A 288358-nucleotide genomic window follows, 5' to 3' on the forward strand; every position below is an offset into this window, starting at 1 on the left:
GATGTGATTGGGAAAATGAGAGGCGTGATGGGAAAATAAGAGAAGTGAGGTGCTATAACTAACCACAGATATTTACTATGCCCAGGCAACGCCGGGCTCTTCAGCTAGTGCCATTATAATTCTCCAGGTCATTATACGTTCATAGACACCAAACATGTCTAGGTTCTTTTTTTAATTAAAGTGGTGAAAAAAAAAATCCAAACTTTGGTAAAAAAAAAATGGCGCCATTTTCCAAGACCTGAAGCGTCTCCATTTTTCATGATCTTGGGATGGGTGAGGGCTTATTTTGTGTGCGCCGAGCTGACGTTTTAATGATACCATTTTATTGTAAATACGATCTTTTGATCTCCCGTTATTGTATTTCATTGCAATGTAGCGGCGACAAAAAAACCCCGTAATTCTGAAGTTTTTAATTTTTCTCTCATTACGCCATTTAGCGATCGGGTGAATTATTTTTTATATTGATAGTTCAGGCGATTCTGAATGCAGGGATACCAAATGTGTATTTTTGATCTTTTATTTTGAATGGGGCGAAAGGGGGGTGATTTGAACGTTTATATTCTTTAAAAAAAATTATTATTTTTTTTTTTACTTTTTGCATGCTTCAATAGTCTCCATGGAAGACTAGAAGCTGCAGCTGTCTGACCAGCTCTGCTACATACAGGCAATGATCAGATTGTCTGTATGTAGCAGAAATGCTCACTTGCTATGAGAGCAGACCACAGGGCGGTGCTCATAGCAATCCGGCTTTGCCAACCACAGAGGTCTGCTGGAAACCTCTGGTTGTCATGCCAACCCATCAGTGACCCGTGATCATGTGACGGGGTTACCGATTGGCGGGATTTCCAGCATGCATCCGGAAAGCATGAGTTAAATGCAGCAGTCATAGAGTGACAGCGGCATTGAACTAGTTAACAGATGCTGGTGGATCATGAGTCTACCCGCGGCTGTTAGAGGCACATGTCAACTGTCCAAAACAGCTGACATGTGCTGGGAAAGATGTGGGCTCAGCGCCGGAGCCCACATCAAATGGAGGGATTCCGACGTGGGCGTACTACTATGTCCAAAGTCGGAAAGGGGTTAAACATGTAAGTGAAAAAATTGTATCATCAGTGCTTTGTATCCGTGTGTCATGAGTGTCTACCATCAGTGTGTCATAAGTGTCTACCATCAGTGTGCCATCAGTGTTTACCAACAGTGTGTCATCAATGTTTGCCATCAATGTGTCATCAGTGTCTACCATCAGTGTGTCATCAGTGTCTACCATCAGTGTGACATCAGTGTCTACCATCAGTGTGTCATCAGTGTCTACCATCAGTGTGTCATCAGTGTTTACCAAAGTGTGTCATCAGTGTTTACCATCAGTGTGTCATCAATGTTTACCATCAGTGTGTCATCAGTGTCTACCATCAGTGTGTCATCAGTGTCTACCATCAGTGTGTCATCAGTGTCTACATCAGTGTGTCATCAGTGTCTACCATCAGTGTGTCATCAGTGTTTACCATCAGTGTCATCAGTGTTTACCATCAATGTGTTATCAGTGTTTACCATCAGTGTGTCATCAGTGTTTACCATCAGTGTGTCATCAGTGTCTACATCAGTGTGTCCTCAGTGTATACCATCAGTGTGTCATCAGTGTTTACCATCAGTGTGTCATCAGTGTCTACATCAGTGTGTCATCAGTGTCTACCATCAGTGTGTCATCAGTGTCTACCATCAGTGTGTCATCAGTGTCTACCATCAGTGTGTCATCAGTTTTTACCATTAGTGTGTCAGAATTTACTATCAGTGTCATCAGAGTTTACCAACCGTGTGTCATCAGTATTTACCATTAGTGTCTACCATCAGTGTGTCATAGGTGTTTACCAATAGCATGTCATCAGTGTTTACCATCAGTGTGTCATAGGTGTTTACCAATAGCATGTCATCAGTGTTTACCATTAGTGTGTCATAGGTGTTTACCAATAGTGTGTCATCAGTGTCTACCATCAGTGGGTCATCAGTGTTTACCAATAGTGTGTCACCGGTGTTTACCATCAGAGTGTCATCAGTGTCTATCTACCATCAGTGTGTCATCAGTGTTTACCATAAATGTGTCATAAGTGTCTACCAACAGTGTGTCATCAGTATTTTTCATGGATAGAGAAATACTGCAAATCACAAATCTTCTCCTATCCTTTGTGATGTTAAATACATACAGCACATGGACTATACACTGATGCCATCCATGTGCTGTACGTCTTTTCACAGACCCATTAACTTGTATTGGCCCGTCATTAGTGCTGCTAAAAAAAAGTTGGACATATCTCAGTGCATTTTGCACAGACATGTAAATAGCACCATAGAGTATAATGGGTACGAACTCTATATGTGAAAAAAACAGATACAACACGTACATGTGATTGAGGACTTAGAAGAATAGTAAACCATTCTTTCAAGAAGTGGATCTTGCCTCGGGTATATAAATTAAAAGTAGCCATCTTAGTTCCTTATAATATCAATACATTTTTATCTTTAGTAATATTGCCCAGGCAATAGTGCAAACTGAGCTAATTCTAGTTGCAGTTGTGCAGCCATCGCTTATAATTGACTGAAGACAACAGGCCAGTAAAGGTTAATTTACACAGACTGACGGCATGATACGACTGCCGATCAGGAAACTTTTAATGATCGGTTGCCATTTAAATGCCTGTTCACACAAGGAGACAAAAGTAAACTATGCATACTGAGCAATCTATACTAGAACGCTCAGTGGGCATTTGCTGCTTTTGTTCTTCACAGTGCGAGTACTTTATACTCAGGCCTAGAACGATGATCTCTTATGCTGCATAAAAGATGATTTCTCCCTGTAAACGAGTGTTTTCTTTGCTCATTAGGTGCTCGGCAGATTATTAATACAGCAAGATAATCGTTAAACAAGCATTTCAACAATGCTCGTTCATGATTATCTTTTAGTGTAAATTACTGTATTTTTCGGATTATGACACTTTTTTCCCAAAAATTTTTTTGGGGAAACCAAGGGTGCATCTTATAGTCGGAATGGACTTACAGTTAGCGTGATGGCAGCAGGAGCTGGGTGATTCTTACGGTGGTCCGACGCTGCAGGGCGATGATATCGCTCCTATCACAGCCTGGTGTGGCAGGTTTGGCGGTGCGCGGTGATGCAGGGGGCTCCGGCAACATTTTGCGAAAGCCACCACACTTCTATTGCTTCGATGCTGTGGCCCCCAGGAAAATGGCCGCCGGAGGCGGTGCATACGCACATTGAGATTTCGGGACGAGATCTCGTTGCCGAGATCTCAATCTGCGCATGCGCCACATCCAGCGGCCTTTTTCCCAGAGGCCACAGTATCGAGGCAATAAAAGTGCGGGGGCTTTCACAAAATGTTGCCGGAGCCCCCTGCACCACCGCGCACAGCCAAGCCAGCAGCACCAGACTGGGATGGGATTTCCCGGAGACCACTGCATCGCAGCAATGGATGTGCGGGGGCTCCGAGCTTTCAGAAAATGTCACCGTAGCCCCCTGCACCGCCAAATTTGCACACCAGTCTGGGTCATACCATACCACCAAACACCCCCTGTGACTCTGCTCCACCAGCGCTGCCAACCCCCCCAGGTAAGCTGAATTCAGAACTGTAAGACATACCCCCATTTGACGTATTCATTTTTCCCCCCCCATTTTCGTTCTGAAAATTTGGGGTGTGACTTATGGTCCGGTGCATCTTATAGTTCGAAAAATACGGTAGTGTTTCCAGTTCTAACAAATTGCAGACAAATGGTTAGAGGGGTACCTCACTTTTCTGCAGTAGACCAGGTGGACAGGACTAGTACAAAATGTGTTTTAAACTTCTATAATATCTACATTCGGAAAAATTAAAGTGGCAATATATAAAAAAAAGTTTCCAGCCAAAGGTGTGGTTTGTAATACACAGTATACATAACTCACTTACACAAGCATAACTTCATTAAATCTCCTGTACTAACACTCATCCCAAAACATTGACGTCAATACTTGAGTCTCTGTGGCTTCCTGTAATCGATCTTTTACCAAACACTTCCTTATAAATTTTTGCACGCGTCTCTGGAAGACTCATTAATCTCTTTATGTCTTTCACTTTGTCCAATAAAGGCTTCAACTCTTTTTGAAAAGCAAGTTCTTTGATGGGATCTCTGCATTTCTGGCCTGGAGAAAAGGACATTATTATTTTAAAGCAGAATTATAGAAAAAGAACGTGAGAAAAGTAATCAAAACAATGAACATTCTGTGTTTTTGCCCACATATTTGTATTAAGAAAAAAAGAGACAATTATGCTTCTCAAAAATATATAATTTTTCTTTCACGATTAACGGGCGGGGAGAAGATACTGCATAGTGCCACAATACATTGAAGGAAAGCGGTGGAATAGATAGTGAGTATATGTTCTCCAAAGAGTATCCAGCATTGAAATTAGCATAGCTTTTGAAGGGTTGCCATTGCAACAGTAGAAATCTCCGAAGAACCTTTTATTTCCATTGGAAGTGACAAAGTCATGCATCTCCATTATACCAGGATGGCATGGCTTTATCGTGTCGTAAGGCCTCTTAGCTGGCGGTTCACTGCCACTCGACAAGCCGTAGACAAAGGGCTCCCCATCATTTGCCTCCTAAACAATTCACTCATTGTTTTTCACCTCATGGGAATCTTGCCATTTCCCCTTTACTTTGGCTTTTCTGCTATGCAAACAGGTTAATCAAGAAAGGTCATTGAATGTAGCCATCAGGGTAAATGCTGCAATAAAGAATATTGTCCTTAAATCCCCACAAAAAATGCACCTCAATAGAAAAATAGGCGTCGGTCTGAACTGTTCAGATCAAGTTTACTGTCTATTTATGTGTGGAGAACGGATTCAATGCTTAACGTTATTCTCAGTTTTCTCATTATTGCCGGGCTCCACTGAGATGCCATCAGTCTGTTTAGTTTTGGCCTGTGTCTCCTCTATATACTGCTGTACAGCCTTGAGTACGGCATTTTCCACCAGCCTTTTGCTTAAGCTCACCAGCTCTGCGTCGTCGGGTTCTCTTCCGTTCTTATGACCTACACACCGTAACAAAGAAAGATTCCTAATAAGAAATGATGATACTAGACAGTAGGGACACAGAAGAGGCTTCTAGTACAAAAACTACTTTTTAAGGGATATTATTTAGAATTTGTATAGAAAATTATTATGAACATAATTTAATTTTACATAGTACATGCTATCAATGTTAGTGGAAAATTGACGAGTATCCTATGTGATAGGACAGACATGAAACCCCTGTAGACAGTGGTAAACCAATGGAAAATTCTCTTCATTTCTATTCAACAATATTCACAGAAATACAACGTAACATGGGGTTCTGAATGTAAAGAAAAAAGTCAGTCGGGGAAATTCTGAAATATCTCATTCCACATCTCTACTACTTTGGGAAATAATATTATTAAAGAAAAAGATACAATCTACGGTAGTTTGGTTCCTCTAATGCTGAATAAATCTATTCCTATGCTTTATCAATGCTTGATTCCGTTGCAGAGAATATATATATATAAATATATATATATATATATATATATATATATACTATAAGTCACAAGTGGAGGGGGCTTGTCCTTGCACTTACAACTCTCTAGCCTCCCTCACTTTGTACCTGGACTTCTGTCAGTGACTGACCGGTCGCTCTTCTCTGTGACCTGTTTCATCACCCAAGATCTTGCCAAGCACCATCATTCAGCACCCTCCTTCCCGAAGGCAGCACATGTGCAGACTGATAGTGTGGCTCTCACAACATCATCGAGGCCTTATTGCACATGCGTTGGTCCCAGGACTGATGACACTTGCACGAGATCTAGGCCAGAAAAGCGGGTCATAGAGAACAGTGACCTGTTAGTCAGTGATAGAAGCGGGGCAAAGAGTGAGAGAGTCTGCAGAGCTGTAAGTGTAAGGACAAGCCCTCATCACTTGTGGCTCATTAGTATAAAATTGGAATAGGGATTTCACTACAACAAAATTAAGGATTAATAAAACGAAGGTATGGGTTTATTCCGCATTTCAGTGACAAAACATTGATTATATTACTTTGCAGTACAAAACTCTGCTGGCAGGTTCCCTTTCTTTCCATTCTTGATTTGGAGGAGTAGACAGTCAGTGCACAATGAAATGCACACACTTTAATGTTATGGCAGAACACTATCCTCTGTGTCCCCACACACATATTTATATAAATCTTGGAAATCTTGGTTCCTGTAGCCAATATTAGAGGGTCGATCTACACACAGCTAAGTTTGATCACTGAGGAGCACAGGAACAACAGAACTAGAGCAGTGTAGTCAAGTATTAGGAAATTGGTTCAAATCATGAATGCTGCTTGCTCACGTCAGTAACCAGAGGTACACTTTACAATGAATGGGGCAGGCTCTTTCTCTCAAGTGACTTGGCTGTTGGTTACGTCTATTCTATTAATAATACATGCTGTAACCACATTACTACACAGAAAAGACGTTGCATTTTCAACAAACTGTCCTCAGTAAAAAGAGACCAAAGCAGATGTCAATCCTATTTAGATGACAGACAGTGATGTCTTCACTATGTAAACTAGAGCATAGTCAGCGACTAAAGTTCGGAGGTAATGAATCCCAGGATCACATGCTGGCACATCTCAATTTTTCCACTGGCCTATACCTAGCAGAATTACACCGATACTGGGTTTAGCAGCTAATACCAGTAAGCAGCCAGGCAGGAAATCGGTGTAAGCTGGTAAACTGATACATAACATGAATGTAAGTCTATGTATTATTATCATCTGAGCAAACTGGCTGGAGACTCTCAGAAGGTAGACTATTAAATACAAGTTACTGAAAATGTGTACAAAAATTTTCTACGAATATATTAACATGACAAAATAAATCCTATTAAGAATAGATCACTAAAAGCATTGTCACTGCCATTACAGGGTTTCATTCTGTAATTCATTCTTAATTTGTTCATTAAGATGTCCAAGACAACAGACATGTAGAAATCCAGACTTGGCATTATTTATGCACGATTCGAATATAGCAACCACAAAGACAGCAACAACAGCAGATGTATGGATTTATCCACACTCGTCTCCTTGGCTCTACCACAAGTCTGCATTGCTTGCACGTTCGTATATGTAAACTGATCATCAGCCCAAAACTCAGTAGCAGAGACCGAGGGAATGGCAGGTTGACTCCAACCTTCCCAATCAAAGTAAAAAAATCTTAATGCATTTCTCAAACTCATGTGCAGACATGCACACACTATTGTGAAAAAGAAAAAAAGAAAAGTTTTCTAATTCAAGGTAACAGAAATTAACAATAAACTATAGTTAATGCATTGACAATGTCAGTCTATTAGTGCATCTGCCATAAGTAACAAGTACCACCTTGCAGATGCTTGACATCCTAGCAGGACCACCATCAGGGCATTACCTCTGGTGCTTCGGCGCTGGGAGGTTTCCTTCCTGGTGCTGTACAGCCGTCGATATAGAACGGCTGCGCAGGTCCAGGGCTCTCTTTGCCTATTCTGTGACGGGCTACTGACGGCGCGTCATCGTGTATGAGCCGGCATCCACAAGCGCCATTCAACAAGATGACATCAGACGTGGAGCTGCGCCTGGAGGGAATCGTCTGAGAGTTAAATATGAAAAAACTTCTTTTTTTTTAATAAAATTAATTAAATGAGTGTGGGAAGGGGGAAGCAAATGAGCATGAATTGTTACTGGGGGGTGGGGTACAGTGAATGATGATACATTGAAACTGGTAGTGGGGAGGGGACAGTAAATAATGATTAATTGAGACGGGGATTAGGATACAGCAAATGGTGATTAATTGAGACTGGGGTACAGCAAATAATGATTGAGACATGGGGACAAATGGTGATAAATTGAGACTGGGCTGGGGGGTAGGGGAGGGATAAATAATAATGAATTGAGACAGGGGGATGGATTACAACAAATGGTGGTTAATTGAAACTGAGGTTGTGGGAGAGTAAATAATGATGAACTAAGACTTGGAGGCACAGCAAATAGTGATGAATTGAGACTGGGGGGGTGAGGACAGAAAATGGTGATGAATTGAGTATGGGGGTGATGAATTGAGACTGGGGTGTGAGGTAGGGCAAATGGTGATTAACAGACTGGGGGGTGGGGTACAGCAAATGGTGATGAATTGAGACTGGGGGTGAGAAACAGCAAATGGTGATGACTTGAGGGTGGGGGAGAGCAAATGATGATGAATTGAAGGGGAGTCTTGTTACTGTGCAGGGCGGCATTGTGTTGCTTTTTTCTTCATCTGGCATAGTGTAGAAGTTGGGGAAAAAGTGGGGAATGTGCTCTGGAAGCAGTGCTATACTGTAGATAATTGTGTGCTACTTTATGTAGAGATGAATCCTAGCAGGAAGAAGTGATGGTGGTCTGCACTGGATGAAGAAGAAAAGCAAAGATGAATATATTCAATTAGAGATGTCACTGGTGAGTCAGTGCGTTACTGTCATGGGTATGTCGAAGCTGCAGATGGTCTCTGCGTTTGGCTTTGCAGACACCTTTTTAACCCTTTTGACTCTTTGACCCCAGTGTCAACCTTTCGCCTGCTCTAATTGATACACCTGAACTTGGTTGTTTATAGACTCCCAGCCTGCTAATGGGAGTTTAGCATGATATTTCCATTTCTCCCTGTTGAGGCTTGGAGCTATAGAAGTCAGCTATCTTCCTCTTTGGTGTTGCTGGAGGACATTTGTGTTCCATCTCTGAGTCTATTCAAGATAAGTGTTCCCCTTGTTCATCTATCCCTCTTGTCTTTAGTGGTAGTGGGGATCGACTAGTGCCTACCCCATCATTTCCTAATCAGGGCTTATCATCAGGGTCAGGCAGGGGATTAGGTTCCAGCTTGGCGATAGGTGTAGAACCTATATAAGGAAGACAGGGTGACTTTAGATCTGCCTAGGGGTCTCTACTCCCCCTTCCCAAGTGTTGGGCTTCCTTTCCCTCATCCCTTCGTGTTGCACTTAGTCTTTCCTACACGGTGTGTGACAGTTATCTATACAGTGACACTATACACTATAAACTGTGTACAGAGCTTGTTTTTAATGTAATTGGTGATCACTACATTACCTGTACGCTGACACAATATATAGAGCTCCTGTGTATAATCTCACAGGTGATCACTGCATTACCTGTACAATGACACTATATACAGAGGTCCTGTGTTTAATGTCATTGGTCATCACTGTATTACCTGTATCCTATACACTATATACAGAGCTCCTCTGGTAATATGTGGTCTGTCATGGTGTGGCGGTATTTGTCCCTTTTATGTGGCATTATTCAGTCAATATATGGTGGTATGCATAGTCATGCTGGCAGCTGAAAAAATATTTTGGCCAAAACGAAAGCTGCTAGCTATGTATGTGATACGTTGTTCAATGGGAACTGTTAATGTGTGATTTGTGAGGACATGATGAAGTAGTGGTTTTTCCAAGAGTGGGCTGTGAGACTGAAAAATTCAAGGGAAGGGGCAGAGCTTGGGTGAAGGCTTAGCTGGGGTGGAGTCTCAAGGGGGCTCAAAAATTTTGCCAGTATGGAGCCCTGAAATTCCTGGTGCAGCCCTGCATCCTAGATGTCCGTTTTTGAATATATTCAAAATACACACCCTCTTACAAGAAACATGACTAGTTTATAGGGTATTCTGTAACCTAATCTCACAGCGGGAGTTGCATTTTTGCCAAAAACAGAAGCTGTGTTCTTCTGTTCTTGGCGCAGCTCTGTTCCCCCATTCCGCCATATCGTCGATGCAGTTTCTGAAAGGAGGGTGTTGTGAAAGTGTAGTCACATGCTGTTGCCTTTTTTGCCATGTGGAAACCGCAATAAAGGATAAAAAGTGATTTTACATTGTGGTGTCACTCTTCAATCTATTACATGAGATATTTCATGATGGACTTTTCTTCGAGTTGAGCACTTCTGAATATGTTTTATTAAAAAAAAAGCTGCTGATTCATACCTTGAGTGATACAAGAGGTGATACTGAGTAATGTCAGCTTTCAATTCTCAATGTATGGTCTCAATTTAATGTATTGAAAAAGCAGTGCTGAAAACAATGAAGCTGTCGCAATTATATTACATAAAAAAAATCTGTGAAAGTATATAGTAGTAAATGACAAATCAAAATAATAGTAGTGACAATATTAACACTATGTGTAAAGAACCAGCTTCAAAGAGGTTAAAGTAATTATCTTTGACATAATGGTGGTAAAAAATAAGGACATGTTAGCCAAAACAATAGAACTAAAACAAAAAAATGTTAATTTAGACAGTGCAGCATTCACCTATGAATGATCAAATTCCCTGCCTAGCCAGGCCTGGGTAACATTACTCGAGTGAAAACAAGATATAAAAAAAGCATTTATATTGTCCCCGCTTGATATGCTAATGAAGGTTTTGACTAGGGCGTTAGTTGGTCCAGAATAGTCAGCACTCTATCCAGCTTATCATTGCCGCTCATGCAAATCTAGAGCATGTGTGCTGCTCATTCCGGCAGCATTACTGTGTCTCTGAAGCGATGACGCCACTCATGCAAATGATGTTATCACACCCATAGGAGTGTGATAACATGGAAATAGGGCTGACTAGTCCGGGACAACTAACACCCCATTGACTAGTCAAAGCCCTCATTAGTACTGAAACGGGGACAATATACCGGTAAATACTTTTTTTATACCTTGCTTTCCCTCAATAACGTTATACAGGAATTGTTACGCAGGGAATTTGCTCATACATAGGTGAATGCTGCTGGGTTGGCGGGCATGGCGGACCTGACAGGTTACCTTTAGGCAAAACATCCTCTGATATAGCCTAATAAGAAACACAAACTTTATAAAAGGGTAGAGTAAGTTGTCCTCCATAAAAGCTCCCATTTTGTTGGATAGAGCTTAACTACTACCACATCATCTGGCACTGCAGGGAAATGTATCGCTAGTACATCATCTCGTGGTGGGTTCCTGAAGCTGGACCCACAAATATTGTCCAGCCCTAATCTGCAAAGGGGTCAGATTGATGAGACAACCCTTTTAGCCTAAGGGGTAACATTTCTGCTTATGGAGAATGACATACCTGGGTATGGAGGCTTATAGGCCATGCAATGCTCCTCTGTGAAATTAAATATGCAAATTGTCTCTTCAAAACATTTTACGGCCTATAAGCCTCCTTACCCTGGCATGTCACTCTCCATAAGGAGAAACTTTACCACTTAGACCCATTAAAGGCTTCTCATGATAGGAATTGAGAGCACCTGTTGCATTGGAACCTCAAACCAACAAATACACGGGCTGAGTATTTTGCTCACATGAATGGGATCCGTAGGAGGGGGTGCACCCAGCAATATGGTGAGAGAGTTCCAATTTTTGCAAATAGGAATAATATATACGGTCTCCCGAGGTTTTAGAAAAGGAGACTTGATAGTAATTTGCCTATTAGTCTAAAGTCTGGGATGATTTGTATGCACAGAGAGATTTAAGCAACATTAATATCCAAGTTACCGTATAAAATAGTTTGGTGGTTTGTGTTCGCATTATTTTAGCTATTTTGGGTTATGTATTTTTTGTCTTTTGTGGTCTCATTTTTAACGGATTTAGTAAAGGTTCATTTTTAATATGCTTGAATAGCCATAACAGTTGATCTTGGTACTAGATTGGCATGTGCCAATTAAGCTTTAGCTAATACAAAAAGTAGTATAATTATTACATACCCTTGCTACTGCATTGGCTTCTCATACAGCCAAATCAGATCTCATGCTTAGCACTGTGGAAGGACAACATCCTGAAACATGTGTCTGTACATTGAGATTATGGTTTAGATTTTATCCTATGTGGCAAGGCTCGTTAAAGGGTGAATAATGACTTTCAGGATTGCTATTTCCAATAGGTGGCACTAGAATTCAAGTCCTCTTCCTCCTTGAAGAGGCAATTTGCATAACCCTTTTAGAGAAAACACATTGTGTTGTGTTATGTTGGCAATCCAGTGACACAGTGTGCCAGCAATCAGAGCACATACAGTGATCTGACAATAACCCAAAAACAATAGAACGAGCTCTGAGACGTGGAATCTCTGTAGACCGCAATACCTGAACCTATCCTAAACACAACTAAAGGCAGCTGTGGATTGCGCCTGTCACTACCTATGCAACTCGGCACAGCCTGAGGAGCTGACTAGCCTGAAGATAGAAAAACAAGCCTGCCTTGCCTCAGAGAAATCCCCCAAAGGAAAAGGCAGCCCCCCACATATAATGACTGTTAGCAAGATGAAAAGACAAACGTAGGGATGAAATAGATTCAGCAAAGTGAGGCCCGATATTCTAGATAGAGCGAGGATAGCAAAGAGAACTTTGCAGTCTACAAAAAACCCTAAAGCAAAAAACCACGCAAAGGGGGCAAAAAGACCCACCGTGCCGAACTAACGGCACGGCGGTGCACCCTTTGTGTCTCAGAGCTTCCAGCAAAAACGAATAGACAAGCTGGACAGAAAAAGTAGCAACAAAAGCAAAGAAGCACTTATCTAAGCAGAGCAGCAGGCCACAGGAAAGATCCAGAAGCTCAGGTCCAACACTGGAACATTGACAAGGAGCAAGGAAGACAGAATCAGGTGGAGTTAAATAACAAAGCAGCCAACGAGCTCACCAGAACACCTGAGGGAGGAAGCTCAGAAGCTGCAGTACCATTTGTGACCACAGGAGTGAATTCAGCCACAGAATTCACAACAGTACCAGCCCCTTGAGGAGGGGTCACCGAACCCTCACCAGAGCCCCCAGGCCGACCAGGATGAGCCACATGAAAGGCACGAACAAGATCTGGAGCATGGACATCAGAGGCAAAAACCCAGGAATTATCTTCCTGAGCATAACCCTTCCATTTAACCAGATACTGGAGTTTCCGTCTAGAAACACGAGAATCCAAAATTTTCTCCACAATATACTCCAATTCCCCCTCCACCAAAACCGGGGCAGGAGGCTCAACAGATGGAACCATAGGTGCCACGTATCTCCGCAACAACGACCTATGGAATACATTATGTATGGAAAAGGAGTCTGGGAGGGTCAGACGAAAAGACACAGGATTGAGAATCTCAGAAATCCTATACGGACCAATAAAACGAGGTTTAAATTTAGGAGAGGAAACCTTCATAGGAATATGACGAGAAGATAACTAAACCAGATCCCCAACACGAAGTCGGGGACCCACACGGCGTCTGCGATTAGCGAAAAGTTGAGCCTTCTCCTGGGACAAGGTCAAATTGTCCACTACCTGAGTCCAGATCTGCTGCAACCTGTCCACCACAGAATCCACACCAGGACAGTCCGAAGACTCAACCTGTCCTGAAGAGAAACGAGGATGGAACCCAGAATTGCAGAAAAATGGAGAGACCAAGGTAGACGAGCTGGCCCGATTATTAAGGGCGAACTCAGCCAACGGCAAAAAGGACACCCAATCATCCTGGTCTGCAGAAACAAAACATCTCAGATATGTCTCCAAGGTCTGATTGGTTCGTTCGGTCTGGCCATTAGTCTGAGGATGGAAAGCCGAGGAAAAAGACAGGTCAATGCCCATCCTACCACAAAAGGCTCGCCAAAACCTCGAAACAAACTGGGAACCTCTGTCAGAAACAATATTCTCAGGAATGCCATGCAAACGAACCACATGCTGGAATAACAAAGGCACCAAATCAGAGGAGGAAGGCAATTTAACCAAGGGCACCAGATGGACCATTTTAGAAAAGCGATCACAGACCACCCAAATGACTGACATCTTTTGAGAAACGGGAAGGTCAGAAATGAAATCCATCGAAATATGTGTCCAAGGCCTCTTTGGGACCGGCAAGGGCAAAAGCAACCCACTGGCACGTGAACAGCAGGGCTTAGCCCTAGCACAAATCCCACAGGACTGCACAAAAGTACGTACATCCCGTGACAGAGATGGCCACCAGAAGGATCTAGCCACTAACTCTCTGGTACCAAATATTCCAGGATGACCAGCCAACACCGAACAATGAAGTTCAGAGATAACTTTAGTAGTCCACCTATCAGGGACGAACAGTTTCTCCGCCGGACAACGATCAGGTTTATTCGCCTGAAATTTTTGCAACACTCGCCGCAAATCAGGGGAGATGGCAGACACAATGACTCCTTCCTTGAGGATACTCGCCGGCTCAGATGAACCCGGAGAGTCGGGCACAAAACTCCTAGACAGAGCATCCGCCTTCACATTTTTAGAGCCCGGAAGGTACGAAATCACAAAATCGAAGCGGGCAAAAAATAACGACCAACGGGCCTGTCTAGGATTCAAGCGCTTGGCAGACTCGAGATAAGTAAGGTTCTTATGATCAGTCAATACCACCACGCGATGCTTAGCTCCTTCAAGCCAATGACGCCATTCCTCGAATGCCCACTTCATGGCCAGCAACTCTCGGTTGCCCACATCATAATTACGCTCAGCAGCCGAAAACTTCCTGGAAAAGAAAGCACATGGTTTCAACACTGAGCAACCAGAACCTCTCTGTGACAAAACCACCCCTGCTCCAATCTCAGAAGCATCAACCTCGACCTGGAACGGAAGAGAAACATCTGGTTGACACAACACAGGGGCAGAACAAAAACGATGCTTCAACTCCTGAAAAGCTTCCACAGCAGCAGAAGACCAATTAACCAAATCAGCACCCTTCTTGGTCAAATCGGTCAATGGTTTGGCAATGCTAGAAAAATTACAGATGAAGCGACGATAAAAATTAGCAAAGCCCAGGAATTTTTGCAGACTTTTCAGAGATGTCGGCTGAGTCCAATCCTGGATGGCTTGGACCTTAACCGGATCCATCTCGATAGTAGAAGGGGAAAAGATGAACCCCAAAAATGAAACTTTCTGCACACCGAAGAGACACTTTGATCCCTTCACAAACAAAGAATTAGCACGCAGGACCTGGAAAACCATTCTGACCTGCTTCACATGAGAGTCCCAATCATCTGAGAAGATCAAAATGTCATCCAAGTAAACAATCAGGAATTTATCCAGATACTCACGGAAGATGTCATGCATAAAAGACTGAAACACAGATGGAGCATTGGCAAGTCCGAACGGCATCACTAGATACTCAAAATGACCCTCGGGCGTATTAAATGCAGTTTTCCATTCATCTCCTTGCCTGATTCTCACCAGATTATACGCACCACGAAGATCTATCTTAGTGAACCAACTAGCCCCCTTAATCCGAGCAAACAAGCCAGATAACAATGGCAAGGGATACTGAAATTTAACAGTGATCTTATTAAGAAGGCGGTAATCAATACATGGTCTCAGCGAACCATCCTTCTTGGCCACAAAAAAGAACCCTGCTCCCAGTGGTGATGACGATGGGCGAATATGTCCCTTCTCCAGGGATTCCTTCACATAACTGCGCATAGCGGCGTGTTCAGGCACGGATAAATTAAATAATCGACCTTTAGGGAATTTACTACCAGGAATCAAATTGATAGCACAATCACAATCCCTATGCGGAGGTAGGGCATCGGACTTGGGCTCTTCAAATACATCCTGATAATCAGACAAGAACTCTGGGACCTCAGAAGGAGTGGATGACGAAATAGACAAAAATGGAACATCACCATGTACCCCCTGACAACCCCAGCTGGATACCGACATAGAGTTCCAATCCAATACTGGATTATGGGTTTGCAGCCATGGCAACCCCAACACGACCACATCATGCAGATTATGTAGCACCAGAAAGCGAATAACTTCCTGATGTGCAGGAGCCATGCACATGGTCAGCTGGGTCCAGTACTGAGGTTTATTCTTGGCCAAAGGTGTAGCATCAATTCCTCTCAACGGAATAGGACACCGCAAAGGCTCCAAGAAAAACCCACAACGTTTAGCATAATCCAAATCCATCAGATTCAGGGCAGCGCCTGAATCCACAAACGCCATGACAGAATACGATGACAAAGAGCATATCAAGGTAATGGACAGAAGGAATTTGGATTGTACAGTACCAATGACGGCAGACCTATCGAACCGCTTAGTGCGCTTAGGACAATCAGAAATAGCATGAGTGGAATCACCACAGTAGAAACACAGACCATTCAGACGTCTGTGTTCTTGCCGTTCAACTCTGGTCATAGTCCTATCGCACTGCATAGGCTCAGGTTTAATCTTAGACAAAACCGCCAAATGGTGCACAGATTTACGCTCGCGCAAGCGTCGACCGATCTGAATGGCCAAAGACATAGACTCATTCAAACCAGCAGGCATAGGAAAACCCACCATGACATCCTTAAGAGCCTCAGAGAGACCCTTTCTGAACAAAGCTGCCAGCGCAGATTCATTCCACAGAGTGAGTACTGACCACTTCCTAAATTTCTGACAATATACTTCTATATCATCCTGACCCTGGCACAAAGCCAGCAAATTTTTCTCAGCCTGATCCACTGAATTAGGCTCATCGTAAAGCAATCCGAGCGCCAGGAAAAACGCACTGACATTACTCAATGCAGGGTCTCCTGGCGCAAGAGAAAATGCCCAGTCCTGAGGGTCGCCGCGCAAAAAAGAAATAATAATCAAAACCTGTTGAATTGGATTACCAGAAGAATGAGGTTTCAAGGCCAGAAATAGCTTACAATTATTTTTGAAATTAAGAAACTTAGTTCTATCACCAAAAAACAAATCAGGAATAGGAATTCTTGGTTCTAACATAGATTTCTGATCAATAGTATCTTGAATCCTTTGTACATTTGTAATGAGATTATCCATTGAAGAGCACAGACCCTGAATATCCATGTCCACACCTGTGTCCTGAAACACCCAAATGTCTAGGGGAAAAAAAAGACTGAACACAGAGCTGAGAAAAAAAAATGATGTCAGAACTTCTTTTTTCCCTCTATTGAGAATCATTAGGTTGGCTCCTTGTACTGTTATGTTGGCAATCCAGTGACACAGTGTGCCAGCAATCAGAGCACATACAGTGATCTGACAATAACCCAAAAACAATAGAACGAGCTCTGAGACGTGGAATCTCTGTAGACCGCAATACCTGAACCTATCCTAAACACAACTAAAGGCAGCTGTGGATTGCGCCTGTCACTACCTATGCAACTCGGCACAGCCTGAGGAGCTGACTAGCCTGAAGATAGAAAAACAAGCCTGCCTTGCCTCAGAGAAATCCCCCAAAGGAAAAGGCAGCCCCCCACATATAATGACTGTTAGCAAGATGAAAAGACAAACGTAGGGATGAAATAGATTCAGCAAAGTGAGGCCCGATATTCTAGATAGAGCGAGGATAGCAAAGAGAACTTTGCAGTCTACAAAAAACCCTAAAGCAAAAAACCACGCAAAGGGGGCAAAAAGACCCACCGTGCCGAACTAACGGCACGGCGGTGCACCCTTTGTGTCTCAGAGCTTCCAGCAAAAACGAATAGACAAGCTGGACAGAAAAAGTAGCAACAAAAGCAAAGAAGCACTTATCTAAGCAGAGCAGCAGGCCACAGGAAAGATCCAGAAGCTCAGGTCCAACACTGGAACATTGACAAGGAGCAAGGAAGACAGAATCAGGTGGAGTTAAATAACAAAGCAGCCAACGAGCTCACCAGAACACCTGAGGGAGGAAGCTCAGAAGCTGCAGTACCACTTGTGACCACAGGAGTGAATTCAGCCACAGAATTCACAACAGTGTTGCATCACATTTAGTAATAGATATGTTTTCCATAAAGGTACAAAAAAATATGTTTTATCAATTTATTTGACCATTTTTAAAAATATCAGATTTATGTATTACTCTTCTTCGTTTGGACTGAATGCAAGTGGGCTGTGTTGGAAAAAAAAAGTGATACAAACATTTACCAACGCTTTTAATGCATGCCACACTTTGTATTTATTTTTGGCTACAAAACTGTTTGATGTTATAAAATGTTTACTTCTATCCCAATACATTGGGAATATGTTTGACCACAAAGTAAAAGTGTATGTGCTGATCCTTATGGGTTTTGCTAAAAATTAATAAAAGGATGACGCACAGCAAGAATGGTAAAAGGTATCTTTGTCGTGTGTCTAGAGAAAACTAAAATGTCAATGGCTTTATCTTTAAGCTGCAAAGCTTTATAAAAATCAGGAAAAAACAATGTTTCTGGAACACATCCCCCCATACAGCATAATACGTGATTCTATTCTTATCGTACTTCAGCTCCAAAATAGCAGATGATGGATGGCAAATATGTGCGATTAAACAGCATTGAAAGCAAGGAGCAAATGATATGAACAATATCTGTAACATCTGGAGCAGGCATCATGGAAAATGTCACTGTCTTAATTACCGTACCTAGTTTAATCAATAAAAATGAGACTAAACAGAATCACAGAAATTTATTATAGGGTCCAAATAATAATACAAAGTGAAAATTCTATCTCAGAGTACATATCATGTTGCACATTTGTGCGTATTTCTTGATAGTTTCACACCTATCTATTTCAGAAGGTGCATAGCTTTGCAAATAGACCAATTTGGTGGCAAATAAAGTGCACATGTAAATCAGACATTTTGTGCAACGTGAAGAAATTTATAACTTTTATAAACTTGGCCTAATTTGTAAATTATACTTTACTAGTGCTGAAAGCAGATTTTTTCATCCTTTTGCTTATAAAGCTGCAGCATAAACTATATGGACAAAAGTATTGGAACACACAACTTTTAACCCCTTCACCCGAAGCCTGTTTTCACCCTTCTGACCAGGCTAAATTTTACAATTCTGACTCATGTCACTTTATGAGGTAATAACTCTGAAATGCTCCAACATACCCAGTGATCGATATCGATCGTGGCATTTATGGGCTTAAACAACCAGGGGGGTGCGAGCACTGCTCCTGGCTGTGAGACCCAGGGCTCGGCTTTCATGTGAGCCGAGCTCCCGGCGGCGATTGAGCGGGCACAGCATCACGCCCTCTGTCATTGTCTGCGTCATTGATGTCAGCCGCAGAGGGGGAATGATGCTTTCAACTGCATCGGCACTTGCGATGACAGGCGGGGGCCCGATTCTAGCACCCTCCCCATCTGCTCAAGAGCCCCATAGTGACCGTGTTGCAGTGCATGGAGATTGAGTTTCCCTGCTCTGCCACAGAGTTTAACTGTATCAGTACCAGTACACTTACAGTAGCGCAGCTCCGGGTGAGCCCTTCGGAGCGCTGGGCCCATCCACTATGCCCCCCCGGTAGCTACAATATTGGATCCAATGGAACATATGTCAGTGGCTTAAATATGTACTCTGCACGATATTAACTTGAGTGTGTTGAATAAACTTCACATTGACAAAAAACTTAGAAAGTGTGACATCAGAAAGTAAAATGATGAAATGTACGTAGTACAAATCCAAAACACAATTATTGTATGATTTTCTCTATTTCTAGATAACCAAAATCCCAATTGTATCATTGTCAGTATTTCTACTTATTCTGTATATTTTCCAAAAAACAGTGCTAAACTCTACCATAGCGACGTCCTTTTATCTTCTGGTCCTATAATAGGATTACAAAATAGGATGAAGTTTATGCCTGTGGCATGATAGTAGCAGAGCTATCTTTTAACCCCTTCCCGACCTTTGACGCCACGTAGGCGTCATGAAAGTCGGTGCCAATCCGACCCATGACGCCTATGCGGCGTCATGGAAAGATCGCGTCCCTGCAGACCGGGTGAAAGGGTTAACTCCCATTTCACCCGATCTGCAGGGACAGGGGGAGTGGTAGTTTAGCCCAGGGGGGGTGGCTTCACCCCCTCGTGGCTACGATCGCTCTGATTGGCTGTTGAAAGTGAAACTGCCAATCAGAGCGATTTGTAATATTTCACCCATTATAACGGGTGAAATATTACAATCCAGCCATGGCCGATGCTGCAATATCATCGGCCATGGCTGGAAATACTAGTGTGCCCCCACCCCACCCCTCCGATCGCCCCCCCACCCCCCCGATCTGGCCGGTACACTGCTCCGGCTCCCCTCCGTCCAGTGCTCCGCTCCCCCCCGTGCTCGTGTCCGCTCCCCCCGTGCTCCAATCACCCCCCCGTGCTCTAATCACCCCCCCTGCACTCCGATCCACCCCCCCCGTGCTCCGTTCCACCCCCCCGTGCTCCGTTCCAGCCCCCCCGTGCTCCGTTCCACGCCCCCCGCGCTCCGTTCCACCCCTCCCGCGCTCCGATTCCCCCCCCCGTGCTCCGATCCCCCCCCCCCCCGTGGTCCCCCCCCACCCTATCATACTTACCGATCCAGCCGTGGTCCCGTCCGTCTTCTCCCGGGCGCCGCCATCTTCCAAAATGGCGGGCGCATGCGCAGTGCGCCCGCCGAATCTGCCGGCCGGCAGATTCGTTCCAAAGTGCATTTTGATCACTGAGATATAATCTATCTCAGTGATCAAAATAAAAAAAATAATAAATGACCCCCCCCCTTTGTCACCCCCATAGGTAGGGACAATAAAAAAATAAAGAAATTTTTTTTTTTCCACTAATGTTAGAATAGGGTTAGGGTTAGGGGTAGGGTTAGGGTTAGGGGTAGGGTTAGGGTTAGGGGTAGGGTTAGGGGTAGGGTTAGGGGTAGGGTTAGGGCTAGGGTTAGGGCTAGGGTTAGGGTTAGGAATGTGCACACGTATTCTGGTCCTCTGCGGATTTTTCCGCTGCGGATTTGATAAATCCGCAGTGCTAAACCGCTGCGGATTTATGGCGGATTTACCGCGTTTTTTTCTGCGCATTTCACTGCGGTTTTACAATTGCGATTTTCTATTGGAGCAGTTGTAAAACCGCTGCGGAATCCGCACAAAGAAGTGACATGCTGTGGAATGTAAACCGCTGCGTTTCCGTGCAGTTTTTCCGCAGCATGTGTACAGCGATTTTTGTTTCCCATAGGTTTACATTGAACTGTACACTCATGGGAAACTGCTGCGGATCCGCAGCGTTTTCCGCAGCGTGTGCACATACCTTTAGAATTAGGCTATGTGCACACGGTGCTGATTTGGCTGCGGATTCGCAGCAGTGTTCCATCAGGTTTACAGTACCATGTAAACATATGAAAAACCAAATCCGCTGTGCCCATGGTGCGGAAAATACAGCGCTGAAACGCTGCGTTGTATTTTCCGCAGCATGTCAATTCTTTGTGCGGATTCCGCAGCGTTTTACACCTGTTCCTCAATAGGAATCCGCAGGTGAAATCCGCACAAAAAACACTGGAAATCCGCGGAAAATCCGCAGGTAAAACACAGTGCCTTTTACCCGCAGATTTTTCAAAAATGGTGCGGAAATATCTCACACGAATCCGCAACGTGGGCACATAGCCTTAGGGTTAGGGTTGGAATTAGGGTTGTGGTTAGGGTTAGGGGTGTGTTGGGGTTAGTGTTGTGGTTAGGGGTGTGTTGGGGTTAGGGTTGTGATTAGGATTATGGCTACAGTTGGGATTAGGGTTAGGGGTGTGTTGGGGTTAGTGTTGGAGTTAGAATTGAGGGGTTACCACTGTTTAGGCACATCAGGGGTCTCCAAACGCAACATGGCGCCACCATTGATTCCAGCCAATCTCGTATTCAAAAAGTCAAATGGTGCTCCCTCACTTCCGAGCCCTGACGTGTGCCCAAACAGTGGTTTACCCCCACATATGGGGTACCAGCATACTCAGGACAAACTGCGCAACAATTACTGGGGTCCAATTTCTCCTGTTACCCTTGTGAATCTAAAAAAATGCTTGCTAAAACATAATTTTTGAGGAAAGAAAAATGATTTTTTATTTTCACGGCTCTGCGTTGTAAACGTCTGTGAAGCACTTGGGGGTTCATAGTGCTCACCACATATCTAGATAAGTTCCTTGGGGGGTCTAGTTTCTAAAATGGGTTCACTTGTGGGGGGTTTCTACTGTTTAGGCACACCAGGGGCTCTGCAAACGCAACGTGACACCCGCAGACCATTCCATCAAAGTCTGCATTTCAAAAGTCACTACTTCCCTTCTGAACCCCGACGTGTGCCCAAACAGTGGTTTACCCCCACATATGGGGTATCAGCGTACTCAGGAGAAACTGGACAACAACTTTTGGGGTCCAATTTCTCCTGTAACCCTTGGGAAAATAAAAAATTCTGGGCTAAATAATTATTTTTGAGGAAAGAAAACGTATTTATTATTTTCACGGCTCTGCATTATAAACTTCTATGAAGCACTTGGGGGTTCAAAGTGCTCACCACACATCTAGATAAGTTCCTTTCAGGGTCTAGTTTCCAAAATGGGGTCACTTGTGGGGGGTTTCTACTGTTTAGGCACATCAGGGGCTCTGCAAACGCAACGTGACGCCCGCAGAGCATTCCATCAAAGTCTGCATTTCAAAACGTCACTACTTCAATTCCAAGCCCCGGCATGTGCCCAAACAGTAGTTTACCCCCACATATGGGGTATCACCGTACTCAGGAGAAACTGGACAACAAATATTGGGGTCAAATTTCTCCTGTTACCCTTGGGAAAATAAAAAATTCTGGGCTAAATAATTATTTTTGAGGAAAGAAAACGTATTTATTATTTTCACGGCTCTGCATTATAAACTTCTATGAAGCACTTGGGGGTTCAAAGTGCTCACCACACATCTAGATAAGTTCCTTTGGGGGTCTAGTTTCCAAAATGGGGTCACTTGTGGGGGGTTTCTACTGTTAAGCCACATCAGGGGCTCTGCAAACGCAACGTGACGCCCACAGAGCATTCCATCAAAGTCTGCATTTCAAAACGTCACTACTTCACTTCCGAGCCCCGGCATGTGCCCAAACAGTGATTTACCCCCACATATGGGGTATCAGCGTACTCAGGAGAAACTGGACAACAACTTTTGGGGTCAAATTTCTCCTGTTACCCTTGGGAAAATAAAAAATTGCAGGCTAAAAGATCATTTTTGAGAAAATAATTTTTTTTTTTATTTTCATGGCTCTGCGTTATAAACTTCTGTGAAGCACTTGGGGGTTCAAAGTCCTCACCACACATCTAGATTAGTTCCTTTGGGGGTCTAGTTTCTAAAATGGTGTCATTTCTGGGGGATCTCCAATGTTTAGGCACACAGGGGCTCTCCAAACGTGACATGGTGTCCGCTAATGATTGGAGCTAATTTTCCATTTAAAAAGCCAAATGGCGTGCCATCCCTTCCGAGCCCTGCCGTGCGCCCAAACAGTGGTTTACCCCCACATATGGGGTATCAGCGTACTCAGGACAAACTGGACAACAATATTTGGGGTCCAATTTCTCCTATTATCCTTGGCAAAATAGGAAATTCCAGGCTAAAAAATCATTTTTGAGGAAAGAAAAATTATTTTTTATTTTCATGGCTCTGCGTTATAAACTTCTGTGAAGCACCTGGGGGTTTAAAGTGCTCAATATGCATCTAGATAAGTTCCCTGGGGGGTCTAGTTTCCAAAATGGGGTCACTTGTGCGGGAGCTCCAATGTTTAGGCACACAGGGGCTCTCCAAACGCGACATGGTGTCCGCTAACAATTGGAGCTAATTTTCCATTCAAAAAGTCAAATGGCGCGCCTTCTCTTCCGAGCCCTGCCGAGTGCCCAAACAGTGGTTTACCCCCACATATGAGGTATCGGCGTACTCGGGAGAAATTGCCCAACAAATTTTATGATCCATTTTATCCTACTGCCCATGTGAAAATGAAAAAATTGAGGCGAAAATAATTTTTTTGTGAAAAAAAATTACTTTTTCATTTTTACAGATCAATTTGTGAAGCACCTGAGGGTTTAAAGTGCTCACTAGGCATCTAAATTAGTTCCTTGGGGGGTCTAGTTTCCAAAATGGGGTCACTTGTGGGGGAGCGCCAATGTTTAGGCACACAGGAGCTATCCAAACGCGACATGGTGTCCGCTAACGATGGAAATAATTTTTCATTCAAAAAGTCAAATGGCGCTCCTTCCCTTCCGAGCCTTACCATGTGCCCAAACAGTGGTTTACCTCCACATGTGAGGTATTGGTGTACTCAGGAGAAATTGCCCAACACATTTTAGGATCCATTTTATCCTGTTGCCCATGTGAAAATGAAAAAATTGAGGCTAAAAGAATTTTTTTGTGAAAAAAAAGTACTTTTTCATTTTTACGGATCAATTTGTGAAGCACCTGGGGGTTCAAAGTGCTCACTATGCATCTAGATAAGTTCCTTGGGGCGTCTACTTTCCAAAATGGGGTCACTTGTGGGGGAGCTCCAATTTTTAGGCACACGGGGGCTCTCCAAACGTGACATGGTGTCCGCTAAAGAGTGGAGCCAATTTTTGATTCAAAAAGTCAAATGGCGCTCCTTCCCTTCCAAGCCCTGCCGTGCGCCAAAACAGTGGTTTACCCCCACATATGAGGTATCAGCGTACTCAGAACAAATTGGACAACAACTTTCGTGGTTCAGTTTCTCCTTTTACCATTGGGAAAATAAAAAAATTGTTGCTAAAAGATAATTTTTGTGACTAAAAAGTTAAATGTTCATTTTTTCCTTCCATGTTGCTTCTGCTGCTGTGAAGCACCTGAAGGGTTAATAAACTTCTTGAATGTGGTTTTGAGTACCTTGAGGGGTGCAGTTTTTAGAATGGTGTCACTTTTGGGTATTTTCAGCCAAATAGACCCCTCAAACTGACTTCAAATGTGAGGTGGTCCCTAAAAAAAATGGTTTTGTAAATTTCGTTGTAAAAATGACAAATCGCTGGTCGAATTTTAACCCTTATAACTTCCTAACAAAAAAAAATTTTGTTTCCAAAATTGTGCTGATGTAAAGTAAACATGTGGGAAATGTTATTTATTAACTATTTTGTGTCACATATCTCTCTGGTTTAACAGAATAAAAATTCAAAATGTGAAAATTGCGAAATTTTCAAAATTTTCGCCAAATTTCCGTGTTTATCACAAATAAATGCAGAATTTATTGACCTAAATTTACCACTAACATGAAGCCCAATATGTCACGAAAAAACAATCTCAGAACCGCTAGGATCCGTTGAAGCGTTCCTGAGTTATTACCTCATAAAGGGACACTGGTCAGAATTGCAAAAAACGGCAAGGTCTTTAAGGTCAAAATAGGCTGGGTCTTGAAGGGGTTAATATACACAACTAGGCACAGAATCAATTTTCAGGAGATTATTCACATTTTTTAAGATAAAGCATTAAATATTCAATCTCAGTCCTCTTGAGCAGAGACTAAGCAGAATTGTATGTTACCCAGAAAACATCAGTCCAAACTCAATTACTTTGGACAGGCTGCAAAGAAATAGGTCTATTAAAGGCATTCCTTTTCACTATTATTCCTGTGATTGATTTTGCTATCTGCAAAAAACACTCCAATGTGATATATTGTATGTATTAAAATGCATTAAAAGGAGGTTAGTTGTAATACCTGACATAATCATACACAACTATCGTCCTTTTTTAATGAAATACAAATTGTTCAATGAATTTAATTTACAAGCATCATAGAATGTTAGGGTTGGAAGGGACCTCCTGGGTCATCATGTCCAACCCCCTGCTCAAAGCAGGATTCACTAAATCATACCAGGCAGATGTCTGTCCAGCCTCTGTTTGAAGACTTCCATTGAAGGAGAACTCACCACCTCTCCTGGCAGCCTGTTCCACTCATTGATCACCTTCAGTGTCAAAACATTTTTTTCTAATATCTAATCTGTATCTTCTCCCTTTCAGTCTCATCCCATTGCTTCTCGTGTTTCCATGTGCAAATGAAAATAAGGATGATCCCTCTACACTGTGACATCCCTTCAGATATTTGTAGACATTTGTATTAAGTCTCATATTACAGAACCAGAAACACATGGGCTACTTGCACAATGAACGAGTCTGAAGGAACATGTTCACACACCACCAAGAAACTTGAAGACACAAAAGAGCACAGTGAGGTCAAAAATACTGTTGTAAAAAAATCACAGTAATAAGCAAGTGCTAGTCAAAAGATGGAAAAAACAGGGTATTTAGTTGATACGTTTTTTTGCAAAAAAATGTATACTAAGCTGCTCCACCAATCGTCAAGGTATACCCATATAGACCAGTCCTAGCTAATGTATATAATCCCTATCTGATGTATTTAAAAACCTGATCATCTGTATAGTACCTGTATAAGCAGGGTTCAGAGAGGGAATTTTCATGTGAACATGCTGGATGGAACAGCTTTGATGCAAATGACCCATAAGGAGTGGTGGACTCCCTAGTCTTGTAGAAACAAGAGAACAATTACAGAACCAGAAACACATGGGCTACTTGCACAATGAACAAGTCTGTAGGAACCTGTTCACACACCACCAAGAAACTTGAAGACACAAAAGAGCACAGTACATAGCCCACATAGTATATAGCACAGCCACGTAGTATATAACACTGCCCACGTAGTATATAACACTGAATATGTAGTATATAGCAGCCACGCGGTATCTAACACAGCCCACGTAGTATTCAGCAGAGTGGGCACCATATCCCTGTTAAAAAAAAAAAAATAGTTATATACTCACCCGAGATCCAGCAAAGCTCCGATGATACTCGCACAGCTGCTGCCATCTTCCGTTCACAGGATGCATTGCGAAATTACCCAGATGACTTAGCGGACTCGCGAGACCGCTAAGTCTTATGGGTAATTTCGCAATGCATCGCCAGGAACGGAAGATGGCGGCAGGTGCGTGCAGCTCGGCGGACTACGGAGGGTAAGTATAGCAGGTTTTTTGTTTTTTTATTATTTTTAACATTACATTTTTTTACTATTGATGCCGCATAGGCAGCATCAATAGTAAAAAGTTGGGGACACACAGGGTTAATAGCAGCGGTTACGGAGTGCGTTACCGCCGGCATTAACCCTGTGTGAGTGGTGACTGGAGGGGAATATATGGCCGTCGGGCACTGACTGCGGGGAGTAAGGAGCAGCCATTTTCTTCCGGACTGTGCCGTCGCTGATTGGTCGTGGCTGTTTTGCCGCGACCAATCAGCGACTTGGATTTCCATGACAGACAGAGGCCGCGACCAATGAATATCCGTGACAGACAGACAGAAGGACAGAATGAAGTGACCCTTAGACAATTATATAGTAAATTTATATGAGGCAGATTTATTGCAAAAATTTCTGCAACTGAGGATCAGATCCATATATCTGGGGTAGGTTTTCCAATAAGCATAAAGATATATAAAACAGTTACAGAATTTTTAGCACCAAAAATGCAGTAAGTGCAAACTTGGTATCTACTATATAATTGTCTAAGGGTCACTTCCGTCTTTCTGTTTGTCTGTCCTTCTGTCTGTCACGGATATTCATTGGTTGCGGCCTCTGTCTGTCATGGAATCCAAGTCGCTGATTGGTCTCGTCAGCTGCCTGTCATGGCTGCCGCGACCAATCAGCGACGACCACAGTCCGATTAGTCCCTCCCCTGCAGTCAGCGCCCGGCGCCCGCTCCATACTCCCCGCAGTCACCGCTCACACAGGGTTAATGCCAGCGGTAACGGACCGCATTATGCCACGGGTAACTCACTCCGTTACCGCCGCTATTAACCCTGTGTGGCCAAGTTTTTTCTATTGATGTTGCCTATGCAGCGTCAATAGTAAAAACATCTAATTTTAAAAATAGTTTAAAAAAATAAAAAATCATTATATACTCACCTTTCGCGACGCTCTGGAAGCGGCAGGTTTCAGTGCCAAGGATGGTATGGGAGAAGGGCCTGCCATGACGTTACGGTCATGTGACCGCGACGTTATCACAGGCCCTGCGTGCCTGCGCGAGGAGGGCCTGCCATGACGTCACGGTCATGTGACCGCGACGTCATCACAGGTCCTGTGCGCCTGCGCTAGAAGGACCTTCTATGCCGTCACGGTCAAGTGACCGTGACATCATCACAGGTCCTGCGCGCCTGCGCAAGAAGGACCTGCCATGACGTCACGGTCATGTGATCGAACTACAAGGGGCCCTCGGAAGGTGAGTATATGTTTATTTTTTATTTTTTAACCAGTGACATACGTGGCTGGGCAATATACTACGTAGCTGGGTAATATACTACGTGACTGGCCAATATACTACGTGGCTGTGCAATATACTACGTGGCTCTGTGCTGTATACTACGTCGCTGTGCAATATACTACGTGGCTCTGTGCTGTATACTACGTCACTGGGCAATATACTACATAACTGGGCAATATACTACGTGACTGGGCAATATACTACGTGACTGGGCAATATACTACGTGGCTCTGTGCTGTATAGTACGTCACTGGGCAACATCCTATGTGGCTGGGCAATATACTATGTGGACTGTGCAATATACTACGTGGCTGGGCAATATACTACATGACTGGGCAATATACTAAGTGGCTGGGCAATATACTACGTGGCTGGGCAATATACTACATGGCTGGGCAATATACTACCTGGCTGGGAAATATACTACGTGGCTGGGCAATATACTACGTGGCTGGGCAATATACTACGTGGGCTGTGCAATATACTACATGGACATGCATATTCTAGAATACCCGATGCGTTAGAATCGAGCCACCATCTAGTTATTAATATGTATATAGCTTTGGGGTCTGCCTAATATAAGGGAAGTGCCATACATAGCAACTTAACTGGTGCGTACATGAAAGATAAAGCTAATGAAATACTTATACGTATTTTTATGTATTTTTTGGGGATCCTCACTGGGAAAATTCCTCTAACTGAATTTTCACAACTCTCAATGTATGATGACTGCTGTACATTTCTGCATTACAAAATTTCAGACATTGCTTAGCTAAAATTCAAGAGTGTGCTGGATGACATATGCAAAATCTTGTGTATTCTGCTTTAAACACTGAAGGTTTTGGTAGGTTACTATAGCCAATGTGGTGTGGTCAGACCTTTCTATAAGATGCCAGGAAAAGACTTAACAGAATATGGAGTTGCTGCTACTGCTTTAGGACAGTAATTCCTTAAAATATGGGTGACAAAAGCTAAACTATTCTTTTCAAAATGAAAAAAAAAGTAAATGTTTTCTGGTGAAAATAGAACACATAATTTATGGTGGGTTAGAATTAAAGGGAGTTTTGTCATCCCCAAAACTCTAAATAACCTTTTAGACATTTATAATGGTGAGTCAGGCGCTAAAAAATTATAGTTTTACAGATTGGATTTTATAAATGTAGTTACAATTTAATAAAGTTTGATCAGATATATAAATGAAGAGGTTCCGGTGTACCAATGGTGCGGTCAAGGGCTCAGTACACCGTTACACCCTTTAATTAACATCTTTCATGCTTCCAGTTAAGGTGATTGACAGTGATCATATTAGAGCACTGCCTGATCAAAGTCCCCAGCCCTGCACACACGGACACTGCAGGGTCCGAGAGCACACAGTGTCAGTGTCTTCAGGTGCGCAATCATCTTATCTCAGCTGCCCACTGCTTTGTGATCCTTTGTGTAGAGGGATGAGAACGCATCTGCAAGCACTGACACTGTGTCCTCTTGGCCTCTTCAATGACCGTGTGTGGAAGGCTGGGTATTAGATCAGGCAGCACTCAATTACCATAAGTGGAAGGTCGAACGATAGTTCTGTAATTGAGGGGGGCATAAAAGTGCACGGAGCCAATACCTACATCAAAGGTGCACCAATGTACCTCCATTTATATCTTTAATAAAACCGTTTTTATATTCAACAAAATTAGTGATTTCTACATGACAAATCTGATTATGGGGTTAAGTCCCTTATATACAATCATGGCCAAAAGTATTGACACCCCTGCAATTCTGTCAGATAATACTCAGTTTCTTCCTGAAAATGATTCCAAATACAAATTCTTTGTTATTATTATCTTCATTTTTTTTGTCTTAAATGAAAAAACACAAAAAGAATTGTCCTAAAGCCAAATTGGATATAATTCCACACCAAACATAAAAAAGGGGGTGGACAAAAGTATTGTCACTGTTCGAAAAATCATGTGATGCTTCTCTAATTTGTGTAATTAACAAACAACAGTTTATCAACATCAGTAACTCTAAAATTTCCAAAGCAGAAGAAACCATCATGGATATGAAGAAACGCAAGCTGGATCGGGACCTTTATGACTATGCCAATGATCAGGTTTATGAGTGGGGGAGGTGGGACAAAATGAATCAACCGCATAAATCTATCTTAAAACCCCACAGAAACCGCACCTACAGAAATCGCATGTGGAGACAGGTCACCTTTAGTTCGTCTGATCTGGACACTTCAACTGGAGTCACAGAAGACTCAGATTCTGAACCTGCACAGAGTGCAAAAAACTCCTATTTCAAGAAAAGCAAACCTCCATTTATCAACAGAAGAAGGTCTATCGAAGAAAAGGAAGGAAACACCGAAGTAAACAGAAATCCTTTGAGATATTATCTCAGACGCCAACGTTAGGACATTTTAATGTTGTTAACATGTCTTCCTTTTCCCTTACAGATGACCAACTAGAACTCTTATCACATGGTCTTAACTTTGTACCAAGTTGCAATTTTGATCTTTTTTCTACAATTTGTGATGTGAACAGATTCATTAGAAATATTGCTTTCAAATTGCATTTCAAGGATGATTCAACAGAGAAAAAAGGTAACATCAACCCCCAAAGTAATGATTTTAGGTCTCTCGATTTTTCAGACCAACTGTCACTCATGTGTCTATCAGATTTACAGGAAGAAAGTTTAGAGGCTAATGTAGATTCATTCATTCCCAAAAATATAATTAAAGTGCCTAATCCTAACTATTATCCTGTTCAGGCACGTAAACCTGCCATGGACAGATTCCAAAATGTGATAGAGTCTCAGTTGAGGAGCCTTTCTGAAAGTGTGCGGAATAAACGCTTGCACAGTAGTAATCTTAAACCTAGGTTACAGAAGGCACTACAGGAACTACAAAATAATGATGACCTTGTCATTAAAAACTCTGACAAGGGTGGGTCAGTTGTTGTAATGGATAAGGCTAATTACATCACCTGGGTCAATGATATGCTTACAGATCTGACTGTGTACAAGCGCCTGTCTACTAACCCCACTGCACTAATACAGAACAGAATTTTCAATCTTATAGATGAAGGGTTCAGTTTGGGTTTTTTTAACAAAAAAGAAAGTGACTATCTCAGGGTAGCTAATCCAGTAACTCCAATTCTGTATGCCTTACCTAAGACCCACAAAAACTTATATCCACCACCCATGAGGCCGATCGTGTCGGGCATTGGGTCTCTGGGTGAGAGGCTGGGAGAGTGGTTAGATCTGCTCCTCCAGCCTCTCGTCCAGAGAACACCTGGGCACCTTAGGGATAGTACTGATGTCCTGAATTTCATGGAGGGGTTTACATGGCAGTCTAATTTCTCTTGGATCACTTCAGATGTCACCTCGTTATATACCTCTATACCACATGAAGTGGCGATATTTGCTCTTAAATTTCACATGCAGAAGTATAGTGATTTTTCCGTAGATTTACAGTCTTATGTCATAGAGGTCACTTCTTTTCTCATGACTACAAATTTTTTCTGCTTTAACCAAGTATATTTCATGCAAACCAGTGGTGTTTCAATGGGTGCCAAATATTCACCCTCCATTGCTAATCTGGTTATGAGTTGGTGGGAAGAATCTTACATATATAATGATGAGAATCCATTTAAAGACTGTATACGTTGGTACGGTAGATACATTGATGACCTGATATTTATCTGGAGTTCTGATGTATCTACCGTACAGGATTTAACAAACTATTTAAATTACAATCCATTCAATCTCAAATTTATTTCACGCCAAGACCACACGTGTATAGAGTTTCTAGATTTAAAATTAAAGGGGATACCTAATACCCCGATTGTTACCTCCACTTTCCGGAAAACCACAGCAGGGAATACAATATTGCGTGCAAATAGTCACCATCCTAAACATACTATCAAAAGTATTCCTATAGGGGAGATGGTAAGAGCTAAACGTAATTGTAGCACACTAGAAGATTACTCCCAAGAGATTGAGGGCATAAAAGGCAGACTTGTGCAGAGAGGCTACAGTGACTGGCATTTAAAAAGAGCAGAAAAAATTGTCGCTCGACGACCTCGTTTTCATAGTAAACAAAACCAAAGTTTATCTCCTCAAAATCCAATCACTGTGGTCTTCCAGTACAGTAATCAATTTAATGCAATCAGGAAAATATTGACTAATAATTTGACTATTCTTAAGGAAGATGCTGATATAGCTCAAATTTTGAGTAATGGATACAGAATTGTGTCTAGAAGAGCCCCCTCTTTAGGCTCTAGTTTATCTCCGAGTTCTCTTCATGCCCACTCTGCGCAACCCTCTCATTGGCTCAGCACGAAAGGCTTTTTCAAATGTGGTGCGATGGCATGTAAAACTTGCAAATTTTCGAGCAAATGCTACAATTTCACTGATGCCAGTAATCAAAATGTTTATCCCATCAAGACTTTCATGAACTGTAACACCAAAAATGTGGTATACATTATGGAATGCATGGCATGCCATCTTAAATACGTGGGGAGTACCATACGGTCTTTAAAAACACGTATTCGTGAACATATTTACGATGTTGAAAATATTAGTGCTAATAGGAATACTTCACAAGCTTCACAACATTTTATTAATTATCATCAATCTAACCTTGAGTCACTCAAAATTTATGCGATTGAAAAAATTCATAAACCATTTAGAGGAGGAGACATCGAGGTGACCCTGAGAAACAGGGAATCATGGTGGATCTTTAAACTCGGAACAAGAATTCCACATGGTTTAAACAAAAGGAAAGATCTCATGCTCTTCTATTAGTATTCTGAGGGTTTACAAACAATGAAGTTGCTTTTCTGACATCTAGTAACTAAATTTGTAGTTTATATTTCTCGTATAATTAATTTTTGTGAGGCTAATAGCTATCAATTTGTCCTTCTGTTTCCCCTTGTTTCCCCTTGCTTGCTGGCCGCTGTCACATTGTCACGGCGTCTGCAGCTGTGCTTTCACTTACTTGCTCCAACCTATTTTGGCTGTTACAGCTCCCTGATTGGGAGATTCCTGCCATTGATTTTTTTGTTTTTCCATCCATGGTTGTCTGTGAGCTCACTATTTTTTAAGGTACTAGGGAATTTTGTAGTTTTATTTATTATAAGATTTACATGTATGTCTCATTTTTTCCAGAACTCATATGAGTTTGTGTCTACTTAAGGATAGCCTTTTTTTTTTTTTTTTTCCTTGCTTGCTGGCCACTGTGACATTGTCACGGCATCTGCAGCTGTGCTTTCACCTATTTGCTCCAACCTATTTTGGCTGTTACAGCTCCCTGTTTGGGAGATTCCTGCTAATATTAGTTTTTTTTCTATATTGTTATGTGGGTCCATGACATAGGACACTGTACATACTATTATATTATTTTTCTATCATATTCTTGGATTTATTTATGATTATTGTAATGTCATTTTGTTTTTTTATATAGTTCCTGTATTTTGTGTTATTTCTGTTTTTTCTGCATTTATGTTTAGCCAAAACATTTGTTTTTGTCTTTCCATCAAGCTTGTCTTGCTTTCATTACCATGTGTGCCTATTTTTGCTTGATTTGACAATTCTACCAATTGCAACACTGGAGTGATAACCGGATACTAGTATAAAAGTATAGACATGTCTTGTACCAGGTATCATGATTAAGGGTGCTTAGTCACCGGAAACGCGTTGACCTTGTTTTTATAATTTTTTCTGTATGCTGATGTTTTGTCCTTTCACTGTATTTTGAGTGAAATAAATTATGGATTTTTCACTATTTCGTTGAGCTGGATCTCCTTCTCTTTCCTGTTCGTCCACGCCCTGACACAGCGGTTCCGAGCTCCTGGGAATGTCGGTATGGTGAGCTGGATTTTGTTTTTCCTGTAATTAACAGCACCTGTAACTTACCTGTGGCACCTAACAGGTGTTGGCAATAACTAAATCACACTTGCAGCCAGTTGACTCAACCTCTGTCCTGTGTCCTTGTGTGTACCACATTGAGCATGGAGAAAAGAAAGAAGACCAAAGAACTGTCTGAGGATTTGAGAAACCAAATTGTGAGGAAGCATGAGCAATCTCAAGGCTACAAGTCCATCTCCAAATACCTGAATGTTCCTGTGTCTACCATGCACAGTGTCATCAAGAAGTTTAAAGCCCATGGCACTGTGGCTAACCTCCCTAGATGTGGACGGAAAAGAAAAATTGACAAGAGATTTCAACGCAAGATTGTGCGGATGTTGGATAAAGAACCTCGACTAACATCCAAACAAGTTCAAGCTGCCCTGCAGTCCGAGGGTACAACAGTGTCAACTCGTACTATCCGTCGGTGTCTGAATGAAAAGGCACTGTATGGTAGGAGACCCAGGAAGACCCCACTTCTTACCCCGAGACATAAAAAAGCCAGGCTGGAGTTTGCCAAAACTTACCTGAAAAAGCCTAAAATGTTTTGGAAGAATGTTCTCTGAGACAAAAGTAGAGCTTTTTGTGGGCAAAGGCATCAACATAGAGTTTACAGGAGAAAAAAAGAGGCATTCAAAGAAAAGAACACGGTCCCTACAGTCAAACATGGCGGAGGTTCCCTGATGTTTTGGGGTTGCTTTGCTGCCTCTGGCATTGGACTGCTTGACCGTGTGCATGGCATTATGAAGTCTGAAAACTACCAACAAATTTTGCAGCATAATGTAGGGCCCAGTGTGAGAAAGCTGGGTCTCCCTCAGAGGTCATGTGTCTTCCAGCAGGACAATGACCCAAAACACACTTCAAAAAGCACTAGAGACTTCTAAGGTGGCCAGCAATGAGTCCAGACCTGAATCCCATAGAACACCTGTGGAGAAATCTAAAAATGGCAGTTTGGAGAAGGCACCCTTCAAATATCAGGGACCTGGAGCAGTTTGTCAAAGAAGAATGGTCTAAAATTCCAGCAGAGCATTGTAAGAAACTCATTGATGGTTACTGGAAGCATTTGGTCGCAGTAATTTTGGCTAAAGGTTGCGCAACCAAGTATTAGGCTGTGGGTGCCAATACTTTTGTCTGGCCCATTTTTGGAGTTTTGAGTGAAATGATCAATGTTTTGCTTTTTGCTTCATTCTCTTTTGTGTTTGTTTTTTCATTTAAGACAAATTAAATGAAGAAAATAATAATACCAAAGAATTTGTGATGGCAATCATTTTCAGGAAGAAAATGAGTATTATCTGACAGAATTGCAGGGGTGTCAATACTTTTGGCCATGACTGTAGATGTCCTTGGACAGACATCTGTCAGACTCCTGAACTGCATTGACTAGCGGGTTGGACATGATGATCTTGGAGGTCCATTCCAACGCTAACATTCTATGGTATGAATGTCTAAATAGTTCAATTTGAGTTCTGGGGGTGATAGACTACATTTCATGTCTATCCAAAAAAGAGGGGAAGTAACAGACCAAAATTAAAATATAAGAAATTTTATTTAATGCGATTAAAAGACAAAAATGCAATTCAAATATATAATTATACATAAAACAAGGGGAAACATGGCAAGGTGAACCCACGGCAATCCGTATAGTTAAATATATATAACGGAATGAGGAAAATCCACTAACTCCATACACGTGCACCAGCAGGCGCTGGATTACAGAGAAAAATGACCACAGAGTAGTGCAAGAGTAACCAATGGGATTGATCTCAAAGAATCATATAAATAATATAATATATATAATAATATTTCAACAAAATGTCTATGAGTGACAAAAAGAGAGGAAATGTGCCTCCTGAGGATTGTTGAAGTAAATTGAGCAGGGACCATACAGTTATACCTATGCATGGTGCCAAAGTGGCCAAAGAATAACAGATAAAGTGTCAGTGCATGGTGTAAATAACGCTAGGGGCCATATACATCCAAGTGGAAGCCAAATCAGGCGGGTCACAAGCATAGTGTCAACATAGTGTGCATACCTGCTGGGGGGAGGACTTGATATATGTTTGGCACGAAGATAGAAAATCATGAAGCAAAAACAATAAGTCCATTTTTGCTCCTAAAGATGAAAATGATTTTTGAGAAATAGAATGTAACAAGCTGTACCTCAGTTGCTAGAGTGAGAGACGGAGTCCCCAGGGCAAATCACATGCTACAAATTGCAATCAGAGGCAACGGTTGTACAAGAAATAAGTCTGTGTTCTACATAAATGTAACCTTGTGATGTTGACTTTAAAGGATAAAGAATGTGTTTAACAAGATGCCTTTTAACCATGTATTTTCTATTCACATTGATATTTACTGACAAAGGTTCTCTGTAATGAGAACAAGAGACTAACAGTATCCAACACTCAGGTAGACATTGTAATTTGTGTTTCATCAGCATCAATAAGTCATACTTATGATAAATGCTAGAGAGCTCAAAGTCATCAGTTGGGGTGCAGAAGTGACAAGTAACTAGTGAGGTTAGGTTGCCTATATTTTACGTGCTGCCGATATTTACAGACACTTCTTTACAAATTGTTTACAGTCGTGACGAAGGCCGAACTGGGCAGACTACAGCCAATGGGCTACATATCAGTCCTTTGCAGGTTCCTATCTGGCCCACAGGCCTAGACAGCAAAAGAGCCTGCTGCCGCCGGCCTCCTCGAATCCGTCCAACACCGCTATCTGCATACTTGCTTCCTTGACATGTCTATTTTAATAAATACTTGTATTCTTATACAAATAATAATTATTAAACAGACAGCTGAGCTGAGCAGACAGCTATCCAATTTTTGGATATGTGAACCCCTTGTATTTTTCTGAAAAAAAATCCACATTGTTGTATTAAAGTGGAAGTTTTTAAAAATACTTTACAGAAAAGGAGCAGGACAGCTTATGGCTCACAATAGAGTAAACTTCTGAGTTTCCTATTTCAGCCTATTTTTATTCTATATTTATTGTGTATATTTATCGATGAAGTAGGACAGCGACCAACAGCTGATGGGCGTGATGTAGAGACCCGAAACCACGCCCATTGGACTGGACTGAGAAATTAACATACAGCGCGGGACACAATAAAAAAATGTTTTTGTGAGTATACAGAGGAGTCAGGGGGTTCTATAATGATGTAGGGAATGCATAGCGGACCCTTAATAAGGCGATATTTTTGGCTGCTATGCCATAAAAGTGGTGACAGACTCCCTTTAATGACATTGTCAGTATGTTTAAAGTCGTTCTCCTGCTGCCGAATGAATTTGGAGCTAATCAAATGCTTCCCAGATGGTACTGCATAATAGATATGTATCTGCATGTATTTCTTAGCATTGAGGACGTCATTAATTGTAACCAAATTCCCAACTCTTTTTGCGGAAATGTGGCCCCAAACTTGCAAGGAACCCCTAACATGTTTCACTGTTGGATGCAGACATTTATTATTGCACCATTCTCTAGCCTTTTGTTCCAACCAAACATTACAAATACTGACTCATCAGATCAAAGAACCTGCTGCCATTTTTCTGCAGCCCTGTTCCCATGTTTACTTGCATAGTTGAGCTGCTCAGAATTGCAAAAAAAAAAAAGGTATGACTTTTTCGTTGCAATTCTTCCATGAAGACCACTTCTATCCAGACTTGTCCGAATAGTAAATAAGTGTAGCTGGGTCCCACATGTTGATGCCAGTTCTAAGCTGATGGCATTGCAAAACATCATTTGATTTCGAAGGGAAGAATGTGTCTTTAGTCAGCTGCACTAAGTTTCTTTGGATGACCACTGCGTTTACGGTCCTTAATGTTGCTCATTTCTTGGTGCTTTTTCAAAGAGCTTGAACAACACATTTTGAAACCCCTGTCAGCCTTGAAAGTTTTGATTAGGAGAAACCTTGCTAATAAAGATGGACAAACCCGAATGGTAAAAGCTCGAGGTCTGTACAGGACACCTAGTGTCCGTGCATGGAATCCGAACACAGACTTCTCCGGGAAGTCAGTTTTACTGTTCGGATTTGGCAGCCTGAACAAAGCTTGTTGAAAGGCTGCAGCACAGCCAATAATAAGCTTTTCCTGTGTGAAACTTCCAGCCCCATCACAGCCATATCAAGTATTGGCATGGCTGTGATTGGTCAGCGCACACTGTAAGAAAAAAAAGTGTCTCCTCTATTCTCGATAACAAGTAGAGGTGAAGCTGACAGCCGCAGGCTGCAGCCCTCAGCTTTACCTTTGCTGGTTATCAAAAATAGAGTAGTCCCATGCCTTTTTTAAAATTATTTAATTAAACAATAAAAAGGTGTGGAATCCTTCCCATTTTTGATAACCAGCCAAGTTAAGGCAGACAGTTGTGGGCTGATATTATCAGGATGGGAAGGCCCATGGATATTTGTCCTTCCCAGCCTAAAAAAAGCAGCCCGCAGCCACCCCAGAAATGGAGCGTCCATTAGATGTGTCAATTCTGGTGCTTTGCCCAGCTCTTCCCGCTTGCCCTGGTCCATTAGCAAGTGGAGTAATATTACATCAAGCCCAGGGGTTAGTAATGGAGAGGCATCTATCAGACACCCCCTTTGCTAAACAAGTAAAAAGTAATAAAGATGCACACAGAAAAAAAGTCCTTTAATTGAACGAAACACTCCCCGACAAATCCCCTCTTTTTCTCATTTAACATAAAAGTAAAAAATCTAAGTAATCTTCACCTGTCCACGTATAATCCATAATTCTGAAGTCCCTCAAAGAGCGCCAAGTCTGCTACATCTAGTTGCGGTAACATCAGTAATGTTACGGCTCAGCCTGGCAACCAGATCACACAGAGTTTAGCGTGAGAACGCAGCTACGTGTCACCAATGGTAAGGGGTCACTAGCAGCCGTGTTGTCATGCTAAGCTCAGTGTCATCTGGCTGCCCGTCTGATCGGCAATATTACTGATGTCACTGCTCAGCAATGCAATCAGATGTAGAAGAGTTGGGGCTTATCGTGGGACATCAGCATTATGGACTATTGGTGAACAGGTAAGTATTACTTTGATTTTTATGTTAATAAATGAAAAAAAAAGGGGATTTGTCAGGGAATGCTTTGTTCAATTAAAGGACTTTTTTTGTGTGTCATTTTTTACTACGGGGTTAGTAATGGGGGTGTCGGATGGACGTCTCTCTATAACTATCCCCTGGACTTGATGTCAGAGGACATAAAACAGCTGACATCAACTGCAAAACCATTACCCCCCTTGCCAATGCACCAAGGCAAGTGGGAAGAGCCGAGACTAAGAACCAGACTTGGTGCATCTAATGGAAGCTCCATTTCTGGGGTGGTTAAGGGCTCATGCTATTAGCCTGGGAGGGGGGCAATATCAGCCAGCAGCTGTCTGTTTAGAATTTGCTGGATATTAAACATATGGGAAACCCCACGTCATTTTTTTTGGGGGGGAATTTCCCATTTTAATAACTAGTAAAGGATACACAGTCACATGTGAGCTGATATTAATAGCATGGGAAGCTTCATGGATATTGGCCCCTTCCCAGAATAATAACACCAGCCCCTAGCCATCTGATTTCCCTCAGCTGGTTAGTATAAATAAGAGGGACCCCCACCATTGTTTTATTTTATTTATTAGGCAAATATATCTACAGTAAGCTACACATGCACTGCACTAATTATCTCACTGACATATTTCTCACTATGTACAGGCGCAGAATGGCGAATACTGTCATCAGCGCTACCTGCCCTTGTTGCCATCAGTGAGACCAGGAGTACGCTGATGAGAGTAGTAGTCATCAGCTGACGCCTGACCTGCGATAACCTTTTCACTGCCAGTCACAGCTGCTGGCTCACACGTTGTCATCTGTGTGACACCGTAGGAACTGCGGCGCTGTGAATGGCTGTAATGTCAGTAAAGTTATCGCCGATCAGAGTCGGTGTTTCCAACGCTGTCACACAGATGATAGCATGGTAACCACTGGATGTTCGGGCCTCTTATTCATTTGAATGAGACCCAGATTCGGGAATGAGTTTGGGTACTCAATTAAAAATAAATTAACGCTTCTAATTTTTAAAACATCCTTACTTTGAAGAATTTTTCCACACCAGCCAAATACTTTGCAGGGTATTTTAGTTCTAAAAAGTACTATTTCCTAAGCCTGTTCTTTAAAATATGAATATAGATAGTATTTATCTTGGTAATTATGAATATAATAAAACCTCAGTCAAGGAGCTGAGCAAATATGTTCCAGATGACACTATTTGCTTTTCTGGGATCACTTGCTTCACTGCATGTTAATGGTAAAGGTCCTACAACATATTTTAATAAAGGGAGGTTGTTCCATCTACAGATAAGTATCACCCTGTTCACATTTCACCTTTTGCCAACACTGGAGGTATATATTGCCAGTATTCGCCAACATATACCTACTAAATATTCCATAGTAACTCTCATTATAAAATAATACAAACCCTACACCGCACCTGCTACCTCTGTATAGGAAAGCATAGCAGATTGTTAGGGATAGAGAGCTTTTCTGGTGCAGGCTATGAACGTAAGATAAGAAAGAAATGTAAACAGACAGAGTACAGCATACTCTATTTATTTCTCTTCATTTTGCAATATAACATATTTCACAGCACTTTACGCAGAAAACCGTGCTAACCACTGAGCCACTGTGCTGAACCCTACTGAGCACAGGCGCATACTAGTTTCCTGCTATTAGAGACTTATTAACGTAGGGTTAATAAACCTTTAACTCAACTACTACAATTTTAGACATCTGATTTTCCTGAGCTTTTATATTTTGAGCTAAGAAAACATTACTTGTAGTGTAGTCTGACTGCCAAAAGCTGCAGAGAAAGCTAAGAGATGAGTGTGAAGAGGACAGATGCATGGTTTAATAGACGCTGTTATGTGCATGGAGGAATGTTTCTATTCTTATCACATTCCTGCAATCATTCTTTGGCTACTTATGATTAAGGATTTTACGTAGGATGCGTTTATCTCACACCACTGCTATTCTCCAATGGCACAGGCTAATTATAGTAAAGCTTCATTCCTTTTACACGCTGTACACAGAAATCTAACACATTAATGCTTAGAGATATATAAATAGACAGATTGAGAGACAGATATGACAGAGAGATAGATATGGGATAGATAGATAGATAGATAGATAGATAGATAGATAGATAGGCATGTAAAAGTCTGGGCACCCCTGGTCAAATTACTGATATTATGAACAGTTAAGCAAGTTGAAGATGAAATGATCTCTAAAAATGCTAAAGTTAACGATGACACATTTCCTTTGTATTTTAGGCAAAAAAATAATATTGTTATTTTTTACATTTTAAAAATTACTAAAAGGAAAATGGACCGATGCAAAAGTTTGGGCACCGTTGGAGATGTGATAACTTTCACCAAGGTTTCAGACCTAAATTAGTCTGTTAGGGTTACAGCTTGTTCAGTGTCATCCTTAGGAAAGGTCAGGTAATGCAAGTTTCACAGCTTTATAAAAACTCAGCCTCCTCTAGCCTTGTGCCAAAAAACAGCAGCCATAGGTTCCTCTAAGCAGCTGCCTAGCAAATGATGGATGCCCACCAAGAGAGAGAAGGCTATAAAAAAAAGTAGCAAAGCGTTTTCAAGTTGCCCTTTTCTCAGTTTGGAATGTAATTAAGAAATGGCAGTTAACAGGAACAGTGGAGGTCAAGATAAGGTCTAGAAGATCAATCAAAATTTCAATGAGAGCTGCTCATAGGATTGCTGGAGGCAAATCAGAACCTGCACTTTACTTTAAAGGACCTTTAGAAAGGTTTAGCAGATTCTGGAGATGTGGTGCATTGTTCCACTGTTCAGAGACAAATAATAATAATAATCTTTATTTACATAGCGCCAACATATTCCGCAGCGCTTTACAGTTTAACAGTCTTAAGCCCAACAGTCATAATTAACAACGTTAACAATACAATAATTAAAGCAAAATAGGACGACCCTGCTCGTGAGAGCTTACAATCTACAATCAGGTGGGGGAGATACAAAGTACAGGTGTGTATTTACAATGATGGTCCAGCCATCTTGAGGAAGTGGGGGATAGATAGAGATCGTGAAAGGGCTACACACACACACACACACACACACATATTTTGATTAGGGAACGTGATAGGCCGCTTTGAACAGATATGTTTTGAGAGCGCGCCTAAAAGTGTGCAAGTTGTGGCTGGTTCTAATTTCATGGGTTAGAGCATTCCAGAGGGTTGGCACAGCACGGGAGAAGTCTTGGAATCGGGAGTGGGAGGCACGCATCAGTGCAGAGGTTAGTCGAAAGTCATTTGCAGAGCGCAGCGATCGGATAGGCCGATAGCCGATAAATAAGGGAGGAGATATAAGGGGGTGCTGCACTGTGGAGAGCTTTGTGGGTGAGAACAAGTACTTTGAAATGGATCCTATAATAAATGGGCAGCCAGTGTAACGACTGGCAAAGAGCGGACGCGTCCGAGTACCAATTAGCCAGATGGACAACCCGGGCTGCATTAAGGATGGACTGGAAAGGGGAAAGTCAAGTGAGGGGGAGGCCAATTAATAGAGCGTTACAATAGTCCAGGCAGGAGTGGATCAGGGCGACAGTGAGGGTCTCTGTTGCTTCCATGGTGAGAAAAGGGCGGATTATTGAGATGTTCTTTAGGTGTAAGCGGCAAGAGCAGGCAAGAAATTGTATATAGGAGATGAAGGAGAGATTGGTGTCAAACGTAACACCCAGACAGTGCGCCTGCTGCCGGGGTGTTATAATGGTGCCACCCACAGAGAGGGCAATGTCAGATTTAGGGAGGTTAGTAGATGGCGGGAGCATGAGAAGTTCAGTTTTGGAGAGGTTGAGTTTCAGATAGAGGGTGGACATGATGTTGTAGACTGCAAACAGTCACTGGCGTTCTGTAGTACAACGGGGGTAATGTCAGGGGATGACGTGTATAGTTGTGTATATAAAATAAACCCGGCACTCAATTTATGGTGAATCTCTTGGGATTTATTAACAAGAGAGAAGATAAACGTTTCGGCCAATATTGGCCTTCCTCAGTAACGTACTGAGTGCTGTGCTGTGCTGTGAGTTCAGGAAGTAGATAGAAGCACCGCGTCGCATGGACTAATCTGTTCTACAGCTCCTCTCAGGCCACCCACGCTATTCCAGACCCTGTTTTGGTCGGACCCTGTGAGCCTGCTTCTATCTACTTCCTGAACTCACAGCACTGGCAGAATTTCACTGCCTCACCTTTCACCGCTCCTATTGGCAGTACGTTACTGAGGAAGGCCAATATTGGCCGAAACGTTTATCTTCTCTCTTGTTAATAAATCCCAAGAGATTCACCATAAGTTGAGTGCCGGGTTTATTTTATATTGATATATGGTGTGGGATCCTACCCGGGCACCTTCACAGGGTAGTGCTTACGGTTCTTTTTCCCATAAGTGTATAGTTGTGTGTCATCAGCATAAAGATGGTACTGAAAGCCAAATCTGCTGATGGTCTGTCCAATTGGGGCCATGTAGAGAGAGAAGAAAAGGGGGCCAAGGACTGAGCCGTGAGGTACCCAAACAGTGAGAGGAAGAGGGGATGAAGTGCAGCCACCGAACAAAACACTGAAGGAGCGGTCAGAAAGATGGAAAGAGAACCAGGAGAGGGCAGTGTCCTTAATGCCTAGTGACTGCAGCCTAGGGAGTAGGAGATGGTGGTCAACAGTGTCGAATGCTGCAGAAAAGTCGAGAAGAATGAGCAGAGAGTGGATACCGTTACATTTTGCTGTCAAAATGTCATTGGTCACTTTGATGAGTGCAGTTTATGTCAATGTACGGGGCGGAAGCCAGACTGTGAAGGGTCTAGGAGAGAATGAGTGGATAGGTAACGGGTAAGGTGGGAGTAGACAAGACACTCCAAGAGTTTAGAAATGAAGGGGAGATTGGAGACTGGTCTGTAGTTGTTTGTGCAGGATGGGTCGAGGGCGGGTTTGTTTAATAATGGAGTAATGATAGAGTGTTTGAAGTAGGATGGGAAAATGCCAGAGGAGAGGGAGAGATTAAAGATTGTAGTTAGGTGAATTGTGACGGTTGGCGAGCGAGACTGGAGGAGATGTGAGGGAATGGGGTCTGTAATGCATGTAGCTGGACAAGAAGAGAGGAGCCTGGAGACTTCTTCTGTGATGGGATCAAATGTGGAAAGTGTGCCAGGAGAAATGCAGGGAGGGATGGGAGTCACTGCACTTGGTGGCTGGGAGCGGATTACCTGGTGGATATTATCTATTTTCTCTATAAAGTGGGAGGCCAGGTCATCAGCACAAATGTCTGTGATAGGAGCTTGAGCTTTCAGCATGAGGGAGTGAAAGGTGTCAAAACGTTTCTTGGGGTTGTTAGATAATGAGGAGATCAGGGTGGTGTAGTAGATCTGTTTGGCGAGGTGAAATATTGCCTTTATGGAAGAATCATTAGAAGAAAACCTCTCCTGCATCCTCACCATAAAATTCTGAGACAGGAGTATGCAAAAGAGCATCTAAACAACCTTGATGCATTTTGGAAACAAGTCTTGTGGACTGATAAGGTTAAATAGAACTCTTTGGTCACAATGATCAAAGGTATGTGTGGAGACAGAAAGGCCCAGAATTTCAGGAAAAGAACATTTCGCCAACCATTAAGCATGAGATGGATCAATCATGCTTTGGGATTGTGTTGCAGCCAGTGGCAATTGGAACATTTCACGGGTAGAGGGAAAAATGGATTCAGATAAATTTCAATAAATTCTTGATTCATAACACCAACTGTAAAAAAGCTTAAGTTGAAAAGAGGATGGCTTCTACAAATGGATAATGATTCTAAACACACAGCAAAATCCACAATAGACTCCAAACAGTGCAAGCTGAAGGTTTTATAAAGACCATCACAGTTCCCTGAACTGAACATCATTGAAAATTTGTGGCTAGACATCAAAATAGTAATACATGGAAAACGACCCAGGAATCTCACAGAACTGGAAGAATTTCCCCAAGGAAGAGTGGATGAAAATTCCTCAAACAAGAATTGAAAGACTCTTGTCTGGCTACAAAAGCATTTACAAGCTGTTACACTTTCAAAAGTGGATCCTACTAGGTACTAACTATGCAAGGTACCCAAACATTTGCATCAGGCCATTTTCCCTTTTGTAGTTTTTTAAATGTAAAAAATTACAATATACCGGTATATGTTTTGCCTAAAACTAAAATACAAAGTAAATGTGTCATCTAGGCTGTTTAGATATCACTTCATCTTCAACTTACTAAACCACTCAGAAAAGCAGTCATTTTGACCAGGGGTGCCCAAACTTTTACATACTTGGTAGGGACAGCTACCTGCTCTAGTGCAAGCCATATTTCTCTCCGTGGTCTCTGTAAACAAATATTACTGTGCTTCTTCGCCATGTCCCCTCTGAGTCACAATGGCAAGAGAGTGAAACTCTGATTGTCACCAGCAGGATGCATCTGGTATTACTACCCTGTGGAATAAATATTTTTGATCTACAACTTAGCAAACAGCAAGGCTCTGATATTATCTATTCCCTTCCTTTCTCTGTAGGATGTTTTCTATTCAAGAAAGCCTCAAAACCAAGCAGTAAAGACAGGGCTTTGGCAACCTTTTAGGGCATTCAATGAAAAAGAAAGAGGTTGTCATGGAAAATAGCTGCAATAGCTTTTTCTTGCAGCACTGCATGAAGACTCTCGTGAATACTTGGCGAAACTGCAGAAAGGCTAAACAAGTAAACTAGGAATAATAGAGGAATAATGTTTCGGGGGGAACTTGCTATCTTTGCTGAAAAAAGGGTACAGGAATGTCATGGTAAATGTATCCCCTTTATATTATTTCCCTGATAGTGAATCATCCTATTTGTACCTGTTTTGATTTGGTGACTGTAGAGTTTATGCTATGTTCTGTACAGGATTATCAGGGCAGCCATTTCTCCTGCTGCTCTGTGTAGTTCAGAGATTTGCTTTAAAACAGCCACATGGGCATAGGAAACGTCAGTCAGAAACGCTTGACTGATTTCTACAAGAGAACATTGTTGGCATGCATTAACTTCCGCACCAGAAGCTGACTGGCTCAAAGGATTTACCGAGCAGCGAAAATTGAAAACATAGTTGTTCCGTATCTACTATATGGGTGAGATGAACATAAGCATAGGAATACTTAAACCATGATAACCAGTATTTGGTAGCATGTTTATTCCTTTCTTGGCACATTTTCATCTAGCCACCATATTCGGTTAGAAAAAAAAACTTATTGGTAAAATACCCTGTAGTACTCTAGTATAGTTGACTCAACTGTGAATAATAATATATAGTTCTGCAAGAGCCACAAAACTACTATACTGATAAATTTACCATCCACTAATAGTTTACTGTAAGTGAAGGGTGTTTTTTCAGTAAAAAAAATCAATCCTGTGCCCATGATACATCACCAGATGTGAGGATCTATTGGCGAGCAATCTCAACTTTAGTATCGACATGCAAATATAAGACAAGATTGCCAACTTCTACTTTTGGTCCTTAAAAATGGAACAAAAAAAACTAGATTTTAATCTCTCTCCCACACTAACAATGCAGTTTCTAGGAGGACCACACTACCCTGGAGATGGGATCGACCAAGGTTAAGCCGGCTCTTTCAAAGAGGCTCGCACCAGTTGTATGATCTGCCTGTATAGTAGGCAAAATCTTGTAAAATATGTAGAGAAAAAGTAGTCACAAAGACAAAATTATCAAAAATATAGCGGTTATCTCATGAAAAAAAAATCTACACAGAGCAGGAATCTAGTAAATAGGAGCAGTTATTTATGACCCGGCTTTCCTTCACGTGACACTTGTGAGTCTGTTTTCATTCTTGCTGTGAATTGAAAGTCAAAGTTTATCCATTTGAAATTCTATTTCCTCACCTCTTTCCTGTGTTTAGCTGAACCGTGTAGAAGGTTATGACTATTGAGGAAGAGTAAGTGGGAAATCATAGCCTTGGAAAGAGTATTTGGCCTAGTGGTATAGTGATGTCAACATAATAAAGACTAGAATATGATGAAGGACAACTCTTGTGTGTTAATGATAACAAAAACTCACACTGTTCACATTTTACCCATCGAAACTGGTAAATATATAGGAAAATTGAAATTTAAAAATCTACAAACAAAACTAAAAACATTATTATTTTCCATTACTATCAATGTGTTCCAAAGTAATATGCTTATAATAGGTAACAGGCATTCAAAGATAGTACGCCTTATATCTCAGACGTCCGTATTTCGAGGTCCGAGTACTCCCATGATGCATGGATTGGCCATTAGTTTCGTGCCTATATATGATACTGTTAAGTTCGAGTCACAATATCGGCAGCCAGTCCGTGGATGGTGGTCCTTATTTATTCTCGACTGTTTTTCATAAACATTTGAATTAGGCTTAACTGGCATGATATGACATGACTAAGGATATGATTGCTAACAACTACAGCATCTAAAAACTTAAACATCCAATATATGAGTTACAGCATCGCTGATGGCACAGTCTTAAAATCTACTGACCCCTTTGACTTGGAAATATGATTTCTACATATGTTGGTGGTTACCTTTAGTTAATAAAATTGCAGTCTCAGTCTGCAATCTTCTTTCCTTCAATCAGTTTTAGACTCTCTGATATACAGTTTGCAGCCTGATCCAAGTTTCAGATTTTTCTCTTGTGGAAGCATCCTTTTCGGAAATATAGGCAGGATGTGAGTTCTCCATATATCCATGGGCAGATAAACCATTGGTGTAACCTGTCAGGCACATAGGGGCCCCAGAGGTAAGGGAGCCCACTTCTACTTCCAAAGCAGTTAGAATTCTGCACCGCTTCAATACCATACTTATTTCCCCTTTATATGCTTTCCTCCTTTTGTATAGGCGATTTCTCAGCCCTCCCTGACACTGTAGATGTTTTCTCTCCTCACTGACGGAGATCTGTGTACAATCCCCATCCCTGGGTTCTAACGCTGAGAGAAGGGAGGGGAGCAGAAATTTGTAACAGATTGGTAATTTTTTTGTACAGAAATCTTAGAGACACTTAAGAAGAATGAGAAACATTGTTTAATTGGGAGATAATGGCTACATAGCACTTGAATTAATGGCTCCATAGCTATTAACTCAAGTGCCGAACTCTGTGAACTGTTGTTACGACACTGAGAAGTGCAAGAATGCTTTAAGATTTTTTAGGAAAAAAAATAAAAAACATAAATTCTTTGTATATTAAATATCATAATGATGACGGACTAAACGTTTTAATGGGGTGTTCATAGCTCTCTATACATATAAAGTTTATATGTGACACCCAGATATGATTCGCTTCAGTGCAGATGCCTGAAAGCTGTGATCTTAAGATGTCTCACTGTACTGGGAAGATGTGGAATTGAATGTCCTACGGGCTGGCTCTCTTCCAAGACGTGACACTTGCAGACTAAGTTTCCTATTAAAGAGCAAGCTCCATTTATTTCAAATTCCGGGAACTTATTATTTATAGAAGTGACACAAGCAGCACACAAGGTAAACAATCTGATAAGTACCTAGCCATGAGGAAAACCAGTTTCCCTGCTTTCTCAGCCTATGTAACAATAAAATAGTGTTAACATTACTTTATTCCTAGCCAGCAATTATCAGCGTCCCATGAAACAAATGTGAACATTAACCCCTTCAAAATCTTTGATGTACCCGTATGTCATGATCGGGAAGTACCCATACGTCCATTGTTTCTCTTTTCCCCTGCTATAACCCCTGTTTTTACCTGCTCGCCGCAAATAATGATGTCCATGTATATGAAATAAAGGACTTTTATTCAAAGGATACTGGTGAGTGCTGCATTTCCACGATCAGGAACAGCGGCGTTTTGGCTCTGAAAAAGCAACATGGCTCCAACCAAGACGAAATCTGCGCTCCTGAATGTAAATGTATAGGGCACTACAGTGTATTGGGCACAATGGCAAATTTGTAATTTTCACTCTGCAACTTCTACTGCGTGTTTTTTTTTTTCTGGAAAACGCCCATAGTGTACACAATGTGACTACACCCATAGATGACTTCCCAAAGGGGTGTAAATTCTCATAAGGGGGCACTTAGAGGAAATCTCCACTGTTTAGGCACATCAGGGTCTCTGCAAACTATTCTAGAAAAATCTGCGCCGCAAAACACAAATAGCGCTTTTTCGCCGCTGGCCCTGTCGTGTGTCCAAAGAGGACGGTACAGTCATGTTTAGAAGAAATTGTGTAACAAATTATGGTGCTTTTTTTAGCCATTTCCCCTTGTAAAAATAAAAAATCTGGGGCTAAGACAGTATTTTAGTGATAAAAATGGAATTATTAGTTTTTCACAATAGAATGGTATAAAATTCTGTGACACGACGGTGGTGCCAGTATCCTCACTAAATAACTAGATGTATTCACTGAGAGGTGCAGTTTGAGAATGGGGTCACCTATAGAGGATTATGCTGTTGTAGCACTTCGGGGGGCTCTGTGAATGAGATGACCATTCCAGCAAAATCTGCACTTCAATATGTTGTTCTTTACCTTCTGAGCTTTGCACTGTGCCTAAAAAGTAGTTTTCAACCATATAAAGGATATCGATAAACTTAGGAGAAATAGTGTAATAAATTATGTGGTCTATTTCTTTAGCTATTTTAAGAACTTGGGGCTAAAACATTTAAGTGGAAAAAAATAATTTTTTGTTTCCTCAGCCCAATGTTACATAATTCTGTCAATTATCTGTGCATTTAAAATGCTCACTACACTCTCTAGACAAATTCCTAAAGAGGAGTACTTTCCAAAATGGGATCAGATATGGGTGGTTTCTGAAATTTTGGCACCATAGCGGCTCTTCAAATGCGACATGGCACCCGCAGTAGTCTATTCCTGCCAAATCTGAGCTCAAATAACGCTGCTTCACCTCCAGGCCCTGCCGTGCGCCCAAGCAGTAGTTTTCCACCAGTTTATCGATGTACTCAGAACAAATTGCACAATAAATTGTATGGTCCATTTTCTCCTGTTACCCTTGTGAAAATTAACAATTTGGGGCTAAAGTAACATTTTTGTGTGAAAAATTTGATTTATTTCCCGATTCAACTTAAAACAATTCTGTGAAGCACCTGTGGGTTCAAGGTACTCACCACACCGCTAGATAAATTCCTTGAGGGGTCCAACATGGGGTCACTTGGGAGGAGTTTCCACTGTTTAGACACATATCAGGGGCTTTGCAAATTGATATGGCATCCACTATCTTTTCCAGCCAATTTTTCGCTCCAAATGTGCGCTTACCTTCTAAGCCCTGCTGTGCGCCCAAACAGCAGTTTTCCACTACTCATGGGGTATCAGTGTACTCAAGAGAAATTGCACAACAAATTGTATGGTCCTTTTTCTCCTGTTACCCTTGTGAAAATGAACAATTTTGGGGCTAAAACAAAAGTTTTTGTGGGAAAAAGTTACATTTTGGTGGTGGTGGTGCACACTGTTCCTGTTTGCAGGCTCACCACTGCCGCCATTAGTTTGTTGCACCTGCGATGCAGTTGTCAGTAACGATCTGAACATATCAATACCCATCACCTTGCCAGAACAAGACATTTCCAAATTACGAGTAAGCAATTCTTGGCTATCCATAATCAATTCAAATTATTAGATTGTATCTAAAGATCATGATGTTTTCCGTAGTACAACCATAACATGGTATTGTTTTTACCAGTTCAGTTAGCCATTTACCACATTAGAAAAACCTATTAATTCATAGTTACTATTTTCTTCTTATTTTACAGTTCTTTGGTGTATCTTTGGTGTATCTACAAAATTTGTAATGGAATTTCAATGCTCTAATTGCCCAGTCTAGCTTGTGGAAGAATTAATTTTACATATTTGACAGGTGAACATTTTCACATTGATAGAGCATTAGTTAATCATGAAAGCCAGAACCATGAGACCCCTGCTAGAGTATATCACAACAGTGTAAGCAAAACTAAATCCTTCAGGTTAGTGATTTTATGGAAGAAAAATGATTTCTTTGTTTATTATCAAATGTATCTTAAATGGGAGACGAAGCTACACACGAAACACACATCAAAGGGGTGCCGCCACCTCTTAAAGGTAATGCCTTAACATGTTTCCTCTAAATTTGATATCCACATCTAGATGTCTTGCAAAATATATTGCCTGATTTATCACATACTATAAGTCCACTTGGCCTTATTTATTTAGCTTTCTTCTGAGTTTACAATGGTCCTAAGGACAATGTTTATAGAATCTGCGTATGAGAACTTTGCTGCCATTTCTTTATGGTATTTATTCATAGATTTTTAAATATATGCATTTTTTAGGTAAACATGTCTAACTTTGGCATAAATTAGAGACACAGACATATATAACACTTTCCTTTCCTTGGGCTTAGATTTTTTATTAGGAAGCTTTGGTTTTGGCTCCTCTCTATCATATAGCAGGCCCTTTTATGCCTTTGTTTGCCAATAATAATATTCTAGAGCAATTTTTTCACTCTTTATTGATTTATTAGCAACTCATTACCTTCTTTTTGGTGGCTTTTTGCATATTTGTATCCCTATCTTTATACCAACAACTACATTTTTTAAGTAATGTTTTTAAAAACTTTGTTCTGATAAAAATTTGGTAATTTTATTAGCTTTTTTGCTTCTGATTTTGTTCTGATTTTTGATGTTTCCCAATGCTATTGGAAATTTTGCCGTTGATCTAGACAACTTTCTTCTCTGATATATTTGTATCTTAAATGGGGTTGGGTAGTTGGAAAAAACTGCCTATAATTTGTAGTGTGAAGCTGATCAGTGTAAACCAGTCAGCTATAATTAGGAGGGGAAGATGCCCTTTTTTCTTATTGAATCTTCCTATTTATAGGTCCCTTAAGTCTAAGAACTAAGCAGAACCGCACTTCTTTCAGTTCAGAATCCCCGATGGGACAAAATGAAATGTTTTTTTCAAATGTCAATTTCATTTATACAGAATAATTTCAGTCCCAGAGATTCCGCATAGGTCAGCATTATTTATCATATATCATTCACCTCTAAACTAATGCTATAATGAAGCAAGCTAAGGCTATTTCTACTTGGACCTGAAAATACATGTGCAAGCAGGAATCGGCTAGAAAAAAAAACACATGGCAGTTAGAAATGATGATTGTTCCGTTATCTGCTCCAACTAACGTCCTGCCAGTTCACTTTACACAACACAAATATATACACCATTGCCTGAGTAAAAACACCTATTAACATGTGTTATTTGTTTGCTACTTTTGGACTTGACCAGGACTGATTAAAGTACTTCACATCTGGATACTTTAACAAGTGGTTGCTACTGAGGACAATTCTACGGTCCTGAAGTTAAAACCATTGTGCTCCACAGACTGCTATCTAAAGTAATAATGCACCTTAAAGGCCCCCATACACATCAGATGGCTATTGGATGAATGATGATTCGGGCATCTGTTCGGCCACCAGCCTTACCAGCCAACTCTCCTACACACAGGAATGCTCAATCAGCCGAGCTCTCCAGTGTCCTCTATGAGAACAGGAAAATAGTGTGATCGGTTGTCTGAAATTGGAAATACCTGATCGACATTTTCCATACATTTTAATTGATTACTGGGAATTCCTGATGTGTAGCTTATTGCAATCAATTATTTGGTATCAGAAATAACTGTACATAGAAAATAGATACTGGAAGATATAAAGGATCCAAAACCTGTCTTACTCTTTGTTAACTACTTCATAAGTTGCATTTGGCACTCACTTTTCTTTCCTGGCATAAGTAACAAAAACACGAAGCCAATCTGAACTTGCATGCTTACAGGGCAACACATGTCTATGGCCATCTTAACAATGCAAAATGTTAAAGTGGATATAATCAGAATTTAGAACACAAGAACAACCCCAGATTAGGCCATGTGTTACTCTATACTATAAGGGTATGTGCACACGTTCAGGTTTTTTTCGCGATAAAACCGCATTAGAAACTGCAGACATATGTATCATATCAATCAGAATGCATTCTGCAATTTTCGTGCACATGATGCGTTTTTTCCGCGAAAAAAACGCATCGCGGTAAAAAAAAAGCAGCATGTTCATTAATTTTGTGGTTTTTTCGCGTTTTTCCCACTATTCTATGCATTTGGAAAAAATACATCAAAAACGCGCAAAAAAACGTATCAAAAACGCGAAAAAGAAACGCAAAAAAAACGCATGTGGATTTCTGGCAGAAATGTCAGGTTTTTGTCAGGAGAATTTCTGCCAGAAATCCTGACGTGTGCACATAGCCTAAGCACTTCCCTTTTGTAGACTTGACTATCCATGTAATTCGTGACATTGAAAACTATGTTATCTACACAACTGGAAGGCAAAATCTATCAATCCCAAGGAAGGGCAAATCAACATAGACAGCAATCAAGTGACAAATTAGGGCTATGACATAGTGGGAAACACAATATAAAGTGCAAACACAGTAAAGCCATTGTGCTTGTTAAGATTGGTGGCAATACTGCTAAGATTGGTGGCAATAAATCTCACAATCTGGCATGTCTATGAGTAAATCATCCATTTGACATGCACAATTCCCACACATGGATTAATTGTTCGTACTGTACAAATGAAATTTATATGCCCATTTGTTGCTTGTAGCATTTTCATTCCCCTGATCAGTAATGGGAGTGTTGATGGATATAGTTCCTCCTGCTTGCTTTAATCCCCTTGAGAAGGAATCCCAATTTGGTACCTAGCGGTATTTCTTCATTTTCCATCCCCACATTTCGGAAGTAATCACTTTTTTATTTTTCCTTTGTCGCAGTCGTATCAGACCTTTCTCTTTGCAGGACAAGTGGTATTTTTAAATGGCCTCGTGTTGGGGTATGTACTGTATAATGACTGCGATAGTTTTGGTAGCTTGGAAAAAAAGTTATTTTGCTATTGGTTATTGGGTTTCATTTTTACAGTGTACTAAGTGTGGAATATTCTGCACTTCTTACAAATAACTTGCTAACAAATTTACATCGTTTCGCTTTTTTTGCTTTTCAACTTTCACACAATAAAACTTTTTTTTTCGTCAAAATAATTTGTCTTTGTGGTTTCATTTACAATACAGGAATCTGCAAGGGAGCAGATATAACCTGAATTACTTCTATTTTTCAACAATTTTAATTGAAATTATTTTGCAGTACGGGACAGGTATTACTTCCTTAACACACTACAAACCTTATATATTGAAGTGCATTATACTCGTCATTTATAGGCTACGTTCACATTAGCGTCATGCGACGCTGCGTCGCCGACGCAACGCACGACGCATCGGAAACGCACGCAAAAACGCAACTTTTGTGACGCAAGCGTCGGACGCATGCGTCGTAAAACGCAGCGTTTTTGGTGCGTTTTTACAAAAACGCAGCGTTTTACGACGCATGCGTTGTCAAACACTGATTAGATCTTTACACACAATTTAGTGTCTAGACACTAGATAACACCACCAATGAATAGAAGAGGGTGGGTCTAGTGTCTAGACAATCGATAATGCCACCAATGGGTAGATGGGGGTGGGTATTAATGTAATAGTGGTATATATACCCCGGCATACATTATTTCCAACCATAGAGCATCAAGATGGATCGTTCCATGGAGAGTATCTACCTCACTTTTCAGCTGGAATTAGCCCTTGCTATAGCTTATGCTTTTGCCTGTCAAGAACAGAGGAAAAGAGACAAACAACGGAGAAGGAGTCGTCGGCGTTTTTGGCTACACCCTATAGTGGAAGTCCGAGAGAGTCGTGGAGTGTACCATTGTCTTTTTGGCGAATTAAATGAGAACCAGGACAAATATTTTGAGTACACCAGGATGTCAAAAGACAGCTTCCGATATCTGCTGCGTCTGGTGGAAGGAGCCATTTCCAGGCAGGACACGCAGCTCCGTAAATCGATTTCCCCTGAGGAACGTCTGCTGGTGACTCTACGGTACGTAATGGAATGTGAAGGATTTATATGTTCTTGCCACTTTTTAAATTAACGTGTTTTTGTTTTTTGGGGTGGGGGATTGTAATTAAAAATGAAAAATTCTTTCATAACAATTAAATTAATTATATTTATTTATTTATTTTTCTTCTTGTCAGTTTCCTGGCTACCGGAGAGACATTGAGATCACTGCATTTCCAGTTTCGGATTGGAGTCTCAACACTGTCGGGTATTATTGCAGACACATGCCGCGCATTGTGGGACAACCTCAGGGAGGAATTTTTACCCATCCCTACAAGAGAATTATGGCATGCCAACGCCCAAAAATTTGAAAAAGTTTGTGATTTCCCTAACTGTATCGGAGCCGTGGATGGCAAGCACATTAGGATTACCAAGCCTTCAAGAAGTGGATCTCTTTTTTATAATTATAAAAAATACTTTTCCACCGTGCTGATGGCAATTGCAGGTGCGGACTGCAGGTTTCTCGCTGTGGACATTGGAGCGTTTGGTCGTGCAAATGATTCACGGACATTTAAGGAGTCTGACATGGGCCGAAGATTATACGAGAACAATTTTAATTTCCCCCATCCACGACCTCTTCCTAACACCGAAGGCCCGGCCCTGCCATTTGTTGTGGTTGGGGATGAGGCTTTTCAAATGTGTGGCAACCTACTTAAACCGTACTCTAGTCGGGGGTTGGACCGCACAAAAAGTATTTTTAATTATAGACTGTCCAGGGCCCGAAGAACTGTGGAGTGCGCCTTTGGCATTCTGGTGTCCAAATGGCGTATCTTAGGATCCGCAATAAATTTGAAAATTGAGACAGTGGATGAGGTGGTGAAGGCGTGTGTGGTTCTACACAATTTTATTATTGATAAAGAGAGAGTCAACGTGGAACTCGATGAACCCATACAAAATCCATTGCCTGATTATCAAGCTCATCCTCTGCGGACAACTTTGGAGATTGCTCATATGAGGGACCAATTTGCTGCATATTTTGTTTCCGATGTTGGCCGTGTTTCTTGGCAAGATCAAATGGTGTAATTCAACGTGTTGTTATGATGTTATGTAAACACTGTGGAGCCCATGTAATGTAACCATCATATGTTTGGTTATTAATGTCACCCGATTGTCTAATGCGTTGTGTTTGTTAATAAAGTTTATTGTGCCTTTCCGCCTTTCCGTTTTCACAAAACAAATCTCCCATCCGTTTTTCCATAGTAATTGTAAAAAATCCTATTTTATTGAAAGTAATGATTGTCCCACAAAATTTATGTGAGCACCAGTACCCAAATGGACTGTGACAAAACAATAAAATTTGCAGCCGTGAGTACCATAGTTTTGACGTATAAAACTTCATCGGCTCCCACCTTGTTAACCATAATTAATACTGAAGACTATTTTCATATGGAACCTGGCTTGACAAGGAGGGAAACTATCATGTTTGCAAAACTCTACAGAGTTAACACTATTGTACTCAGGATGGTAGAATTTGTCCAGAGTCAAATAGTGGCGACACTGTGAACATTGCTTCCACCTCACCTGACCAATATTTTAAAGGGAACCAGTCACCTGTATTTTGTGGGACTGGAACACCCCAAAACTCTGCCCATATGAGCCAAAAACAGTCCCACCAAATTCAGGTGACAGGTTCCCTTTAAGGTACATTAATAAAACTATTCTACAACGATAACTACCAGTGATACCACCGGACCGTGATCGTTGTTTATTGGTCGTGTGGTTGATGGAGAGCTGTCACACAGCCAGCTCTCCAGCAACCCAAAAAGAGCAAGTCCCGTGTAATCTGGGAAATGTTATGAAGCGCATGGCCGCACTCACGATGTTTACCATTGTAAATGTAGTTATTAAAAATACAAAACAACATTTTATTACGGTGTGTGACACGTCCATCGCCGTCAGCTTTCCGTACTGTGCCAGCCCTAAACCACAGTACAGCGTTTATTATTAACGGTGTGCTCTGATTTACGGGCGGGAATCACAGTGTAAGTAATTGCGGAAAGATGACGGCGAGGGACGTGGTTGACACCTTTTTTTATTTGTGGGGTATTTTTTAATTTTTATTTGAGTGTTTAAAACACTGCGCTAGTAACCCAATATTACCTATTTTAAAATAAAGACATCGCTTGATCGGTGTCTAACTCGCCGATCCAACAATGACAGCGTGGGTAACAAAAAAAAATCATAATCATTCGTTGACACCCAAAATCTCACAGCAGGGGCTCTATCGTTTTACGATTACAGAAAAGATAACGTTGGTTACACAAATAAACCAACTTTATCTATACTGAAATCGTTGTGTGATCATCTCTGGACAGCGGATAAGTAGAAGTGTTCTGGGATGTGTAGAAGTGTTCTGGTGATGGATTTCATGCCTCAAGATGCTGCAGTAGAAGTGACAAACAATCCAAACATTTTCTTTATATAGGGGGGATGTTTATCTACTGTTTGCACTATCTAGACACTGTCTAGACACCTTTTTGTTCAATTTTATGTAACGACGCATGCGTCGTACAACGCACGCACGACGCACACACGCGACGCAAGTGCGTTGTCAATGTGTTTCAATGGAGATTTTAACGCAATGTCGACGCACGAGCGACGCAAGTGCGACGCATGCGTTTTTTAGACGCTCGAAAAATGCAACATTGTCGCGTCTCCGACGCCACCCAGGTGCGGTGAAACGACGCATGCGTCGTGCGTTTTACCGAAAACGCACGACAACGCAACGCATGCGTCCCCAATGTAAAAGATAGGGGCGCATGACGCATGCGTTGCCGTGCGTCGGCGACGCAGCGTCGCATGACGCTAATGTGAACGTAGCCTAACACCTCCAGCAGAGCCCAATAGACCTCTGTCCTTGGCAGACCTCTAGACATCGTTTTGAACCTGGCTACTATAGTAACTCACTGCCCACTTGCCGCAGTTATGTCGCTGTATTGTCACCATTGGCATGATAGAATGAGCTTCCTCTCTGTAGCTACATAGATGCAGTCAGCATCTAAAGGAATAAACACTTAAGCACCAGATTTTTAATTTTTGTGCTTTTGTCTTTTCTTCTTCTTTAAAGTGTCAACCCCTCCTCCCTCCACAATTTTGCCATTTAGATTTTTTTTTAACTCTTTAAGGTATTTTTTAACATTTAACTTAACAAGTTAAATAACTTTATATTTTGATAGACCAAACTTTTACTATTTTAAAGGGAACCTGTCAGTGGGATTGTGCACAGTAACCTATACACAGTGTTAGGTTGGCGCCATTATACTGATTAAAATGATACCTTGGTTGATGAAATCTGTCTTGTGGTTGTTTAATCTTTATTTTCAGTTTTGAGGTAATGATATGCTCGTTCCCTAAGGCGGGCCTGTGGGGGGCTTTATGTGGTGCTCTGATTAGATATTCATAATGCAGACTGCTGACCGGTCACTGATCCCTCACTGACCTGCCCCCTAGTTTCCAAATGAATATCTTTACATATTTAAAAAAAAAAAAAAAAACCTTCTGCAGGCATAATCGCATGTGTTATATGCCAATAAAACATTTTATTCACGTTATTCAGCTAGGGAAAAAAAATCAATTTGAAAATGTCTAGCTGTGATTCGATAGCTGCTACTGCGCATGCGCCAGCAGCGCCATCTTACTGGGGAAGAAAAACAATCCTCCTCCACGCTGTAGCAGCTCTCGGCTATCTCCTGCCTGCAGATGGCTTTTTAAATAAAATATTTACAGATATTAATTATGCAAACTAATAATAATATCTAATCAGAGCACCACATAAAGACCCCCGCACAGGCCCTCCTTAGGGCACGAGCATATCATTAACTACAAATTGAAAATAAAGATTAAAGAACAACAACAAAATGGATTTAATCAACCAAGGTATCATTTTAATCAGTTTAATGGTGCCGACCTGACACTGTGTAGGTTACTATGCACAATCCTGCTGACAGGTTTACTTTAAAGAGGAAAAAGGTAGGGTAATTCAAATTTTTATATTTTGTATTTTTTTAATAACTTTTCTATTTTGTTTTTATTTTTTTTTAGTTGTCTTAGAGGTGTCAAATATGCGATCATTTGATTGCTTATTCACCTTAGTCATATGAGGATTAAGAGTGCAACCATAGTGGTCTTCAAACATGACAAACTGTTGCCACCTGAAGATCGAATTGCGAGGGGCCGATAGAAGCCGAAGGAAAAGCACTATTTAAATTCGGCTGTAAGTGATGGACAGCTGGATTTAATCTGTTAAACAGCAGTGACTGGAACTAGCTCTAGTTGCTGCTGTAACAGGAAGATGAAGGCTACGCACATGTAGCATCATCTGAGTATTTACCACGCACAGATCAAAAACCCACTCCAAACACTGCTAAGTCTGCTTGGATGGACAAATGTCTTTTTTCGGCCTTACTAACTATGTTACTATATACAATTAGGTTCTGTAGAAGGACGTAGATCTGGGGATTTATTATGATGGAATATAGGCTGAACTGGATGGACAAATGTCTTTTTTCGGCCTTACTAACTATGTTACTATGTTACTATGTTACGAAGTCACACATCAAGAAAAGATTAATCTTGATTCTTAATCATAATAATCATGAGAGCTCAGTTTTTTTATACAGTTTACCAAATCCCCTGCATAATCTTAATAGTTAAGTAATCAAATTGAGGTGGGTTGTATACATCTCTGAAAGAAGCTTAGGTAATTGCTGAATTCTCTTCACTTAAACAATACAATGAAACTTCCATCATGTGAGAGCTGCAGATATATGCTGTGGATTTAGAGTTTGGCAATTAAAAAATAAACCCACTAACCTCTAATTTTAAATCATTAAATTTGTGGATATAAAATAAAATAGACATGAGAGTAAAGAGTTATTATTTATTTTAAAGGCATTATCAAAATGGAAAAATATAATTCTACATGTCCTATTCAGAATAGACATCATATTGGGTATTTGGCAAATGCAGAATAGAGAAATGCTTGGTAGGGCTTCTGATCACATTCATATGAAAATAGTATAAGAGCTTAAGTTGGACACTTGCACTAAAAATTAAGTTCAGATAATTCATGAAGTCTACACTGAAATCCTGACCTTAACAACATTGAACATCTTTAATACTGGATTGCAAATTGCCAGGGAAACTATCTAATTCAACATCTGTGCCTGACCTCACACATGCCTCATATAAACACTCTAAATTCTTGTATAAAGTCTCCCAATAATCGGAAAGCTACTTAAGCCCAATTGCGTAATATTGTGCGTGGTCTCCAAGCTCATACTGGCTTGATAGTTATTTGTCCATTGTTTGTCATCAAATAAGATTGTGTGTACACGGCGGCTATTAGACCCTGGCGTACCTGTTTAGCTTTTGGAATCAGGAGATGCATCAGTGGTAATTTTCCTAAAGCATCTTCTTTGGTATCCTCTTGATCGTTTTTGCAGGGGCATATTTGTCTTTAACTGTCTAAATAAACTAGTGACCAGCTTCCAAAACGAAGCCGGAAGCACTTAAAATAAGCTAAAAAAACCCCTGAACATATGTACAGCAAGCCGTTTTTCGACATTGAACTGCATATGTTAAAGAAGTTGTCCACTACTTGGACAACTTCTTCTCAAACCCTTCGGTTGGCCCCAGTAAAATAATAAAGCTTATAGACCCTCCCATGTAGTCACTGTTCCCACAGTATCTGCACTAGTTCTCCTGAGGCTCCTATGCTGTTGTTGTGACACGTGAAGCCAGTGCCCAATCTGCGCTGGTGTTGCTGTCCCCACCTTCGGACAAATCAAACATGAAGAGTACGAGATCAACTGCAGCCTGGACTTGTCCAAAGGTGGAGACAGTGAAACCAGCGCTGATTGGGCACCGGCTTCACCGGCTTCACGTGTCGCAGTACTGCACGAGAGCCCCGGGGAGAGTGAGTGCCAAAACTGCGGGAACGGATCCAGCACAGGAAGTAAGTATAGGTTTTTTTATTTTATTGGTGCCAAATATTTTGATCAATAAGGGGTTGTCCTGGTAATGAACAACCTCTTTAATTCTTTATATCATTTTAATCACTTTTTAGGGCCGACTACAGGTGGAATTTGATTGAAACACGTTGTGTGCACATATCCAAAGCAAGTTTCTTCAGTCAGGGTTAGCTACTCCTCTTCCTGCTCCTCCTTTATTGACTGACATTTATATGAAAAGATTTCTTAAAAGCCATGAAAATGTACAGTAATCCTTATACGTTATTGAGTTATAAAGCTCTTTAATAACGGGTGGTACTGTGCTGATTATATATTTTTGTGTTTTACTGAAATATAGGAAGAGTCGTGTATGTTGCCTGGAAATTCTATTTTACTAAAGTGCTGATTCATAAAAAATAAATTGAAAACAGCAAGATCCTTATGAAAAAGGAAATGCAAGCTGCTTCAATTTAATTTGAATGTTTTGTACAATAATCCAGAACATCTTAGATCTGTCCTCTTATAATTTGTTTTCCAAGCTTCCTGACATGACTAGAAGATGGATACGAAAGGTTCCTGGTGGCCAAGTTTCTTTATTTTGTAATTTAATTAGGCTATACTGTATTTTCTGTGTGATCAAGGACTATCTGGACTAGTGGGCAAAAAATGGGCATTTTATTTACTATATTTTAATTTACACCACAGACCAGTGTATAAAAAAAAATCAGCACTTGTCTTATGCCTAATTAACCCCTTCAAGACCGAAGGTATTTTCGTTTTTGCAACTTTTTTATTTTTCAGTCAAAATGGCCATGTGGGGTTTGTTTTTCGTGGGACAAGTTGTAGTTCTGAACAATACCATTGTTTTAACATATCATGTACTGGAAAATAGAAAAAAGTTCCAAGTGCAGTGAAATTGCAAAAAAAAAGAGCAATTCCACAGGTTTTTTTTTTTTTTTACCAAGCTCACTAAATGCTAAAACTGACCTGCCACTATGATTCTCCAGGTCATTATGAGCTCATAAACACCAAAAATGTCTAGGCCATTTTTAATTAAGTGGTGAAAAAAAAAATCCAAACTTTGGTTAAAAAAGGCGCCATTTCCCAAGACATAGTAACATAGTTAGTAAGGCCGAAAAAAGACATTTGTCCATCCAGTTCAGCCTATATTCCATCATAATAAATCCCCAGATTTACGTCCTTCTACAGAACCTAATAATTGTATGATACAATATTGTTCTGCTCCAGGAAGACATCCAGGCCTCTCTTGAACCCCTCGACTGAGTTCGCCATCACCACCTCCTCAGGCAAGCAATTCCAGATTCTTACTGCCCTAACAGTAAAGAATCCTCTTCTATGTTGGTGGAAAAACCTTCTCTCCTCCAGACGCAAAGAATGCCCCCTTGTGCCCGTCACCTTCCTTGGTATAAACAGATCCTCAGCGAGATATTTGTATTGTCCCCTTATATACTTATACATGGTTATTAGATCGCCCCTCAGTCGTCTTTTTTCTAGACTAAATAATCCTAATTTCGCTAATCTATCTGGGTATTGTAGTTCTCCCATCCCCTTTATTAATTTTGTTGCCCTCCTTTGTACTCTCTCTAGTTCCATGATATCCTTCCTGAGCACCGGTGCCCAAAACTGGACACAGTACTCCATGTGCTCATCATGTGTATCCAGACCTTTTAATGCACCCCATGATCCTGTTTGCCTTGGCAGCTGCTGCCTGGCACTGGCTGCTCCAGGTAAGTTTATCATTAACTAGGATCCCCAAGTCCTTCTCCCTGTCAGATTTACCCAGTGGTTTCCCATTCAGTGTGTAATGGTGATATTGATTCCTTCTTCCCATGTGTATAACCTTACATTTATCATTGTTAAACCTCATCTGCCACCTTTCAGCCCAAGTTTCCAACTTATCCAGATCCATCTTTAGCAGAATACTATCTTCTCTTGTATTAACTGCTTTACATAGTTTTGTATCATCTGCAAATATCGATATTTTACTGTGTAAACCTTCTACCAGATCATTAATGAATATGTTGAAGAGAACAGGTCCCAATACTGACCCCTGCGGTACCCCACTGGTCACAGCGACCCAGTTAGAGACTATACCATTTATAACCACCCTCTGCTTTCTATCACTAAGCCAGTTACTAACCCATTTACACACATTTTCCCCCAGACCAAGCATTCTCATTTTGTGTACCAACCTCTTGTGCGGCACGGTATCAAACGCTTTGGAAAAATCGAGATATACCACGTCCAATGACTCACCGTGGTCCAGCCTATAGCTTACCTCTTCATAGAAACTGATTAGATTGGTTTGACAGGAGCGATTTCTCATAAACCCATGCTGATATGGAGTTAAATAGTTATTCTCATTGAGATAATCCAGAATAACATCCCTCAGAAACCCTTCAAATATTTTACCAACAATAGAGGTTAGACTTACTGGCCTATAATTTCCAGGTTCACTTTTAGAGCCCTTTTTGAATATTGGCACCACATTTGCTATGCACCAGTCCTGCGGAACAGACCCTGTCGCTATAGAGTCCCTAAAAATAAGAAATAATGGTTTATCTATTACATTACTTAGTTCTCTTAGTACTCGTGGGTGTATGCCATCCGGACCCGGAGATTTATCTATTTTAATCTTATTTAGCCGGTTTCGCACCTCTTCTTGGGTTAGATTGGTGACCCTTAATATAGGGTTATCATTGTTTCTTGGGATTTCACCTAGCATTTCATTTTCCACCGTGAATACCGTGGAGAGGAAGGTGTTTAATATGTTAGCTTTTTCCTCGTCATCTACAACCATTCTTTCCTCACTATTTTTTAAGGGGCCTACATTTTCAGTTTTTATTCTTTTACTATTGATATAGTTGAAGAACAGTTTGGGATTAGTTTTACTCTCCTTAGCAATGTGCTTCTCTGTTTCCTTTTTGGCAGCTTTAATTAGTTTTTTAGATAAAGTATTTTTCTCCCTATAGTTTTTTAGAGCTTCAATGGTGCCATCCTGCTTTAGTAGTGCAAATGCTTTCTTTTTACTGTTAATTGCCTGTCTTACTTCTTTGTTTAGCCACATTGGGTATTTCCTATTTCTAGTCCTTTTATTCCCACAAGGTATAAACCGCTTACACTGCCTATTTAGGATGTTCTTAAACATTTCCCATTTATTATCTGTATTCTTATTTCTGAGGATATTGTCCCAGTCTAACAGATTAAGGGCATCTCTAAGCTGGTCAAACTTTGCCTTCCTAAAGTTCAGTGTTTTTGTGACTCCCTGACAAGTCCCCCTAGTGAAAGACAGGTGAAACTGCACAATATTGTGGTCGCTATTTCCTAGATGCCCGACCACCTGCAGATTTGTTATTCTGTCAGGTCTATTAGATATTATTAGGTCTAAAAGTGCTGCTCCTCTGGTTGGATTCTGCACCAATTGTGAAAGATAATTTTTCTTGGTTATTAGCAGAAACCTGTTGCCTTTATGGGTTTCACAGGTTTCTGTTTCCCAGTTAATATCTGGGTAGTTAAAGTCCCCCATAACCAGGACCTCATTATGGGTTGCAGCTTCATCTATCTGCTTTAGAAGTAGACTTTCCATGGTTTCTGTTATATTTGGGGGTTTGTAACAGACCCCAATGAGAATTTTGTTACCATTTTTCCCTCCATGAATTTCGACCCATATGGACTCGACATCCTCATTTCCTTCGCTAATATCCTCCCTTAAAGTGGACTTTAGACAAGACTTTACATAGAGACAAACCCCTCCTCCTCTCCGATTTTTACGATCCTTTCTAAACAGACTGTAACCCTGTAAGTTAACTGCCCAGTCATAGCTTTCATCTAACCATGTCTCGGTTATTCCCACTATGTCAAAGTTACCTGTAGATATTTCTGCTTCTAGTTCTTCCATCTTGTTTGTCAGGCTTCTGGCGTTTGCGAGCATGCAGTTTAGAGGATTTTGTTTTGTTCCAATCTCCTCGCTGTGGATTGTTTTAGAAATGTTCTTACCTCCCATCTGAGTATGTTTTCCTGGTTCTTCTTTGTTCAAGTCTAAGTCTAAGACCTGTAGCATCTCCATTTTTCGTGATCTTGGGATGGGTGAGGGCTTATTTTTTGCGTGCTGAACTGACGTTTTTACTGATACCATCTTGGTGTAGATACGATCTTTCGAACACCCACTATTGCATTTTATTGCAATGTAGCAGCAACCAATTTTTTTCTCATTATGGCATTTAGCGATCGGGTTATTTTTTTTTTTATATTGATAGATTGGGCGATTCTGAAAGTGACAATACCAAATATGTGTATATTTGATTTTTTTATTGTTTTATTTTGAATGGGGCAAAAGGGGGGTGATTTGAACTTTCATTTTTTTTATTCTTTTAAAAACTTTTTTTTTTTAGTTTTTGCATGCTTCAATAGTCTCCATGGGAAACTAGAAGTTGCAGTTTTCTGATCGCCTGTGCTACACAGGCGATAATCAGATTCCCTTTGTGTAGCAGAAATGCTCACTTGCTTTGAGCGCTGACCACTGGGTGGCGCTCATAGCAATCCGGCTATGACAACCATAGAGGTCTGCTGGAGACTTCTGGTTGCCATACCAATCCATCGGTGACTCAAGATCATGTGATGGGTTCATCGAAAGGCAGAATTTCCAACACGCTTCCAGTAAGATCGAGTTAAATGCCGCTGTCAGGGACTGACAGCGGTATTTAACAGGTTAACAGCCACTGATAGATCGCGATACCACCAGCAGCTGTTAGAGGCACATGTCAGCTGTTCACAAAAGCTGACGTGCCGGGAAAGATGTGGGCTGAGTGCCACATCAAAAAGAAGGATTCCAACGTGGGCATACTATTACGCCCGACGTCGGAAAGGGGTTAAAGTAAATAAGCCAAAAAAGGATGATCCATGATTTCATTCAGGGCCGAAGGAATGCATAATGACCACATTGACAGCTAACCTGTAACATATGCCATTTTGTGACACAAAATGAGAATATACATTGTATGTTAAAGCGAACCTGTCATGAGGATTTTGCTAGGTATACTACAGGCATTGTCAGGTTGGCGCTGTTACATTGATTAAAATGATTTCTGGGTTGAAGAAATCCGTCTTGTGTAAACTGTGTTAGAAGTTTTCAGTTAATGAGATGCTCGTACTCCAGGGCAGGACTGTAGATGGCTCTTTTTTTCTGTGCTCTGGCCTCATTGTCATGATTGTGGGTTAAATGACAAGTCAATAACCTACCTCCTATTTTAAATACTGCACTTGCGCAGTTTATATTGTGGCTACAGCAAATTGGCAAGCGATCGATGCTACTGAGCATGTGCCTCCGCCATTTTGCTTGAAATACCTTCTTTTTTTTTTTTAAAGACCACAATATTAACCACTTTACCCCCAAGGGTGGTTTGCACGTTAATGATCGGGCCAATTTTCACATTTCTGACCACTGTCCCTTCATGAGGTTATATTTATAACTCTATTCCAGGTAGGACTGAATGAGGCAGGATGTAGAAATAGATCTTAGTGTCCGGTTAAAGTATATACCATGATTAAGGCTTTTTGCTGAAATGCATAGGTTTATACTGTAAAGGATCTCTTTTGGTGTTGGACTATTAAAAGTTATTTTTTAATCTATTTACTTTTTCAAATTTATCAACACTGCAACTCTACTTTGCTGGCAATTCATCAAGACAAGTGTAAACAACACTGGTGTTGATGAATCGTCCCTAAATCTTGATTTATCTTGATAATGTGGCAGGCTTAAGGCAGGAGGGAGAATGATCTTGATCTTGTTGAGGGGTCGTCCTGGAGTCAGACGCTCCTGATTCATGAAAGGTTGCTCACTTGTTCATAAATTTGGCGTGTCTGACAAGTGGCATGTGTCACCGCACGGTGCGCTACACCAGAAATCTCTCTCCAGTCAGAGACTGGAGCAAGATTTTTGGAGAACGGAACGTCACAGCTTATCATGAAATAGATGGGCTGTGGCATCATGCCCCCATCACACCCCACCTCCATCTATATTGTCAAAGCTGGGAGAAACTGGAATCAAAAGTCACAACATTTTGGTGCAACTATAAGTTGTGCCTAAATTTTGCAACTTTTCATAGCTTTTATGCCAGAATTCTACCATAAAAGCTCTGCAGAATTGGGCCCTTAGACTTTATTTAAATTATATTGAATCAGGATTGGAATTAGAAGCAACCAAGGAGCCAACAGTAAAAATCTGCATTGCAAAATAGAACTGAGCTGGGCCCTTTAATAGCTGATATATTAATTGCTCACATCTGCTCCATCGTGCATTTAAATGAAGATGAAGTGCGGCAGGCAATTAACACAGTTTCATTTGTCGCACCTCATGAGCTGCCACCCCCTGTTCACATTTTAGACATCTTCTAGAGAAGGTTCAGCTTGACGCTTTAATTATGACTACTACATTTTCTTCCTGCTTCTCTCGAACATTATAGGAGCTGGAAGCTCATATTTGTGTGCTTTCTTTTGCAGGGCTAGCTGTTTTCTTGGCATTGATTGTTGGTGCTGTTAAACAAACCCTAGGTCTCAGCATTCTTCTCTGATGAAAAGTTACTGTATTTTCTGAGTGTTGTAAATGTCGTTTTACAAAACGGCCTCCATTCTATTACACAATACATGTGGAAAAACATTTCAAATAATTATAGGCCAATTATAATACTGCTAAATATAAGACTACAAAAGGGGCTCGCTAAGAATCATGATGAGGTGTGGACATTTCAGAGACTCAGAAAATACTTAGCTGTGTCCTTTGATGAAAAAAAAAATACAAAAAAAATCAGTAGAAAAATTAGAGATCAAGTCTGAGCGGCAAGCACAAGACATATAGTAAAATCAAATATTTAAATCACTGCTTGTACAAATACCAATCTTAGCCTTCAAGAGAAAAGTGCATTGTTCCACTATGTGCATTTACCAGCCAAGAAAGCCTTGCTGACTATTAAAAATGCACAAAGTGATAACTTGGGGTGCTAAAACTTACCATCTTGACACCACTCTAAATCTAGAGAAATAAATGCTCCTGACAAACTGTTATGCCTAGGACAGAGCATGAGGGGTGATGCAAGGCACGGAGTTCTTTTCTATACACTTTTGACATCCTTGTAATAGGCCATACATTTTGGGTTAGTGGAGGATGACTCTGCATCCCCGTAGATCAGATGAAGGGTTCGTGGTGTTTGAGCGAGTGTTGTATTCCCTTCATTGCTTACCAGGTACAGCTCTGTGCCTCGGGCAGTAGCTGCAAATGTTATTACTGCTCAGTCTCAGTTCAATTACACTAAAGGCCATTTATATGGGCCAATAATCGGCGAACTTTCATAAGAACACTTGTTTCAGCTTATTGAAACACTTCATTCTTAGCTGGTAGAATCATTTACATCAACATCAAAATCAATATTTTGGGAAGCACATAAATTGTGTATACATAAGTTAAGATGCGGAGAATATGAACAGGATGATTATCATTATTATTAGAATGATTACTAGTATGACAAAATGATTAGTATCATTAACACTTTATCAACATCAGCTGTACAGGTACGTTAAAATGTGGTAGCGGGTGTATGGAGCGGAGTTCACAGCATACCAAGCTAACAATACCTCTGTTTTACAGACAGGACTTGCATTTAACAGCAGCGGGCGGAGCAGAACTCCACCCACAACTGTTACCCTTTTAAATGTCGCTATCAAACTATTAATGGCGCGCCAGCATGGTGGCATGTCATTCCTCGTGCCCATTAATACCCCATGACATGATCAGAGAGCGCCAATAGGTTGCTATGACTGTTGAAGTATGCCTGTCATCGCGGAGCTAGTTTGAAAACCTGCCCATGGTTGGGCTTCTAAGGAGACAGTGATTTTTTTATTATATTCAGTCTTGTTTACGGATTAGTGTCGTGTAATCTTGGATAGTCCAGATGGTTGGAGAGGTGAATGGTTGATGTCCCAACAAGGCTGCAACATCAGCAAGGAGGAGGCTGAGTCATATTTTGTGCTGGAATCATAGGGATAGAGTTAATATTCCCATTAGGGTTCCTGAAGATTAGAAAATGACCTCAGCAAAGTATAGAGTTAAGTGACCATTTTCTTCCATGGTGCAAAAAGAAGGACCATGTCAACCCTAGCAAAACCATCCTCCTGCATGACAATGCACCATCTGATGGTGAACAGAATTCCTCATTGGCTGTTATGGGCATAAAAAGAGAGACACTCATGGTGTGGCCACTATCTTCTCCTGACCTCAACCCTATTTAGAACCTCTGAAGTATCCTCAAGCAAAATATTTATGAGGGTGGGAAGCAGTTTACATCAAAATCGCATCTTTGGAATTCTATTCTGATGTACAACAAAGAAATTCAAGCAGAAGCCTTCTAAAAATGCACAAGTACAATGGATGCAAGAATTGTGAAGGTGATATCAAAGACGGGATCCCATGTTAACATGTAACTTGGCCTATTGAGATGCTTTGGATTGAAAAAGCTTTTCATTTCCATTTAACTTTTTTTTCTGGTCTTAATAACCTATGGAAGATTTGAAAACTATGTTGTGCATAATTTATTTTTTTAGTTTTCAAAAAATACTGTTATTGGGAGGTTTGTTTAATAAAACGTGATTTAACCCCTTTACCCCCAAGGGTGGTTTGCACGTTAATGACCGGGCCAATTTTTACAATTCTGACCACTGTCCCTTTATGAGGTTAAAACTCTGGAACGCTTCAACGGATCCCAGTGATTCTGACACTGTTTTCTCGTGACATATTGTACATCATGATAGTGGTAAAAATTCTTTGATAGTACCTGCGTTTATTTGTGAAAAAAACGGGAATTTGGCAAAAATTATGAAAATTTCGCAATTTTCCAACTTTGAATTTTTATGCAATTAAATCACAGAGATATGTCACACAAAATACTTAATAAGTAACATTTCCCACATGTCTACTTTACATCAGCACAATTTTGGAACCAAAATTTTTTTTTGTTAGGGAGTTATAAAAGTTAAAAGTTGACCAGCAATTTCTCGTTTTTATAACACCATTTTTTTTTTTAGGGACCACATCTCATTTGAAGTCATTTTGAGGGGTCTATATGATAGAAAATACCCAAGTGTGACACCATTCTAAAAACTGCACCCCTCAAGGTGCTCAAAACCATATTCAAGAAGTTTATTAACCCTTCTGGTGCTTCACAGGAATTTTTGGAATGTTTAAATAAAAATGAACATTAAACTTTTTTTCACAAAAAATTTACTTCAGCTCCAATTTGTTTTATTTTACCAAGGGTAACAGGAGAAAATGGACCCCAAAAGTTGTTGTACAATTTGTCCTGAGTACACCGATACCCCATCTGTGGGAGAGCTCGGAAGGGAAGGAGCGCCATTTAACTTTTCAATGCAAAATTGACTGGAATTGAGATGGGACGCCATGTTGCATTTGGAGAGCCACTGATGTGCCTAAACATTGAAACCCCCCACAAGTGACACCATTTTGGAAAGTAGACCCCCTAAGGAACTTATCTAGAGGTGTGGTGAGCACTTTGACCCACCAAGTGCTTCACAGAAGTTTATAATGCAGAACCGTAAAAATAAAAAAATCATATTTTTTCACAAAAATTATCTTTTCGCCCTCAATTATATATTTTCCCAAGGGTAAGAGAAGAAATTGGACCCCAAAAGTTGTTGTATTTGTCCCGAGTACGCTGATACCCCATATGTGGGGGTAGACCACTGTTTGGGCGCATGAGAGAGCTCGGAAGGGAAGGAGCGCCGTTTGACTTTTCAATGCAAAATTGACAGGAATTGAGATGGGACGCCATGTTGCGTTTGGAGAGCCACTGATGTGCCTCAACATTGAAACCCCCCACAAGTGACACCATTTTGGAAAGTAGACCCCCTAAGGAACTTATCTACATGTGTTTTGAGCGCTTTGACCCACCAAGGGCTTCACAGAAGTTTATAATGCAGAGCCGTAAATATAAAACAAAAATTTTTTCCCACAAAAATTATTTTTTTAGCCCCCAGTTTTGCATTTTCCCGAGGGTAACAGGAGAATTTGGACCCCAAAATTTGTTGCCCAATTTGTCCTGAGTGCGATGATACACCATATGTGGGGGGAACCACTGTCTGGGTGCATGGGAGGGCTCAGAAGGGAAGGAGCGCCATTTGGAATGCAGACTTAGATGGAATGGTCTGCAGGTGTCACATTGCGTTTGCAGAGCCCCTAATGTACCTAAACAGTAGAAACCCCCCACAAGTGACGCCATTTTGGAAAGTAGACCCCCTAAGGAACTTATCTAGATGTGTGGTGAGCGCTTTGACCCACCAAGGGCTTCACAGAAGTTTATAATGCAGAGCCGTAAAAATAAAACAAAAATATTTTCCCACAAAAATTATTTTTATAGCCCCCAGTTTTGCATTTTCCCGAGGGTAACAGGAGAAATTGGACCCCAAAATGTGTTGCCCAATTTGTCCTGAGTGCGATGATACACCATATGTGGGGGGATCCACTGTTTGGGCGCATGGGAGGGCTCGGAAGGGAAGGAGCGCCATTTGGAATGCAGACTGAGATGGAATGGTCTGCAGGTGTCACATTGCGTTTGCAGAGTCCCTAATGTACCTAAACAGTAGAAACCCCCCACAAGTGACACCATTTTGGAAAGTAGACCCCCTAAGGAACTTATCTAAATGTGTGGTGAGCGCTTTGACCCACCAAGGGCTTCACAGAAGTTTATAATGCAGAGCCGTAAAAATAAAACAAACATTTTTTTCCCACAAAAATTATTTTTAGCCCCCAGTTTTGTATTTTCCAGAGGATAACAGGAGAAATCGGACCCCAAAATTTGTTGTCCAATTTGTCCTGAGTGCGCTGATACCCCATATGTGGGGGGAACCACCGTTTGGGCGCATGGGAGGGCTCGGAAGGGAAGGAGCTACATTTGGAATGCAGACTTAGATGGAATGGTCTGCAGGTGTCACATTGCGTTTGCAGAGCCCCTAATGTACCTAAACAGTAGAAAAACCCACAAGTGACACCATTTTGGAAACTAGACCCCCTAAGGAACTTATCTAGATATGTTGTGAGAGCTTTGATCCCTCTAGTGTTTCACTACAGTTTGTAACGCAGAGCCGTGAAAATAAAAAAAAAAACGTTCCCCCCAAAATTATTTTTTAGCCCCCAGTTTTGTATTTTCCCGAGGGTAAGAGGAGAAATTCGACCCCAAAAGTTGTTGTCCTATTTGTCCTGAGTACGCTGATACTGCATATGTAGGGGTAAACCCCTGTTTGGGCGCACGGGAGAGCTCGGAAGGGAAGAAGCTCTGTTTTACTTTTTCAACGCAGAATTGGCAGGAATTGAGATCGGACGCCATGTCGCGTTTGGAGAGCCCCTGATGTGCCTAAACAGTGGAAACCCCCGATTCTAACTGAAACCCTAATCCAAACACACCCCTAACCCTAATCCCAACAGTAACCCTAACCACACCCCTAACCCTAATCCCAACCCGATTCCCAACTGTAAATGTAATCTAAACCTTAACCGTAACTTTAGCCCCAACCCTAACCGTAACTTTAGCCCCAACCCTAACTGTAGCCCTAACCCTAACCCTAGCCCTAAACTTAGCCCAAACCCTAGCCTTAACCCTAACCCTAGCTCTAACCCTATCCCTAATGTGAAAATGGAAATAAATACATTTTTTTAATTTTTCCCTAACTAAGGCTAACTAAGGGGGTGATGAAGGGGGGTTTGATTTACTTTTATAGCGGGTTTTTTAGCAGATTTTTATGATTGGCAGCCGTCACACACTGAAAGACGCTTTTTATTGCAAAAAATATTTTTTGCGTTACCACATTTTGAGAGCTATAAGTTTTCCACATTTTGGTCCACAGAGTCATGTGAGGTCTTGTTTTTTGCGGGACGAGTTGACGTTTTTTGTTAACATTTTCGGGCATGTGACATTTTTTGATCGCTTTTTATGCCGATTATTGTGAGGCAGAATGACCAAAAACCAGCTATTCATGAATTTCTTTTGGGGGAGGCGTTTAAACCGTTCCGCGTTTGGTAAAATTGATAAAGCAGTTTTATTCTTCGGGTCAGTACGATTACAGCGATACTTCATTTATATCATTTTTTTATGTTTTGGCGCTTTTATACGATAAAAAGTATTTTATAGAAAAAATAATTATTTTTGCATCGCTTTATTCTCAGGACTATAACTTTTTTATTTTTTGCTGATGATGCTGTATGGCGGCTCGTTTTTTGCGGGACAAGATGATGCTTTCAGCCGTACCATGGTTATTTATATCTGTCTTTTTGATAGCGTGTTATTCCACTTTTTGTTCGGCGGTATGATAATAAAGCGTTGTTTTTTGCCTCGTTTTTTTTTTTTTTTTCTTACAGTGTTTACTGAAGGGGTTAACTAGTGGGCCAGTTTTATAGGTCGGGCCGTTACGAATGCGGCGATACTAAATATGTGTACTTTTATTGTTTTGTTTTTTTTTATTTAGATAAAGAAATGTATTTATGGGATTATTTTTTTTTATTTTTTTTTTTACACATTTGGAATTTTTTTTTTTTAACTTTTTTACTTTGTCCCATGGGGAGACATCACAGATCGGTGATCTGACAGTTTGCACAGCACTCTGTCAGATCACCGATCTGACTTACAGCGCTGCAGGCTTCACAGTGCCTGCTCTGAGCAGGCTCTGTGAAGCCACCTCCGATCACATCGCGTTGCTGTGGGGGGCTCAGGGAAGCCCACAGGGAGCCCCCTCCCTGCGCGATGCTTCCCTGTACCGCCGACACATCGCGATCATGTTTGATCGCGGTGTGCCGGGGGTTAATGTGCCGGGAGCGGTCCGTGACCGCTCCTGGCACATAGTGCCGGATGTCAGCTGCGATAGGCAGCTGACACCCGGCCGCGATCGGCCGCGCTCGCTCCGTGAGCTCGGCCGATCGCATATGATGTACTATCCCGTCGGTGGTCATAGGGGCCCACCCCACCTCGACGGGATAGTACGTCTGATGTCAGAAAGGGGTTAAAGGGTGGGCCATTTATATGGATACACCTAAATAAATTGAGAATGGTTGGTGATATCAACTTCCTGTTTGTGGCACATTAGTATATGGGAGGGGAAAAACTTTTCAAGATGGGTGGCGACCATGGCAGCCATTTTGAAGTCGGTCATTTTGGATCCAACTTTATTTTTTTCAATGGGAAGAACGTAATGTAACACATCAAACTTATTGAGAATTTCACAAGAAAAACAATGATGTGCTTGGTTTTAACGTAACATTATTCTTTCCTGAGTTATTTACAAGTTTATGACCACGTATAAAATGTGTTCAAAGTGCTGCCTATTGTGTTGGATTGCCAATGCAACTCTCTTCTCCCACTCTTGACACACTGACAGCAACACTGCAGAAGAAATGCTAGCACAGGCTTCCAGTATCAGTTGTTTCAGATGCTGCACATCTCGTATCTTCACAGCATAGACAATTGCTTTCAGATGACCCCAAAGATAAGTCTAAGGGGGTCAGATTGGGAGACCTTGGTGGCCATTCAGCTGGCCCCGATGACCACTCCACTTTCCAGGAAACTGCTCATGTAGTAATGCTTGGACCTGACACCCATAATGCAGGGGTGCACCATACTAATGTACCACAAACAGGAAGTTGATATCACCAACCATTCCCATTTCATTTAGGTGTATCCATATAAATGGCCCACCCTGTATATTAAAAAAAAAGTTGATGATTTCAAGATTATGCCGATTCCTCTGCATCAACAATGTAGAAAAATCAAAGAAAAATAGCATTTGCATAATAATTTGTAATGCAGTGTACTTGCAGGTCAACTCGCCTTTTCTCCCTAGGAGGTGTTCACATCAGGAGACAGGAGCATACAACTCCTGGCTGTTTGCATACACAGATTGGGGTATTGAGCAGAGATGAGTGAATTAGATCGGGTCAGGGCTTATTCGGCAAGATAAAGCGCTTGCCAAATAATCTGCAGAGGGAACCCGGCTTCCTGGATCACGGCGGTTGATCAGCTGTTCGGCACCGCAGCTGCATGTGTCGCGGTTGTGTGACAGTCATGACACATGCATGGAGAGCCTTTCTGATGGGCTTATTCGGCTATATCTTGCGAAATAATCCCTGACCCCATCAAGTTCCCTCATCTCTAGTATTGAGTCAATAGAAAGCATATGTGTGTATGTGTGTACTCAGGCAGGAGCTGTTAGCTCCTCTCTGCCGAGTTGCTCACCCCTTTTATTGGAGTTTTGATGGATCAATAAGGATCACTACTTCTCTTCCCCCACCAACTTGCTTACAATTAAAAGGGCAGTAAGTATAAAAATGTGATAAAGGTTTACTTATTCTTACTAGCTCTAAACACTGCCTTTGTCTTCTGCTACTTTCTAACATGTTATCTTTTTTTATCTGGTGTTAGTATTCATTTTAACACACAATCTGGTCTAACGATAAACTTACGATCTTGCTGTGTCTGACACGCTACTGCGATCAGGGATCCCGCTGAGAATCGTACGTCGTAGCAGATCGTTTGAAACTTTCTTTCGTCATCAAGTGTCCCGCTGTGGCGGCATGATCGCATCGTGTAACAAAGGTGTGCACGATATTCTCCACCTCCTCTGCTGATTCTACATTGCAAATACGTCATGAAATTATCGCTCCATCGCCGTGCATTGCGAAGTGTGACCGCAGTCTACGACGCTGGAGCGATAATGGAGCGACGCTGGAGCGTCACGGATCGTGCCGTCGTAGCGACCAAAGTGCCACTGTGAGACGGTACCTTAACCTTTCACTACAAATGGGCATTGCTGAGATAGACATTACCGCTCAAGCAGAACAAAATCGTAGGAAGGAAATTAACTAAAAACATTTTTCAGCAGAAATCATCTTCAGCATGTTGAGTTCTTGTTTATTACAAACCAATTTTAACCATTCTGTGTTTGCAATGATTTGTTATTCTAGATAAAAATAAATGAAATCTAAAATTTACTGGAAGTCAGAGGAATGGCTTTTGTATTGCCGCTCTGTGTGTTTTTGACATACGAAAAACTTCCCTAAACAACAAACTGGTGCTTTCTTTCTACACTAGAAATTATAGGCGGCAGAGATTAAGCTTTACACCACAACTTTATGATGTCTCATTTTTTGTTATGTCTCAACAACACAAAGATTACATGTATAACAGTGGATGTGTATACTTAAATCAATCATACAACTCCGGGAAGATATGGGATAAGTACTTCCTGGAGGAAGGAAGTGTAATTGGTCAGTCTATTTTCTTGGAACTTGTACAAAGCAGCAAAGGGTCAAGTTTAAGCCTACGCCCTTCCCTACTGATATTTTTATATACAAACCTTATTACAGTGTAAATACTGTATATTTACTCCTATTTCTGTGTCTATTAGCGACAACCTATTCTAGTATGACACAGACAACCCATCCCTAACATTTTCAGATGTCATGGGGTCTGACCCTGAAAAGTATTAGAAACAACGGAGTAACCCCCTGAATCTCAATGCTAAATCTGTAACTGGAAAATAACTGGGGTCTTCTTTAGGGATCAGGCACCATGACCCAGGAGTGACTGCTACCGCCATACCCCATAGGCTAGGTTCAGATTGCGTTAGTGCAATCCGTTTAGCGCCTAGCGCTAGCGGATTGCGCTAACGCAATGTGTTGTAAAGGGGTCGCGTTAAACGTCCCCGCTCTTGCAGATTTCCGATCTGCGAGAGCGGGGAACGGACAGCGGGCGCGCCTCGGACGCTGCAAGCAGCGTCCGCGGCGCGCCACAAAACACCGGCACATCGCTAGCTATATGGCTAGGTTCCCATTGCTGTTAATGGGCACGCTAACGGACGCGTTGCACGGCGTTCATTTCGCCGTGCAACGCTGTCCGTTAGCGCGGTCCCATTAACGCAATGGGAACCTAGCCATATAGCTATGCCATTGATTATAAAAACCTTAGACTGTACATTTCTTTAAAAAGTTATAAGACTGCTAATCAAAATGCAAATCATCAGAGATCAGTCACTGAGACAGAAAAGTTATGGGTTATGAATCAGTCCGTTACCCAAGACCAGTACAATATTTATGATGCACTGTATTTAAAAAGAATTTCACTTTGTATGTACATTTTATCTACACTTTACCTACATCTGTATATTGGGATGTGCAGGCTTTCCAATGGGAGCAGGTGTCAAAGTTAATATGGTCACTCCTGTTTTCAGATACAATGGGGAAAATTGATGAACTACCGAATTTTGCAAATTTTCCCACCTACAAAGAATGGTGAGGTCTGTAATTTTTATCGTAGGAACACTTCAACGGTGTGAGACAGAATCTAAAAATAAAAAAACAGAAAATCACATTGAGCTGTTAGTTTTTCTTTAAGAAGCCGTCCTATTCTGCACTCATTACCTATATTAATTGCACCTGTTTGAACTCATTATCTGTACAAAAGACATCTGTCGATACACTCAATTACACTCCAACCTCTCCAACATGGTCAAGACCAAAGAGCTGTCTAAGGACATAAGGGACAAAATTGTGGAACTCCACAAGGCTGGGATGGGTTACAGGACAATAGGCAAGCAGCTTTGTGAGAAGGCAACAACTATTGGCACAATTATTAGAAAATAGAAGAAACACAAGATGACTGCAATCTTCCTCGGTCTGGGGCTGTATGCAAGATTTAGCCTTGTGGGGTATGGAGGATTCTGAAAAGGGTCAGGAATCAGACCAGAACTACAAGGGACGACCGCCGAAGACAGCTAGAACCACAGTCTCAAACATTACCGTTCGTAACACACCATGCCGTAACAAATTAAAGTCCTGCAGGGCACGCAATATCTCCCTGCCCACACAAGCCCATGTCCAGGCCCGTTTGGAGTTTGCCAATGACCATCTGGATGATCCAGAGGAGACATGTGAGAAGGTCATGTGGTCAAATGAGACCAAAATAGAAGTTTTTGGTATCAACTCCATTAGCCGTGATTGAAGGAAGAAGAATGAGAACAACGCAAAGAACACCATCCCAACCATAAAGCATGGTGGGGAAAACATCATACTTTGGTTGTGATTTTCTGCACCGTAGACAGGACGACTGCACTGTATTGAAGTGAGGATGGATGGGATCATGTATCACGAGATTTTGGCTAACAACCTCCTTCCCTCAGTAAGAGTACTGAAGATGTGTCATGGCTGGGTCTTCCAGCATGACAATACCTGGAACACACAGCCAAGGCAACTAAGGAGTGGCTCCATAAGAAGCATTTCAAGATCTTGGAGTGGTCTAGCAAATCTCCAGACCCGAACCCAATAGAAAATCATTGGAGGGAGCTGAAACTCAATGTTGCCCAGCGACAGCCCTGAAACCTGAAAGATCTGGAGAAGAAGATATGTATGGAGGTGTGTGCAAACTTGGTCAAGAACTACAGGAAACGTCTGACTTCTGTAATTGCAAACAAAGTTTTCTGTACCAAATATTTAGTTCTTCTATTGCATGAAATACTTATTTCATGTAATAAAATGCAAATTAATTATGTTCAAATCATACAATGTGACTTTTTGGATTTTCTTTTAAGTAGGTAGGAAAACTTGAAAAAAATGGCAGTGTATCAAATCATTATTTTCATCACTGTAAGTGATTTAGGGCAATGACTTACTCCCCTCGCCTTATGCAGAACACTTACAGCAGGTAGAGCTGAGTGCACATGGGTATGGAAAGGTCAGGAGTACTAGCATTTGGCTAAACATTCTGACATCTAAAGTGTGTCTAACTTGTGTTCTGTCTTAAAAAGAGAATTGAAAGCAGCACATTTCCTTTACTATTAAAAGGTGCCCATCGCATCCTGTCATGGTTTCCCTCATTCTGGCAGGAAGAATAGCGTTTCAGCTATGCTATGAACCAATATAATGGATCTCATATGGAGATGTCAAAGCTGAGCCTTTGCCTAAGATTTCAGTAAACACTCATTAAAATTTAATTAAGCTCCATATCAAATCCTCTACATTACTTTTATTACTCTTTTACTTACTTTTATTACCAGCATAAAACAAATAGTTGGTTTCGGGTTGATCTGAGATATTCTAGATTACAAAATAGACTTTGAGAATGGAAAATATCAACCAGCTATGATGTTAATTACCTTCAACAACAGAATACAGATAGACAATGAAGTCACACTACAATATTTATAGAATGATAATATAGTATGTCCTCTACCCTAAAAGGTAGAGAAAGGCCGGTTTCACATTTGCGGTTGTGTCCGCAGCGTTTGAAAAGCTGTCTCTTTATCTGCTCTAGTTGCTCTGAAGGAAGGGATTTATCGTCTAGCGATACAGATCTGTGCCCTAAACAGTAAAACCCCATTAATTAAAGCCCATCATGGCCAGCGCTGAATGGACCTTAGGCTAGGGCCGCACAGCGACTTTCGTCATGAAAATTGTACCACGTTCAAACATTGCTATGCGTCACTGCTACTTTACAGCAGCACAACACATGTGAATGGGGTTGCATTGTGAACCTTTGAATACTGCGACTGTTACAGGAAAGTCACAAAAAAGAAAGACTGTTAGATTATTTGTGACTTGCTTGTTGCAGTTCATTAGGGGTGAACCTATTCACTTGTGTTGTGCTGCAACAATGTAACAGATACACATAGCAACCATTTGCCTTGCACCTTGTGTCAATCAATGATCAGCCAATTTGTTTCTCTTTTCAGTAGCAACCAATTTTTTCACTGACATGAATGTATGAGGCTTTGTTTTACGCAAGTTATTACTGGCCCGAAGATAACTAATGTGTGTAATATGTGAAGTTCACAAGGTCAGCACAAGATAAAATCCAATAATACTAATGAACAGTTGCATCTAATAAATAAATGAAAATGTGCACAAAAAAATGTGAAAACAAAACATTTATTATAAAATGTGTAAAAAAACATATTTCAATAAAATTATATTCGAGCAAAAAATAAAATTCAGAAAATAACAAAAATAAAAACTGGACTAGAACATAGCCTGCTGATATGTGATTGGTAGCATCTGGGAGGGATGAAGATGATTTCCCCCAAAGAAAACAAAAATTTCAGTTGACGCACAAGCATAAATTTCATATATTGTGCTCCAAAAACAATGATGGAGTGACGCAGTACAAAGAAATGTGTTACACGTGCAGGTGGCGCACATAGTTCTTGGACCCACTGTGCCATGTGGCAAGGCTTATCTAGGAGGGTTGACGCTAAGTGGCCACCTGGTATTCACTGGATCTCCTGATGGTTGAGTCAGGCTTGACCTGCAGGTAGCCACCAGGTACCACTCTTAGGCAGCCCCAGGCAGACACGGACACTGATATAAGCTTTATGTCAAAATTGACATCTGAATGAGACCCAACGATAAATGTTTTTTTATCGAAGAGTGTCTGCCTCCCAAAAGAGAATCAAAGCATGATTGTATACAAGTATGTCCCTCTCTAGAAAAGCATATTATTTTAGGCTTCTCACTGCCCTAGTTGATTGGCAGATCTATCTTTATGTACACACGTGGGTAACAATTCGAGTTCTGCAGGGAGAATTAGTTTTCTTTGTGGAGTCTGTTGTGCCTAAAGTGTGAATTATTGTCTTGTCTAATAATATATATATATATATATATATATATATATATACAGGTCCTTCTCAAAAAATTAGCATATAGTGTTAAATTTCATTATTTACCATAATGTAATGATTACAATTAAACTTTCATATATTATAGATTCATTATCCACCAACTGAAATTTGTCAGGTCTTTTATTGTTTTAATACTGATGATTTTGGCATACAACTCCTGATAACCCAAAAAACCTGTCTCAATAAATTAGCATATCAAGAAAAGGTTCTCTAAACGACCTATTACCCTAATCTTCTGAATCAACTAATTAACTCTAAACACATGCAAAAGATACCTGAGGCTTTTATAAACTCCCTGCCTGGTTCATTACTCAAAACCCCCATCATGGGTAAGACTAGCGACCTGACAGATGTCAAGTAGGCCATCATTGACACCCTCAAGCAAGAGGGTAAGACCCAGAAAGAAATTTCTCAACAAATAGGCTGTTCCCAGAGTGCTGTATCAAGGCACCTCAATGGTAAGTCTGTTGGAAGGAAACAACGTGGCAGAAAACGCTGTACAACGAGAAGAGGAGACCGGACCCTGAGGAAGATTGTGGAGAAGGACCGATTCCAGACCTTGGGGAACCTGAGGAAGCAGTGGACTGAGTCTGGTGTGGAAACATCCAGAGCCACCGTGCACAGGCGTGTGCAGGAAATGGGCTACAGGTGCCGCATTCCCCAGGTAAAGCCACTTTTGAGCTACAGAGAAGCAGCACTGGACTGTTGCTAAGTGGTCCCAAGTACTTTTTTCTGATGAAAGCAAATTTTGCATGTCATTCGGAAATCAAGGTGCCAGAGTCTGGAGGAAGACTGGGGAGAAGGAAATGCCAAAATGCCTGAAGTCCAGTGTCAAGTACCCACAGTCAGTGATGGTGTGGGGTGCCATGTCAGCTGCTGGTGTTGGTCCACTGTGTTTCATCAAGGGCAGGGTCAATGCAGCTAGCTATCAGGAGATTTTGGAGCACTTCATGCTTCCATCGGCTGAAATGCTTTATGGAGATGAAGATTTCATTTTTCAGCACGACCTGGCACCTGCTCACAGTGCCAAAACCACTGGTAAATGGTTTACTGACCATGGTATTACTGTGCTCAATTGGCCTGCCAACTCTCCTGACCTGAACCCCATAGAGAATCTGTGGGATATTGTGAAGAGAAAGTTGAGAGACGCAAGACCCAACACTCTGGATGAGCTTAAGGCCGCTATTGAAGCATCCTGGGCCTCCATAACATCTCAGCAGTGTCACAGGCTGATTGCCTCCATGCCACGCCGCATTGAAGCAGTCATTTCTGCCAAAGGATTCCCGACCAAGTATTGAGTGCATAACTGAACATTATTATTTGTTGTTTTTTTTGTTTGTTATTAAAAAACACTTTTATTTGATTGGATGGGTGAAATATGCTAATTTATTGAGACAGGTTTTTTGGGTTATCAGGAGTTGTATGCCAAAATCATCAGTATTAAAACAATAAAAGACCTGACAAATTTCAGTTGGTGGATAATGAATCTATAATATATGAAAGTTTAATTGTAATCATTACATTATGGTAAATAATGAAATTTAACACTATATGCTAATTTTTTGAGAAGGACCTGTATATATATATACAGTACAGACCAAAAGTTTGGACACACCTTCTCATTTAAAGATTTTTCTGTATTTTCATGACTATGAAAATTGTACATTCACACTGAAGGCATCAAAACTATGAATTAACACATGTGGAATATTATACTTAACAAAAAAGTGTGAAACAACTGAAATTATGTCTTATATTCTAAGTTCTTCAAAGTGGCCACCTTTTGCTTTCATGACTGCTTTGCACACTCTTGGCATTCTCTTGATGAGCTTTAAGAGGTAGTCACCAGGAATGGTTTTCACATCATATGTGTGCCCTGTCATGTCTTATAAGTAGGATTTCTTGCCTTATAAATGGGTTGGGACCATCAGTTGTGTTGAGCAGAAGTCTGGTGGATACACAGCTGATAGTCCTACTGAATAGACTGATAGAATTTGTATTATGGCAAGAAAAAAGCAGCTAACTAAAGAAAAACGAGTGGCCATCATTATTTTAAGAAATGAAAGTCATGGTAAAATAGCTGCTAGGAAACCACTGCTAAGGACAGGCAACAAGCAGAAGAGACTTGTTTGGGCTAAAGAACACAAGGAATGGACATTAGACCGGTGGAAATCTGTGTTTTGGTCTGATGAGTCCAAATTTGAGATCTTTGGTTCCAACCACCGTGTCTTTGTGCAACGCTGAAAAGGTGAACGGATGGACTCTACATTCCTGGTTCCCACAGAGAAGCATGGAGGAGGAAGTGTGATGGTGAGGGGGTGCTTTGCTGGTGACAATGTTGGGGATTTATTCAAAATTGAAGGCATACTGAACCAGCATGGCTACCACAGCATCTTGCAGCGGCATGCTATTCCATCCGGTTTGTGTTTAGCTGGATCATCATTTATTTTTCAACTGGACAATGACCCCAAACACACCTCCAGGCTGTGTAAGGGCTACTTGACAAGAAGGAGAGTGATGGGGTGCTGCGCCAGATGACCTGGCCTCCACAGTCACCAGACCTGAACCCAATCGAGATGGTTTGGGGTGAGCTGGACCGCAGAGTGAAGGAAAAAGGGCCAACAAGTGCTAAGCATCTCTGGGAACTCCTTCAAGATTTTTGGAAGACCATTCCCGGTGACTACCTCTTGAAGCTCATCAAGATAATGCAAAGAGTGTGCAAAGCAGTCGTCAAAGCAAAAGGTGGCTACTTTGAAGAACCTAGAATATAAGACATGATTTCAGTTGTTTCACACTTTTTTGTTAAGTATATAATTCCACATGTATTAATTCATAGTTTTGATGCCTTCAGTGTGAATTTATAATTTTCATAGTCATGAAAATACAAAAAAATCTTTCAATGAGATGGTGTGTCCAAACTTTTGGTCTGTACTGTGTATGTATGTATGTATATATATATATATATATATATATATATATATATATATATATATATATATATATATATGTGTGTGTGTGTATGTCACAAAAGATAATTTGAGAGCCAGTTACATTCCAAATACAGTCTCTGTCATCCATGTGTATACAGGCATTTATAGGCCTTTGCACTCAATGATCTATTTCTGTAACCCAACTTTAGGTAAGTTCCCCCATGTTTTCTCTAAGGTTTCTATTGGCCTACTTCTGCCAAGCATGAGGCAATAGCAATAATGAATATTAGATCAATAAAAGTAGAAGGCAGATTTCACATGGAATATAAATTTTCTACCAAAGCAAACCACATCTTTCTACACTTAAAGCAGTCACAACTTTCACATGCAAAAAATCTCCAGTATGTGGATGAGTTTTCTCAAAATTACAAGCAGTTGCAAATTGCTAGCAAATCTGCAGCACTGGATTCACCTTTACTTATCCTTCTCATTTTTTATCATTTTGTTTGGGTGTATTTCAACTTTGGACATCCGATTGTTAAGATTTTTAACTGTCTTTAATGTGATACAGTTTTCATACTTATAATCTTATATGTCCATTTTTTTATATTAAGGCTTGGTGCTCACTTAGCCTTTATTCCACTTTGGGAGCTTTTCCTGACATATCTCATAACGTTGCCATAGGCCTGCGTTCACCCAATGGAGGCCAAAAGTGGTGTTCTTTCAGCCTCCATCTGCATACAGCTAGTTTACCAGCATAGGAAAGTGCAACAGACTGTGCATTCCTTTACAGAGAGCTAGTGCAAAGTAATGTATACAGTGCAGCATATGCATCCTATGCATATATCCTGCCTTAGCGTATGTGCCCGACGTATGTACCTATCCTTTTTTGTAAAAAATTCCTATGTGGATTATAGCTCATAATTTTGGACAAGCCAAAATTTCGTTAGCTCTATCAATCTAATGTCCATCAACAAAAACAATGCAAGAACTGTGCTCTTCCAATATATTATTCTTAAATTATTGAAAAGTTATAAAGCAAACAAAAGACAATCTGACTAATTTATTAAAAGCCTCCCAATGTCTCTATAGAGGTACATAAATTCATAGCGCTAATTGAAGAATCAATTCCAGACTTGTTAATCAATGAATGCTACTGTGTGCAGACCAAAAATAATCCGACAGGCTGTAATTGGTGGGCTGACTTAATTCACTAGAGACATATGGAAAACATGCTTTCTAAGAGCGTGACTCCTCATACTGTATTCCATAAAAATGTAAAACGCGCAAAGACTAAAATGATCTTAGTCATCTAAAGGTATGCTTCCACATACTGACTAGTAGGGGTGCGGCCGAAGCAAAATCAGAAAATCCATGTACAAAATCTATGCAGTTTTCCAATGATTTTCCAATAAATATTCTAAAGCAGCTTTAGCAGTCAACTTGCTTGGAAAAAATTGGAAAAAAACAGTGAATGTGAATAAAACTGTCCCAAACAAGCAACCGTTATTTGCATCTATTTGCTTATAAAAATGCTACATTTGTACATAGCCTAAGGGACAATTTATAAAACCAAATAGATAGCTGAAATAAACTGTTTATGCTACTTCTAAAATACAGAATGTGAAACAAGTAAACCAAATGCAGACATCCATTGGCCTAGATATTCGGGACTGAAAAGGCCATTACTATGGAGAATATTCGAAACAATATATAATGTTATACAGTAGGCGGAAAATACATTTTCGCTGCATGATCAACTGTGTATGAAAGACAAATTTAGACTATTAACCTGATCTCATATCCAACTAACCAGTCATAGAAATCTCTACCAAATGTGGAAATTATACACTCCTCCACATACTGTATCATTTTACAAAGAAATGCATTATTGCAGTGCAAATGCACCAGGCAGTCGCTCATTGGCCAGTAATCAGATAAGTACATGACTCAGTAATATTATTATAGTCATTAAAATCACACTATAGGAGCTATATTACTTGAGGACGCAATGGGGGGCTGCACTACGAACAATTACTACGAGGCGGATGAAAGTAAATAATACAGACAGGCAATAAAGCACTGCACATTCACATACTGCACAACTAAGTTAAAAATGATGGTACCAAAGCTCTAGAATGTAAAAGTACACAGAATATTATTACCTTGTCGGCATCGTTTAATAGAAAGAAGCTGCCAGAAAACTGAGGGAAGGAAAGCAGACACATTTTTTAATATCTTTATTTATAGAAGAGGCAGACTGCTATGAAGCTTTCAATGCCAACTCCCACTATCTGTGTCTATTCTAGCAGGGACACTAGAATTTCATTCCCTTCCCCGCAGATGGGCTAAAAGCACGGTTTCTAACCCAATGCAGAGAATGCTGTGAATAAAGATACTTACTGATTTTCTCCTCGCCTCGGGAAAAAGGGAAGCAGCAGAGCTGGCCCATGGCACCGTGTTATGCCCTCCAAACACCTTAAAGTGCAGATCAGTGCACAGGCTGGCAGAACGCTGCTTATTCCACAGACAAGGGAGGGAGCATAGGAGGAACCGAAGAGAAGAGAACCACAGGCTGTGGTGAAAGGAGAGCTCCTCCTCCCTGTCCTGCTGCTTGATGCAATGGCAATGGGGCTGACAGCACAGCAGAAAATGACACAAGTGCAATCCCTGTCTGATTAGCCCAATTATTACCATGCCAGTCCTACCGGACAGGACTCACAATAGATACAATAACTTCCCTTTTTCTAAGGCGTACGCTCGTTTATGAAGCTTTACCATGGCATAATGGTATGGGCCACTTAGGCTATGCGCACACGTTGGAGATTTGCCTGCGGATTTTTCTGCACTAAATCCGCAGCTCTTGGCAGATGCGTTTTTGCGCGGTTTTGTATGCGTTTTTTTTATGCGTTTTTGAAAGCTAAATAAAAATGAATTGAACAAAAAAAAAGACTTGTGATGTCATGTCTTGTCCAACCTTTTACATTTGTCCAACCCAAACTCCATTACACACATAGATAGACAGATATAGATAGATAGATAGATAGATAGATAGATAGATAGATAGATAGATAGATAGAAGGAATGAGATAGATGTAGATAGATATATGGATAGTTAGGCTACTTTCACAAATCAGGTTTTTGCCGTCAGGCATAATCTGGCAAGTTTTGAAAAAAACGGATCCTTTTTTTTTTTCGCCGGATCTGTTTTTTTTCTCATAGAGTTGTATTAGCGCCGGATTGCGCCTGATGGCCACACGTTTCATCCTTTTTTGCCAGATCCGTCAAAAGAAACGGTTTCCGGCGGATGGAGAAAACGTACAGAGGAAAGTTTTTTCTGTCCGGCGAAAAAACGCGCAGTTGACGGATCTGGCAAAAAACATATGAAACGGAGATGTGAAATGATGAATCCGGCCTCCGAATTCGGTTTTCATGCATTTTTTCCATTGAAATCATGTACATTTTCCGATCTCCCTCTCGCTTTCTCTATAGAAAAAAAACGGATCAGTTGCATCAGTTTTTCACTATTTGCAACGGATCCATTTTTTAAAAAATTCACCCGATTCTGCATGACGGAAACAAACTGATGTGTGAAAGTAGCCTAACTATCCATATATCTATCTACATCTATCCATCAGGCAGGTTCCGGCGAATTTTTGAAAAAACTGATCCGTTGCAAATAGTGAAAAACTGATGCAACTGATCTGTTTTTTTGAGAAAGAACGGAAATTGTGCATGATTTCAATGGAAAAATGCATGAAAAACCAGATTCGGAGGCCGGATTCATCATTTCACATCTCAGTTTCATACGTTTTTCGCCTGATCCGTCGCCAGGCGTTTTTTCGCCGGACAGAAAAAAACGTTTTTCTGTACGTTTTCTCTGTCCGCTGGAAACAGTTGTTCTGACGGATCCGGCAAAAAAAACGAAACATGTGGCCATCAGTCGCAATCCGGTGCTAATATAACTCTATGACAAAAAAAACGGATCCGGCGGAAAAAAAACCACGGATCCGTTTTTTTCAAAACTCGCCGGATTGTGCCTGGCGGCAAAGACCTTATGTGTGAAAGTAGCCAGATAGATATATGGATAGATATATCTTGTTAAATAACAAAAGATGCAGCACTCACCAGATTCTTGCTGAAGATAGTGTCCTTTATTCGCTTAAAGCGATGTGAGACATTATGCGGAGAGGCGGCAGGAAAGAGGATTGGGTGCGGGGGAGAGGAGAAGGACTACGGCCGTTTCACGCAAAATGCGCTTCCACGGGTCCAGGTGCACAAACAAGTGTGTCGTTTCCTTTTTATAGGAGTCGACAGGTGAGTGAAGAAAGTGAGTAAGTGTAAAAACAACATATAATTACACATAACAATTAAAATCACTTTGTGCTGCGGAAATGCATAAACAATAACATTGGAATATACAATTATTACAATCACAAGATGCAATATTTGGAATGAATCATTATTGCAATCATAAAAATATTGACATGTCAAGTTTGTCATTTAGTCCTATTGGACCTTGAGCATACGAATAGGTCCGATAACACACACAGTGCATGATTTCATCTTATGCAAAAGCAAATATGTGGTCTATGTCATCTTTTGTCCATGTTTATTTTATTATATAGGCAAAACCATTCGCCCAATGACAGTAAGATTTAGAGAGCATTACAGATCAATATCCACAGGCAAGGGATCTTTACGTTTTATTAAGCACATACAGGAAAAACATAATGCAGATCCTAATGTGTTACGTTTCGCCGGCTTGGAGGTGGTTAAAAATCCACCCCAAGGTGGCGATCGAAATAAAATTCTCCTACAACATGAAGCAAGGTGGATTATAAAGACAAATGCTCAAGGTCCAATAGGACTAAATGACAAACTTGACATGTCAATATTTTTATGATTGCAATAATGATTCATTCCAAATATTGCATCTTGTGATTGTAATAATTGTATATTCCAATGTTATTGTTTATGCATTTCCGCAGCACAAAGTGATTTTAATTGTTATGTGTAATTATATGTTGTTTTTACACTTACTCACTTTCTTCACTCACCTGTCGACTCCTATAAAAAGGAAACGACACACTTGTTTGTGCACCTGGACCCGTGGAAGCGCATTTTGCGTGAAACGGCCGTAGTCCTTCTCCTCTCCCCCGCACCCAATCCTCTTTCCTGCCGCCTCTCCGCATAATGTCTCACATCGCTTTAAGCGAATAAAGGACACTATCTTCAGCAAGAATCTGGTGAGTGCTGCATCTTTTGTTATTTAACAAGTTGGAAAGTCTGTCTGCTTTATATGCTAAGCACCACCCGGCATCGGCAAACACATAGACTTGTGGCTTGAAGTTTATGCCGAGACTTCTCCTACACTGTTACTGCCTGTGAAGATTAACACATCGAGTGCCGCTCAGTTCCTTTTCTGCGGGTCAGTGGATAGATATATCTATCTATCTACAGATATATCTATCTATCTATCTATAAATATATCTATAGATCGATATAGCCATAGTTATCCATCTATAGATATATCCATAGTTATATCTATAGATATATCTATACATATATCCATAGTTATCCATGTATAGATATATAGATTTATCTATGGATAATATATATCTATAGATATATCCATAGATATATAATAGCGAGGCCTATGTTTCTTACTGAACGTTTAATTTAAAAAATAAAAAAAACGGAAAAAAATGGCGTGGGCTCCCGCGCAATTTTCTGCGCCAGAGGTGGAAAGCCGATTGCCGAGGGCCAATATTTGTAGCCTGGGAAGGAGGTAATACTCATGGCCCCCTCCCAGGCTATGAATATCAGCCCACAGCTGTCTGCGTAGCCTTTACTGGCTATTAAAATAGGGGGCCCCCCAAAAAAATGACGTGGGGTCCCCTATATTTTGTAGCCAGAAAGGCTACGCAGACAGCTGCGGGCTGATATTCATAGCCTAGAGAGGGGCCATGGATATTGACACCCCCCGGCTACAAATACCAGCCCTCAGACGCCCCAGAAATGGCGCATCCGTAAGATGCGCCAATTCCGGCACTTAGCCCACTCCCGAGTAGCGGTGGGATATGGGGTAATAAGGGGTTAATGTCACCTTGCTATTGTAAGGTGACATTAAGCCGGTTTAATAATGGAGAGGCGTCTATAAGACGCCTCTCCATTATTAATCCTAGAGTAGTGAAAGAGTTAAAAAAAAAAAGACACAGCCAGAAAAAAGTATTTTATTATTTTAATTTAACCATACTTACCATACTCGATCGCCTGTAAAAAAATTAAAAAATAATAAATCGTATACTCTCTGTCCGATGCAGTCCAATTAATAACGAGTGTCCCACGACGATCTCTCCTATAAAACAGTGACATCGGGTGATGTCACTGCTCTATAGGGCCTTCAGTGACACACTGACAGGAAACAATGGCTCCTGCAGTGTATCACTGAGGTTACCTTAGTTCAGGGTCTCACTTTATGGCATTGCTGGGTGGGAACTTTCTCACACAGCAGTGCCACAAGTGAGACTAGGAACTATTTCTCACGGGGCGGAGGAATACAGTGCGGAAGGATACCTTCCGTCATTGTATTCCTGGAGCCCCTGGAGAGCGGTCGCATCAGCTGATGCTGCTGCTCTCCACGGTAGATCGTCGTGGGACACTCGTTTCAATTGGATTTCTGTGGATCAGGGAGTATAGTGTTTGTTTATTTGACAGGATAACAAAAAAATTTCAACTTGTACAGCTAAAATGTGTCTGGCCATCATTTGCAGTCTTTCACTGGCACTGTTCAGACTAAAGCCTAGTGTAAACTGTTTATCTGCTTCCGGCTGCAGACAATTTTCATTTTTGCACTTTCACTTTATATCCTCATCGTTCATAAGCTGTGTTTTTTTTTTAAACTTTTCGATTGACAATTTTTGCGGTACAACTTGTGGTTTTGAATGACACCATTCACTTCCATATACAATATACTGAAAAACAGAAATCAAAAATTATTTGTGAAATAGAATTGTGAAAAACTGAAATGACATGATTGTTATTTGGGACTTATTTGATGGCGTTATCTGTGCACTGTAATGACTCCATAACTTTGCTTGGATTAATTTCATAAAGGTTATCACATAGAGTTAATTTTTCTATGCAAACACACTCAAGCATGCAGATTAGTGAGATGTTCCTCTTTCCCAGTGAAGCCTACACTTCCTTCTTCACTGCATACATTGACACATCTTCATCAGAATGCTTTCATACATATAGGAGAACATCCCCACTTGATAGACTCAGAGGTCAATACTATATTTTCCTTTTTTCAGTAAGTTTAGAAAACAAATATGTGCTTGGTTATTGATTTCCACAGCAAAATCAGCAGCCTGCCAGGGGTTTTGGAATTGGCCACATTTTGAAAGGAGTCGTCTCAGATGAGACAATTTCTTTAAAGGGAACCGGTCACCAGGAATAATGCTGTTAATCTGCAGGTAACAGCATTATGATACTGTCCGGCACCTGCCAGCAGCCAACTGCAGCCGGGAGAAAATGATCTTTACTCTCCCTGCCAGTCTTCGGTATTCAGTCATGAAAGCAGGGGTGTCGGCTCAGTCACCGCTCTGAGTATACAGAGTGACCGCTGTAACCACGCCCCAGGGCCTGAAAGACAGCCGGCCACAATGTACAGCCATTGTCAGTTAGGGCCTCCATTACTGAATACCGAATGCTGGTGAGGAAAATAAAGATTATTTTCTCCCCACTGCATTCACCTGCATGCAGTCGCAAGACAGCATCATAATGTTGTTAACCTGCATAACCTGAAGACCCACCTCTTCCGACAAGCCTACAACCTGCAGTAACCACCGATCGACCAAACCGCTGCATGACCAGCTCTATCCTCACCTACTGTATCCTCACCCATCCATTGTAGATTGTGAGCCTTAGCGGGCAGGGTCCTCACTCCTCCTGTACCAGTTGTGACTTGTATTGTTTAAGATTATTGTACTTGTTTTTATTATGTATACCCCTCCTCATATGTAAAGCGCCATGGAATAAATGGCGCTATAATAATAAATAATAATAATATTAACTTATATATCTGAAGGTTAATGGCATTATTTCTGGTGACTGGTTCCTTTAAAAAGGTAATTGTATTTTCAAGTAACTTTTCAAAATAAGTTGTTGTCACGTAGTGACAAGGGACTATGGGCATCTACCCAATTTCTCAAGATAGGAGCACCGTCAGCTACACCTCTCTCTTGGATGGTCTTGTACTTTACTACGCTTCTATTTTAACCCTTATCTGTTCCCTGCCCCACCCAGTGAGGTGTGAGGCCGAAGTGTATTGGAAAACACTAACCAGACAGAAAGGGGGTTAACAGACAAGAATAAAAAAAAATACAATAATATAAATACACTCACAAAACAATAGAGTGGGAAACAGGGAGGAATAGGAGGCATAAACCAAATGGGAGAGGAAAAGATAAACACGCAAACCAATTTCACAAAGAAATCTCCTGAAAAACTCTGCAATCACCGACTCCTATCACTGAACTTCTACTTCAACTCCAAACCAGGAAGTAGAACCACTATCACTGGAAACTCCCAAGTGCCAGTGGAAGCATATACACCAGAGGAAAGTGGCCAACACAGAACAGCTGACACAACTCAGGATGGAAAGCTCTAGGAGATCAACTGAACTGATTAACCCTTGCAATGACAAAGCAAGGAAAACCTACACTGTTTAATAGGATAATGAAGCAGTTATAATTAGTGCAGAAGTTTGTATAACCAAACACCATGATCTTCTGGCCCCTCTCTGTTGTGGTATCTCTTTGTCAGCTGTCCTGTGTGTACATTAGGAATAACAATATATCTGCCCATAATGACTTGACTCCTGCATTTTCACCAGTTTTCCCCTATGCAGGCTCTCTATCTTTATTTGCAATTGACACTGAGCTGGTGGGAGGAAATTAGCTGCTATGTTGTCTCCCATACATAGCACAGCACAAAGATTCCTGCTTATCTTTTTGAGTGAATAGGATCAGGAGGCAGGAGGGAGAAGGAGAAGTGGATGATAATTGGGGAAGGAAGCAGATTCCTTTGATAAACATACAGTGCCTTGCGAAAGTATTCGGCTCCCTGAAACTTTTCAACCTTTTCCCACATATCATGCTTCAAACATAAAGATACCAAATGTACATTTTTGGTGAAGAATCAACAACAAGTGAAACACAATTGTGAAGTTGAATGAAATTTCTTGGTTATTTTAAAGTTTTGGGGAAATTCAAAATCTGAAAAGTGGGACGTGCAATATTATTCGGCCCCTTTACTTTCAGCAAACTCACTCCAGAAGTTCATTGTGGATCTCTGAATGATCCAAAGTTGTACTAAATGCCTAATGATGATAAATATAATAATCCACCTGTGTGTAATCAAGTCTCCGTATAAATGCATCTGCTGTGATAGTCTCAGGGTTCTGTTTGAAGCACAGAGAGCATCATGAAGAACAAGGAACACAACAGGCAGGTCCGTGATACTGTTGTGGAGAAGTTTAAAACCGGATTTGGATACAAAATGATTTCCAAAACTTTAAACATCCCAAGAAGCACTGTGCAAGCAATCATATTGAAATGGAAGGAGTATCATACCACTGCAAATCTACCAAGACCTGGCCGTCCCTCTAAACTTTCATCTCAAACAAGGAGAAGCCTGATCAGAGATGCAGTCAAGAAGTCCATGATCACTCTGGATGAACTGCAGAGATCTACAGCTGAGGTGGGACAGACTGTCCATAGGACAACAATCAGTCGTACACTGCACAAATCTGGCCTTTATGGAAGAGTGGCAAGAAGAAAGCCATTTCTCGAAGATATCCATAAAAAAGTGTTGTTTAAAGTTTGCAACAAGCCATCTGGGAGACACACCAAACATGTGAAAGAAGGTGCTCTGGTCAGAGGAAACCAAAATTGAACTTTTTGGCAACAATGCCAAACAATATGTTTGGTGTAAAGGCAACACAGCTCATCATCCTGAACACACCATCCCCACTGTCAAACATGGTGGTGGCAGCATCATGGTTTGGGAAGATGGTTAAAATTGATGGGAAGATGGATGGAGCCAAATACAGGACCATTCTTGAAGAAAACCTGTTTGAGTCTGCAAAATATCTGAGACTGGGACAGAGATTTGTCTTCCAACAAGACAATGATCCCAAACATAAAGCAAAATCTACAATGCAATGGTTCACAAATAAACGTATCCAGATGTTAGAATGGCCATGTCAAAGTCCAGACCTCAATCCAATCGAGTATCTGTGGAAAGGGCTGAAAACTGCTGTTCAGAAACGATCTCCATCAAACCTCACTGAGCTCGAGCTGTTTGCCAAGGAAGAATGGGCAAGAATTTCAGTCTCTCGATGTACAAAACTGACAGATACATGCCCCAAGCGACTTGCAGCTGTAATCGAAACAAAAGGTGGAGCAACAAAGTATTAAGTTAAAGGGGCCGAATAATATTGCACGCCCCACTTTTCAGTTTTTGAATTTCCACAAAAATTTAAAATAACCAATACATTTCGTTAAACTTCACGCTTGTGTTCTACTTGTTGATTCATCACCAAAAATTTACATTTGGTAACTTTATGTTTGAAGCATGATATAAGGGAAAAGGTTGAAAAGTTCCAGGGAGCTAAATACTTTCGCAAGGCGCTGTATATTACAAAGTTTCTTATATTCACCTGTACTATTCTATTTGTGCAAATTTTGTTGAAAGTAGCATTCCAATTTACCTATTTTATTTAATCCCATAAAGAGACTGTGATTCAACTTTTATTTTTAATCTTACACAGTATACCAAAGCTAGCATATTGTGCCTTTGTATATGTGCCATGTATAGAAATATGCACAGACATGTTAAAGAATATCCCTGGAATTTACTTGAGACAGCCCTGGGGACCTAGACCCGATCCCATGCTATCTGTATAATGACTGACAATCATGTCTACAGGATCGGGAGTTAAGAGTTCAGCGGTGTATCACAACTGTCCACCTGTAGATCATCGCGTAGTCACAATGGCAGTGCTTCAAGGTGAACTAATGTAATTAAGCTGTTGAAATACTATTACACTGAGGTGTGGGAAGGTGGGTCAATTCATCAATGATCTCTGCTATTACTGGTCATAGATATGTACTGAGCAAGCTGCATGAGTATTCAACCATTCATACATAGAATTTCAAAAATTTCCTTACCCCTATATAGCTAGTAGCAAGAAGAACTTTTGCCCCGATTCATCAAAGTTTTCGCTAGAAAACTTTTTGAGAAGATGCACATTTTTTTGCACAACTTAGTTACCGGTATGTAAAAATTTTGAATGAATTGGCATTTTTACACAAAGTCTTGGCAGCTCCACCCACGCTTTTAAAAAAGGATGTTTGCTAGAAGGAGGCACTGTAGAGTGTGGCCAGAAAATTCTCTATAATTTATACCACATGAAATTGACTCCCATTTTCATTTGTTATGGTGACACACAACAGCTGAAATATGCGCCAAATTAATTAAGAGGCGAACACTTAATTAATTTGGCGCATCCTACTCCAACATACTGCTCATCAAGACTGGTGTCCAAAACGCCAGGTTTGATGAATTGGGGCTTTTGTTTTAATAGGTTGTAATTAGATTTCAATTCATGCATCAGTAACTACACTGCTTGCATTGTTTCCATTTCTTGTGACAGCTCAATAAGCGAAAATCAATGATTAGCATAGTGATTTACGGTTTTTACATTTAAAGTCCAGTGAAATGCTCACAGCATCAAATTCCTGCAGTCCAGTGTTTTTTTTGTTTGAACACATCAGACTGATATGATGAAACATGTTTTATACAGTTACGTCCATATATATTTGGACAGAGACAACATTTTTCTAATTTTGGTTATAGACATTACCAAAATAAATTTTAAAAAATCCCAATTCAGATGCAGTTGAAGTTCAGACTTTCAGCTTTCATTTGAGGGTATCCACATTAAAATTGGATGAAGGGTTTAAGAGTTTCAGCTCCTTAACATGTGCCACCCTGTTTTTAAAGGGACCAAAAGTAGTTGCAAAATTGACTCCAAGGCTATTTCATCGACAGGTGTGGGCAATCCCTTCATTATGTCATTCTCATTTAAGCATATAAAAGGCCTGGAGTTGATTTGAGGTGTGGTGCAGGCATTTGAAGGTTTTGCTGTGAAGTAAACATGCGGTCAAAGGAGCTCTCCATGCAGGTGAAAAAGGTCATCCTTAAATTGTGAAAACAGAAAAAACCCATCCGAGAAATTGCTACAATATTAGGAGTGGCAAAATCTACATTTTGGTACATCTTGAGAAAGAAAGAAAGCACTGGTGAACTCATCAATGCAAAAAGACCTGGGCGCCCACAGAAGACAACAGTGGTGGATGATCGCAGAATAATCTCCATGGTGAAGAGAAACCCCTTCACAACAGCCAACCAAGTGACCAACACTCTCCAGGAGGTCAGCGTATCAATATCCAAATCTACCATAAAGAGAAGACTGCATGAAAGTAAATACAGAGGGTTCACTGCACGGTGCAAGCCACTCATAAGCATCAAGAATGAAAAGGCTAGACTGGACTTTGCTAAATAAAACATCTAAAAAAGCCAGCACAGTTCTGGAAGAACTTTCTTTGGACAGATGAAACCAAGATCAACCTCTACGTGAATGATGGAAAGAGAAAAGTATGGCGAAGGCATGGTACAGCTCATGATCCAAAGCATACCACATCATCTGTAAAACACGGCAGAGGCAGTGTGATGGCTTGGGTATGCATGGCTGCCAGTGGCACTGGGTCACTGGTGTTTATTGATGATGTGACATAGGACAGAAGCAGCAGAATGAATTCTGAGGTATTCAGAGACATACTGTGTGCTCAGATCCAGCTAAATGCAGCCAAACTGATTGGTCGTCGTTTCATACTACATACTACAGATGGACAATGACCCAAAACATAAAGCCGAAGCAACCCAGGAGTTTATTAAAGCAAAGAAGTGGAATATTCTTGAATGGCCAAGTCAGTCACCTGATCTCAACCCAATTGAGCATGCATTTCACTTGTTAAAGAATAAACTTCAGACAAAAAGGCCCACAAACAAACAGCAACTGAAAACCACCGCAGTGAAGGCCTGGCAGAGCATCAAAAAGGAGGAAACACAGCGTCTGGTGATGTCCATGAGTTCAAGAATTCAGGCAGTCATTGCCAGCAAAGGGTTTTCAACCAAGTACTAAAAATGAATATTTTATTTAAAATTATTTAATCTTTCCAATTACTTTTGGTCCTGATAAAAACAGGGTGGCACATGTTAACGAGCTGAAACCCTTCATTCAATTTTAATGTGGATACCCTCAAATGAAAGCTGAAAGTCTGAACTTCAACTGCATCTAAATTGTTTTGTTTAAAATTCATTGTGGTAATATCTATAACCAAAATTAGAAAAATGTTGTCTCTGTCCAAATGGACATAACTGTATGTGCAATATTTCAATCATTTAATAACTTACTAAAATCAGTCTTCTTCCTACTACATTCCATTTTCTACAATCTATCCTTAATGCAAAAGTCAGGATCAAATTTCTGTTCAGCCGCTACTCCAGTGCACCCCAGCTTGTGCCAGTTATTTCTCTGGTTGGTCAGATACTTCAGAATGCAAAATAAACTTATCACATTCGCCCTACATCTCATCCCACACCTCTCTCCACAACTCAAATCATGGTCTCCTTTTTAATTGATTCCAGACTAACATCCCCATACTCTTAAAGAGGTTGTCCACTACTTTTAGATTGATGACTTATAATTTGGATAGGTCATCAATGCCTGATCAGTCAGGGTCCGACACCCCACACCCCCTGCCAATCAGCTGTTACTGGTGTCGGCAGCTGCCAGCAGGAAGTACTCCCTTACCAAGCTGCTCCATCTTCTTGTAGTGGCCGCTGCAGGCTACTATCTATCTGCCTCCTTTTTATTTGAATTGGGGCCGGATGTGCAGTACCAAGCCTCGGCCGCTACAAGTAAACGGAGCAGCTCGGCAAGTGATTACTTCCTGCCGGCTGCTGCTGACACCAATAAGAGCTGATAGATGGGGGGTGCTGGGTGTCAGACCTCGGCCAGTCAGACATTGATAACCTATCCTAAGGATAGATTATCAATGTAAAGGTAGTGGACAACCTCTTTATCCTTCCACTCCCATCTCCAAGACATTTCTCATGCTACAGCGGCTCTCTGTAGTGCTCAGACAACTGGGTTTTAAGTGTCCACAACTTAAGGGCTTGCTCACACCACTGTATCAGTCCAAGTGCGACGCAGCAAAACATCGGATCACATTCGGACCAATGTTAGTCTATGGGGCTGTGCACATGTCCAAATTATTTCCTCTGAGCTGATGGGAGGAAAAAAACACAATATACTCGAGTTTGATCCAATATTCAGATAGCACTTGCAACTCAATGAGTGCGCATAAATCATTGGACTGCACTTGGATGACAGCCGTGTACTGACACACTGGAGAAGATGAATTACAGTGTGCCTCAATTTTCTCATCTGAGAGAATATCACACAGCGTTTGATCAGAATGTCGTTGGCATAATCATCCCAATTCTCTCGCATGACCCTAGGCTAAAGCGAACTCTAAAAACACATCTTTTCAGGCAGTCCTATCCCATTATCTCACTAATCAAACTTTTTCTCATTTCTTTCATCTGTTCTCACGCACTTTATGCATTCAGTTGCACTTTACACCTGAAAATACACATATACAAGCTGATGACTGAATCCTACAGCTTTATATGAATACTAGAGGCCGAGAGAATTGTATAAAGGAAACCTATCAGGTCCCCCATGCTTCCCAATCTAGCAGCAGTCACCTATTTGTGATTAACCCTCCGTCACATACAATATTCGGACTAACGAGTTCACATACAATGTGCCTGTCAGGCGCCTGCTGGAAAAATACCTATAATATCTAATATTTGCAATTTCAGTGCTCTAAAAGTGATCAGTGACCTTCATAGGGATGTAATAAAAGAGACTACACATAATCAGTTGCAAAAAAAAACATTTACTTAACATAAAACTAATAACTATGAAATACAAACTTTTCAAAACTCCCGCCAAATAGTCCCCAGTTCGACTCTCTCAAAAAAAATGTACAAAGAAAATTTTTGAACACAAACTTAATTTTAAGGTACCTTAAGTACTATTAAAAACATATTCAATCAGAAGTAGATGCTGAGGTTTCCCTAGAAAAGTCACACTTGCAGAGCAAATAGCAAGAATTACACACCATTTTTGCATGTGTCAGGCAAATTGCTTTATGACATTTGAGACATTCATAATTTGAAAGCCTTCTGGTTCCGCTTTCCGTTTGGCAGGTGGTGCATCTCCTTCTTCTGTGAGGTGGTGCAGATGGTGACTTTTCACCATCATCTTCTGGGCGGAACCTTTTGAGCTGAACTTGAAGGTGAGAGGGGATACCGATTGTTTTCACGCTTCTCCTGCGTAGCTCTCCAAGTACTAGTTCATGGGCCAATGTTTTCAGATACAATCGTCTACGGAGTGGTTCAAGCTTGTTTTCAAGATAAATTACTTGTGAATTTATACCACCCAAATTCAACATAGCAAAAAATATGACCATTGGCCAGCGTTTGATGTTTCTGCTGACGTTGAAAGTGGAGCACATCTGATCTGCTGTATCCACACCCCCTTTGGTGGCATTGTAAAATGTAATTATCTCCGTTTTTTTTTCTGCCCCAGTCCCAGGATCGATGGCAGCATCATCATGAAGTGTTGATAGAAGAAGTACGATTTTTTTGGCATGTGGTACATAGGAAACTAAAGCCTTTCCATTATGGAATGCAAACATACTGCTGTACTGTTGTCTCTCTTTCACACTTACAAACTGTGGCGGCAATTCCCTTTTGTTTTTTCTTACAGTTCCCACATATGACAGCTTCTGAATTTTCAGATAATCAATCAGATCACAACTTGTAAACCAATTGTCAGCTGTAATATTGCGACCCGATCCAAATAAGGGTTCAGCCAGTCTTTTTACAACATCAATGGGTTTGTTGCTCACACAGTAAGGACCTTCTGTTGTTTTCCTGCATAAACTTCCAGGTTGTAAGTGTAGGTCTTACTGGCATCAACAAGGGCATACATTTTTATTCCATATTTGTTTGGCTTTGATGGAATATATTGACGAAAGGCACATCTACCACGAAAACCAGGGAGCATTTTGTCAATAGTGAGATTCTCTCCAGGGTAATAACTTTGTTTACAGTTTACAACAAATCTTTGAAATATATCACGAATTGGAGCAAGTCGGTCATGTGTTTTGCGTTCAGTTCGGGTAGTTCTGTCGTCAAACCGAAGGCAAAGAATTAGAATCTTGAATCTGTTTATGGACATAACAAGGCTAAATTTTTCAACTCCATCCCCATCTTTACCCCAAAGTTCCTCCAAACTTTGTCTATTTGCCCTATAAGCTCCTGCAAGGTACAGTAATCCAAAAAAAGCACGCAGTTCTATTTCATCTGTGGGCTTGATGGTTCTGTTGCAGATGTACTTGTCCTTTATAATGTCTATATATTGGTTGGTATATGTGACAATAGAGTCCAGAATGTCATCTGTAAATATACTGTTCCAGCATTCAACTGCAGTTTTTGCATTACGTGCAGTTCCTATTACTGCAGGAAGGTGAGTAATAATGTTTAAAGGTTCCCTACGTTTTTTCTGGAATGGCTTCTTGTTCCATTTAGTATTTTTATCTTTTCCAATATAATATGCTCCAACTTCTTCATCCTCACCACTGTCACCATCTTGCTCTGTTTCAGAATCCAGGACACATTCTTCCACCTCATCATGAGAATCAATCTCACTTTCCTCTCCTAAATCCTCATTCAGTGTGAGGTCTCTATCATCTAACAGTATGTTTGTTACTTCCTCAACATCAAGTTGTTTGGATAAATTGTACATTTTCCTCTCCATTTCAGCAGATAATCTGAAGCAAGAGAAGGAATATGTTAGGGAACTACTGTATATGCCTGAGCAGCACACTTTCTTTTATAAAATCTCCCTTATTTCTATGAAATATCCTCACATTTTGTGCTATACATTCATAAAACAAGCTAAATAAACTATTGTGATGAATAAAAACATAAAATACCAACCTTACTGAATGTGACGTATTCACATACAATGAGCATGAGAGATCTGTGCAGCTATATCCTCTCCCCTGAAGCTCTGAAATCCAACTGTGATATCAGGTTTCACAGACCTTCAAGAGACAGGAGACTACCTGGAGGGAGGGGGTTTCCTCACAATCTGGTGAGGAAGGAGAAATGAAAGTAAAAGAGAAGCGCCTGTCAGATCAGTTGTATGTGACGGAGGGTTAAACTCCCTCCCTATCCAGCCCTGTGTAACATAATTCAGTTGAATAAAAGCTTTAAAAAGCATTTATAACCTCCACTTTTCCTGTGATGAGGGCTTTGACTAGTCCATGGTGCGTTAGTTGCCCCAGAAAAGTCAACCCTCTTTCCATGTCATGACGCCGTAAAAGCATAATTTGCATGAGTAGCGTCATAGCAGCTTGTGCAAATCTTGTGCATGCGTACCGCTCATTCCGGCTACGTCACTGCCTCTCTGAAGCCTGGTGTATGCTTCCCGGCTTCAGAGATGCAGTGACGCTACTGGAATGAGTAATGCGCATGTGCTAGATTTGTATAAGCTGCAATGACCCCACTCATGCAAATTATGCTATCATGCTTACAGGGGCGTGGTAAGATGGGAAGAGGGAATAGTCTGGGGCAACTAATGCCCCATGGACTAGTCAAAGCCCTCACTGGCATAGGAAAAGCAAAGGATATAAATTATTTTTAAAGAATTCAACTGAATTATGTTACACAGGGATGGTTAGGGAGAAAATGTAATTACACATAGCTGAATTGTGTGGCATGGGGGACCTAACAGGTTCCCTTTAAATGCAAATTGAACTTGTAGTGCATTTTAAATTTGCAGATTCTGGTGAGTTTGAAAAATTTGATTTGTGCAAATCACTATAAAAATACTTGTCTCAATTTCACACATTGCAGAAGATTGCATCAGCCACAGAAGGTTCCCATGACTTCAGATGCGGGGGTGCGGACTTCGCCACAATGCCTTGCAGTTATTACATGTTATAGTGCCAATAATCAGGAGAGACTATCATATCTTGCATAAAAGCCGAGGCACGAAATGCAAAAATTATTTTAGGGCGATTCAGGATAGTCAGAGGACGTCTGAGCTCACACCTCAACAATATAGGTAAAAAACATTGGACAAATACTTGAGACAGTAATATGTTGAACATCTGCAGCACTAAAGACGAGGATTATAGTAGTATGCAAATAATATTTGTGACCATCTCAATCACAAAGTGTGCATGTTGCAAACATTTTTTTCTGCCGATTGCTTTATTAGTCATATTTTATATCTGTACATACCACATAATGCAGTGTCCTATTGAAGTTGTTGGCTTTCTGGACATGTTTCTACCTAGTTTTTTATTTCGCCATAATTGGGACGGGATGAATTTGGATATAAAAAAAAATAGAAAATATAGAAAAAAAAACTTAAAAATGTATACATTTAAGGCTACTTTCACACTGGCGTTTTTTGCCAGACGTCGCAATGCGTCGTTTATGGCAAAAAACGCATCCTGCAAAGTTGTTTGCAGGATGCGTTTTTGCCCCATAGATTAACATTAGCTATGCATTGCTACGCTTTGCCACACGTCGCAACCGTCGTGCGACGGTTGCGCCGTGTTCAAAAAACGTTAAATGTAACGTTTTTTGCTCCTGACGGACGTTTTTTCCAACCGCGCATGCGCGGCCGGAACTCCGCCCCTACCTCCCCGCACCTCACAATGGGGCAGCGGATGCGCCGGAGAAATGCATCCGCTGCACCCGTTGTGCAGTGCATCAAACGCTAGCGTCGGAATCTCTGCCCGACGCATTGCGACGGGGAGATTCCGACGCTAGTGTGAAAGTAGCCTAACTTGCTTTATTAGTCCACTTTGACAACAGCACATGTGGTTGTGGGAGATGCTAACAGCAGCCTAAGTAGCATCACCATAAGTGGCACAGGCATTCGGACAGTAGTACTACCAAACTCAAGTCATAACTGGCCTTACTTCCAGAAATCATATTAGTGGGAGGAAGTAGAAAATGTTATACAATGTTATGGAAATTTATGGCACATCACTTTTTCTGTCACATGTTATCTCTTATAGCGACACAGTCAGTTTGAGTCAGTGTTCTGCACAGAAAAGTCTACCTAATCACAAATGACTAAGAAGGATAATTTTTTTATCGCATTTTAATTGAAAAAAAAACCATTAAAAATCTCACTTTGTGCTCTGTTATTAAATAGGCTATGGTTACTATAGAATTAACACTGTTTCTATTGTGAGGTCACCTTGACATTACTAAAGCTGTATTTGTGTTAAAAGAGCTCAAAATACTTGGATACAGTCCTAAAAGTCCTCAGGGGAATTGGATGCTTTGCAGTGGTGTAATTTGTGGCAAATCGATTTGCAACAACATCAATTTTCTGGAAAAAACTGTTGAACCTGGTAAACTGGATTTTCAAGAGATTTGATAAACTTTGATTCATTTCCTTATTTATTATTACGCTGTAATGTTTGCTATTGTAAAGACCAATGAACGTAGAAAGCAGCTGGAGGATAATTTCAGATGAAAAAAAGAGTTGATGGTAAATTGGATAAAATGTGCAATAAGTTCCGAAAAGAGATGTGATCAGATATAAGGATAAAGTGAAAGGTTTGACACGAGATGAAACATGTAAAAAAAATTGGTTAAGTCAGTTTTGAAACGTGTACCTTTTGTTTCTACTTATGGTCTAGCTAGAGGACAGATTGGGAATATTTTGAGGAAACATTGGGGTTTACTCCAAAAAGGTATGTCATCTATACTGGAACTTGCTTTGTTACCTATTTTATCCTATAGACGTAGTCAAAATTTAAAGGACAAACTTGTTAAATCTGATGTGGGAGGATTATTGTTGATGTGTACATATATATTGTGATTGTTATTTTCCCCATGCCTTCTTTTTCTTTCCCAATTGACATGTGATGGTGAATTAGAAAGTGCACGTGTTTTGGGATTAATATAAGATTTTATATTGATATATTGATAGTTGTTCTTGAGGGGCTATGCCAATTATAATGTAAATAATGAATACAATATACAGAGGTCCATTCCTGTTTTTTGTGGGAGGTGAGGAGTTAAAATCTTGTTATGGTGATGCATCCCCGCTGTCATGGATGTGACCAGATATGGCGTTTTCTATGTCATCCAATATCATAGGGTGCAAGGACGCTAGCTACTGAGGCTTATATTTACATTATTAGATCAGATGACCTAGTTGTTAGGGTGATGGCAGGACGCTTCCCCCCCCCCCGATGTGCGCAGGCGCCCTGACTGTGGTGTTCGTGAGCAGTCATGTGACGCAGTCACGGGTGTTGACACAGACGTCGGCAGTTGAGTCCGCATACGCGCCGGGTGTGTGTACACGGACGGTGGATCAGCAAATGGTAGCGGTTCTTAGAAGTGTCAGGACTAAGTAACTATGATTAGCCAGGAATCTAGGCGGTATGAGCGCCAATGATTTTACCAACATGGATTGGTTCCTCACTTACCTTGTTTATGTGGTGGGTCCTGATTGGACTTTGGTTTCTCTGCCAACGAGAATGCGGTTTTAAGATTGGTTAGTTTTTTGCACTGAGGGTTATTTACATATTATTGTTTTGTTGTTTTTCTTTTTTCTTGAGAGTCTTTATGTAAGATTATAAATATATTATATGTGAAGATTATGTATTTTAAGATTTGTCTCACATGTATTTTTGTATTTATTTTAAGCGGGCAGTACTTTGTTAGGCTGCCATTTTATGTATTGTGTATGCTTGACAAAAACCTCTATTGGTCGAAACGTTGCATCATGGCAGAATAAAGTTTGTTGTGAATTTTTTCATCACCTCGATTGGATGCTGTTCCTTTTTCTTGCTGGACTGCTATTGTATAGACGTCACCCGAATGAACTGTAAAGTTCTACAAAATAATTGGTGATATATATTGTTATTATTATTATTATTATTATTTATTATCTAGATGGAAATCATTTTGTTAAAGGCCACAGATTATTAATAATTGAATTCCCCATTGTTTGTCACCATTACTGACTGGTGACTCAGAATGTCCCTGGCACTGGTTCCATACTTCAGGCAATCAGATCATTCCCTAGATAGTCACACACAAAAAATGCACTTGGATGAAATATCTGGAAAGTTTAATAATGAAAAACAAATGAAATGATTAGCATATATCCTGCTCCATGTGACTTACGGTATTTAAAGTTGTGCATTCTCAAAAAGTGTTATACATTCTTTTTCACAACTAATTGCAAGTCATACCATTCATTTTTATTAAAAATAAGCTGACTGTTGCAGTTTCCTGCTGCTGCTCCAAAGATCAGCTATAATCTGTGGGTGAACCTGGCAGCAAGGGTTGAAAAAAATTGGTTTAGCAAGGGAGATGTAAAGCAAGCTGGTTTTGAATTGTTTTATTTTAAAGTTTTAGTGGTAAGAATCTTTATAACAGTTTTTAAATATTAAAGGGGATATCCGTGACTTTATATAAAAAAAAAATGTAATTGCAACCTACCTGCCTGTTGTGTCCAGCGCCGTTTTTCCCCGGCATGGAGAGATCACAGGACAATCCTGCCACAGACTCAGAAGCCACAGCTGAAGTCACATCTCTAGAGTGGAGGCTTCTTTTCTAGTGATGAGTGAGTATACTCATTGCTTGGGTTTCCCAGAGCACGCTCGGGTGATCTCCGGATATTTGTTAGTGCTCGGAGATTTAGTTTTCATCACGGCAGCTGCATGATTTACGACGGCTGGACAGCCTGAATACATGTGTGGGTTGCCAGGTTTCTAGGGAAACCTCGCATGTATTCAGCTTGTCTAGCAGCCGTAAATCATGCAGCTGCATGGACAAAAACTAAATCTCTGAGCATTAACAAATACTCGGAGACCACCTGAGCATGCTAGGGCAAACTCGAGCAACGAGTACACTCGCTCATCACTATTCTTTTCCACTCAACTCTGTCAATGGCACGGGACTTCCGAGGTCATTATGATTGACAGCTGGATCCCCGCTGCCTAAGTGGGGGAGCCGGCTGCAATCAGAATGACCTCAGAAGTTCCGCTACGTCACGTCAGCAGAGACAACTGAATCCTCGACAGAAGAGGGTCTGTGACCTCTCAGTGCCAGGGAAGAATGGTGCCATACACAACAGGCAGGCAAGTTGTAATTACCTGCCTGTTAGTGCTTAGGCCCCATTTTATGTTTTCCATAAAGTCCCTGATATACCCTTTAAATAAGGGTATGCTGATATATTACATAACAGGATATAACACGGAATCTATACTAATAATTTATAAAATAGACATCAAATATCGACCCGCAAAGTCTTTATCTCTTCACCCCTCAGTGCAGGTCTAAAAGTGGTTTCTGTCATCTGGTGACTAATTAACCCCTTCCCGACCTTTGACGCATACGCTGCGTCATGAAAGTCGGTGCCATTCCGACCCATGACGCAGCATATGCGTCATGGAAAGATCGCGTCCCTGCAGGCCGGGTGAAAGGGTTAACTCCCATTTCACCCGATCTGCAGGGACAGGGGGAGTGGTAGTTTAGCCCAGGGGGGGTGGCTTCACCCCCTCGTGGCTACGATCGCTCTGATTGGCTGTTGAAAGTGAAACTGCCAATCAGAGCGATTTGTAATATTTCACCTAAAAAACTGGTGAAATATTACAATCCAGCCATGGCCGATGCTGCAATATCATCGGCCATGGCTGGAAACACTTATGTGCACCCACCCCACCCCTCCGATCGCCCCCCCAGCCCCCCGATCTGTGGTCCGCTCCCCTCCGTCCTGTGCTCCGCTCCCCCGTCCTCCTGTCCGCTTCCCCGTGCACCAATCACACCCCCTGTGCTGCAATCAAACCCCCCCGCACTCCGATCCCCCCCCCGCACACAGCGACCCCCCCCCCCCGTGCTCCGATCCACCCCCCCGCACAGCGATCCCTCACCCCGTGCTCCAATCCTTCCCCGTGCTCCAATGCTCCCTCCCGTGTTCCGATCCACCCCCCCCCCATGATCCGATCCACCCCCCCGTGCTCCGACGCCCCCCCCGTGCCCTGATCTCCCCCCCCTTATACTTACCTGGCCGCCCGAGGTCCGTCCGTCTTCTTTCCTGGGCGCCGCCATCTTCCAAAATGGCGGGCGCATGTGCAGTGCGCCCGCCGAATCTGCCGGCCGGCAGATTCGTTCCAGAGTGAATTTTGATCACTGAGATATATCCTATCTCAGTGATCAAAATAAAAAAAATAGTAAATGACCCCCCCCTTTGTCACCCCCATAGATAGGGACAATAAAAAAAATAAAGAATTTTTTTTTTTTTCACTAAGGTTGGGGTAAGAACTAGGGTTAGGGTTAGGGGTAGGGTTAGGGGTAGGGTTAGGGTTAGGGTTAGGGTTAGGGGTAGGGTTAGGGGTAGGGGTAGGGTTAGGGCTAGGGATAGGGGTAGGGTTAGGGCTAGGGTTAGGGTTAGGGTTAGGGCTAGGGTTAGGGTTTCGGTATGTGCACACGTATTCTGGTCCTATGCGGATTTTTCCGCAGCGGATTTGAAAAATCCACAGTGCTAAACCGCTGCCGATTTATCGTGGATTTACCGCGGTTTTTCTGCGCATTTCACTGCGGTTTTACAACTGCGATTTTCTATTGGAGCAGTTCTAAAACCGCTGCGGAATCCGCAGAAAGAAGTGACATGCTGCGGAATGTAAACCGCTGCGTTTCCGTGCAGTTTTTCCGCAGCATGTGTACAGCGATTTTTGGTTCCCATAGGTTCACATTGAACTGTGCACTCATGGGAAACTGCTGCGGATCCGCAGCGTTTTCCGCAGCGTGTGCACATACCTTTAGAATTAGGCTATGTGCACACGGTGCGGATTTGGCTGCGGATCCGCAGCAGTGTTCCATCAGGTTTACAGTACCATGTAAACATATGGAAAGCCAAATCCGCTGTGCCCATGGTGCGGAAAATACCGCGCGGGAACGCTGCGTTGTATTTTCCGCAGCATGCCAATTCTTTGTGCGGATTCCGCAGCGTTTTACACCTGTTCCTCAATAGGAATCCACAGGTGAAATCCGCACAAAAAACACTGGAAATCCACGGTAAATCCACAGGTAAAACGCAGTGCCTTTTACCCGCGGATTTTTCAAAAATGATGCTGAAAAATCTCATACGAATCCGCAACGTTGGCACATAGCCTTAGAGTTGGGTTGGAATTAGGGTTGTGGTTAGGGTTAGGGGTGTGTTGGGGTTAGGGTTGTGGTTAGGGGTGTGTTGGGGTTAGGGTTGTGATTAGGGTTACGGCTACAGTTGGGATAAGGGTTAGGGGTGTGTTGGAGGTAGAATTGAGGGGTTTCCACTGTTTAGGCACTTCAGGGGGTCTCCAAACGCAACATGGCGCCACCATTGATTCCAGCCAATCTTGTATTCAAAAATTCAAATGGTGCTCCCTCACTTCCGAACCCCGACGTGTGCCCAAACAGTGGTTTACCCCCACATATGGGGTACCAGCATACTCAGGACAAACTGCGCAACAATTACTGGGGTCCAATTTCTTCTGTTACCCTTGAGAAAATAAAAAATTGCTTGCTAAAACATCATTTTTGAGGAAAGAAAAATGATTTTTTATTTTCACGGCTCTGCGTTGTAAACGTCTGTGAAGCACTTGGGGGTTCAAAGTGCTCACCACATATCTAGATAAGTTCCTTGGGGGGTCTAGTTTCCAAAATGGGGTCACTTGTGGGGGGTTTCTACTGTTTAGGCACACCAGGGGCTCTGCAAACGCAACGTGACGCCCGCAGATCATTCCATCAAAGTCTGCATTTCAAAAGTCACTACTTCCCTTCTGAGCCCCCACGTGTGCCCAAACAGTGGTTTACCCCCACACATGGGGCATCAGCGTACTCAGGAGAAACTGGACAACAACTTTTGTGGTCCAATTTCTCCTGTAACCCTTGGGAAAATAAAAAATTCTGGGCTAAAAAATTATTTTTGAGGAAAGAAAACGTATTTATTATTTTCACGGCTCTGCGTTATAAACTTCTGTAAAGCACTTGGGGGTTGAAAGTGCTCACCACACATCTAGATAAGTTCCTTTGGGGGTCTAGTTTCCAAAATGGGGTCACTTGTGGGGGGTTTCTACTGTTTAGGCACACCAGGGGCTCTGCAAACGCAATGTGACGCCCGCAGACCATTCCATCAAAGTCTGCATTTCAAAAGTCACTACTTCCCTTCTGAGCCCCCACGTGTGCCCAAACAGTGGTTTACCCCCACACATGGGGTATCAGCGTACTCAGGAGAAACTGGACAACAACTTTTGTGGTCCAATTTCTCCTGTAACCCTTGGGAAAATAAAAAAATTCTGGGCTAAAAAATTATTTTTGAGGAAAGAAAACGTATTTATTATTTTCACTGCTCTGTGTTATGAACTTCTGTGAAGCACTTGGGGGTTCAAAGTGCTCACCTCACATCTAGATAAGTTCCTTTCGGGGTCTAGTTTCCAAAATGGGGTCACTTGTGGGGGGTTTCTACTGTTTAGCCACATCAGGGGCTCTGCAAACGCAACGTGACGCCCGCAGAGCATTCCATCAAAGTCTGCATTTCAAAACGTCACTACTTCACTTCCGAGCCCCAGCATGTGCCTAAACAGTGGTTTACCCCCACATATGGGGTATCAGCGTACTCAGGAGAAACTGGACAACAACTTTTGGGGTCAAATTTCTCCTGTTACCCTTGGGAAAATAAAAAATTGCGGGCTAAAATTCATTTTTGAGAAAATAATTTTTTTTTTTTATTTTCATGGCTCTGCGTTATAAACTTCTGTGAAGCACTTGAGGGTTCAAAGTGCTCACTACACATCTAGATTAGTTCCTTTGGGGGTCTAGTTTCCAAAATGGGGTAATTTGTGGGGGATCTCCAATGTTTAGGCACACAGGGGCTCTCCAAACGCGACATGGTGTCCGCTAATGATTGGAGATAATTTTCCATTTAAAAAGCCAAATGGCGTGCCTTCCCTTCTGAGCCCTGCCGTGCGCCCAAACAGTGGTTTACCCCCACATATGGGGTATCTGCATACTCAGGACAAACTGGACAACAACATTTGTGGTCCAATTTCTCCTATTACCATTGGCAAAATAGGAAATTCCAGGCTAAAAAATCATTTTTGAGAAAAGAAAAATTATTTTTTATTTTCATGGCTCTGCATTATAAACTTCTGTGAAGCACCTGGGGGTTTAAAGTGCTCAGTATGCATCTAGATAAGTTCCTTGGGGGGTCTAGTTTCCAAAATGGGGTCACTTGTGGGGGAGCTCCATTGCATAGGCACACAGGGGCTCTCCAAATGCGACATGGTGTCCGCTAACAATTGGAGCTAATTTTCCATTCAAAAAGTCAAAAGGCGCGCCTTCCCTTCCGAGCCCTGCCGTGTGCCCAAACAGTGGTTTACCCCCACATATGAGGTATCGGCGTACTCGGGAGAAATTGCTCAACAAATTTTAGGATCCATTTTATCCTATTGCCCATGTGAAAATGAAAAAATTGAGGCGAAAATAAATTTTTTGTGAAAAAAAAGTACTTTTTCATTTTTACGGATCAATTTGTGAAGCACCTGAGGGTTTAAAGTGCTCACTAGGCATCTAGATAAGTTCCTTGGGGGGTCCAGTTTCCAAAATGGGGTCACTTGTGGGGGAGCTCCAATGTTTAAGCACACAGGGTCTCTCCAAACGCGACATGGTGTCCGCTATCGATGGAGATAATTTTTCATTCAAAAAGTCAAATGGCGCTCCTTCCCTTCCGAGCCTTACCATGTGCCCAAACAGTGGTTTACCCCCACATGTGAAGTATCGGTGTACTCAGGAGAAATTGCCAAACAAATTTTAGGATCCATTTTATCCTGTTGTCCATGTGAAAATGAAAAAATTGAGGCTAAAAGAATTTTTTTGTGAAAAAAAAGTACTTTTTCATTTTTACGGATCAATTTGTGAAGCACCTGGGGGTTTAAAGGGCTCACTATGCATCTAGATAAGTTCCTTGGGGCGTCTAGTTTCCAAAATGGGGTCACTTGTGGGGGAGCTCCAATTTTTAGGCACACGGGGGCTCTCCAAATGTGACATGGTGTCCGCTAAAGAGTGCAGCCAATTTTTCATTCAAAAAGTCAAATGGCGCTCCTTCCCTTCCAAGCCCTGCCGTGCGCCCAAACAGTGGTTTACCCCCACATATGAGGTATCAGCGTACTCAGGACAAATTGGACAACAACGTACGTGGTTCAGTTTCTCCTTTTACCATTGGGAAAATAAAAAAATTGTTGCTGAAAAATCATTTTTGTGACTAAAAAGTTAAATGTTCATTTTTTCCTTCCATGTTGCTTCTGCTGCTGTGAAGCACCTGAAGGGTTAATAAACTTCTTGAATGTGGTTTTGTGCACCTTGAGGGGTGCAGTTTTTAGAATGGTGTCACTTTTGGGTATTTTCAGCCATATAGACCCCTCAAACTGACTTCAAATGTGAGGTGGTCCCTAAAAAAAATGGTTTTGTAAATTTCGTTGTAAAAATGAGAAATCGCTGGTCAAATTTTAACCCTTATAACTTCCTAGCAAAAAAAAATTTTGTTTCCAAAATTGTGCTGATGTAAAGTAGACGTGTGGGAAATGTTATTTATTAACTATTTTGTGTCACATAACTCTCTGGTTTAACAGAATAAAAATTCAAAATGTGAAAATTGCGAAATTTTCAAAATTTTCGCCAAATTTCCGTTTTTATCACAAATAAACACAGAATTTATTGACCTAAATTTACCACTAACATGAAGCCCAATATGTCACGAAAAAACAATCTCAGAACCGCTAGGATCCATTGAAGCGTTCCTGAGTTATTACCTCATGAAGGGACACTGGTCAGAATTGCAAAAAACGGCAAGGTCTTTAAGGTCAAAATAGGCTGGGTCATGAAGGGGTTAAGGACACACTGTGGATGCTGTTGGACTAATAATTTTTCTAAATGTAAGACAGGACTATTTCCATGGTGCACACAATGCAAGTTCATTGGCACAACAGTTGCCTGTACAATGTGTAAACAAATTCCCTAAACTCTTGAAAAGGTTATTCATAAAAGTTAAAAAAAGAGAAATGAAAAAAGCATGGAGACAATGGGCCACTGTACCCATTGATGAATCTTAAAATGAACCTGTCAGCTAGTTCTTGCTGACTTTCCCGAGAACTGCATGCAGTAACAACAGGTACGCTGTCTCGATCAGTGTGTGTATTTTATTTATGGTTTATGGTGTAGGTAGCTCAAACTCCAAAGTGGGCCTATATACCCCACATGACATACGTAAACTAAACACATAGCTTTTGTAGGCAATATAGTCCCTACAAAATAAAAATCACAAATCAATGTTAGAATCTCTGCGAAACTGAGGTTTAATAAAATATGATAATCACTCATAGTTTCATAGTTATAAGGTTGAAAGTAGACTTAAGTTCATCAAGTTCAACCTATATCCTAAAATGTTAATCCAGACGAAAGCAAAAACCTCATGGGACAGACAATAATTAGCTGAAAAATTCCTTCCCAAGACCATATGGCAATCAGACTAGTTCCCTGGGTCAACACCCCACCACAGAATCTAGTGCCCATAACATGTAATATTATATTTATCAAGAAAAGCATCCACGTCCCTCTTGAAATTTCGAAGTGAAAGACTCATTACAACATCAAGTATTGGGGACATACTTTTATGGTTTCCTGATGAAGGAGTCATAGTACTCCGAAATGCGTTGAATAAAGCCACTTTTCATCTGAATATCCATTTGGACTTCTATCTTTCAAGCAGAGCGGAGTTAATCCACCTTTTTATCCCTTTTTTTTTCTTTACTCTGGCTGGTCACGAGGAGACCGATGGATCTGCAGCAGCTAATATTTCTATGAGCCTGTGTTTGGGCTCTATCTGGTGAGTAAAATCTGATTAGAGGTATCTCTTAATACCCAGATAAGACCCTATTGCGCTTTTACTTTCCTTCCAGCTTTTTATTGAAAGAATTGGTATGGCACAGATTTAAATCTTCAAGTGCAAATAAGCAACGTGTGCATGAGACTTAAAGGGAACCTGTCACCAGGTTTGGCTATTACGAGTTACGGCCACCGTCTTTCACGGCCTATCTACAGTATTCTACATTTCTGTATATAAGCCCCTGATCCGACCTGTAAGAGAAGAAAAATATCTTTTATTATACTTACCTGTGGGGTGGTCCGGTCCGATGGGTGTTGCAGATTGTGGTCCATCGCCTCCCATCTTCTTATGATCGCCGCTCTCCTGCTTGCTTCATGGCTCCCCGGCATCAGCGCAGGTGTACTTATCTGCCCTGTTGAGAGCAGAGCAAAGTACTGCAGAGCGCAGGCGCTGAGCCTCTCTGACCTTTACCTGCGCACTGCAGTACTTTGCTCTGCCCTCATCAGGACAGATAAATACACCTGCGCAGGACTGCGATGCCGGGGAGCCTGTGAAGCAAGCAGGAGAGTGGCAATCATAAGATGGGAGGCGCCGGACCAGGACCTGCGACACCCATCGGACCGGACCGCCCCGCAGGTGATTATAATAATATTATTTGTCTTCTCTTGCAAGTGGGATTGGAGACTTATCTACAGCATTATAGAATGCTGTAGAAAAGCCATGAAAGCTGGTGGCCATAACTCGTATCAGCCAAACCTGGTGACATGGATTCCGTTCAGGTTTTCTGACAAATCAGCACTGAAAAATGCAGAAAAAAATGCAATATCTGGACACAGTCTAAAGGCGAGATTAATGTAGGGCATTATAACCTTCAGAGCTATGTGCTTAGTTTGTACTGTCAGTTTGAGATGACAGAGACCCTTTAAACCTTAAAGTGCATACCTAGTTCTGTGCAGGAAAGAGTCAGTGAAATTGATACCCTATGATGCTGGTTGACTGTTTTCTCCATATGCACAGTAATAAGATAAAAATCTCTGAAATCAGTGGCAAGCACGCTAGGGAGGATGGGTTTTTGTGCAGCTTATCAATATCAGTGATTCCTATTAAACTGTGATTCTGATGCAACCACAGCACAACCGAGTATCACAATCACTGTTCAGAGAGGGCAGATAGTGTTATTAACCAGCCCGATGCCTCACGGACATGGGGGTTCAGTAAGCTCTCTCAGCATCCAGAACGGCGGTTGTAACCACGCCCCTGCACTGACTAACAGCCATCACCAATGCTGAGCCTGTGTCAATGACGGGGGATAGGTTACAGCTGCCGGTGACTCAACTCGCGCCGGCGCAGCCCATGCGACTGAAACCGGAACGCTGCTGGGTGGAATAAAGTTCATTTTCTCCCCGCAGCGTCCGCTACATGCAGGATAACGCTATTAACCTGCACATTAACCACATAGCTGCGGGTTAATAGCATTTTTTCTGGTGACAGGTTCCCTTTTTAATTTTCACAAGGAGGCTGTAGGTTACATATATAGCATGTTGTATTTATGCAGATCACAAATAGCATGGATCAGTTACTGGGTATGAGATCATTGCTATCCTAGTAACTTCTCTTTAGTGCAATGGAGATAACACACAAGTTTTGCATTTCTAACACACAGGAAAATGTAACACCTATCTAAACTATTGCCCTATTATCTTGTGTGAAAGAAAGGTGCCTCACATGACTTTAACAAGCTTATGTAATAATCCAGCCACATACGCAGAAATGTATGGCATTCCAAATCATGTTTCCATAGTAACCATCTGAAATTGGTTACATTATTACAGCATTACATTTCATTTGGTTCAGATTATTTCAGTTCTTTATCATATTCATATTACAAGGACTGGACAGGTGAGGGGACATGTTATCTGGAACAGTCTGCTATGAAAATCGATGATGCATATTAATATTGCTGGTTTGCACAATGGATACGCATGTGCAATATCACACTGCAAATATGTTTTTTTCCATATTTTTCCAGTATAAAATAGACAGCAGGTCCATATATATATTTTAATTCCATTATGCAAGAAAATCTAAAAGCAAATATAAAACTTTAACTATAAAAAGCTTTTTTTTACAATATGAATCACAAATGTAAAAATATATAAAAAATGACATTAACATAAACCAAAGTAGTAAAATTATTTTTGAATATATATTCCTGCAAAGAAAATACCGTATATATTATTCTTGGACCACCAATGTAAAGGAGATGAGAAACCATAAAAAAATGGTAAACAGCCAAAAGAATGTGGCTAGAGTCTGCCTAATTCAATAGACTCACAAAGCACAGTTCAGACAATGGGAATAAACCACAATCGTATACTAATAGTGGCAATTGACATGGTATCTTTCGCGGTAGTAATAATTGAAAAATAATATGTGCAGAAAAAATCTACTGTGCAAAAACAAATGGACATAGTATGCTTAACAAGGTACTGAACATATTATACTTAAGTTGACGCGGTTCTTCTTAAAGGGAACCTGTCAGCAGATTTTGCCGCTATAAGATGCGGCCACTGCCTTTCAGGGCTTATCTATAGCATTCTACAGGGTGGAGCGCGGTAATTTGCTGATTTGGGAATGAAATAAAAAAAATTATGATCATTAGAAAAATTTATTTTATATTTTAATTATACTGAACAGTACTGGAATTTTTAAATTACATGGTTTTAAATAGTGTATCTGGCAAATGTCGACCTTCGCTATCCACACACTGCTGCATACGTTTTCTGAAGTTTTCATGAACTCTAACAAGCATGTCCACTGGTATTCTGCCAATTTCAGCTTCAATATTGTTCCTTAGGTCTTCCAAGGTGTTGGGACGGTTGATATACACCTTAGACTTCAGGTAACCCCAAAGGAAAAAATCGCATGGGGCTAAATCTGGTGAGCGTGCTGGCCAGTTCACATCTCCCCTCAAAGAGATAAGCCGTCCAGGAAACATTTGCCTCAAACAATTCATGGTAACCCTCGCTGTGTGTGCAGTGGCACCATCCTGTTGGAACCATGTATCCTCTAGTTCCATTGCCTCAAGAGCCGGCTGAAAATAATCCTGTATCATAGACAAGTACCGTTCGGAGCTCACAGTTATGGCACGACCATTATCCTGAAAAAAGTAAGGACCAATGATGCCTACTCGTGATATGGCGCACCACACAGTGACGCGGTCCGAATGCAGAGGTCTCTCGTGAACTTCTCTGGGGTTTGTTTCACTCCAGTAACGCATATTTTGTTTGTTTACACACCCACTGAGGTGAAAATGTGCCTCATCAGAAAAAAACACAATTGCGTCACGGGGTATCGTTGCTAACATGTCTTCACAAGAGGTCCGCCGTGTCAAATAGTCCCATGCTGACAAATGTTGGACCACGCACATTTTATACGGGTGAAAATTCAGTTCATCATGAAGAATCCGGTGGAGAGAACGTCTTGAAATGCCAAGAGCGTTTCGGAGATTGCAGTACTGCTGCTCTAACTCTCTCGATGTTTTGTGGTGTTGTAATCCTTCTCTCAGGTCCCCTTCGTACACATGACACATTCCCTGCTGTTCTGAATGCATTCACCCAATTTACAATTGATTGCCGTCCAGGAACACGTCCGCGTGGAGGAACAGCGAATTGTAAACGAAAAGCACGCTGCACTGCAATGATCGAGTGGGCATTTGAAAAATACGCTTCAACACAAAATGACCTCTCCTCACGTGTCCACTGCATGATGGCAACTGAAAGGCAGAGGAATACAAATCTCCCATCAGCCACTGTAAGCCACACCCACTCTCCCCTCTCTTCGACCGACAGTGCCGCCACAGCATGCAGTGCAAAAAAGCAAATTACCGCGCTCCACCCTGTATAATGCCCCCGATCTGACCTGCAAGTGAAGAAAAATAAGGTATATTATAAAGAACTGCAGTGAGCAGGCGCTGGGTCTCTCTTACTTTTCCCAGCGCCTGCGCACTGCAGTACTTTACTCTGCCCTCAACATTACGCCTGCGCAGGACCGCCATGCCGGGGAGCGATGAAGAAGCAGGAGGGCAGTGTCACAAGAAGATGGGAGGTGCCGGGCCTGGACCTGCGACACCCATCGGACCGGACCGCCCCCCAGATGAGTATAATATAACTTATTTTTCTTCACTTGCAGGTCGGACCAGGAGCTTATCTAAAGCATTATAGAATGCTGTAGATGAGCCCTGAAAGGCAGTGGCCACATCTTATAATTAACAAAAAAAAAAACGGGGCAAAAATAATAAGCTTTGCAAAATACAATACAGAAACCCCAAAGAAGATTGGACAATAGAGCTGAGTAAAATACTAATACTATAAATTTTTATTATGACAAAATTTTTCTTTTAAAAAGCCATAAGAAACGGCAATCATAAATAAATATAGAAAGACTCAATTAAAAGGTGACAGACGAATAACCTACAACCACGTACAGGGGCAGTATTGCAAGAGTAATCACAAAATAGCCACTATAATAGTATAGGTGGACCACACTAAATCACTACAACATTATGTCAAATCACACTATATCGTAGGTGTTGTAAACCTGCAAAAAAGATATATGTATAGGCAAAAAAAGGCTCAGATAATCACATCACATCAATTCAATGAATCCAATCACACTAAAGTGCAAAGTGCTAAAGTATAATAGTAAATAGTATAGCCCCAATGTATGAACATTTTCAAGTGCAAAAGGTAAATACCTTAGTGAAAATATACAAAAAGATCATAAGTATCAAAATAACATAGTGAAGCATATACAGGAGGCATACGAGAGGAATCCCATAGTGCTACAGTATAAGTAGTGAGGCTGGGGAAAAAGTAAAGCCAGATACTAAAAGAAGAGATGATGAGACATACTGAACTGACCTGCGCCTGGACGTGGATAAAGGAACCCCAACACGCGTTTCGCAAACTTGCTTCCTCAGGGGGCATGATGTCAGGGACAGAATAACCGGCTATCGGATTCCTCTCTTATGCCTCCTGTATATGCTTCACTGTGTTATTTTGATACTTATGATCTTTTTACCTACGGTGTGGATGCTCCTGGCTTCCCCTCACCCCGACGCGCGTTTCGCCGCCTGCTTTTTCCGAGAGCGTGTCAAGGTGATGCCAGGAGCATCCACACCGGAGGTGAGGGGCGGCCGTGTCTTTATATGAGGGCTAGCCTATCAGAGTTTCTGGACGCTGAACAGCTGATGCGGCGCATGACGCAACTCCCCGCCTCCTCCGTCATGCTTCCCAGCAACGCTCAATGGCACGCACACTGCCATATGTGTGTCAGTGACAATACAAGAGCGCTGGCCGGCAGTGACGGAGACCGGGGTAGGTGCGAATGCGCACTACTGAACAGCATCCCCAGACCTACCGATATGCGAGAAAAAGTGTGTATAAAGTATCAAGGAAACTTTGCAGATTGGATATTAACATTATGATAAGACACGGCCGCCCCTCACCTCGACACGCCCCCGGAAGAAGCAAGCGGCGAAACGTGTGTCGGGGTGAGGGGACGCCAGGAGCATCCACACCATAGGTAAATATTAATTTCTACACCAATTTTTAGGTGCATATTTAACCCTTATTATGCCATATCTTTGAATTCCAGCAACATTCACTAGGCAAAACAATAGGTGTATATTTAGTGGAGACTGCATGATTGTTTAGAAGGATAGATCCTCCATGTCTCATGTGATGGTGAAATATATGACTGTTGAAGGATTTTTTGATACTGACCTACAAAGCTATCCATAACCTGTCTCCTCCATACATCTCTGAACTAATCTCCCGATATCTTCCCACACTTATTCGCTCCTCACCTAATCGCCTCCAAGACTTCCCCCAAATATCCCCATCCTCTGGAATTCTGTGCCCCAACACATACGATTATCAACCACATTCGGATCCTTCAGACGGAACCTGAAAACCCAGGGTCCTCTCCCCTCTATATCAGTCTGTTATTGTTATTTTTTTACCGTAAGCGATATCTGTAATTTGTATGTTACCCCTTCTCATGTACAGCACTTTGGAATCAATGGTGCTATATAAATAAATAATAATCAGCGGAAAAATTAAAAATTATAGCTCTAAGAATATAGCAGTGCAAAAAAGCATCTTTTAGTGTGACAGCAGCCAAATATAAACACCCCAAATAAATCTGGTATCGCCGTAATCACGCAGACCTGAAGAATAAAATTGTCTAATGACTCATACCGCATGAGGAATGCCATAAAAAAAAAAAATAAAACCAATTCCTGACCTTTTGTTGATTAGTTTATTCTGCTTCCCAAAGATTGCAATAAGCCTCAACGCACATTTATCCGGCGCTCTACACCGGGGTTTCTATGTAAAGCTCTGAAATTCGTGATTCAAACAGAACCCCTGGCGGAAGATTCCCTATAATAAGGCAGATGGAGACACTATGGACGCCATCTGGCATACGATCCGGCAATGTCCATCTTTTTTTATGTGTGAATAAAAGAGAAAGTGCACAACAAACTGTTAGGTCCAGTTTTTCCTATTAGCCTTTGTAAAAATTAAACATCAGGGGTTAAAACAACATTTTAGGGGTAAATATGTCATTATTATTCTTTCATCGCCCAATGGTATAAATTTGTGTGAGGCACATGTGTCACTGGACACTTAAATGAATTGAGAAGTGTAGTTTGTAAAATAACGTCACTTATGGGGGTTTCTGCTGTTTTAGCATCTCAGGGACTCTGCCAATGTGACATGGCACCCTCAAACCATTCCATCAAAATCTGAACTCTAATATAGCGCTTCTTACCTTCTGAGCATTGCACTGTGCCTCAAAAGTAGTTTTTGAACACATGTGAGGTATTGGCAAACCTTCTTTCCTTCTCTGTCAAGAATTGTCTCCTCACCCAGGACACCCCCACTTACCACACTTATCGGAATATATGTACCATTAATACCCAGCAGCTTATGGACAACCTCCACACATCTTTAGCCCCCATCTCCTCCCTCTCCTGTCCAGACTTAGCATTGTCACACTTCAATATTACACTTAAGAATGCCCTGGATGAAGCAGTACCTTCTACACGCAGAAAGACCTGACACAGGCAACGGCAACCCTGGCACACTATGCAAACACGCTTTCTTCAGCGTTGCTCAAGGTGTGCAGAGCAGCAGTGGAGAAAATCTCTCTTAGCAGAAGACTTCATCCACTATAAGTTCATGCTCAAAACCTACAACTCTGCCCTTTCTCTGGCCAAACAATCCTACTTCACCACACTCATCACCTCACTATCCAACAACCCAAAATGACTTTTTGAAACCTTAAACTCCCTCCTGAAACCTAAAGTACAGGCCCCCATCTCCAATCTCAGTGGTGAGGATCTGGCCACTTATTTCCTAGAAAAAATCAACCACATCCATCAGGATATCTCAGCCCAATCTCCTCAGTGCCTGGATCCCCTTCCCTGCCGCACCTCAAGCTCATTAGACATCTTTGAGCCTGTTTCAGAAGAAGTTTCCAAGCTCCTCACTTCTGCTCGGCCTACAACCTGCAATAGTGACCCCATTCCTTCACCTCTCCTGCAGTCTCTCTCACCAGTGGTCACCACTCACCTGACTAAACTATTTAACCTCTCTCTTTCTTCAGGTATCTTTCCCTCCTCATTTAAACATGCCATCATTACCCCTTTACTTAAAAAGCCATCCCTGGACAGAACTGCATGGCTAACTACAGACCTGTCTCTAACCTTTCCTTCATCTCTAAACTCCTGGAACGCTTGGTCCACTCCCGTCTAATCCGCTATCTTTCGGATAACTCTCTTCTTGACCCCTTACAATCTGGTTTCCACTCTTTACACTCCACTGAAACTGCCCTCACTAAAGTCTCTAATGATCTAATAACAGCTAAATCCAAAGGTCATTGCTCTCTGCTGATTCTCCTGGATCTATCTGCCGCATTTGATGCTGTGGATCACCAGCTCCTTCTCACTATGCTCCGCTCCATGGGCCTCAAGGACACAGCCCTCTCCTGGTTCTCCTCCTACCTCTCTGACCGCTCTTTCACTGTATCTTTTGCCGGCTCCTCTTCCTCTCCTCGTCCCCTTGCTATCGAGGTTCCGCAGGGCTCAGTCCTGGGCCCCTTCCTTTTCTCTCTATGCACTGCCCCTATTGGACAAACAATCAGCAGATTTGGGTTCCAGTACCATCTCTATGCTGACGACACCCAATTATACACTTCTTCCCCTGACATCACCCCCACTCTAATTCAAAATACCAAGGATTGTCTGTCTGCTGTCTCTAACATCATGTCCTTCCTCTATCTTAAACTAAATATCTCCAAAACTGAACTACTTGTGTTTCTCTCTTCTACTAACCTCACTCTACCCAACATCAAAATTACCCTGGAGGGTTCAACCATAACTCCCAAGCAGCATGCCCGCTGTCTTGGGGTCATATTCGACACAGAACTTTCCTTTACTCCCTATATCCGATCACTCACTCGCTCCTGTCACCTGCATCTTAAAGGGAACCTGTCACCCCGTTTTTTCAAGATGATATAAAAATAGCGCTAAATAGGGGCAGAGCTGTGCTTTAAATTAGTGTATTTTTGGAGCCTTTATTCCCCACCTATGTTGCCGAAATACCTTTGTAAAGTCGCCGCTTTGGGCTGTCACTCACGCTGGTCTGGTCATATGGGCGTGGTGACAGCGCTGTTTCTCCCCCAGATCTCCGTTGGTGGCGTAGTGGTGTGCGCATGCACAACAGGCGACTCCAGTGCGCAGGTGAAGGAAAAGGGCGCGATCTGCGCTATTCCGCGGTCTATTGGTGGGGCGTGGCCATCTTTCTGAGGCCGCGCGTGCGCAGATGGTACTTCTCGGCTTGCCGGGGCTTCAGGAAAATGGCCGCGGCATGCCGCGCGTGCGCAGATGGAGATCGCGGCGGCCATTTTCCTGAAGCCGAGATGCGTACGGGGTGACAGGTTCCCTTTAAAAACATCTCAAGAATCCGACCTTTTCTCACCTTTGAAACTGCTAAGACTCTTACTGTCAATCTTATTCATTCTCGTCTGAACTACTGCAATTCTCTTCTGATTGGTTTCCCTCTTTCCAAACTTTCTCCTCTCCAATCCATCTTGAATGTGGCAGCCAGGGTCATATTTCTGTCCAGCTGCTTCACCGATGCCTCCATCTTGTGCCAGTCATTACACTCGCTACCCATTCGCTACAGGGTCCAGTATAAACTCATCTCTCTCACCCACAAAGCTCTCCACAGTTCTGCACCACCTTATATCTCCTCTCTCATCTCCGTCTATCGTCCTACACATGCCCTCCGTTCTACAAATGACCTAAGACTAACATCCCCCGTAATCCGAACCTCGCACCTCCGTCTCCAAGACTTCTCTCGTGCTGCGCCAGCTCTCTGGAATGCAGATGATCAGACTGATACCTAGCCCCAACCTATTCAAGCGCGCTTTAAAAACTCATCTCTTCAAACAAGCCTACCACATCAACTACTCAGTAAACTAACTTTCTCCTGTTCCCTCCTTCCAAATATTATCTGCATGTGAATCTGCACCCTACTATTCATCTGTCTCCACACCCTCCATGCACACAATAGTGCAGCGCCCCAGAGACCTGGTCGTTGCAGTATGACGCTCTGCCACTAAGGGGAGTGATGGTACGTCTGATGGCACTAAAAGAGTTCTCCTGACCAGGTATCACCAGAACACATTACACTTCACACTCCGGCCACTAGGGGGAGAAAAAGGCTTTATTTATTGGGCCACTCCTCACACTGGTAAAACTAGGGGTTGGGGAGGAAGTTAGTCAGAAGCTGACTGGGTTGGATTCAGGCAACATCCCGTGGCAGGGGGTGTTGCAGGGAGAAGACACAGGGGGGTCCCTGTCAGGCGTGGGAACCTGGCAGGTGCCTAGCGAACAGAGCAGAACATAACGGAACCGCGACTGCACTACCTTGCGGCGGTATCCTAAGAAAGAGACAGGAAGGGAAGGATATCGTGGAACAGTGTAAACGAGATCAAGCACAAAGGAGAACCAGTAGGAGTCGTGCCGTGAGACCGAGGCAACATCCTACTGAGGCGCATAGCCGGTGGCCAGAACACCGCTGGAGTAACTGACTCTAGGCCTTACTTCGAACTCCGCAGGACAGTTAATTATAGGTTGGCTGTCTACCTTAAATTTCCTACGGAGACATAGGGGGCAACAGTGGGAGAGGGGCATCTCTACGGTCCCGGAAGACTTCCAGGCCTTCCCGTCATACGGGTGCGTCCTAGCCATAATATACCTGGGGGACGAGAAACTAGTAACATCTGGAACTAAAAAGAGAGAGAGCTGTAGAGAACGAACGAGAACAGCAGTTGTGAGGACTATTCCGAATGCTCAGCAGGGCAGGACTACAACACACAGGCGCTAGTGGGAGGCAACGATTTCCATCTGAGACGGAAACTTTGGAAGTGCCCATCGGACCGGCCGGTCTCAGATAGCCCTGTTAAAGGTGCTCTGGATTGAGGATCCTGAAGTCTACAGTAAAGAGGTAAAGAGACTGCTAACCTGTGTCCTCGTTATTGACTGCACCCTACACCATTACCATCCACCTTACTGGGAAGCCCTGGGGACATACTTCACCTGTGGGAAGGTATACCATCCAGCTGCCATTCCATCACCCCAGCGGACCCCACAGCAGCGTCGGTCACCCTGACCGAACACCACAGGTGGCGTCACGAACCCCTGACAGACGGCATCACCTTTATTGGACGCCCCTTAGCAGGGTCGCGGACCGGATCTAGCCACCGTGACAGCCTCAGAACCGAACCAGAGAGGCCCGGTACCGAGAACTCGTGGCCCTGTGTCTGGGGGCGATCCAACTTGGCGTCATGAACAGGATCCTACTTAAGCCTGAGAAGCAGGTCATGTGTGCCTTGGAACTGTGACTGAAACGTGTTGGACTGTGATTTATTACAAAGACTGTGTATTGCTATCTGTCGCATGATTCCTGCCAAAACCGCCGCCATTGCCGCGCCACGAGGAGCGCAGGAGAAGGAGGGCGTGTCATGGGAGGAGATCGAGAAAACGGCACGAACAGCAGCCTCCGCCCACTCCGACTACGGCTGCAGGATGACGAGCTCAGGAATGGAGGAGCTCCAACCCCAGAAAATGTTGGAGCCTCGTGTGTGTGCCGCTGCAGACCAAGGAGCAGAGCTGATGACCAGCGGGTACCTGAACGACGACGAAGTGACCCGGGATCACTGCAGCCCAGCGGAGCCGGACCAGGGCTTGCCGTCACACGGGGAACCCGGATCCCCTGGAATTGCCGGAGGAGGCATCGGACCACCTGACTCCGGATGGGGGGTCGGCGACGGCGAGGAAATGGAAGTCGGAGCTGTGCTGGAAGGCCGCCCGGGGGGAGCCGTGGTCAGGGCCGCAGCGGACTCCGGCGTCCTCGTCAGTGGAGCCGACCGACATCGGTGGAACCACATCAGACGCAGGTACCAAAAGCAACCCTGCCCCACCGACCGCTCCGGCTCCGGTGACCGCTCCCCAGCCCATTGATGACTGGTCTCCCGCTACTGAGATTGTGGTGGCGGCCCTTTACGCCATGAAGGGGATCCTGCCCCCGCTGCCGACACCTCTGGGTACACCGATAGACATGAGCCCCAGGGGGGTGGACTTTGAGTGGAATGCTCCCCGGTTCCAACCAGACGGGTCCCGACAGGAGGGCTCCTACGTCATCAGGCTCACCTGGGATCAGTATAGACGAAGTTTGATTTCACAATGGGAAGACCGGGAACGAATGGAACAGACTGTCCGACCAGAGGAACGGGTGCCCCTCGACAATTGCTGCCCGGAGAGTTTGATAAAACAGGGGATTGTGCTGGCCTTCCACCGGGGGAGGGGTTGTGGCTTCATATTAGAGCCAGGGCTGCTGACCGAGGTCTATGTGACCAGCTGCAACGTGGAACCCCAGTCCCGCAGTGTACCTCCACTCCGAAACTTGTACAGAGGGGACCATGTGACCTACACCCGCCACTGGAGTGAGCGAGGGTGGTATGCTAAGAGAGTCAAATGCCATGCGCTAGTGGTCGCACCATCTACGATCACGACCGAAACTGGTGGCGGGACTCCACTGACCCCTGACCCCACAGGACCCAGCACTACCACCCCGGCGTGTGGTGTCCTGCTTGCGGAGTCTGCCACCGGCATCACCGCTCGTACCCAGACCGCTGCTGATCCGATGAAGCGGTGCTGGACGGTGACACAGGGCCAGACCTTCCCCGGCTGATGTCGTGTCACCTATTACAGCACTAAACCTCGAAAGCCCGCAATTGTATATAGTTAACTGTTTCCTGTTGTTGCTGCCTTAAACCCGTCCAGGGTTATTCCTTAAATGGATCCCTTTGTTTACCCAGGATCCCTATTGTTTATAGTTCTCTTTCTATCTTTTTGCACAAGTTCATCATTGTTTAAAAGACTGCCGGATCATGAACAGTGAATGATTCAAAACTGTTTTGCATATAGTTTGCACCTTCTTAAAGGTGCTCCCTACTGGTTTTACAAGCGAAAGAAGACTTTGCGAAGCTAATGCTTCTGGACATGACGCAGAAGGTCTTGCTTTCAGTGGACTTGCAGACAGAGAGAGTCTGCACTACTTCCTAGAGACTTGGTTCCCTCTTAAAGGGATGTTGACATGTTGCCTTAGAAAAGATCGAAACGTTAATAATGTTGAAAGTTAATAAAGTTTGATAGTGTTAATAAAGATTGAGGACAGGAAAGCTTGAAGTGAACCCGTAGGGGTTAGAGTGAGAGAGAGTCCTCCTGAGAACCGTAGAATGATGGTCGGTACAATGACAGTAGGCCCAGCCAAGGAGCTAGGCGGTCCTGCATTGGTGAAGCTAGAATGGAAAGAAAAGTTGAGTTATTTATATAGTCTTTTATAGTAGGCCTTTAGTGGGTTCAGCTTATATGCCCTTAAAGGAGAAGTTAAATTATTGTTCAGAGTTTGCACTTGGTAGAATACCCGGCTGGGTACTGAGAGTTATTTATAGTCAGAATGTTATTTAAAAATATTTAACCTTGTTTTTTGTTTGTAACGTTCAAGTGTTCTCACCTCCCATAAAGGGAAGCATTATTCTAATTACCTGTTTTAAGCATTTTAAAATTTTGTATGTCTTTTGCTGCAATGTATTGTTGTTCTTCTTCCCAGTCCAGGAGTACTGGATTTAACCGGGGGGGGGGGGGGACTGCAGCGCCCCAGAGACCTGGTCATTGCAGTATGACGCTCTGCCACTAAGGTGAGTGATGGTACGTCTGATGGCACTAAAAGAGTTCTCCTGACCAGGTATCACCAGAACACATTACACTTCACACTCCTGCCACTAGGGGGAGAAAAAGGCTTTATTTATTGGGCCACTCCTCACACTGGTAAAACTAGGGGTTGGGGAGGAAGTTAGTCAGAAGCTGACTGGGTTGGATTCAGGCAACATCCCGTGGCAGGGGGTGTTGCAGGGAGAAGACACAGGGGGGTCCCTGTCAGGCGTGGGAACTTGGCAGGTGCCTAGCGAACAGAGCAGAACGTAACGGAACCGTGCCTGCACTACCTTGTGGCGGTATCCTAAGAAAGAGACACGAAGGGAAGGATATCGTGGAACAGTGTAAACGAGATCAAGCACAAAGGAGAACCAGTAGGAGTCGTGCCGTGAGACCGAAGCAACATCCTACTGAGGCGCGTAGCCGGTGGCCGGAACACCGCGGGAGTAACTGACTCTAGGCCTTACTTCGAACTCCGCAGGACAGTTAATTATAGGTTGGCTGTCTACCTTAAATTTCCTACGGAGACATAGGGGGCAACAGTGGGAGAGGGGCGTCTCTAGGGTCCCGGAAGACTTCCAGGCCTTCCCGTCATACGGGTGCGTCCTAGCCATAATATACCTGGGGGACGAGAAACTAGTAACATCTGGAACTAAAGAGAGAGAGAGCTGTAGAGAATGAACGAACGAGAAGAGCAGTTGTGAGGACTATTCCGAATGCTCAGCAGGGTAGGACTACAACACACAGGCGCTAGTGGGAGGCAACGATTTCCATCTGAGAAGGAAACTCTGGAAGTGCCCATCGGACCGGCCGGTCTCAGATAGCCCTGTTAAAGGTGCTCTGGATTGAGGATCCTGAAGTCTACAGTAAAGAGGTAAAGAGACTGCAACCCTGTGTCCTAATTATTGACTGCACCCTACACCATTACCATCCACCTTACTGGGAAGCCCTGGGGACATACTTCACCTGTGGGAAGTTATACCATCCAGCTGCCATTCCATCACCCCAGCGGACCCCACAGCAGCGTCGGTCACCCTGACCGAACACCACAGGTGGCGTCACGAACCCCTGACAGACTGCATCACCTTTATTGGACGCCCCTTAGCAGGGTCGCGGACCGGGTCTAGCCACCGTGACAGCCTCAGAACCGAACCAGAGAGGCCCGGTACCGAGAACTCGTGGCCCTGCGTCTGGGGGCGATCCAACTACTGCACTTGATACTTGACTATTGCACTTAAACACACGGGCTGATGACCGGATCATGCAGCTTTATATGAAAATCCCTGTTTATTATAATAGCCAGACCTGTAATAACAAGCACTTTTCACCTATTGTGTCCCCCCATTTCCTTGAAGATTGTAAGCTTGCGAGCAGGGACCTCACTCCTAATGTCACTGTTTAAATTGTCTTAACTTGTATTGAATTTATTGTCTGTACATGTCCCTGCTTAATTGTATAGTGCTGCGGAATATGTTGGCGCTATATAAAAATTATTATTATTATTATTATTATTATTATTATTTTTGCGTGTGAAAGATGTGATTTTTTATTTTCACAGCTCTACATTTTAAAGTTCTGTGAAGCACCTGGGAGTTCAATGTGCTGACCACACATCTAGATACATTCCTTGGGGGTCTAGTTTCCAAAATGGGGTGAGTTGTGGGGGGTTTCCACTGTTTAGGCACATTAGGGGATCTCAAAACGCGACATGGCATCCGCTCTCGATTCTAGCCATTTTTGCGTTAAAAAAAAATAAAACGGTGCTCCTCCCCTTCCGAGACCTGCTGTACACCTAAACAGTCGTTTTCCAACACATATGGTGTTTCGGCATACTAAAGTAAATAATTTAAGAAAAAAAAGTAAAATGCTAATTTTTTCCTTCCACATTGCATTAATTTCTGTGAAGCACCTTTAGGGTTAATACACTTCTTGAATGTGGTTTTGAGCACCTTGAGGGGTGCAGTTTTTAGAATGGTGTCACTTTTAGTTATTTTCTGTCATATAGGCCTCCCAAAGTCACTTCACATGTGACGTGGTCCCTAAAAAGAATGGTTGTGTAAATTTTGTTGGAAAAATGAGACACTGCAGATCAACTTTTCACCCTTGTAACTTTCTAACAAAAAATTGTGTTTCAAAAATTGTGCTGATGTAAACTAGATATAAGGTAAATGTTATTTATTAACTATTTTGTGTGACATGACTTGTTTTAAGGCAAAAAGAAAAAAACGTTTGAAAATTGTTAAATTTTCACCAAATTTCGGATATTTTCACAAATAAACGCAAATCATATTGAACAAATTTTACCAATATCATGAAGTACCATATGTCATGAAAAAACATTCTCAGAATCACTGGGATACGTTGAAGCGTTCCAGAGTTATTACCATAAAGTGACACTGGTCAGATTTAAAGAATGAGGCTCGGACACTAATCTACAAAGTGGCTCAGTCATAAAGGGGTTAAATGTGTTGTAACCTGAAACAAAGAAAAGTGTGTTCCAGTGGACATAATTTCCACAACACGGCATGGAACAAAGGGATTGCATAAGCACAAGTGTAGTCAACAACAGGGAATGGTTTGTGATAACCCAAGAAACAGACAGATTTGGAGAAAAATGATCATAGGGCTCTCTAATCCCAAGACCATAAGCCATGACTTCCTTAACAATGGCCACAAGGGTTGACAAAAAAAGGGAATCTGTCACCTGGTTTGTGCCACATAATCTGGCAGTATAATGTAGAGACAGAGATCCTGATTCCAGCAACAAACTGGGCTGCTTTCTGTTGCTTTGATGAAATCACTCTTTTATCAGCATGAGTTTTTCACTAGAGCACTGGTAAACCTGTCGCCATATAGTACTCCATATTCTCTGTATATACCCGCCTCCCACCAATGATTGGCAGCTTTCTGTCTATGCACAGTGTAGACAGAGAGCTGTCAATCAGTGGTGTGGGGGATATATAAAGCTCAGTATATAGAGAACTGGTTAATCAACAGCAGATAAACAGTGAATTTATCAAAATTACAGCCAGCAGCGTAGTAAGTGATAAATCACTGGAATCAGGGTCTCTGCCCTTACATAATGCTTGCTCTCAGGTATGGAAAAAAAAAGTGCTGACAGATTTCCTTTAAGGGATTAAAGAAAACCAATAAACAAGAAATGATAAGAAAATTCTATTTTATTATTGGATGTCCTCAATTTTAAAAAGGTGAAGTAATAAATCGGAATGAAAGAAAACATGGCCGATTATTGCGAGCGGCCCAGAAGCAGAGTTTTGCACACAAAATCAATAATTCAGACAATGGTCATGCTTTTACCTGCTGTATGTTTGCCTTCAACATCAACATTTTAATACAACTAATGGTCCAAAAATTGAAGCCGAAATCAAAATTATTGTTTACATGTCCATTACTCAAATGAAAAACGAATACAGTAATTACAGATACGTATCTGACCTCCTATTTATTACACGCTTTTAGTGTTTAGCAAGATCATTCCAGTAAACAAATGGGACATTATAGTGCCCCTTTTTGGGAATGGAAGACGTTTTTATAATTTTAGCAAAACAATACTCTATATTCCTATGTCAGAAAACAAAATATTATATATACCATATTTTTTTTATGTATATAACACGCATTTTTTTTCTCCTCCAAAAATGTGGAGGAAAATGGGGGGTGCGTCTTATAGTTTGGATGTACCTGCTGTGGATGGGGTGGTGGTGGAGGAGAGGCAGCGGCAAAGCAGCAGGTCACAGGAGGCAGGAGCCGGCTGCTACGGCTAACTCCTGTGCCCGCTGCTAAAGAGAAATTAATATTCACTGCTCTCCTCACCCATGGAAATGGAGAGCAGTGAATATTAATTTCTCTTTAACAGCAGACAAGCTCTTAGCTACAGCTGCCAGCTTCCTGCAGATGCCGGGCTTTCATGTGTGCCCGCTACTTAAAGGAATGAATATTCACTGCCCTCCACTCCCAGGTGTGGAGAGCAGTGAATATTCACTGATCTTTAATAGCAGGCATAGGAGCAGCAGCCGCCGACTCCTACAGCTGCTGGGCATTCACGTGTGCCCACTATTAAAGAGTGAATATTCATTCCCTTTAGTAGCGGGCACATGTAAACGCCCGGCAGCTGCAGGAAGCCGGTGGCTGCGACTAACACTGTGCCAGCTATTAAAGATCAGTGAATATTCACTGCTCCACACGTCCATAGTCCCAGCGTACCCACCCTTCCCTGCTTTGTAACATGCATTTTTATGTGGCTTGGCGATTACCACATTATTATACAATTAAATGAATCTGTGCCAAACAGCCTCAAACCTCCCTCCACCATGCTTAGCAATCGGAATGAGGTTTTATGTGGCGTTGTGAATGGTTAATTTTTCTCAAAACATATTTGTTGTGCATTTGAGCCGAAGACAGATTTTTTTTCACAAGGAACATTTTTCCATAAGAATGTTGCATCATCATAGTTTCATAGTTTTTAAGGTCGAAGATAGCTACAAACCCATAGAGTTCAAACAATATCCTAACATGTTGATCAAGAGGAAGACAAACACCCCATGAGGTTCTAGACTAATTAAAGTGGGACACCAACATTTATTTTACACAGAAGCATCTTCCTTCCTGCTGTCCTTCAATGAACATCATTTATGTGTTTTCTAATAGCAGAGACAAGAACAGAAGTTTTATCAGTTTATAGTCTTCAATGGGTTTTTAGCTGTTTCTCTTGGGATCCTTCTCACTTGTATCAGAATTGCCCAATTTACTCTTGGTGTGGTTTCAAAAGGGATTTTCTGACCTTTTTCTTGCACTTTATATACAGCACCACAGTGCTAAAAAAATTATATTATGGCATACCAATCCCTAGAATTTCCTTCATCCAATGTAGGTCTCCTTTCTTATAGTGTGGATGGCATGTGGAAGCAACGGTCAGGTGCCGACCACACTAGAACAAAAGAAGAGACTAGCAGTAGATAGACAAGGCAAAAGGGTGGAGTAGTTCCAGAGAATGGGTAGGTGAGTATACAGCGTTTTCTTTTTGCACACTGGATGCATATGTAAGGTAAAAGTAATGGGCGTAAAACTCGTTTAACAGTTCACACCATTCTAGAGGAAATAGCAACAGCCCTAAACTTTCTCTATTTGTAGTCAATCTATCTAATAATGAATTGATGTACACCGAGCAATAACTTTGTAGTCTTTTACAAATTTATACATCTCTATAACATGTCTTCTTATGGCTTCCGAAAGTGGTTTGTCTAACACTAACCTTTCTGGAGAAGGACAGATTTGTCAATAACCAGACTTGGTGTGCCATTTTCCATGACCAAATGTCACGTGAAACAACATCAATCCCGCCTTCTTAATTTAAACATCTTTTGCCAGTTAGCAAAAGGTTAATAGCAAGTTACTACTTCATAAAAAATTGTGAAAGGCACAACTACTGGGCTCACCTAGTGGGATGGATTCTCCAAGCCGTAGGTTAGGATGAGCAACACGGACCAAAAGGCAATGAGACAGTGGGCTGGATTTGCCAGATAGCACGTGAATCAACGACGCCCAAGACAGCAGAGTATGCATGATGGCAGGCAGACAAGTGGAGTAGGAACACCAGAAGACACAGAGCCAGGAGAGTGGATGAATACATTGTAGATGTATATTCAGTCCAGGACTTGCAGCAATCAAATGGTTCAAGGAAGAGTCGAATGCAATCAGCAAACATTTGGTTACTCAGGGCCAGAAGAGTTGAATGGACAAACTAGAAACTGGCTTGCAAGAAAGGTTACACAATGTGGCTGAAATGTAAAGGTACCGTCACACTCAGCAACTTTGCAACGAGAACGACAACAATCCGTGACGTTGCAGCGTCCTGGATAGCGATCTCGTTGTGTTTGACACGCAGCAGCGATCTGGATCCCGCTGTGATATCGCTGGTCGGAGCTAGAAGTCCAGAACTTTATTCGGTCATCAGGTCGGCGTGTTCGTCATGTTTGACATCAAAAGCAACGACGCCTGCAATGTTTTACATGGAGCTAACAACCAGCGAGAACGATAAGTGAGTCGCCGTTACGTCACTGGATCGCTCCTGCATCGTTCTGGAGTTACTGTGTTTGACATCTCTACAGCGACCTAAACAGCGACGCTCCAGCGATCGGCTCATTGTCTATATCGCTGCAGCGTCGCTGAGTGTGACGGTACCTTAAGAGTGCTAACCGCACCAGTATTAGCAGAGGAGAATCAATATGCTTACAGCTGATGAATAGTTAACAGTAGATCGGAGCCAGGAGGTAAATGTGGACTATAAAAAATAAATAAAATAAATGCAGTTACATCTAAGTCTAGTTATTACAGTGCACTTGCTAAAAGAAGTTTATATGCAACAAAGTGTGAGTCCATGATTCTGCTCATTAAACGGGTTGTTTGGGAATTAAATAAAATATGAGACCGGTGGGGATTCAACACTTAGCACCTCCAACAACGAGGCAACACTAGCACGCTGTCGGGATTCTCCGATGTTGCTGGTGAATGCATGCATGTGATTTACATTACAAGAGGTCATGTATCAACTAGACGTGCTCAGCTTTGCTCAATTGAAGTGAATTGAGCGAAGTCTACATGGCTATGCTTACACACAGCATTTTCTGATGCATTTTTTTTTTCTCTAGCCAAAACCCACTTTCTAGGCTTAAAAAAATCTGTATTTCAGTATTTTTTATTTTTTTTTAATGCTTTTATGCTGCTTTTCTGGTGTGGATTACATGCATGCTTTGTCTACAGTACATATTCAATAAAGTTGTTTATATTTACCAAAAACACTGATAACCCCGGCAAAAACTCAATTGCATTTTGTCAGCATTTTTTGCCTTTTTCATTGCATTTTATGGGTTAAAAATAACGTGCTGCAGATTTAAAACACGCTGCAGTTCTCAAATTTAGTCAGGATAAAAAAACAAGTGTGTGCATGTGATTTCTGAAATATCACTGTTTTTGCTGGTACTGTAAAAAGCAGCTTTTAATTGGCTAAAAAAATGCTGCATGTGAATATACCCTAAGCCCGTTTTGGCTCATAGAGTAGAATATTAGTGTGAGCCTTCTTTATTGCATAAAGATGCCCTAATAATATGGCAAATGGAATAGGATTGTCCAGAAAGGACAAGCCCTATGGCTGGGTTCACATTGCGTTCTGCGCCTCCGTTAAATGGACTACGTTACACCGCAGCATAACGCGGTGTAAAGTAGTCCAATAACGCCACCATTGAAAGCAATGTCGGACGCATCGCTAGCGCACGCCCACAAAGGGCGTTCGCTAGCCATGTGCCGTCATTGAGTGACGGACCCTGAGACGCGGGCTGCAGCGTTTCCGGGTCCGTCACTGCTAGCGCAGATAGAGCTAGCAGATGCTCCATCTGCGCTAGCGCGCTGCAAATCCAGCACTTGCGTTAACAGCAGCACGTTAACGTATGTGTTGAACGGGCTGCTGTTAACGCAATGTGAACCCGGCCTATTGAAGCAGGTAGAATCCGATGCAGTTTAGATGTAATGTCTATTGGTAGCCAAAGGCAGCCAACCATGTACTTATAGTCCCATCTCAGGCTCTTGCTCCCCATGCTTTAAGCTGCAGTTCACTATTCAGACTACAAGCTCATATGTAAGATAAAGCATAAAGATACTTATTTCCAGTAGCAGTCTAACTGGTTTAAACTTCAGAGTGATATATGGTAAATGGAAAAAAAAAATTCTAAGGAATTGCCCCACATATTAAATGAAAAAAGAATCACATGAGTAATCCCCTCCTTAAATTACTAAATTGATAAGTCACTTTAACATAGAAATAAACAATTTATGTGTCAAATCAGGAAATATGGGAATACTGAGCAAATCATAAAATAGCTTAGGGGGAACCTGTCAGCAGATTTTGCCGCTGCAAGATGCGTCCACTGCCTTTCAGGGCTTATCTACAGCATTCTATAATGCTGTCGATAAGCCCCCGGTCTGACCTGAAAGACAAGAAAAATAAGCAACATTATACTCACCTGGGGGGTCCGGTCCCACCTTCTTGAGACGCTGCCCTCCTGCTTCTTCATCGCTCCCCGTCATTGGCACTCCTGCGCAGGTGTACTTATCTGCCCTGTTGAGGGGCAGAGGAAAGTACTGCAGTGCGCAGGCGCTGGGCCTTTCTGACCTTTCCTAGCACCTGCGCACTGCAGTACTTTACTCTGTCCTCAACAAGGCAGAGAAGTACGACTGCGCAGGAGCGCTGATGCCAGGGAGCGATGAAGAAGCAGGAGGGCGGTGTAGCAAGAAGATGGGAGGCGCAGGACCTGTGACGCCCATCGGACTGGACCCCACAGGACTGCACCCCTGGTGAGTATAATATAACTTATTTTTCTTCACTTGCAGGTCAGACCAGGGGCTTATCTACAGCACTGTAGAATGCTGTAGATAAGCCCTTAAAGGCAGTGGCCGCAGAAAACTGCTGACAGGTTCCCTTTAAAATCCAAGTGAAACATTGTTTAGATCAATCATTGGCATAGTGCACGTACAGTGGTGGGTACGGAAAGAATTCAGACCCCTTTAAATTTTTCACTCTTTGCTTCATTGCAGCCATTTGGTAAATTCAAAAAAGTTCTTTTTTTCACATTAGTGTACACTCTGCACCCTTCTTGACTGAAAAAAAACAGAAATTTAGACATTTTTACATCTACTATATAAAGCTGAATGTGTGTGTGTATGTGTGTGTGTATGTCCGGGATTGGCATCTGCACCGTCGCAGCTACGGCCACAAAATTTTGCACAGTCACACGTCTGGACCCCGAGAGCGTCATAGGCTATATTGTGAGGCGAAATTTTAACCCCGCGCGTTCCAATTCACCAAACAATTTTGCCCCTATCTACATAATGGGGAAAAATGAAAGGAAAAGTGTAGGAGGCAAATTGACAGCTGCCAGATGTGAACAAGGGGGACTTAAAGAATGAGAGCGATGGCGCCAAAGAGTATATACCGTACAGTTGCTAAGGTGGGGCCTCGACATGGGATACTCACCACACACGGGGATATGAACACACAAAATGCGCCACACACTACCACGTGCTTGAACACATATTACCCTCAGCACACATTTCACCACAAATACACCAACCTCGCCACATAAAAGTCAAAACACAAAAGTCGCCACTCAAAACTCGCCACGCGCAGAACTCGCCACATGCAAAAACTAGGCTCTTACAAAACTCGCCACAAGTGCAAAATTCTCATGAAAAACTCGCCACACGCAAAACTTGCACACGCGGAAAAATTGCCACATGCACAAAAGTTGCAACACATGCAAAAGTTGCCTCACACAAAACTTTCACATACTCAAAAAGGCACCACACATAATACTCGCAACGCGCAAAACTCGCCATGCGCAAAACTTGCTGCACACAACTTGCTACACTAACCTGTCACATGTAACTCGACACACAAAAAGTTGCTACACGCATGTTGCTACACAAAACTCTTCTCACAAAAGTCGCTACATGCATGTCGCCACACGCAACTCAACACACAACTTGACAAACGAAACTCGCCCTAAAATACACACAAGTCTGGTATTATCCTTCAAAAATAAAAATCTGATTAATAAGCAGACAAACTACAACAATTGCACCATATAGGAAATACGGCAGCTGTCAGTCACATGACCTGTCTATTATGTGTATGTGTGAGCTAATATATACTGCCAGGGGGAGGGCTTCCTGTTGGCTGGGGATTTATCAGGCTGCCAATTTAGCTTACAAATACTGAGGTAAAAATACTGAGCAAATAACGTGTGAACGAGGTCTAATACAGGAGGAGATGACACACAGGTATATACTATATACAGGGGAGATGACACACAGATATATACTATATACAGGAGAGATGACACACAGGTATATACTATATAGAGGAGGAGATGACATATAGGTACATATATATACAGGAGGAGATGACATACAGGTATATACTATATACAGGAGATGACATACAGGTATATGCTATATATAGAAGATGACATGCAGGTATATACTATATGCAGGAGGAGATGACACTCAGATATATACTGTATACAGGGGAGATGACACACAGGTATATACTATATACAGGAGGAGATGACATACAGGTATATGCTATATATAGAAGATGACATGCAGGTATATACTATATATAGAAGGAGATGACATTCAGGTATATACTATATATAGGGGAGATGACACACAGCAGGTATATACTATATACAGGGGAGATGACATACAAGTATATACTATATACAGGAGATGACATACAGATGTATACTATATATAAGGGAGATGACAAACATGTATATACTGAGGTGATGAGGTGAAAATGAGAGGTGTGAGGTGAAAATGAAAAGGTGTGAGTGCAAAATGAGAGAAGTGAGGAAAAATAGTGGAGTGATCAGAAAATGACAGATGTGAGGTTGAAATGACAAGTGTTAGGGGGGAATGAGAGGAGTGAGGGAGAAAATGAGAGGTGTGAGGGAGAAAATGAGAGATGTGAGGGGGAAAATGAAAGATGTGATTGGGAAAATGAGAGGCGTGATGGGAAAATAAGAGAAGTGAGGTGCTATAACTAACCACAGATATTTACTATGCCCAGGCAACGCCGGGCTCTTCAGCTAGTATTTATTAAAAAAGAAAAACTGAAAACGGTCATAAGTATTCAGACCCTTTGCTCAGACACTCATATTTAAGTCACATGCTGTCCATTTCCTTGTGATTCTCCTTGAGATGGTTCTACTCCTTCATTGGAGTCCAGCTGTGTTTAATTAAACTGATAGGACTTGATTTGGAAAGGCGCACACCTGTCTATATAAGACCACACAGCTGACAGTGCATGTCAGACCAAATGAGAATCATGAGGTCAAAGGAACTGGCCAAGGAGCTCAGAAACAGAATTGTGGCAAGGCACAGATCTGGCCAAGGTTACAAAAGAATTTCTGCAAAACTCAAGGTTCCTAAGAGCACAATGGCCTCCATAATCCTTAAATGGAAGAAGTTTGGGACCACTAGAGTCTTCATAGACCTGGCCGTCCTGCCAAACTGAGCAATCATGGGAGAAGAGCCTTGGTGAGAGAAGTAAAGAAGAACCCCAAGATCAATGTGGCTTAGCTCCAGAGATGCAGTAGGGAGGTGGGAGAAAGTTCCCCAAAGTCAACTATCACTGCCCACCAGTCGGGCCTTTATGGCAGAGTGGCCCGACGGAAGCCTCTCCTCAATGCAAGACATATGAAAGCCTGCATAAAGTTTGCTAAAAAAAAACACACAAAGGACTCCCAGACTATGAGAAATAAGATTCTCTGGTCTGATGAGACGAAGATAGATCTTTTTGGTGATAATTATATGAGTGGAGAAAACCAGGCACTGCTCATCACCTGCCCAATACAATCCCAACAGTGAAACATGGTGGTAGCAGCATCATGCTATGGGGGTGTTTTTTGGCTGCAGGGACAGGACAACTGGTTGCCATTGAAGGAAACATGAATGCTGCCAAGTACAGAGATATCCTGGATGAAAACCTCTTCCAGAGTGCTCTGGACCTCAGACTTGGCCTCAGGTTCACCTGCTCATCACCTGCCCAATACAATCCCAACAGTGAAACATGGTGGTAGCAGCATCATGCTATGGGATGTTTTTTGGCTGCAGGGACAGGACAACTGGTTGCCATTGAAGGAAACATGAATGCTGCCAAGTACAGAGATATCAGTGCACGGTGGCGCAGTGGTTAGCACAGCAGCCTTGCAGCGCTGGAGTCCTGGGTTCTAATCCCACCTTGGACAACATCTGCAAAGAGTTTGTATGTTCTCTCCGTGTTTGCGTGGGTTTCCTCCGGGCACTCCGGTTTCCTCCCACATTCCAAAGACATACTGATAAGGAATTTAGATTGTGAGCCCCATCGGGGACAGCGATGATAATGTGTGCAAACTGTAAAGCGCTGCGTAATATGTTAGCGCTATATAAAAATAAAGATTATTATTATTTATTATTATCCTGGATGAAAACCTCTTCCAGAGTGCTCTGGACCTCAGACTTGGCCTCAGGTTCACCTTCCAACAAGACAATGACCCTAAGCACACAGCTAAAATAACAAAGGTGTGGCTTCAGAACAACACTGTGATCGTTCTTGACTGGCCCAGCCAGAGCCCCGACCTAAACCCAATTGAGCATCTCTGGAGAGACCTGAAAATAGCTGTCCACCAACGTTCACCATCCAACCTGACAGAATGGGAGAGGATCTGCAAGGAAGAATGGCAGAGGATCCCCAAATCCAGGTGTGAAAAACTTGATACATCATTCCCATCATTCATGGCTGTACTAGCTCAAAAGGGTGCTTCTACTCAATACCGAGCAAAGGGCCTGAATACTTATGACCATGTGATATTTCAGTTTTTCCTTTTTAATAAATTTGCAAACATTTCTATAATGTATTTAATTTTCTCAGTCAAGATTAGGTTCAGAGAGTACATTAATGAGAAAAAATGAACTTTTTTTAATTTGCCAAATGGCTGAAATGAAACAAAGAGTGAAAAATGTAAAGGGGTCTGAATACTTTCCGTACCCACTGTACAACAGGGGTGTCAAACTGCATTCCTCAAGGGCTGCAAACAGGTCATGTTTTCAGGCTTTCCTTGTACTGCACAGGTGATAATTTAATCACCTACACACATAATGATTACAGCACCTTGTGCAAAGCTAAGGAAATCTTGAAAACCCGCATGGTTTGCGGTCCTCGAGGAATGCAGTTTGACACCCCTGCTGTACACTCTAATTACAGTACTACAGGCAAACAAATCTTATTAGCCCTAATTATTTCATGGGCACTATTTTGTTTTGCAAATGGATTTTCTAGGTAATTTTAAATTCTTTTTATGTTTTATTTCTCTCGCCGATGCCGCCTGGATTTCTTCTCTATACGGCTGACCTATGCAGCTAAATCCGAATATAGAACATCACACAGGGATTACTGCATGCCAGAAATACAAATTCTCTCTAATCGTGTAGCACATCATATAAGCTGATCATGTCTATGCTACAAGCTAGAAAACTTCCACGATGGAAGCAGGCTAAAGCCGAGTAACAGAGTTCAATCAATGTCGTCTTTTATCTGGGTGCTTTGAAGTCCCAATTTGTCATGGAGTAAAAAATAAATAAATAAATTAAACTGGGAAAAAAGAAAAAAATACATTACTTTAGTCGGCAGATTGGGTTCGCGTACTCCTCAAATACCTGATACAAAGTGTGATGCACTTAAAGTTTATAAGATACATTTAAACCATAGACTTTAACAGTGACATCTTCCCAGGGTAGATTATCCTCCGCCTTTACATACTGAACAAAGCGGTATGATGGATAAAGTCAGCACGCATAAACATTTCTATAGTCCATGCTCAGTGTGCCCAACGACAGAGCTCCAGAAGTTTGTGGGGTCAGTTACTTATCATGAGATCACAATACTAGGATTTGCATGGCGAGAATGAATCCATAAGCGAGTTGATTAGAGTTGAGTATAAGTTTAATGAGTTTTACTCCTTAGGATTAGACTGTCTACAGATTAGTGACAAAACTATATAGAGAGCTCACCAGGGAAATGGCTGATGGTAATCATAGGGATGGTTAGTAAGTTTCACTTTACTATAATCTCCATAACTATGAAAGGGAACCTGATGGCCCCCAAACTGACACCATGTGTTTACTATTATGATAATACCCTTTCTAAAAAGTCCTTTGTAGTGTATATTTGATTACACCAAATGGCCAAAAACTATTTGATAAATCTGTTTGCGATTTGCTAATTAGTTTTAGACAAAGGGGAGCATGGATTTTCCAAGATAAGTCATCCCACCAATCATGATTTCACATCCTTGATAACAGATTTGCAAGAACAGGCAGTTTATAAAACACCAGAATGCGCACAACTTTCCTCCTTTCATGCCAATGCGCAATGAAGCCAGGTATACATTCCCCAGCTTTATAAGCGCACTGCACATATCCGGGGAGCACAGCCGTGATTTAAAAAGAAAAAACACAGTAGTTTGACAATAAATGGCATCATCCAACCACTAAGCATGAGTGGAGAAAATGTTGTGGTGTTATCATTCATATTCTCTGAAAAAAGGCCAAGAAAGCAAAAATTCTGCTGGGGTATGTAAACTTTTGAGCACAACTGTATATATTCTATCGATGTTTTTCTTGTCTTGAACACGTACATCTACATGGCTGTTCACAAAAAAATACAATGCAAGTCCATTTTTGCCCAGTATAATTGACAAATCTTGCCATTGCAAGTCAATGTGTCCATGAAAAAAAGTCTGACATCTAGCTGCCATCCACGTCTCATCTGAGTGCTGTCCATTTTCCATTGCTTGATAATTAGGGGAAAATTGATGAAAACTGAATCCAGCACACTGTTGAAAAACGATATCCTTTTTTTGTATGCAAAAAAAATAATGATGTTTTAAAGAGGATTTATTCTAAGTATGTTATACCAAGGAAATTGTCAACAGATCTTTCCGAATCCCTTCATAAGCCATTATGGCTGATAAAGCAGTAGATGCCCTTCGTGACAGGTTGGTGGCCTTGAAAAAATCTAAAGCCCCCAACTATATTAAATCATTCCCTATATTAATCTATTAAGCCATCTTAAGCGTAAACATTTTTTTACATTTTTCTTACAGTCTCCATGAACAACATATCACAGACCACATGTATGTACCCTTGATACCGAACTACCTCATTTAAAAGCACATATTAGACAGATAAAACAAACTGGATGAAATAGCTATCCTCCAGAAGGATGAAAACTCTATAATACCACCTATATGTAGCTACCTTGTAAGTCAATGATCAACCCATTTAAGGTACTGTCAGAAGATTTCGGCCTACTCAACCACTAACACTGCTGGGTGGTAGGTGACTTAAACACAACTGGAAACATGCCCATGTGGGCTATTATAATTGTAGAAGAACAAGAGTCATTTGGATGTGGCCAGGCAAGTGCCCTAGTCTCTTGCTAACTATTCCACACCACCCTTCACCTTTTTATTTTACTTAACAGTTCAAATAGTGTTCTTAGTATTATCAGTTCTGGCCATAAAATGTTGTGCCTGCGATATTCACTTGTTCAGGGTCTCATACACAATAGTCTGTAGACGAAGACGTCAATATAGGTGGATTCGGCCTAGGTTAGTCCAAAGTGTATGGGGTCTCAAAAATCACTACACCAGCTGGATCTCCCCAAGAAGAAGTAGCACCCCCAGGATTTAGAGGAACAGTATAATGGACTTTTTAAAAACAAAACTTCCTTTACTATGCTGCAGACCATCCAGGAAATCTTTTGTTGTCTTCATTTGACATTTTAACTAATGATATAACACTTTTTTCAATCCGCTAACAGTCAAAAAAGCCAAAACCAAGCAAGAGAGGATTTTCTTTAGCTCTAAAATGTCATGCGGGAAATTTCAGAATGTAGTATAAAATATATTTTGAGAACTTGTTAATAGGTGCCAAGATGACCTTAAACTAATATTACTTTTAAATGGAAATAATGCCACCTAATTCTGCTTTTCTGTTTACAGATTGTAAATTCTACTTATAAAATGAGTGGAACCTTTATAGCTGCCATGTACTGTTTGCTTCCCTGTAACAAAGCCAAATTATGCCATCTGTATGTTTCAGTGTCAAACTCTGTAATGACAATCAATCTCTCGTTACATCTTATTCAAGTATTTGCCTTCCAGACATGTAAATTAGAATATTACCGAGTCATGGAATTGAAGATCAGCGCAAGCGGAGAATATCTGGCATTTACATCATTTAGAGGCGCTGACAATGTGTGGGCTACGCTTAAGAAAAACAATAGCTAGCAGCGAGGCATTTAATAATTAATAACACAGATGTCTTATATTTAATGGCTAATGTTCTTTTTATCAAGGAGCAACAAGGAAAAATTACAATAAAACCTTTAGGGTAATCAAATTTCTAGAAGTAAAAAACATTGTCTATGAAAGCAACAGCAGCCTGACAGCAGGGGGCTCGGGTCTATAGCTTGACTCCGTGACAAGCGGGGCATACCGCGTCCCGAGGCATATACGCCCCCTCACACCCTTTTAGATCCTACATATGAGGTAGCCATCGTGCCACCATCATACCTGTTCTATTGCCTACCATTTGTGCCTACTGCACATATCAAGGCTAACCTATTTGCACACATTATACTCACCTACTCCTGGTGCTGTGCAGTCCCTGCTTCCCCAGCGCCCCAGCTTCTTCCTGTACTGAGGGGTCACATGGTACCGCTCATTATAGTAATGAATATGCGGCTCCACCTCCCATAGGGGTGGAGCCGCATATTCATTACTGTCATGAGCGGTAACGGTAACCGCTCAGTACAGAAAGAAGCTGGGGCGCTGGGGAAGCAGGGACTGCACAGCGCCAGGAGCAGGTGAGTATAATGGGCAGAGGGAGCGCTGCGCGATATTCACCTGCTCCCCGTTCTGGTCGCCGATCCGTCTTGAGCGTCTTCTGCAGTGACGCTCAGGTCAGAGGGCGCGGTGACGTGGTTAGTGCGCGCCCTATGCCTGAACGTCAGTGCAGAAGACGCTGAAGATGGAGCGGCGCCGGAACAAAGTCAGGTGAATATTGAGAATGCCGGGGGCCTGAGCGACGGAGAGGTGAGTATGTGATTTTTTTTTTAATCGCAGTAACAGCAAATGGGGCAAGTGTCTGTATGGAGCATCTATGGGGCCATAACGTTTGTGCAGTACTATATGGGGCAAGTGTCTGTATGGAGCATCTTATGGGGCTATAACGTTTGTGCAGTACTATATGGGGCAAGTGTCTGTATGGAGCATCTTATGGGGCCATAATCAACGTTTGTGCAGCACTATATGGGGCAAGTGTCTGTATGGAGCATCTATGGGGCCATAACGTTTGTGCAGTACTATATGGGGCAAGTGTCTGTATGGAGCATCTTATGGGGCTATAACACTTGTGCAGTACTATATGGGGCAAGTGTCTGTATGGAGCATCTTATGGGGCCATAATCAACGTTTGTGCAGCACTATATGGGACAAATAACTTTATGGAGCATCTTATGGGGCCATAATTAACGTTTGTGCAGCATTGTATGGGGCAAATGTCTGTATGGAGTATCTTATGGGGCCATAACGTTTGTGCAGCACTATATGGGGCAAATATCTTTATGGAGCATCTTGTGGGGCCATAATCAACATTTGTGCAGCATTATATTGGGCAAATGTGTCTATGGAGCATCTTATGGGGCCATTATTAACTTTTATGCAGGATTATATGGGGCATATTTTAATATGGAGCATCTTATGGGGCCATCATAAACTTTATGGAGCATTATATGGGGCTCCTGATTCAATATGGATATTCAAAAACACAACCTACTGATGTCTCAATTAATTTTACTTTTATTGGCATCTATTTTTACTTTGGACATTTACCGGTAGCTGCTGCATTTCCCACCCTAGGCTTATAATCGAGTCATTAAGTTTTTCCAGTTTTCTGTGGCAAAATTAGGGGGGGGGGGGGGTCGGCTTATACTAGGGTCGGCTTCTACTTAAGTATATACGGTAATTTAATCAATTGGTCATTTTGTAATGAAAGCTCCATTTAAATATATTGTTTTGCGTGAACAACTTAACTTGCAATATTTCACTGCTCAGGCAAACTGAAGGGTATTCTGAGTGAAGACCTCCACTCTCTGTCATATGGACAGAATGGTCACCACAGAGGTATGATAAATGAAGGGCATTGAGGTTGGTTCATAGACTATAACTAAGCTTCACTAGTGTCAGAATGATACTTACACAGCCAAATAGACAGTCTCTTTACATATATTTCTCACCATATACAATTCCTTAAACTAAACATTGCTGTGTTACAGGGATTTCTACACTAAGAATTGGATGGATTCCAACCTAGTGTTTTAGTCGTTGAAGTGTCCATCTTTTACAATATCCAGAGTTCATGACAAATATGATATGGCCACTTTTCTTTTTCTTTTAACCATTTTGCAGCATTGGAAGCCTGATGTGGTTTTAAGAAGTTCAAAAGACTGAACATTTTCACAGCATGTCGTTTGTTACATTGCTATGCATATGATCAGTCTTTTTGGCATCTTTGTAGGGCTCTTTCAGGTAGATTTCAGATGATACCAACCTGAAAGACATTGTGTGCATATACCCTTACGCTGTTTTATCACTTACAATACTCAGACTAGGAGTAAAGATGACAACTGTCAACATCATCTATCCCTCCGGTCCTGGTAGGAAGGGAAGTGGTCATCAAATTATCAGAATTTAATTATTACAATTTATTCACTTTATTATTTTCAGTAACTTCAGTACATAAAATGTTATTTTGGAGGTACTATAGTTCAGAGAGGTAACAAGTTTACATTTCTAACTCACACCAGTGACTTAAAAGTTGTTGAAAGGCAGAAATTGAGGTGTGATTTTTATATTAGAATAGAGAGGCTTTAGGAAAAAGACATCAAAGACTTTCTGCAAGAGAGGAAAATGTCTCATTTTCAAGCACTGCGTTAAATAGTAATAGGTGTTATTCCACTGACCGCAGCATCTCTTTACTGCTGTTTGTATTTCTCGGTAATCACTAGATATTACAATGGAACAAAAGAGAATTACTGTGTACACACTGGAGATGGACACTGAATTCCGATAAATACATATGACATTTTTATGCTGTTAGTCTACACCGCCTGAAACCTTGGAGCTAATATGCTCTTTTTTTTTTTAAAGTGCGTGCTATAGCTTCTCTGATCAAGATTCATTGTAATAAGAAAAAAGAAAAAATGTTGATATTTTCTAAAAACATACAATATTTTAATAGCAACTTGTCAGTTGATTCTTACTTCCCAAACCACAGGAATCAGATCCTGGCTATTTGATTGCAGCCAGGTATGTTATTCTCTGAAATGTTGTTTGAATACTACTCCAATGACATCCCTGTCCTGCTTCTCCCTGAACCACTCTAGTTCATTGACAGGTCTCTGCCACCTGGACCTGGAGCAAAGCAGAGAGAAATCAATTTGGGGGGCTGAGCCAGACTACACCAATCTCTCCCTTTAGACACCGGCTGGATCTTTAAACTAGGTTTGCTCTGAAAGAGTACAGCATTCCACAGAAAAATGTACCTGTCTGCAATCTTGCTTACCGGGTCTATACTTCTCACTGATCTTCTGGAACATAACAGCTCCTAGCCCAACATCTGATGTATCTCTCCTTACTATGAACATTTTGGAGAAATTTGATGCTACCAACACTGGTTGCTTACAGAGGGCCTGTTTAGGCTCTTGAAAGGCCCTCTCAGCCTCTAGAGACCACTTAACAATAACTAATTTTGTACCTTTTATGAGTTAAAGGCGCTGTTACTGTAGCAAAATTAGAGAAAAACCCAGTGTCGGACTGGGGAACCAAGGGTCCACCAGTAACCAACTGCAGGACCCAACTTTTCAGCTACATGCAAATGTGACATTATCTTCAATCACTGATTTATATAACAATGAACTGGTTATATTGTTAATGAATAAGACGCCGCCATTGTCTGTACATAGTGATTCCAGTATATTGTGCTGCTCATATAAGAGGGTGGTGGTCCAGTCTTGGAGAGGGGCCCCACCGGAGGATTCTCCTGTACTCCAGTGGGCCAGTCCAAACCTGGACAAACCCCCTGTGATGGTCTACAATTCCCAGGAATGCTCAGATTTTTTTGTGAGAGGGCGTGGCCAGCACTGTATCGTCTCCTCTGACACTTCATCCTACTACTATCTCATGCTTGATGCCATGAAGTAGCCTTGATATCTTTGAGAACCTGTCCCTATTCTGCTGTACCAATTTCCAGCCATGCTGTTTTTGGGAAGGCGACTAAATTTCGACACCAGGAATGTTAGCTTCTGGTTGGGGCAACAATGTTAGCTTCTGACGCGGCCAACAAGCAAAGGGTTTGGGAGGGTCCCTATCCTTCCAGGGTTTTAGTAGGTTGCTGTGATATATTGGGAATGTCTTCCAATTCCCTGGTTGGTGGATTTTACAGTTGAACTCTCCTACCTGTTCCACCATCTCATTGGGTCCCTACTACTTGGCAAGGAATTTGCTCTCCACTGTTGGCACTAACACAAGTACCTGATCCCCAAGCTTAAATTGGCTCACTCAAGCCAACCAATTAAACCCTCTGGGTTGTTCCTCTTGTATTTTAAGGAGGCGTTCTTTTACTGGGCCCTTCACTTTGGTCCCTCAATACAAGAGATCATTATGCCCAGCCAAATGTGGAAAACGATTATCGTCTCCGGGCTCTTGGAGTACACTATTCAACCATGTTACATTGTTCCTCTTGTGTTTTAAGGAGGCGTTCTTTTACTGGGCCCCTCACTTTGGTCCCTCAATACAAGAGCTGATTATGTCCAGCCAAATGTGTAAAACGATTATCTTCTCCAGGCTCTTGGAGTACACTATTCAACTATATTACATTTTCCAGAGTACCTTTCACTGTTCAAGTTCGTGAGCTCGGTAGTCCTAAAGTCTTCTTGGGACTCTTTCCGGTCCAGGATATTGGCTTCAGAGGATGCTGCCTCATCCTCCTTGATAGTCAGTACGGTGAAAGGAAATTTGTGTGTTACATCAGGTGACCATATAACCATAGCCGATTGCTTGCTGAGTAGCAGACTACTGAGTTCTACAGCTTTAAGGTACCTTCACACTAAACGATATCACTAGCGATCCGTGACGTTGCAGCGTCCTGGATAGCGATATCGTTTAGTTTGACACACAGCAGAGATCAGAATCCTGCTGTGATGTCGTTGGTCGGGGCTAGAAGGCCAGAACTTTATTTGGTCGCTGGCTCTCCCGCTGACATCGCTGAATCGGCGTGTGTGACACCGATTCAGCGATGTCTTCGCTGGTAACCATGGTAAACGTCGGGTTACTAAGCGCAGGGCCGCGCTTAGTAACCCGATGTTTACCCTGGTTACCATCCTAAAAGTAAAAAAAACAAACGCTTCATACTTACCTTCCGCTGTCTGTCCCCGGCGCTGTGCTTTCCTGCACTCACTGTGAGCACAGCGGCCGGAAAGCAGAGCGGTGACGTCACCGCTCTGCTTTCCGGCCGCTGTGCTCACAGCCAGTACAGAGAAGCACAGCGCCGGGGACAGACAGCGGAAGGTAAGTATGAAGCGTTTGTTTTTTTTACTTTTAGGATGGTAACCAGGGTAAACATCGGGTTACTAAGCGCGGCCCTGCGCTTAGTAACCCGATGTTTACCCTGGTTACCGGCATCGTTGGTCGCTGGAGAGCTGTCTGTGTGACAGCTCTCTAGCGACCAAACAGCGACGCTGCAGCGATCCGGATAGTTGTCTGGATCGCTGCAGCGTCGTTTAGTGTGAAGGTACTTTTAGCCCATAAGTCTCAGAACAAAGGAAAATCTTGTCTGATAACAATAGCATTCAATAAGTCCTCGACAATTCATACTTGGTGGGAAACACAACCACAGTCTGTGCATAGGTCAACCTGAGCCATGGAATAGTTCTTTGCGCCTCCATGTATATACCTTACCCCCACCGTCTTCCAAGGGACCAGCAAATGGGGAAGAGTGGCAGTTAATAGGGCCACCAAACTCCCCGAGTCTAGTCCCAGTAGCACTGTTCACCATCACCTGGCACAGCTGATATCCCTCACCAGGGTGAGGGACGGTACTGCACATAGGATATGCAAAAATTGAGAAGCTTTGGCCTATGGAGCAGTCCATCGGGTCTTGCACCATAGGACAAAGGGCTGCTATATGATGCAATGTATTCCTTGAAACCATTTCTGACTCGTGCTGGGTCTTTATGTGCACCTCAGATGAGGACTTGGAACCCGTCTTTTGGGCGTCTCAGAAAGGTGACCTCAGGCTCCCTTCATTGCTCAGGGAGTTCTCCAAAGCCGAGTATCACGAAGCTCACAAGGTCATCTACATTCTGGGGATCACCTTGGACAACTCAGCTTTGCACAAACTAAGGTTGTGAATAGATAAACCGGTTGGTCCACTACCACTCTTTCCACCATCTGTTCCGGAGACAAGGTCTCATGCCACAACTGCTGTTGATACTGCAGCTTTTGCAATCACTAGATCAGAAGTTTGTTGGTTTCCATTTGGTTCTGCTGCTGCTGCAACTGCAGATTGGCCTGGGCCAGTTGCTTAATAAGTGCCTCTAAGCTTTCAGACTGTTTTGCAATGCTGTAGCTGCCCGTCACGAGTGTGTCAAGTCAACCTGGAGATCTGTGGTTAGAAGATCCCTGCGTACCGTGAATCTCTGATCTTCCATTTAGCCTGGGTGTTTGGATCCCATATCAAATTAATTTGATTTCCTTTAGTGCTGAAGAGGCTAACAACCCTTTCTATGCTGGTCAGAAACATGCAACTCAATTGCAGCTGCTTCGGATCTGGTCGTTAACTCTTCCTATAAAACCTGACCAGATGCACTCTGTCTTGCCAGTGAAAGCTCCATTTCCTTGCTCTTAGGAGACACTGTGTTAGGGTACGTTCAGACTAGCGTTGTGCTAGTGTGCGTCGGCGCCGCGCCGGGCGACGCAGCGGCGATGCACGCGTCATGCGCCCCTATGTTTAACATGGGGGACGCATGCGTTTTTGCTTGTTGCGTTTTGCGACAAATGCGTCTTTTTTGCCGCAAGCGTCGGACCAAGAAAACGCAACAAGTTGCATTTTTCTTGCGTCCGATTTTCGGCAAAAAACGACGCACGCGTTGCAAAACGCAGCGTTTTTGCGTGCGTTTTGCCGTGTTTTTCGGTGCGTTGCGTCGCCGACGCAGCGGCGCACAACGCTAGTCTGAACGTAGCCTTAAATAGGAGTTTGTTGTTGCTATTGGAGATTCGTCTTCATGTGCTGTGTGCTTAACCTAAGTGTTTGGAGAGAAGCTGTTGTGGAGGTGTTCTGTAGTACGTGTATGTTTATCTCCTGGTCCCTGTTCCAGTTTAGTTTATTCCTCCCTGTCCATGTCGTCCTTCCTATTGTTGGTTGGCACTTTTGTATGATAGAGGGTTTCTGCTATCCCTGTTTTGTCTTTTGCGTCTTGTTCACAATACATTTCTGTCCCTGGCTCCACAAGGTGGTGGAGGAGACAGACCAGGGATTAACAGGAGCATAGTGAGGTCGGAAACTCGGACCTCTTTACCATCAAGAGAACACCCAGGACAGGGATAGTTAGGGTCCCAGGTCCAGAGACAGTTTGAGGCCCTCCTTCTCTACCTAAGACCGTTACGGGGTGACACTGCCTTTAACCAGGACATTCAGTCTTTAAATTGTAATCACCTTTGCTCTTTGGGACTTTATGCCTGCATTCAAACACCAATTATAGGGTTTCAGCTCTTGGATATGCACTGGTACAAAGTTTTTGTATTAAAACAGCATAAAGTTTATTGTTCATCATAGACAAAGCATTGAATAAGACAATGGAACATAAATGGCTCAAGGAGAACATTATCATAGAGTTTCTAGTATTTCAATGTTTTTAACTAGAGCATATCAAGCTCTAAACAATAATATATTATTACCAGCAACAAAAAACTAATGGAATCAGTATACAACAGATCCAATTTTAATTTTGAAGCATGGTGAGAGTCTACTGCCACCTTCTGACAGACATTGCTCGGTAGTGTATAAACCAAAACAACCAAACTTTATAGGTTGTATACAACTTATAGGACTGTATCTCATTTTAAGTACTCCAACAAAGACACCAAACTTTTCTCCTTTTTTTTTTTTTTACACATATTATATCCCATTTAGAAAAGTAGAAAAATAAGCATTGCCCTAAAATAAAATATTGAAAGCATGCAAAATATAAAACAACTTGAAAGATGAAATACAAATTGCAATAAACTGGAATAAATTGTAAAACATTACAATAAATTGTATTAAAAACATTTCAAGGGCTTGTTAGCTAGGATCTTAAGAAATTGCAAATATGGGATCATTAAAATACAGAATACAAAAAAAACATTTTTTTTTTATAAAATGATAGTACCATATTATTGGAAGTGAAAGAGAGGGAACAGTTATTGGGAATCTCACTTTTACTTACCAAAAAATATGGAGGCTTCGGTATGATAGTAACCACTTGGTTGCTTTTTCTTTACCATGGAGCAAAGATCCAATCTTGTCAGTGTATCGTCACCGAAGCAATGAGCTTGGAAATCCTTATACAAACTTGGCTCAATCTTTTTAAGGCCCTAAAAAACACAACATGATTAAGTACCAAATCATTTGTTGCAGAATCTTTATATATTTGTATGTATGTGTGCATATAAATAAGTATATACATACACACCCCTCAACACTGAACTTGCAACATCAAGAAGGAAATGTAACGGAATTATGGCAATCACTGGATTAATAGACATGCTAATGATGTAAAAATAGAAGCATTTTCAAAACATCAAAATCCAGCTATAGGTGATCTATTGATCTCATGCTACCGTAAGCAAAAACCATCACTGTGCAGAGTAAGATGGCAATGAGGCTTTTGCCTTTTATTTTTTTTTTTCAATTCGTTTTCATTGAACATTTTTCAAACAGAAGTAAATCACAGAAAATAAAACATTTGGATTACAGCATGTTATTAACTAACTTATCAGACGTATATCCCAGTATGGTAATGGTCTCCATTCTGTCGGCAGCGCGGAATTTGTCCACTCTACTGTCTGATGGTCGCTTGCTGACCTGTGGATCCGCTGTGGCTGATTTTCTACATTATATGCATTTTTAACAGATTGAACAGGTGAGTTTAATCTGAGTGCAAAACTTACTGTATTTCTCGGATAAAACCCTATTTTCGCTGATCTCTCCTACAGTTTCTTGGTTATTGAGTAACTTACAGTGGGGCAAAAAAGTATTTAGTCAGTCAGCAATAGTGCAAGTTCCACCACTTAAAAAGATGAGAGGCGTCTGTAATTTACATCATAGGTAGACCTCAACTATGGGAGACAAACTGAGAAAAAAAAATCCAGAAAATCACATTGTCTGTTTTTTTAACATTTTATTTGCATATTATGGTGGAAAATAAGTATTTGGTTAGAAACAAAATTTCATCTCAATACTTTGTAATATATCCTTTGTTGGCAATGACAGAGGTCAAACGTTTTCTGTAAGTCTTCACAAGGTTGCCACACACTGTTGTTGGTATGTTGGCCCATTCCTCCATGCAGATCTCCTCTAGAGCAGTGATGTTTTTGGCTTTTCGCTTGGCAACACGGACTTTCAACTCCCTCCAAAGGTTTTCTATAGGGTTGAGATCTGGAGACTGGCTAGGCCACTCCAGGACCTTGAAATGCTTCTTACGAAGCCACTCCTTCGTTGCCCTGGCGGTGTGCTTTGGATCATTGTCATGTTGAAAGACCCAGCCACGTTTCATCTTCAATGCCCTTGCTGATGGAAGGAGGTTTGCACTCAAAATCTCACGATACATGGCCCAATTCATTCTTTCATGTACCCGGATCAGTCGTCCTGGCCCCTTTGCAGAGAAACAGCCCCAAAGCATGATGTTTCCACCACCATGCTTTACAGTAGGTATGGTGTTTGATGGATGCAACTCAGTATTCTTTTTCCTCCAAACACGACAAGTTGTGTTTCTACCAAACAGTTCCAGTTTGGTTTCATCAGACCATAGGACGTTCTCCCAAAAGTCCTCTGGATCATCCAAATGCTCTCTAGCAAACTTCAGATGGGCCCGGACATGTACTGGCTTAAGCAGTGGGACACGTCTGGCACTGCAGGATCTGAGTCCATGGTGGCGTAGTGTGTTACTTATGGTAGGCCTTGTTACATTGGTCCCAGCTCTCTGCAGTTCATTCACTAGGTCCCCCCGCGTGGTTCTGGGATTTTTGCTCACCGTTCTTGTGATCATTCTGACCCCACGGGGTGGGATTTTGCGTGGAGCCCCAGATCGAGGGAGATTATCAGTGGTCTTGTATGTCTTCCATTTTCTAATTATTGCTCCCACTGTTGATTTCTTCACTCCAAGCTGGTTGGCTATTGCAGATTCAGTCTTCCCAGCCTGGTGCAGGGCTACAATTTTGTTTCTGGTGTCCTTTGACAGCTCTTTGGTCTTCACCATAGTGGAGTTTGGAGTCAGACTGTTTGAGGGTGTGTACAGGTGTCTTTTTATACTGATAACAAGTTTAAACATGTGCCATTACTACAGGTAATGAGTGGAGGAAAGAGGAGACTCTTAAAGAAGAAGTTACAGGTCTGTGAGAGCCAGAAAACTTGATTGTTTGTTTCTGACCAAATACTTATTTTCCACCATAATATGCAAATAAAATGTTAAAAAAACAGACAATGTGATTTTCTGGATTTTTTTTTCTCTTTTTTTTCTCAGTTTGTCTCCCATAGTTGAGGTCTACCTATGATGTAAATTACAGACGCCTCTCATCTTTTTAAGTGGTGGAACTTGCACTATTGCTGACTGACTAAATACTTTTTTGCCCCACTGTATGTCATTTGTTATCCGACAAGACATATGAAAATAAAGACAAGGAAAAGAAACTAAAGAATACATGCAGCTTTTTTCTTGTGAGCTGATGAATCTTGATGAATCTGATGTAAGATTATTATTATAGAACATATGTGTAACAAAACTTAACTGAGGTTTAACTAAAACTTTAAACCTGCACTCCTGTGTCTACCTCTGAAAGCATCCGAGTGAGTCAACTTGCAATACCATGGTAAAATGCCCTAAAATGCAGGTCACTAGGTGACTCCCTGCTCTGTAACTTGCTGTCCATTGCCTGTTAGGTTAGAGCTGGTAACAGAAAAGCATAGACAAATCACAGGAAGTGGCTGATGTAACCTGCTATGTATAGATCAGATAGAACTAGGAGGATAAACTTTTCATGCACAGCTTTACTTATCCCTCTTCTCCTTGGTCTCAGCACTGTTCACTAACTTTACTCCTTAGACATTAATTATCGCAATCCCTGCCCTCCACCATTAAAGTCAACTCTTTAACTTCCCCATGGATCTATAAGCTACTTTTAGAAGTATCCTACTGAAGATTTCACTGGCTGTACCAGTTCCTGTGTCTAATACTGTAAATAAGGACATACATATACCGATGGGATAGTAACTTAACAGGATCAAACAATGGACTGTAATTATAAGGGTACCGTCACACTATACGATTTACCTACGATCACGACCAGCGATATGACCTGGCCGTGATCGTAGGTAAATCGTAGTGTGGTCGCTGGGGAGCTGTCACACAGACAGCTCTCCAGCGACCAAGGATGCCGAGGTCCCTGGGTAACCAGGGTAAACATCGGGTAACTAAGCGCAGGACCGCGCTTAGTTACCCGATGTTTACCCTGGTTACAAGCGTTAAACTAAAAAAAAACAAACAGCACATACTTACATCTGGTGTCCGTCAGGTCCCTTGCCGTCTGCTTCCCGCACTCAGTGACTGCTGGCCGTAAAGTGAAAGTGAAAGCACAGCCGCTGTGCTCTGCTTTCACTTTACGGCCGGCAGTCACAGTGCGGGAAGCAGAGACGGCAAGGGACCTGACGGACACCAGAATGTAAGTATGTGCTGTTTGTTTGTTTTTAGTTTAACGCTTGTAACCAGGGTAAACATCGGGTAACTAAGCGCGGTCCTGCGCTTAGTTACCCGATGTTTACCCTGGTTACAAGCGAACGCATCGCTGGATCGCATCGCTAGATCGCTAGATCGGTGTCACACACACCGATCTAGCGATGACAGCGGGAGATCCAGCGATGAAAGAAAGTTCCATACGATCTGCTACGACGTACGATTCTCAGCAGGATCCCTGATCGCTGCTGCGTGTCAGACACAGCGATATCGTAACGATATCGCTGGAACGTCACGAATCGTACCGTCGTAGCGATCGAAATGTTATAGTGTGACGGTACCCTAAGTATTCAAATCTAACATCTCTCACTATGCTGTCATCCTGATCTCCACTGTGGCTCCCACTGAGCTGCTGTCATCTCGATCTCCTCTCCGGATCTCACTGTGCTACTGTGTGTAAATTCCAGTTCTGCTCAATCACAAGTCATACGAGAATACAGAGATAAGGGGTTCCTATTTCAGGCTGTGATTTCATTGGCAGTAAGGACAAGAACGTGATGGGGTGCTACGCCAGATGACCTGGCCTCCACAGTAACCAGACCTGAACCCAATTGAGATGGTTTGGGGTGAGCTGGACTGCAGAGTGAAGGCAAAAGGGCCAACAAGTGCTAAGCATCTCTGGGAACTCCTTCACGATTGTTGGAAAACCATTCCCGGTGACTACCTCTTGAAGCTCATCAAGAGAATGCCAAGAGTTTGCAAAGCAGTCATCAAAGCAAAAGGTGGCTACTTTGAGGAACCTACAATATAATACATAATTTCAGTTGTTTCACATTTTTTTGTTAAGTATATAACTCCACATGTGTTAATTCATAGTTTTGATGCCTTCAGTGTGAATGTACAATTTTCATAGTCATGAAAATCCAGAAAAATCTTTAAATGAGAACGTGTGTCCAAACTTTTGGTCTGTACTGTATACTTCTGCTAGACTGCTCAGGATAGGAAACCTTCCACTTAAAGAGAGTAGATGGTTGGCAACTGTGCAGCACTGAGGCGCTCGCTACATGAAAAAAATCTATAATATAACGCTGGGAGCGTCACTCTGTCCGAAGCCTTTATAGACTGCGCAGGCGCAAGCGCCGGCGCAGTCTGGGCCTCACAGAGTGACGCTCCCGGGAGATCGCGGTATGCGTTCACACTGAACGCACACCGCGATCTCCAACAGAGAAGCAGGGACCGCCAGGAGGGTGAGTATCGGCCATATTCACCTGCCCTGCGTTCCACCGCTGAGCGCCGCCATCTTCCCGGTCTTCGGCCTGTGACCTTCAGTTCAGAGGGCGCGATGACGCGCTTAATGCGCGCCGGCGCCGCCCTCTGACTGAACAGTCACAGCCAGGAGATCGGGAAGATGGCGGCGCGCAGCGCTGGAACGGGACAGACAGGTGAGTATAGTAAGTGCTGGGGGGCCTGAGCTGGCGGCGATACCGGCACCTGACCCCACAGCGCGCCGGTGTCCCCGCCTGCTCAGGCCCCCGGATGGGTGCAGCACATGACAGGATGGGGACGCAGGATGGTTGCAGCACATACCAGGATGGGGACGCTGGATGGGGACGCAGGATGGTTGCAGCACATACCAGGATGGGGACGCAGGATGGGGACGCAGGATGGTTGCAGCACATACCAGGATGGGGACGCAGGATGGTTGCAGCACATACCAGGATGGGGAGGCAGGATGGTTGCAGCACATAAAAGGATGAGGACGCAGGATGGGGACGCAGGATGGGTGCAGCACATACCAGGATGGGGACGCAGGATGGGTGCAGCACATGACAAGATGGGGACGCAGGATGGGTGCAGCACATACCAGGATGGGGACGCAGGATGGGTGCAGCACATGACAGGATGGGGACGCAGGATGGGGACGCAGGATGGGTGCAGCACATGACAGGATGGGGACGCAGAATAGGTGCAGCACATGACAGGATGGGGCGCAGGATGGGTGCAGCACATGACAGGATGGGGACGCAGGATGGGTGCAGCACATGACAGGATGGGGGCGCAGGATGGGTGCAGCACATGACAGGATGGGGACGCAGGATGGGTGCAGCACATGACAGGATGGGGACGCAGGATGGGTGCAGCACATGACAGGATGGGGACGCAGGATGGGTGCAGCACATGACAGGATGGGACGCAGGATGGGTGCAGCACATGATAGGATGGGGACGCAGGATGGGTGCAGCACATGACAGGATGGAGACGCAGGATGGGTGCAGCACATGACAGGATGGGGACGCAGGATGGGGACGCAGAATGGGTGCAGCACATACCAGGATGGGGATGCAGGATGGGTGCAGCACATGACAGGATGGGGGCGCAGGATGGGTGCAGCACATGACAGGATGGGGACACAGGATGGGTACAGCACATGACAGGATGGGGACGCAGGATGGAGCAGCACATGACAGGATGGGGACGCAGGATGGGTGCAGCACATGACAGGATGGGGACCCAGGATGGGTGCAGCACATGACAGGATGGGGACGCAGGATGGAGCAGCACATGACAGGATGGGGACGCAGGATGGGTGCAGCACATGACAGGATGGGGATGCAGGATGGGTGCAGCACATACCAGGATGGGGACCCAGGATGGGTGCAGCACATGACAGGATGGGGCACAGGATGGGTGCAGCACATGACAGGATGGGGACGCAGGATATGTGCAGCACAAGACAGGACGGGGACGCAAAATGGGTGCAGCACATGACAGGATGGGGACGCAGGATGGGTGCAGCACATACCAGGATGGGGACGCAGGATGGGTGCAGCACATGACAGGATGGGGGCGCAGGATGGGTGCAGCACATGACAGGATGGGGACGCAGGATGGGTGCAGCACATGACAGGATGGGGGCGCAGGATGGGTGCAGCACATGACAGGATGGGGGCGCAGGATGGGTGCAGCACATGACAGGATGGGGACGCAGGATCGGTGCAGCACATGACAGGACTGGGATGCAGGATGGGGACGCAGGATGGATGCAGCACATACCAGGATGGGGACGCAGGATGGGTGCAGCACATGACAGGATGGGGACGCAGGATGGGTGCAGCACATACCAGGATGGGGACGCAGGATGGGTGCAGCACATGACAGGATGGGGACGCAGGATGGGTGCAGCACATGACAGGATGGGGGCGCAGGATGGGTGCAGCACATGACAGGATGGGGACGCAGGATGGGTGCAGCACATGACAGGATGGGGCGCAGGATGGGTGCAGCACATGACAGGATGGGGACGCAGGATGGGTGCAGCACATGACAGGATGGGGACGCAGGATGGGTGCAGCACATGACAGGATGGGGACGCAGGATGGGGACGCAGAATGGGTGCAGCACATACCAGGATGGGGACGCAGGATGGGTGCAGCACATGACAGGATGGGGGCACAGGATGGGTGCAGCACATGACAGGATGGGGACGCAGGATGGGTGCAGCACATGACAGGATGGGGACGCAGGATGGGTGCAGCACATGACAGGATGGGGACGCAGGATGGGTGCAGCACATGACAGGATGGGGACGCAGGATGGGTGCAGCACATGACAGGATGGGGGCGCAGGATGGGTGCAGCACATGACAGGATGGTGACGCAGGATGGGTGCAGCACATGACAGGATGGGGACGCAGGATGGGTGCAGCACATGACAGGATGGGGACGCAGGATGGAGCAGCACATGACAGGATGGGGACGCAGGATGGGTGCAGCACATGACAGGATGGGGACGCAGGATGGGTGCAGCACATACCAGGATGAGGACGAAGGATGGGTGCAGCACATGACAGGATGGGGGCGCAGGATGGGTGCAGCACATGACAGGATGGGGACACAGGATGGGTGCAGCACATGTCAGGATGGGGACGCAGGATGGGTGCAGCACATGACAGGATGGGGACGCAGGATGGGTGCAGCACATGACAGGATGGGGACGCAGGATGGGTGCAGCACATGACAGGATGGGGGCGCAGGATGGGTGCAGCACATGACAGGATGGGGGCGCAGGATGGGTGCAGCACATGACAGGATGGGGACGCAGGATCGGTGCAGCACATGACAGGATTGGGATGCAGGATGGGGACGCAGGATGGGTGCAGCACATACCAGGATGGGGACGCAGGATGGGTGCAGCACATGACAGGATGGGGACGCAGGATGGGTGCAGCACATACCAGGATGGGGACGCAGGATGGGTGCAGCACATGACAGGATGGGGACGCAGGATGGGTGCAGCACATGACAGGATGGGGCGCAGGATGGGTGCAGCACATGACAGGATGGGGACGCAGGATGGGTGCAGCACATGACAGGATGGGGACGCAGGATGGGTGCAGCACATGACAGGATGGGGACGCAGGATCGGTGCAGCACATGACAGGATTGGGATGCAGGATGGGGACGCAGGATGGATGCAGCACACACCAGGATGGGGACGCAGGATGGGTGCAGCACATGACAGGATGGGGACGCAGGATGGGTGCAGCACATACCAGGATGGGGACGCAGGATGGGTGCAGCACATGACAGGATGGGGACGCAGGATGGGTGCAGCACATGACAGGATGGGGGCGCAGGATGGGTGCAGCACATGACAGGATGGGGACGCAGGATGGGTGCAGCACATGACAGGATGGGGCGCAGGATGGGTGCAGCACATGACAGGATGGGGACGCAGGATGGGTGCAGCACATGACAGGATGGGGACGCAGGATGGGGACGCAGGATGGGTGCAGCACATGACAGGATGGGGGCGCAGGATGGGTGCAGCACATGACAGGATGGGGACGCAGGATGGGTGCAGCACATGACAGGATGGGGACGCAGGATGGGTGCAGCACATGACAGGATGGGGGCGCAGGATGGGTGCAGCACATGACAGGATGGGGACGCAGGATGGGTGCAGCACATGACAGGATGGGGACGCAGGATGGGTGCAGCACATGACAGGATGGGGACGCAGGATGGAGCAGCACATGACAGGATGGGGACGCAGGATGGGTGCAGCACATGACAGGATGGGGACGCAGGATGGGTGCAGCACATGACAGGATGGGGACGCAGGATGGGTGCAGCACATGACAGGATGGGGACGCAGGATGGGTGCAGCACATGACAGGATGGGGCGCAGGATGGGTGCAGCACATGACAGGATGGGGACGCAGGATGGGTGCAGCACATGACAGGATGGGGACGCAGGATGGGTGCAGCACATGACAGGATGGGGACCCAGGATGGAGCAGCACATGACAGGATGGGGGCGCAGGATGGGTGCAGCACATGACAGGATGGGGACGCAGGATGGGTGCAGCACATGACAGGATGGGGACGCAGGATGGGTGCAGCACATGACAGGATGGGGATGCAGGATGGAGCAGCACATGACAGGATGGGGACGCAGGATGGGTGCAACACATGACAGGATGGGGACGCAGGATGGGTGCAGCACATGACAGGATGGGGACGCAGGATGGAGCAGCACATACCAGGATGGAGACCATATACCAATATAAATGCTCGCCACCCGGGCGTAGAATGGGTTCAATAGCTAGTGCATTTATGTGCTGAAAAAACAATCATGACGTAATGTAGGAGTTGTGTTTTGTAATAACAGAATTTAACCCCTTCGTGACATGCGCCGTACTAGTACTGCGCTACCGGCACTGCATTAGTGCCAGCAGCAGTACTAGTACGGCGCACCGATCACCGCGGTCTCGCGCTGAGCGCCGCGGTGATCGGGTGCGGGTGTCAGCTGTATATGACAGCTGACACCCCGCAGCAATGCCCACGATCGGCGCTATCGCCGATCGCGGGCATTTAACCCCTCTGATGCCGCTGTCAGTAGTGACAGCAGCATAGAGGGGGATCGCGCAGGGACGGGGGCTCCCTGCGCTCTCCCACCGGAGCAACGCAATGAGATCGCGTTGCTCCGGTGACCCGGAAGGAGTCCCCGGATCCAAGATGGCCGCCGGACTCCTTCCGGGTCATGAAGTGACCTGGCTAGCCGGCGCCTGCTGAGAGCAGGCGCCAGAAAGCCACCTAAACTGCCTGTCTGACAGTGTGCTATGCACAGTGTCAGATCAACGATCTGATCTAATACAGAGATGTCCCACCCTGGGACAATGTTAGAAAATAAAAAAATAAAAAATAGAATGTGTAAAAAAAAATAAAAAAAAATCCCCAAATAAAAAAAAAAAAACATTTCCCAATAAATCCATTTATTTATGTAAAAAAAAAAATAAATAAATAAATGTACACATATTTGGTATCGCCGCGTCCGTAACGACCCGCTCTATAAAACTATCCCACTAGTTTACCCCTTCAGTGAACACCGCAAAAAAAAAAAAAAAAAAAACAAGGCAAAAAACAACGCTTTATTATCATACAGGCGAACAAAAAGTGGAATAACACGCGATCAAAACGACGGATATAAATAACCATGGTACAGCTGAAAACGTCATCTTGTCCCGCAAAAAAAAAAGCCACCATACAGCATCATCAGCAGAAAAATAAAAAAGTTATAGCTCTCAGAATAATGCGATGCAAAAAACAATTATTTTTTTATATAAAATAGTTTTTATTGTGTAAAAGCACCAAAACATAAAAAAAATTACATAAATGAGGTATCGCTGTAATCGTACTGACCCGAAGAATAAAACTGCTTTATCCATTTTACCACACGTGGAACGGTATAAATGCCCCCCCTAAAAGAAATTCATGAATAGCTGGTTTTTGTTCATTCCGCCTCCCAAAAATCGGAATAAAAAGCGATCAAAAAATGTCATCTGCCCGAAAATGTTACCAATAAAAACGTCAACTCGTCCCGCAAAAAACAAGACCTCATATGACTCTTGTGGGCCAAAATATGGATAAATTATAGCTCTCAAAATGTGGTGATGCAAAAACTATTTTTTGCAATAAAAAGCGTCTTTTAGTGTGTGACGGCTGCCAACCCTAAAAATCCGCTAAAAAACACGCTATAAAAGTAAATCAAACCCCCCTTCATCACCCCCTTAGTTAGGGAAAAATAATAAAATGTAAAAAAATGTATTTATTTCCATTTTCCCATTAGGGCTAGGGTTAGGGCTAGGGTTAGGGCTAGGGTTAGGGCTAGGGTTAGGGCTAGGGTTAGGGCTAGGGCTAGGGTTAGGGTTAGGGCTAGGGTTAGGGTTGGGGTTAGGGTTTCAGTTATAATTGGGGGTTTCCACTGTTTAGGCACATCAGGGGCTCTCCAAACGCGACATGGCGTCCGATCTCAATTCCAGCCAATTCTGCTTTGAAAAAGTAAAACAGGGCTCCTTCCCTTCCGAGTTCTCCTGTGTGCCCAAACAGTGGTTCCCCCCAACATATGGGGTATCAGCGTTCTCAGGACAAGTTGGACAACAACTTTTGGAGTCCAATTTGTCCTGTTACCCTTGGGAAAATAAAAACATAGAGGATAAAATATCATTTTCGTGGAAAAAAAAATATTTTTTATTTTCACGGCTCTGCGTTATAAACTGTAGTGAAACACTTGTTGGTTCAAAGCTCTCACAACACATCTAGATAAGTTCCTTGGGGGGTCTAGTTTCCAATATGGGGTCACTTGTGGGGGGTTTCTACTGTTTAGGTACATCAGGGGCTCTGCAAATGCAACATGACGCCTGCAGACCAATCCATCTAAGTCTGCATATCAAATGGCGCTCATTCCCTTCCGAGCTCTGCCGTGCACCCAAACAGTGGTTCCCTTCCCCCCAACATATGGGGTATCAGCGTTCTCAGGACAAGTTGGACAACAACTTTTGGGGTCCAATTTGTCCTGTTACCCTTGGGAAAATAAAAACATAGGGGATAAAATATCATTTTCGTGGAAAAAAAAATATTTTTTTATTTTCACGGCTCTGCGTTATAAACTGTAGTGAAACACTTGTTGGTTCAAAGCTCTCACAACACATCTAGATAAGTTCCTTGGGGGGTCTAGTTTCCAATATGGGGTCACTTGTGGGGGGTTTCTACTGTTTAGGTACATCAGGGGCTCTGCAAATGCAACATGACGCCTGCAGACCAATCCATCTAAGTCTGCATTTCAAATGGCGCTCATTCCCTTCCGAGCTCTGCCGTGCACCCAAACAGTGGTTCCCTTCCCCCCCAACATATGGGGTATCAGCGTTCTCAGGACAAGTTGGACAACAACTTTTGGGGTCCAATTTGTCCTGTTACCCTTGGGAAAATAAAAACATAGGGGATAAAATATCATTTTCGTGGAAAAAAAAATATTTTTTTATTTTCACGGCTCTGCGTTATAAACTGTAGTTAAACACTTGTTGGTTCAAAGCTCTCACAACACATCTAGATAAGTTCCTTGGGGGGTCTAGTTTCCAATATGGGGTCACTTGTGGGGGGTTTCTACTGTTTAGGTACATCAGGGGCTCTGCAAATGCAACATGACGCCTGCAGACCAATCCATCTAAGTCTGCATTTCAAATGGCGCTCCTTCCCTTCCGAGCTCTGCCGTGCACCCAAACAGTGGTTCCCCCCAACATATGGGGTATCAGCGTTCTCAGGACAAGTTGGACAACAACTTTTGGGGTCCAATTTGTCCTGTTACCCTTGGGAAAATAAAAACATAGGGGATAAAATATCATTTTCGTGGAAAAAAAAATATTTTTTATTTTCACGGCTCTGCGTTATAAACTGTAGTGAAACACTTGTTGGTTCAAAGCTCTCACAACACATCTAGATAAGTTCCTTGGGGGGGTCTAGTTTCCAATATGGGGTCACTTGTGGTGGGTTTCTACTGTTTAGGTACATCAGGGGCTCTGCAAATGCAACATGACACCTGCAGTCCATTCCATCTAAGTCTGCATTTCAAACGGTGCTCCTTCCCTTCCGAGCTCTGCCATGCACTCAAACGGTGGTTCCCCCCCCACATGTGGGGTATCAGCGTACTCAGGACAAATTGGACAATAACATTTGTGGTCCAATTTCTCCTGTTACCCTTGGGAAAAAAAAAAATTGCGGGCTAAAACATCATTTTGTGGAAAGAAAAAATGATTTTTTAATTTTCACAATGCTACATTCTAAACTTTAGTGAAACAATTGGGGGTTAAAAGTGCCCACCACACATCTAGATAAGTTCCTTAGGGGGTCTTCTTTCCAAAATGGGGTCACTTGTGGGGGGTTTCCACTGTTAAGGCACGTCAGGGGCTCTCCAAATGCGACATGGCGTCCGATCTCAATTCCAGCCAATTTTGCATTGAAAAGTCAAATGGCACTCCTTCCCTTCCGAGCTCTGCCATGCGCTCAAACAGTGGTTTATCCCCATATATGAAGTATCGACGTACTCAGGACAAATTGCACAACAACTTTTGGGGTCCAATTTATCCTTTTACCCTTGGGAAAATAAAAAATTTGGGGCAAAAAGATCATTTTTTGTGAAAATTAATATAAATTTTTTTTTACGGCTCTACATTATAAACTTCTGTGAAGCACTTGGAGGTTCAAAGTGCTCACCACACATCTAGATTAGTTCCTTAGGGGGTCTACTTTCCAAAATGGTGTCACTTGTGGGGGTTTCCACTGTTTAGGCACATCAGGGGCTCTCCAATCGTGACATGGGCTCCGATCTCAATTCCAGCAAATCTTGCATTGAAAAGTCAAATGGCGCTCCTTCCCTTCCGAGCTCTGCCATGTGCCCAAACAGTGGTTTACCCCCACATATGGGGTATCGGCGTACTCAGGACAAATTGTACAACGACTTTTGTGGTCCAATTTCTCCTGTTACCCTTGGTAAAATGAAACAAATAGGACCTGAAGTAAAAATTTTGTAAAAAAAAAGTTAAATGTTCAATTTTTTTAAACATTCAAAAAATTCCTGTGAAGCACCTGAAGGGTTAATAAACTTTTTGAATGTGGTTTTGAGTACCTTGAGGGGTGCAGTTTTTAGAATGGTGTCACTTTTGGGCATTTTCTGTCATATAGACCCCTCAAAGTCACTTCAAGTGTGAGGTGGTCCGTAAAAAAATGGTTTTGCAAATTTTGTTGCAAAAATGAGAAATCGCTGGTCAATTTTTTAACCCTTATAACGTCCTAACAAAAAAAAAATATGTTTCCAAAATTGTGCTGATGTAAAGCAGACATGTGGGAAATGTTGTTTATTAACTATATTGTGTGATATAACTCTAATTTAAGGGCATATAAACTAAGAGTTTGAAAATTGCTAAATTTTCATAATTTCCGACAAATTTTTGTTTTTTTCACAAATAAATGCAAGTCATATCGAAGAAGTTTTACCACTATCATGAAGTACAATACGTCACGAGAAAACAATGTCAGAATCACCAGGATCCGTTGAAGCGTTTCAGAGTTATGACCTCATAAAGTGACAGTGGTCAGAATTGTAAAAAATTGGCCCTGTCACTTAGGTGAAAACAGGCTTTGGGGTGAAGGGGTTAAAATACCTTATAACCTATTACAAAATATTTACTTTTGTGGGGTGAAAGAAGTAAAACAGACAGCAATTCTGCAGTTTTCTAATTGTTTTTCTGGTTTACATGTTTACAACATTCACTGTGTGATGAGAATAAGTTATTACTTTCATTCTACAGTTCTTTGAAACAGCCCACATAAAAATTAGATACAGGAAATAAACCACTGCCATATACATGCACACAAAAAATGCCCACATGAAAAATGATCTGCATATTGCAGAGAAGTGTGGTTTCTCTGTGCATAACATAATGACCTCGTTCTGTTTGTCACTATTCTCACACAATCACATTTAGTTTTTTTAGAGTGTTTTTTACTAATTTTATAAAATAACACTTTTTAAAAACATTTAAATTACTTTTTTTACTTACGAGTCCATCTAGCCATTTAATTGATTGTTTTTTTGTTACAACCTGTAGTTCATGATGGTACCATTTTGGGGCTGTAGCAATGTTTTGATTTTTTTGGGGGGAAGAGGAGACTGCATTTCGTATGGAGCTTATTAGCAGGATAAAACCATGACATTGTAATAATTAGGTTCATTATGGCTATAGCTGTACCAGGGGACGCTTCCTATGCCCTTCATCCCCATAGAGGCAACTTAGCATGGCAGATCCTACTGACAGATTCCCTTTTAATGGACAGGTGGTTATGCATGCACCATCTCTTGATTCATTTTCTAAGGAATGATGGCTGAAGCCAGTACAGTGTTTGGCTGTAAAGTTTGGACACGGCAGTTCATTCCGGATTATGTTGGCAATGTGCCATTATTTACCCATCAATGATGAAAAAATTGTTTTAACTATCCCTTGTGAAAGAGGTACAGATACATGTGCGCTCCATTTCTGGCCATTTTTCTTGTACAGTGTAACATTTTTAATTTACCCAGGATTTATAATTAGCAAATAATATGACACTCAATCATTCCATGTCAAATGACTTTCTCGGAAAGGTTTATGACTCCTATTGTACGGTCGTGGAACATGTAATTGGAGCTCACCTGCTTGCGCAGCTTCGGTGCTTTTGATAACTTCATGAAGGTCAAATGAGGCACAAAATCTTTACATCCAGTTACAGAAATACCTTTTTCCATAAAAATTTTCCCTGTGGTTTCTGTTGAGACATTTTAAAATAAGCATTTTTTTTTCTTAAATTTACAAACTAATACCGACACTGCATGTTCAAAGTGATACTAAAGAATTATGGCAACTGAACTCAGAAATGTAAAGGGGTTGACCCACAAACAAAGTTATATTTTAATTAATAGATCTTGAAATAATAATAATTTCCACAATTGGATGTGTGCAAAAAAAATGTTCCTGTGCTGAGATAATCTTATAAATGTGCCCCTGCTGTGTCCTGTGTAATGGATGTGTCTGACCGTACAGGGACATGGTCTGATCACACCACAGCTCCTGGGCAGGGGAGGACATAAAAGTACACAGACCTTACAGCAAGGGGTCACAGCTGACTCTTTCTGTGAGGTAAAACATTAGCTATTTGTTTTTAAACAGGTTTTACTTCACAGAGAGAAGCCTGTCTGTACACTTTCTTTTACTGCCCCCCTGCCCAGGAGCTGCGGTATGATCAGACCATGACCCTGTACGGTCAGACACAGCCATTACACAGTACACAGCAGGGGCACAGATATAAGATTATCTCAGCACAGGAACGTTTTATTTACACACATCCAATTGTGGAAATTATTATTAGATGTATTGATTAAAGTATACTTTGTTCGTGGGACGACTCGTTTGAATGTCTCCAGAAAAACAATATTAACCTGCATATATGGGGTTAATCAGTAGGTTAATTGTGTTAAATGGAACCTGTCTCCAGAAAAACTATATTAACCTGCATATATGGGGTTAATCAGCAGGTTGTGTTATTAACCTGCCTGGCACCTGTACGTAGGCCAACGCCGTAGGGAGAAAAACTTTATTCTCCCCAACAGTATTCGGTTTCACGGGAACGGTTACAGCTGCTGCTCTCTTTATACAGAGCAGTGACTGAACTTGCGCCAGCGTTGACCTGTGACTGAAACTCAAATGCTGCAGGGGTGAATAAAGTTAATTTTCTCCCCGCAGCATTAGGCTAAGTGCAGACATTGAGCAATTTAATAATGCTATTAACCTGCAGATTGACCCCATATCTGCTTAACCCCATATCTGCAGGTTAATAGCGTTTTTTGTGGGGCCAGGTTCCCTTTAAGATATGCTAGGTGGGGGTTGGGTAGGGATCAACTTTTTGAGAATTGTGTCCCCAACTGTTGTGAATTCTGCTCTTGGGTTCCCTCCAGTGGTTGTAGGTGGGAATGCAGTTGTCTCTGAGTCGCAGTCCTGGCCAGGTAACATAGTAACATAGTAACATAGTAACATAGTTAGTAAGGCCGAAAAAAGACATTTGTCCATCCAGTTCAGCCTATATTCCATCATAATAAATCCCCAGATTTACGTCCTTCTACAGAACCTAATAATTGTATGATACAATATTGTTCTGCTCCAGGAAGACATCCAGGCCTCTCTTGAACCCCTCGACTGAGTTCGCCATCACCACCTCCTCAGGCAAGCAATTCCAGATTCTCACTGCCCTAACAGTAAAGAATCCTCTTCTATGTTGGTGGAAAAACCTTTTCTCCTCCAGACGCAAAGAATGCCCCCTTGTGCCCGTCACCTTCCTTGGTATAAACAGATCCTCAGCGAGATATTTGTATTGTCCCCTTATATACTTATACATGGTTATTAGATCGCCCCTCAGTCGTCTTTTTTCTAGACTAAATAATCCTAATTTCGCTAATCTATCTGGGTATTGTAGTTCTCCCATCCCCTTTATTAATTTTGTTGCCCTCCTTTGTACTCTCTCTAGTTCCATGATATCCTTCCTGAGCACCGGTGCCCAAAACTGGACACAGTACTCCATGTGCGGTCTAACTAGCGATTTGTACAGAGGCAGTATAATGCTCTCATCATGTGTATCCAGACCTCTTTTAATGCACCCCATGATCCTGTTTGCCTTGGCAGCTGCTGCCTGGCACTGGCTGCTCCAGGTAAGTTTATCATTAACTAGGATCCCCAAGTCCTTCTCCCTGTCAGATTTACCCAGTGGTTTCCCGTTCAGTGTGTAATGGTGATATTGATTCCTTCTTCCCATGTGTATAACCTTACATTTATCATTGTTAAACCTCATCTGCCACCTTTCAGCCCAAGTTTCCAACTTATCCAGATCCATCTGTAGCAGAATACTATCTTCTCTTGTATTAACTGCTTTACATAGTTTTGTATCATCTGCAAATATCGATATTTTACTGTGTAAACCTTCTACCACATCATTAATGAATATGTTGAAGAGAACAGGTCCCAATACTGACCCCTGCGGTACCCCACTGGTCACAGCGACCCAGTTAGAGACTATACCATTTATAACCACCCTCTGCTTTCTATCACTAAGCCAGTTACTAACCCATTTACACACATTTTCCCCCAGACCAAGCATTCTCATTTTGTGTACCAACCTCTTGTGCGGCACGGTATCAAACGCTTTGGAAAAATCGAGATATACCACGTCCAATGACTCACCGTGGTCCAGCCTATAGCTTACCTCTTCATAGAAACTGATTAGATTGGTTTGACAGGAGCGATTTCTCATAAACCCATGCTGATATGGAGTTAAACAGTTATTCTCATTGAGATAATCCAGAATAACATCCCTCAGAAACCCTTCAAATATTTTACCAACAATAGAGGTTAGACTTACTGGCCTATAATTTCCAGGTTCACTTTTAGAGCCCTTTTTGAATATTGGCACCACATTTGCTATGCGCCAGTCCTGCGGAACAGACCCTGTCGCTATAGAGTCCCTAAAAATAAGAAATAATGGTTTATCTATTACATTACTTAGTTCTCTTAGTACTCGTGGGTGTATGCCATCCGGACCCGGAGATTTATCTATTTTAATCTTATTTAGCCGGTTTCGCACCTCTTCTTGGGTTAGATTGGTGACCCTTAATATAGGGTTTTCATTGTTTCTTGGGATTTCACCTAGCATTTCATTTTCCACCGTGAATACCGTGGAGAAGAAGGTGTTTAATATGTTAGCTTTTTCCTCGTCATCTACAACCATTCTTTCCTCACTATTTTTTAAGGGGCCTACATTTTCAGTTTTTATTCTTTTACTATTGATATAGTTGAAGAACAGTTTGGGATTAGTTTTACTCTCCTTAGCAATGTGCTTCTCTGTTTCCTTTTTGGCAGCTTTAATTAGTTTTTTAGATAAAGTATTTTTCTCCCTATAGTTTTTTAGAGCTTCAATGGTGCCATCCTGCTTTAGTAGTGCAAATGCTTTCTTTTTACTGTTAATTGCCTGTCTTACTTCTTTGTTTAGCCACATTGGGTTTTTCCTATTTCTAGTCCTTTTATTCCCACAAGGTATAAACCGCTTACACTGCCTATTTAGGATGTTCTTAAACATTTCCCATTTATTATCTGTATTCTTATTTCTGAGGATATTGTCCCAGTCTACCAGATTAAGGGCATCTCTAAGCTGGTCAAACTTTGCCTTCCTAAAGTTCAGTGTTTTTGTGACTCCCTGACAAGTTCCCCTAGTGAAAGACAGGTGAAACTGCACAATATTGTGGTCGCTATTTCCTAGATGCCCAACCACCTGCAGGTGTATCTGCTGATTGCAGTTCTGACTGGGATATTTAGGTGTGCAGGATTCATTAGTCCTTGCCAGTTGTCAATGTTTCTTGTGAAGTGTTGGATCACTTTCTGGCTTCTCCTGCTTAGCTGCCAATTCAGCAAAGATAAGTGTCTGTTTCTTTTTCTGTGGCACACATGCAGTGTGCTTATATTCTGTGCTATTCTTTTGTTTTTCCCTTGTCCAGCTTAGACTGTGTCAGTGTTTTCTCAGTCTTGTTGGATTCTCTGGAGTTGCAGATATACGCTCCACATCTTTAGTTAGATGGTGGAGTTTTTGTATTTTCTGCTGTGGATATTTTTGGAAGGATTTTTAATACTGACCGCTTAGTATCCTGTCCTATCCTTTCCTATTTAGCTAGTGTGTGCCTCATTTGCTAAATCCTGTTTCCTGCCTGCGTGTGTCTTTTCCTCTACTACTCACAGTCAATATTTGTGGGGGGCTGCCTATCCTTTGGGGTTCTGCCCTGAGGCAAGGTAGAAATTCCGATTTCCATCTATAGGGGTATTTAGTCCTCCGGCTGTGTCGAGGTGTCTAGGTTTTGTTAGGCACACCCCACGGCTACTTCTAGTTGCGATGTTAAGATTAGGGTTTGCGGTCAGTATAGTTACCACCTACTCCAGTGAAAGTTTTCATGCTGCTCCAAGGTCACCTGATCATAACACCCAACTGCCTGAACCATTCCATCATATAAGGCTTCCATATAATAGATGTAAAAGTGGCACAAACCCCTCTATTGAGACATATCCGAACTATGCAGAGCCAAGGAATAACATTTTGTTTTATAGTCAAGTTGATACTGGTGTATGAATTTCTTTACACTAAAAATGATAAATGATCCAAACACATCTCTAGTCTGTGTAAGGAAAAAAGAAAGAATGATTGAATGCTGCTTAAGAACACCTGATAAGTCACCAGGTATAAAAAGCATTTTTTCCTCATTTGTACTGAAACAAGATACATGGCATCATATGTGGCTAATATGGCACCACTTAAAGGGAATCAGTCACACTATACATGCAATTTGGTATAGCGAAGGGGAAGCTAAGAAAAATGATATATAGGTTTTCTATTCACTGAAATCTCTGGTGTTTGTATACATAAGAGCCCGGTGGGTGTATATATAAGAGTCCAGTGGGCGGTCCTACTCAGTGACCGATAGCTGTCTCTGGATGTAAAGACATGCAGGGAAGACAGTCAATCATTGAAGAGGACCACCCACTGGACTCTATAATACAAACACCAGGGAATTCAATAAATAACATTTTTACTAAAGATTTTCTACAAAAATGTACATGAATCTGATCAGCTCCTCCTGCTTTATAACACTCTATTCACGCCTACAGATCAAATGCCATTTTCAATATAACAGGTACTCTTTAAATAACACTGTCCAACTACTCTATATGTAATTCGCTGGTTAATATGAAAATACAGATATGAAGAATGTATTATACAATAGCCAATTTTATCATTTGTATTCCAACAGAACAGGATATCCTCACCGGCTATTTGTTTAAGAGCAGCTCTGCAGGCTTCATTTGTTACATTGACATATGTGACTTGATGCCTAAAGTCGGAGATTCCACAAAATGATAGAACTAAAAGGTTTCCCTGAAGGATTTCGTCTATTGGCTTTTTGCTGTCCAAAAGTGCACTTGTTGCTCTGCAAAGATAATAAACACAAAATATAAATGTGCTAATTCTTTTAAGATTTATACTATAATTAGAAAACTGTGGTCGTGACAGTACATTTAAAGAAGCACTCCCAATTTTTCGTTCTTTAATCCTGTTTAACCATCCATGTAATGTAGTGTAGGCGAGTGAAAATACGACCGCTATATAGGGCTCTATATAAGATAAATACCTATAGACAACATTGATCTCTTGGGGACTATGGATTCAGGTATTTATGTTACTATCTTACATAGCGCTTTACCTGATCATCATTTGCAGGACCTTAGGTATCCATGGTTACATCCACTGATAAAGTGATAGCTAGTTGCTAGTGGTCATTCATAGCCATGGATACCTAAGGTCCTGCAATGCACGCACATACGGAAAGAGACATAGTAAATAAAAAAACTATACTACATTTCTAATTGGAGGTATTGGCTAATATTATTACACCTGCTACATATTGGGATAGGATCTTGGAGAAGGTTTCCATGCTACCAGTTGACAGCACAGCTTGCTATATGTTCAGTCTTGGATCTACTTACAGAGCAACCTCCTCTTCAGTGGCTAAGTGCATCACAAAGAGGGTCAAGTGGAAAGACCCCTGAGGAATCATGGCACTGGAGAGTCTGTCATCTTTTTCCAGTACGGAATTCTGAATAGTCTTAATGTCATCAAGAATCTGGACATGTGCAGAAAAAAAAGAAAAAATGTCTGTGAAATAAATAGAACAAAACAATAGCAAATTCTCAAGGCTTGTCCACGACTAGACAACCTCGAACAAATTGTTGTAGGTTGCAGCAAAAAATAAAAACCGACGGTATACTTACCTCCCAGACCAGTGCCATTCTGCCATTTAAGTATAAATAATGTCACGTGACCGCTGCAGCCAACCAGCATTGAAGGCTGCAGCCAATCAGCTGCCGACTGCTAAGTGACGTTGTTTATGTCAGGTGAGTGGCGGTGGAAACAGCACTGAGATTGAAGGAACGGCACTAATCGGGAAGGTATGTATGCAGCCTTTTTTTCTGCTTGGGCTATTGATAAGTGTTTGCCTAGTAGTGGACACACAACAACACAATAATACGTCTGAGACAGGATTCAAGACAAATACATTTACCCATAAATTAAATGTTTTATTCATAAATATATCAGCAGGACAGATGTCTGAATAGCTGCGGGTAAATGCATTAAGAGGCCCTAGGGACATGAATCTTTAATTACTATCTAGCAGCCTGGCCGTGTAAAAATCATGGGCGTACTGTACATAGAAGACCACTTCAACTCAACCAATGCCTTGTAAAAGGGTGGCAGGAGATGGATTACCAATCCCAAATCCATAAATATTAAAGGACTGCACACACCCTAGAATAGTGGTTTGACACCTGCTGGTCAGTGGCGTGTCTTAGGAATACACCATCACATCTTTTGGTGGTCCGTACAGTTTATAGAGGAGGGCTTACGGCCATTGTATCTGAGCAAGGGTTTTGGTTACCACACTTCTCACGTAAATGAATGGGTGAGCTCGGAGAGGAAGAGATAACTGACTTATTGATTGAAAGTCAATGCGTTTCAGGGTTTGACTGACCCCTTCTGCAGGACAAATTAGTATACGGTACATCTTTGGTTAGGACATCATATTTATAGCGAAAAATGAACTAGAAAAGAGTGCTAAACCAGGATGAAGTCATGCAATGGGCATGTCTATAATGTCACAGGTCATAAAAAAGTTAAAATTATGTGAATAACAATTTCATAAATATGCTAACATTTGGTGAGTGATATGGATAAATAGATGATTGAATGAGTGAATATTGATAAGCTGCAAATTAAAACTAATTCCTTATTTATATGTATAGTGTTAAAAATAATTTTACTCAAATGTAAAATTCATAAACTGATGCCATATCGACTTTCAGAAACTTCTTTTAGGGAGGGTGTTGTTACTCGTCAGACAAAGGTGGCAGCAAACGTTATAAAGGCGATGTGTCAGACATGTCCCAAGTGACTCCAGGAAAACACTTATGTGGATGACACTTGTATATCACATCACTAACAATGGTGATCAATTAAGATGGAATGTGAATAAATAGATTAATAAATAATTATATGAATCATAAAAGAAACGAACCGCATAATCATTCTACTGTTATAAGAGCAGCCGATGATACACAATAACCATTATACAGAATTACTCCAACAATGTGAAGGAGGCAGTGATTCAGCTATAAGACAACAAATACTATGTAAAAGCAAAAACTGATCCATTCCCAATAATATTTTTTTATGTTTCCCAAAATTAACTGTGACATATGAGATACACTCATTGTTTGACAATATCACGGTTTGATGTCCTTTGTTAGATTTTTTTTTGCTCTTAATATGATGTCCTATTAAAGGGTGTATATTAATTTGTCCTGAGAAAGGGGTCAGTATGACCCCGAAACGCATTAAACTGATCTGTTCCAACACGGAACTCATCCTTTATTTACACAGGAAGAAGCATGGCTAGTTGACGGCTAGGTTTATTGAACTGACGGTTTAAACAGTAAAAAGATTAAGGGTATGTTCACACGTTCCTGATTTCCATCCTTTTTTTTTCAGGACTGTTTTTTAAAAAACTGCAGCTCTTGGCAGAAAACGCAGGTCCTTTTTTTGGTCCTTTTTTGATGCGTTTTTTGATGCGTTTTTTGATCCTTTTTTTGATCCTTTTTTTTATGCAGTTTTCTATGCAGAGTCTGTGTGTTTTCTAGGAAGTTTTTTAGGGTTAAAATGGCTGAAAATACCCTAACCCTACCCCTAACCCTAACCCTACCCCTAACCCTATTCTAACCTTAGTGGAAAAAAAAAAAAATTCTTAATTTTTTTTTTATTGTCCCTACCTATGGGGGTGACAAAGGGGGGGGCTGTCATTTACTATTTTTTTTTATTTTGATCACTGAGATAGATTATATCTCAGTGATCAAAATGCACTTTGGAACGAATCTGCCGGCCGGCAGATTCGGCGGGCGCACTGCGCATGCGCCCGCCATTTTGCAAGATGGCGGCGCCCAGGGAGAAGACGGCCGGACGGACACCGGGACGCCGGGTAAGTATAAGGGGGGAGATTAGGGCACGGGGGGGCATCGGAGCACTGGGGGGGGGCATCGGAGCACGGGGCGGTGGGATTGGAGCATGGGGGGCGGGATCGGAGCACGGGGGGGGCAGCCACTCTCCGCCCACGCACTTCCGCCCGCTTCCCCGCACTTCCTGCTGCAGCGGTTCTGCACCACAAACCGCAGTAAAACCCGCAGATATTTTTTTCATCTGCGGGTTTTACTGCGGGTTTGACCTCACAATGGAGGTCAATGGGTGCAGAACCGCTGCGGCTCCGAAAAAAGAAGTGACATGGTACTTCTTTTTTCCCGCAGCTATTCAGCGCGGCTTTTTTTTTGATTTTCCGCATTGTGGGCACAGCAGTTCCTGTTTTCCATAGGGTACAATGTAATGTACCCTGCATGGAAAACAGCTGCGGACCCGCAGCGGGAAAATCGCGGCAATTCCGCATGAAAAAAAGGATCGTGTGAACATGGCCTAAAAGTTTCATAACACCAAACTAAGCTATGTTTTATTTCAGGAAGACTGGATGTAACCTTTAAACTAGAGATGAGCGAATCTGCCAAGATTGATATAGGAAAGATATATATCTTGGTACCGTGTTAGCCAATAGATAGAAATGTCTATGCCTGATGAAGAGACGTATGTAGTCTGGAAAGCTTGCAATTTGTTACCATCTCTTCAGTTAGCCATTAAAAGGTATCAACCACTGAGGACTCTCAATTCTAAATATTTTTCTGCCAAGATTCAAATTCGTCAAATTGCTCAAATTTAGCAGGGAAGTATGATTTGTATCAAAGTTATTCAATGAGTACATAGTGTTCATTGCTATACTCTGGGATCTCTCTACAGACTACAAAGCATAATAAATGTAGGGTGTAAAAAGAAAAAAATTCCCATCTAGTCACTCACCTGTCTTGACGCAGTCCGGTCTCTACTTTTCTCCTTCCTACACCAAGCAACATCTTCTTCAGCCTTCTGTCCTCTGTCCCAGGGCTTTCCACATCACAGTAAGTCACATCGTATTGTCATGACATGCAGTCTAGTTAGTGACATGGTTATCGTACATCGTAACAGCAAGACCTCATGAAATGTACCGTGAAGTCATAGGCCTTCTCAGAGTCAGAAGCCCTGGCCCAGAGTAGACGAGACTGTCACGCAAAAGCGGAAAGACAAGGCCTGACACCAGACTATAGCCAGGTGAAAAATTAATATATTTTTCAACCTTTTTTTCGTCCCTCTACAACTGAGCAAAAGGGCAGGCAACAGACGGCCATTGTGCTGAATTCATACAAAGCAAAGTAGCAAAAAAATTAGATTCAGGAAAATCAAAAGTCTATGCAAAATTCAATTCTCCTCAAACAAATTCAATGATCTCTACTCTAAACATGTAAAGGTGGCCACGTATAGTAAGTGAAGGTGAACCAAACCAGCCACTTTCAGGGCTTTTAATGTGTATAGGGGTATTCCAATTTTTCTGTGAAGGTAGATATCGGGGGAAAGAAGGCTCAATTTGTTGGATTTTAAGAGGCCAAACATTTACTCTCAGTAAAGATAAACTGGTGAAGAAATCTGGCAGCGGCTTACTCGCCTCACCATACTGAGAATATATGCAGGGTTAGGGTGCACGTGTTTGGGGTGACAGGGAGGAATAGGTGCCAGCCTATTTAAGTGTCATTTTTAGGCTTTATTAATCGAACTTTTTGGTCACTCTTAGCACATGTGCCTAGAAGGTGTGTAGAAAATTATTTAGAAGTGAGAGTCCTCAGTGGTTGATACCTTTTAATAGCTAACTGAAAAGATGGTAACAAATTGCAAGCTACGCAGGTCCCTTCATCAGGTAAAGACAAATAATTTTTTATTTACTGGCTAACACGGTGCAAAGATATATATCTTTCCTGTATTAGAAGGTGTGTATTCTCCCGTCACTAAACGAAGCCACAAAAAATGTCCTTTCGGCATCTATTGGGCTAGAATGCATTAGCCTAGCATTATGTTAGCTATATAAAAAAGCCCCATAGTGTGCATTTTTCTTAACATTGTGATCAATGGACAATGTATTCCAATATTTAAATATAAAGATGATAGTGGTCCAGAAACGCTCCCCATGTATAGATCTATTAGAAGCTACAGTCAAGATATGAACAAAGCCTGACTAGAAAAAAATATATATATCCTTGTCCAAGTGCAGAAAAAAATGAATAAAATAATTACCTTTACATTTGTAATGGGCAGAGATACAAAATAATTGGGCCTCTTTTTCTTTTCACTTTTATCATCTTCATCAGTTTCTAACTGATGCCGTTTTCTTTTCTTTTTCACCTTTTTATCCACAGCTTTTGTGGCTGAAAGAAAGAACGATAATGTATTATATTTGATCTTCATCTGTAGAGGATGTTATTAAGTCTTCTAATAGATGATGAGATAGCAAAAAAACAAAATAACAAAAATCAAACCTAATCTCATTTTTTCCTCCTCTTCTGCCATGAGCTTTAAAGGGGTATTCTGCTCTCCAAGATCCTATCCCAGTATGGTGAGGGTGTAATAATAATATTAGCAAATACCTCCAATAGGAAATGTAGTATACTGTACTTTTCGGATTATAAAATGCTCCGTATTATAAGACTCACCCCAAATTTTGAGGAGAAAAATAGGATTTTTTTTTAAATAAAATGGTGGTCTTCTTATAATCCATGCATCTTATTGCTAAACGGGGGTGGTGGCTGCGGTGAAGCGGGGTCCCAGGGTCTCTGCTGGAGGAGGCAAGAGTGGTGCGATGCTGCATGCTGGGATGAGGGGGTGTTCCAATGTTCAGCGCGCCGCTGCAGGTGTCCGGCGCTGCTGCAGGGGTGTCTCCGGCACTGCAGGGTGCTCTGCCGACATTTTGTGAAAGGCCAGAGCCCCCGCAGTTCCATGGTTTCTATGCGGAGAGGTGGACTCCGGGAAAATAGCCGCATACATGCGCAGATGGAGATCTCGTGAGATGAGATCACAAAATGTCGGCAGAGCCCCTGCAGCGCCGGAGACACCCGCAGCAGCGCCAGACACCCCCTCATCCCCGCCTGCGGCCTGCAGCAATGGTACCAGTAAAGTATATCCGCATTATAAGATGCACCCCCATTTCCCCCAAAATTTTGGGGAAAAAAAGTGCATCTTATAATCCTAAAAATACGGTAGTTCTTCCGATTCGATATGTCACTTACCTCGTGTGCACGACATTGCAGTAGTTTAGGTATCCATGGTTACAACCACTAATTAACTTTTGTCCTGCACATGGGGTATGGGACATAGTGAATCAGAAGAACTGTGCTACATTTCTAGTTGGAGGTATTTGCTAATATTATTATTATACCTACTCCATATAGGATCTTGGAGATGGGAATACCCCTTTAACTTTTTTAATTCTTTTGTCAACATGCAGTAGTTGCGAGGGCTTGTTGTTATTTTCTGCAGAGTAACAAGTAGTTTTGAAACTATTCACTTTACCATATAGTGTACGGAAAAATGGGGGAAAAAAAATCAAATGTGGTAAAATAGTGGAAAAAAATGCAATTCTGCCACTGTTTTTTGGGTTTTGTTTTTACAGCGTTCATTGTGCTATGAAAAATAACCTGGCGATACGATTCTCAAAATTAGTACAATTACAGCAATGCCAAACTCATATACTTTTTTTTTTAAATATTTCAAAAGCTTCAAAAGTTTCTGAACTTTGCAAAGAAATTGTTAATAGGGTTGCCACTGTCCGAGACCCATCATTTTTAAAATTCTCCATTGATGCAACTGTGTGAGGGATTATTTTTGCGTGTCAAGCTGTACTTTGTATTCATACCATTTTGTGGTACACGCAACATTTTGAGCACTTATTATTGCATTTTGTGTCGGTGATACAATGACAAAAAACAACAATTTTGGTGTTTAGATTTATTTTTTCTACATTTACTGTATAGGTTAAATAATTTTAGATTTTTGGAATAGGCAATATTGAATATGCTTTTTTATTTTTTACTTTTCTTTCTATTTAATTAGGAAATAAATACTTATTAAAGGTTTTTAAAAACCTTCTTTTTACTTTTCACTATTTTTAGTCCCCTTAAGGTTCTTTAACCTATAATCATTTGTACTATATTCTGCAACACTAACGTATTGGAGTTTATAGTCCTAATTGCCATCTTGGCCATAGACTGGGCTTCCAAACAGTACCAAGATGGCAGTGATGGAGGCCGTCAGTAAGTTCCGGCTGCCATGCAAAGTCATCAACCCATCGGCAACCAGTGATTAGGATGTAGGGGAAGCGGGGCCGACAATGCATACCTGGGATGGACACCAGGGCAGGATCGCGTGAGCTAAATACCACTGTCGCTTAGTTAAGGGGTTATCAGCAGTGATTAGAGCTATCTATAATCATTGCTCTTAAATCAGATGCCAGGATGTTTAACACGACCAACACATGCCCAGTGTGGAGTGGGTTCACATCCCGAGACCATTGCACACCATGACCTGATCCATGAAGAATTTAAGTGTCCAAGACTTTCATATTGATGGTTCCATACTTTGAACAGATCATCAATATCAGATCGGTGGTGGCTGACACATGGTACCCCCATGGTCAGGTGCTAACAGTTCCCGTGGCTGCAAGGTATACAAAGTATACAGGGCTGGAACATCACAGCTCCACACAATGTGTATTGGCCGTATACAGGTACGGCAGCCCAGCTCCCATTTACTGCAATGTGGAATGCAAGAATAAACATAAAGATTCTCAGTGAGTGTCTTTTCGTCTATTTTCTGATAATGTAGTTTAGGGAGTTTTATGAGGTGCCTTAAGGCAGGCCTGTGGGCAGGTCTTTCTTTGGTTTCTCTCTGGCCTAGAGCAGTAAGAGCCCCAAAGCACGAGAATCTGATTAACTGGAAAATTCTAACACTGATTACACAAGAACAACAAGATGGATTTTGTCACTGCAGGTATCATTTTAATCAGTATAACTGTGGCAAGCTGACACTGCCTGTAGTTTACTTAGCAAAATCCTGCTGACAGGTTCACTTTAACTTGCCAATAAATAATAACTAAAGTCATAGCCCTATCAAAAGTGTCACTGCCATGAATCCAAGAGCACACGGGAATAGCAACTGCAGTAGAGCTATTGAAAAAGAAAGACCTTCCTCCTAAGTACTCCCTGTATGTCTTTTTCAGATGATCCGCAGTATCCTTGCACCTGTGCCGCCCCTAGCCTTTATCAGTGGAGGCCTGCTGCATCCTGCTTAGTGTGCATTTGTCATCAGACAGGGTTTTGGGAAGGCTGTATCTCATGGTATGTATTTTTTCTGAGTTTTTTCTATGTTAGCTGTTTTTGATATTAGTGTTAGGACCCGCAATATTATGGGGACCCTTGACGTTGGGTTGCGGGCTTACTTTATTTTGGCCAAAATATTAAACCAATACCTCATATAGTGTATGTATTTATCATATGCATGCATTTTTTTGCACTATATCATATCCTTTTCTGCAGGATGTGGCCAGGCCTCTATATGTTGGCTAGGTTTTTCTGGGGCGTCTTTCACTGTGCGCTGCATTTTATAGTGCTGGGCAGCCCGCCTGTTAATACAAGGGGCGTCATCAATAGGTTGCATACAGACACTGTGCACCGCACCTATCAGTGTGACTGGTGTCCTATGTGAGTTATATCAATGTGCATTTTTTTCTGCTAGGCAGCCAACCCCTGCAATGTTTGGTTGGGGTGGCTGTTTTTATCAAGTAGTTTGCACCTGTGCCGCCCCTAGCCTTTATCAGTGGAGGCCTGCTGCATCCTGCTTAGTGTGCATTTGTCATCAGACAGGGTTTTGGGAAGGCCGTATCTCATGGTATGTATTTTTTCTGAGTTTTTTCTATGTTAGCAGTATCCTTGGCAAAGATATTTTTGCCAGAAGTAGCCATAGCCAGCTAGGCATTATGTGGCGCCCAATCAGCTGAATGTCCGACAGTTCAAGTTGTACTAGGGCATCTGGATAAGTCTTGTCTTTCTAAATGACCTCCGCAGGGGTCAGCTGCTCAATATTCACAAACCATACTTACTTTCCAACACCGAACAAATGTCCGCATGTGCAAATGGCAGCTCTATTAGCAAACTTTCCACAGATCCCGGCTTTTTCTTATGGGAACTTGTTTTCTTTTGCTTGATTCTCCTTTTCCTTTTTTGCTGATTTCTCTCAGCAGTTTCATCTTCTGAGGCTACAAAAAAAAAGTATAAAAAATTATTATAATAGTAATACAATAGGAATGTGTAATCCACCGTGCTGGGTTCATACACAGGGTAACTAGTGGGATTTGCAACAAGAGTACAATTCAGGTGAATGGGATCATTGTAACTTGCACAAAAAAAAATCAGTGCGTTTGTGTGTGGTGGATCTAACAGATTCATTCTTTACTGTATGGTATATCATATAGACTTTGCTTTAATATATCTTTGCACAAACCATTTATCTCTATGGTAACACAAGCTAAGAGATGTCAAATATAAAGTAGCTTTCCAGGAGTCGGGAGCGCAATCAATGGTGTTGTCTGTCCTAAATCACCCACTTTCATATGCCATGTTGTGTCATGTGGATGGAGAAGAGGTCTTCTGCGATGGATCCCTCTATTGGCCACAGCAGAGAGCTGCTACAAACAATGGCACTCCCTCTACAGGTCAAAGCACGTCTGTGCATTATATCGATGGACAACTCATTTCAAAGGTAATGGTTAAAGAAGCACTATCATCAAAGACCGTACCCTCTTAATATATTGCCATCATTATATTATATAGCACTGTGCACTTACAGTTTCTTATTTTGCCTTTCTACCCAGCTAATTCGTCTCTTTCCTCTGCTCCATGTAGAAACAGGAAGTCTCTTGTCCCTTAAGAAATCATTCCCCTCTTCAACTCCTGACCCAACTGTTTCCTCCACCCCCCTGCCATAGACTTTTGCAGTGACTGATGAGTCATACGGGGAAAATTAACCTCCTGTTTCTACATAGAGCTTAGAAGAATTCAGCTAATCTGTTTTTAATCACATGATGTAACAGATCTAATGGAAAAAGAGAATAACTTACAGGGTAACATGGAAAAATGAGCAATTGTAAGTACACACTGCTATATAATGTGATGACTGCAATATATTAAGAGGATAAACATTTTGATGAGAGGAGTACTTCGTTAATTCCCCTGCAGTAAACTCTCATGCTCTTCTCTCAGTAAATGATGGCTGTTCTCCCGGTAACTGATGGCATAGTAATAGGATATGTCATCACGTAAAGGGATTGTCCGAGCATAATCTATCTTCAGAATAAGTCATCCATATCAGATTGGTGGGAATCTGATACATGGCACCACCATCGATCAGCTGTTATTATCTCTGAAAGTGGCCAGATATAAACATTTAATGGAGCTGAACAGTGGCATTTGTCAGGAACTATAGGACAGTTCCTCTGCTCTTAAAGAGGACATGTCACTTGCTCAAAAAAATTTAGCTAAATGGCAAGTTAAAAAAAATCACTGAGGTCCACTGATTCTGCTGCTCTTTTCAATTTTGCGCTGTGTCACTCCATTACAGCGATATTCCCATTTGTTGCTTCTGGAGCACACCATGTGAAATCTCTGCTTGCAGACCAACTTGGGGCTTATTCAGTCTTCCCTGGGTGAGTGCAATTGCACCCCATATCAGCAGACGCTGCCAATCACAGCTCTGCAGAGTCTGACACTGCTAGATTAGCTGCCAGTATGCGATTGGAAACATCTGGGAGGTGGGGTGAAAATTCATGCCCACAGAGAAAACTGTGAAGAAATTGCCAATTGGACTACTTGAAGAGATTTCACATACCGCGCTCCAAAAAGGACAAATGTGAAAATCTCTGCAACTGAGTGAGGTGATACAAAATAAAAAATAGTGGCAGAAAGAGGGGAGGTTCAGAGGTTTTTACAAGGTGTTTACAGCGCCTTGCGAAAGTATTCGACCCCCTGGAACTTTTCAACCTTTTCCCACATATCATGCTTCAAACATGAAGATACCAAATGTAAATTTTTGGTGAAGAATCAACAACAAGTGGAACACAATTGTGAAGTTGAACGAAATTTATTGGTTATATTACATTTTTCTGGATATTCAAAAACTGAACAGTGGGGCGTGCAATATTATTCGGCCCCTTTAACTTAATACTTTGTTGCGCCACCTTTTGCTGCGATTACAGCTGCAAGTCACTTGGGGTATTTCTCTATCAGTTTTGTACATCAAGAGACTGAAATTCTTGCCCATTCTTCCTTGGCAAACAGCTCGAGCTCAGTGAGGTTTGATGGAGATCGTTTGTGAACAGCAGTTTTCACCTCTTTCCACAGATTCTTGGCCATTCTAACACCTGGATACGTTTATTTGTGAACCATTCCATTGTAGATTTTGCTTTATGTTTGGGATCATTGTCTTGTTGGAAGACAAAGCTCCATCCCAGTCTCAGGTCTTTTGCGGACTCCAACAGGTTTTCTTCAAGAATGGTCCTGTATTTGGCTCCATCCATCTTCCCATCAATTTTAGCCATCTTCCCTCTCCCTGCTGAAGAAAAGCAGGCCAAACCATGATGCTGCCACCACGTTTGACAGTGGGGATGAGCTTTGTTGCCTTTATGCCAAACATGTTGTTTGGCATTGTTGCCAAAAAGTTTGATTTTGGTTTCATCTGATCAGAGTCCCGTCTTCCACGTTTGGTGTGTCTCCCAGGTGGCTTGTTGCAAACTTTAAACAACACTTTTGATGGATAACTTTGAGAAATGGCTTTCTTCTTGCCACTCTTCCATAAAGGCCAGATTTGTGCAGTGTACGACTGATTGTTGTCCTATGGACAGACTGTCCCACCTCAGTTGTAGACCTCTGCAGTTCATCCAGAGTGATCATGGGCCTCTTGTCTGCATCTCTGATCAGTCTTCTCCTTGTTTGAGATAAAAGTTTAGAGGGACGGCCGGGTCTTGGTAGTTTTGCAGTGGTATGATACTCCTTCCATTTCAATATGATCTCTTGCACAGTGCTCCTTGGGATGTTTAAAGTTTTGGAAATCATTTTGTATCCAAATCCAGCTTTAAACTTCTCCACAACAGTATCACGGACATGCCTGTTGTGTTCCTTGGTCTTCTGTCCTTCAAACAGAACCCTGAGACTATCACAGAGCAGGTGCTTTTATACGGAGACTTGATTACACACAGGTGGATTATATTTATCATCATTAGGCATTTAGGACAACATTGGATCATTCAGAGATCCACAATGAACTTCTGGAGTGAGTTTGCTGCACTGAAAGTGAAGGGGCCGCATAATATTGAACGCCTCACTTTTCAGTTTTTGAATTTCCACCAAAAATTTAAAATAACCAATACATTTCGTTCAACTTCACAATTGTGTTCCACTTGTTGTTGTTTCTTCACCAACAATTTACATTTGGTATCTTTATGTTTGAAGCATAATATGTGGGAAAAGGTTGAAAAGTTCCAGGGGGTCGAATACTTTCGCAAGGCACTGTAAGTACATTTTTTTAAGAAAGTGTAAGTGCCTCTTGAAATAGAAGCTGATCTGTAGTACCTAGCAGCAGCCATTACATGCTGAACAGCGCTAACAAACCAATTTGTGGTTTGCCGTGATGAAGAGGTTGGATTACTTTGAAACGCGTTGACGAATAAAACCGCATCTACACTCCATTTGGTTTCCTATTGTGTAAAGTATCGTAACTCTGGCAGTGCGGCTTTACTCCCACCTCATCTTTCAGCATTTCTGTTATATCACATTGTGGAGATCAGACTGAACTAAAGGAATCCATCTTGTCTTCTTCCTGAGAAATCTCGCTTACAACAAGATACATTTCTGCTGACTTGACATTTCCTTTTATGGAAGTAATCATGTGTGCATTCCTTCTTTCAATAGCAGCCTTTCATTCACCTTCCAGATGATGTAACTTTCTACTGATAAAGACTGGTATAGATTGTTTATGTAAGAGATAGTGAAATATGAGCGCTTGTGCGCATGTCTGTAAAAGAATAATTCTTTTCTATATAAAGGAAGGGCAAAGCCCAGAGAGAGAGATGTGCTCCTGGGCTTCCCCTGTATATGATCACACAATACCTTGTTTGCGTGTCATTTACTCAGGATCCCTACCTCTAGTAAGCCAGGGACTGAGAAGGACTTAACATTTCTTTGGCGCACCGAACAGGGACCCGAGATGAGAGTATTTGCTCGAGATTCACCTGCAGATACGGACAATGGAAATCTGGGATAATGGACGGCAAATGAACTGAAAAACCTGGCCAGGTAAGAGACATTATTAGTTCTCTTTTATCTGCCTTGTATTATCCGAAAGATCTCTATGAGCCGTGTCACGCTGGGTTAGTCTAGTAGTGAGTAGATACCTATAAAACTCGGGTTACTATATTGTATAGATTTATGAGTCCTGTCCCTGGCAGTGTGTGAACAGTGTGAAGGTTGTGGTATGTTGTGAAAGAAGAGCAAAAGTGCGTAGAAAAATAAGCCGAAATAGTTGGGGTATAAGCCTTATACACGGAAGTCAGCCTAACTGGGTCATGTGGTTGCGTCCTTTCGGGGAGACCTCCGCCCATGCTTGACTCTCATTTAAGTGCTTAACCTCCTTCATTTCTGGATAAGGTTTGATAGAATGAGCCCAGGACGCGGGTCCATGAGCCTGGGACAAGTATGCTAACTGACACAGAAAGTTTTGTGATCTGTATGGTGTTGCTGGGTCTGTTTGCGTGCATAATAGCACTTAAGTACATTCTGCACATTAGAAAGAATGGAGCAGATCAGCCCTTCAATATTTTAGCTCCCTAGGAGAGAAGGCAACGAGACATCACCTAGGATAAGTGATTGTCCAAACGTCACCTGGGGTAGAAATAGCTAATATTGAAAAAAAATAAAAAAGAAAAATGGGAAATAAACAGACAAAAACCGTCTTAGGACAAGTGGAAGCAGCAGATATCATACAGGAAAGATGTGGGAAGACAGTCAGAAGTCAGATTAGAAGGGTAAGAGAAAAATTGGGAATTTCAGAAGCACTTATGTTCAGTACAGAATGGGAAAAACTGAGTAAAGAACGAGGTGGAATTATCAAAGACAATGGGTGGGAAGAAATCATACACTGTATGATAGAGGTCTCAAAAACAGCTAAAGAGGAGAATTGGAAGTATGATCCAGACACTTCCAAATGGATTATGGGGAAGGGAAAAAGTTGTGACATAATCCCACCACCTTACCTAGATCCAAAAGCCCAATCATTTGTACCATCTGGAGGAGCAGAAGGAGGAAAACAATTTCCAGCCTTGTATCCCAATCTTGGTGGGGTAGGAGGATGGGTATGTTCACACTGTGGACAACAAAATCCAGATTGGAGAAATGATTGCCTAGTCTGTGGTACACCTAGACATGGCGCTGTACTTGCCCCTGTTAGGGTAGTACCAAGACCCTTTAGGGAACCTGGTGCTGACGGGGTAATGGGAACTAGATATCACCAGACCCGACAGTATTTTCCTTGGTCCCCTGCTGAAGGTATGTCCCTCCTGCATAATGCGCCTGATCCCACTCAATATCCCATCCGATTTGCACAATACATACAACAAATCATGCAGACTCATGCTGGGGTCTGGGCGGACGGGGAAGAATTATGTAGAATGAAAATGTCCCCCGGACTTTTTCAGGAATTATTGACACACCTACAGCCCAATAGACCAGTGGCAGAAGGGGGTGCCTTACAGACAGAAGCATCAGGTACCCAGTTCACAGAGGCATTAATAATTTTCATGAGAGAAAAACAGAGGGAAAGGGGATCTACGGGTGTGATTATGCAGAAATTTGGGCAAAGTATTGAAGAATATAGTCAAGAATTAGAAAATAGCTTTAGGGATGAAGGATTGGATTTGACTGATGCTTCAGTAAGGAGACTTTTTACAAAACAATTAATAGAGGGGCTAGATCCGAAAATCAGAGAAAAATTTAAATCCTCTACTCCAGATTGGAGAACAATTGAACAACCAAATATTGTGAAACAACGATGTTTAGGAATAGTCATGGATATGAGAGAGAATCGTAAGCCTGTTAGAATAGCACAAGCTAATACAGGAGGAAGAGTGAGACACAACTTTCCTTGCCACTACTGTAAAAAGCCAGGTCATTTCCAAAGAGAGTGCAGGAAGAAGTTGGCAGATATAAAGTCAGGCAAATTTGTTCCCAGAAATAACCCTCCCCAAACGGACAACCAGCAGAAATCTACCATCATAGATGGTCCCATACCAGATTCAGATTGACTTGATGTGTTACAAACTTCCCTACCAGCTAGAAGACCTATGATATAGGTGAATGTGGGGGGGAGAGAGATTCCATTTTTGATAGATACAGGTGCAACTTCCTCAATTTTGAATCAAGATTTTCTTCCGAATCCGGAAGATATTTCAGAACAAACAACTTTTGCTGAGGGTTATGATGGGGTAATTCGAACACTGCCATATACTGTGCCCCTAGAGGTCTCATTAGGACCTAAATGTTTTGCATCCAGATTTTTGTATGCCAGAGGTGCCCCAACATGTTTGTTAGGAACTGATGTCCTAAAGAAATTAGAAGCTAACATCAATTTTAGGGAAGATGGCACAGTTATACTGACTATCCCTGATGATGCAGAAACATTAGAACAATATGTTAGAATTCAGGCTTTTGAGGATTATGCTGAAGAAAAAGAGTACACCACAGATCTAGACCTCTCAATGGTCCCAGAAACACTGTGGGCACAGGGTGACACCGATGTGGGACTATTGCATATCTCTCCTGTAAAACTATCTGTGCAACCAGGAACTGTTCTCCCACAGCTCAGACAATACCCTGTGAGTGCCCAGCAGGAACTAGCGATTACAAAACAGATAGAGGGATATAGAGAGAAAGGAGTTTTGGTAGAGATACAATCACCTGCTAACACTCCTCTGTATCCAGTCAAGAAGAGAACTCTTGATAAGAGTTCTATGCCCAAATATCGTATGGTACATGATTTAAGAGAAATAAACAAAGTTCTAGATCCAATCACCCCAGTTGTACCCAATCCTCATACGTTACTATCACAGATACCAGCCAGTTCTCAAGTATTTACTGTAATAGATCTTTCAAATGCATTTTTCTCGGTTCCTTTACACCAAGATAGTTGGCATTTGTTTGCATTTACATTTAAGGGCAAACAGTTGGCGTGGACACGCCTTCCACAGGGAATGATACACTCCCCTACTCTTTATTCAAATGCCCTACAAACAGTCCTTCAGAGGTTTGAACCCGAACCACAGGTAGTAATTTTGCAGTATGGGGATGACCTACTACTTTGCTGCCCAGATCTAGAAACTGCAGAAAGGTCCACTGTGAGTTTACTATGTTTCCTAGAAAAAGAAGGGTGTAAAGTGAATAGACAAAAGCTACAAGTTTGTCAGACCAAAGTGGTCTTTCTAGGTCATTGCATTTCTCAAGGTAAAAAGCATCTTACACCACAAAGAACTGAAGCAATAAGACAGATGAATGAGCCTAGAAATCATAAACAGCTACGAGCATTTTTAGGAATAGTGTCTCATTGTAGACAATGGATTATACATGCCAGTCAACTAATGCAACCACTGTATGACTGTGTAAAAAGTGAACCTTATTTGTTGACAAAAGAAGGTCAGATTTCGTTCCAACAATTAAAAGATGCCCTTGTTTCAGCTCCAGCGTTAGGGCTACCAGACTACACCAAACCGTTTCAGCTTATGGCTGCAGAAGTTGATTCCCATGCTACAGGAGTTCTTACCCAGAAGCATGCAGGGAAACAAAGACCAATTGCATATCTTTCAGCAAGGTTAGATCCCGTAGCTAGAGCAGCGCCAACCTGTGTACGTGTAGTTGTTGCTGTCTCACTATTGTTGGACAAAGCATCAGAAATTGTTCTAGAGTATCCACTCACAGTTCAAACTACACATGATGTTTATGGGATATTAAACCAGGTCCAACCAAAACACATTTCCATGGCCAGACATTTGCGGCTACAGTGTTCTTTGTTGCTGCCCTCTACTATCACATTTGCTAGGCTTCAGACTCTCAATATAGCTACACTGCTACCTCTCGAGTCTGAAGGGGGGAATAAGGACACTGATCCACACGCAAATTTTTTCCCTACAGACACACATGATTGTACAGAGCTCATTTTACAAGAAACGGTAGGCTTACCCAATGTATCCGAAACACCACTTCAAAATCTAGATTTAGAGCTGTTTATAGATGGTAGTAGGTTTGCAGATGACACAGGTAACTTCCATACAGGGAACATGCAGTTGTGTCAGAATCTGAAACTCTCAAAGCAGAACCACTTCCACCGAAACAGTCTGCACAAGAAGCAGAACTAACAGCATTGATTGAAGCTCTTAAAATAGCTGAGAACCAGACAGCTAATATATACACTGATTCTAGGTATGCACATGGTATTGTGTTTGATTTTGGAGTAATCTGGAGAGCTAGAGGTTACATGACAGCGTCAGGACAACCTGTAAAACATGCTTCTCTGATCAAACAGATCTTAGAGGCTGCACAAGAAACAAAAGAAGTAGCAGTAATCAAGGTAGCTGCACATGTGAGACTCGACACTAGGGAATCTAGGGGAAATGATAGGGCTGATAAAGCAGCCAAAGCAGCAGCAGTCAAACCCTTACAACAGGTTCATACTGTAAACCTCACAGAAAATACTGAAGATAGACTGAGACAAGCACAGGAAGATGCAGGAGAAGAGGAGAGGGACAGGTGGAAAAAGGAAGGGGCAGAAGAACAAGTGGGAATTTGGAAGAAAGATGGACTAATATGTCTACCTAGAGCCTGGTATCCGATTGTAGTTGGTGGACTGCACCACCCTACTCATGTGTCTGCAAATGCAATGACACTACTGGCAAAGCAAGTCTGGTTGGCTCCAGGTTTTGGCAACTATGCAAGAGACTATTGTGCTGCATGCGCTATATGCCTGGCACATAATCCCGGACAGACAACAAAGACCCCTATGAAGCACCACGTCCGACCTCTCTACCCGTTTCAGCGATTACAAATAGACTTTATCCAGCTGCCAAAAAGTAATGGGTATGAGTATGTGTTGGTATGTGTGGACATGTTCTCGGGGTGGCCAGAGGCCTATCCAGTTCGGAAGGCTTCAGCTAAAAACACTGCTGTAAAGCTAGTTGCCGAACTGATACCCCGTTACGGTCTCCCTGAAGTGATCGAGTCAGATAGGGGTACTCATTTCACTGGAGAAATATTTCAAAATGTACTGAAAATGTTGGGTGTTGAAAGTCAGTTACACACTCCGTACCATCCTCAAAGTTCTGGTAAGGTGGAACGCATGAATGGAACTTTAAAATTAAAAATACAGAAAGCCATGGCTGAAACAGGAAAGCCTTGGACAGAATGCCTTCCACTGGCCCTTTACTCAATACGCAATACCCCAAGGGGTAAGACTAAACTGTCTCCATATGAAATTTTGTTTGGCAGGACTGCCAATTTAGGATGTTATTTTCCACAGCAACTTGTGTTAAATATTGAGTCATTGACTTCTTATGTGCAAAATCTTCAGAAACAATTAACTAAGGTGCATGCACAAGTTTTTGCTTCCCTTCCAGATCCTGACAACACAGAAGGAAGTCACAAGTTGGAACCAGGTGATCAAGTCTATGTAAAAAGACACACCAGAAAGGCTCTAGAACCAAGGTTTGACGGACCCTTCCAAGTCCTGTTGACAACACCTACATCAGTCAAGCTTGAAGGAAAGGCATCATGGATACATGCAAGCCATTGCAAGAAAAGCAGTATAAACTCATGATATTGATGTTAATAATGATAACCTCAACGGAGGCGTGGGATAGACTGAATTCTCTAGCCCCTTTGAACAATAGATTCATACAACATCATAGAAAATTAGTGCATGACTTGTTAAACAATACACAAACCCTGACAGATTGTTGGATCTGTACCCATTCGCCGGTATCAGCCACAAGTATACCTTTTCTAGCAGTTCCCGTATTAGCAGAAGAAATATTCGCTTGGCCTAATTGTTCAGACAACCTGGCCAACAACCAAATTGGTAATGCTAGGCTGTGGAATACTACAATCGCCATACCAATTGTGGGATGGGTAGAATTTCCTTGGTGGCAGGGTAATCTCTCAGGGAGTAACACACATCTACAATATTTAGCATTTAGGGGAGGAAAATGGGTACCTAGAAATAAGACTGGATTAACTAATTTAGGACAGGTCCCCACAGAAAATCTACAGCTTAGTTTCAGTACAACCGTCCCCCCCTCTGATGCTTTCAAACCTGTAGTATTGGAAAGATACATACATAATAGAAAATGGAAACATTCTAAATTGTTCCCCCAAGGTGATGCAGACAGTTGTACAAGTAAGCTGGGGAACCTGGTTTGTAATGAATCCAATGAGTATATCAAAGGAATGCCTGTATGTGGGAATCCCGCAGCCGGGTACTGTAGCCCCTTGGGACAAAAACCCTCTTGGTGTATGCTTCAGAATGTATCTAGATTTGTGGACTTGGCTCACAGATTGGTATTGCAGCACTCAGCTCTATGGGATCTGCCTGAAGGTACATTTTGGATATGCGGAGAAGGAGCATATAAATGGCTTCCCGTAGGTATAAAGGGTACTTGTACATTAGGACGCCTAACCCCGGCTACATTCATAATTTCAAATAAACAAGTGAATATGCAAGCCGTGCCCAAGCACACACTATATAAAAGAACTGCAGATAACTCACCACGTCCCTCGGGGAGGCCACATATAGTACAAATGGGAATTCCTAACAAAATTGCTAGTACCATTTTTATTTATCCTATGTTAACACAGATGTGGGATAAATTAGTTAGAGCCACGGATTATCTAGATGATCAGATCTGGGATATATTGGATATACTAAACACTAGTATAGCTGTACAGAATCAGCTTATAATAGTCACTAACCAACATACCCTGGTATTGGATTACCTAACTGCCTCACAAGGGGGTATGTGTCAAATCATCGGACCCACCTGCTGTCATTATATAGACCCGAATAGTACTATGAGTATGACATTTAAATTAAAGGACGTTCAACGACTCAGAGATCAGTATGACAAAGACAATGACCAGAATAAGGATAGCTGGTGGTCAGATACCTTTTCTTTTCTTAACCCAGCCAACTGGTTCAGAGGAATCGGTGGGTGGGTTGCTGGGATTATGCAGAGCATAATACATATAGTTATGATTATTGTAGTCATATACGTACTATTCCAGATTGTGCTCAAGAGTATCTCAGTATGCACAGATAAACTTTGTGTAATAGATGCAAGAGTATAAAGTTTTTTTTTCCTTCTTCTCTTATGTTATCCTTTGCTAATACTGATTATTGCGCTTATTTTGCTATCCCTTTGTAATATCTGTACTTATTGCAAAACAAAGAAAAGGTTGCGAGAGTTAAACGGAAGAATTAATACTAGATTTGATTCTCTTATTGAATACAAGCATGTACATGTGTAATACCAAATAAAGGCTTTGTCTTTGGCCCTGTGGTAATAAAATAAATAAAAGAAAATGTCAAAGGGGGGAATTGTGGAGATCAGACTGAACTAAAGGAATCCATCTTGTCTTCTTCCTGAGAAATCTCGCTTACAACAAGATACATTTCTGCTGACTTGACATTTCCTTTTATGGAAGTAATCATGTGTGCATTCCTTCTTTCAATAGCAGCCTTTCATTCACCTTCCAGATGATGTAACTTTCTACTGATAAAGACTGGTATAGATTGTTTATGTAAGAGATAGTGAAATATGAGCGCTTGTGCGCATGTCTGTAAAAGAATAATTCTTTTCTATATAAAGGAAGGGCAAAGCCCAGAGAGAGAGATGTGCTCCTGGGCTTCCCCTGTATATGATCACACAATACCTTGTTTGCGTGTCATTTACTCAGGATCCCTACCTCTAGTAAGCCAGGGACTGAGAAGGACTTAACACACATGAATATAAACTGGCTGGCTGAATCCTTCTAAGCGATATGCGGAAACAGGAAATCTATTTCCCTACATGAGTCATCCTGAGGCCGCCGTCACACTATCAGTATTTGGTCAGTATTTGACATCAGTATTTGTAAGAAAAAACCAGGAGTGGGTGATAAATACAGAAGTGGTGCATATGTTTCTATTATACTTTTCCTCTAATTGTTCCACTCCTGGTTTTGGCTTACAGATACTGATGGAAAATACTGACCAAATACTGCTAGTGTGACGGCAGCCACAGAACTACAGTTCTACCTCCATGCCAAGTCCCTGGCAGGGGGGGAGCAGAGCAGCTGGATCAGGAGTTGGAGATCACTCATGCTGGGAAATGAAGCTTCCCATTTCCTGGGTAATCACGCGATGTCATAGGTCTCATGGAAACGCGCTGGGTAGAAAGGTAAAATGAGCAATTGGAAGTGCACAGAAAAGAAGCAGGACTGAACACGTTGTGGCAGAATGGGTGTGCACTTTGCCAAAGTCTTTGCCCATTATTGGTCTCAAGGTGCATGAATTATAGGGGCATCCAGTACTTGCACATGCCCTTCTATAATAAAACCTCCCACACTGGCGCTGCTCCTGGGATGTTGGCACCACGTCTCCTGGCGCCGGTGTGATGTCACGTTACACATTACCCTGACCGGTTACTGCCATTACTATATTGTCACAGCGGACGTCTGCTCTGGCAGAATATTGATGAGCTGCAACCAGTCAGCTGATTGTCATGCCATGTGAGCGCTGCAGACAGTCACATGGGAGGCCCGCTGCTGGTGCGAGGGGAGTCTACACTTTTCCTATTTCATTTAAGAAGGCGCTGTCCAAGTAATGGTAAATCCCTTCAAGTAAGAACAATCTATACTTTCCCCCCCTGTTTCCTCCTGATATAAACAATGCCATGTGACCGCTGCAGACAGTCAGGGGCCCTTTACTTTGGGCCAAGTGGAAGAAATTTGAGACGTGGAGCTCAGAGCATCTGTCAGGTTTTATTTATGTGGCCCCTTTGGACTACTAGTAAGGAGTCCTCCTGTGACAGGCAACCCCCATTTTGATTCAGGGGGTACGCTGAATAGATAACGTGGTGCGGTTATGGAAGAAAGGGGAAGCCTAGTCCTCACGTGTGCGCGCACTGGGCTGTAGACGCTATGGAGGTCACGTGACGCTTACGTCACACTTTGGTCACAGCAGCAGCACCCCCAGCTCGCACCTGCTTCCATCGGCGGTACTGCGACCTCAGGTTCTCCAGCCCGCTCCGAGCCTCGGTTACCGGGCAGGACACACGGAGAGAGACATTCCATAGGAGGGGGGGCCCGAAAAGTCACTCTGCGGCCGAGTGAGGACCCCCTGATGACGTCACGGCGATAGGCTGCACGCAGAGTAATGTTTACTAGAGACTGGAGCAGAGAGCAGCGCGAGGTCCACATAGTAAATAGTCGGGTACGGCGCGGCGGGAGGGACAAACCTAGTGCGAGCGCGTAGCTGGAAGGGAGCGCGGCACTGCAGCCACTGTGTCACTGTGCAGGCGTATACGGAGGAAGACACCGTGACCGCACAATGTAGGCGGCTAATATGGAAAACCAATGGGACGTGAGGGGAGGGCGTTACACGCATGCAGCTTATGTGCATGTACGACCTCAACAGTCCCCTATGCATACATTACATGCGGTAGTGTCACAGTGTGCTAGTGCGTGCAATGTATTGTGTCCACACACGTCCCAGGGGCCAGGCATTAGGGGCTCTCCAGCCTTACACTACTGATACCCTGCACTTACACAATGACTGAAGCACAGCTGCACTATGGTGGAGCCATTCATATATGTCCACCTTCCCACCTGCTTGGTTTCCCTCTATCTCCTCCCTTCTGTGGTAACAATGACCTTGTAATATGATTCTGTTCCTCAGTACAATTATATTTATACCAATCGTTTAGTTTTTTTACTTTAGTGGTGAAAAAAAATCAGAAGTTTGAATAACTAATTTTTGGGGGGTTGTCGCCTTTTTCTGAGAGCCTAAACTTTTTCATTTTTCGATCAATGGAGCTCTGTGACACCTTATTTTTTCAGGGCGAAGCAATTTTATCGACACCATTTTGTGATAGCACACGTGTATGTTTTTATTATCTTTAAATTAAATTTAATGGAAGAAAAGGGTGGGTGATTGGAACTTTTATGTTTTTTCATATTTTTTAAAGCATTTTTACTTTTCACTGTACTTGTTAGTCCCCTTAGGGAACTTGAAGCTGCGATCATCTGATCACTTGTGCCATATACAGCATGATCTCCTACAAAGCCCGACCACAGGCAGGGTATCAAGGAGCTCTGTAGTGAGGCACACGGGGGTCTTCAACAGACCTACTGTCAAAGCAACCAATTGGCGACCCACAAGCTCGTCACAGACATGCCAATGGCGTCTTACAATGAGGCGCCCCAATGCCGGCACTCTGTTAATGCTACTGTTAGAGTTTGACAGCGGCATATAACAGGTTAATGGGCTTTGCCTGCTGAGTAAGGGGCATAATCCCTCTCCCGACTTGCGCCATTCATGTATGGTGGATATTGTAAAAGGGGTTAAAATGTTTTTTTTTTTTTAAAAAAAAAACATTACCGAAGACCCACTACAGCCAGCGTTAGATGGCAGAGGTCACAAACGGCCCAGGACGAGCTGCAAGGAAGTACAGAAACTGATGATGGATGAAGGAATCTAATATATAATTGCCTAGAATACTACTTCCTGCAATTTGTGCCAACTTCCTGTCCGGAGATAAGTGACGTCAACAGTGTCCAGTGTCTGATTGGTTGCCGCCTGCTGCGAGCGACCAATCAGAAACGTGCCGTACTGTGACACACTCCGCCCGCCATTTTGGTGTGATTTTTGAATTTTTACCTCACAGCAAGTTTCTACTGCGTGGAGGCGGGCCCAGTGACGTTGCTCTTCAAGCTCCTGCCGAATTTCGTCAAAAAAATGATAATACCATTTACCAAAACTATATATATTTAGTTGTGAAGTGGTTCAGTGACATTTTCACACCAATTTTGAACTTTTGTTTGGTGTTTTCTCCATATACTGCCTATTATTTTTGTTCTTTCTTACTATTATTTATTAATTGTATTATTCTTACATTTGAATAAATAAAGTATATATGGATTCTAGACTCCCGATTCTTTAGAATCGGGCTGCCATCTAGTAGTTGTATAATTGTATAACAATTTATGCTCTTTTCAGTGTTATGATGTCAGGAACATCCCTCTAAGTGTAAGTAATCAGTTCTGTTACAGAAGAGAATGATTTCTTGAATTACAGCACAGCGCTCTCGATCAGTGCTGACGACTAGTGGGTGCTGTGGAAGCGATAGATCAGTATAAAGCTACATGATTTCATTTGTTCATGCCGGCATCCCAGGGTGCTTTACAGTTTCTATGGAAACAAATGAAAATGTTTCAGTAAAACTATTGGGACGATGTGGGCAAGAGATACAGTATATGTGTAAACTTATTTCCCGAATCCGCGCATTCCTTGACCGCGACACCACAAAAACACTAGTGCATGCCCTTATCTCTCGCCTTGACTACTGCAACCTCTTACTCTCTGGCCTCCCCTCTAGCACTCTGGCACCACGCCAATCCATCCTACACTCTGCTGCCCGACTAATCTACCTGTCTCCCCGCTATTCCCCAGCCTCTCCCCTATGCCAAGCCCTTCACTGGTTTCCTATCGCCCAGAGACTGCAGTTCAAAACCCTTACAATGACATACAAAGCCATCCACAACCTATCTCCTCCATACATCTGTGACATGGTCTCCCAGTACTTACCTACATGCAACCTCCGATCCTCTCAAGATCTCCTTCTCTACTCCCCTCTTATCTCTTTTTCCCACAACCTCAGCCAAGACTTCTCCCGTGCTTCCCCCATACTCTGGAACTCTCTACCCCAACACATCAGATTCTCGCCTACCATAGAAACCTTCAAAAAGAACCTGAAGACTCACTCACCTCTTCCGACAAGCCTACAGCCTGCAGTGATCCTCAACCTACTGAACCGCCGCACAACCTGCTCTATCCTCTCCTAGTGTATCCTCACCCATCCCCTGCAGACTGTGAGCCCTCGCGGGCAGGGTCCTACCTCCTTATGTACTCGTGTGCCTTGTTTTTTGCTCATGTTTAATGTATTTGTCTATATTTGCCCCGTATTCACATGTAAAGCGCCATGGAATAAATGGCGCTATAACAATGTATAATAATAATAATAGGTATGTTTATACATAATACGTATTTTATACACTGCCGATTTTGCAAGTTTTCCTACTTACAAAGACTGGAGAGGTCTGTAATTTTTATCATAGGTCCACTTCAACTGTGAGAGACAGAATCTAAAAAAAAACCAAAATCACATTGTATGATTTTTAATAATTGCATATCTACTATATAGTTGTCTAAGGGTCACTTCCGTCTGTCTGCCACGGATATTCATTGGTCGCGGCCTCTGTCATAGAAATCCAAGTTGCTGATTGGTCGTGGCAAAACGCCCACGACCATTGCCATGACCAATCAGCGGCGGCCATAGTCTGGCAGCGAAATGGCCGCTGCTTTACTGCACTGCAGTCAGCGCTGACCACTCACACAGGGTTAATGCCAGCGTTAACGGACCGCGGTGTAGCGCACTCCGGTAACGCAGCTATTAACCCTGTGTGACCAACTTTTTCTATTGATGCTGCGTATGCAGCATCAATAGTTCAAAAGATCTAATGTTACAAATAATAATAATAAAAAAAAGGTTATTCTCACCCTCCGACGTCGCGCGCTGTCCTCGGCAGTGCAAGCGACAGGTTCCGGTGCCAAGGATGCTATGCGAGAAGGACCTTCCATGATGTCACGGTCATGTGACCGCGACGTCATGACAGGTCCTGCGCTCATACCAACCCTGGGACCGGAAGCTGCCGCATGCACCGCACACAGGCGCCAGGATTTCAAGGGGCCTTCGGAAGGTGAGTATATGTTTATTTTTTATTTTAAGTCTTTTTTAACCACATTGCTATATACTACGTGGGCGGTGTTACATACTGCGTGGCTATGTTATATACCAAGTGGCTCTGCTGTATACTACGTGGCTGACCAATATACTACATACCTGTGCAATACACTATGTGGCTATGTTATATACTACGAGGCTGTGTTATATACTACGTACGCTGTGTTACATACTACGTAGCTCTGTTATATACTACGTTGGTTGTGTTATATACTAAGTCACTGTGAAATGTAGTACGTAGCCTGTGCTAAGTACTACCTACATATTCTAGAATACCCGATACGTTAGAATCGGGCCACCATCTAGTTATTCCATAAAATGAATGTTTGATCACCTAGCAATCGGCAAGGTTGTATCAAATACTTATTTTCCCCACTGTACATATATATTATACTATGTACCTAGTTTAGTAGCTTTGTGTTTGGATGAAGCAGATCTTGATTTTTCTGCTGGGCCATTACAGGAATCATTCAGTAATATAAAGGGACATCAATCATAAGAGTCTTTAGATCTAGACAAGGAGGAGAACTGACCTCTCCGTGTGTGTTAATAGTAAATAAACTTGGCACTCTGTAAAAAAATAATGCTTCCTTTTTGTTGGTGCATCCATACAAAAAATAGCTAATGAACGTTTTCGGTCCAACATAGGACCTTCATCAGATAATTCTTTGACGTGAACTATGAATACATAAAGTGAGAAAAATATCAGAAAAACCCGAAATGTCACATGATGCATAGAAAACACAAAAAGATTTAAAGCATTATATAATTTATGATATTCCGTTTATGCTGTAGAAGTAGAGGACGTCTATCCGTGAGTGCGCCGTGAGTGATGGAGGTTCCTGTGTAGATACCGACCGTACTGTGTGACACAATAAGGGAAGTAATGACAGTGATACAACTATACACATGACTATGAGAAATCGTGGTAAGGATAGAATACAAACAATGCTAAGCTGGTGAAAGATACATGGTCTAATATTTCTTGCAGAGAATAGGGACAAGACACAAAATGAGGTATCTGATAGAAGTGTCGGTGAAGGTCTAAACGGCCAATAATAGTGAATTTCAAGTGAGAACCTAAAAGATATGACCAGGCATTAGTAATGGCATATACAAACAAGTGTACGTAGTATTATACAACAAAAACGAGGATGGTATCCCCTATATGGTGAGAGAGCTGGCATATATGATGCCTGAGAAAACTGAAGATAGCTGAAAATAGCCCAATAATTAGTTAAATAGGGTAACAGACCAAAAGGTACACAAGGTACAGTTAGGTGGGTATACCTAAATGTGGAAACAATCCCACAAGGGGTAAGAGAACGTCCAGGATATGAGATCCCGCTGCGACGGGTATGTACTATATATGACAAAGGACATAAGGTGCTGTGGTGAATAAAAGTAAATGGGGTAATGAGAATAATAGCACATATGTAAACCTGAAGGATGAAGGACTCCAAACGAGGGGAGCAAGCGCCAAGGTCAGGAGCAACAGAGTTGCAAGAGTACTGCGCTGTAATGGAGGTGTGTACAGATTAGAGCAGAAGGGTGAACGGGAGCGCGGAGTAGCGGCGTCTCCCTATATTACCTGAGTGTCTAAGTCCGTGGAGAAGGAGCGTGCCTTGCAGCAGAAGGGACGTTGTAGCGCTGCGTTACTTCCAGGTTTAAGTCCCGGCCAGCGGTGGCGTCATAGTGGTCATGTGACCGCATAAGAGACAAGTGTGCATGCGCAGGGAAATAAATGCATATAAGGAAAAAAAAGGAGAAAAGAAGAAGGAGAGGGACCAAGCGGGCAGAATGGCTAAAACATAGCCTAAAGGAAGTGAATGTTATAGGGTCACAATGAGGCCGAAAAAATATAAAATAATGAACGTGTAAACGTGGCATTAAGGCTCACACAAGTGTGTAACTTGGACGAGTGCAATCCGATAAAAAAAAAGGGATTGAACGCGGACCTATGTTATGCAATACGAAAGTGCAGATCTGTGGTTTTTTTGTCCGTTGTATTTGGAGTGAGGAAAAAAAATCTCAGTATGCTAAGATTTCACTCTGAAATCGGTACAGTGCGAGAAAAAATTGGATGTCATATAGACCATCAGAGCGGCATCCGATTTTTACAGAAACCTTACAATTCAGTAACATAGGAATTGTAAATGGTCCCATAAAAGATTAATAGCTTCTGTGTAAAAAGAACGATTGCATGCACACGAATGACAAGTGAGAAAAAAATCTTCCCACTTTTCTGGATGAAAATCGTACAGATTTTTTTTACACGCTCGTGTGACACCCAGACACCAAATTGAGTAACTATTTTAGAGTAATTTTGGCACACGTTATTATAATTTTAAACACACAACCTTTCAAGCTTGCTTTTTCAGTTGGACACTCTTGCCACGTGTGTATATATAAAAGAAAAAAAAACTTACAAAACAGTAACTGTGGTACAAAGCTTGTATGACAGTTTTTTAGGGGTTTTTTTGCACAAATTTGGCAAAAAATTGAGCATATATAGATCCAATCGCTGAGAAAGTCCAGCGATCCTAAAAATGAAATTGTGCATGCATAACCTCTCCTCGACTTACTATCGGTCTATAACTGCTGGACCAACCAGAGTACGGAGCTTTGCTTCCTCTGCTATTCCCATAGACAATGAATAGAGCAAACTTTGAATCCTTTAAAATCATGGAATTCATACAAAATACTGCATGTAGTTGCTTTTGATGTGGGGTGTATTTATTTTTGTAGTAACAGCTTTGAGTAAAACTGAATATTTTGTAATGAAAGCTATATTATTAACTGTCACCACCTCGCAGTCCGGGGCGCCTTCTTTCTCTTCCCCGCCTGCTCTTACCTCTTCTGGTCCTGTCCTTAGCCAGCAGGGTCACGCTCCGGTCATCCGCCGGCGCTCCGGGGTCCGTCCCTGCAGACAGCTGCCCGGGTCCTTGCTCCCATGTCTGCTGCACTTCCTCTTTTCTCTCCCTCTCCTAGGGAGTGCATAGGGGGCGGGCAGGTGAGCTCTCTGGCTTCTTAAAGGGTCAGCCCCTCCCTACTCACTGCCCCTCCTCCCGGCCTATCACCTGGAGGTATATAAGGATCTCAGTCACTCCTGGACGCCGCCTGGGCAACTTCTATTATCCTGCTAGGCTTATCAGTCCAATTTGCCTGTCTTACTCTGTGTTCCTTTTTCCCTAGGATCGAGTCTGGTCTCCACAGCATCCGGAGTCCAGTATCCTGTGTGGTTCCCTGCAGTCTTCTTCCTGCTTCCAAGTTCCACATTCAGCCCTGTTTTGTTTATTCATTTCTTCCTCCCTCCTAGGTCGGTTTAACACAGGTGTCTGCCTCATCGGACCCTCTATTGGTGGTCTAGGGGAAATCCCTGTATAGGGTTCACTCCAAGCCTTGGTCTCCTTAGAGGCTTTCTGGTGTTGTGGCCCTGTGGCCTTCCTTTGGGGTGTCTCCCCTAGTGTTTGTATTACTGTACAATAAAGCGTTTGAACCTGCTTTCCTGGTCTGGTTCTCCCTTCCTGGTATCAGTAACTGCTGTATTTGCGGTCCAGTGGGTCCACCTGATAGACACGTCTGTAGGGAGTGACAGATTTTGCCCAGGCCATGGACCCCGCTGATGCCAGGTTCGATGCTCAGAGGGAGCTCGCTAGTCTCCGCCAGAGCCAGGAACAGGTAGTTGCGTTCATGCGTACCCTTGAGGCCCGTCTAGCTTCCCCTCAGGGGGTGGATGCATCTTTCTCCTCTCATCTTGCAGATCTCCATCAGGAGTTGGATCAACAAGGATGGATGCAGACCCAGATGCTGAGTTACATGACTGTTGTGAATTCTGTGGCTGAGTTCACTTCTGTGGTCACAAGTGGTATTGCAGTCTCTGGGCTTCCTCCCTCAGGTGTTTTGGTGAGCTCGTTGGCTGCCTTGCTATTTAGCTCCACCTGAGTCTGTCTTCCTTGCTCCTTGTCAATGTTCCAGTGTTGGATCTGAGCTACTGCATCTTTCCTTGGGCCTGCCGCTCTGCTAGATAAGTGCTTCTAGTTTGTTTTCTGTTTTTTCTGTCCAGCTTGCTATTAACTTTTGCTGGAAGCTCTGAGAAGCAAAGGGGTGCACCGCCGTGCTGTTAGTTCGGCACGGTGGGTCTTTTTGCCCCTTTGCGTCGTTTTCGTTTTAGGGTTTTTGTAGACTGCATAGTTCTCTTTGCTATCCTCGCTCTGTCTAGAATATCGGGCCTCACTTTGCTGAATCTATTTCATTCCTACGTTTGTCTTTTCATCTTGCTAACAGTCATTATATGTGGGGGGCTGCCTATTCCTTTGGGGTATTTCTCTGAGGTAAGTCAGGCTTGTATTTCTATCTTCAGGCTAGTCAGCTCCTCAGGCAGTGCCGAGTTGCATAGGTAGTTATAGGCGCAATCCACTGCTGCTTATAGTTGTGTGAGGATAGATCAGGTACTGCAGTCTACAGAGATTCCACATCTCAGAGCTTGTCCTATTGTTTTTGGTTATTGCCAGATCTCTGTATGTGCGCTGATTACTGCACGCTGTGTTGCCTGATTGCCAGCCATAACAGTACAAGGAGCCACACCAATGATTCCCAATAGAGGGAAAAAAGAAATCCTGACATCATTTTTTTTTCTTAGCTCTGTCTTCAGTCTTTTTTTTCCCCTAGACATTAGAGTGCTTCAGGACACAGCTGTGGACATGGATATTCAGGCTCTGTGCTCCTCAATGGATAATCTCGTTGTAAATGTACAAAAGATTCAAGATACTATTGATCAGAAATCGATGCTAGAACCAAGAATTCCGATTCCTGATTTGTTTTTTGGTGACAGAACTAAGTTCCTGAGCTTCAGAAATAATTGTAAGCTATTTTTGGCCTTGAAACCTCATTCTTCTGGTAATCCTATTCAACAGGTTTTGATTATTATTTCTTTTTTGCGCGGCGACCCACAGGACTGGGCGTTTTCTCTTGCGCCAGGAGACCCTGCATTGAGTAGTGTCGATGCGTTTTTCCTGGCGCTCGGATTGCTTTACGATGAGCCTAATTCAGTGGATCAGGCTGAGAAAAATCTGCTGGCTTTATGCCAGGGTCAGGATGATATAGAAGTATATTGTCAGAAATTTAGAAAGTGGTCAGTACTCACTCTGTGGAATGAATCTGCACTAGCGGCTTTGTTCAGAAAGGGTCTCTCTGAAGCTCTTAAGGATGTAATGGTGGGATTTCCTATGCCTGCTGGTTTGAATGAGTCCATGTCCTTGGCCATTCAGATCGGTCGTCGCTTGCGCGAGCGTAAATCTGTGCACCATCTGGCGGTATTGTCTGAGAGTAAACCTGAGCCTATGCAGTGCGACAGGACTATGACTAAAGTAGAACGGCAAGAACACAGACGTCTGAACAGACTGTGTTTCTATTGTGGTGATTCTACTCATGCTATTTCTAATTGTCCTAAACGCACTAGGCGGTTCGATAGCTCTGCCGTTATTGGTACTGTACAGTCCAAATTCCTTTTGTCCATTACCTTAATGTGCTCTTTGTCATCGTATTCTGTCATGGCGTTTGTGGATTCAGGCGCTGCCCTGAATCTGATGGATTTGGATTATGCTAAACGTTGTGGATTTTTCTTGGAGCCTTTGCGGTGTCCTATTCCGTTGAGAGGAATTGATGCTACACCTTTGGCCAAGAATAAGCCTCAGTACTGGGCCCAGCTGACCATGTGCATGGCTCCTGCACATCAGGAAGTTATTCGCTTTCTGGTACTGCATAATTTGCATGATGTGGTCGTGTTGGGGTTGCCATGGCTACAAACCCATAATCCAGTATTGGATTGGAACTCTATGTCGGTAACCAGCTGGGGTTGTCAGGGAGTACATGGTGATGTTCCATTTTTGTCTATTTCGTCATCCATTCCTTCTGACATCCCAGAGTTCTTGTCGGACTTTCAGGATGTATTTGAAGAGTCCAAGTCTGATGCCCTACCTCCGCATAGGAATTGTGATTGTGCTATCGATTTGATTCCTGGTAGTAAATTCCCTAAGGGTCGTTTATTTAATTTGTCCGTACCTGAACACACCGCTATGCGCAGTTATGTGAAGGAGTCCCTGGAGAAGGGACATATTCGCCCATCGTCGTCACCATTGGGAGCAGGGTTCTTTTTTGTAGCCAAGAAGGATGGTTCGCTAAGACGGTGTATTGATTACCGCCTTCTTAATAAGATCACTGTTAAGTTTCAGTATCCCTTGCCATTGATTTCTGACTTGTTTGCTCGGATTAAGGGGGCTAGTTGGTTCACCAAGATAGATCTTCGTGGTGCGTATAATCTGGTGAGAATCAGGCAAGGAGATGAATGGAAAACGGCATTTAATACGCCCGAGGGTCATTTTGAGTATCTGGTAATGCCGTTTGGACTTGCCAATGCTCCATCTGTTTTTCAGTCTTTTATGCATGACATTTTCCGTGAGTATCTGGATAAATTCTTGATTGTTTACTTGGATGACATTTTGATCTTCTCTGATGATTGGGAGTCTCATGTGAAGCAAGTCAGAATGGTTTTCCAGGTACTGCGTGCTAATTCCTTGTTCGTGAAGGGATCAAAGTGTCTCTTCGGTGTGCAGAAAGTTTCATTTTTGGGGTTCATCTTTTCCCCTTCTACTATCGAGATGGATCCGGTTAAGGTTCAGGCCATCCAGGATTGGACTCAGCCGACATCTCTAAAAAGTCTGCAGAAATTCCTGGGCTTTGCTAATTTTTATCGTCGCTTCATCTGTAATTTTTCTAGCATTGCCAGACCATTGACCGATTTGACCAAGAAGGGTGCTGATTTGGTTAATTGGTCTTCTGCTGCCGTGGAAGCTTTTCAGGAGTTGAAGCGTCGTTTTTGCTGTGCCCCTGTGTTGTGTCAACCTGATGTTTCTCTTCCGTTCCAGGTCGAGGTTGATGCTTCTGAGATTGGTGCAGGGGCGGTTTTGTCACAGAGAGGTTCTGGTTGCTCAGTGTTCAAACCATGTGCTTTCTTTTCCAGGAAATTTTCTGCTGCTGAGCGTAATTATGATGTGGGCAACCGAGAGTTGCTGGCCATGAAGTGGGCATTCGAGGAGTGGCGTCATTGGCTTGAGGGTGCTAAGCATCGCGTGGTGGTTTTGACTGATCATAAGAACCTTACTTATCTTGAGTCTGCCAAGCGCTTGAATCCTAGACAGGCCCGTTGGTCGTTATTTTTTGCTCGTTTTGATTTTGTGGTTTCATACCTTCCGGGCTCTAAAAATGTGAAGGCGGATGCTCTGTCTAGGAGTTTTGTGCCCGACTCTCCGGGGTTATCTGAGCCGGCGAGTATCCTCAAGGAAGGAGTCATTGTGTCTGCCATCTCCCCTGATTTGCGGAGAGTGTTGCAGAAATTTCAGGCTAATAAACCTGATCGTTGTCCGGCCGAGAAACTGTTCGTCCCTGATAGGTGGACTAGTAAAGTTATCTCTGAACTTCATTGTTCGGTGCTGGCCGGTCATCCAGGAATCTTTGGTACCAGGGAGTTGGTTGCTAGATCCTTCTGGTGGCCATCTCTGTCACAGGATGTGCGTGCTTTTGTGCAGTCCTGTGGAATTTGTGCTAGGGCTAAGCCCTGCTGTTCACGTGCCAGTGGGTTGCTTTTGCCCTTGCCGGTCCCGAAGAGGCCTTGGACACATATTTCGATGGATTTCATTTCTGACCTTCCCGTTTCTCAAAAAATGTCGGTCATTTGGGTGGTCTGTGATCGCTTTTCTAAAATGGTCCATCTGGTGCCCTTGGTTAAATTGCCTTCCTCCTCTGATTTGGTGCCTTTGTTCTTCCAGCATGTGGTTCGTTTACATGGCATTCCTGAGAATATTGTTTCTGACAGAGGTTCCCAGTTTGTCTCGAGGTTCTGGCGAGCCTTTTGTGGTAGGATGGGCATTGACCTATCTTTCTCCTCGGCCTTCCATCCTCAGACTAATGGCCAGACCGAACGAACCAATCAGACCTTGGAAACATATCTGAGATGTTTTGTTTCCGCTGACCAGGATGATTGGGTGTCATTTTTGCCGTTGGCTGAGTTCGCCCTTAATAATCGGGCCAGCTCGGCTACCTTGGTCTCTCCATTTTTCTGCAATTCTGGGTTCCATCCTCGTTTCTCTTCAGGACAGGTTGAGTCTTCGGACTGTCCTGGTGTGGATTCTGTGGTGGACAGGTTGCAGCAGATCTGGACTCAGGTGGTGGACAATTTGACCTTGTCCCAGGAGAAGGCTCAGCTTTTCGCTAATCGCAGACGCCGTGTGGGACCCCGACTTCGTGTTGGGGATCTGGTTTGGTTATCTTCTCGTCATATTCCTATGAAGGTTTCCTCTCCTAAATTTAAACCTCGTTTTATTGGTCCGTATAGGATTTCTGAGATTCTCAATCCGGTGTCTTTTCGTCTGACCCTCCCAGACTCCTTTTCCATACATAATGTATTCCATAGGTCGTTGTTGAGGAGATACGTGGCACCTATGGTTCCATCTGTGGAGCCTCCTGCCCCTGTTTTGGTGGAGGGGGAATTGGAGTATATTGTGGAGAAGATTTTGGATTCTCGTGTCTCTAGACGGAAACTCCAGTATCTGGTCAAATGGAAGGGTTATGCTCAGGAAGATAATTCCTGAGTTTTTGCCTCTGATGTCCATGCCCCAGATCTTGTTCGTGCCTTTCATGTGGCTCATCCTGGTCGGCCTGGGGGTTCTGGTGAGGGTTCGGTGACCCCTCCTCAAGGGGGGGGTACTGTTGTGAATTCTGTGGCTGAGTTCACTTCTGTGGTCACAAGTGGTATTGCAGTCTCTGGGCTTCCTCCCTCAGGTGTTTTGGTGAGCTCGTTGGCTGCCTTGCTATTTAGCTCCACCTGAGTCTGTCTTCCTTGCTCCTTGTCAATGTTCCAGTGTTGGATCTGAGCTACTGCATCTTTCCTTGGGCCTGCCGCTCTGCTAGATAAGTGCTTCTAGTTTGTTTTCTGTTTTTTCTGTCCAGCTTGCTATTAACTTTTGCTGGAAGCTCTGAGAAGCAAAGGGGTGCACCGCCGTGCTGTTAGTTCGGCACGGTGGGTCTTTTTGCCCCTTTGCGTGGTTTTCGTTTTAGGGTTTTTGTAGACTGCATAGTTCTCTTTGCTATCCTCGCTCTGTCTAGAATATCGGGCCTCACTTTGCTGAATCTATTTCATTCCTACGTTTGTCTTTTCATCTTGCTAACAGTCATTATATGTGGGGGGCTGCCTATTCCTTTGGGGTATTTCTCTGAGGTAAGTCAGGCTTGTATTTCTATCTTCAGGCTAGTCAGCTCCTCAGGCAGTGCCGAGTTGCATAGGTAGTTATAGGCGCAATCCACTGCTGCTTATAGTTGTGTGAGGATAGATCAGGTACTGCAGTCTACAGAGATTCCACATCTCAGAGCTTGTCCTATTGTTTTTGGTTATTGCCAGATCTCTGTATGTGCGCTGATTACTGCACGCTGTGTTGCCTGATTGCCAGCCATAACACATGACGTCTGTGGATGAGCGGCTTTCGAATCTGCAGCGATCTCCTTCTGCTCCGGTTGCCGCACCCGTGTTGGATCCCAGTGCCGTAGGAGGCGTCTACTCTTCCCCTCGCCTCTGCAAACCCACCAGGTACTCTGGGGATCCAAAGATGTGCAGGGGTTTCATCAACCAATGCCAGCTGCATTTCAGGCTTCTCCCTCATCAATACCCTACGGATGTGGCGAAAGTGGCCTTTCTGGCATCACACCTGGAGGGCGAGGCTTTGGCCTGGTTCAACCCACTACTGGAGAGAGAGGACCCCATTGTATCCGATTTGCGGGCCTTCTTGGACACCTTCCGGAAGATCTTTGATGAGCCAGGTCGGGTGGCTTCTGCCTCGGAGGAGTTGTTCAACTTACAGCAAGGTACTCTGTCGGTTGGCCAATACGCCATACAGTTTCGCACTTTGGCTTCTGAGCTTCGCTGGTCTGACGAGCCCCTGATCGGTGTCTTCCGAAGAGGGTTATCCAGTCGCCTGAAGGACGAGCTCGCCGTACGAGATCTTCCCGGTACCCTGGATGAATACATCTCCCTTGCCGTCTGGATAGATCGCCGCCTACAAGAACGCACCAAGGAGAGAACCCAGGAGAAAAGACCACCTCGATTGGCACCCTCTTTTCAGAGGCCCCTGTTACCAGGTAACGCTTCTTCTGCTGAAGCACCCGAACCCATGGAGGTGGATCGTCTCCGGCTGAGTCCCCGGGAGCATGAGGAGAGAGTCGCCCGGAGGTTGTGTCTCTATTGTGGTGGCTCCAACCATTTCCGCCGGCAATGTGCCAGAAGACCAGAAAACTCCTCCACCTAGGACAGGTAAGAGAGGCCATCCTAGGTGAGAGTGATACCTCTCTACCGTTAACTGTTTCCATACAGGTGAAAGTCAGTGACAGGCGATTCTCAGAGTTGGGGTATTTGGACTCGGGATCTGCAGGTAACTTTATTCAGCGAGACATGGCTCTCCGCCTCGGCATTCCTATACACCCCCTGCAGCATCCCCGCATCATCACCACCATAGACGGGAGACCCCTACTAGATTCCGTTGAGGGCATTACCAGTGAGGTGGAGCTTCAGATCGGAGCTCTCCATGCTGAGAGGATTGCCTTTTACGTGCTACCCACTCTCTCCCCGCCTTTCATGCTCGGTCTGCCATGGCTGCGTACGCATGAGCCAGTCATAGACTGGCAAAGTGGGGAGGTCCAGCGTTGGGGTTCGGCCTGCCATAGCCGTTGCCTGCTGTCCGTCCGGCCTATCCGTTTGCCTCCCTCACCTACGTCCTTGCCCGGACTTCCGGAGGCCTACTGGGCATTTGCGGATGTCTTCGACAAACGAGAAGCAGAGGTCTTGCCCCCGCACAGGCCTTATGATTGACCCATCGATTTGGTTCCAGGTGCTTCTTTTCCTACAGGACGAATCTACCCTCTGTCCCCTGTTGAGACTCAGGCGATGTCAGAATACGTCACAGACAGCTTGGCCCGGGGATTCATCCAGAGGTCCACATCCCCTGTGGGAGCCGGGTTCTTCTTCGTGAAAAAGAAGGACGGGTCCTTGCGTCCTTGCATTGACTACCGCGGATTAAACGCTATCATGGTAAAGAATAAGTACCCACTGCCTCTTATTCCAGAACTCTTCGATCGGCTCTGGGGAGCCCGGATCTTCACCAAGCTGGACCTGCGAGGGGCTTACAACCTTGTCCACATCCGGGCCGGTGACGAGTGGAAAACCGCCTTCAACACCCGTGATGGTCACTTCGAGTACCGGGTGATGCCCTTCGGACTGTGCAACGCACCAGCCGTTTTCCAGGAGTTCGTGAACGACTTCTTCCGTGACATGCTGTACGTATGTGTAGTGGTATACCTGGATGACATCTTGGTTTTCTCCCCAGACCTACCCACACACAGTAGAGACGTCCGACGAGTTCTCCTTCGATTACGGGAGAACCGCTTGTATGCCAAGTATGAGAAATGCATCTTCGAGCGGTCTTCTCTGCCGTTCCTTGGATACATCGTCTCTGACTCTGGGCTGGAGATGGATCCTAACAAGGTGTCGGCCATCATGAACTGGCCTCGGCCGGTCGGGATCAAAGCCATCCAGCGGTTCGTAGAATTCGCCAACTACTACCGGCAGTTTAGCCAGCACTTCTCGGATCTGGTCAAGCCTCTCACAGCACTCACACGCAAGGGAATACCTGCTAATGGATGGACTCCAGAGGCTGAGTGTTCCTTCCAGGCACTCAAACGGGCCTTCTCCTCTGCACCAGCCCTGCACAGGCCCGTCGCTGAGAAGCAGTTCTTTCTGGAGGTGGACGCATCCTCCACAGGTGCCGGGGCCGTCCTCACGCAGAAAGCCGCCTCCGGATGCATGGTCTCTAGCGGCTTCTTTTCGAAGGCCTTTACCCCCTGTGAGCGGAATTACTCCATTGGTGACCGTGAGTTGCTTGCCATCAAGATGGCCTTGGAGGAGTGGCGTTACCTCCTAGAGGGAGCGGTGCACCCGGTGGTGACCTACACCGACCACAAGAACTTGGCCTATCTCCAGTCTGCCCAGAGGCTCAATCCTCGTCAGACCCGTTGGTCTTTATTCTTTGCTCGGTTTGACTACCGTCTTCATTTTCGTCCCGCAGATAAGAATATCAAGGCTGACGCCCTCTCCCGGTCTTTTCTTACCAACGATCAGGAGGAGGAACATCGTCCCATCATCGATCCATCCAAGGTGATCATGGTTGCACCGCTTCGACTGTCGCAGGTACCTCCTGGTAAGACGGTGGTGCCCGAACTGAGTCGAGAACGCATCCTTCGCTGGGGACATTCCTCCTTACTAGCCGGCCACGCGGGTCTGACAAAGACTCTACAGTTGATCGGTCGTCACTACTGGTGGCCTGGAATGCGTCAAGAGGTGTCAGACTACGTCTCAGCCTGTTCTTCCTGTGCCCGCAACAAGACCCCCAAACTGCTTCCCACCGGTCAACTCTTGCCCTTGCCTATACCATCAAAACCATGGCAACACATTGCGATGGACTTCATCACGGATCTCCCTACATCCTCCGGGAATACTGTCATCTGGGTCGTGGTGGACAGATTTTCCAAGATGAGTCACTTCGTTTCTCTGCCTGGTCTTCCTTCGGCACCCAAGCTGGCCGAGTTGTTTGTTCAACATATCCTCCGGTTGCATGGGTTACCCTCCAACATTGTTTCCGATAGGGGAGTACAATTCGTGTCCCGATTCTGGCGGTCTCTCTGCAGGAAACTCGATATTGCCTTGGACTTCTCTTCAGCTTATCATCCACAGTCTAACGGACAGGTGGAACGGGTGAACCAGGTGTTGGCAGGTTTTCTACGACACTTTGTCAACGCACACCACGATAACTGGACATCCCTACTGCCTTGGGCGGAGTTCTCGTACAATAATCATGTTGGTGAGTCCTCTCGTAACACTCCATTTTTTATTGTATATGGGCAACACCCGAGGATCCCGACTCCCTTGGACATCGCGACTCCCAATCCTGCAGCAGAGGCCGTGGCTCGCGACTTCGCCAACATCTGGAACAAGATTCGTGAGGCTCTTGTGAAAGCATCCCAGCGCATGAAGGACCATGCCGACAAAAGAAGACTTGATGCCCAGATGTTTCAACCGGGAGACAAGGTATGGTTATCAGCCAAGTACGTCCGCCTTAAGGTGCCCTCCTTCTAGCTCGGACCTCGGTACATCGGACCGTTCGAGGTGTCCCGGAGACTCAACGATGTGTGCTATCGGCTACTACTGCCTCCTTCTTTGCGAATACATAATTCTTTCCACCGTTCCCTCCTCAAACCTGTGATCCTCAACCGCTTCTCCCAGGATCCGGGAGAGCGTCCTCCTCCGATTTCGGCCAATGACGAGTATGAGGTCAGTGCCATCCTGGATGTGAAGAAGAGAGGGCGTGCCACATGGTACCTGGTCGACTGGAAGGGGTTTGGTCCTGAGGAGAGGTCCTGGGAGCCGGAGGGCAACGTCCATGCTCCTCGTCTCCTACGGCGGTTCTTTGCCAGTCATCGCCCAGGGGGGCCTGGAGGGGGGGTACTGTCACCACCTCGCAGTCCGGGGCGCCTTCTTTCTCTTCCTCGCCTGCTCTTACCTCTTCTGGTCCTGTTCTTAGCCAGCAGGGTCACGCTCCGGTCGTCCGCCGGCGCTCCGGGGTCCGTCCCTGCAGACATGCTGCCCGGGTCCTTGCTCCCATGTCTGCTGCACTTCCTCCTTTCTCTCCCTCTCCGAGGGAGTGCATAGGGGGCAGGCAGGAGAGCTCTCTGGCTTCTTAAAGGGTCAGCCCCTCCCTACTCACTGCCCCTCCTCCCGGCCTATCACCTGGAGGCTGGAGGTATATAAGGATCTGTCACTCCTGGACGCCGCCTGGGCAACTTCCATTATCCTGAAGTTGCTGCTCCAGGTCTTATCCTGCTAGGCTTATCAGTCCAATTTGCCTGTCTTACTCTGTGTTCCTTTTTCCCTAGGATCGAGTCTGGTCTCCACAGCATCTGGAGTCCAGTATCCTGTGTGGTTCCCTGCAGTCTTCTTCCTGCTTCCAAGTTCCACATTCAGCCCTGTTTTGTTTATTCATTTCTTCCTCCCTCCTAGGTCGGTTTAACACAGGTGTCTGCCTCATCGGACCCTCTATTGGTGGTCTAGGGGAAATCCCTGTATAGGGGTCACTCCAAGCCTTGGTCTCCTTAGAGGCTTTCTGGTGTTGTGGCCCTGTGGCCTTCCTTTGGGGTGTCTCCCCTAGTGTTTGTATTACTGTACAATAAAGCGTTTGAACCTGCTTTCCTGGTCTGGTTCTCCCTTCCTGGTATCAGTAACCGCTGTATTTGCGGTCCAGTGGGTCCACCTGATAGACACGTCTGTAGGGCGTGACATTAACCTTATAAATAATACTTATTTCACCCGCTGTATATATGTATGTATAAATTTATACATACATATATACAGCGGGTGAAATAAGTATTGAACATGTTTCCAATTTTCTAAGTAAATATATTTCTATAGGTTCTCTTGACATAAAATTTTCACCAGATATCGGTAACAACCCATCCAATCCACACGGGCAAAGAAATCAAACCATCGGTGTCCATAAATTAAGTTATGTGTAATAATGAGAAATGATGCAGGGGCAAAGTATTGAACAATGAAGAAAGATAGGTGCAGAAAATTATGGAAAGTCATGGCACCAGCTGAAATCTGCTGCCACTTAGTGAAAAATATCATCTGCTTCAATGGAAGGCCTGTAAAAGGGTGTTTCATTACCAAGGTGCAACACAAGAAACATCTTATGGGTAAAACCAGTGAGTAGTATCAAGAACTTTGCAACCTTATTGTTGCAAAACATACTGATGTCATTGGTTACTGAAGAATTTCCAGTCTACTGAAGATTGCAGCGAGCTCTGTTGGGACCAGAATCTGGAAGTAGAAAGAACATAATTTCACCATAAACCAGCCACAACCAGGTGCCCCCCACATGATTCCAGACGGAGTGAAAATAATTACAAGGACCATCTGTGAAGAGCTACAGAAAGACCTGGAATCAGCAGGTACAATTGTTTCAAAGAAAACTATAAGTAATGCACTCAACCTCCATAGTCTATATGCACGCTCACCACTTAAGACTCCATTGATAAACAAAAAGCATGTTCAAGCGTGACTAAAGTTTGCCAAAAAATATTTAGACAAGCCTGTGAAATATATTCTGGACAAATGAAACCAAAATTTAACTCTTCGGATGCCATACACACGATGGTTGAGACCAAAAGACACTACATATCACCCCAAAAAACATCCCAATAGTGAAGTTTTGAGATGGGAACCTGACAGTGTGAGGCTGTTTTTTAGCATGCTGTACAGAGACATTCTTGATTTTAAAAAAAAGTGCTGCCATCTACCAGGATGATGAAGATGAAACAAGGTTGGACATTTCAGCAAGACATCGATCCCAAACACACAGCCAAGGAAACTCTCAATTTGTTTCAGAGAAAGAAAATAAAGCTGCTAGAATGGCCCAGTCAATTTTGAAAATGTAAGGAAGGTGCTAAATCTTAGTGTTCATACAATGAGTTCACAGAACCTTCAGGATTTTTAGAGCATTTCTGTGGGAGAATAGGCCAAAATCACACTTGAGCAATGCATGCGACTAGTTGCTCCATTCAAGAGGTCTCTTGAAGCTGTCATCACCAGCAAAGGCTGTTTGAAGTGTTAAATACATTTCAGTGTGTGCAATACTTTTTCCCCCTGTCATTTCTTAATATTATACATAACTTAATGTATGGACATCTATAGATTGATTTCTTTGCCTGTGTGGATTGGATGAGATGTTACCGACATCTAGTGAGAATTTCATGTCCGTAGCACCATTAGAAATATATTTATAAAATTGGTCAAATGTTCAACACTTATTTCACCCAATGTATTTGGACAATGCATTTTGTATTGCTCAGCTTTTCATAGTAACCAAGGCATCCATAAGAGCCCCAGTAAGATAATAATAGTTACACGATGAAGAGCATCTTGACATGGCAGAGCTAATTTGTGCCTACTTAGATCCTGCAGTTCTGCTACACTGCCAGACACCTGGCAATCCTGATTGCTGAGTTCAATAGAAGCATTAGAGTGCTTTTATTCACTATATAAAGCTCTGGAAGAGAGAACACAGAATCAGTCAAAAACCTCTTCTTTCTTTATCTGAGGGCCCTCAACTGTTACTGACCGCCAAGGATGCAACCTTTTCCTTTGAAATTGCATGTTAATGCCGCAATGAAACATCGAGCCATGTCTCTGGTGTGATTGATATGTATATTATGTATTTTACACCAAAAAGAGCATGGACTGCACCTCCAAAAAATCATACGTTGATCTAATATTTCTAGGCAAAAATATATTACAGAACATGAGGTTTAACATTCTGATCAGACTGTATGAAGCCCACTGCCACGTCACGGTGAACCTCTCAGTGGGTCCCTATCATTTTAAAGGAGCAGCGTCATGCGCCAACCACTGTCACAGCGACAATGCACCGTCAAGAAGACAGCCTGGTGCCTCACAGCGCCCATGCTACAAGAGTGTGTCCCCATGAGTCCAGACCCCGCCCCACCAGCACAAAACCACAGCAACAATGGCCGCCACACAGCATCCACACCAAATGAAAAAAGTACTGAAACTCACCTTCCTCAAGTTCTCAAGTGAGAGCAAAAATAGGCTGGACCACCTTCTTTGTGATAGGGACCCACTGTGAGGTTTGCTGTGACGTAGCAGTGAGCTTCATACGCTCTGATCAGAATGTTATTCTAAGAACCTCATGTTCAGTTATATATTTTTTGCCTGGCGGCATTAGATCAGTGTATGATTTTTGGGGGTGCTGTCCATTTTCTTTTTTAGCATATATATATTTTAAATTGTGGACTTGAACTATTAGTATTTATTTAGCCATATTGGTGAACACAAATAAAAAGAACCTATCACACTTGTAATGCCACCTTTTATTTAAAATAAGCTCTCAGATTCTCACAGCTTATTTATATATATATATATATATATATATATATATATATATATAAGAAAAATGTGGATTTCTCTGAAACAAGATTTCGGATCGCAGATATCAAGGTATCATTTTATTCATCTCCCTGTGACCTCCGTGCCCCTATAGATGGATTAGGAGAGTTGATTCTCCTGACAAGTTCCATTTAAGTCTTTCACATTTAGGCTATGTGCACACGATGCAGATTTGCTGCGGATCCGCAGCGGATTTTTCCGCGCAGAAACGCTGCAGATCCGCACTGTGATTTACAGTACCATGTAAATCAATGTAAAAAAAAAAATTGTGCAGATGGTGCAGTAAAATCAGTGCGGAATTGCTGCGGATTTAAAAGAAGTGCATGTCACCTCTTTTGTGCGGATCTGCAGCATTTCTGCACCCCTCCATGATAGAAATCCGCAGTGGCAAAAACCGCAGAAAATTTCCGCGGCTGCGGATTCTGCCAGGAGATGCAGATTTTGTGCAGAAAATTCTGCTCCACTTTTTCCTACGTGTGCACATAGCCTAACTTACCATGATCATGCTGCAGATTCACTAAGGAGATCTACCAGTAGATGGCAGCAGTTGAACATGTAATACAGTAGATTGTAGTTGTCAACTTGATATACCGCAATCTGGCATAACAAATCCTTTTACCTACTGTTAAATTATTACAACCTTACTTTGACTTAGACTTAGAAATTGGGTGGGAAAATAACATAATTAATTTAATTTTCCGTCAGTGTTCATTTAGAGCTGTGCAACAACCAGGAGCATTTTGAGTTCCTCATGCTTAACGTCAAAGTCCCAAGCTCAGTTATACACCCCACCTCACAGTGTGAATGGTGCAAACAGTGTTCATGCTTCAAACAAAAAAGTATGTGGATAGGTGGACAGTAGCTTTTCACCTGACCGTAAAATCTCTAAAAGTCTGCCTGTCATGTGTCCAAAAACAATTAGTTTGTTGCCTTGCCGAAATCGCAATGCTCCCTTGGATCTGCCACTGTTTTGCATTTTTCATTCTGTCCCGCTATTGCAGACATATGCCCCTTTTTTTGCGCCCAGTATGCCAATTCCTTGCTTGCGTGAGGGAGCACTAGAGCTGTTGTCGTGGCTGTGACTATGTGTGGTAGCGCGCCGTGGTCTCTCATCACACGAAAACACTGTCCCACTGTCTGTGTATCTTCAGTTATGCCTTCTGCACCCTCAGGGTCCCATCGGGGTCGCTTAGGTTCCACTGCTTGTGTTATTGCACAATGAGAGACAGAGTCCAGTACGTACGTAAAACTTGGAACTTTACTTTTTCTTTAACACAGCACATCCTGGTCAGTGACAACATTAGCATCAGTTTCCACACAGTTCACGTTTCCTCTCTCTGCCTCCTGTCCTACGTCCGCTAGTACAATACGGTCTCCACACCGCCTCCTGCGGTGACACAGCGTCCTTCTTTAACAAAGTCTCTGAGCATGGGGGTTCCCTTGTCTGATCTAAGGGCATCAGCCCACACGATGACCCACCACATTTCTGAGCGACCTGCGTCTCTTGTACTATCCCGGACCTGCCCTTTGTCCTCAGCTCAGTCTGCGGTCACACTGCCGCTTCACCTGCACTTCTGTCCTTTCCTTGTTCCCAGACTGCGTTCTCTGTTGCGGCCTGTTGCTATCCTGGTCTGCTGCTGTGGATGGCTGGGCGCTTCACCTCTTAGGCTGCCATCACACTTTCAGTATTTGGTCAGTATTTTACCTCAGTATTTGTAAGCCAAAACCAGGAGTGGGTGATAAATGCAGAAGTGGTGCATATGTTTCTATTATACTTTTCTTCTAATTGTTCCACGTTATGTGGTTTGCTGTGTCGCCCGGGCCTTAAGCCCACCCGAGCTCTATGGGCGCTCCAGCCCCAACTATCGTACCGTATTTTCCGGCATATAAGACAACTGGGCATATAAGACGACCTCCAACTTTTCCATTTAAAATATAGAGTTTGGGATATACTCACCGTATAAGTCGGGGGCCATCTTATACGCCAGATGTCGTCTTATACGGCGTGTGCAGATCTCTGCGGCTGCCGCATATGGTGCAGGGAGCGGTCCCGATGACGACGTGCCTCACAGGGAAGGTGTAAGTGAATTAAGCCCGCTCTTGTGTCCTATTACCTCCTTCTCTTTCACCCGTCTGGCCAGCCCTTCTCTGCCTCTCAAATCTCGCGAGGATAGAAGTGTAGTGGCACATGCATGCCTGCGCCGCTTCACCTCCATCCCCACGAGATTTGAAAGGCAGAGAAGGGCTGGCCAGATGGGTGAAAGACAAGGAGGTAATAGGATACAAGGGCGGGCTTGATTCACTTACACCTTCCCTGTGAGGCACGTCGTCATCGGGACCGCTCCCTGCACCATATGCGGAGACCGCAGAGCTCCGCACCTGCCGTATAAGACGACACCCAGCATATAAGACGACCCCCGACTTTTGAGAAGATTTTCAGGAGTTAAAAAGTCATACGCCGGAAAATATGGTACTCAGGAAGTTAATGACCTAACCACCACAAACCCCTCCTCTAATTAACTTTTTACACCCGTGTGCTAGTGTACTATTGTGCCCCCATCTAGTGGACAGATGTGAGAACTGCACTTTCCCAATAATGCAACAATATACATTGTGCAGCAGAAGCTAGAATACTATACATGTGTATGCTTGACAAAAATATACAAATACAAGTCACATAAATATGCATAATAATATGTACAACACTAAGGGTATGTTTCCACGTTCAGGAAACGCTGCGTTTTTGACGCTGCGTTGAGCCGCAGCGTTAAAACGCAGCGTCCAGATGTTACAGCATAGTGGAGGGGATTTCATGAAATCCTATCTCCACTATGCATTAAAAGACGCATGCGTCATACCCACGAAAATGCACATGCGGCGCGTCTTTTAAGAACGCAGCATGTCCTAACATTGCAGAAACAACGCAAGGACAACGCAGGTGACCTGCCAGTGACCTCAGGTGCAGATTTGTTCAGGATTTTACCTGCATAAAATCCTGACCAAATCCTGATGCAATCCTGAACGTGGACACATACCCTAATACTTAGCCGGGAGGGGTTTAAGGCACACAATAGTCCTTGTAACCCCTTACATTTGTAGTCAGAGAGGTCTTGTCAGAAGAGTTTTTCTCTAGGGACATGTATGATGCTGACTAATCAAATTTCAGCAGCATCTGAACATGGTTGAACTGACCGCCACAAGATTTCCTTTTTTCCTGATGTAACTTGCACTCAGGAAAGTGTCCTTATAGAGTGGTCTCACAAGAACTGTAAGGGTGCGTGTCCACTGTCCGGATTACATCCGGATTAGCTGCGGATTGAACGCTGTATCCAGATGTTACAGCATAGATTTTATGAAATCCCGTCTCCACTATGCGTGCGAACACGCACGCGCCGGCCCTGCGTTTCTGGACATGCGGCGCGTCTTTTTAGAACTCAGCATGTCCGTTTACCTTGCGGCGACGCTGCGTCACCACAAGGTAAATCACAGGCTCCTATGTATGGGGTGCAGAGATTCCGGATGTGTGCAATGAACACATCCGGAATCACCGCGAGTATAGAAGGGGGCAGTGCTTTGGGCGGAGCGAGTTTTCCGCTCCGTCCAAAGCGTCGGCAATCCGTAATGTGGAACCTTACCCTAAGACAGAAAGCAGCAACAAATTCAGGGGAGCATGAGGAGTTTGGCAATTCAAAAATCGAATTTTTTTCTGGACACATGACAGGGCCTCAGATGGTATAGGGTGGTCTCCAGTGCACTATTTACTAATTGATTCTATGCCACACATGTACATTTCTGGCCCGCAGGGTGACTATGTTTGGCCCACGACACAATGATTGGAGAGGGAAGCTGTCGGCTCCCTCCCACATCATTCTTCCTCTACGTCTGATGTGTCAGCGCAGTAGGCACAGTGATGTCATTATTTCGTGCCCGCTGTGCCTAGCAGTGAATAGCTTAAGAACGCTCGCTGCTGAGACCGAAGCATCGGGAACAAGGCGAGGTTAGGTTTATTTTTTTAATGTGGGGCCATTATTCTGAATGGAGGACTATGTGAGGGCCATTTTTCTGTTTTGAGGTCTAAGTGGGGCCATTAGACTGTATGAAGGACTGTATGGAGCCCCTCATACCTTATGGAGGACTATGTGAGACCATTATACTGTGTGGAAAACTATGTGGGCCATTATGCTGCAGCGCCGGCATCCCTGCATGCTTCCCTCATCCTCCGGCAGGGACACCGACTCAACTCACAGCCATGGCCCCTGTCCCACACTTCCTCCTCCTCCTCCTGCTGCTGCCCAGGGTCTCTGCACGGCTCGCAGAACCACAGGCACTGTGCTTTCAGCGTGCGCTCTCTTGCCCTCTTAAAAGGACAGTGTGCGCCATCCTAAAGAGTCCCCAGCCAGTGGCTGGGGGATAGTTTTATTATTGCATTTTCACTCTGCCTTGTTGCATGCTTGCTAGTTCTCAGGTCCTCTGTATTTACCAGTCCCTGCTTGTCCCTATCTCTTGCTGTACCAGTCTTCCAGTGCCTGCTGTGTGTTACTATATTCCAGTTGTGCCTGCCAGCACCTGTCTGTGTACCAGAGGTACCTGCCTGCAACTCCTCCCAGAACCTACCTGTAGACCAGCCAGTAGCGTAGCAACCTAGGGGGCAGAGGGGGCCATCGCCCCGGTCCCCGTGCTCTGAGGGGGCCCACCCGGAGCTACGCTACTGTAACTGCATGCGCCGATACAGTTACATTCTACCGCAGAGCAGGGAGAAACAATCTATCCGCTATGGGGCCCCTGAGTAGGTGGGGGGCCCGGTGCCAGCAGTGGGCCCCCAGCCATCATCGCAAGGTTAGCTGTACCGGCATTTAGCCGATACAGCTGACCGCGGTGATGAGGAAGGAAGCGCTGCGCTCCTCCCATCATCCCCCACATCGTCTCACAGCGGGAGCGATGACGTCACCGCCCGGCACCCGCTGTCAGGAGATGGGCGGGAGCAGGGAGCGCCGATGGAACAAAGAGGAAGAGAGGTGAGTATTGTGTTTTTTTTATGGGGTTGCTGTCTTTACTGGATCTGCCTATGGGGGTGCTGCCTTATATATACGATCTGCCTATGGGGGGCTGCCTTATATACAGGATCTGCCTATGGGGGCTGCCTTATATACAGGATCTGCCTATGGGTGGGTGCTGCCTTATATATAGGATCTGCCTATGGGGGGCTGTCTTATATATAGTATCTGCCTATGGGGTGCTGCCTTACATACAGGATCTGCCTATGGGGGGGCTGCCTTATATACAGGATCTGCCTATGGAGGGTGCTGCCTTATATACAGGATCTGCCTATGGGGGGTGCTGCCTTACATACAGGATCTGCCTATGGGGGGAGACACATACGGCAGCAGCGGCTCAGTATTGGGGTATCAGGTGCGGTAATAGGGACAGATACGGCAGCAGCGGCTCAGTATTGGGGTATCAGGTGCAGTAATAGGGACATATACGGCAGCAGCGGCTCAGTATTGGGGTATCAGGGGCAGTAATAGGGACATACGGCAGCGGCGGCTCAGTATTGGGGTATCAGGGGCAGTAATGGGGGCACATACGGCAGCAGCGGCTCAGTATTGGGGTATCAGGTGCAGTAATAGGGACATATACGGCAGCAGCGGCTCAGTATTGTGGTATAAGGGGAGGTAATAGGGACATATGGCAGCGGCGGCTCAGTATTGGGGTATCAGGGGCAGTAATGGGGGCACATATGGCAGCAGCAGCAGCTCAGTATTGGGGTATCAGGTGTAGTAATAGGGACATATGGCAGCAACGGCTCAGTATTGGGGTATCAGGGGCAGTAATAGGGACATATGGCAGCAGCAGCTCAGTATTGGGGTTTCAGTGGCAGTAATAGGGTCACATATGGCAGCAGCAGCTGCTCAGCATTGGGGTATCAGCAGGATGAGGAGTTTGTGCAGGTTGGGAATAGATGGTGATGGGGCTGGAATGTGAGAAGTGAAACGTGTCTTTGTTGTAACATAGTAACATAGTAAGGCTGAAAAAATACATTTGTCCATCCAGTTCAGCCTATATTCCATCATAATAAATCCCCAGATCTACGTCCTTCTACAGAACCTAATAATTGTACGATACAATATTGTTCTGCTCCAGGAAGACATCCAGGCCTTTCTTGAACCCCTCGTCTGAGTTCGCCATCACCAACTCCTCAGGCAAGCAATTCCAGATTCCAGATTGTATTCTCTGCAGACGTGTCCTGGCTGGAAGAAGTTGTCATGTCGGTCTGGGCCAGATGGAAAAGATAGGAAAAGTGAACGATTCCATCAGAAAGAACGTCAGCGGTAAGACATTATCTGTAACTGTGCTGTGATCACTTATATGTTTTGTAGGGCTGGTATCTACCACTGACCATATGGCAGTAATATCCATGTTGGTCGTTATATAGAGATTATCTTCAGTAACAGCGCAGTCATCTGCTGAGGTTCTCCTCCAGTATTAGGGTGCGTCACCCAGTTGTTATCAAGGTTGGTTAGGGGCCCACTCAGAAGCTTCGCCGCCCCTGAACCAAAACCCTAGCTATGCCTCTGAGACCAGCCGTACCAACCTGCACCTTTTGGCTTACAAATGCTGATGTAAAATACTGACCAAACACTGAATGTGTGACCTTGGCATCACATGCCTCATTTTCAGATCACCTAAATTTCCAAAACCACAAAAAAACACCAAAAGTGGCATCATTTTAGAAACTAGACCCCCTCCAGGAATTCATCATGGGGCACAGTGAGTATTTTGAACAAATAGCCATTTCATAAAATTTTACATTGAGCCATGAAAGTAATAAAAAAAAATTATACTAAAATGTTTTAGCTTCAGATTTTAAATGTTTTAGCTTCAGATTTTAAATTTTCTCGATGGGATTCCGGATACACAAAAAGGCCTCTTTCACACTTGCGTCGTGTGACGTACATCGCAATCCGTCGTTTTGGGAAAAAAACGGATCCTGCAAATGTGCCCGCAGGATGCGTTTTTTTCCCATGGACTGGTATTGCCGACAGATCGCGACGTATAGCCACACGTTGTGTCCGTCGTGCACTGGATGCGTCGGTATTTGGCAGATCGTACGTCGCGTTCGCCATTTTCTACCGCGCATGCGCAACCGAAACTCCGCCCCCTCCTCCCCGGACTTTAGAATGGGCAGCGGATGCTTGAAAAACTGCATCCGCTGCCCACGTCTTGCCACAATTTCACAACGTGCCTCGGTACGCCGGCCCGACGCTTAGCGACGGACCCGTACCGATGCTAGTGTTAAAGAGGCCTAAAACACATATAAGTTTTTCAGTTGTGGATTTTCCACATCTAATGCAATTCTAGGCCACGTTCACCAGTATTTGGCCAGTATTTCACATCAGTATTTGTAAGCCAAAACCAAGAAAGGAACATTGAGAGAAATTGTATAACAGAAACATCTTACCACTTTTGCATTTTTCACCCACTCCTGCATTTGGCTTCCAAATATTGATGAGAAATACAGACCAAGATACTGCCGCGTGATCATAGCCCTATAGGGAAAATCTGCACATAAAACCCAGAGTAGTCAGGGTCAGACTAGCCTACCGGAGAAATCTCAGGTGGGCCCAGGCACTGACACCTGCTGGCATGCTGGCCAGCAGCTGCCTAGAGCCCCCAGTGGCCTCCAGCCAGTGGCATGTCACTAATAGTAGCACACCCAGCAGCAATGAGGCCCCTTAGTCAAGGGGGCACGCCCGGTGCCAGCAGAGCAGCAGCTGAAGACAGGAGTATGTCCCCGCTGTTAAAAAGAAATGAATATTCACGCTTCCCCACGCCCCCATGGGAGTGGAGAGGAGTGAACATTCATTTCACTTTAATAGTGAGCAGTGTTAGCCACGGGCTGAGGCTAACACTGCCCGCATGTAAAGCCGGTGCGGCTGCATTGGTCCCCTGCAGGGCGGCTAACCCTGAGGGCAATCAGTGAGCTGGGAGCGATCCCTGCAGCTTGGCAGCGGAGCGGACCTTCAGGGATCCGATAGCATCCTGCTTCCTGCCCGGTGCTTCCTGTCTGACACAGCGTGGCTGGATGATGTCATTATTCAGCGCGCGGCTCTTTCAGACAGAAAGCTGCCGGCGAGGAAGATGCTTCCAGGATGTGCTGCGGCTGCGGGAAACGTGCGGAGAGGTGAGTGATGATGTGTGTCTCTCTGTGTGCATGTGTGTATGCGGTGCGGTGCTTTTTGTGTGTGTGTGACAGAGTGGTGCTGTGTGTGTGTGTGTGTATTGGAGATTGACAATGATGTGGGTGATGGAGAGAGCAGTGATGGGGATAGTGGAGGAGAAGGCAATGGTGGTGGTGGAAAGGACAATGGGGGTGGTGGGAGGAGGCAGTGATGGAGGTGTTGAAATGGGCAATAATGGAGGTGGTGAAATGGGCAATGATGGAGGTGGTGGGGAGAAGGCAATGATGGTTGTGGGGGGAGGCAATGATGGAGGTGTTGAAATGGGCAATGATGGGGTGGTGGGGGAGAAATCAATGATGGTTGTGGTGGAAAGGACATTGATGGGGGTGGTGGGGGTAGGCACTGATGGAGGTGTAATGGGCAATGATGGAGGTGGTGGAAGGGGCAATGTTAGGGTTGTTGGGTGAGAAGGCAATGATGATGGTGTTGATGAGGACAATGATGGAGGTGGAGGGGGGCTGCATTATACCCTATGAGGGGGCTGAATTATACTTTATGAGGGGGCTACATTATATTCTATGTGGGGGCTGCTTTATTCTCGCAGGGGACTACATTATATTCTGTGGGGTTACATCATACTATATAAGGGGGGCAGCATTATTCCCTATGGGGGGCTGCATTATACTATATGAGGGGGCTGCATTATACCCTATGAGGGTGCTACATTATATTCTATGGGGGGCTGCATTATACCTTATGAGGGGTTGCATTATATTTTGTGGGGTGCTGCATTACATTCTATGAGGGGACTGCATTATATTCTATGAGGAGGGCTGCATTATATTCTATGAGGGAGGCTATATTATATTCTATGAAGGGGGCTACTGTATATTCTATGAGGGGGGCTACATTATATTCTATGAGGGGGCTATTTTATTTTCTATGAGGGGAGATACCCCAACCCCTGCAACATAATTAAGATGTGTATTAACTTATATTATATCCTGATATTAGCACATTTTACTGCACAATTGGTGGTCTTGTATTTATTTCTATGTAGCTACATAGTGGGCGCCAAGAATGATTTTCTCTGGTGGGCCCAAGGTGCTACAGTCCGACGCTGAGCATAGTCACAAGTGAAATTGACATGTTGATTTGAAACACAAACCACAGGGCAGTTTATGCTGAGATAGGCCTCATTCACAGTTCAGTATGTTTGCATCAGTGTTTCATCAGTATTTGTATGCCTAAACCAGGAGTGTCTCCAAAACACAGAACAGGTGTCACTCTTTCAATTAGGCCGGGATCACACATGCGAGAAATACGCCCAAGTCTGGCATGGTAATACCCGGCACTGCCACCGTCTCTCTGGAGCGGAGCATGCGGCTGCATGTATTGCTATGCGGCTGCACTCTCTGCTCCTGAGTGACGGCGGCAGTGCCGGGTATTACCATGCCAGACTCAGACGTATTTCTCACATGTGTGATCCTGGCCTAACAGTTATTGTCTGTAAGTTCCACTCTTGGCTTTCTCATACAAACGAATCGGGTGGATAAAAATCAATGTTTTTTTTTAAAAAAAAATCAAAAAAATCGGATCTTTTTTATTTAAATCGGATTTTTTTTATTTAAATCAGATTTTTTTGATTTAAATCGGATTTTTTTCAATAAACTGCTTTTTGAGGAAAATATTTTACCATCCAAAGGTTCTTCCATCATGAGATAAAGCTGAGTTGTTTAACTCAGTAGAATAAAGGCTGTATATGTGTAACATTCACAATGCCATGCTCTTCCGGAGGTTTCTGTAGGATTAGTGGGCAGTTTCTCTCCTATATTATCACAGACGCTCGCTTTACTTACGCAGTTCTCAAAACTGAATTTGACTCCGCAGAGGTCCCAGCCTCTTCTTCACGGCAAAAATGTTACAACATGAACAGAGTTGAGAAAAAGACCTTAATCCTATTGTTCTACAAACCTATGAATACAGAATCAGCCCCTTCAGTGCCAAGTGCAAGAAGTTAGACAATATGTTTCTGATTGTTTGGAGTGGAATAGATCTGCACAACACAAGAAGAATGTGAATCTAAGTGTGAGGAGGAGGAAGGGCAAGCAGACAAGAAAATGAAAGTGAAACTTTGAGCACAATACTGCAGCATAGCCACAGACAGACAAGTCTGGATCTGTTTGTGTGTACGATCTGAGGTTTATTACATTCTTTCCTTATAATGGCAGCAGGCCGTAAAAGAGACCCAGTTTGGGAATATTTTAATGAAGCTCCTTCGCCTATCGGTAAGGCAGGCATGCGTGCAAAATGCAAACGATGCAACAAAGAGATGCAAGGCCTGGTGGCGCGAATGAGGCAACATCATGAGAAGTGCGGTGATGAAGTTGAGTCATCTTCATCACCGCACTTCTCATGATGGGCATGAGATTTCCATAAGTCCCATCAACTTTGCTGGAATTGTAGGACACTGCGTTTTTTGATGCAGCGAAAATACACGGCATCAAAAACTGATTGAGGCCACACAGCCAAAGGGAATAAAAGCTGAAGGAGGTAAACAGTCTGAACTTTTTCCACTGACATTTAGCAACAGATCAGTAAAAAATGTATGTAAAATAGATTTCTTCTGTTTTTCATCCATTTTCAATGGATACCCATAGATTTGAATGGCTAAGTTTTGATCCACAAAAACATGAAAATAGTACATGCTCTGATTTTGAAAGAATGGTCTCAGTAATGCTGTCTGTCTTAAAAACGGACAAGGCTAGGTTCCATCAACCTTCAGAGTTCTGTTTTTCTGTGCTGTTATAGTAATAGGAAAAGAAAAATGGAACTCATGAAGGAAATGGACACAAAGGTACTAGATGGACCCTATTGTCTATAATGGGATTTGTTGGTGGCTATTTGCATACCTGTCGATTTATTTAAAAGAATAGAGGTTCCAATGCAAGTGTGAATGTAGACTTGGTAATACGGAAGTCTACACATCACTTTCAGAGACAGGCACTGGGAGCTGGAAACCGCTTGCTATTTTAAAATCCAAAGTTTCTTCAGTACACACTGTTTGCGGTAGTAATAATATGGAGCCGTCCTCACATGGAGTTAAGTGGGAAACCATCTCCTGCAATCCACACTCAGCATGATAAAGATGAGAAGGGGCTGCTCCCCAGCTCTCCCAATGACTAGGACTGCACACAATAAACAGAGATTGAAAATGAATAATAACCCGTTTACCCACATAATGGGTTATGTATGTATATCTATCTATCTATCTATCTATCTATATATATAATATATAATATACACAAACTTCTCACAAAGTTAGAATATGAAAAAGTTTAATTCATTTCATTACAAACAGAGTGATCTATTTCAAGTGTTTTATTTCCATTTATGTTGATTATGGCTTACAACCAATGAAAACCCAAAAGTCATCTCAATAAGAATACTTTATAACACCTGCTTGAAAAATGATTTTAATATCCAAAATGTTGGCCTACTGAAATGTATGTTCAGTAAATGCACTCAATACTTGGTCGGTGCTCCTTTTGCATCAATTACTGCCTCAATGCGGTGTGGCATGGAGGCAATCAGCCTGTGGCACTGCTGAGGTGTTATGGAAGCCCAGGTTGCTTTGATAGCGGCCTTCAGCTCGTCTGCATTGTTGCATCTGGTGTCTCATCTTCCTCTTGACAATACCCCATAGATTCTCTATGGGGTTACAGCCAGGCGAGTTTGCTGGCCAGTCAAGCACAGTAATACTGTTGATTTTAAACCAGGTATTGGTACTTTTGGCATGGTGGACAGGTGCCAAGTCCTGCTGGAGAATGAAATTTCCATCTCCAAAAAGCTTGTCGGCAGAGGGAAGCATGCAGTGCTCTAAAATTTCCTGGTAGACGACTGCAATTGCTTTGGTCTTAATAAAACACAGTGGACTTACTCCAGCAGACGACATGGCTCCCCAAACCATCACTGGCTGTGGAAACTTCACAATAGACCTCAAGCAGCTTGATTGTGGCCTCTCCACTCTTCCTCAAGATTCTGGGACTTTAATTTCCAAATGAAATGCAAACTTTTCTTTCATCTGAAAGCAACACCTTGGACCACTGAGCAACAGTCCAGTTCTTTTTCTCCTTGGTCCAGGTGAGATGTTTCTAGCGTTGTCTATTGGTCATGAGTGGCTTGACACAGGGAATGTGACACTTGTAGCCCATGTCCTGGATGTGTCTGTGTGTGGTGGCTCTTGAAGCAATGACTCCAGCAGCAGCCACTCCTTGTGAATCGCTACCAAATTTTTGAATGGCCTTTTCTTAACAATCCTTTCAAGGCTGCGGTTATCCCGGTTGCTTGTGCACCTTTTTCTACCACACTTTTTCCTTCCACTCAACTTTTCCATTAATATGCTTGGATACAGCACTCTGTGAACAACCAGCTTCTTTAGCAATGCCTTTCTGTGGCTTACCCTCCTTGTGGAGTGTATCAATGACTGCCTTCTGGACATCTGTCAAGTCAGCACTCTTCCCCATGATTGTAGAGCATACTGAAACAGACTAAGGGACCTTTTTAAATGCTTAGGAAGCCTTTGCAGGTGTTTTCTGTTAATTATTCTAATTTACTGAGACAATGACTTTTGGGTTTTCATTGGCTGTAAGTCATAGTCATCAACATTAAAGAAAAAAACATCTGAAATAGATCACTGTTTGCAATCACTCTACATAATATATGAGTTTCACGTTTGTATTGAAGAACTGAAATAAATTAGCTTTTTGATGTTATTCTAATCTTGTGAGAAGCTCCTGTTTGTATATATCTATAATATAACACTGGGAGCGTCACTCTGTCCGAAGCCTTTATAGACTGCGCAAGCGCCAGCGCCGGCGCAGTCTGGCCCCCACAGAGTGACGCTCCCAGGAGATCGCGGTATGCGTAAACACTGAACGCACACCGCGATCTCCACCAGAGAGTCAGGGACCGCCAGGAGGGTAAGTATATTCACCTGTCCCCCGTTCCAGCGCTGCGTGTGGCTCCATCTCCCGGGTCCTCTGCTGTGACGTTCACAGTTCAGAGGGCGCGATGACGCGCTTAATGCAGCGGTGGAACGGGACAGACAGGTGAGTATAGCAAGTGCTGGGGGCCTGAGCTAGCAGTGATACCAGCACCTGACCCCCACAGCGCGCCGGTGTCCCCACCTGCTCAGGCCCCCAGCACTCGGCGCCCAGCGACCATAGGTGAGTATGGCATTTTTTTTTATATATCTGGCAGCAGCATATGGGGCATACACTATGGAGCATCTTATGGGGGGCATATAATACAATGGAGCATCTTATGGGGGGCATATAATACAAAACCAGGGATTCAAGCTTCAGGAGGCTAATTTGCATATTCCAGGTGCCTTCTGGGAGAAGCGAAGTCTCCCTAAGCTAGAAGATCGTTGGGTACAGCCGGGACCAGCTGCTTCGAAAGCATCACCAAACCAGGGATTCAAGCTTCAGGAGGCTAATTTGCATATTCCAGGTGCCTTCTGGGAGAAGCGAAGTCTCCCTAAGCTAGAAGATCGTTGGGTACAGCCGGGACCAGCTGCTTCGAAAGCATCACCAAACCAGGGATTCAAGCTTCAGGAGGCTAATTTTGCCTGTAGGACATTATTGCAAGAGAGCTTGGCTGAGTAGATTACACAAGAAGGAAAACACACAGCAAGTCAGCAGGATCTAGGAGCAACATGGCAGATGTGACAACCTACATGGTGAGCTGCAGCATGTGCTACATGTTCACAGATCGACCAGAAGAAGAATCCAATTTCACCTGTCAGAAGTGTAGACTAGTGGCCCTTTTAGAAGAAAAGGTGCGGGGTCTGGAAGAAAGAATAGCAACTTTGAAACTCATCAAAGAGAATGAAGACTTTCTAGACAGAACAGAAGCATCTCTACTGGTCACAGAAGGTGCAAAAAGTGTCAGAGAACCTCCAAAAGCAGATGAGTGGAAGCATGTGACCAAAAGAAGCAAGAAGACCATGGAGAAATCACCAACCACACAACTGAAGAACCGATATCAAATCTTTGTAGAGGATGAAGATGGCACACCTAAGAATGAAGCAATACCAGCAAGCAAAAAAGAAAAGGGCACACAGCAACAAGTGACAGCAAAAAGTACAGCCAAGAAGCAACGAAGAGTGGTGGTGGTGGGAGACTCACTACTGAGAGGCACAGAAGCAGCCATCTGCAGACCGGACATAACTGCAAGAGAAGTATGCTGCCTTCCAGGTGCGATGATCAAGGATGTGACCGATAGGATACCAAAGCTCTTCAGCTCCAAGGACGTCCACCCATTTCTTCTGATACATGTTGGCACCAATGACACGGCAAGGAAGGACCTACCGACAATCTGCAAGGACTTTGAAGAGTTGGGGAAGAAAGTAAAGGAACTGGATGCACAGGTAGTTTTTTCTTCTATCCTTCCAGTAGATGGGCATGGCACCAGGAGATGGAACAGGATCCTTGATGCAAACAACTGGCTAAGACGATGGTGCAGACAACAAGGATTTGGATTCCTGGACCACGGTGTGAATTACTGGTATGATGGACTCCTCGCCAGAGACGGACTACACCTCAACAAACCTGGGAAACACACATTCGCCAGAAGACTCGCTACACTCATCAGGAGGGCGTTAAACTAGAAGAAGAGGGGACGGGAAGAAAAACATTAGACTCGAACAAAGACGACCCAGGAAAACATACTCAGAAGGGAGGTAAGAACATTTCTAAAACAATCCACAGTGAGGAGATTGGAACAAAACAAAATCCTCTAAACTGCATGCTCGCAAACGCCAGAAGCCTGACAAACAAGATGGAAGAACTAGAAGCAGAAATATCTACAGGTAACTTTGACATAGTGGGAATAACCGAGACATGGTTAGATGAAAGCTATGACTGGGCAGTTAACTTACAGGGTTACAGTCTGTTTAGAAAGGATCGTAAAAATCGGAGAGGAGGAGGGGTTTGTCTCTATGTAAAGTCTTGTCTAAAGTCCACTTTAAGGGAGGATATTAGTGAAGGGAATGAGGATGTCGAGTCCATATGGGTTGAAATTCATGGAGGGAAAAATGGTAACAAAATTCTCATTGGGGTCTGTTACAAACCCCCAAATATAACAGAAAGCATGGAAAGTCTACTTCTAAAGCAGATAGATGAAGCTGCAACCCATAATGAGGTCCTGGTTATGGGGGACTTTAACTACCCGGATATTAACTGGGAAACAGAAACCTGTGAAACCCATAAAGGCAACAGGTTTCTGCTAATAACCAAGAAAAATTATCTTTCACAATTGGTGCAGAATCCAACCAGAGGAGCAGCACTTTTAGACCTAATACTATCTAATAGACCTGACAGAATAACAAATCTGCAGGTGGTTGGGCATTTAGGAAATAGCGACCACAATATTGTGCAATTTCACCTGTCTTTCACTAGGGGGACTTGTCAGGGAGTCACAAAAACATTGAACTTTAGGAAGGCAAAGTTTGAACAGCTTAGAGATGCCCTTAATCTGGTAGACTGGGACAATATCCTCAGAAATGAGAATACAGATAATAAATGGGAAATGTTTAAGAACATCCTAAATAGGCAGTGTAAGCGGTTTATACCTTGTGGGAATAAAAGGACTAGAAATAGGAAAAACCCAATGTGGCTAAACAAAGAAGTAAGACAGGCAATTAACAGTAAAAAGAAAGCATTTGCACTACTAAAGCAGGATGGCACCATTGAAGCTCTAAAAAACTATAGGGAGGAAAATACTTTATCTAAAAAACTAATTAAAGCTGCCAAAAAGGAAACAGAGAAGCACATTGCTAAGGAGAGTAAAACTAATCCCAAACTGTTCTTCAACTATATCAATAGTAAAAGAATAAAAACTGAAAATGTAGGCCCCTTAAAAAATAGTGAGGAAAGAATGGTTGTAGATGACGAGGAAAAAGCTAACATATTAAACACCTTCTTCTCCACGGTATTCACGGTGGAAAATGAAATGCTAGGTGAAATCCCAAGAAACAATGAAAACCCTATATTAAGAGTCACCAATCTAACCCAAGAAGAGGTGCGAAACCGGCTAAATAAGATTAAAATAGATAAATCTCCGGGTCCGGATGGCATACACCCACGAGTACTAAGAGAACTAAGTAATGTAATAGATAAACCATTATTTCTTATTTTTAGTGACTCTATAGCGACAGGGTCTGTTCCGCAGGACTGGCGCATAGCAAATGTGGTGCCAATATTCAAAAAGGGCTCTAAAAGTGAACCTGGAAATTATAGGCCAGTAAGTCTAACCTCTATTGTTGGTAAAATATTTGAAGGGTTTATGAGGGATGTTATTCTGGATTATCTCAATGAGAATAACTGTTTAACTCCATATCAGCATGGGTTTATGAGAAATCGCTCCTGTCAAACCAATCTAATCAGTTTTTATGAAGAGGTAAGCTATAGACTGGACCACGGTGAGTCATTGGACGTGGTATATCTCGATTTTTCCAAAGCGTTTGATACCGTGCCGCACAAGAGGTTGGTACACAAAATGAGAATGCTTGGTCTGGGGGAAAATGTGTGTAAATGGGTTAGTAACTGGCTTAGTGATAGAAAGCAGAGGGTGGTTATAAATGGTATAGTCTCTAACTGGGTCGCTGTGACCAGTGGGGTACCGCAGGGGTCAGTATTGGGACCTGTTCTCTTCAACATATTCATTAATGATCTGGTAGAAGGTTTACACAGTAAAATATCGATATTTGCAGATGATACAAAACTATGTAAAGCAGTTAATACAAGAGAAGATAGTATTCTGCTACAGATGGATCTGGATAAGTTGGAAACTTGGGCTGAAAGGTGGCAGATGAGGTTTAACAATGATAAATGTAAGGTTATACACATGGGAAGAGGGAATCAATATCACCATTACACACTGAACGGGAAACCACTGGGTAAATCTGACAGGGAGAAGGACTTGGGGATCCTAGTTAATGATAAACTTACCTGGAGCAGCCAGTGCCAGGCAGCAGCTGCCAAGGCAAACAGGATCATGGGGTGCATTAAAAGAGGTCTGGATACACATGATGAGAGCATTATACTGCCTCTGTACAAATCCCTAGTTAGACCGCACATGGAGTACTGTGTCCAGTTTTGGGCACCGGTGCTCAGGAAGGATATAATGGAACTAGAGAGAGTACAAAGGAGGGCAACAAAATTAATAAAGGGGATGGGAGAACTACAATACCCAGATAGATTAGCGAAATTAGGATTATTTAGTCTAGAAAAAAGACGACTGAGGGGCGATCTAATAACCATGTATAAGTATATAAGGGGACAATACAAATATCTCGCTGAGGATCTGTTTATACCAAGGAAGGTGACGGGCACAAGGGGGCATTCTTTGCGTCTGGAGGAGAGAAGGTTTTTCCACCAACATAGAAGAGGATTCTTTACTGTTAGGGCAGTGAGAATCTGGAATTGCTTGCCTGAGGAGGTGGTGATGGCGAACTCAGTCGAGGGGTTCAAGAGAGGCCTGGATGTCTTCCTGGAGCAGAACAATATTGTATCATACAATTATTAGGTTCTGTAGAAGGACGTAGATCTGGGGATTTATTATGATGGAATATAGGCTGAACTGGATGGACAAATGTCTTTTTTCGGCCTTACTAACTATGTTACTATGTTACTATGTTACTAATGGAGCATCTTATGGGGGGGCATATAATACAATGGAGCATCTTATGGGGCCATCAACCATAATGGAGCAGTGTACGGGGGCATATATTATGGAGCATCTTATGGGGGCCATAAACCTTTATGGAGTAGTGTATGGGGGCATACACACTGGAGCGTCTTATGGGGGCCATAAACCTTTATGGAGCAGTGTACGGGGGCATACACACTGGAGCATCTTATGGGGCCATCAACCATAATGGAGCAGTGTACGGGGGGCATATACTATGGAGCATCTTATGGGGGCCATAAACCATAATGGAGCAGTGTACGGGGCATATACTATGGAGCATCTTATGGGGGCCATAAACCATAATAGAGCAGTGTATGGGGCATATACTATGGAGCATCTTATGGGGGCCATCAACCATAATGGAGCAGCTTATGGGGCATATGGATGGGAGAAGCAAATTAAAGAATGGTGGCGCAGGATGGGAGCAGCACTTGACAGAACGGGGGCGCAGGATGGGAGCAGCACATGACAGAATAGGGCAGCACATGACAGAACGGGGGTGCAGGATGGAAGCAGCACATGACAGAACAGGGGCACAGGATGGGAGCAGCACATGACAGGATGGGGGCGCAGGATGGGAGCAGCAAATGACAGAATGGAGGCGCAGGATGGGTGCAGAACATGTCAGAATGGGGGCGCAGGATGGGTGCAACACATGACAGAATGGGGGCGCAAGATGGGTGCAACACATGGCAGGATGGGGGCGCAGGATGGGTGCAGCACATGACAGGATGGGGACGCAGGATGGAGCAGCACATGTCAGAATGTGGGTGCAGGATTGGAGTGCACTATTTTCCCTCACTCCTCTCATTTTGCACTCACACCTTTTCATTTTCACCTCTCATTTTCCCCTCAGTATATACATGTTTGTCATCTCCCTTATATATAGTATACACCTGTATTTCATCTCCTGTATATAGTATATACCTGTATGTCATCTCCCCTGTAAATAGTATATACCTGCTGTATGTCATCTCCTCCTGTATATTTTATATACCTATGTGTCATCTCCTCCTGTATATAGTATATACCTGTATGTCATCTCTTCTGTATATACTATATACCTGTAAGTCATCTCCTCCTATATAGAGTATATACCTGTATGTCATCTCCTGTATATAGTATATACCTGTATGTCATCTCCCCTATATATAGTATATACCTGCTGTGTGTCATCTCCCCTGTATATAGTATATACCTGTATGTCATCTCCTGTATATAGTATATACCTGTATGTCATCTCCCCTGTATATAGTATATACCTGCTGTATGTCATCTCCTCCTCTATATACCTATGTGTCATCTCCTCTTTTACATAGTATATACCTGTATGTCATCTCCTCCTGTATATAGTATATACGTGTGTCATCTCCTCCTGTATATAGTATACACCATTAAGTCATCTCCTCCTGTATATAGTATATACCTGTGTGTCATCTGCTCCTGTATATAGTATATACCTGTGTGTCATCTCCTGTATATAGTATGTACCTGTATGTCATCTCGTCCTGTATATAGTATATACCTGTGTGTCATCTCCTCCTGTATATAGTATATACCTGTGTGTCATCTGCTCCTGTATATATTATATATCTGTGTGTCATCTCCTCCTGTGTATAGTATATATGTGTGTCATCTCCCCTGTCTATAGTATATACCTGTGTGTCATCTCCTTCTGTATATAGTATATACCTGTGTGTCATCTCCTCCTGTATATAGTATGCACCTGTATGTCATCTCCTCCTGTATATAGTATATACCTGTGTGTCATCTCCTCCTGTATATAGTATATACGTGTGTGTCATCTCCTCCTGTATATAGTATATATATATATATATATCTGTGTCATCTCCTCCTGCATATAGTATGTACCTGTATATCATCTCCTCCTGTATATAGTATATACCTGTGTGTCATCTCCCCTGTATATAGTATATACCTGTGTGTCATCTCCCCTGTATATAGTATATATTTGTGTGTCATCTCCTTCTGTATATAGTATATACCTGTATGTCATCTCCTCCTGTATATAGTATATACCTGTGTGTCATCTCCTCCTGTATATAGTATATACCTGTGTTTAATTTCTCCTGTATATAGTATATACCTGTGTGTAATCTCCCCTTTATATAGTATATACCTGTGTGTCATCTCCCCTGTATATAGTATATACCTGTGTGTCATCTACCCTGTATATAGTGTATATGTGTGGGTCATCTCCTCCTGTATATAGTATATACGTGTGCCATCTCCTCCTGTATATAGTATATACCTGTGTGTCATCTCTACTGTATATAGTATATACCTGTATGTCATCTCTCCTGTATATCTATATACATAATTGTCTAAGGGGTACTTCCGTCTGTCTGTCCTTCTGACACGGTTATTCGTTCGCTGATTGGTCTCGGCAGCTGCCTGTCAAGGCTGCCGCGACCAATCAGCGATGGGCACAGTCCGATTAGTCCCTCCCCTACTCCCCTGCACTCACTGCACGGCGCCCACTCTGTAATCCTCACTGCTCACACAGGGTTAATGGCAGCGGTAACGGCCCGCGGTATAATGCGCTCCGTTACCGCTGCTATTAACCCTGTGTGTCCCCAACTATTTACTATTGATGCTGCCTATGCAGCATCAATAGTAAAAATAGGTCATGTTAAACATAATAAAAAAAGCAACCTGCTATACTCACCCTCTGCCGCCTTTCTCGCTCCTCTCCACGCTCCCGGGACCGCTCCATTGCAAGCGGCAGCTTCCGGTCCCGTCCCAGGGCTGGTGTGCGGCAAGGACCTGCCGTGACGTCACGGTCATGTGACCGCGACGTCATCATAGGTCCTGCTCACACCAGCCCTGGGACTGCAAGCTGCCGCTTCCAATGGAGCGATCCCAGGAACGTGGCGAGGAGCGGCAAAGGCGGCGGAGGGTAAGTATAGCAGGACTTCAACGGGCTATAGGTGAGTATATGTTTATTTATTTTTTTAAGTCTCTATACTACGTGGCTCTGTACTGGGCAATATACTACGTGACTGGGCAATATACTACGTGGCTCTGCTATATACTATGTGGCTGGGCAATATACTACGTGACTGGGCAATATACCGTACTACGTGGGCTGTGCTATATACTATGTGGCTGGGCAATACGTGACTGGCCAATATACTACGTGGCTGGGCAATATACTACGTGGCTGGGCAATACGTGACTGGCCAATATACTACGTGGCTGGGCAATATACTACATGGCTGGGCAATATACTACGTGGCTCTGTGCTGTATACTACGTGACTGGGCAATATACTACGTGACTGGGCAATATACTACGTGGCTGGGCAATATACTACGTGGCTGGGCAATATACTACGTGGCTGGGCAATATACTACGTGGCTGGGCAATATACTACGTGGCTGGACAATATACTACGTGGTTGGGCAATATACTACGTGGGCATGCATATTCTAGAATACCCGATGCGTTAGAATCGACTTTTAATGTGGCGAGGTTGGTGTATGTGTGGTAAAATTTGTGCTGAGGGTGGTATATGTGTTCAAGCACGTGGTAGTGTGTGGCGCATTTTGTATGTGTGTTCATATCCCCGTGTGTGCTGAGTATCCCATGTCGGGGCCCCACCTTAGCAACTGTATGGTATATACTCTTTGGCGCCATCGCTCTCATTCTTTAAGTCCCCCTTCTTCACATCTGGCAGCTGTCAATTCACCGCCAACACTTTTCCTTTCACTTTTTCCCCATTATGTAGATAGGGGGAAAATTGTGCAATTTTGTGTCTGTAGCTGCGACGGTGCAGATGCCAATCCCGGACATGCACACATACATACACACAAACACACATTCAGCTTTATATATTATTTATATATATATATATATATATATATATATATATATATATTTGTGACAAAGTCACTGGTGCGTGCTGCACGTGAGGGGAAATATGTGTCGCAAGGTTTGCTTTCCTGTGTGATGTGAAAGCCATAAATGTTTTCTCCAGCATGATACAGTATGTGCTGAGAGCAGTCCAGTTGCTATATGGGCCTGGCTTTCATGGTGGGTAGGTCAGAGAGGGGCGGGACACCTACCCACCATATGTCAACCACCAGGGTGTTACTGGAGGGAGTTAAAAGTCCAGCTAGTTTTTTTTTCCACTGTCTGTGTTGTGTGGAGGAAAGGAAGCCTACATACTGAAGCTCCTGAGAGAGCTGTCATATGTGATGTCCCAGAAGTACTGGGCAGATGTGCTGGCCCCCTATTTGACTGATGAACCCCAGAAGACCTATTCTGATTTGACATTACAGGATGCCCAGGAATATGCCAAGTTGAAAATGGAGATATTGGCACGCTCAGTGGTCACTATGCCTTTCAGAGCCCAAAGGGTTCATCACTGGGAGTATTATGGTGATAAACCTCCCCACTCACAAATGATTGACTTGTTGCATTTGATCCAGAAATGGTTGCAGCCAGAGTCCTCCACTCTAGCCCAGATGGTCGAGCGGGTGGTCTTGGACCTGTTTATTCACTCCCTCCCAAGGCCGGTGCAGACCTTGGTTGCCCAGGAAAATCCCTGGAATGCGGATGACCTGGTGGGACTCGTAGAAAGGTATCAGGTGGTCAAGAGGTCCCTAAGGAAGCCAGGGGGTGGTATATCTCCATAATGGGGTACACTGCAGGAACCCCAGTCCCAAAAGAGGGGTAACAGAGCCACCACTGTGGGGAGTCCGAGGTCCCAGGAGCCACTGAGGGGCTACCAAAGACTGCTGGTAAAGACCTGATCTGCTGGAGATGCCTGGACACATAGCTGCCCGTTGTCTTTGGTCTTCCAAGCAAATCGACTGTAGCCTAGCCTAGGCAGATGCTGCTTGTATTATGCCTACCCAGCCAGCAGTGTGGACTATCAGCCCAGAGAGGGGCCATAGTCATATCCCGTGACCATACACTGAGTACTGGTGTCAGGACTCCGGGAATTTGGTGACCCTGGTAAAGGCCACTCTTCCCCACCAGTTGATCGCAGGGAACAATGTGGGCATCCGCTGTATCCACGGTGATGCCAAAGACTACCCTTTGGCCAGAGTGTTGATTAAATCGAGCCATGGTACGGAATTCTATGAGGTCAGGGTAGTCAGAGACTTACTACACCCTGTGATAATAGGACAGGACTTCAGTCTGTTCTAGGACTTGGGGAAAGCAGGGGTGCACAGTGTCTTAAGCAGGAGCCAGGGCAACCCTTGTGAATCCCAGACGGAGGTGGAGAAGTTCCCTTCGTGTGCCCTAGCTGGTGATAAGGATGAATCGGTGATAAGTGAGGCAGAGGTTGCTGAGCTGGCGGTTTCTGTAGAAAATTTCGGGAATGCTCAAATGCAGGATCTTACCCTAAAAGGGGCTTAGAAAATGTGTCTTTGATGGGGGTGTTGAAGAGCCGAAGGCTGAAACCAGGTACCCACACTTTGCAGTCAATAGCAAATTGTTGTATCGAGTAACTACACTGAGGGGAGGTGAAAGAGTGGAGCAGCTGTTGGTCCCAGGGCCATACTGGCAAAGAGTTCTAGACATAGCCCATTCACATGTTTTGAGGGGACATCTGGGGGTGGAGAAAACGCAGGAGAGAATATTGCAGAGGTTCTATTAGCCAGGATGTTACCTGGAGATCCTGAATTATTGTAGGTCCTGCCCCACCTGCCAAATAACTGCTCCCTCTTCTCACTTCCAAAGTCCTCTGGTCCCTTTACAGGTAGTAGAGATCCTGTTCAAGCGAAATGCCATGGACCTAGTAGGTCCTTAAGTTAAGTCTGCGCGTTGGTACCAATGTATTCTAGTGGTCATGGACTATGCGACCCGGAAGCAGTACCCCTAAGGAGCTCTTTGGCTAAAAGTATTGCCTGGGAGCTTGTCTATATTTTTGCTAGGACAGGCCTACCGAAGGAGATTTTGACAGACCAGGGAACCCCCTTCATGAGCAAGGTAATGAAAGTACTGTGTCCTGCAGATTGCCCAGATGCAAACCTCAGTGTACCATCCACAGACCGACGGCCTAGTAGAAAGCTTCAATAAAACTTTGAAAGCCATGCTCAGAAAGGTCATTGAGAAGGACGGTCGAAACTGGGAATACCTGCTTCTGTTTTTGCTCTTCTCTGTCAGGGAAGTTCCCCAGGCCTCTACTGGCTTCTCATCGTTTGAGCTCCTGTATGGTCGACATCCGCGCGGGTTCCTCGACATCGCCAAGGAAATGTGGGAAGCTGAAGTCGCACCACGCCGGAGCATCATAAAGCATATCGCCTAGCTGCAAGAGAGAATGGTGAAAGTAATGCTTATCATGAAGAAGCGGCTTCTCCAGGCACAGGAGGCAAGGGTGTATAACCGATCAGCGAGGTTGAAGCAGTTCCAGCCCAGGGACCGCATGCTAGTACTTATCCTCATGGTGGAGAGCAAGTTCCTAGCCAAGTGGCAAGGCCCATATGAGATGGTGGAAAAACTGGGCAAAGTTAATTGCAAGGAACACTAGCCGGGGCGAAAGAAGCCGCACCAGGTCTATCATCTGAACTTGCTCAAACACTGGCAAGACCAAGAATCGCTGGACACCCCTTGCCTGGGAGCCAGTCTGAAAGTCACCATGGACGATGTCACCATTGCAGAGACTCTGACACCGGCCCGGAGGCAAGTGTTGGGAACTGTTGCAGCGGAACCAGGACCTATTCTCAGAGTTGCTGGAACATACGCAGGTGGTCGAGCATGACGTGTTGACAGAACCGCACAAAAGGGTGAACCTCAAGCCCTATAGAATTCCGGAAGCATGGAGAGAGGTGAAATCCAATGAAGTGAAGAGGATGCTAGACGTCGGGGTGGTAGAGTAGTCGAAAAGTGGATGGTCGAGTCCCATTGTCCTCGTGCCGAAGCCTGATGGTGAGCGTCGTTTTTGCAACGACTGCCGCAGACTGAATGAAGTCTCTAATTTTGATGCTCACTCGATGCCTCACGAGGCGAACTCATTTTGAGATTTGGACCCGCGAGCAACATTACAACACTAGACCTGACAAAAGGCTATTGGCAGATCCCCGTGTCCCAGAGTGCCAAGGAGAAGACAGCCTTCTCGATGCCTGATGGGTGTTTTTAATACACCAGGATGCCCTTTGGTCTGCAAGGGGCCCAAGCCACCTTCCAGAGGGCGATTGATCGGATCCTGGTTCCACGTAGAAGTATGTTGCAGCGTACCTCGATGACATTGTGGTCCATATAGGGAACCATATATACCAGGATAGGGAATATTAAGTTCTGAACTGACTACATTTTTTTCTTCCATTGTTTTTTTCCATATTTCCTCCTCTAAAACCTAGATGCGTCTTATGATCCGGTGCATCTTATAGTCCGAAAAATACGGTATATATCTAGTCTATGCATATACTGTATGTGATCCATCTATTCTGTCCTGTCTACTCCTGCTGTAATTTTACTGTACATGGATGCTGAACTGCCGGCTTTTCAAAGGACATCTGTGTGTATAAATCAGACAGCACTCTCATGGTCCGAGTGCTGTGCCATTTTTTTTCTTGCACCTATATGTTTTCATTGGCGAGTCTTGGTGTCAATCACAGCCTGCTGTGATTTTCCATGCATGATGAATATGCCTGAGAAAAAAACTCTGATCTGCCACATAGAGTGACACTGGGCCGAGTTCTATGTGATGTTTTCTCACATAGCCCTCGGACGAATTCTATGGTAGTGTGAGTCTGGCCTTTTTGCTACACTTATCTATATACATAATTGTCTAAGGGGTACTTCCGTCTGTCTGTCCTACTGTCTGTCACGGATATTCATTGGTCGTGGCCTCTGTCTATCATGGAAATCCAAGTCGCTGATTGGTCGCCGCAAAACAGCCACAACCAATCAGCGACGGGCACAGTCCGGAAGAAAATGGCCGCTCCATACTCCCCACAGTCAGTGGCTGGCGCCCGCTCCATTCTCCTCGCTCCCCACAGTCAGTGTCCCCAGGGCTACGCTCCCCGCAGTCAGTGTCCCTGGCGCTCCGCTCCCCGCAGTCAGTGTCCCCGATGCTCCGCTCCCCGCAGTCAATGTCCCCGGCGCTCTGCTCCCGGCAGTCAGTGTCCCCGGCGCTCCGCTGCATACACCCCGCAGTCAGTGTCCCCGGCGCCCGCTCCATACTCCCCTCCGGTCACCGCTAACACAGGGTTAATGCCAGCGGTAACGGACCGCGTTATGCCGCGGGTAACGCATTCCGTTACCGCCCCTATTAACCCTGTGTGTCCCCAACCTTTTACTATTGATGCTGCCCATGCAGCATCAATAGTAAAACAAAATAATGTTAAAAATAGTAAAAAAAAAAAAAAACCTACTATACTCACCCTCCGTTGTCCGCTGAGGCGCTCGCGCCTGCCGCCATCTTCCTTTCCCAACGATGCTTTGCGAAATTACCTAGAAGACCTAGCGGTCTCGCGAGACCGCTAAGTCATATGGGTAATTTCGCAAAGCATCCTGGGAACGCAAGATGGCGGCAGCCGCGCACCCATCTGCACAGCGCCGTTGGATCTCAGGAGGCGGAGAGACGGGACGCTGAGGAGCAGCGACCAGAATGGTGAGTATGTTAAACTACAAGGAGCCCTCGGATCGTTAGGTGAGTATGTTTATTTTTTATTTTTTTAACCTGTGACATACGTGGCTCGGTAATATGCTACGTCACTGGTCAATATACTACGTGGCTCTGTGCTGTATACTACTTGGCTGGACAATATACTACCTCGCTGTGCAATATACTACGTGGCTCTGTGCTGTATACTACATCGCTGTGCAATATACTACGCGGCTCTGTGCTGTATACTACGTGGCTGGGCAACATACTACGAGGCTGGCCAATATACTACGTCGCTGTGCAATATACTACGTGGCTCTGTGATGTATACTACGTGGCTGGGCAATATACTACGTAAATGGGCAATATACTACATAACTGGGCAATATACTACGTGGCTGGGCAATATACTACGTGGCTGGGCAATATACTACGTGGCTGGGCAATATACTACGTGGCTGGACAATATACTACGTGGACATGCATATTCTAGAATACCCGATGCGTTAGAATCGGGCCACCATCTAGTCTGTAAATAAACCTGTCTTTTTTTTATATCCTGTTGACACTGGTGAACATCTAGCTTTGCTGACACTGTATTGAATTATGCATCTGTATGATCAAGACATTATAATAATAGGTTTTCAGCTGCACAATATAGTCAATAGCGTGTCTGGTCACTGCCAGCAATTAGATGTCTTTAACCCCTTTCTACCATTGCACGTACTATTCCGTCCATGTGGGGTGGGCCCTACTTCCCAAAGACAGAATAGTACGTCCAGAGGGATCAGCCGCGCTCATGGGGGGAGCAGGGCCGATCGCGGCTGGGTGTCAGCTGACTATCGCAGCTGACATCCGGCACTATGTGCCAGGTGCGGTTACGGACCACCCCCAGCACATTAACCCCCGGCACACTGCGATCAAACATGATCGCAATGTTTTGGCAGCATAGGGAAGCATCGCGCAGGGAGGGGGCTCCCTGCGTGCTTCCCTGAGACCCTCAGAGCAACGCGATGTGATCGTGTTGCTCCGAGTGTCTCTTACCTCCTCCTCCCTGCAGGCACAGATCCAAAATGGCTGCGGGGCTACATCCGGGTCCTGCAGGGAGGTGGCTTACCAGCGCCTGCTCAGAGCAGGCGCCGGGAAGCCTCCAGGAGTGCACGTCAGATCGCTGATCTGACACAGTGCACAGCAAAGTGTCAGATCAGCGATCAAAGTGTCAGATCAGCGATCTTACACTATAACATGATGTTATAGTGTAAGAAAAAAATATTCAGATGTGTAAAAAAATTTTTAAAAAGTTCATAAAAAATATATATATATATTGTTCCCATAAATACATTTCTTTATCTAAATATTTAGTATCGCTGCGTCCATAACGACCCGACCTATAAAACTGTCCCACTTGTTAACCCCTTCAGTGAACATCCTAAAAAAACAAGGCAAAAAACAACGCTTTATTATCATACCGCTGAACAAAAGTGGAATAACACACGATCAAAAAAAACGGATATAAATAGCCATGGTACCGCTCAAAACGTCATATTGTCCCGCAAAAAAACAAGCCACCATACAGCATCATCAGCGAAAAAATAAAAAAGTTATAGTCCTCAGAACAAAGCGATGCAAAAAGTTATTTTTTCTATAAAATAGTTTTTATCGTATAAAAGCACCAAAACATTAAAAAAAAATATATATATATGAGGTATCACTGTAATCGTACTGACCTGAAGAATAAAACTGCTTTATCCATTTTACCAAACGCGGAACGGTATAAACGCCCTCCCCCCCCCCCCCCCCTTCCCCACAAGAAATTCATGAATGGCTGGTCTTTGGTCATTCTGCCTCGCAAAAATCGGAATCAAAAGCAATTAAAAAAAGTCACGTACCCGAGATTGTTACCATTAAAAACGTCAACTTGTTCCGCAAAAAAAGAAGACCTAACATGACTCTGTGGACCAAAATATGGAAAAATTATAGCTCTCAAAATGTGGTAACGCAAAAAATATTTTTTGCAATAAAAAGCCTCTTTCAGTGTGTGACGGCTGCCAATCACAAAAATCCACTAGAAAACCCACTATAAATAGCAAATCAAACCCCCTTCATCACTCCCTTAGTTAGGGAAAAATTTAAAAAATGTATTTATTTCTATTTTCCCATTAGGGTTAGGGCTAGGGATAGGGCTACAGTTAGGGTTGGGGCTAAAGTTAGGGTTAGGGCTAAAGTTAGGGTTAGGGTTGGGGCTAAAGTTAGGGTTAGGGTTTGGATTACATTTACGGTTGGGAATAGGGTTGGGATTAGGGTTAGGGGTGTGGTTAGGGTTACCATTGGGATTAGGGTTATGGATGTGTTTGGATTAGGGTTTCAGTTATAATTGGGGGGTTTCCACTGTTTAGGCACATCAGGGGCTCTCCAAACACGACATGGCATCCGCTCTCAATTCCAGCCAATTCTGCGTTGAAAAAGTAAAACAATGCTCCTTCCCTTCCGAGCTCTCCCGTGCAGCCAAACAGGGGTTTACCCCAACATATGGGGTATCAGCGTGCTCAGGACACATTGGACAACAACATTTGGGGTCCAATTTCTCCTGTTACCCTTGGGGAAAATACAAAACTGGGGGCTAAAATATAATTTTTGTGGAAAAAAAAAGATTTTTTATTTTCACGGCTCTGCGTTATAAACTGTAGTGAAACACTTGGGGGATCAAAGTTCTCACAACACATCTAGATAAGATCTTTGGGGGGTCTAGTTTCCAATACGGGGTCACTTGTGGGGGGTTTCTACTGTTTAGTTACATCAGGGGCTCTGCAAATGCAACGTGACGCCTGCAGACCAATCCATCTAAGTCTGCATTCCAAATGGCACTCCTTCCCTTCCAAGCTCTGCCATGTGCCCAAACGGTGGTTCCCCCCACATATTGGGTATCAGCTACTCGGGACAAATTGGACAACTTTTGGGGTTCAATTTCAACTGTTACCCTTGGGATAATACAAAACTGGGGGCTAAAAAAATTTTGTGGAAAAAAAGGATTTTTTATTTTCACTGCTCTGCGTTATAAACTGTAATGAAACACTTGGGGGTTCAAAGCTCTCACAACACATATAGATGAGTTCCTTAGGGGGTCTACTTTCCAAAATGGTGTCACTTGTGGGAGGTTTCAATGTTTAGGCACATCAGTGGCTCTCCAAATGCAACATGGTGTCCCATCTCAATTCCTGTCAATTTTGCATTGAAAAGTCAGACGGCGCTCCTTCCCTTCCGAGCTCTCCCATGCGCCCAAACAGTGGTTTACCCCCACATATGGGGTATCAGCGTACTCAGGACAAATTGTACAACAACTTTTGGGGTCCATTTTCTCCTGCTACCCTTGGTAAAATAAAACAAATTGGAGCTGAAGTAAATGTTTTGTGAAAAAAGGTTAAATGTTCATTTTTATTTAAACATTCCAAACGTTCCTGTGAAACACCTGAAGGGTTAATAAACTTCTTGAATGTGGTTTTGAGCACCTTGAGGGGTGCAGTTTTTAGAATGGTGTCACACTTGGTTATTTTCTATCACGAGAAAGCAATGTCAGAATCACCGAGATCCGTTGAAGTGTTCCAGAGTTATAACCTCATAAAGGGACAGTGGTCAGAATTGTAAAAATTGGCCCAGTCATTAACATGCAAACCACCCTTGGGGGTAAAGTGGTTAAAAGGGTGAGGAATTAAAGATATCCTCTACTGTAAGACCATGTTTCCACAACGCATAAACACTGCTTTTTTTCCACTGCGGTTTTGTGCAGAAAATCTGCTGCATTTTACAGTTTAAACTAAAGTGGATGTGATTTCAAGAAAACTCAGCGGTTAAAGGGAATTTGTCACCCCATTTTAGGCCTATAAGCTAAGGCCACCGCTATCAGGGGCTTATCTACAGCATTCTATAATGCTGTAGATAAGCCCCTGATGTAACCTGCAAGATAAGAAAAACAACTACCGTATATACTCGAGTATAAGCCGAGATTTTCAGCCCAAATTTTTGGGCTGAAAGTGCCCCTCTCGGCTTATACTCGAGTCACGGTAGCGGTGGGGTCGGCGGGTGAGGGGGAGAGGGCGCTGAGGTATACTTACCTAGTCCCAGCGATCCTGGCGCTCCCCCTGCCCTCCCACGGTGTTCTGTGCTGCAGCTTCTTCCCCTCTTCAGCGGTCACGTGGGACCGCTCATTAGAGAAATGAATAAGCGGCTCCACCTCCCATAGGGGTGGAGCCGCCTATTCATTTCTCTAATCAGCGGTGCCGGTGACCGCTGATAGAGGATGAGGCTGCGGCACAGAAGACCGTGGGACGGCAGGGGGAGCCGGACGTCGGGACCAGGTAAGTATGTAATATTCACCTGTCCATGTTCCAGCCGCCGGGCGCCGCTCCATCTTCCCGGCGTCTATCTGCACTCTGACTGTTCAGGTCAGAGGGCGCGATGACGCATATAGTGTGCGCGGCGCCCTCTGCCTGATCAGTCAGAGCGGGGAGACGCCGGGACCGGACGCTGGGAGCTGCAATCAAGAAAGGTGAGTATGGCTTTTTTTTTTTATTGCAGCAGCAGCAGCGGCGGCACAGATTTATACCGAGCATCTATGGGGCAATATGAACGGTGCAGAGCACTATATGGGGCAGATATGGAGCAATATGAACGGTGCAGAGCACTATATGGGGCAGATATGGGGCAATATGAACGGTGCAGAGCACTATATGGGGCAGATATGGAGCAATATGAACAGTGCAGAGCACTATATGGGGCAGATATGGGGCAATATGAACAGTGCAGAGCACTATATGGGGCAGATATGGGGCAATATGAACAGTGCAGAGCACTATATGGGGCAGATATGGGGCAATATGAACGGTGCAGAGCACTATATGGGGCAGATATGGGGCAATATGAACGGTGCAGAGCACTATATGGGGCAGATATGGGGCAATATGAACAGTGCAGAGCACGATATGGGGCAATATTAACAGTGCAGAGCACTATATGGGGCAGATATGGGGCAATATGAACAGTGCAGAGCACTATATGGGGCAGATATGGGGCAATATGAGCGGTGCAGAGCACTATATGGGGCAGATATGGGGCAATATGAACGGTGCAGAGCACTATATGGGGCAGATATGGGGCAATATGAACGGTGCAGAGCACTATATGGGGCAGATATGGGGCAATATGAACAGTGCAGAGCACTATATGGGGCAGATATGGGGCAATATGAACGGTGCAGAGCACTATATGGCAGAGCTATGGGGAAATATGAACGGTGCAGAGCACTATATGGCAGAGCTATGGGGAAATATGAACGGTGCAGAGCACTATATGGCAGAGCTATGGGGAAATATGAACGGTGCAGAGCACTATATGGCACAGCTATGGGGCAATAATGATCTATTTTTATTTTTGAAATTCACCGGTAAATGCTGCATTTCCACCCTAGGCTTATACTCGAGTCAATAAGTTTTCCCAGTTTTCTGTGGCAAAATTAGGGGGTCGGCTTATACTCGGGTCGGCTTATACTCGAGTATATACGGTAAGTTAGATTATACTCACCCAGGGGCGGTCCCTATGCGGGGCAGTCCCCGTGTGGTCCAGTCCGATGAGCATTGCAGTCCGGGTCCGGCGCCTCCCATCTTCATACGATGATGTCCTCTTCTTTGCTTCCTGCCACGGCTCCTGCGCAGGCATACTTTATTTGCCTTGTTGAGGGCATCGTAATGTACTGCAGTGCGCAGGCGCCAGGCCTCTCTGACGTTTCCCGGAGCCTGTGCACTGCAGTACTCTGCTCTGCCCTCAACAGAGCAGACAAAGTACGCCTGCGCAGGAGCCGTGGCAGGAAGCAAAGAAGAGGACGTCATTGTGTGAATATGGGAGGCCCCGGACCACGACACTCATCAGACCGGACAGCACTGGGACCGCCCCTGGGTGAGTATAATGTAACTTGTTTTTCTTATCTTACAGGTTACATCGGGGGCTTGACGTCACCGCTGTGCTCTGATTATGGCCGGCCGGCGCTGACACAGTGCAGGGAAGCTGACGCCAGGGGATAGACACCGGAATGTAAGTATGTACTGTTTGTTTTTTTTTTACTTTTACAATGGTAACCAGGGTAAACATCGGGTTACTAAGCGCGGCCCTGCGCTTAGTAACTCGATGTTTACCCTGGTTACCCGGGGACTTCGGCATCGTTGGTCGCTGGAGAGCTGTCTGTGTGACAGCTCTCCAGCGACCACACAACGACCTAAACAGCGACGCTGCAGCGATCGGCATCGTTGTCTATATCGCTGCAGCGTCGCTAAATGTGACGGTACCTTTAGCTTATAGGCCTAAAATAGGGTGACAGATTCCCTTTAAAGATATTTGCAAACTATGCATTATTTGGAGTGTTTTTTCTGTAAACTGCTGTTGGGAGCCTGAAAAAAATGCATGCTAAGGCCTCTTTCACACTTCAGTTATTTGGCGTCAGTCTAAAACCGCCATTTTCCTCAAATAACGGATCCGTCATTTTTTTTTACGGATCCGTTATTTTCCCATAGACTTGCATTAGTGACGGATTGTGACGGATGGTCGTCCGCAGGGCTGCCACTAGAAATTTCGGGGCCCCATACTGGCAAAATTTTCGGGGCCCCCTTGAAACTCCGCCCAGGCTCCACCCCAGCCCCGCCTCCAGGCTCCACCCCACGATCTGTCCACAGTCCCACCACTCTCTCTTGGAAAATCTCCACTTCTCACCTATCACACATTAACAGTTCCCATCACCAGATCACACATATAGCCGGCAGCTTTTGTTTTGGCCAAAAGATTTTTTAAGCCGCCACCACAACAAGGTAGACACTTTTGGCCGGGCCCTACTCTACTGTAACCTACTAAATATTTGTTAAAATATGCAATACAATTTAGGTATATTTTTATTTATTTTTCAATTTTTAAAATGACCTATAATACTACATACAAGGAACAAATACCACAACACTATGACCAGATGACATATTACCACCACAGTGATCGAATAATATAAAATACAAGGAACAAATACCGCTACACCATGACCAGACCACATATTACCTCCACATCATGACCAGACCACATATTACCAACAATGACTGAATACTACAATACTGATCAGTAATACAAAAAAACCCACAATACTATCACCATCAGTGCCATTATGTACAGGAGATCTGTAATTAGTAAGCAGTGTCTGTGTACAGGTAATACAGTGATCACTGGTGACATTACACACAGGAGCTCTGTATATAATGTATAGATAATACAGTGATCACTGGTGACATTGTACACAGGACCTCTGTATATAGTATACAGTGTATAGTGTAAGTGTATAGGTAACACTGACTCACCAGTGACGTCTCTAGGTGAAGTCCTTCATCTTTCATCCAGCACAGACCGCCATCACTTTATCCAGCCAGGACTCGTCTCTGCAGGAAATAAAACAGTTATCTCGAGTTCCGCTTGTAGAACACATTACTTAATTTTCCCAACTTCTACATTACACCACATGAAGAAGGCAACATAGTATCACTCTACACAGTAACAGGACCGCCCCCCCATTTAAAACAGTATACTCAAAAAATAAAATAAATACATCACTGCAATAATAATATCCCTTAATTAGCCCCTATGGTAATATTCGCCATCCTGGCCACCGTGTGTCTCATTCCAGGCTCCAGCCATATGTTCTCCCATCCTGCCCTCATGAGTATCCATTCTACCCCATATGATCTCCCCATCCTGCCCCATCTGTCTCCATCGTATCCATCCTGCCCCATCTGTTTCCAATCCTGCCCCATCTCTGTCCAGCACTCTGCCCCATCTCTGTCCAGCACTCTGCCCCATCTCTGTCCAGCACTCTGCCCCATCTCTGTCCAGCACTCTGCCCCATCTCTGTCCAGCACTCTGCCCCATCTCTGTCCAGCACTCTGCCCCATCTCTGTCCAGCACTCTGCCCCATCTCTGTCCAGCACTCTGCCCCATCTCTGTCCAGCACTCTGCCCAGCACTCTGCCCCATCTCTGTCCAGCACTCTGCCCCATCTCTGTCCAGCACTCTGCCCAGCACTCTGCCCCATCTCTGCCCAGCACTCTGCCCCATCTCTGTCCAGCACTCTGCCCCATCTCTGTCCAGCACTCTGCCCCATCTCTGTCCAGCACTCTGCCCCATCTCTGTCCAGCACTCTGCCCCGTGTCCAGCTTTCTGCCCCCCATGTGTCCAGCTTTCTGCCCCCCATGTGTCCAGCTTTCTGCCCCCCATGTGTCCAGCTTTCTGCCCCCCCCCCGTGTCCAGCTTTCTGCCCCGCCCCCCCCTGTCCAGCTTTCTGCCCCCCCCCGTGTCCAGCTTTCTGCCCCCCCCCCGTGTCCAGCTTTCTGCCCCCCCCGTGTCCAGCTTTCTGCCCCCCCCCCGTGTCCAGCTTTACTGCCCCCTCTGTGTCCAGCTTTACTGCCCCCTCTGTGTCCAGCGGCCTTCTGCCCCCCTGTGTCCAGAGGCCTTCTGCCCCCGTGTCCAGCGGCCTTCTGCCCCCGTGTCCAGCTGCCTTTTGCCCCCTCTGTGTCCAGCTGCCTTCTGCCCCCTCTGTGTCCAGCTGCCTTCTGCCCCCTCTGTGTCCAGCTGCCTTCTGCCCCCTCTGTGTCCAGCTTTACTGCCCCCCTGTGTCCAGAGGCCTTCTGCCCCCGTGTCCAGCGGCCTTCTGCCCCCGTGTCCAGCTGCCTTCTGCCCCCTCTGTGTCCAGCTGCCTTCTGCCCCCCTGTGTCCAGCTGCCTTCTGCCCCCTCTGTGTCCAGCTGCCTTCTGCCCCCTCTGTGTCCAGCTTTACTGCCCCCCTGTGTCCAGCGGCCTTCTGCCCCCCTGTGTCCAGCGGCCTTCTGCCCCCTCTGTGTCCAGCTGCCTTCTGCCCCCTCTGTGTCCAGCTTTACTGCCCCCCTGTGTCTAGCTGCCTTCTGCCCCCTCTGTGTCCAGCTGCCTTCTGCCCCCTCTGTGTCCAGCTTTACTGCCCCCCTGTGTCCAGAGGCCTTCTGCCCCCGTGTCCAGCGGCCTTCTGCCCCCGTGTCCAGCTGCCTTCTGCCCCCTCTGTGTCCAGCTGCCTTCTGCCCCCCTGTGTCCAGCTGCCTTCTGACCCCTCTGTGTCCAGCTGCCTTCTGCCCCCTCTGTGTCCAGCTTTACTGCCCCCCTGTGTCCAGCGGCCTTCTGCCCCCCTGTGTCCAGCGGCCTTCTGCCCCCTCTGTGTCCAGCTGCCTTCTGCCCCCTCTGTGTCCAGCTTTACTGCCCCCCTGTGTCCAGCTGCCTTCTGCCCCCTCTGTGTCCAGCCTTCTGCCCAAACCTCCCCCCAATCGCCGCTCTTAATAGAAAAAAAAAAAAGTTCTACATACCTGCCACGCTCCTGATCTCTCCACGCAGCTGCACTGTGCACTCGCCGGCGACTGACAATGACGTCAGACGCCGGCGACCTGCACGCTGCGGCTGGCGGCTGTTAACCAGGGCCGGCTCCAGGTTTTTGAGGGCCCCGGGCGAAAGAGTCTCAGTGGGCCCCCCCTTTAACACATACCCCGATTCATGATCACATATAAACACAGCCATGTAGTATATAACACTGCCCACGTAGCATATAGCAGCCCATGTAGTATATAGCACAGCCCACGTAGTATATAGCAGCCAGCATAGTATATAGCAGCGCCACTCACTCATGCATTGGTAGGACTAGGAGCTCCTCCTGAATCTGCCTCATAACTTCAGCAGCACAGCAGCCAGCCAGGGGCGGAGAGCAGAGCAGAGAACGTGCTCTCTCCCCCCACAAACAATGTCACACTGGCTGCCTTCTCTTAACCCCTATGTGTGCCTGCCTGGCTGCACTCACTGAGTGATAAGATGCTTGTGTCAGAGCTGGCACATAAGGGTTAAGAGAACGCAGCCAGCAGTGACTTTGTAGGCGGAGAGAGCATGTTATCTCCTGCTCTCCCAGCTGTATCTATGACAGCTTGAATGGGCCCCCCTCTCTCCCCAGGGCCCCGGCATTTGCCCGCTGTGCCGGGTGCTGACGCCGGCCCTGCTGTTAACTATTGACGTGCGGGCGCGGGCCCGCATGTCAATAGCGTACAGCTGCAGCGCCGGCCGCCGCTAAGGGCCCGGTTCAGCCTGCGGCTGCCGGTAGGGGCCCGGTGAGCAGGTAAGAGGGGGCCCGATGCGGGCCCCCTCTGCTCACCGGGCCCCTTACGCCAGTCACGGCTGTAATGCCCTGATGGCGGCCCTGGTCGTCCGTTCCATCCGCCATGCGACGGATCCGTCGACATTTGGCGGACGTTTTCTGAAAATAGACGGACATTGGAACGTTTTTTGTCAACGCCGAAATGGCGGATTGCGACGGATCCGTCGCGTCCGCCATTCCATAGAATGGGCGCCTATGGGCGACGGATCCGCCGCAACCGTTTTTTCGGCGGATCCGTCGCCCCAATCCGTTTTTTCAATTGCGCATGCTCCAAAAAGTAGATACTTCTCCCAGACAACCCCCAAGTAACAGATCCGTCAAAAAAACGGATCCGTTAGAACCGTTTTCGCAACAATTGTGACGGATCCGTCAATCCGTCACTATGTCGGTAGTGACTGACGCCAAAAGACTGAAGTGTGAAAGAGGCCTAAAGCGTAGTGACATTTTCATTTTTAAGTGTAGAATCCCAGCATTTGTGCATTTAAAAAAATAATGCATTAAAAAAGGATGCATTACATTTGCACAAACCCGAATCAAATTAAAGTATAAAAACATACTAAAAATGCATTAATCAGAGCAGATTGCTTGTTTTTTTTTTCATTTCTAATTTTTATTTTTGAGAAAAAATACAGCTGCAAAAAAAATGTAGCCGGGGGAAAAAAAGCAATGTTTTTCACACCCCACTAAGAAAAAAATATATATACTCACCTTCCAGACCAGGGATTCTCCTCTGTACTCTGTACTGTGTCTCCCACTGATCGCCTGGAATCATCATCTGGCACAGGGCATTAGGGTACCGTCTCACAGTGGCACTTTTGTCGCTACGACGGTACGATTCGTGACGTTCCAGCGATATCCATACGATATCGCTGTGTCTGACACGCAGCAGCGATCAGGGATCCTGCTGAGAATCGTACGTCGTAGCAGATCGTTTGGAACTTTCTTTCGTCGCTGGATCTCCCACTGTCATCGCTGGATTGGTGTGTGTTACACCGATCCAGCGATGCGTTCGCTTGTAACCAGGGTAAACATCGGGTTACTAAGCGCAGGACCGCGCTTAGTAACCCGATGTTTATCCTGGTTACCATCATAAATGTAAAAAAAAACAAACAGTACATACTTACATTCCGGTGTCCGTCAGGTCCCTTGCCGTCTGCTTTCCCGCACTGACTGACTGCCGGCCGTAGAGTGAAAGCAGAGCACAGCGGTGACGTCACCGCTGTGCTGTGCTTTCACTTTACGGCCGGCAGTCAGTCAGTGCGGGAAGCAGACGGCAAGGGACAGACACCGGAATGTAAGTATGTAGTGTTTGGTTTTTTTTACGCTGGTAACCAGGGTAAACATCGGGTTACTAAGCGCGGCCCTGCGCTTAGTAACCCGATGTTTACCCTGGTTACCCGGGGACCTCGGCATCGTTGGTCGCTGGAGAGCTGTCTGTGTGACAGCTCTCCAGCGACCACACAACGACTTACCAACGATCACGGCCAGGTCGTATCGCTTGTCGTGATCGTTGGTAAATCATATAGTGTAACGGTACCCTTACATTACCACTGCAGACAGTCAGTAGTCCCTGATTAGTTGCAGCCCTAACATTAACTCCGAACAGAAAGAAACTCAGTGGCTGATAATCGGCTGCAGCGGTCATGTGAAGCCCCCAACAGATGGTGATACTAGACGACCGATGAGTGTGGAGGGGCGATGTTCATCTGGGAAACGAGTACAGTTTTATTTTTCTTCCACCACTCTGAGTGCATTAGGATTCGGGTGTTTTAGTAGTAGAGAACTCCTATAAATACACAATAAAGTTCTGAAACTGTAAACCTTTACATTATACAATGTTGTAATTAGAAACCTCATTAAATTTTTTTATAAATATTGCTTTGATGGCTTACTTTTTTTTAGTTATTTTTTTTGCCCATGTCTGGGCACGATTCTTCGCTGATTACTATTTGTGTATGAATTATTTCATAGATTTAGACACTCATCAATGTGCTGTATTGTTTATTGTTGTGCCAAGAAATATTACTATCTACATCGCTAAGTACTGAGGTTAAACTAAGCCAATGGATTAAGTCCTTGGAAAGTTTGGGTGCTTAGGGAGAGATATCTACTGGAACAAAGCCTTTCTCATATATCTTTCTTTCTGATAAGCTCATTAAATGTTTACATGTTTACAAGTGTTATCAGATGCCCAAGACTGTTCTGCACTGCTCCATTCCTCTATGTGATGAAATCTAAAATCAAATACATCCCAAATATTCTTGTGATGTCTCCACCCAATGATGCTTACATTAATGGGGAACAATTAGAACATCAATAGACGACTTCAATATTCTTTTTATATCAGACTGACAGATGGTAGAAGCAGATTATACTCCCTTCTAATCACTTAGGAAGTCTACAGAAGCATTGCTTGGAGAATTAGTCACCCAGCTAGGCTAACACTGCTGTTATAGGAAGCATGAAATCCTTTAACCCTTTATTTTAAACTAGAATATGCTGCTCATCATGTCAAGTCATTTGCTTCTATTGCTTCACGAGAAGCTGTCTGGTTTATTAGATATCTAGATCTTTCATAATACATGTCAGAATGCCTAGAGCTTTAGCATAACACACTTTTTCTAGAAACTTAAAAAAAATAAATATTCCAATACGATTTAGAACATATAGCCTTCTAAAGCTTTCTATAGATATTAGAATAAAGTGGCAATAAATAAGTAATGGGCAAGAATTCTTTTACTAAAAATGTGCAAGGCGTTTATACCATAGATCAGTGTTTCTCAACTCCAGTCTTCAAGACCCAGTTGGTCAATACCCCTTTTGATACCAGGTGCAATAAACTTGTGTAGAACTCCCTTCTCCAGAGGAACAGAATTTTAAGTAAGGAGGAGAAGACAATAGGCCCAGGCATCATTGAAAGGGCATATAGGTGATATCTGCCATAAGTGGTAGACCTGCATGATGGGTACCCTGTTAACGTTTACTAGGACACTAATTTCCTTGTTTCCCACACTAAATAATGATCCACTTCTTGTGTTAGGCCGGTTTCACACGTCAGTGGCTCCGGTACGTGAGGTGACAGTTTCCTCACGTACAGGAGACACTGACTCACGTAGACACATTAAAATCAATGTGTCTCTGCACATGTCAGCGTGTTTTCACGGACCGTGTGTCGGTTTGGAAAACACGGAGACATGTCAGTGTTCGTGGGAGCGAACGTATTACATTAAAGTCAATGGGTCCGTGTAAATCACGTACCGCACACGGATGTTGTCTGTGTGCAGTCCGTGTGCCATACAGGAGGCAGTGCTACAGTAAGCGCTGTCCCCCCAGCGTGGTGCTGAAGCCGCTATTCATTTCTTCTCTCCAGCATCGTTCGTTGGAGAGAAGATATGAAAAATCTATTTTTTTGGGGGGTGTTTAAAATAAAGATCCCTGTCCCCAACCCCCTCCCACCCCCTGTGCGCCCCCCGCTGTTAATAAAATACTTACCCGGCTCCCTCGCTGGCGCTGCTACCTGTCCTTGCCGCAGCTTCTCCTGTATGAGCGGTCACGTGGTGCCGCCTATTACAGTGATGAATATGCGGCTCCACCTCCCATATTCTTCAGCACTAGATGCAAGGGACAGCGCTTAACTGTAGCACTGTCTCCTGCATGGTGCGTGTGGTCCTCAGTCGGCACACGGGCGGCACATGGATGCCGCACGTGTGCCACACTGATGTGCCACATAAACGCACGGACACACGGACATGGATAATTCCGGTACCGATTTTTCCGGTACCGGAATTATCTGGACGTGTGAGACTGGCCTTATACTGCAATAAAATCCTGCTAGAAATCATCAGGCCAGGATGAGTAACATTTGCTACTGACAAGATGGGTACACTGTTAGGCCGGCCTCACACTAGCGTGTTTTATGGACGTAAGAGAGGTGCTGAAAATACGGATTGCATACGGTACAATGCTTCTCTATGGCCAAGCTCCTATCAGCTGTATTTTACTGATCCGTATTATACGGTCTTCTACGGCCGTAGAAAATCGCAGCATGCTGCGTTTGTCACCGTATTGCGCAAAAAATACGCCAATGAAAGTCTATGGGGGCCAGAAAAATACGGATTACACACGGACCAGCAGTGTGACTTGCGAGAAATACGCAGCAGTGTTAGAGAGAAAAGCCGGCAATTCAGTGCGGTGTACAGTAAAATCACACTGACAGCTTACAATAGAATAGGTAGAATAAATGTGTACACATAGAATAGGTATATATATATATATATACATATATATATATATATGTCATTGAGACACATATATGTATATATATTAATATTTCATACAGCGCTAGATAGCTTTAAAGCCGGTAATTCAATTGCCGGCTTTAGCTATCTCCTTCCTAAACCCGACATGACATGAGACATGGTTTACATACAGTAAACCATCTCATATCCCCATTTTTTGCATATTCCACACTACTAATGTTAGTAGTGTGTATGTGCAAAATTTGGACGCTCTAGCTATTAAATTAAAGGGTTAAATGGCAGAAAAAATTGGCGTGGGCTCCCGCGCAATTTTCTCCACCAGAGTAGTAAAGCCAGTGACTGAGGGCAGATATTAATAGCCTGAAGAGGGTCCATGGTTATTGCCCCCCCCCCCCGCCCCCCTGGCTAAAAACATCTGCCCCCAGCCACCCCAGAAAAGGCACATCTGGAAGATGCGCCTATTCTGGCACTTGGCCACTCTCTTCCCATTCCCGTGTAGCGGTGGGATATGGGGTAATGAAGGGTTAATGTCACCTTGCTATTATAAGGTGACATTAAGCCAGATTAATAATGGAGAGGTGTCAATTCTGACACCTATCCATTATTAATCCAATTGTATGAAAGGGTTAAAAAAAACACACATATTATTAAAAAGAATTTTAATGAAATAAACACATAGGTTGTTTTAATATTTTATTGCTCTCTCAATCCAATCTGTAACAAAGGAAAAATAATAAACCAACAATATACATACCTTCCGTTGATCTGTAACGTCCCACGATGTAAATCCATCTGAAGGGGTTAAATTATTTTACAGGCAGGAGCTCTGCTATAATGCAGCTGTGCTCGTGCCTGTAAAACCCCAGGGAATGAAGGTAATGTAGGTCAATGACCTATAGTTACCTTCAGTCGCGGTGATGCGCCCTCTGCTGGAGGGCTGTGTTACACCGTGGTGGTGCGCCAACACGTAGCGATGGTGTTAGGATTGTCGGGTGTTCCATTCCCCTAATTCTGGTCATTTGGTCTTTTAAATATATTTGTTTAATAAAATTATGGTTTTGTATTAATATCATTGCCTTTTGATCATCATTTTTTGGAGTCCTATGTAGTAGTTGATGATAGGCTGCAATATCCTATCACGAGCATGGTTATAAACTATGAGTAATTTTTACTATACCATGCTTTTGTGTCATTTATATGTATGTATGTAAACCATGTCTCATATCATGTTGGGTTTAGGAAGGAGATAGCAAAAGCCGGCAATAGAATTACCGGCTTTAAAGCTGTCTAGCGCTGGATGAAATATTATATATATATATATATATATATATATATATATATATATATATATATATATATATATATATATATATGTGTGTCTCCCTGATTATATATATATATATTGTGAGGTGCCAAGGGGAGAAGTACTAGAAAACAGATATGTTTCTCCCCGTTTCATTTCATATGTATCACGGTATTGATTGTGAAGCTGTTTATTTCTCTGTAATCCGGTCCTGGTTTCTTTAGTGATCAGCCTGAAAGCTCTGGTGCTTCCCTTCCACATACGATCCAGCTTTTGCTTCAGCTGATATAATCAAGGAACTGCTGGGATCTCAGTCTCTCATCTGCTGGTCTGGGAGCTGACACAGTAAGGTTGCACAAACTTCTTTCTTGTTGTATAGGTTTATTTTGTAGTTAGTATCTTGTTGTTAGTTAGTGGCCAGACGGCCTTAGACATTTTATTTCATGTTTGGCACGTGTAACATTGTACGGCAAATGTGTACAATAAATACACCTGACACATACCTGTGTGGAACTCACTAGCCTGCTATTGTTCGTTGTGACTCCATAGCCACCTGCTTGGGCCAAAGCAGAGATCCATGATGAGCTATATTCCCACAAATGGTTTTGAGAATGCGGGCATAGTGGCTGTTGGACTGTGACTGCAGATAAAGTGCTCTGTGTATGTCCTGGCTGAAAGCTCATGTGCTTTTGAAGAGCCAAGAGTCCAGTAATATGGAGGAACTAGTGAAACAGTTATTGCAGGCAAATGTGCAACAACAGCAGACCAATACTTACTTCCAGCAAGCCCTGGACCAGCAAAACCAGATTCAGCAAGAGCAGTTGAATGCAATAAAGCAGGCTTTGATTCGGCAGCCCCGAGATGAGAGGGATCATGCACAAAGTGTTGCTGGTGCACGGAAAGCCGTACAAAAAACCCTGCTTAAAATGACTGCTGACGATGATGTAGAAGCGTATCTCACCGTATTTGAACGTATTGCAGAACTTGAGCATTTACCGGTGGACACGTGGGCTGAAGTGGTTGCGCCATTTCTGAGTGGAGATCCACAAAAGGCCTATTACGATTTAAGTGGAGTGGATGCTATGGACTATACCAAATTAAAAAGCGAAATCCTGGCAAGGCTGGGAGTAAACACATATGTACGAGCACAGAGGGTACATTTATGGACTTTTGTGGAAGATCAGCCAGCCCGCTCACAAATGCATGATCTTATCCATCTAGTAAAAAAATGGCTGCAACCAGAGATTTTGACATCTGCAGAGATGGTGGAACGTGTTGTTCTAGACAAGTACCTGCGGTCCTTGCCCCCTAAGTTACAGAGGTGGGTTGGACAAGGTGACCCATATACAGCCGACCAGTTGGTGAATATGGTCGAACGCTATAATGCTTCCGAAAGCCTACTCCAAGGGACGTTATCACCTCGCTGGGCTCCCAAGAAATCGCCAGAAAATACTGCGAGACCTACTTCATCTTCAAAAGAAGAGAACGTTGCAATAAAGGGTAGCAGACCCACAAAGAACTATGGAGGCGGTACAGTCTCACAGCAATTCAGCAGACCCTATCAGGTGTCTCCGGCGAGGAAGCAAGGACCTATACAATGTTGGCGATGTCGCGGGCTTGGCCATGTAGCAGCTAACTGCCCAATGACTACAGAGCCAATGGACTGTAACGCTATGAGACGCCTTTCGTTATATGTACAGTCAGTCTGTGTTGCAGAGGTCCTCACAGGAAATGAACGACACGTGTGTTGCCTCGAGGTCGACGGCCATAGTGTGAATGCCGTCTTGGATTCCGGCAGTCAAGTAACTCTGGTACATGCCAGTTTGGTGGACCCTAGAGCCCTAACGAACTCAACCCTGGGCATTAGTTGCATCCATGGCGATATAAAAAACTACCCCACTGCCTGGGTCACCCTTGCCACGCCAGTAGGAACCAAAAGACATCAAGCGGCAGTCCTAAAGTCTATGGGACATGATGTAATATTGGGGAGAGACTTTCCCTTATTTTGGGACTTGTGGAACCTTAAAAATGGCATGAGCACTCTAGTTGAGGAGGGTGCCGTGGGGCTAACCCCTGAGCTATTGCAGCAAGAGGGGGGGGGAGTCCATCTCAGAGGTAACTCCAGAATCTGTAGACTCACCTCTGGCTGTATATGCAGGCGACGCAAGTGAACTAGAGGAGGCTATAGAAATGCCAGGTCTTGAGGTGGCCCGTGGTAAGTTCGGGACCGCTCAACACCAGGACCCTACTCTGGCAAGGGCATGGGAAAATGTAAAGGTCTCTGAGGGAAGACCATTGTACCCAGGGGCTCAAAATGAGTTCCCACACCTAGCTGTGCAACAGGGTATGCTGTATCATATAGACAAAGTGCGGGGGGTGGCGGTAGAGCAACTAGTGGTGCCCAAGTCCTTTCGCCAGGTAGTTTTGGAACTGGCACATAAACATCCCTTGGGGGGACACCTGGCCGGAGAAAAAACAAAACACCGTATTCTGCAGCGTTTCTTTTGGCCGGGTCTAGGGGGGGACGTGACCCGGTATTGTCAGTCCTGTCCTACGTGTCAATTGACCACACCTATGTCACATTTTAGAAGCCCCCTTGTGCCCTTACCAATAATAGAGGTGCCCTTCGAGAGGATAGCAATGGATATAGTGGGTCCATTAGTTAAATCTGCCAGGGGACATCAGTACATTTTGGTAGTACTAGATTATGCCACTCGTTACCCTGAAGCAGTGCCTCTGCGGAATGCCAATGCGAAAGCAATTTCAAAGGAGCTTGTTAATATGTTTTCTCGCACCAGCATTCCGAAAGAAATACTAACAGATCAGGGAACCCCCTTTATGTCTCGAATACTTAAGGACTTGTGTAAGCTACTAAAAATCTCCCACTTGCGTACTTCAGTATATCACCCTCAGACTGACGGGTTGGTGGAGCGATTTAATAAAACCCTGAAGGGAATGTTAAAAAGGGTGGTAGATAAGGACGGGAGGGATTGGGATGCTCTCCTACCATATCTCCTGTTCGCTATACGGGAAGTACCCCAATCCTCCACAGGCTTTTCGCCTTTTGAGTTAGTTTACGGGCAATGTCCTAGAGGCCTGTTAGATATTGCTAAAGAGACTTGGGAACAAGAGGTGACTCCTTATCGCAGTGTAATTGAACACGTAATGCTTATGCAAGATAGAATTGAGGTGGTCATGCCAATAGTTAAAGAATGTTTAGAACGTGCGCAACAGGCCCAAAGCACGGTATATAACCGAGCGGCTAAAACACGAGTCTTTCAACCCGGAGACAGGGTGTTAGTATTAGTACCCACTGTAGAAAATAAATTTCTTGCGAAGTGGCAGGGCCCATACGAGGTGTTGGAGAGAATAGGTGAAGTGAATTATAAGATATATCAACCAGACAAGAGGAAAACCGAACAAATCTACCACATAAACTTGCTTAAGGCCTGGCGGGATAGGGAGAGTCTAATGGCAAAAGCCACCCTTAATGATGGACCTCGTAGGGCACCCCCATCTGTGGTAAATGACCCCCAGGTAGCATTGCCAGAGGTGGGTATTGCAGAGACACTATCCGAAAGTCAGAAAAGAGAGACTAAGGAATTTATACAGAAAAACGCAGAGGTTTTTTCAGAGCTTCCTGGTCGTACTCACTTAATTAAACACGACATTGTTACTGATCCACAGGTCCGTGTACGACTAAAACCATATCGAATTCCGGAGGCTCGGAGACAAGCCATTGCCCAGGAAGTCGAGAAAATGTTAGAACTTGGAGTCATTGAAGAGTCCCGGAGTGATTGGGCTAGCCCAATCGTGCTAGTGCCCAAACCCGATGGGACTATTAGGTTTTGTAATGATTTTCGGAAATTAAATGAGGTATCAAAATTCGATGCCTACCCCATGCCAAGAGTTGATGAACTTATAGAGAGACTGGGTTCGGCCAGGTACATATCTACTATCGACTTAACAAAAGGTTATTGGCAGATTCCCCTCACGGATTCAGCCAAAGAGAAAACGGCCTTTGTAACGCCCCAGGGACTGTTCCAGTACCGTGATATGCCATTTGGGTTGCATGGTGCTGCAGCCACCTTCCAACGTCTAATAGATATTGACCTTAAACCCCACGTCCGGTATGCGTCCGCATACTTGGACGATATCATTGTCTTTAGTGATGACTGGGACACACATTTGTCAAAAGTACAAGCCGTCTTAGACTCGATAAAAACTGCTGGGTTAACTGCCAATCCTAAGAAATGTACCTTGGGATTGGAAGAGGCTCGCTATCTGGGATATAGCATAGGGCGAGGAGTCGTAAAGCCACAGACCAATAAAGTGGACGCTATTCAGAATTGGCCACGACCGGTCAACAAAAAACAGGTCGGAGCCTTTTTAGGGATCGTTAGCTATTATAGGCGCTTCATTAAAAATTTTGCCACCATCGCGGCCCCTCTCACAGAGCTTACCAAGGGCTCAAAATCTATCACAATAAAGTGGAACGCAGAAGCAGAGAAGGCCTTTCAGTATTTGAAAACGGTCCTCTGTGACCAACCAGTGTTGGTTGCCCCTGACTTTAAACGGGAGTTTATTGTCCAAACGGACGCCTCTGGTGTCGGCCTCGGTGCAGTGTTGTCACAGGAAGTGAATGGCGAGGAACACCCAGTAAGCTATCTGAGTAGGAAGCTTACCAGGGCAGAAAAGAATTATAGCGTGGTTGAGCGCGAAGCCCTGGCTGTGAAATGGGCCCTATTCACCTTACGCTATTATTTACTAGGTCGCCAATTTAGGCTAGTAACGGACCATTCACCCCTAACATGGATGTCCCGCGCAAAAGAGGGCAATGCGAGGGTGACACGCTGGTTCTTGGCATTACAACCTTTTAACTTTTCCGTTGAGCACAGGGCAGGCGCAGCGCACGGGAATGCAGATGCGTTATCCAGAACACACTGCTTAGTGACTCATCGTGTCCGACCCTACAGGCTCGAACAAAGGAAGGGGGTATGTGAGGTGCCAAGGGGAGAAGTACTAGAAAACAGATATGTTTCTCCCCGTTTCATTTCATATGTATCACGGTATTGATTGTGAAGCTGTTTATTTCTCTGTAATCCGGTCCTGGTTTCTTTAGTGATCAGCCTGAAAGCTCTGGTGCTTCCCTTCCACATACGATCCAGCTTTTGCTTCAGCTGATATAATCAAGGAACTGCTGGGATCTCAGTCTCTCATCTGCTGGTCTGGGAGCTGACACAGTAAGGTTGCACAAACTTCTTTCTTGTTGTATAGGTTTATTTTGTAGTTAGTATCTTGTTGTTAGTTAGTGGCCAGACGGCCTTAGACATTTTATTTCATGTTTGGCACGTGTAACATTGTACGGTAAATGTGTACAATAAATACACCTGACACATACCTGTGTGGAACTCACTAGCCTGCTATTGTTCGTTGTGACTCCATAGCCACCTGCTTGGGCCAAAGCAGAGATCCCTGATGAGCTATATTCCCACAATATATATATATATATATATATATATATATATATATATAGACAGTATATATTATGTTACGATTTTTTGAGAACATGGATCCATTGTATGTCCGTATGTCTCGCAGTACGGATGCCATACGGATTACATACGGAGGATGCCATGCGCAAAATACGCTGACACACCCTGCCTACGGAGGAGATACGGACCACTATTTTGGGGACTTTTCTGCGTATTACGGACGTAAATTACGGACCGTATTTTTATACGCTGAGTGTGACGCCGGCCTAAAATTGTAACATTTCTACAGCAATCCTCAGAAAAAAGCTTCCAGTATTTTATCTCTCTGGACATTTTTGTGTAAGGTCAGAAGTTGCCATAAAATGTTTTCTAATGTATTTCCTGAAATTTGCACTGCACCCTAAATAAAAAAAATGGCTACATTAAGCATTAAAACATCAAATATTTGTGAAAAATGCACATTAATATAATGCGTGGGTCTGTGGTTATCTCTTAATCATACAATTGTAGTTCAGGGATGGCACAAGATATAATGACTCAAAAGGCCCCATTCAAACCCTCCCATATCAGCTGACTCTCTGATGTGTATTGGGGGGTCTCCCTATTCTCCCCTGACAGATGATGATGTTTGAATTCACATCTCTGTTTTTTTTGTTTTCAGGAGGTAAGCCGCCATTGGCGGTGTCTGGCACTGGCCCTCTCAGCTGCCACCATTGATAATCAGGAGTGACAGCTTCTGGCCAAGTGAGTGGTCGGAAAACAGCTATTGCGTGTATATGGCCAGATTAAGATGCACCATGTATGATCAGTATACGTACAGTAGGCCACAGACATTGGCAGATAAGAGCCCAGCAGTCATTGCTGATGCTGCTTAAATCTGCTTATTTTCTTTTAAAGGGGTTGCTGATCTTCTCACATAAGTGACTATGTGACTGCAGACTTCCGAATTCCGAAAGCATACTGTGCACTGGTGTTGCTGGTAGATGCGATGGTCACATGACCACAAGTTTGGGATTTGCATTTAAACGGTCACATGCCAACTAGACATTGATGGCTTCTCTCAATTCACTTGTATCAAGAAGCCAGGCATGTCTAGTTGGAATGTGAGCGGAAGTATGCAGATCACATATATGCGGTCATGTAGCCGCTATACCAGTGAAGCCTGGCAGTGTTTGCACCGTATATTATCAGGATTCAGGAGTCTGCAGTCACATAGAGTAAGGTTGGTTTCACATTTGCGGATGAGGGCTGCGTAGTTCCTCCGTTAAGCCTTGCCCACTGCCGCTCCTCTTCCTTCAGCTCCGCCTACGTCGGCATGCGTCCTGCGTAGCCTATCTTTTTTTTTTTTACTTAAATAGATTTTTATTAACAATATAAAGAAGAACATCCGGATGTCATTAACATTACATTATGTCACATACACATTTTCTTATTATCTTATTTCAAAACACCCCAACATTACCCCAACTACCCCCCTCCCCCCTAAGACAGCTCATACCCAATCTACACCCATTGAGGCCTTCCCTGCCTCGTATAGTTTATCCTTATCCAGGTCTTAAGAAACTCGACGTCTATACTCCTCAATCCAATTCAAGCCAAGGAGACCACATCTTATTATACATTTCTATTCTCCCCCTTTTTTTTGTACACCCCCTTTTCCAATTTTAAACCATGTTGAACATATTTGAGAAATTCCCTTCTCGCAGGTGGTTCCGCATTAATCCAATTTCGTGCTATTACTTTCCTTGCCATGTAGAGTAACCTAGCAATTGCAATCTTCCAAGTATTGTCAACTCCAATTTCTTCCACATATCCCAGCACGCATACTATCGGGTCTCTAAGAACTCTGCACTTATACGCTACTTCAACCCGGCTCAAAACCACCACCCAAAAAGCAGCTAGCCTAGGACACGTCCACATCATATGATATATTCCTGCATTCTCACTCGCACACCTCGGGCACTCAGAGTTGGCACGCAACCCCGCTTTGTATAGCACTTCCGGAGATTTATATACTCTATGCAGAATATATAACTGCGAGAGTCTATATGGTTCACTCAAGGATAGTCGCGGAACCCACTCCATCACCGATTCCCAGGTTTCATTCTCCATCGGCCCTACTTCCCTCTCCCACTTAGCTCTCGCCTTTATAGGGAAATCTAGCAAAAACGTGTGCATAAGGTCCTTGTACAGAGCAGAAATAACTCCCCTTGTAGTCCCGTCACCACACACATACTCCAACACAATATCCTCTTGAACTCTGATATCAACCTTCTTCTTCTGAGCTTTAAAGGCATGTCTCATCTGCGCGTACTGATATACCCCTGTGGACCGTAGCCCAAATTCTACCTGCAATTGAGAAAAGGACTTCAATGCTTGCTGCTGAATTATCTGTTGAACAAAACAAATTCCCTTATTCTGCCATTCCATCAGTCCTCCCAAAGCCTCAAATTCCTTTAAATTGCTATTAGACCATATCGGTGTGAATTTAGTCAACCCTGTAACCCCACGAATCTGCCTTAGTCTATTCCATAGTTTACGAATCAGGAACAGGGTTGGGTATACTTTCCCCAAAGCGCCCAAAGAGCCATGTTCCAAACACCTAGCCATCGGTCGTCGGTCCGTCACCTCTTCCATTAGATGTTGTACTGCACTGGATGACGCCCCTCGCGCCCAGCCCTTCAAATGCTGGCTCTGTGCCGCAAGGAAGTATATTTCCGGGTTGGGCAAAGCCAAACCACCATCCTCCTTAGGTCGCTGAAGCGTCTCCAGGCTAATACGTGGATATTGTCTTCCCCATATCAAACTTCTAAAGAGGGCATTAATCTGCCTGAACTTCCCCCGAGGGATCCAAATTGGTGCGTTATGTAGAACATATAGAATTTTAGGCATCAGGACCATTTTAATAAGGTTTACCCTACCGACGACCGATAGATGTAGTTTATTCCAGGCATCTACCTTCGCCTTGAGTACTCCCATAACAGGAGCCAAATTCCTCTGTAGGTACTCCGCAATTGGCACCGAAACATATATTCCAAGGTATTTAAATTTAGAAACCACCTGTAACCTTTCATCACCAACATCCTCACTCACATTCTCACCTACGTCATCCACCCTAAAAAGAACCGACTTATCCCAATTAATTGTCAATCCCGACACAGTACAAAATCTCTCAACAATTTCAATGGCCCCTCTTAGTGAATCGTCTGGATCTGCCAGGAACAGCAAAACATCATCCGCGTATAACGCTATTTTTTCCTCTATTTTCCCATACCTAAACCCAGGGACCCTATCAGACTGCCGAATCTTAGCAGCAAGAGGTTCTACAGCCAGCGCGAACAGGAGGGGTGAGAGCGGGCATCCCTGCCTAGTACCCCTAGCCAGCCCTATAGGTCGAGACAGCTCCCCGTTCACTCTAATTCTAGCCGACGGTGATGAATACAGCAGCTGTATCCAGGCCACAAACTGCGGACCAAACCCCATACATTCCAACACCTGCCAGAGATATCCCCACTCAACACTGTCAAACGCCTTATGGGCATCCAGCGATACAATCACTCTTCGACCACCGTTATCAGACTCTACCTGCATATTTACAAATAACCTTCGCAAATTAATCGCCGTGGATCTGTCAGGCATAAAGCCAGATTGGTCCGAATGCACCAGACTCGTAATAACACTACGAGTTATTACGACTGGGGCAGCACGGTGGCGCAGTGGTTAGCACAACAGCCTTGCAGCGCTGGGGTCCTGGGTTCTAATCCCACCCAAGACAACATCTGCAAAGAGTTTGTATGTTCTCTCCGTGTTTGCGTGGGTTTCCTCCGGGCACTCCGGTTTCCTCCCACATTCCAAAGACATACTGATAGGAATTCTAGATTGTGAGCCCAATCGGGGACAGTGATGATAATGTGTGCAAACTGTAAAGCGCTGCGGAATATGTTAGCGCTATATAAAAATAAAGATTATTATTATTATTATTATTATTATTATTATAACACTAGAGAGTCGGAGAGCCAACACCTTGGCCAGAAGCTTGACATCAATAGTTAGTAACAAAATTGGGCGGTACGACTCCGGTTTCCCCAAGTCCTTATCCTTCTTTGGAATAACCACTATTATGGCCTCTTTCATAGAGGCTGGCAAGCGCCCACAGTACCTAGCTTCCTCCAGTACCATTTTTAATCTAGGAATCAACACCTCTGCCAACCCTTTATAGATCTCAGCGGGTAGCCCATCGACCCCAGGCGCCTTCCCATTAGCCATAGACATCAATGCCCGACTCAATTCCTCCTCAGTGATAGGGGCCTCAAGGCTCTCCCTATCTGCCTCATTCAGTCTCGGCAAATCCAGACCCTCCAAGAAAGTCAGTGTGTCCTCGACCGATTCACCAGCCCGAGAGGAATACAAATCTGCATAGAAGTCCGCGAAGGTCCTCAAAATTTCAGGCGTTTCCGTTATTCTACCTTCACTTGCAGATTCCAAAGAGTGTATATATGAAGAACCTCTCTGAGCAGCAGCCACTACCGACAGCATATGACCCACTGTTTCTCCCTCCTGGTAAAACAACACCCTTTAGAAATCCCGCTTCCTCTCAGCTTTGCCTAGCAGAATTTTTTCCAAATGATTTTGTGCGTTTTTCATCCTTCTCTCTGCCTCAGGGGTTCCCAGTGTGGCCAACTCCTCAACTGCCGCTTTTTCTGCCTCTCTCGTCCTCCGCTTACACCTACTAATGTCCCTAAACAGTAGTCCCCTCAGATACGCCTTCATTGCATCCCAAATTGTAAGGGCGCCGGTACTTCCATCATTTAAAAGAAAAAATTCCGCCACCTCCCGTCCTATACTTTCCAACTCAATGCTCTGTAACCAATTGGGATGAATCTTCCATTCTCTCCCACTTAGCATGCGAGCCCCCTCCAATCTAACTTCTACTTCAATTGGACTATGGTCCGACAAGGCCCTTGGCAGATATCTCACCTCCCCAACCAGTGTATCCAAAATCCTGTTACCCAGAGCCATATCAATCCTAGAGAGCGTGGCATGCGCTGGTGAATAACATGAGTACCCTCTCTCTCCAACGTGTCTAACCCTCCAAAGATCAATCATACCTATCTCCTGTATATAGGTGCCAAATGTTGTTATATGTCCCTCCAACCTATTCTGAGTATTCTTATTTTTGTCCCAATAATCATCACAGATGTTGTTTAGATCTCCGATAATTATTAACAGTGTCGGTCCCCATCTTTCCACTCGCTCCATTACTTCTCTGATTTTCCTGCTAGAGTAGGGAGGCGGAATATACATCGCGGCAACACACAACATCACTCCATACAATATACACCGTATTAGCACGTACTGCCCCTCCACATCCACATATACCTTCACCTCCTCATACTGAACTCCCGCTGGAACCAAGATTGAGACTCCTCTTGCATACGTGGAGAAGGTAGAATGATAACCCTTCTGAATCCACCTTCTATTCAGGACATCCACCTTTTCCCTTACCAAATGCGTCTCCAGCAAGCATATCATCGAGGCCCGTTGATCTCTTGCATATTGCAAACACGCTGCACGTCTGGATTTCTCCCCTAGGCCTCTCACATTCCAGCTCAAAATTTTAAAACGGGTCCCCATCACTTGACTCATCTTTACTAAAAGTATCATCATTTTTGAGCACAAGCTGTCCAACTACCCTCCCCCCCCCCTCCCAACTCCCCCTCCCACCCATCCCCCCTCACATCTAACCTTTCCGCCTCTTTTCAAGAGTGGGGCATCATCGCCCATAGCGAACACTCTGTTTGGCGTTACCTTCCCAACCCTCCTCCCACCACTGTACATAACAGGATTTCAGACATTTTGAAAAATAACATGTCTCAAAATATTTCAAACATAGAATTATTTACACACGCAAGAAACCTGCATACACTTAAAATATGCCGCCTACCCTTCCTCCCTCCTTCCCAGCATCCATTACACCATCCCTTTAACTTTAACTGAATATAATCCAACTCCCTTCTTCATCACCCATACCCCCTGGTTTGTCAATCACATGACTCTATGCCACTTGACAAATAAGTGACCAAAATCAGACTCTTCCCACAGTTTCAGTCTCCTTGTCCTTTCAGCTTTTTAGCATTAATATCGATCCACTGGGTAGCTTCCTCCGGCTTCTGAAAAAAATGAATTTTATCAAACGCCACCACCCTCAGTCTTGCTGGAAACATCATGGAATACTGCACTCCCAGTTCTCTCAGCCGTCTCTTGATACCCGTGAACATCATCCGTTGTCTCTGCACCAAAGTAGAATAATCTGGGTATATAGCAATCTTTTGGCCTTCAACTGTCAGATCCGTCATGTCTCTGGCCTTCCTCAGGATAATGTCTCTGTCTCTATAATTTAGAATTTTGGCGAGCATGGTACGGGGATTCGCTCCAGGGACAGGTGGTTTCGGCGGGACCCTATGCGCTCTTTCTACCGCGAACACTTTTGTTAGCGCCATATCTCCAAATGTCTCTAACAGCCAGTTTTCAATGTACTCCGTTGGATTCCTCCCTTCAGCTTTTTAAGGGATGCCCACTATGCGGATATTATTCCTTCTGGACCTATTCTCAAGGTCCTCATTTTTTGCCGCCAATTCAGCTATTGCTTGAGTGAACTTTTTCTCTGCTTTTTGCAGCTGCACTATATGGTCTTCTGCAGTGCTCACTCTCTCCTCTACCTCCCCCACACGTTTGTCAATCTTCTGCATGGCTGCGTTTATCTGAGCTGTGTCTCCCTTAACCTCTTGTATCTGTAAGGTCAGAGACTGTTTACATGAAGAAACCAGCGCAAAGACGTCTCTTAGGGTAGGCTCAGCTTCTGGCGCCATTTCCTCGGGTCCCCCTTCTGCCACCGCCATTTTACTCTCCTTTCTCCCCTGTTGTACCTCATGTTCTCCTGCTGGACTCTCCTCCTCCTCCTCCTCCTCTTCGGTCTCAGCTCCGGCTCCCTCCTCTGCGGCCTCCGCTCTCGCAAACTGCTGGAGCTTTGCCGCAACCTCCATACGCTTTCTGCATGCGGCGTTCTCCTTGTCTGCCTTTTCCCTTGTGTCGGCGCCATCTTGGATTGCGCCTGCCTCCCCGGCTCCCGCGTCCTTCTGCCGTCTCCTTGTCATTTTCGCCGGTTCAAGCGCTACCGCTCAGCGCCACCGGGCTCTACAAGTCTCCCCGCACCGATAAGCCCCCACAGGGACCGAACAGCAGCGGCTCTGCAGGATTTTAAGCTGTACAGCGGCGGGAGCTCACAGCCGCACGTCCGCTCACATGGACTCTCAGGCCACGCCCCCTGCGTAGCCTATCTTTAACATTGGGTACGCAGGCCATGCGGAAGTATGCAGATACCTGCGCATGCGTCATTCTGACGCTGCACCGACCGCAACAAAATGCAACATGTGTTCGATGCGGGTCAGTGCAGCGTCAAAACAATGCATTCGGAGGCATCCGCATACATCCGCATACATCCGCATGGCCTGCGCACCCAATGTTAAAGATATGATACGCAGGACGCATGCTGACATAGGCGGAGCTGAAGGAAGAGGTGCGCCAGTGGACGGGGCTTCACGGAGGAACTACGCAGCACTCCGCAAAGCCCTCGTCCGCAAATGTGAAACCAGCCTAACTGCAGACGTTTATCAGAAGACTGGACTACCCTACCTAAAGCTGGTGGAAAGCTCATTTGATCAACTGCTGTAAATGTATGTCTTTTGGGTTTTTTAAGGGGGGTGGGGTTCAGGATATATTTTCAAACTTCCACACAACGTAAAAGTATTAATTACGTTTTTTTCCCCAGTACTGAATTTTTTATGATACATTAGCGTTTCTGTTGACAAAGTGTTTGGAATGCTCAGTGCCCTGTGAGGATCACTTTTTCTCTGCACAGACATAACAGCACCCGTCTGACGATGCCAGTGTCCTTAGATGAGCCTAATACACGGCTAATCAGAGCACAGATGTATGAATCACACTGAGCAAGTAAACAAAGCAGACTCGAAAATCCTTCCATTACTAGAGCTTAGAAGCTGCAGTAACCTTACAGGTTTGGGCTCTTCTAATAAATACTGCAGGCCATGTATGACCAAATCAGAGTTTATATTCATCTCTTCACATCAAACATAAAATCAATTAATTTGTAAACATAAAAAACACATAAAATACTGGATTAAATAAATAGTGTTTCTAGTCTAGATATCCGTATATCAGGAAGATGAGGTTTAGATGACTTGTAAGGGCAAATTTCTGAAAACTGAAAATATAACACAGTGTTATAATGGTCATATCATTAGGTGGGTATCTCTTGCTTCCTTTTGGGTCAGTCAGGTTTCTGTTTGTAAGGGTATGTGCACACGTTGCAGATTTGCCTCTGCAATTTTCTGTGCAGATTCTTCCTCCCTTGGCAGAAAAAGCAGGTGTGGATTTGATGTGTTTTTGATGCAGATTTTCATGCGTTTTTTTCATGCAGATTTCTTTGCGTTTTGGAAAGCTAAATAAAGATCTATTATTAAACAAAAAAAGAATTGTGATGTCAATTCTTGTCCAACCTCTTCATTTACATACTCCATTGAATAATGTTTACACACACAGAAAGATAGATAGGTAGATACATCTATAGATAGATTATACCAAGCCCGATGTTTAGTAATAAACATAATAAAATTGTACATAAAGTGTTAAATAAAGACATACACACACACAAAATCTGCGTTATTAAACGCAATATCTGTTTAATTAAAAAAAATTGAAAAAAAATGGTGTAGGCTCCCGCGCAATTTTCTGCGCCAGAGAGGGAAAGCAGACAGCGAGGGGCCGATGTTTTTAGCCTGGGAAGGGGTTAATACCCATTGATCTTCCCAGGCTATAAATATCAGTCCACAGCTGTATATTTAGCCTTTACTGGCTATTAAAGTAGGGGGACCCCCAAAAAAATGACATGGGGTCCCCCTATAATTTATAGCCAGGAAGGTTATGCAGACAGCTGCGGGCTGATATTCATAGCCTAGTGAGGGGCCATGGATATTGCCCCCCCCCCCCCCCGGCTACAAATACCAGCACCCAGCTGCCCCAGAAATGGCGCATCGCAAGATGCCGGCACTTAGCCTCTCTCTTCCCACTGCCCTGTAGCGGTTGCATATGGGGTAATAAGCGGTTAATGTCACCTTTGTATTGTAAGGTGACATCAAGCCTGGTTAGTAATGGAGAGGCGTCAATAAGACTCCTCTCCATTACTAATCATATAGTAGTGAAAGAGTTAAAAAAGACACAGCCAGAAAAAAGTATTTTAAAATTCTTAATTTCATCATACTTGCAAGCACGCTTAAATCCCAATCGATCACCCTGGTCTGACGCAGTCCAATTAATAATGAGTATCCCACGACGATCTCCCCTATAGAACAGTGACATCGGGTGATGTTGCTGCTCTATAATAGGGCCTCCAGTGAAACACTGACAAGAGACAATGGCTCCTGCAATGCATCACTGAAGAGGTTACCTTAGTTCATTATCTTGCTTTACGGGAATGCTGCGTGGGAATTTTCTCACACAGCGTTGCTAGCAAGAGAATGAACTTAAGTGACCTCTCTCCCAGCAGCGGCGGAGGGATATACATGGCGGAGGATTACCCCCTCTGTCAGTACATCGCAGGGTCCCTGTAGAGTGCCGACGTCGCCCGAAGTCACTGATCTACGGGAGATCGTCGTGGGACACTCGTTATTAACTGGACTACTGCAGAAAGGTAAGAAAGGTAAGTATAGGTTGGTTAATTATGTTATTTTTATTACAGGAGAATCAAGGGCTTCGGAGGACTAGGTGATTGGTGAGTATGTACTCTGTTATGTGTTGTATGTTATGTGTATGTACTGTATGTTATATGTTGCATGTTCTGTATGTTTTGGGGGGGTTTTTTACTACTGAACACAGCCATTGTCTGAAGGGACTACTTTCCCATCATCGGCAATGCTGTCACTGTGAACATTCATTGCCGGATGGGAGCTGTAGTCCTATCAGACAATGGCTGCCTACACAGACACGCACACACACAGGGACACACACACACACAGACCTGCGCACACCCGCACACAGACACAGATTCACGCAGACACCGGCACACACACGCACACGCACATAGCTCTGCCCACACACTCCCTCCTCCTGATCTGCAGCGTTTCATCCACAGCAAAGCCGCAGATCATTTTAACATCTGCGGGTTTGCTATGGATGTGCCTGACACAATGGAAGTCAATGGGTGCAGAAACGCTGCAGATCCCCCAAAAGAATTGACATGCTGCGGAAAAAAACACTGCAATTCCGTGCATTTTTTCCCCAGCATGTGCACAACAAATGTCAATTTCACATAGTCTAACATTGGCTGTGCACTACACTGCAGATTTGATGCGAATCCGTGCGACCAAAAACGCAGCGGAAATGCATCAAAATCTGCAATGTGTGCGCATAGCCTTAATGTGCATCAAAATCTGCAATGTGTGCACATAGCCTTAAACCAGGGATTCAAGCTTGAAGAGGCTAATTTGCATATTCCAGGTGCCTTCTGGGAAGAGCGAAGAGTCTCCCTAAGCTAGAAGATCGTTGGGTACAGCCGGGACCAGCTGCTTGGAAATCATCACCAAATCAGGGATTCAAGCTTGAAGAGGCTAATTTGCATATTCCAGGTGCCTTCTGGGAAGAGCGAAGAGTCTCCCTAAGCTAGAAGATCGTTGGGTACAGCCGGGACCAGCTGCTTGGAAATCATCACCAAACCAGGGATTCAAGCTTGAAGAGGCTAATTTGCATATTCCAGGTGCCTTCTGGGAAGAGCGAAGAGTCTCCCTAAGCTAGAAGATCGTTGGGTACAGCCGGGACCAGCTGCTTGGAAATCATCACCAAACCAGGGATTCAAGCTTGAAGAGGCTAATTTGCATATTCCAGGTGCCTTCTGGGAAGAGCGAAGAGTCTCCCTAAGCTAGAAGATCGTTGGGTACAGCCGGGACCAGCTGCTTGGAAAGCATCACCAAACCTTACGGCGCGCGAATTTTTGCCTGTAGGACATTATTGCAAGAGAGCTTGGCTGAGTAGATTACACAAGAAGGATAACACACAGCAAGTCAGCAGGATCTAGGAGCAACATGGCAGATGTGACAACCTACATGGTGAGCTGCAGCATGTGCTACATGTTCACAGATCGACCAGAAGAAGAATCAAATTTCACCTGTCAGAAGTGTAGACTAGTGGCCCTTTTAGAAGAAAAGGTGCGGGGTCTGGAAGAAAGAATAGCAACTTTGAAACTCATCAAAGAGAATGAAGACTTTCTAGACAGAACAGAAGCATCTCTACTGGTCACAGAAGGTGAAAAAAGTGTCAGAGAACCTCCAAAAGCAGATGAGTGGAAGCATGTGACCAAAAGAAGCAAGAAGACCATGGAGAAATCACCAACCACACAACTGAAGAACCGATATCAAATCTTTGTAGAGGATGAAGATGGCACACCTAAGGATGAAGCAATACCAGCAAGCAAAAAAGAAAAGGGCACACAGCAACAAGTGACAGCAAAAAGTACAGCCAAGAAGCAACGAAGAGTGGTGGTGGTGGGAGACTCACTACTGAGAGGCACAGAAGCAGCCATCTGCAGACCGGACATATCTGCAAGAGAAGTATGCTGCCTTCCATGTGCGATGATCAAGGATGTGAACGATAGGATACCAAAGCTCTTCAGCTCCAAGGACGTCCACCCATTTCTTCTGATACATATTGGCACCAATGACACGGCAAGGAAGGACCTACCGACAATCTGCAAAGACTTTGAAGAGTTGGGGAAGAAAGTAAAGGAACTGGATGCACAGGTAGTTTTTTCTTCTATCCTTCCAGTAGACGGGCATGGCACCAGGAGATGGAACAGGATCCTTGATGCAAACAACTGGCTAAGACGATGGTGCAGACAACAAGGATTCGGATTCCTGGACCACGGTGTGAATTACTTGTACGATGGACTCCTCGCCAGAGACGGACTACACCTCAACAAACCTGGGAAACAAACATTCGCCAGAAGACTCGCTACACTCATCAGGAGGGCGTTAAACTAGAAGAATAGGGGACGGGAAGAAAAACATTAGACGCGAACAAAGAAGACCCAGGAAAACATACTCAGAAGGGAGGTAAGAACATTTCTAAAACAATCCACAGCGAGGAGATTGGAACAAAACATAATCCTCTAAACTGCATGCTCGCAAACGCCAGAAGCCTGACAAACAAGATGGAAGAACTAGAAGCAGAAATATCTACAGGTAACTTTGACATAGTGGGAATAACCGAGACATGGTTAGATGAAAGCTATGACTGGGCAGTTAACTTACAGGGTTACAGTCTGTTTAGAAAGGATCGTAAAAATCGGAGAGGAGGAGGGGTTTGTCTCTATGTAAAGTCTTGTCTAAAGTCCACTTTAAGGGAGGATATTAGCGAAGGAAATGAGGATGTCGAGTCCATATGAGTCGAAATTCATGGAGGGAAAAATGGTAACAAAATTCTCATTGGGGTCTGTTACAAACCCCCAAATATAACAGAAACCATGGAAAATCTACTTCTAAAGCAGATAGATGAAGCTGCAACCCATAATGAGGTCCTGGTTATGGGGGACTTTAACTACCCGGATATTAACTGGAAAACAGAAACCTGTGAAACCCATAAAGGCAACAGGTTTCTGCTAATAACCAAGAAAAATTATCTTTCACAATTGGTGCAGAATCCAACCAGAGGAGCAGCACTTTTAGACCTAATACTATCTAATAGACCTGACAGAATAACAAATCTGCAGGTGGTCGGGCATCTAGGAAATAGCGACCACAATATTGTACAGTTTCACCTGTCTTTCACTAGGGGGACTTGTCAGGGAGTCACAAAAACACTGAACTTTAGGAAGGCAAAGTTTGACCAGCTTAGAGATGCCCTTAATCTGGTAGACTGGGACAATATCCTCAGAAATAAGAATACAGATAATAAATGGGAAATGTTTAAGAACATCCTAAATAGGCACTGTAAGCGGTTTATACCTTGTGGGAATAAAAGGACTAGAAATAGGAAAAACCCAATGTGGCTAAACAAAGAAGTAAGACAGGCAATTAACAGTAAAAAGAAAGCATTTGCACTACTAAAGCAGGATGGCACCATTGAAGCTCTAAAAAACTATAGGGAGAAAAATACTTTATCTAAAAAACTAATTAAAGCTGCCAAAAAGGAAACAGAGAAGCACATTGCTAAGGAGAGTAAAACTAATCCCAAACTGTTCTTCAACTATATCAATAGTAAAAGAATAAAAACTGAAAATGTAGGCCCCTTAAAAAATAGCGAGGAAAGAATGGTTGTAGATGACGAGGAAAAAGCTAACATATTAAACACCTTCTTCTCCACGGTATTCACGGTGGAAAATGAAATGCTAGGTGAAATCCCAAGAAACAATGAAAACCCTATATTAAGGGTCACCAATTTAACCCAAGAAGAGGTGCGAAACCGGCTAAATAAGATTAAAATAGATAAATCTCCGGGTCCGGATGGCATACACCCACGAGTACTAAGAGAACTAAGTAATGTAATAGATAAACCATTATTTCTTATTTTTAGGGGCTCTATAGCGACAGGGTCTGTTCCCCAGGATTGGCGCATAGCAAATGTGGTGCCAATATTCAAAAAGGGCTCTAAAAGTGAACCTGGAAATTATAGGCCAGTAAGTCTAACCTCTATTGTTGGTAAAATATTTGAAGGGTTTCTGAGGGATGTTATTCTGGATTATCTCAATGAGAATAACTGTTTAACTCCATATCAACATGGGTTTATGAGAAATCGCTCCTGTCAAACCAATCTAATCAGTTTTTATGAAGAGGTAAGCTATAGGCTGGACCACGGTGAGTCATTGGACGTGGTATATCTCGATTTTTCCAAAGCGTTTGATACCGTGCCGCACAAGAGGTTGGTACACAAAATGAGAATGCTTGGTCTGGGGGAAAATGTGTGTAAATGGGTTAGTAACTGGCTTAGTGATAGAAAGCAGAGGGTGGTTATAAATGGTATAGTCTCTAACTGGGTCGCTGTGACCAGTGGGGTACCGCAGGGGTCAGTATTGGGACCTGTTCTCTTCAACATATTCATTAATGATCTGGTAGAAGGTTTACACAGTAAAATATCGATATTTGCAGATGATACAAAACTATGTAAAGCAGTTAATACAAGAGAAGATAGTATTCTGCTACAGATGGATCTGGATAAGTTGGAAACTTGGGCTGAAAGGTGGCAGATGAGGTTTAACAATGATAAATGTAAGGTTATACACATGGGAAGAAGAATCAATATCACCATTACACACTGAATGGGAAACCACTGGGTAAATCTGACAGGGAGAAGGACTTGGGGATTCTAGTTAATAATAAACTTACCTGGAGCAGCCAGTGCCAGGCAGCAGCTGCCAAGGCAAACAGGATCATGGGGTGCATTAAAAGAGGTCTGGATACACATGATGAGAGCATTATACTGCCTCTGTACAAATCCCTAGTTAGACCGCACATGGAGTACTGTGTCCAGTTTTGGGCACCGGTGCTCAGGAAGGATATAATGGAACTAGAGAGAGTACAAAGGAGGGCAACAAAATTAATAAAGGGGATGGGAGAACTACAATACCCAGATGGATTAGCGAAATTAGGATTATTTAGTCTAGAAAAAAGACGACTGAGGGGTGATCTAATAACGATGTATAAGTATATAAGGGGACAATACAAATATCTCGCTGAGGATCTGTTTATACCAAGGAAGGTGACGGGCACAAGGGGGCATTCTTTGCGTCTGGAGGAGAGAAGGTTTTTCCACCAACATAGAAGAGGATTCTTTACTGTTAGGGCAGTGAGAATCTGGAATTGCTTGCCTGAGGAGGTGGTGATGGCGAACTCAGTCGAGGGGTTCAAGAGAGGCCTGGATGTCTTCCTGGAGCAGAACAATATTGTATCATACAATTAGGTTCTGTAGAAGGACGTAGATCTGGGGATTTATTATGATGGAATATAGGCTGAACTGGATGGACAAATGTCTTTTTTCGGCCTTACTAACTATGTAATGTGGTAAGAATATTACAAAGGTAAGTCTGATTTACAAATTGTGAGTAACATTTTCTACTTGCAAAGATTTACCCACCAGCAAACACCTTCACAGATCTATTTTTTTTTTATCATAGGAGGGTACAGTGTTATGCATTAGTATACAAATATAACTTGTATTTTCTTTTGCTCCATTAATTAAAGAAAATCTGTCTCTCGATTTCATGCTGCTGAAACCATGGGCAGCATGAACCCAAGCCTGGCTGCAGGTTTGCACTTCAGTGTTTCAGAGCAATTATAGTTTAAAGACTGACTGGGGATCATAGGGAGAGATCATACTACAACAGCGGGTGTCTCCCCTCACTACTGTTGGTGATTGACAGGTCTATCCCTATGTGCACATATGAAAGAAACCTGTATATCACCAAGATTGGTGTGGGAAGAAGTTAGCGAGGAACTGTACGTGACTAGTCTCATCTCTCCCTACAGTTCTCTGCCAGATCTTTAAAGAAGTTGTCCACTACTTGAACAACACCTTGTAATTCCCCACACTTGGCCCTGATATCATAATAAATTTTATACAGTCATGGACAAAAATTTTGAGAATGAGGCAAATATTAATTTTTCCAAAGTCTACTGCTTCATTTTTTCTAATGGCAATTTGCATATACTCCTGAATGTCAGAGTGATCAGCTTAACAGCAATTACTGTACTTGCAAAGTCTATATTTGCCCAGAAAATGAACTTTAACCCCCAAAACACATTTCAACATCATTGCAGTCCTGCCTTAAAAGGAGCAGCTAACATTGTTTTAGTGATTGATCCATTAACACAGGTGTGGATGTTGATGAGGACAGGGCTGGCGATCAATCAGTCATGATTAAGTAAGAACGACATCACTGGACACTTTAAAAGGAGGCTGGTGCTTGGTATCATTGTTTCTCTTCAGTTAACCATGGTTATCTCTAAAGAAACAGGTGCAGCCATCATTGCACTGCACAAAAATGGCCTAACAGGGAAGAGTATCGCAGCTACAAAGATTGCACCTCAGTCAACAATCTATCGCATCATCAAGAACTTCAAGGAGAGAGCTTCCATTGTTGTCAAAAAGGCTTCAGGACACCCAAGAATGACCAGCAAGCGCCAGGACCGTATCTTAAAACTGTTTGAGCTGCGGGATCGGACTACCAGCAGTGCCGAGTTTGCTCAGAAATGGCAGCAGGCTGGTGTGAGTGCTTCTGCATGCACTGTGCGGCGGAGACTCTTTGAGCAAGGCCTGGTTTCAAGGAGGGCAGCAAAGAAGCCACTTCTCTCCAGAAAAAACATCAGGGACCGACTGATATTCTGCAAAAGGTACAGGGAGTGGACTGCTGGGGACTGGGGCAAAGTCATTTTCTCTGATGAATCCCCTTTTCGATTGTTTGGGACATCTGGAAAATAGCTTATTCGGAGAAGAAGAGGTGAGCGCTCCCACCAGTCTTGTCTCATGCCAACTGTAAAGCATCCTGAAACCATTCATGTGTGGGGTTGCTTCTCAGCCAAGGGAATCGGCTCACTCACAGTCTCACAGCCATGAATAAAGAATGGTACCAGAATGTCCTCCAAGAGCAACTTCTCCCAACCGTCCAAGAGCAGTTTGGCGCCCAACAATGCCTTTTCCAGCATGACGGAGGAACTTGCCATAAAGCAAAGGTGATAACTAAATGGCTCATGGAACAAAACATAGAGATTTGGGGTCCATGGCCTGGAAACTCCCCAAATCTTAATCCCATTGACAACTTGTGGTCAATCATCAAGAGACGGGTGGACAAACAAAAACCAACAAATTCTGGCAAAATGCAAGCATTGATTATGCAAGAATGGACTGCTATCAGTCAGGATTTGGTCCAGAAGTTGATTAAGAGCATGCCAGGGAGAATTGCAGAGGTCTTGAAGAAGAAGGGTCAACACTGCAAATATTGACTTGCTGCATTAACTCATTCTAACTGCCAATATAACCTATTGGTACTCATGATTGCAATTATATTTCTGTATGTGATATAAACATCAGACAAACATTAATAAAAACCAGAGGGCAGCAGATCATGTGAAAATATAATTTTGGTGTCATTCTCAAAACTTTTGGCCATGGCTGTACTCCCCTCGCCAGCGCCGTTCCTGTGGTGTCGGCACTCGCTCTCCCTGGTGCTCCTGTGTGGTTGTTGTGACATGTAAGCTCAGCGCCCAATCAGTGCTGACGTAACTGTCTTACCTTCTGTCAAGTTGAACATGAAGAGGAAGTCAGAGATCAGCTGCAGCCTGGACTTCCTCTTCATGTTCAATTCGACAAAAGGCGGGGACAGTGACACCAGCACTGATTGGGTGCTAGGGTTACAACAACCGCGCTAGAGAGCCCCGAGACCCGGAGTGCCGACGCCGCTGGAACAACGCCAACACGGGAGTTGAGTATAGGCTTTTATATTTTTTCGGGGCCAAACATTTAGGCTGCCATCACACTAGTAGTATTTGGTCAGTATTCTACATCTGTATTTGTAAGCCAAAACCAGGAGTGGAACAAATAGAGGAAAAGTATAATAGAAACATATGCACCACTTCTGCATTTATCACCCACTCCTGGTTTTGGCTTACAAATACTGATGTAAAATACTGACCAAATACTGCAAGTGTGATGGCAGCCTTAGATCAAGAAGTCCTAGTAATGGACAACCCCTTTAAACTATGACATACCTGGCTGCAACCAGTCTCTGATTCATCCTGCCCATATTTGGGGCAGCACAAAGTAACTGACTGGTTCACTTTAGCCCATAAGCATTATCTTAGGCTGGTTTCACACTTGCGTTGGACAGAGCTGCGGAGGGCTGCGTAGTTCCTCAGTTAAGCCCCTCCCACTGCAGCACCTCTTCCATTCAGCTCTGCCTACGTCAGCATGCTTCCTACGTACCTATCTTTAACATTGGGTACGCAGGCCATTCTAATGTATGCAGATGCGTCCGCATGCGTCTTCTTGATGCTGCGCTGACCGCAACAAAATGCAACATGTTGCGCTTGGTGCAGCGCCAAAACGACGCATACAGAGGCATTCACATACATTCACATGGCCTGTGTACCCAATGTTAAAGATAGGTACGCAGGACGCATACCGACATAGGCGGAGCTGAATGGAAGCTGTGCCGCAGTGGGCGGGGCTTAACTGAGGAACTACGCAGCCCTCCGCAGCTCTGCCCAACGCAAGTGTGAAACCAGGTTTAGAGAGTAGTTAAGGGTCGTGAAGTAGTAGAAGACCACTCTGGCTGGCAATTTTTATAGGAGCTCCTCTGGTTGGTATATATATATATATATATATATATATATATATATATATATATATATACTAGCTATTGAACCCGTTCTACGCCCGGGTGGTGAGCATTTATATTGGTATATGGTCTCCATCATGTGCTGCTGCCATCCTGCGCCCGTTCTGTCATGTGCTGCTGCCATCCTGCGCCCGTTCTGTCATGTGCTGCTGCCATCCTGCGCCCGTTCTGTCATGTGCTGCTGCCATCCTGCGCCCGTTCTGTCATGCGCTGCTGCCATCCTGCGCCCGTTCTGTCATGCGCTGCTGCCATCCTGCGCCCGTTCTGTCATGTGCTGCTCCCATCCTGCGCCCGTTCTGTCATGTGCTGCTGCCATCCTGCGCCCGTTCTGTCATGTGCTGCTCCCATCCTGCGCCCGTTCTGTCATGTGCTGCTCCCATCCTGCGCCCGTTCTGTCATGTGCTGCTCCCATTCTGCGCCCGTTCTGTCATGCGCTGCTGCCATCCTGCGCCCGTTCTGTCATGCGCTGCTGCCATCCTGCGCCCGTTCTGTCATGTGCTGCTCCCATCCTGCTGCCATCCTGCGCCCGTTATGTCATGCGCTGCTGCCATCCTGCGCCCGTTCCGTCATGCGCTGCTGCCATCCTGCGCCCGTTCTGTCATGTGCTGCTCCCATCCTGTGCCCATTCTGTCATGCGCTGCTGCCATCCTGCGCCCGTTCTGTCATGCGCTGCTGCCATCCTGCGCCCGTTCTGTCATGCGCTGCTGCCATCCTGCGCCCGTTCTGTCATGTGCTGCTCCCATCCTGCCCCCGTTCTGTCATGCGCTGCTGCCATCCTGCGCCCGTTCTGTCATGTGCTGCTCCCATCCTGCTGCCATCCTGCGCCTGTTATGTCATGCGCTGCTGCCATCCTGCGCCCGTTCTGTCATGTGCTGCTGCCATCCTGCGCCCGTTCTGTCATGTGCTGCTGCCATCCTGCGCCCGTTCTGTCATGTGCTGCTGCCATCCTGCGCCCGTTCTGTCATGTGCTGCTGCCATCCTGCGCCTGTTCTGTCATGTGCTGCTGCCATCCTGCTCCCGTTCTGTCATGCGCTGCTGCCATCCTGCGCCCGTTCTGTCATGTGCTGCTGCCATCCTGCGCCCGTTCTGTCATGTGCTGCTGCCATCCTGCGCCCGTTCTGTCATGTGCTGCTCCCATCCTGCGCCACTATTGTATTATATGCCCCCGTATGCTGCTGCCATATAAAAAAAAAAAAAATACCATACTCACCTATCGTCCGGCTCCACTGCAGGTGTGTCTTCAAGAAAATGGCGCCGGAAAGCGCGGACTGCGCAGGCGCCGATTCCTGCTGCCGGAATCGGCGCCTGCGCAGTCCGCGCTCTCCGGCGCCATTTTCTTGAAGACACACCTGCAGTGGAGCCGGAGTGTGTCTTCAAGAAAATGGCGCCGGAAAGCGCGGACTGCGTAGGCGCTGATTCCGGCAGCAGGAATCGGTGCCTGCGCAGTCCGCGCTTTCCGGCGCCATTTTCTTTTATTCACACTCCGGCTCCTCTGCCTGTGACTGGACTCTGTCACAGCAGAGGAGCCGGGAGACGGAGCCGCACGCAGCGCTGGAACGGAGGACAGGTGAATATACTTACCCTCCCTCCTGGCGCGTCCACGGTCCCTGACTCTCCGGTGGAGATCGCGGTATGCGTTCAGTGCTTACGCATACCGCGATCTCCTGGGAGCGTCACTCTGTGGGGGCCAGACTGTGCCGGCGCCTGCGCAGTCTATAAAGGCTTCGGACAGAGTGACGCTCCCAGCGTTATATTATAGATATATATATATATATTATATTAGCATAGCTACAGCAGTAACTACATTGTGGCTAGAAGCATTTCCATGCGACTGGAATCTTTATGTATGCACTGCTATTTGGCTAGCATAATGACATGAATAACAGAGTGCTGATGTTATTCATTTTCTGGCACTACTGTATGTAATAGTTCAGGGGCATATTTTTCATCACAATCTGTGTGAATACAGGATTGCCTTGAAGTAATAACAGGAATTAGTTTTGATAGTGTGCCCAAGGCAATAAGGGTGAGTTTAGGGTGGGGCATACACATAAAAAATGTGCCATGGCACAAACTTCATTACTTTAATAATTAAGTCTACTGACAGCTGTTTATTATAGAACAGATAAAACGTATAGGGAGAGACATTCTCCTCTCAGGACTATCACTGTCTGTTAGTTTTAGACAAAATAATGTCATGCTCACTGGCCTAAATGTTTATATAGGCACAGGAGGCCTAAACCTATGGACAGCCCTGAAAAAACTATGAGTATGAAACTTGGTGTAGTAGTTTATATGTAGCACTTACTGCATATATATCTAAAGTAGTACTGCGCAGAATACTTCTTTGTCCTTAACTTCGCTATATATATATATATATATACATACAGTGGGGCAAAAAAGTATTTAGTCAGTCAGCAATAGTGCAAGTTCCACCACTTAAAAAGATGAGAGGCGTCTGTAATTTACATCATAGGTAGACCTCAACTATGGGAGACAAACTGAGAAAAAAAAATCCAGAAAATCACATTGTCTGTTTTTTTACCAATTTATTTGCATATTATGGTGGAAAATAAGTATTTGGTCAGAAACAAAATGTCATCTCAATACTTTGTAATATATCCTTTGTTGGCAATGACAGAGGTCAAATGTTTTCTGTAAGTCTTCACAAGGTTGCCACACACTGTTGTTGGTATGTTGGCCCATTCCTCCATGCAGATCTCCTCTAGAGCAGTGATGTTTTTGGCTTTTCGCTTGGCAACACGGACTTTCAACTCCCTCCAAAGGTTTTCTATAGGGTTGAGATCTGGAGACTGGCTAGGCCACTCCAGGACCTTGAAATGCTTTTTACGAAGCCACTCCTTCGTTGCCCTGGCGGTGTGCTTTGGATCATTGTCATGTTGAAAGACCCAGCCACATTTCATCTTCAATGCCCTTGCTGATGGAAGGAGGTTTGCACTCAAAATCTCACGATACATGGCCCCATTCATTCTTTCATGTACCCGGATCAGTCGTCCTGGCCCCTTTGCAGAGAAACAGCCCCAAAGCATGATGTTTCCACCACCATGCTTTACAGTAGGTATGGTGTTTGATGGATGCAACTCAGTATTCTTTTTCCTCCAAACATGACAAGTTGTGTTTCTACCAAACAGTTCCAGTTTGGTTTCATCAGACCATAGGACATTCTCCCAAAACTCCTCTGGATCATCCAAATGCTCTCTAGTAAACTTCAGACGGGCCCGGACATGTACTGGCTTAAGCAGTGGGACACGTCTGGCACTGCAGGATCTGAGTCCATGGTGGCGTAGTGTGTTACTTATGGTAGGCCTTGTTACATTGGTCCCAGCTCTCTGCAGTTCATTCACTAGGTCGCCCCGCGTGGTTCTGGGATTTTTGCTCACCGTTCTTGTGATCATTCTGACCCCACGGGGTGGGATTTTGCGTGGAGCCCCAGATCGAGGGAGATTATCAGTGGTCTTGTATGTCTTCCATTTTCTAATTATTGCTCCCACTGTTGATTTCTTCACTCCAAGCTGGTTGGCTATTGCAGATTCAGTCTTCCCAGCCTGGTGCAGGGCTACAATTTTGTTTCTGGTGTCCTTTGACAGCTCTTTGGTCTTCACCATAGTGGAGTTTGGAGTCAGACTGTTTGAGGGTGTGCACAGGTGTCTTTTTATACTGATAACAAGTTTAAACAGGTGCCATTACTACAGGTAATGAGTGGAGGAAAGAGGAGACTCTTAAAGAAGAAGTTACAGGTCTGTGAGAGCCAGAAATCTTGATTGTTTGTTTCTGACCAAATACTTATTTTCCACCATAATATGCAAATAAATTGTTAAAAAAACAGACAATGTGATTTTCTGGATTTTTTTTTCTCAGTTTGTCTCCCATAGTTGAGGTCTACCTATGATGTAAATTACAGACGCCTCTCATCTTTTTAAGTGGTGGAACTTGCACTATTGCTGACTGACTAAATACTTTTTTGCCCCACTGTATATATATATATATATATATATATATATATATATATATATATATATATATATATATATATATATATATATATAGCAAAGTTAAGGACAAACAAGTAGTTTGCACAGTGCCACTTTAGATGTACATGCAGTAAGTGCTTGCTGCATGTAAACTGCACCAAGTTTCATACTGTGATGGAATACATTCTTGAGACTCTCACCAGATGTTGATAATAACCCATACAATCTAAAAAGGCAAAGAATCATAGATGTCCAAAAATTAATTTATATGTAATAATGGGAAATGATACAGAGAAGAAGCATTGAACATATGAAGAGAGAGGTGCAAAAAGCCATGGAAAGTCATGACACCAGCTGAAATCTATCAGTGATTAAAAAGCAATCTTGCCACTTAGTGAAAAAAAATAATAAATTGGTTCAACCGATGGCCTATAAGAAGGTGTCTCATTACCAAGGTGCCACACAAGAACCATTTCATGATGGACTGAAACCAGTGAGCTCTCTCAAGACCTTTGAAACTTTATTGTTGCAAAACATACTGATGGCATTGGTTACAGAAGAATTTCTAAACTACTGAAGGTTCCCGTGAGCACTGTTGGGGCCATAATCCATAAGTGGAATGAACATCATTTCAATGTAAGCTGGTCATGAACGATCAGCTTTTTCCCCAAGTGTTCAGACAGAGGACTCAAAAGAATTATCAGAGGAGTTGTCCAAGAGCCAAGGACGGCCTGTGGATAGCTACAGAAAGACATAAACTTAGCAGGCACAATTGTTGCAAAGAAAGCTATAAGTAATTAATTCAACCTCCATGGCCTGTATGCACGGTCACCACACAAGACTCCATTGCTGGACAAAAAGCATGTTCAAGCGCGTTTAAAGTTTGCTCAACAACATTTAGACAAGCCTATGAAATACTGTAAGAATATAGCCTGGTCAGATGAGAAAAAAATTGAACTCTTTGGATGCCATAATACACACCATGTTTGGCGGTCAAAAGACACTGAGGATGTTTTTCAGCATATGACACTGGAAAACTTCATGTAATTGAAGGAAAGATGAATGTACAAATGGACACTGAAGTACCCAGGCTTTACATTGATCTAAATAAGCGACGAGGACAGGGCGGTCATGATGAGAAGCGGAGGTTATAAAGAGGTGAGTGGTGAATACAAGGATTTTTTTTCATTTTTTTAAATACAACATTTATTATGCTCTGGGGTCTGAAGACAACCCAGGCCATAAGTGGCATTCAATTTGTGGAATATAACTTTTCTGTAAATCAAATTTTCCCGGAAAATCTGGCAAACAGGCAAATTCGAATTTTGCTTGATCCGCTCATCTCTAATACACACATGTATACTGTACATACATGCAGCACATATACACGCACACACATATACACACCACACACGTACACAAAGCACATGCATATACATAAAAACATATATGTATGTACAGAGCACAATATTTAGAAAGTGGCACAACTTTTGTCATTTTAGCTGTTTACCAAAACTGTTCAAGATAGTGTTCTATAATCAATATGGACTTAAAGTGCAGACTCTCAGCTTTAATTTGGAGGTATTCACATCTTAATTGAAGTAAGAGTTTAGGAATTACAGCTCTTTAATATTTAGCTGCCACATTTTAAAGGGGCCAAAAGTAATTGGACAGTTATGTCAAAAGCTTCTTAATGGGCTGCATGGGCTATTCCCTCATTAATCCATTCTCATTTAAACAGGTAAAAGGTCGGGAGCGTATTCCAGGTGTGGCAATTACATTTGGAAGCTGTTGCTGTGAACCCACAACATTTGTTCAAAGGAACTCTCATTGGAAGAGAAACAGACTGTCACCACCTCGCAGTCCGGGGCGCCTTCTTTCTCTTCCCCGCCTGCTCTTACCTCTTCTGGTCCTGTCCTTAGCCAGCAGGGTCACGCTCCGGTCGTCCGCCGGCGCTCCGGGGTCCGTCCCTGCAGACTTGCTGCCCGGGTCCTTGCTCCCATGTCTGCTGCACTTCCTCCCTTCTCTCCCTCTCCCAGGGAGTGCATAGGGGGCGGTCAGGCGAGCTCTCTGGCTTCTTAAAGGGTCAGCCCCTCCCTACTCACTGCCCCTCCTCCCAGCCTATCACCTGGAGGCTGGAGGTATATAAGGATCTCAGTCACTCCTGGACGCCGCCTGGGCAACTTCTATTATCCTGAAGTTGCTGCTCCAGGTCTTATCCTGCTAGGCTTATCAGTCCAATTTGCCTGTCTTACTCTGTGTTCCTTTTTTCCCTAGGATCGAGTCTGGTCTCCACAGCATCCTGAGTCCAGTGTCCTGTGTGGTTCCCTGCAGTCTTCTTCCTGCTTTCAAGTTCCACATCCAGCCCTGTTTTGTTTATTCATTTCTTCCTACCTCCTAGGTCGGTTTAACACAGGTGTCTGCCTCATTAGACCCTCTATTGGTGGTCTAGGGGAAATCCCTGTATAGGGGTCACCCCAAGCCTCGGTCTCCTTAGAGGTTTTCTGGTGTTGTGGCCCTGTGGCCTTCCTTTGGGGTGTCTCCCCTAGTGTTTGTATTACTGTACAATAAAGCGTTTGAACCTGCTTTCCTGGTCTGGTTCTCCCTTCCTGGTATCAGTAACCGCTGTATTTGCGGTCCAGTGGGTCCACCCGATAGACACGTCTGTAGGGCGTGACAGATTTTGCTCAGGCCATGGACCCCGCTGATGCCAGGTTCGATGCTCAGAGGGAGCTCGCCAGTCTCCGCCAGAGCCAGGAACAGGTAGTTGCGTTCATGCGTACCCTTGAGGCCCGTCTAGCTTCCCCTCAGGGGGTGGATGCATCTTTCTCCTCTCATCTTGCAGATCTCCATCAGGAGTTGGATCAACAAGGACGGATGCAGACCCAGATGCAGAGTTACATGACGTCTGTGGACGAGCGGCTTTCGAATCTGCAGCGATCTCCTTCTGCTCCGGTTGCCGCACCCGTGTTGGATCCCAGTGCCGTAGGAGGCGTCTACTCTTCCCCTCGCCTCTGCAAACCTACCAGGTACTCTGGGGATCCAAAGATGTGCAGGGGTTTCATCAACCAATGCCAGCTGCATTTCAGGCTTCTCCCTCATCAATACCCTACGGATGTGGCGAAAGTGGCCTTTCTGGCATCACACCTGGAGGGCGAGGCCTTGGCCTGGTTCAACCCACTACTGGAGAGAGAGGACCCCATTGTATCCGATTTGCGGGCCTTCTTGGACACCTTCCGGAAGATCTTTGATGAGCCAGGTCGGGTGGCTTCTGCCACGGAGGAGTTGTTCAACTTACAGCAAGGTACTCTGTCGGTTGGCCAATACGCCATACAGTTTCGCACTTTGGCTTCTGAGCTTCGCTGGTCTGATGAGCCCCTGATCGGTGTCTTCCGGAGAGGGTTATCCAGTCGCCTGAAGGACGAGCTCGCCGTACGAGATCTTCCCGGTACCCTGGATGAATGCATCTCCCTTGCCGTCCGGATAGATCGCCGCCTACAAGAACGCACCAAGGAGAGAACCCAGGAAAAAAGACCACCTCGATTGGCACCCTCTATTCAGTGGCCCCTGTTACCAGGTAACGCTTCTTCTGCTGAAGCACCCGAACCCATGGAGGTGGATCATCTCCGGCTGAGTCCCCGGGAGCGTGAGGAGAGAGTCGCCCGGAGGTTGTGTCTCTATTGTGGTGGCTCCAACCATTTCCGCCGGCAATGTCCCAGAAGACCAGAAAACTCCTCCACCTAGGACAGGTAAGAGAGGCCATCCTAGGTGAGAGTGATACCTCTCTACCGTTAACTGTTTCCATACAGGTGAAAGTCGGTGACAGGCGATTCTCAGAGTTGGCGTATTTGGACTCGGGATCTGCAGGTAACTTTATTCAGCGAGACATGGCTCTCAGCCTCCGCATTCCTATACACCCCCTGCAGCATCCCCGCATCATCACCACCATAGACGGGAGACCCCTACTACATTCCGTTGAGGGCATTACCAGTGAGGTGGAACTTTAGATCGGAGCTCTCCATGCTGAGAGGATTGCCTTTTACGTGCTACCCACTCTCTCTCCACCTTTCATGCTCGGTCTGCCATGGCTGCGTACGCAT

The 288358-nt window shown here is 43.6% G+C and overlaps 2 protein-coding genes across 4 annotated transcripts; one reads left to right on the forward strand and one right to left on the reverse strand.

The window, feature by feature from the left end:
- Positions 1-3866: 3866 nt before the first annotated feature.
- AKAP7 (A-kinase anchoring protein 7) lies at positions 3867-193372 on the reverse strand. 3 transcript variants are annotated; one of them, XM_069726016.1, is made up of 8 exons: positions 193066-193372; positions 179839-179994; positions 175983-176113; positions 171218-171354; positions 170501-170661; positions 165301-165413; positions 150274-150421; positions 3867-4183 (listed from the first exon to the last, which is right to left on the reverse strand). In XM_069726016.1, exons 1-8 carry the CDS (start codon positions 193280-193282, stop codon positions 3987-3989), a joined length of 1260 nt encoding a protein of 419 aa, XP_069582117.1. In that variant the 5' UTR covers positions 193283-193372; the 3' UTR covers positions 3867-3986. The 3 variants fall into 3 exon arrangements, with proteins under 3 accessions (XP_069582117.1, XP_069582118.1, XP_069582119.1); XM_069726017.1 differs by lacking the exon at positions 3867-4183 and adding an exon at positions 4273-5074; XM_069726018.1 differs by lacking the exon at positions 3867-4183 and adding an exon at positions 100466-100619.
- On the forward strand, positions 54278-57317 carry LOC138637393 (uncharacterized). The gene is made up of 2 exons (XM_069726013.1): positions 54278-54941; positions 55097-57317. Exons 1-2 carry the CDS (start codon positions 54595-54597, stop codon positions 55980-55982), a joined length of 1233 nt encoding a protein of 410 aa, XP_069582114.1. The 5' UTR covers positions 54278-54594; the 3' UTR covers positions 55983-57317.
- Positions 193373-288358: the final 94986 nt, after the last annotated feature.

Source organism: Ranitomeya imitator, chromosome 5 (genome assembly GCF_032444005.1).
Source record: "Ranitomeya imitator isolate aRanImi1 chromosome 5, aRanImi1.pri, whole genome shotgun sequence".
In the NCBI taxonomy this organism is placed as follows: domain Eukaryota; kingdom Metazoa; phylum Chordata; class Amphibia; order Anura; family Dendrobatidae; genus Ranitomeya; species Ranitomeya imitator.

What these genes read in the sequence shown, in the direction of transcription:
- LOC138637393 (XM_069726013.1), top strand. Translation starts at nt 54,595, where the DNA reads ATGGATCGTTCCATGGAGAGTATCTACCTCACTTTTCAGCTGGAATTA. An exon ending in CGTCTGCTGGTGACTCTACG is followed by an intron (nt 54,942 to 55,096) that starts GTACGTAATGGA and finishes TCTTCTTGTCAG; the next exon opens with TTTCCTGGCTACCGGAGAGA.
- AKAP7 (XM_069726016.1), bottom strand. Translation starts at nt 193,282, where the DNA reads ATGTGGACCTCGCGCTGCTCTCTGCTCCAGTCTCTAGTAAACATTACT. An exon ending in AGTACCGCCGATGGAAGCAG is followed by an intron (nt 179,995 to 193,065) that starts GTGCGAGCTGGG and finishes TTTTTTTTGTAG; the next exon opens with CCTCAGAAGATGAAACTGCT. An exon ending in TGCTCTTAAACAAATAGCCG is followed by an intron (nt 165,414 to 170,500) that starts GTGAGGATATCC and finishes ATGTCTCAACAG; the next exon opens with AAACCACAGGGAAAATTTTT.